Source organism: Danio rerio, chromosome 11 (genome assembly GCF_052040795.2).
Source record: "Danio rerio strain M-AB ecotype USA chromosome 11, GRCz13ab, whole genome shotgun sequence".
Lineage (NCBI taxonomy): Eukaryota > Metazoa > Chordata > Actinopteri > Cypriniformes > Danionidae > Danio > Danio rerio.
This window is the reverse complement of record NC_141031.1, coordinates 20,710,403-20,998,760: the sequence shown is the minus strand read 5'-3', so window position 1 is coordinate 20,998,760 and position 288,358 is coordinate 20,710,403. Positions and strand designations below refer to the sequence as shown.

The following is a 288,358-nucleotide window of genomic DNA, read 5'->3' as shown; positions in this document are numbered from 1 at the left end:
CTTGTAACATTTTAATCCCAGTTTCTTTGCAAAAATAGTTTTCTGGACATGTGTATACATGTTATTATAGTAACATGGCATCTGTCAATCAATTCGGTGAACGGGGGAAAATTGCACTCTTGCGTCACGTTGAGTTTGGCTTAAAATCATTGGGATTTGGATCCTATTTTATCATCAGGAAATTTAAATAAGAGACTTGTTGAGTTTATATCACTCCAGTATGACAGTGGGCACACTATACCACACACAGTTCTGTCCAAACAGCTTCCAAAAGTTGATTTTCATCATAAGTGCCCTTTAAAAATTAATAGCAACAATTTACAATACAGGGCACATAATTAATTTTACTTAAAGGCACAGTAGATGATTGGCTTCAGAAACATTTTTGTTGTGCTGGTTAAAAGTCTCTTCACATTCCAATAGCAATGATTAAAAGAAAGGATCTAAATGCATTTATATGTTTTTTTATATTCTGTGTAAGGCATAAAACAAAACAAAAAAATTCATCCAAATAAATTTTGTCGGGCAGAGAATTACAATAATTTTGATAAGTAGCACAAACTGCCAGTGCAGATTTGAACATCTGCAGCGTTAACGCAGATCTACCTTTTTGCGGACACGCACGCACGTTCACCTGCAGCTGGACATTACTCTATTGACAGAGAGAGCAAAACAAATGCTCAATCAAAACTTTTTAAAAGCCTGAGTCTATATTGGAGTTACTTTTGCAGACTGGAGGAAAGATGACACCATGACTGAAGTATTTCTTTTACACAGGTAATGTTTTGTTTTAAAACTATTTCAGTCACTTAAAGCTGATGTAAATTGTGTTGTTTTACGAATGGGTTATATGCACTGAAGGGTTGTTCAGCCACTGAATTCTCCTGGCAAAGACTGATGTGACTATTATAAGTTTCATAAGGTCCTTTTACAGCATCGATAATGTAGATTTTTATTCAGTTTAACAACAAAACAAAAGTTAATACAGCTGTTCCGCCTTGCCTGCTGTACTGAGGTGAAGTTGCTTTTATATTCACATCATATTGGTTCATTTTTGTTTTTTATGAAAAAACAACGACCAATAGATTTGTTACATTATTTATTAATCCGTGTTAATGTTAGTAAATTAAAATACAGTTTATAGTTAGTTCATGTTATCTTAGTGCATTAACTAATGTTAACAAGCACAGTGTTAGATTTTAGCAATGCACTAGTAAATGTTGAACTAATAAACAAATGCTTTACAAGTTTTTTGATCATGTTGATAAATACATTAACTATGTATCCTGTATTGTAAAGTCTTACCATTGTGTTTATGTGGCACAGTTGATGTGCATATTTATAGTCTTATTTATATTCTTAATCATTTTAGATATTGTGTATTAGTTCTTTGAAATTTAGACGATATACCTTGATTTTTTGACATGCAGGGCTGTTTTGATTCATTCTTTATGGACTCAAAATTAAACTAGTGTTTTTTATGTGCACCAAGCTCTCGAAGCAAATTGCACCATCTGCAAATACAAATAACCATAATAATAGCATTTTTGAAATGATCTGACACGTTTATTACCCATGGACACTGCAGGGATGCTGCTTAAGATGGAGAGAGAGAGATGAAGAGAGCGAGAGAGAGAGAGTGAGCACTGAATGATTGATTATTCTCTTATACCTTTGTGGTTTGATTAAAGCGTCGGTGATTTATCTGCACCACTCACAACATCATTACACCATGTACAGTATCTGTGTGTGAGTGTTTGTGCGTAAATGTATAGGTGTGTGTGTGTGTGTAATCTAAGGGTATATTGCATCGCACGCTAAAAATATCACATACAAAGGCCTGCCAAGAGTGTTTGCATAAACGGCTGTCCTCTCGATAAATTTTCTCCCCCCTCTGACACCTCATATTAAAATGGGAATCATCCCCTGTTGCGGGGACTGTTCGTATAAGGTTATTTAATATTTGATGGATGTGTTTACTTCAAGCAGATGTTGCCGAGAGTGTGATCATTTAGCAGCCATCAGTTGTGTGTCTGGGCCACTTTTCCGTGCACTCCGTCCAATTCATTTTTCTGGAACCACACACTATTATTTTAGTGCTTTTAAACTGAATATGTTGACTTGAAGGAGGCCTATTATTCAAAAATCACTTTAATGAGGGGTTTTAACACTGTTGTGTGTGAATACAGTCAAATAGGTAAAACAATTATTTTATTTTTCCAAATCACACTTCATAAAAACAGTGCAGAATCAGATAGAAGCCCTTTGTGCATGTGATCTGTGGGGGAAAGCCCTGCCCATTAGTGACAATCTCTCCCTGATTAGCATAAACAGCCCTTTGTTAGAAGCTGCCGTCCTCTGTTAGAGTTTTTCTCTGCTAAAGATGATCTCAGTGACTAAGGGTGCTTTCACACCTAGACGTTTGTTTCGTAACCTGTCTCGTTTGCCCAGTTAACGCAGTTCGTTTGGCATATGTGAATCCACCAATCACTTCGAGATCGCTTGAATGAGGTGGTCTCGTCTCGATTGAAACGAACTCAGATTAATTGTAGTGAGAAAGCAAACGATCCGAGCCCGGTTATATCACAGTGTTTTATGGATATGTAATAGGCGTACGGCTATATGAAGAGAGCGTTATGAGTGGGGCGGGAGGTCATTCCAGACATCTCAAGTCTCGCGGAAGTTTTAGGAGTTATCCGCAAATGCACAGAGACTCGCGGATGCCCTATCAGAAAAGTCTAGTGGCTGGGAATGAGCTTTTATCAGTGTCTGCTATAATGTTAGTGTTGTTTTTGTGTGTTTACATTGATGAATATGGCCACTGTGTAAAACACAGTACAGTTATGATCTCATTGCCACATTAGATAATTATGATAACATAATATGGTTGCCCTCAGTGAAAATAACACAACTGGAATCACTACAGCAGTCGCGATCGTCTGATCTCATTTGAAGCAAGAGATTGTAATGACATATGATGACGTGTGCAGGTGTTGCAGTGCTGCAGTTTTAAAGCCCCTCCCCTTAACCCTCGGTTGTAAGGGCCAAGGGGAAGGGTAAGGGGTAGGAGTTGGGGTACAAAAGTAGAATTGGGATTGGGCCTAACAGAAATAAGTCTCTTACACGGAAATCTCTAGTCTTTCACAAGACATCTCTAGTCTTTGTGAATAAAATATATGTAGTCATTTGCTAGAATCATCACATTTGAAAGCAAAAAACAACATGAAGAACAACAACACCAAATGCATTTCAGTGGCTCAGTTTGAATGTAAAAGAATAATGAACACATTCAGAATGTAACAATGTTTTTAAACTGTCAAGTAGACCTGTAAGATAAAGGATGTCTCCCTGTGTGTGAAAGTGTATGTTAAAGGTCTGTTTCTGGCATGCGGGTAAGGGTGAGTTTTGTGTGTTGTTCCCGGTTGGAGGGGTGGATTGTGGATGCTGGTTTGCACTTCGTTCTTCCTGTCTCTGATGGCCAGGCCCTTCGGCACTTCCTGCAGGAGGGGTGGAGGGTGGACTGTGACCTTGCCTCGTGTTTGTCCCGCTGGGTCGTCCCATTGAGACACTGAAAGAAGGGGACACAGCAACACTCAGGCTGGTGGAGGAGAGGAAACACACACTGCAAAAAATGCTTTCCTTCATTGTCTTGTTTCTAAACTGAATATTTAAATATTCTTAAACCAAAAAGCATTTTCTAGACAAGCAACACTTATTGTCTTGATTTAAGAAATGGTCAGGAAAAAATGCAAAATAATCAGCCAATGGGGTAAGAAAAAAAAAAATTTAAATCGAAAAAAACAACTAATTTTTCATACTCCATTGGCAGATTATTTTACATGTTTTAAGGAAAACTCACTCAATTTGGCACATTATATCTCAAAACATAACTTGTCTAGAAAATTACTCTTGATTTAAGAATTTGTAGATATTTGGACTAGAAACAAGACAAAACCTCTAGATAAAAAACATTTCTTGCCAAGCAGGAGTATCAGAAACATTTGCTGACATTTGCTGAGGCCTGTTCCCATGCAAACAATCAAAAAATAAATAAATAAACACAGGCGGATAAAACCTTTTTAAGTCTTAACCCACTGACAAAAATAAATAACCTAAAGGGCACCTATGGAGAAAAATCTACTTTTCAGGCTGTTTGGACAGGCATATGTGTAGGTATAGTGTATAGACCATCATATTGGGGTGAAATAAACACACATGGTCCTTTTTTTTAATTTAACAACAGTCCACCCGCCCACCATTCTTGATTGACAGGCGCGCATTACCATATCCTCAGTTTGTTCTTAAATGTACGCCATTTTGATTGCTCTTTTTTTTAGATGTAAGGCTCATTGAGCTCAACACAAAATCAACATTCACCCCATCTCATTGGCGCCACTGTTTGTAACTTTAGGTGGGTTTGCAAATGTGTACATTTTATTGAGTCTTTCTTAAACTTCAGCCGTTTGCATTTCCTGCAGTCACAGAAGCTTCCTGTCATCTTAACTAGGTGAGGCTGTAAAGTACGAGCGCTTTGCCTCACGTGCAAACAAACTTGCCTTCAGCAGGTCACACACCAAAAGCCGTTTGGCGATGCACAGCGTCGCGCCATGCATTTTATAATTCTAAACATAGGTTTCTATCAGGGTACGCACACCAGCGCTGAAAGTCGGTGGCTGTCACAGAGCGGCATCTGAATAGTTTCATTTTAAATAACATGCAGCTCGAGTGGCGCATCCGGTGTCTAATTCCCTTTAGTTATAGCCTCAGTCAAAGTTAATTCAGTGTGCGTGGTTTTTTAGTCTCGGTGTACAAGCTTGGAACTTTAAACTAGCGCACAGTTGGCTGTAAAGCTATTCCAAGACACAAATGATTTTGTACTCTCTGCTTTGGTTTGTGTCCAAGTCCGGGTCGTACATGTACGGCTAAATGCTGGTCCTCACTTATGTTGCTTCTCACACTCATACGTTACAAACAATTTAGCCTACCCAATTCACCTGTACTGCATGCCTGGACTGTGGGGGAAACTGGAGCAGCCGGAGGAAATTCATGCGAACTCAGGGAGAACTTGTAAACTCCACACAGACACGCCAACTGACTCAGCTGAGGCTCGAACCAGTGACCTTCTTGCTGTGAGGCGACAGCACTACATACTGCGCCACCACGTCGCCCTAGTTCTCTTATTATTGATTGATTAATTGATATTTGTTTACTCTGAGCTGGAATGCTACTCTCTAGGACCCCAATGAAAGTTGATCTGAGGACTTTTCTATTCAGAGATGTTGTCATTCTTCTGTAGAGTTTTGCACTAAGTGAGGGAAATTACATGCTTCGCTATTTCAGCTCATTTATTCCTGCCTTTGCTTCCTGTTTCCTCCTATCTCCCTCCATTTACTTCCTCTTCTGCTTTACCTACGCATGCCTGAAGATGTTGAGGATGAGCTACTCAGGAATTACTAAGAAGACAATTAAATGACATTGTCTACGCTTTATTTTCACTACCTCAATGCAAAAAGCAGAAGCATGTCAGTGAACAGTTATTTCTTTATCTTTACTAACAGTTACAGTGTACAATTTACCTCAGGAAAGACATTCTGTCCACATCTTGTTAATTTGTTAGAGAATATACAGGCCCGTAGCCAGCCTGGTGAAAGTGGTGGTTCTTTTTCTCAAAAAGTGGACCTTTTTGCAATTATATGTGTCAGTTTCTATTTAACTATTTGATTTAAATACTGCATTTTAGTGAGCAGTACTTTTTTGTTGCTGGATTAGCTAGTCAGACATCATCATAACCACCCTTTTTGATGTACTAAAAATATTTCCTAAAAATTTGCAATAAAGAAAAATTAAAACAAGAAAAAATACAAATTTAATAAATCATATATCATTAGGAAAAAAAAGGAATCTGTCAAAGTTTTAAAATAAAAAAAAAACTGTAGCCTACTGTCATTTATTAGACAAAAAACAAACTGGCCAGCACATTCAACTGTCCTCAGTCTCAATTTGGCCATTTAAAAAAAAAATAAGAATTAAAATATAATAATAATAACATAATAATAATAATAGTAATAATAATAGTAATAAAACAATAAAAATGAATTCCTCAGAATTTTTCAAGCCTCTTTGGCAAAAAAGTGCATTAGAAAATTCCTGGAAATCAACAATAGCTAAAATATATACAAATTAATTTAATATGGTCCGCTTCTGGTGCTTCACACCTTTTTATCGCTCTTTTTTCGGGAATAAGGTCCAAGATTTATAATGAAAGTTACCTGCAAAATGTTTTCTCTGTTTAAAAACAATGACAGAAGTGAAAGAAGACTTGGTAACACTTAATAATAACTACACGCTATGAATCATTTATTAAGCATTAGCATCTAGTGACAATTAAAGGCTCAGTTGCATTAGCATTAGCATCTTTGTAAGTCGCTTTGGATAAAAGCGTCTGCCAAATGACTAAATGTAAATGTAAATGTAGTGAGTTCATTATCTGTTAGACATTAACTCTATATAACAAACGTTAGTAAGCAGTTTATAACTGCAGCTACAAATGCTGTATTCTTGACTTACAACAACATTTATAATGTGGTTATTTGTACTTTTATACTTTGTTAATGATTTATTTTTAATTGCTAAATGAAGTATTAGATTACTTACAAGCCATTTGTATTTAAGAGTAGTTTGTAGTTTTTAAGATAATTCAGAATGAGTTAGTAAATGATTAATAAACTATTAAAAATCAGAGTTCATGATTCTCATTATTCAGGTATATAGTAATGGTTACTATGTATGTTTATAAATGCTTTATTAACTCAACTTCATGCTGTTTTGTGACCTAATCTAAATAGAGGAATATTTATCCAATCTAAATCCCTTATAAATGACAATTAAAGGCTCAGCATCAACTGAACAATCATTTTTAAAATCATATCTAAAAAGTGAAATTACTGTAAAGTTTAAACATTGCTGAATAACAAATTACAACATAAAACAACAGCAATATAATAATTTAACAATACAATAAGATGCAATGTTTAAACGGTACAGTAATTTTATTTTAGATAAGGTTACAAAGATTTATTGTTTATTTGAAGTTCATTTTCATTTGTCTATTTTCAAACAAATATGATTGAATAAATTTGTTTATGTTTTTTTTCCTGTTTAGAATTCAACTGAGCCTTTAACTGTCATTTATAAGGGATTTATAAAGCTTAAATATTCCTCACTTTAGATTAAGACACAAAACTGGATGAAGTTGAGTTAATAAAGCATTTATTAACATTCAAATTAACTATTAGTTTATACCCATAATAATTAGATAAACATGTTATTTTGAATAGTTTATTAATCATTTACTTATTCTGAATGATCTTTAAAAAAAACACCAAATATGCTTAAATAGTTGTTTTGTAAATAATGAAATACTTAATTTAGTAATGAAAAATAAATTATTAACAAAGCAAAAAAAAAAAAAAAACAATTATTAAGCTCTTTATACATGTGCTTTTAAATACAAAATACAGCATTTGTAGCTTCAGTTATAAACAGCCTACTAACATTTATTAATGTAGAGTTAATGCTCAACAGATAATGATTTCACTATTTGCTAATGCTTAATAAATGGTTCATAGTGTGTTGTTATTATAAAGTGTTACCAAAGACTCTTGCTTCTCTTACATTGGTTATAGTTCCATAGCAACAGCCGACAGAGTATTCCGTTTGGTTTTAAAGCCTTTTTCAATGGATTATTTTCATTATTTATGAAAGCATAGCCGTCAAAATAGGACAAATGAGCTCATGTATGTCAGGGGTTCCCAAACTTTTCAGCCCGTGGCCCCCAAAATGACAATGACAGTGACTCACGACCCCCAATATCCTCTGAGGTGGTTATAAATACAGAAACTTTGCATGCAATGGTGCACACACACCAATAGACCCAGGTCTATTCTTAGTTTAATTTTTTCAATGTATGCGAGTGCTGTGTATAGGCCAGAAAGTTTAACCTGGTGTTATAAAATCAATCGGCTGCTTCTGACGCTATTGCTATGTCTTTAATATAATGTAATTACCCCAGGGGTCGCAATCCAAAAGAACTATAACCAGAACTATAATATCTAGAACTATAAGCTACCATAGTAACTATTTGACTATTGACTATTTTTTCTCTTCAGTAGGTTATAGATAACAAATGGTAATTCTTATGGTTTGATAAAAATAAATCGATTTTTGGAAATCACCAGGCGACCCCTCGGGGTGTCCCGACACTCACTTTGAGAACCACTGATGTATGGGACAAATTCTGGACTTTTGTCAGTGAGGGGTTGGTCTTCCGAACCCCCGCTGGCTTCCGGCCTGAAAAGTTAGTAAACATGTTTTATGCTTATGGTAAACATGTTTTTAATAGAATTGTGGCTGAAAAAGCGCACCTACAGGTGTTTCAGGCGCAGGTAAGATTTTCTCCAGGTCATAATTTATTTCATTTTTATTAGTTTGTCTAAAAAGTGATTAGACTGGTCGAGTCTCATCTGGAATGCATTCCTTCTGAAGTGGTTTGAGCGATCGGGTTTATTTCTGATTAGAATAAAAGGAATGAAGTGAGCAAACAGCCTCAAAAACAAAGACGTGACGGGATTAGCGCCTTTTGTTGTGAAGTGACATCCAGGGGCGGAAGGGACATCTGGCAATTCTGGCAAATGCCAGAAGGGCCGGACCATTTTTTAAATGTGGGCCGGTCAGCTATTTTAAAAAAAATTTTTTTTCATATATATTGTTTTTTAAATGTAAGCAGCTTTTATTTCTTGCAAGATGTGAATATTATGGTGATGATAATGATGATGATGATAACAGTAAGAATATTAATTAATGTTCAGCATTGGCCCAATCGGCAACGACCAGCTGGTTTCGAGATGGGCCGACCCAATCAGAGGTTATGCAAACATAATCAAAATCTGGCAAGGATGTCAAACAAACAGTAAGTGCAACAGATCGATAGAGATGGACCATAAAAAGGGAAAGGCAGTCAAGTCAGACAATGCCAAATACATAAAATTAACTGAACTAGTCTCGAAAGGGGGCAGTGCAGTGGCGCAGTGGGTAGCGCTGTCGCCTCATAGCAATAAGGTCGCTGGTTCCCTCAGCTGGGTCAGTTAGTGTTTCTGTGTGGAGTTTGCATGTTCGCATGGGTTTCCTTCTGGTTTCCTTCACAAGTCCAAGCTCTTGATATAGGTGAATTGGGTAGGCCGATTGGGAATTGGGTAACCCAGTAATGAGTTGCAGCTTTGAGGGCATCCGCTGTGTAAAACATATGCTGGATAAGTTGGTGGTTCTAAGATTAATAAAGGGACTAACCCGAAAAAAAAATTAATGACATGATTATGCAATAAAATAATTATGCATATAAATGGGTTGTTTTTGTTCCAGTCACATACATTAAATGTTTAAATATCTCTTAAATATGTTATATAATTTTACCATCTGTACACCAATATAAGTAGTAAATGTGCGTGTCCGTGAGTGGGGCTGTGTCGGTGTGGTAATGTGGGCAGGTGTGGCTACAATGCCAGTGCTGTCCCAGTCCACCCCTGGTGACATCTGATGGCTGAGGACTCCGCTTGCTATTAAAGCCTTCATCGGACAGTTATTTAAAAAAGAAAATGATGGCAAATATAGGGAAAGGGTGGTCATGTACAAGTAAATAAATATACAGGACGTCCCGGCTAATGCGGCTGATTAGCTTAGAATTTTATGGATAGGGACAGATTTTCATCTGTTAGGAAGTAAGTAACTTTAGCCTTACCCAGTTTGGTAGCCTTTTTGAACAACAATATTTTGCGTAAATGATGCCATTCCCTTGCTTTATTCGTCCCATAGTGTTGGGTATGTATGGATGTTGCGTCAAAGATTCAAACGTTATCACTCAGTGGGTTATGTCACTAACTTGCGTCAAATTATTGTGGCTTTGAGGTTCCATGAGATTACTAGCCATAGTTATTTAAAATGACACTTTATTACAATATATATGAAATATAAATATATTATATTAATTGTATATTAAATATATTATATAATATTAAATTACATAAAATAAATTCATTCATTCATTCATTCATTCATTTTCTTGTCGGCTTAGTCCCTTTATTAATCCGGGGTCGCCACAGCAGAATGAACCGCCAACTTATCCAGCAAGTTTTTACGCAGCGGATGCCCTTCCAGCCACAACCCATCTCTGGGAATCATCCACACACACATTCACACACACACTCATACACTACGGACAATTTAGCCTACCCAATCCACTTGTATCGCATGTCTTTGGACTGTGGGGGAAACTGGAGCACCCGGAGGAAACCCATGCGAACGCAGGGAGAACATGCAAACTCCACACAGAAACGCCAACTGAGCCGAGACTCGAACCAGCGACCCAGCGACATTCTTGCTGAGAGGCAACAGCACTACCTACTGCGCCACTGCTTCACCAACATAAAATAATTTAAAGGACAAATTCTGGACCTTTTGGCCGCGGTGGTTCCTCCAACAATGTACCCAAATAAAATAAACATTTAAATAACAGGGGGGAAATGTAATAAGGTTTAAAAATGTGGTAAAAATCAGGCGACCGTGAGAGCTTTTCCTTTACTGGATTGCTTTTGAAAACACTGGATTTAAGGAAGGAGGTGATTGGGTCAGTCTGCTTTTAAAAACACCATTGGTTGGGTTTAAAGAAGGTGGTGGGTCGGGGAACTGTCACTTGGTCAGTCAGTCAGTCAGTCAGTCAGTCAGTCAGTCGGTTGGTCGGTCGGTCGGTCGGTCGGTCGGTCGGTCGGTCAGTCAGTTGACAGCAGCCTCTGGAGGATTTATATAAGAACAGCAGGGCTGAATGGCGATGAAAAAACATACACAGCAGCAGATTCCCGAAAACAAAAACTGCAACAAAAAAAAAAACATACATGCTGGGACGTATTTCATGTTGTCCAAAAATGTATAAAAGGGCGCGTATTAACCCTTAAAGACCGAGACAGCCGCCCGCGGCTAAAAATAAGTATTGCTCTTAAATGTTTAATAACTTTTGATCCGCTGATCCGATTCATACAATTCAAAGATTGGCGAAAAGAAGAGAATCTTAGCTTTCCAGTGCTGTATCATGTAACATTCGCGGACTTCCAGAGGCTCCGGAATCAGTGCGGTTACGTCATCAAAATTTGACAACGCTGATTTGACAAAGAAACGCTCGTCACTGTGTCTCCGGACAAACCAGACATCATACATTGATGCATTGTCCCTCCTCCATGCCCAGATTGGTTCAAACTCGCTATATCACAACCAATAAGCATAGGTTTCGCTTTTGTTTGTGGATCAACATGCTTTTTGAACAACACGGAATGAGAGATAGGCATACATTTATGCGCGGCTAAATAAAACGGGAAAAAAATGTTTTGCATGAAATAATTTTCATACTAAGTACTTTTGCATGCACAGCAGCACAGAAACATGACAAAACAGTGACACAGCAAAGACGAACTGCTGCTCTTGCTGTTTTCAAAAGACGCAAATGAAGATGCAGCTGTTTGTCTGCATTGCAGACAGCCATATCCAAATCCATATCCACGGACAACCATATCCATGCTGGCACATAAAACCTAAGGATGTTCCATATTGAATCTAGTTTCGTTATGTAACTATTTATGGTATAGTAAATATTTATATCTATTTTTTTACTGAGGATTTGCACCATGTTTATTTGGACTTTGACACATTATTTATTATTTTCTTATTTTTTTATTTGTTCATTGTAAGTGGTGTTGTTTATAGTAACTGAAAATATATTATTTGGAAAAAGTCAAATTTGCTTCACTGTTCTATTATTTTGTAACATTTTTTTTTCTGTTTAGTTCATTCCCAGAACTTTTGGGCAAATACATTGTCAGTAAATAAATGCATTTTTTTCCCCCATAGAAAAACGCCTTGGAATAGCATTGAAATAAATTGCTATAACTTGCTCAGGGAATTGTGGATGTAGACTAAATTTATTTTGGAAGTATAAAACATCATAGCATGTATTTCTAAAGTAAGAAAAACAAACTTCATAAGGTTTTTTTTGAAATAACTGGAAAATGCCACTTTTTTTAAAAATCGTTTCTGGAAAATTCTGGAATATTTTCTGTCTTTTCATATGTTTTTGGACCAAAAAATATTTTAGACTGGACCTTTAAATGATACAGATTGAAACTTCAGGTTCTCCTGTTTAAAATGATATATGACACTTGAGGCTGACTGCTAAAATAAAAATAAAACTGCTTTTAAAAAAATAATAATATAGGCCCATTAGGTGGCCACAAAATACCTCTAGGTCTTTAAGGGTTAATAATGAGCCTGGGTTGCTTTATAAACAGAAAGCAGCCAGTTTGACACTTTTTAAACACATTTCTGTTGTCATCAGAACTATTTGCAGTGTGTTTCTGTATTTGCTTGTGTTAAAAGAATTTACATGCGTGTGTGTTGTCAAATTGAATATGGTTTCTCAATTTGTTAATGTTTTTCCATATGCATGTGTTGCAATCAACATTTCATCTTTAAATGAACGCTACGGGGCAGTAAGAAACCATTTCTTTTCTCGCTTACCAGCTGACCACTTACCTTCATATAGATGACTTCTCCACTATAAGCAGTTTGTCCGGTAGCTCGATATGGACGTCTGCGGACTTGAGATGCAGAGCAGAGTTAACCTCAACAACAGGGTTTGAGTCCGGTGACGAACGCTTCCAGAAAGCAGGTAAGACAAAAACAAAAGCTAAAAATAAAATAAACAAGTAAATAACAGAGTGAGAATGTGGTAAAATCTGAAAATGTTGTAAAAATCAGGGCGCTTTTCATTTTCTGGATTGCTTTTTAAAAATACTGTTGTTGGGTTTAGGGAACGAGGAGGGTGGGGGTATTGGTCAATTGGTCAGTCAGTATGTCAGTCAGTCGACAGCGGCCTCTGGTGGATTCATGAAAACAAAAACTGCAAAAAAAAAAAAAAAAACATAGCTGCTGGGACGTATTTGGCTCTCTCCAGAAATGTAGATAGGGTATGCAATCAGAATGAGGCTGGGCTGGTTGCAAAATAATTTTAGAATAGTGAAAAAGTGTCGAAAAGATTTAGTTTAGCCCAAACTTTCAGCACAATGCTAATGGATGTACTTTACACCGAGATGAAGAAGGAATGTGTTCACTTCCACAGATCCAGCAAACTGCCTGTTGTGAAGGATCCCACCCACAGGTTAATCCCCCCGGGAGTCTTTAAGCCACTATTTAATGCTCTCCTCTCCTTTCCCCGTGAGCGGAGCACATGCAGGGTGTGGAGCTCAGGGAAGTAGAGTATATCCTTCCTCCCGTTTGAGGACATTTTAAACAGGGGGAGGGTGAAAATGGGGGAAATTGAGCCCTTTATGTTTTACATGCCAATAGATTTTATTTAGACGCAGGCAGTATGGTTAGATTGAAAATTTATTGGTCCGTTAAAAGGTTTAGATCTGATCTCATTACCTCTGACAAACCAGCGTAATCAGTCTGACACAGTAAAACTAATGTATTGTACTAAACTAAATTGCTGCTCATTGTGCAAATGAACTCTCATAAACATGTTTTTATGAGGTTTTGTGATGAGTCTGTGGATGATTGTTCAACAGACGCTTGATTAGTTAGATTGTATTATTTTTATGTTTCTTTTGCACACTTTAAAATGTGTTAATTAACAGAAGCTCATCTCTGAAAATGGCATTATGAGATTTTGATCTTTGCTCTGACATCTAATAATGTTGAAAATTGTACTCTTTATTTTAACAGTGACCTTTACTGACATTTTATGTCAGTGTGTTTGTTATATGTTATATCAGAAAATAATGCATAAACAGAAATAAATCCATACAATAAAAATCTACATAACCTGCCCAAACATCTTTCAAAACTACTGAAATGTCCACAAATGTCAGAGATGTCCAATGTCTTGCAGAAAATTATGAGTACATTTTCCATTTTAGTTTTTTCGGTCATACTTTATTTTGATGGCCTGTTTGTTGAATTTAAGTTACATTGCATCTACATGCCAGCTAATTTTCATTAGATTATAAGTAGACTGTTAGGTTGGGGTTAGGGTTGGGGTTAGGGTCAGTGTACATAAGTTGACATGCACTTGGAAAGTTTCTTATAGTCAGTTAAATGTCTGTTAAAGGAGCAGCATCAGCAAATATTAAGCAGGTATTCTACTAATACTGAAATAGACCATCAAATCAAGGTGTCATAATTTTAATATTCATATGTAGTGCGCACTTTGAAAATTGCTTGGCTGTTGTAATTCATATAGTGTATGGATAATGGATACTTTGCTCAAGTAACAAAGCAAAGAAAGATATTATTAACTTTTTATTCAACAAGTATGCATCAAAATAGATTAAAAGCAGAAGTACAGATATTTAGGAAAGATATTGTTACAAAAGAAACTGTTGGAAAAGATTGGTGTTTTTGTTGATTTTTTTTTGTTTCTGTTCATCAAAAAATCCTTAAAATATTAAACTGTTTTCAAATCATATTTATTCTTCTAAATTTAGTGTCAACACTGAAGATTAGCGTAATAATGCTGACAATTCAGCTTGACATCACAGAAATCAATTATTAGTATTAAAAAACAGATACTGTAAAGTGTGATTAAGGAAAATTTGACATCATTTTCTATGATTTTTTTTTCTTTTAGAAAAAGTCTATTTCTTTTAGTTTGACTGTAATAAAAACAGTTGTTAAATTCTTTTAAAACAATTTTTAAGGTCAATATTCTTAGCCCCCTTAAGAATTTTTTTCTTGCCAAACACTATTGTCCATTGATTTTCCTAATTAATGAAACTTGCCTGGTTAATTAAGCTATTTTTTAAATTTAATTATTTAAATAGCACTTTAAGCTGAATACTAATATCATGCAAATGAACTAGACAAAATGTGTACTTTCACTATTGCAAAGATAAAAGAAATTAAATGATTAAATCTATTATGTTTTCGAAAGTTGTTGTTGATAAAATCTTCTCTACATTAAACAGCACTTGAAATATTTTAGAATTAATGAATTAAACAGAATGGCTAATAATGTTGCCTTCAAATGTATACAAACACACACACACACACACACACACACACACACACACACACACACACACACACACACACACACACACACACACACACACACACACACACACACACACACGCGCACACACACACACACACACACACACACACACACACACACACACACAAACAAAAACAAAAAATCCAAATTTGATTGAAAATAGCAAAAAATATATATTTTTGTTAAAAAGTTATTAAAAATTTGAAATAGCTGAAATGATATGCTTTGGATGTCCCTCTGAGATGCATATCTCAAAAACATGTCTTTCATATTATTTACTTGCTAACATGCACTAATACAAGGACAAACCAATACCTTTTTATATCATTTCGATAGCACCTTTTTACATAGAAACCTTCTCTGACTATAATTAACCCAGTAATGAGATCATCAACCTGCTCCCCAGAGAAAACAAAACAGTGCGCAGAATTTCCTCAGAGACTCACGACATATTCATTATAGTACTGTTGTGAGGACCTTTGATTGAAATCAATCCAGTCCATGGCACACACTTCATTTGCCCCATTTTTTCAAAGCATAGGTGATTCTCAACACCAATCAATGAAGTGATGGATGGTAGCCAGTGTGTTTAGCCAGTATAAGCAGCTGGTGTAATGCACATGCACACACACATTTTGGGACACATCTCTCACAGAAAACATTCTGCAATTTTACATTTTCACATACTTCAATCTGTATGACTTATGAAATATTTTCATCATGTGGGCAAAGGAAATGTCCAAACAAGGTCAGAAATACTGGTTTTGGTATACTTGTGGGAACATTTGGTCACACTATAGTGTTTTTGAGTGATACAATAGTACCCCACCACTTACTGTAGTAAAAACTCAAGAATACTTCAGTATTTGTTAGTTCATTACTTCACTATAGTTAATGCTCTAGTGTAATTCATTAGCATTTTAAATACTAAAATACACTTTACCATAGTATGGTTAAAAGCACTGCAGTATTCACTTTAAATTATTATTTTTTATGTGGGTAGTGAATAGTAGGACCACACACACACACACACACACACACACACACACACACACACACACACACACACACACACGTGTGTGTGTGGTGATGCTGCTGTGTGCTTTGTGTCTTTGTCATGCTGCGTTGCCCAGAGTGATTGCCTACTGTGACGTTGTCTGTATGTTTGTTGCAATAACAGCCCTAAATTCCCAGGAAATTAAAAGTTCTACATAAGTAATGAGGAGAGTAAATCTAGGGGCTCATCTCTGCTGGGTGTGTGGGTTTTTTGAGAAAAAAGATTTTTCATATTACCTCAGGCAAAAGAGAAAGCACTTATGCAGACGTGTATTATTGAGTCAGTTTTTGGTGCATTATTTAACACTCAGTGATGTGAGGTATTAAATCTGAATCTGTGCAGCTGCGTTGTGTTCATTTCAATATTCGTTCTTTTCATTTTCCCATACAAACTCATTCACACACACACACACACACACACACACACACACACACACACACACACACACACACACACACACACACACACACACTCACTCATACAATATGGACAATTTAGTTAGTTTAATTTAGTTGTCTTTGGACTGTGGGGGAAACCGGAGCACCCGGAAGAAGCCCACACGAACACGGAGAGGACATGCAAACTCTACACAGAAATGCCAATTGACCCAGCCTGGACTTAAATTAGCAACCTTCTTGCTGTGACGCTACAGTGCTAACCACTGAGCTACCATGCCACCTCATTTCAACACTCTGCTTACCCTTTTAATGCGTGGTGTTGGTTTTGAATGAGAATGAATGCATGAATTTTACCTGTAAACCTCTGAATAATGTTAACCGAAAACTTAATTTATTTTCTCTTTTTTCCTTTTTTTAATAATCAATAAAACATTCAAATGTTATTATTATTTCATTTTATTTAGACTATAATGGTAGTTAAAAGTGAAACAAAAAATGAATAAATACATGTAATACATGCACTTTTCTAACCTATACAAAAGTAAAATGAGTTTAGAAACTGCAGGTAATGATGATTTTTCATTTAGTTGTTAATATATCATACTACTTTTAGACAGATGAAAATGCTACATTAGACTGTTCAAGTTAATAAAGTTACTTTAAAGAATACCTGAATATATATTCAGAATAATACATTTATAACAATTATTTAATCAACAGATGTACAGTAAAGCAATTTAAGTCTTAACAAAAACAGACAGGTACAAAAATGTGGACACCCCAACAGAATAATGACATTGATTTGTTGTACAGCCACCTTTTGCTGAAACATCAGCCTGTAGAAGCTTCTTATAGCCCAGGCTAAAGGCTCCTACACACCGGGACGCTTTTCGTTTTGTTTATTGTCAGCGTTTTACGAGACGTTTTTCAGAATTCAAACCCAAATGATTTTCTCTGGCATCAAGCTGAAGAGTATGCAAAATCTCTTTTGACATTAGATGGCGCTGCACAACTTTAAGCTTCTGACACCCGCTTATAACACAAAAGAAGAGGAGGAGAGGAAGTTCACACGCTTGTTGTTAAAGTTACTGGTGACTCGAACAAGCATGGATGGTTCAAGCAGCAGCTCCAGCTCTAGCGATGAAGAAATGATTAGTGTTCATAAGAACAATAAGCAGCTCCATGTTCATATCGCCTCTGGGCATCTTCTTCAATGTGCGCTCGCATTGATAGTTTTGCACTTGAGCGCCTCCAACTGCTGTTTACTGTAACTTCAGCAGCTCCGTGCACATGAACAAAAGTGCCGATCTTGTTGGTGGAGAAGGTTTTGACATGGCGCGTCAAAGCAAAAAAACAAGCATGAGGCATTTTTTTTTTTTAATGACGCTTGTGCGCCTGCCGTTTTGCGCGTTGGTGTGCACAATCACATTGACGGCCTTTTATTTAGTCACGAGGCGTTAAACGTCGACGGAAAACGCGAGCAAAAAATGTCTCTGTGTGCATGGGTCTTAAGTCCCTGAATTCTTGCTGGAGGCATTTTGGGCCATTCTTCCTAGCAAAAATTCTCCCGTTAAGTCCAATCAGGTTTGATGGGTGCCAAGAATAAAAGGCCCTTTTCAAATTAATCCATAGATTTTCGATGAAGTCTGGGGGCTGGGTTGGCCCTTCTAGAACTTTGTATTGTGTCTGAGCATTAATTCCTTGGTAGGTCTGGAAATGTGCTTTAGGTAATTGTCCTGCTAAAACATTCAACCCTGTCACAACTTCAGCCTCTTGGCTGATTCCTAAACATTGTTCTTCAGAATCTGCTGATAACGGGTGGAATCCATGATACCTTCAACTCTGACAATGTTTCCAGTACCTGTGCTGGCCATACTTCGCCACAGAAGGATGGAGCCCCCACCATATTTTACAGTAGGTAGCAGGTCCTTCTCCTGGAGTGCTGTGTTTTTTCTGCCATGCAAAGCTCCTATGGTTGTGGCATCTGTCCACATTTTTCCAAAACAATTCAGGATTGTCCAGATGAGCGATGTACAATGACATTATTAGCAGCAAGATGTTCCTGGAGATCTTTGGAGGTGGTCTGTGGTTTGTCTGTGACCATTCTAACCATTTTTCGCCTTTGCCTTTCACATATTTTTCCTGGTCTAGTATATCTTTCCTTCACAAGAACTGTTACTGTGGCCTTTCATTTTCTTACTATATTTCTGATTGTGGAGATAAGAGACTTTAAACCTTTGTGTTCTCCTAATTCCTGTTGATGAATTATCCTAGTTTTTAGGACTAGTAACCAGCTATCTTAAATGTCTTTTGATTGGTTGCATGTGATAGGATTTTTTTTTACTATAACATTTTTGATATATATATATATATATATATATATATATATATATATATATATATATATATATAGTGTGTGTGTGTGTGTGTGTGTGTGTGTGTGTGTGTGTGTAGATTTATACTAGCTACCTAAAGCTATACTTTGTATTATTCACTTTTTGCATCAAATGGATATTTTCTCTCTTCTATTTCTTTCTGAAAGACACTATTGTAAAGTTTTTCTTTTTTTATTTGAGGACACATATTTGTAAGCTGCAATAATTGTATTTATATTTTTTAGATCTGCTATGCTGCTGCTACATTGATTATAGAGCAGAGCAAGTAAAGAGACTATTATTTATGTGTGCCTGGACTACCCTGCTGAATGTATGTACCCTGCTTATGTATTATTTGTCAACATTTAGCATAGCTAATGAAAATATCCCCCTTAAATTAATTTGAGGATAATGACTGCAGGGTAAATTGAAATAATAAATACCAAATAGTTCGATAGGCAGGACAGCACAGTGACTCAGTGGTTAGCACTGTCGCCTCACAGCAGGAAGGTACTGGCTTAACTAGTTGGCATTTCTGTGTATAGTTTGCATGTTCTCTCCATGTTTGCATGAGTTTCACCCACAGTCCAAAGACATACAGTACAGGGGTCTCATGTACAAACACTTACGTTGAATTAATACTAAAACATTGCATACGCACAAAGCTATAAATGTGCATACGCAGTAAAAAATTCAGATGTATAAAACCCTGCGTTCGCGGAATCCCACGCATATTCTCTTCGTACATCCGAATTAACGTGAAACTGAGCGCAACATGCACGAGCATGTTGCTCTCATGTATAAATATGCTCATAACTCAACTTTGTCAAAACCCAATGAAAAAGCAATGGCAAAAGCAAGAAGAGAAACTTGCTCCTATCGGGAGGTAGACAGGAGAAAAACGGTGTTTTTTGCAAGTTTATCCTTCGGAATTAGAAAATCCAGAAAATCACTTTGTAAAGTTTACTTATAAACAAATTTTGAGAGGACCACGTGCTTATGATTTTTCACAGCTGTTCCAAATTTAGCTAACGACTGATTATCCTATCAGACGATCCTTAACTCACTATAAATACCCAGAGTTTTCTCATCTCGATATCTTCATCTTGAAGAAACCCTCCCACCCAACCCTACTTTCCCTCCTTTCAAACGGGCGTCATGGTGGCCAGCGATTAGCGCTGTTGCCTCACTGCAAGAATGCCCCTGGTTTAATTCCTTTTCAAACCAGACGGCATTTCTGTGCGGAGTTTGCTCGTTCTCCCCATGGTCGCGTGGGTTTTCCCTGGGTCCTCCGGTTTCCTCCCACAGTTCAAAAACAAGCACTCTAAACAGTTAATCCAAATACTTTAGCTAAACTCTGAGTACACCTTTCAGCATCCATATCTGACACTTAGCTACAACAAACAAGAGGGGGAGTCATCGAGATCTACCTGAGCTCAAACTCCCCTCTTGCCTTGCAACGGGACGGAGCCCAGGGCTCGAGGATCTTATAAGCTCAGGGCTCTCTCCCGGGACAGCACGCCAAACTAGTTTTATTATCAATCATCAGCTAAGTGTGAACTCTTGAAGATCCCTAAAAAGGCATTTCCTTCGGATTCGCCCATTGACAATGTCCTTTAATAAGGCCAAGACTGCCATTGCCATAGACTAAGGGTTGTATACATTTGCAAATGCTTTTATATGTTCTAAATCACATAATTGGAAAAAAATTAAATAAAATACTGGTTCAATTAACCCATTTTATCAATTATAAATTAATAGCAATGTTTTTTTCCACGTGTTGGTGCGACACTTTGTAGTGTGCAATTTAACATAATTGCCTCTTGGAGTCGCCAATGGAAATAAAACAAATACACACAAGAAATACACGTTTGACAGATATGAAGTTGGCGCGAACCAATGCACATTCTCACGTTAATTTCATCATTAATAAATCCAAACATGACCATAAAACCGGGCGTAAGCAAAGTTTTGTGCAGCGTTGATGCATGAGGCGCCTGGTGAATTGGATAAACAAAATTGGCTACAGTGTATGAGTGTGTGTAATGAGGGAGTGTATGGGAGTTTTCCAGTTCTTGTTTTGTGGCTGGAAGGGCATCTACTGTGTAGAACATATGCCGGAATAATTGGCAGTTCATTCCACTGTGGTGATCACTGATAAATTAGAAACTAAGCCGAAGGAAAATGAATGAATGAGTTTGATAAGCAGGCATCATCCTACTCTTAATTTTATTACATGGTCAAACCAAGAACAACAATATTGATTATTATTAACATTTTGAAGGCCATGGAAGAAACATTTTGAAGCATGGTTGATGTTACCAGTGTGTTTTGATGCATGTGACAGAAATGCTTTGGAGAGCATCAAGTTTCTTAACGCAGAGCTGTTTTCTGCCATGAAATGATGCAGCCAAAAGAAGCCTTTCACACTCCATTTGCAGACATCATAACAGGACAGCACAGTTATCTTTCTTCTGTCTCTCCTATCAGTTCAGTGTCATGACTGATGATGTTCAACACTTAAAGAGACAAAAGACCTTTGGCTTTCTCTGTGAACACCACAAGCCACTAAATCACACAGCCGTGAATGTGGAGGGTCATATGGGTCTGGATTATTGTGAGTGTAGAGTTGTGAATACCACAGCGGCTGCTGTCAATTTTATGATCACTATATGAAACTATAAAAACAGCAATGGTCAGTGTTAGTAGCTATTGTAAAAGAATGCAGTAAAGCTGGTTGATCTCTGTAATTTTTAGAAGTATTACAGATTGCACTGTTATCATAAATCAGTGTCGGGAGTGACAGTTACTGTAAATCCATAACTGCTTGCTGGATTTGTACCCTTGCACTCTTATAAAATTGTTTCTTTTTTTCTTTCAGCAAATTGCCAGGGAAATGGGGTGATAAATCTTGTTGATCTACCTCAAGAGGACAAACTAAATAATAGATCTCCATTTATACATACTTAAACACACACACACACACACACACACACTGATTAGCTGATTACATTTAGCTGATGATTGATTGTAAGCTTGTGTGACATGCTGTCCTGAGAGAGAGGCCTGAGCTCAAAAGATCCTCGAGCCCAGGGCTCCCTCATGTTTAGGGCGAGAGGGGAGATTGAGTTTAGGTAGATCTCGAGAACTCTCCCACTTATTTGTGGCTAATGATGAATTGCTTTATGAGGGAAAAATACTGTTGGATAAGAACTTGAATATGGTGCCAATTTGGTTTAGTCAATTTACTTATGTTGGATGTCTTTGGTCTGTGGGAGGAAACCAGAAGACCCGTGGGAGACCCACGCCAACACCGGGAGACTATGTCAACTCTGCACAGAAGCATCGACTGGCCTAGTGAGAATTAGAATTAGTGATGTTTTTGCTGCGAGGCAACAGTGCTAACCACTGGGCCATCATGCCACCCAATCTAGGAAAAAGGGGGAGGAATGGGGGAGGAAGGGGGGATTCTTTAGACGAAGATGACTGTGTGAGGACGACTATTAATGCATCGCAATTCGCATACTATCCACCCTAAATAGTATTCGAAAATAGAATTAGTATGTCTCAAATCATAGTATGTTGAATAGAGTATGCCAATGATTCCTGGATGGTTGACTATTACCACTTAAAATTTGAAGTGTAGAAGCGTCCGGACTCTAACTGCTAATATTGGCCACATTTCATTGCGTGTGGGACAAAAATTTGATTAAAACTACAAAAATGTAAACAAACTACAAACATGGTGGATGCGCAAGACCAACCGCCAAGTAGAGAGGATTCGGTAAAGATGTTTGAATGACTGTTAATTAATATTTATCCAACTGGAATATATTAAATTACATTTCCATGTTATATTTTATCTGCAACAACAATGTGAACAATCTGTATATCAAGACTTGTTTGGACATTAACGTCTGAATGCAAAATTATCCAAAGACCTGAGGAGATTTTCCTGCATGAAAGACTCTTGAATGGAAGATTATTGTGACGGATAGAGGGATATTATTTTATATTATGTGATTTAAAGAAAAAGTTAACCCCCCCTCTCACCCTTTACCTCATTTTTTTGTTTTATTCCTGTTCTAGTTCTTGTGAGTAAATGAAATGATTCAGGTAGTTCACCACCACACCTGTATAGGGCAGTGTGGCGCGTTAGTGGGTTACCTAGGAGACCGGCAGCTCGAGGTCATATTAAACTGCACTCGAGCAATGCTATAACGTGTCGGCAGGCACTTTTTTCCAGGGGTTTCAGTACAGCGTAACTGCTACTACGTCATCGGGTGGGCGTGGCCTATCTGTGAATTTGCATAGGTCACGGATCATGCGCAGATTGTGAAAACAGCCGTTTGATTCAGATACCTGTACGTATTCGCAGGGGTTTCGTGTCCAATGCCTTTTATATGCAGTACAAAATAGCTGTCCTGTTTGCAGGTGTTTCATGTGAAGTCAGTGTATGTTATATTAAACAAATTAACTTAAGATACCTCTCAGATTACATTAATACTGTTATAACTTAAGATACCTGTCCCGATCCCACGGCTTTTGTGTCAAAAATTCTTCCTCATTCGCTAAGTATTTGTCTCTCCTACTTAGGGTGGCCAAACCCTTAATACATTTATACAAACAAAACTGCTTAAAAACGGTCTGTCCCTCGAGCATCCGCCTGTTGTTTGTAGCTTTAGCCTGCTAGCGCCGCTGGTCAGCTAAAGCTACCGACCTCTTTTTACATACACTTTTGACTTACTGGCTTTGCTCTTTACCCCGTAAAATGTCGCTTCCGTCTCTGTCCTTGTGTGCAGGAGAAGCATCGATGGAGGCGTTGGAGCTGGAGCTGGAAGAAGTGGAGTCCCAGATCTGCGCGCTGGTGGTGAGACGGTCGCGGCTACGGGAACAACTTCTTGTTGTACCTAATGCTAAGGCCGTCTCATCACCTAAGGTACGTGGAAATTACAACCACATCATTCCCTCTACCTCAACCCCGCGTCCTTCTCTGTCCAGGCCCAGCGCACCCGGGGCGCGGCTCAGCCAGGCGTCGTTCACGCCGACACCCGGCTACCACGGCGCCTGGGTGCAGCCGCGCAAGGTGCTTCCCAGATCTCGGGGCAGAACGTCTCCTCCCGTGTTCGAGATCTCCACGGAGAACCGTTTCTCCCCTCTCCTTGAGTCGGGTCCCGATGTGGCCATCATCGGCGACTCGATCGTTCGTCACGTCCGTGCCGCCTACTCAAAAGGTAATAAAGTACGTACTTTCTGCTTTCCTGGTGCCCGTGTGAGAATTATTTCTACACAGATTCCAACCATCCTGGGCGCTGCCGAGAGCCCTGGTGCCGTTGTCCTCCACGTGGGGACAAACGACACCGGGCTCCGGCAGTCGGAGATCCTGAAGAAGGACTTCAGGAGCCTGATCGAGACGGTTCGACGCACCTCGCCCGCCACGCAGATCATCGTTTCTGGGCCGCTTCCTACCTACCGCCGAGGAAATGAAAGGTTCAGTAGACTTTTAGCTCTGAATGAATGGCTAATAACATGGTGTAAAGAACAGAAATTGCTCTTTGCTAATAACTGGAATCTTTTCTGGGAGCGTCCTAGGCTCTTCCGTCCTGACGGCCTGCACCCCAGTCGAGCCGGAGCTGAACTCCCGTCGGACAACATCTCCAGATTACTTCGCACCATCTGACTAGCAGGTAAAAATTCACAAAATTCACATTATAGCCACCTAGACTCTTGTTCACCCCACTTAAACATCAGTAACGCATATCTGGCAAATCCTATAGAGACTGTGTCTGTTCCTCGTATTATTAGATTAAGAAATAAACGTACTGTGTGCTCCAGAAAAAAATCTAGTAAGAATCAAACCAGAAAAACCAGTTGAAAGTGAAAATACAAATTTCGTAAAACTTGGTCTCCTAAACATCAGGTCACTTGCACCTAAAGCACTTATCATTAATGAAATAATAACAGAAGACAATCTTAATGCACTCTGTCTCACTGAAACCTGGCTGAAACAAAATGACTATATTAGCTTAAATGAAGCAACTCCTCCAGGATTCCTATATCAACATGAGGCTCGTCAAACTGGTCGTGGTGGTGGAGTTGCATCAATCTCTATTGATTTCCTTAATATTAAACAGAGAAACGGACTTATGTTTAGCTCCTTTGAAGTATTATCGCTTAATGTTCAGCTTCCAGATACTATGCAAAAACCTATGTTATCTCTCGCTTTAATCACCATATATAGACCCCCAGGACCCTATGTCAAATTTCTAAAAGAATTTTCTGATTTTATTTCTGACTTACTAGTCAAAACTGATAAAATGCTAATTGTAGGTGACTTTAACATCCACATAGATGACGCTAATGATTCATTAGGGCTCGCGTTTATGGATTTAATACACTCACTTGGGATAAAGCAAAACGTTGTGGGTCCAACCCATCGCTTAAAGCATACATTAGATCTAATTCTGTCTTATGGAATCGAGGTTATTGACGTAGACATTATACCACAAAGTGATGATATTACAGATCACTACCTCTTACTATATAAGCTGTGTTTACCTGAAATCAGCAAACCCGCTCCAATACTCCGCCCTAGTAGAACTATTGTTCCGTCAACTAAAGATGAATTTATAAATAACTTACCTGATCTCTCTCTATTTCGTAATGCACCCGCAAACTCAAATGATCTTGATGTAGTAACCAGCAGTATGGATGCCATCTTTACTAGCACACTAAATACTGTGGCACCCATCAAATTAAAAAAGGCTAGAGAGATTAAAACTATACCATGGTATAATAGTCATACTCGTGCGCTCAAAACAGCAACCCGCGCCCTGGAACGTAAATGGAAAAAAACTAATTTAGAGGTCTTTAAAATTGCGTACAAAGACAGTATGTCCAGCTATAGGAGGGCTTTAAAATCTGCCAGGACCGAGCACCTGCGCGAACTGATAGAAAATAATCATAACAATCCTAGATTTTTATTTAACACCATCTCTAAATTAGCAAATAATCGGTCATCCTTGGAACAAACTACTCCACCGCAAATTAGTAGTGATGACTTCATGAATTTTTTCAGTAATAAAATAGAAGGCTTTAGACAGAAAATAGGAGATGCCAAACTTTCTGCACCGGCTTATACTCCAAATCCTGTAAATATTTCATTGAATCATAATAATAACCTACACTGCTTCAACATCATAGAACATGAAGAGTTAGTGAAAATTATAAATAGCTCTAAACCAGCTACGTGTGTGCTGGATTCAATTCCAACAAAATTACTGAAAGAGCTGCTACCTGCTATAGGAGAACCTCTTCTTAACATTATCAACTCTTCTTTATCTATAGGCCATGTTCCAAACTCTTACAAGCTAGCTGTTATTAAGCCTATTATTAAGAAACCGCAACTAGACCCCAACAACTTAGCTAACTATAGGCCTATTTCAAATCTTCCATTTATGTCTAAAATACTAGAAAAAGTTGTTTCAACTCAATTATGCTCTTTTCTGCAAACAAACAATATTTTTGAAGTGTTTCAGGGCTCACCACAGTACAGAAACCGCCTTAGTGAAAATAACCAATGATTTACTCTTAGCTGCTGACCGAGGGTGCGTCTCGCTATTAGTTTTACTCGATCTTAGTGTGGCATTTGACACCATTGACCACAATATCCTCATAAATCGCTTAAAGTCTACAGGTGTCCAGGGACAGGCTCTACAATGGTTTAAGTCATACTTAACTGACCGCTACCAGTTTGTGAATATTAATGGACAGCCTTCACAAGTCAGCCCAGTAAAGTATGGGGTGCCTCAAGGATCAGTTTTAGGCCCTTTACTGTTTACAATTTACATGCTACCTCTGGGAGACATTATTAGAAGACATGGGATCAGCTTTCACTGCTATGCAGATGATACTCAATTATATATTTCAACTAAACCTGACGAGACGTCTGAACTTTCTAAACTGAGTGTATCAAAGACATTAAAGACTGGATGACCAACAATTTTCTTCTCTTAAACTCAGACAAAACAGAATTATTACTTATTGGGCCTAAATCTCGCAAACAAATGATCTCGCAACTCAATTTACAATTAGAGGGATACAAAGTTAGTTTTAGCTCTACTATAAAAGATCTGGGTGTCATATTAGACAGCAATCTAACTTTCTAACTTTTAAAAACCATATATCCCATGTCACAAAAACTGCCTTCTTTCATCTGAGAAATATTGCTAAATTACGTAATATGCTATCCATCTCAGATGCAGAAAAGCTAGTTCATGCTTTTACGACTTCGAGACTGGATTACTGTAATGCTCTGTTTGCTGGCTGCCCAGCATCCTCTATTAACAAACTTCAATTAGTACAAAATGCAGCAGCCAGAGTTCTGACCAGGTCTAGAAAATATGATCATATCACCCCAATTTTATCTTCCTTACACTGGCTGCCTGTTAAGTTTCGGATTGAATTTAAAATATTACTTCTCACCTATAAAGCTCTAAATAATCGAGCTCCTGTTTATCTAACCAACCTTCTGTCTCGCTACAAACCAACTCGCTCTTTAAGATCTCAAAATTCAGGGCTTCTGGTAGTACCTAGAATAGCAAAATCAAGTAAAGGAGGTCGAGCCTTCTCTTTCATGGCTCCTACACTCTGGAATAGCCTTCCTGATAACGTCCGAGGCTCAGACACACTCTCCCAGTTCAAAACTAGATTAAAGACCTATCTGTTTAGTAAAGCATACACTCAATGCATCACCTAGCGGGTTCCACACAGGCTTCTGCATCTTGCTTATATACACTATGAACAGCAGCTACGCTAATTATTCTCTTTATTCTCTATTTTCACCTGGGGATACTCATCCCGAGGTCCTCAGATTATGCAGAGTCACTGATTGGATCCAAGACCAGCGACCTGATGATCCCAAGGATACCATATCCGGGACCAGGCCATATCCTGAGCTGCTGTTGCGCTGATGGTCGTGGGGAGTGGAGAACATTAGTCTGATTCCAGCGACGTCCCAGGGACAGACGAGTCTTCGCTGAGGCCATCTTCCAGCCTTAACCACGGCGAATGAAGCTCTGCACAAGACTTTTGGCCAGCGGAGAAATTAAAATGGTCGTGCCCAACTGAGTCTGGTTCCCTCAAGGTTTTTTTTCTTCACTCCCATCAGATGAAGTTTTTTTTCCCTTTCCGCTGTCGCCACTGCCTCGCATTGTTCAGGATTGGTAGAGCTACGCATCGATGAATTGGCTCTTCAGTGTTTGAACTCTCAGTAATGATTAAATCACACTGAACTGAGCTAAACTGAACTGAACTGAACTTAAACACTAAAACCTGAACCACACTGTTCTAGTTACTATGACCATTTATGTGAAGCTGCTTTGACACAATCTACATTGTAAAAGCGCTATACAAATAGAGCTGAATTGAATCAAATACTTTATATATCATATACAGTAGCATCAGATACCTGTCCTGATGCCAGGTGTTTCATGTATAATTACTTTTATTTTAGTTAACATCAGATACCTGTCCTGATCCCAGGTGTTTCATGAATGATCACTTTTATATACAGTAACATCAGATACCTGTCCTGATCCCAGGGGTTTCATGTATGATCACTTTTATATTATATACATTAACATCAGATACCTGTCCTGATCCCAGGGGTTTCATGTATGATCACTTTTGTATATATTAACATCAGATACCTGTCCTGATCTCAGTTGTTTTGTGTATGATGATTTTAAATAAAAATAGAAAATAAATATGAGTTATGTTAATTAACTAAGATCGAGAAAGAAAAATTAACCACGATTTATTACAGAAAATGTGGTATTTATTTGTTTAAACATGACTGAATACCATATTTTAAACTACAAAAACACGGTTAATCTTACCACAACCATTATTATTTGATTTAAAATGGAAGTACAAAAGCTCAGAGACAGTAAAACGGAGTAAAACGAGGTCAGCTGTTTTTGCTAATGAAATCTTTAAAATATAACATTATAAAAACAAAAAAATAACCTGTATGATTGTTTTTTTCCCTCGTTATCCACCGCGGTAGGTTCTTTATCCATAATCATCCTGTTTGAAATGACCGCGCTAAAAAAGAGCCTGTACTGCGCATGATCGGTGACCTCTCAGTATTGTTTTTTTTTAAGGGGGCGTTTCCCAAACACCGACCGAGCCACGCCCATTTTACGTCGTGGTAATGAAACCCCTGGAATTTAGTGCATGCCATAACGTGTCTGTCTCCTTATCATTCACAGGTATGGATAAACACTCATTTAAAGTGGTTTGTGTGAAATATTTATCATCTTTACTTTAAGAAATGTTAAGAAAATATGTTAGATTCTATGAATTGATTCGTTTTTGGTTTAATTAGATCGTAAACATTATAGCCACTCGTGGTTGGCAAAAGCAGCCGAAGCTAATGATGAGTTAATGGTTAACTCAAATGATGTGAACGGAGCATGTAGTGATGTATGCATTCAGAAATATGCATTAGATCCTTTTCTAAACTCTTTAATGTTAAGTAATTGTTGTAATTGTTACATTTGTTATGAATGTCAGCCAGATTAGGTTAATATGGGGCATATTTTTATATTGATTCTCTTCTAAAATGTTTGTGAAAGCATAACGCTGTATAGTAGTGTATAGTAACACAATAGTAATAAGTGATAGTACGAGTTTAATGTTTTAATGCTGAATTTTTGGTTTTATAACGTCATAATTGGCTTTCTCAATAACTTAGGGTTATTAAATGAGTAAAAGTGAAATTTATTTAATCCTAAATTGTTGGCATTTCTCATAAATATACTAACAAGTGTTAATATAAATGCTGATGTAATGTAAATTGGAAATGTTGTGAAGGAAAATGTTACATTGAGTTAATTATAATGATTAGCATCATTTTTGCATTTATACCAGTAGTTATAGATAGAGTAAGAAATGTATTATTTTAATAATTCTTGTAATATTACTTGAGTATCTCAAAATAAGACCAAGACTGTATTCTGAGGAGTGTATTCAAGTGTATAAAGTATTTTTGTTCAATGTATTAATGCCTTTTGTTCACAAAGAAAATCTAGTTACATTGCATTGAGTGTGTATTGATATTGTGTATTGATATTGCATTGAGTAATATGTGTATTGATATCCATGACACATTTGAATTTTATCTTATTGATATACGTTTGGTTTTATTCTGGAACACTGTGTACAATGTGTTAGCTTTAAAAAAAAGTAATTATCTTTGACATATTAAACTGCACTCGAGCAATGCTATAACGTGTCTGTCTCCTTATCATTTACAGTTTTGTGCGTGATTTGGCTTGTGCCGTCCAGATTCCCCTAGGTCTGGAGCCGGTAACATTATCCTGCTAATGCATTTTTTCAATAAGGTATTTATTATGACAGAAATGTGGATGATGTGTGAATGATTGCAAGGGCTCATTACTAAGCAACATAGCAATCTGTTAATGAGGAAGTAGTATGTCCTAAAGTTTGAATAATTTTCTATTACACACTCAAAATGATATACTTTTCCTTCACAAAAAAAGTACATACTTTTAGGCCATATTATAAGTTTGTGAATTGGGATGCAGCATATAGTTATAGTGACTTAGGAAACATCTGATTGGAAAATAATGCAATAGTTAATCCAGCCATGGTCATGGCCATGGTCAATCATTAACTTCCCTTGTGGTGACTTTCCATAGGCATGGGTTATATAATGTTCAGATCTATTAACTAACCTCCATTTTTCCATTGCTGTGTTTGATGTTGTACAATCTGTACCAAGAATAGTCCTAAAGTTGGTCAGTGTAGTGTTCGTCCCGGCCCTTCCTCACTGTGATTGGACAGCTGACTAAAAAATTACAGCGATGACCAGTTAAGAGTAAAACTGATGCTGACACTGAAAGCAATAAGACAATATGCTCACCTTGCATAGGAAAATGTTTTGTTTTATATATATATATATATATATATATATATATATATATATATATACACACACACACACACACACACACACACACACACACACACACACACACACACACACACACACACACATATATATATATATATATATATATATATATATATATATATATATATATATATATATATATAGGGGTCCCCACAATGAAATGAATCGCCAACTTATTCAGCATATGTTTTACAAAGTGGATGCCCTTCCAGTTGCAACCCAGTACTGAGAAACACCCTTACACACCCATTCACACACTCATACAGTACAGCCAATTTAGTTTATTCAATTCACCTATGGTGCATGGCTATGTCCGAAACCGCCTGCTACTCAGTAGGTACTGCGTTTGAATTTAAACGTACTACTCGGCCGTTAGAAATGTACGTTCTATACAGGATGAATGTGAGAATTATGAATGGAATTCGGACATACTACATCTGCCATTTTGTCATGGTCACGTGCCCTACCTGCGTCAGTTGCATCACTTCATGAATACTCTTGTGGGGCATCAATGGGAATGGGATAGCGCATCGTGCATGGGATGAGCACTTCAGAATCTCGATGGAAGTAGTAAGTCATCTGGGTACTTCTCGCATATTGATTTTCGAATTCCATGAATTCGGACAAACTACTCGCTTGCATACTGATTTTAGCATACTACATATAATATGGAAGTATGTAGTTTCGGACGCAGCCCATGTCTTTGGACTGTGGGGGAAACCGGAGCACCACGAAGAATCCCATACGAACATGAGAAGAACATGCAAACTCCACACAGAGATGCCAACTGACCCAGCTGGGACTCGAATTAGCAAACTTCTTGCTATGAGGTGACAGTGCTAACCACTGACCCACCGTGTTGCCCTATATAAATATATTTTAATATATAATTCAGAAAAACTAATTATATGGCTGTTCATTCCGGTGTGGCAACCCCTGATAAATAAAGAGACTAAGCTGAAGGAAAATTAATAAAGGAATGAATAAATATAAATATATATACAACCTTATCTAACCTTTACTTAACAAGCAGAAATAAGCTATTTATTAGTAGAGAAAGAGCATTTTCTCTCTTATTTTTACACATTTATACATCTTAAACAAACCAAAATTATGTACTTATGCAAAACGTGACAATAAATGTCAGACAGATTTAGCTTTCATTAAATTACTGTGGATTGCCAAACACAAATGGATGAATATTCAAAACAGAGTTGGCCATCAAGTTATGAGCAGATTTTCAAAGGAACATTTAAAATGCAGCATTTATGAAAAAACTACTCAAAAATGCATATTATGTGTAGAGTAGATACAAGCGTAATGCAATATTCAGCAAACGCATTGTAAAGATGTTTTGTCCTAAAGTGGATCATAAGTTCATAAGCAGGATTGTCATTAACCACTTAAATCATTTTTCCATTATCCAACCTTCTCACCATTTAGCCTGTGACTGAAAATGTTGAATTCTGAGCTCACATGTGGTTGTGGCTTAAAACAGTCATGACATTTTAATCATATTTTATTTCCTTTTTTTCACGCCGAGGTGAAATACAGGTCAGTGTTTGAATCCCAGAAAATCCATCTGTGCAAATCCCAATTTTATCTAATCTTTCCTTCGAAAAATACAACTATTTGACATTTCCTCAAATGTGTGTCACTGTGGAATGGCTCAAATATTATTTCGGTCATGCAATCATAATCCTCTAATATCCTGTAATTCTCCTTTGAACAGTGCTTTATAGTAATGTATAAACAAACAGCGTTCACACATCTGCTAAACATCCATCTGGTGAAAATATTGAATAAAGTCACGTTTGCTGTCACACTTTTTCATAACTGACTGAATTCTTGCTTGTGTTAATACGTTGAGGGTCTTCTTATCTTCTTATTCATATCCCTGGTGGTTTATTGTGAGTAATTGTATTTAAATCTGCTGCTGTATAAACCTTTGTGACACATAAACCTTTTAAGCCTTTTTAACCTTTTCTGCTCACTGCAGGTCTAGACTGCACGTTTATGGCTGTGAAAGAACTGAGAGCGTAAAGCTTCACACTGTGCTTAGAATCAGGATGAAGTTAGTTTATGGCACATCGATCCGTAGGACCCATATATTAGTTCCACTCATCATCTTTATGTTTGTTTTCTTGTTGGCTTTTATGATGGACCTGTTAGTCACAAATGTCAATACTTGAGTGCTTGCAATTCCAACTTTTATCTTTTTTTTTCCCCCTTAGTGATGTCTTTATATATTGTTTAAATAAATGTAAAACATTGCTTTATTGTACATTAAGCACTCAAAATATATTTCTATCCAGATATATGAGGAATATCAGACTTGTAGCACTGTGATATACTGTAGCTGTATATGAGCAATGCTGTTGTCAAGAAATGGGGGTGATGAATGCCTAAATTTATTGAAAAAAAATAAAAAAAAACAAAACTAAAATCTCCCCATGTGGGGAAAACGACATGGTTATACACTCAACTAGACTTCAAGAATCTGGAACTTGGCAGACACACAACTTAACCACTGTTGTAGAACAGAAACAGCAAATCACGTACAACAGGGAAGGAAACAATCAACAACGGACCAGCACAGAACAGAGCACACTAGGAGAATAAATAGGAAAGACAAACCAATAAACAGACAGGCGAACAGGTGAAAATAATAATTACAAACAAGATAACAAGGTGGGTGGGACAAGACAATAGACGGGAGAGCGCATGACACAGAGAGACAATACAAGCCATGCGCTCACATAGCACAACACTGAAGCACACGACAAGAGTACGTGACCACAATGTAAACACCTAGCCACGTGCTTTGACAAAAGACGCAAGACACAAGCACACGATGAGTGAAAACACTCACCGTGCGCTCACACATGCAGCATGCATGCTTCATCCCAGCGCCGACCAAAACCGAAACCAACAAGACTGAGACGCTGGGAATGAAACACCACGCTGCTGACAGACGAAAACACAAACACGAGTACAAGAGCGCACGCGTCTGAGGGACGCAGAGCCCGCGCGCGGCCGCGTCAAGCAGGAGCGCGCACACTCTACGTACACCCACGACGGCGCGCGCTCACACAGAGACAGAAACAGGACCAGACACGGGTAGTGTCCGAGATCGGCCACCAAAACAAGAATTTACAAGACCAGAGTGGCAGAACCCTGACACTACCCCCCCCCCCCCCCAAAAGGGACGCCACCTGGCGTCCCTAAAGGGAACATCCAACAAGGTACAAGACAGACAAGAAACACTACAAGACAAACAAAACAGGCAACATCAACAAACACAAGACAGGGAGGTGAACAGGCAAGACATGAAGGGGGGGAGGGAGGGGAGCCAAGTCAGACCCAACAAGAAAAACAAGGGAGGGATGGGAGGGCAAAACCAGGGAGGATCAGGAGGGACAGTCCAGGGTGGGTTCAGCGGGTCGGGAGCCCCGGCAGGGAACCAGGGTGAAGCCGGAGGATCCATCCAGGGTGGAAGAGGGGAACACCAGGGAGGAGCAGGAGGGACAACCCAGGGAGAGTCTGTGAGGGAAAACAAGGCAGGAGGTCTGTATAGAGCCGGTTTGGCTGGAGGCGACTTGACAAGAGCCGGCTGGACAGAAGGCCTGAGGGGAGCCGGCTGGACAGAAGGCCACTGCTGGGGAGCCGGCAGGGCTGAAGGCGGCTGGGCTGAGGCTGGAGGCCTGTGGGGAGCCGGCTGGGCTGGAGACCAGAGGGGAGCCGGCAAGGCAGGGAGCCAGGCTGGGGCCGGCTGGGCATGAAGTCTGGGTGGCGCCGGCAGGGCAGGAGGCCTGTGGGGAGCCGGCTGGGCTGGAGGCCTGTGGGGAGCCGGCTGGGCTGGAGGCCTGTGGGGAGCCGGCTGGGCTGGAGACCAGAGGGGAGCCGGCAGGGCAGGGAGCCGGGCTGGGGCCGGCTGGGCAAGACGTCTGGGTGGCGCCGGCAGGGCAAGACGCCTGGGTGGCGCCGGCAGGGCAAGACGCCTGGGTGGCGCCGGCAGGGCAAGACGCCTGGGTGGCGCCGGCAGGGCAAGACATCTGGGTGGCGCCGGCAGGGCAAGACGTCTGGGTGGCGCCGGCAGGGCAAGGAGCCGGGCTAGGGCCGGCAGGGCAAGATGTCTGGGTGGTGCCGGCAGGGCAAGATGTCTGGGTGGCGCCAGCAGGGCAAGAAGCCGGGCTGGTGCCGGCAGGGCTAGACGTCTGGTTGACGGCGGCAGGGCAAGGAGCCGGGCTGGGACCGGCAGGACAAGACGTCTGGGTGGTGCCGGCAGGGCAAGGAGCCGGACTGGGACCGGCACTGAGCTGCGTTCAGGGGCTGGAGCCGACACTGGAGGGCGCTCAGGGGCTGGAGCCGACACTGGAGGGCGCTCTGGGGCTGGAGCCGACACTGGAGGACGCTCAGGGGCTGGAGCCGACACTGGAGGGCGCTCTGGGGCTGGAGCCGACACTGGAGGGCGCTCTGGGGCTGGAGCCGACACTGGAGGGCGCTCTGGGGCTGGAGCCGACACTGGAGGGCGCTCTGGGGCTGGAGCCGACACTGCAGCAGAGGTCTTCCTCTTTAACCTCCGCTTCTGAGTGCGGGTCAGCCCTTGAGGGCTGGACATGGGCTGGGAGGCGGCGCTGGTGGTGGTGCGAGGGATCCTCTCCTCCTGAAGGATCCCTTTCTCCTGCTGCTGAACCATGTGATTAATAAATTGCTGGTATGACCAGCCCACCATTCTCTAGATCTGCAGAGAAAGAAGGGGCTTGTCCAGAGCAAAATTTAGGTGGGTCATAAGCAGCCAGTCATTAAAATTCAGCCCCTCAGCTGCCTTGCGGAATTTTTCCGCAAACTCCTCCAAATTCAAGCCACACTGTTTCAGTGACTGCAAATGCAGCAACTTAGTAATTCGGCTAGCGAAGGAGCCATCTTCACTCCGCTGGGTCCTCATTCTGGCTGGTCCGTTCTGTCAAGGAATGGGGGTGATGAAGAGGAGGCGAGGACCCAAATGCGGGGAATGAAGAATTTATTGAAAAAAAAAATAAAACAAAAACAAAACTCAAATCTCCCCATGTGGGGAAAACGACATGGTTATACACTCAACTAGACTTCAAGAATCTGGAACTTGGCAGACACACAACTTAACCACTGTTGTAGAACAGAAACAGCAAATCACGTACAACAGGGAAGGAAACAATCAACAACGGACCAGCACAGAACAGAGCACACTAGGAGAATAAATAGGAATGACAAACCAATAAACAGACAGGCGGACAGGTGAAAATAATAATTACAAACAAGATAACAAGGTGGGTGGGACAAGACAATAGACGGGAGAGCGCATGACACAGAGAGACAATACAAGCCATGCGCTCACATAACACAACACTGAAGCACACGACAAGAGTACGTGACCACAATGTAAACACCTAGCCACGTGCTTTGACAAAAGACGCAAGACACAAGCACACGATGAGTGAAAACACTCACCGTGCGCTCACACATGCAGCATGCATGCTTCATCCCAGCGCCGACCAAAACCGAAACCAACAAGACTGAGACGCTGGGAATGAAACACCACGCTGCTGACAGACGAAAACACAAACACGAGTACAAGAGCGCACGCGTCTGAGGGACGCAGAGCCCGCGCGCGGCCGCGTCAAGCAGGAGCGCGCACACTCTACGTACACCCACGACGGCGCGCGCTCACACAGAGACAGAAACAGGACCAGACACGGGTAGTGTCCGAGATCGGCCACCAAAACAAGAATTTACAAGACCAGAGTGGCAGAACCCTGACACTACCCCCCCCCCCCCCAAAAGGGACGCCACCTGGCGTCCCTAAAGGGAACATCCAACAAGGTACAAGACAGACAAGAAACACTACAAGACAAACAAAACAGGCAACATCAACAAACACAAGACAGGGAGGTGAACAGGCAAGACATGAAGGGGGGGAGGGAGGGGAGCCAAGTCAGACCCAACAAGAAAAACAAGGGAGGGATGGGAGGGCAAAACCAGGGAGGATCAGGAGGGACAGTCCAGGGTGGGTTCAGCGGGTCGGGAGCCCCGGCAGGGAACCAGGGTGAAGCCGGAGGATCCATCCAGGGTGGAAGAGGGGAACACCAGGGAGGAGCAGGAGGGACAACCCAGGGAGAGTCTGTGAGGGAAAACAAGGCAGGAGGTCTGTATAGAGCCGGTTTGGCTGGAGGCGACTTGACAAGAGCCGGCTGGACAGAAGGCCTGAGGGGAGCCGGCTGGACAGAAGGCCACTGCTGGGGAGCCGGCAGGGCTGAAGGCGGCTGGGCTGAGGCTGGAGGCCTGTGGGGAGCCGGCTGGGCTGGAGACCAGAGGGGAGCCGGCAAGGCAGGGAGCCAGGCTGGGGCCGGCTGGGCATGAAGTCTGGGTGGCGCCGGCAGGGCAGGAGGCCTGTGGGGAGCCGGCTGGGCTGGAGGCCTGTGGGGAGCCGGCTGGGCTGGAGGCCTGTGGGGAGCCGGCTGGGCTGGAGACCAGAGGGGAGCCGGCAGGGCAGGGAGCCGGGCTGGGGCCGGCTGGGCAAGACGTCTGGGTGGCGCCGGCAGGGCAAGACGCCTGGGTGGCGCCGGCAGGGCAAGACGCCTGGGTGGCGCCGGCAGGGCAAGACGCCTGGGTGGCGCCGGCAGGGCAAGACATCTGGGTGGCGCCGGCAGGGCAAGACGTCTGGGTGGCGCCGGCAGGGCAAGGAGCCGGGCTAGGGCCGGCAGGGCAAGATGTCTGGGTGGTGCCGGCAGGGCAAGATGTCTGGGTGGCGCCAGCAGGGCAAGAAGCCGGGCTGGTGCCGGCAGGGCTAGACGTCTGGTTGACGGCGGCAGGGCAAGGAGCCGGGCTGGGACCGGCAGGACAAGACGTCTGGGTGGTGCCGGCAGGGCAAGGAGCCGGACTGGGACCGGCACTGAGCTGCGTTCAGGGGCTGGAGCCGACACTGGAGGGCGCTCAGGGGCTGGAGCCGACACTGGAGGGCGCTCTGGGGCTGGAGCCGACACTGGAGGACGCTCAGGGGCTGGAGCCGACACTGGAGGGCGCTCTGGGGCTGGAGCCGACACTGGAGGGCGCTCTGGGGCTGGAGCCGACACTGGAGGGCGCTCTGGGGCTGGAGCCGACACTGGAGGGCGCTCTGGGGCTGGAGCCGACACTGCAGCAGAGGTCTTCCTCTTTAACCTCCGCTTCTGAGTGCGGGTCAGCCCTTGAGGGCTGGACATGGGCTGGGAGGCGGCGCTGGTGGTGGTGCGAGGGATCCTCTCCTCCTGAAGGATCCCTTTCTCCTGCTGCTGAACCATGTGATTAATAAATTGCTGGTATGACCAGCCCACCATTCTCTAGATCTGCAGAGAAAGAAGGGGCTTGTCCAGAGCAAAATTTAGGTGGGTCATAAGCAGCCAGTCATTAAAATTCAGCCCCTCAGCTGCCTTGCGGAATTTTTCCGCAAACTCCTCCAAATTCAAGCCACACTGTTTCAGTGACTGCAAATGCAGCAACTTAGTAATTCGGCTAGCGAAGGAGCCATCTTCACTCCGCTGGGTCCTCATTCTGGCTGGTCCGTTCTGTCAAGGAATGGGGGTGATGAAGAGGAGGCGAGGACCCAAATGCGGGGAATGAAGAATTTATTGAAAAAAAAAATAAAACAAAAACAAAACTCAAATCTCCCCATGTGGGGAAAACGACATGGTTATACACTCAACTAGACTTCAAGAATCTGGAACTTGGCAGACACACAACTTAACCACTGTTGTAGAACAGAAACAGCAAATCACGTACAACAGGGAAGGAAACAATCAACAACGGACCAGCACAGAACAGAGCACACTAGGAGAATAAATAGGAATGACAAACCAATAAACAGACAGGCGGACAGGTGAAAATAATAATTACAAACAAGATAACAAGGTGGGTGGGACAAGACAATAGACGGGAGAGCGCATGACACAGAGAGACAATACAAGCCATGCGCTCACATAACACAACACTGAAGCACACGACAAGAGTACGTGACCACAATGTAAACACCTAGCCACGTGCTTTGACAAAAGACGCAAGACACAAGCACACGATGAATGAAAACACTCACCGTGCGCTCACACATGCAGCATGCATGCTTCATCCCAGCGCCGACCAAAACCGAAACCAACAAGACTGAGACACTGGGAATGAAACACCACGCTGCTGACAGACGAAAACACAAACACGAGTACAAGAGCGCACGCGTCTGAGGGACGCAGAGCGCGCGCGCAGCCGTGTCAAGCAGGAGCGTGCACACTCTACGTACACCCACGACGGCGCGCGCGCACACAGAGACAGAAACAGGACCAGACACGGGTAGTGTCCGAGATCTGCCACCAAAACAAGAATTTACAAGACCAGAGTGGCAGAACCCTGACAGCTGTGCTGTGAATTAACAGAAGTGCTGATATACAGCCATATTGCAGTGCTAAAAGAGTGATATAGCTTTTATACAACGGTTTGACGGCATAGTTGTGTAAATAAAAATAAAATCAAGCACATTATGTTGTATGGTGGCCAAGACAGCTTAACGTGCTGCAATTTAAGAAAACACATTCAAATACAAAAACGGCAGCAAAGAAAAGATTTTCATCCATTTGACAACACGTATACTGAAAATCCTCTCAATGCAAACACATTTAAAAGAACATGCTGCATTTTCTGAAAAGGCAAACAATTTATGAAAACGTGCAGCATTTTCTCACAACACAAACAAATTAATAAAACACCCTGCATTTTCTCACAATGCAAACAATATACGAAAATGTGTTGCATTTTCTTACAACACTTGCAAAAACATTGGAACACAACGGAAATGTTTCAAGTGGATCCAAAAACGTGAAGGACGCTGCTGTGCCGTGACTGTTACTCAGTGAAGTTGTAGGTAATCTTTGAATGGTGAGGTTTTTTTTTGTTTATTTTAACATCCTGTTTCCCTTGTCTTTTGTATTTTATTAGCCTAAATAATCAAAACCTATAGCTGTATCTGTCATGTTTTAGGCTCCTCTTGAATATACATATATTACATATATTATACATACATATATATATTTCTGTTGTGTTCCATTCTATTTGAAAGTGTTTTAAGTAAATGCAGTGCGTTTTTGTAAATTGTTTGCGCTGTGAGAAAATGCAAGGTGATTTATTAATTTGTTTGCATTGTGAGAAAATGCAGCATGCTTTTATTAATCTGTTTGTGTTGTGTGAATTTGCAGCATGTATGCTGTCAAACGGATGAAGATCTTTTCTTAATTTGCTGGAGTTTTTTGTAATTTGTGTTATCTTAAATTACAATATGTTAAGCTCTGTCAGCCGGTATCTCAAAAACATCAAAGAAAGTGAGTTAAGAATTAATTTCTTTGAGAGAAGAGGCTGTGACAGTGCTGATACTAGTAGAATATTGCATGGCTGCCAGGCAGATTCGAGAGCCAAAAAGAACTGTTGCAAGTATGGGATAATCAATGGAAAGGGTTTTAAATGCTTGACACAGAACCAAAGAACTGCTGCAAAAGCCATTGATTATCCTGCACTGTAAAAAATATAATGACAAAAAGTCAAGACAACAAATATTTTTATGCTGCTTTAACCTTTAGTTAATCAGGTTTCAATTGTTTTTTTCAAAGTTATACATAATTTAACCTAATATTTCTAGTCAGTTTGATTGATATATGTTGAGATGATTCGAAAAGTTAATTAGATTACACAAAAAAATATAAGGCAGCAATATTTTTGTGTGCTTATAACGTAGTCTTTCCTACATTATAGACAAGTTAAAATTAGTTTTGCTCTTTGGAGCACAATATTTGACAAATGTTTTGTCAGTTATGAAATTTTAGATCTTATTGTGCCCACATTGAATTAGTCACAGACAGACAGAGAGGGAAAGTGCATGAAAGAGATTGTGCTTGCTCGTAAATGACATGGGGATATCGAATAGCTTATCGTAACATGCCTTAGCTACCTCTTTGCAAATATTTTTGATCATATTTGCTAATTTAGTTTATCCCCATCATCTTCCTGGTGAAGCACATTGCATTGTTCACGAGATTACACAGAAGAATAAGGGCTTGCCACTAAACCATCAGGGTGCTCGTGTTTACCCCACAGTCCAAAGACATGTGGTATAGGTAAATTGGACAAACCAAATTGTTGTGAGGCGAGGCAGTGGCGCAGTAGGTAGTGCTGTTGCCTCACAGCAAGAAGGTCGTTGGGTCGCTGGTTCGAACCTCGGCTCAGTTGGTGTTGCTGCTCAGCTAAAGCACACACCTTTATAAATATGGTGGGTGAAAACACCAGCAAGTTAAGAAAAGCTCTTGTTCAGTTGGACATTTTGCATGTTGCAAATCATCAAAACAATGCAAACACACAAATAGAAAACACTCCAAATTCTCACAACACACACAAAAACACGTTGACTGGTGTTAACGTGTTGGATTATGTTGTTCTTTCTATATTTTGCCTACTAAAAGGCTTGAATAATTTTTTGGTATCCACAATTTATTTTTGACCACATTTGAACAATTACTGAATAATTGCACATTTATTTTCAATAACGCTGACATTTTATTTAGTTAATTTAGTTATTTAGTATTTTGTTATTAAAATAATTATATTTTAAATAATTAATTTAGCTATTGTATATCATAGGGTTTCACAGGTAATCATCAGTTTATTTAGGCTAACAATATGCAAAAGACAAAGAATTTGTCTAATCAGGGTGATAAAATATGACAAATAGTGTCGGCGCCAATAGTTTAGTGGTTAGTGCGTCAACACATAGCACAGAGGACCTTGCAGCGACCTGAGTTCGACTCTTTGCTGATCCTTCCCCTATCTCTGCTCTCTGCACTTTCCTTTCTCTACATCTCCACTGACCTATCAATAAAGGTGAAAACCCCTAAAAAATTATTATAAAAAATTAAAAAAATTTAAAAATATGACAAATAGTCACTGCACAATAAGCAATTCCCTGCCAGGTATGTCACTTTTTTCAGTTCATTTACATAATCTGCATTTTTTTATGTGCATGTGTTTTGTGCAACTTGTGTACTGTCAAACCAATAAAGATGTTTCTTAATTTGCTGGTGTTTCTAACAGTATGTTGTGCACTGCATGCAGTGGACTGAGCTCTCTTGGCCACTGTATCCCACAGTAAAGACATTCTCAGCTCCAGCTCCCTATTGCTTCCTTCGGCAGGTAATTAAAACCACAGTATCAGTCCGAGACATCTCCACATGCTGCCACACAGCTAGAAATCATTCATTTCCCCCTTTGTGTGCTTCACGGTGGTATGTTGATACATTAAAATAGAAGAAAAGCTTTTTCATTTGCACTCTCATTGCTGGAGTACATGTTCTGAAGATCTGTCTTCATTTCCACAGTTTTAACCTCAAGCCTAACCCTGTGATTGTGAAGCGGCATAATGAAAGACGCATAATGTACCGCCGTAGTGGTCCTCCCCATCAGACACATGCACGAAATAAATAAATAAAGGAGAATTGTTTGAAATGCAATGCTTTATGTGGCAGCATTAACACTGGCTGGAAGAGGGAATGGAGGTTCAATATCAGCTCAGTGGACAGTATATGCCCTGAGGATGGTTTGTGTGCTTTTATGGGTTCTTCTCCCCTTCAGCATTAGAAGAAGAACATTATGAGACTCATAAAATCATGCTGTTGTTATATATTGTGAGAGCCCCTACAGTGTTTTAACCAGCCTGAACAGGCTCGCAACTGCTCTTCCAAGAATTGGAAATAAAACATGACAAATTTGTCAACTAAAAGCTCAACAAATTTGAGCAGCACACTTAAGGGGCTTTTATTATGCTTTTTAATATTACCTGCCACAAGGTGTGGAAGTGTTTGTGAATGTACACCAATAAGGTTTTCTTAAAATATAATGAAATGATTCTGGAATGCTGGAATTCAAATTCAATACACAAAAATATAAGTATTCTTAGAGATTAGGGAGTGGGTGGAGCTAAAGAACCATACTGGTGCGCTTTTCTGACTGCTACTCTTTGATTAGTGGAATTTTGCACTTAAACATGGTGTTTTAAACATGAGTTAACACAAGTAGATGGCTTTAGCTACAGCATATGTATGGAACAAAATCAATGCCATAAGTATCGAATTAAAAAGCTTGTTGAATAGCACAAACTTAAAAAATAATGCACTTAATTAACTAGTGCTTGCGTTTTAATGACTTAAATTTCAGGGTTTGTAATTTTATACAAACCTGAGATTTAACAAAGCTGTTTATTTAAGCTGTGAATATTTCAAATAAAAAAATACTCATACATTCAATAAATCATATTCAGTTTCCAGATTTCACTTACAAAATATTCAACCCTCTAAAAGTACAATGTGTAATATTCGAAAGGCAATTTTCAGTTTATTTTATTTCAGTTCAAATATTCTCCTCCATAAATTCAGTGGTTCAAATTCGACCGTTAAATTTCGACATTACATCCGGGAATTGCAGGAAAAGCAATAAATTGCAGATTGAAGATCGCCTGCTGATTTTTCAGCAGCAGGTGGAGATGGAATAATTTAAGATTTTTAACCCTGTATATGGGTGAGAAACAAGTTAATAAAAACACAAAAGTAAGATTTAATAAAGATAGAGAATGTGTTACATCATATTCGTCAAATGACGATTTATGTGCATGTAATCCTACCGGTCCGAGCAGGGCCTGAACCGGCAAGAGAAGATAAATGCTCTAAAGAGGAGGCTAAAGATTGCAGAACAACCTTTGTCACTGGATCACCTCTTGAGATCTGAGGAGTAAGGATTACGGTTTAAGCTATCACCAGCAGGCTTTCGTTACATAAGGGCAAATATAAATGTCCAAAACATCATTTACTCATTTTACTCATACTCATTTTATTACTTATAATGTTCACGACAATGATATTAGTATTCAGTGCTACTTTTGTGCCTTTATTAGCTTTTTTTCTCGCCTATTTACTGGATTAAAAATCTTAAACTAATCCATCTTCACCTGTTGGTGAAATATCTGCTGTGGCGATCTTCAGTCTACTGCTTTTTTCCCTGATATAATGTCGAATTTTAACAGTCAAATTAACTATTTGAACAACTATTTGAACTTAAATAAATTTAACTGAAAATTGCCTTTTGAATAGTATACATCAAATTTTGTAAGAGAAATCTGGAAATTGAACATGAATTATTGAACTTAAAAATTCAAAATATTTTGGTTAAATAAACAGCTTTGCTAAATCTCAGGATCTAAAATACAAACCCTGGAATTCAAGTCATTGTTAATTCACTGTCTTATTTTTTCAGTTTGTGCTATTCAACAAGCTTTTTAATTCAATACTTTTGGCACTGATTTTGTTCCATACATATGCAATGAATTTACAACTTTAGAATTGCATGTGCTATTGCTAAACCCATCTATTTGTGTCAACTCATGTTTCAAGAGGTCAGGCTTAGCTGATGATTTATGATAAGTTTGTTTGGTATGCTGTCCCGGAAGAGAGCCCTGAGCTTAAGGGATCCTCGAGCCCAGGTTTCCCTCCTGTGAACAGGGCGAAAGGGGAGATTGAGCGGAGGTAGATCTCAAAAACTTTCCCGCTAATGTGGCTAAAAGTGAATTACTTTAAGAAGGAAAGATTTTGATGCTGGGAGCTAGACTATGGTGCCCATTTGACTTAGTCGGTTCACGTATGACATGTCTTTGGACTATGGAAAGAAACCAGAGGGAAACCCACGTGGACACGGGAAAAACATGCAAACGTTGCACAGAAATGCCAACCGGCTCGTCAACGACCTGGTGGTCTTCTTGCTGTTGGGCAACAGTCCTAACCACTAGGGTGCTGTGCCAATATATCTAGGTAAAGGAGGGAAGAGAAGGGGAGGAAGTGGGGTTTCTTACAGCCAAAAATGGTTGTGGAATAAAGACTGTGGTTATTTCTACACTGTAAACCCCAAAAAGTAAAGGTAACTCAAACCATTTGAAGAAACAGATTGCAACAAACTTTATGTTCAAAAACTAATCCTAATGAGTACTGTGGATTTAATCCATTTGATTAAACAAAGCAATTTGAAGTAAAACCCAATAAATGAAGTGAACTGAAACCAACTGAGTACTGTAAACCCAATAAGTTAAGGCAAGTCAAACTGTTTGAGGAAACCGATTGCAACAAACCATTTGAGTTAAAAAACTAAACTAAAACCTATATGAGCACTGACTTAGTCCTTATACTTTGGAGTAATGAGGTATTTAATTAACACTGAGTTTAAGACTCTGTTCAAATGAGTAGAATTAACTTTCAGTACATTTTGAGTTTACTACACTCATTTCATTTGATAAAGTTGACTGGTGGGATTTACAGTGGGTTTCTTAGGAATCACCTGATTGGGGATCTTGAATAGCTAATGCGGGACCCACAGTGGTCAATCATAAGCATGTGATCCTCTCGAAACTAGTTTATAAATAAACTTCAGGTTTAAAACACCATGTTTATGTGCACTTAAAAATACAGCTACTAAAAATTCCACCAATCAAAGAGTAGCAATCAGAAAAGCGCTCCAATATGATTCTTTAGCTCCACCCAGTCCCTAACCTCTAAGACTATTGCTATTATCTGTAGTTTCTCCTGCTTCAATTGTACACCTGCAACTGGTTTAACTGGGACTAAACATTTTTCTAGCATTTCACCAGTTGCTTCACTTGCTCCCAGTGCAATTTAGGATCCAGTACAAGTTATTGTTATTTGTTTTTAAAGGTTTGAATGGCCTGGCAGCTACTTTCATTGGTGACTGGCATACAGTACGTCATCTAGGCCACTTTAGTTGGCACAACAATTCCAGCTAGTTGTTCTCAAGTCTTGATTAAAATCAAAAGGAGACAGGGCTTTTTCTGTCACAGCTCCTTGTCTGTGGAATGATTTGACTTTATAAATCAGGTCATGCTCTTCTCTTGGTGCTTTTAAATCTCATTTTAAATATTATCTTCTGTCTTTAGCATTTCATTGTAATTTTATTTTGTTTTCATGTACAAGTATAGATTTTGTGTGTTGGTTGATTTGTAAAATACTTTGGCCAACATTTGTTGTTTTAAATGTGCTATATAAATAAAGCAAGCAAACAAACAAACAAACAAACAAACAGAACTCACCAGTTATTGTTTAAAAAAATACTCAGTGGAAACAAATGATAATTTTTTTACATCCAGAACCTGACTACTGTACTCTATTTAAAGATTAATTGATGTTGTTATTGATTAAAGAAAATCATAACTTAGACTTTTTGAAAGTATTAAATATTAAAAGTCTTATGTTTTAGCTATCTACAAAACAAAGAGTAAAGAAATGATAAATAATAATATAGTAAAGGTAAAGTTATTAGATGTGATTCATTATAAATATTGTTTAACCTTTAAATAGACAAAGGTCATCATATTTAACTAATTGCAAACCATGTTTTGTTTTCACAGAGGGGGGGGGGGACCATTTTCTCATTGATTATTTGAAAAGGACCATGATTGTTTAATGTTTAAAAAAATGTAAAACTATTCTTCACAGAACCTTCAACACCAGTAAAGAACCGTTTTTTAAGAGTGCAGTTGAATATGAATTTCAAAAAAGTCATCAAGTTCAAACGTTACTACCACTCGTCAATGGCAGCTGTCACTGTTGCTTGGCAACAAGAGCAATCTTTCATAGACAAGACTGTCCAATTGAAGGATTCTCTGTTCAATCTTTGTGGACTTCGAAGGTCTTGTCTTCTAAATTGGAACACAGCTAGTGTTCATAAAGTCTAATGATTTTTTTTGCACCTAAAATTTTATTTATATCTTAAATATTTAACTGTTTTACTCAAGATTCATTGTTTTTTAGCTTGTTTATTTAATATATATTTATTGTAATAATTTATTCATATATATTTTTTAAACATGTATAAATATCTTTAGTTTCCTATAACATGGAGAAAAAATACACTGGTCACACATTTCCAAACATAATAATATTTAATCAGTTTTATTCAGCTTCAGTGAGCTGCAATTTTACCCTTATTTATTTTAGCATTTTTAAAATTAATTTATCTGTCTGTCTGTCTGTTTGTTTATTTATTTTCGTTAGTTAGTTTGTTTGTTTTGTCATTGTGCATTTAGCCTCTGAGATTATCCAAAATATGCATGAGATGATAAATAATGTTACTCTGTAATAAAATTATTCCATAATTCCCAATCTGGATAAGCAGTTTAATCTGAAAAGGTCCACAGTACACACATACACAAACACACACAAGATTAGTTCATGTGCGAGGTTACTCTGAGAGTAAGCTGTGTAAAAGCTGCCACATAAATCAAATCGGACATGTTTTAGGTTGGAAAAATGGGGTTCAGGCTGTTTCAGTAACCCTGTATAATGTGTGAAATGAACGCCCAGTGCTGCCTCAGCATTTCCCCTGAGCACTGAGTAATAAATAGAAGGTAAATAAACTATAAATGTGGTGTGATTTCAGCTCTGAGAGGCATTAGTGGTGATATGATGGTTGTTAAGAATATCTATAGTATGTGATTGCCAATATAATTATGCAGAACAGTAATTAAATGAATGAAATGTATTGTTTTTTTATTTATATTTTGCTTTGATGCAATTCATGATAGATAGGACCATTAATGAGGTAATTATAAGTTAAAGATCTTTTCATGTGCATGCATCATCCAAACATTATTACAATGGATCATTTACAGCTCATTACCAAGTCCACAGAACATATTCTTACTCTAATTGAGCAAATTCAGTAGCTGTCGTGATGGTAATGTTCTAAAGTTTATTTACTAAAGAAATAATCTTATGCAAGCTGGCATTGCAGTCAATTATTACATTGTATTAATGAGGGGGGTATCATAAAAATAAAATTATTACATACAGAAAAAAAGCCTTTAGGATGGTTGACTAGCAATAGATTCAAATTGCTTCTGTGTGTGTAGATTGTTTACTGCTGCAGCAAAATGAAACTGAAATTAATAACATGTTATTACATGGGATATGTTTTTTGAAGAGGCATGTCTTAATTTGTAATGACTGAAAATCCTAGATATTCCACACAATAATTTCATTCCCATTCAGTGTTCAACTCTTTTGCAGTTTAAACTATTATGTTGCTTAATATAGTACCAATTGATTTGGTAATTTCAACAACAGATGCGATAACTATTGAAGAGTGTGTGTTATAGACATTTATAAGTATGGCTAGATGAAAAATTAGCTTATAATGTAAGCTTTGACAATTTGCTGAAGAAATTAAAACCAACACTGGGGTTCTTTTATTGTATAAAAAGCTGTATTCCTAATGAGAATGAGGGAAAACTAGAGGTGTCAGAGACCCATTACCAGCCACGCTCCCCTTGGACTCACTACAACCGATCACCTTCACCTGAATTCTAATCAGTCACCTGCACACACACGGATTACACACTGCAAATGAGACCCCTGCACTCATTGTTGCACCGGCATGAGTTAATCTCCTACAGTTATAGTTACTGTACTAGATCTGTCTAGTTCTGTTACAAGCTCCGAGTTTGAAAAATGTGGTTTCTCCATTTCTGCACCATTGTTTTAGAATGATCTGCAAACTGTAGCTAAATCTGAGTTACTGCCATCCCTGCATATTTTTATAAAACTCTTGAAATGCTTTAAAGGAGTCTTGTATACTTTGATCTTACCTTTACTAATTGTTTTCTATGATTATTTGGTTTAGTAGCCTGTTTTGTGTACAGCTTCATATGCTGCAGGTCTCCATGGAAGTTTGAACGGGTCTGGTTCAGTAAAAATAAGGAAAAATAAAAATGTGTATTAAACATAGTGGTTGACGCGGTGGCTTAGTGGTTAACACTGTTGCTTCACAGCAAGAAGGTCACTGGTTTGAATCCCGGCTGTGTCAGTTGGCATTTCTGTGTGGATGTTCTCCCTGTGTTGGGGTGGGTTTCCTCCACTTTCCCCCACAGTCTAAAGGCATGTGCTATAGGTGAATTGAATAAGCTAAATTGACTGTATATGGTGTTTACCAGTACTGGGTTGTGGTTGGCCGCTACGTAAAACATATGCCCAAATAGTTGGTGGTTCATTCCACTGTGGCGACCCCTGATAAATAAGGGACCAAGCCGAAAGAAAATTAATGAATGACCAACGTGTGTGTGGTACAGGTATTCTTCACATTGTGGGAACCAAATATCATCTACAAGTAAAAAAAATCTATCAACCAGTGATAGAAATTTATCACAGATAAGGATCACATTTACACAATATGAACAAACACAAACAACAATACAAGACCAAGCTCAATCTTACATCACACCTTTAAAATAATATCAGACCTTGAACACAAGATCCTGATAAAGCTTGGCTTTATCTAAAATATTAATCACAGTTTGATTAAAAAAAAAAATACTATATGTTTTCTTTATTGCCAGTACAGTTCTAAATCCACGACCTGATGTAAGAACCCAGAAAAAACTATAATAGATGAGAGAGATCAGAAACAACAGAAACTGCCTTCCTCTTTTCAACATAGTTGTATAAATCTAAAAGTTGAGTCTACCAGTATTTTCATCTGGACAGTTTTCATCTCCATAAGGCATGGAGCAGTTTTTTGAATGTGTAAAACTGCAGAATGTTTCTTATGAGGGTTGGGTTTAGAAGTTTTGGGCCAATGAGACAGATTATACAGTCTGTACAGTATAAAAATCATTACGTCTATGGGAGTCCCCATAAAACACAAAACCCAAGGTGCTCGTCTGTGTTTGTTTTTATGTGGGTATTGTTATTTTTTTTAATGAAAATAACTTTAGCACATAAGATCCTTAATTTTAAAATGGGCTCATGTGGATTACTTTAAAACCACCTGAATATGGATATTTGACTGTCAAAAATAGTCTGTCTTCCTCTACATTCGTTTCTGTAGGTCATTTAAAGATCAGTTCAGGTAAATGCAGCAGGAGTTCACAGCGGGTGAAAAAGCCCCTTCACACGTCACACACACCATCCCTCACAGAGACACTCATGGTCACAATTAAGCTTTATGGGGGACTTCATGAGCCAAAGGGCCATTTATTAAGACCTTCCTCATCTAATCATAGACACTTGATCAAATTTGTGAAGCTGCCTCTTGCAGAGTTACCCACACTTTTTTGATAATGTCCAAATGTATTCATAGAGAGCCCATGGGTCTAAACAAATTAGCAGTAGAGGGGTTATAAATGAAGTAATAAATGAGAGAGAGAGAAAATGTTGAAGGAAAGGGGGACACAATCATCAGCTCCTCTGGTGAATCCAGCTGGCACCTCCATATAAACACCCAGTATTAAAGCTTTTGCACTTGCTGAAGCACAAACATGCAAAATTAAAACCAATATGTTGCCTCAAAACCTCTTTTGAGAACGTATATACACAAAGTCTATATAAACTCCCACCGCAGCCCCTGTTCCTGCCAAAAGCTCATAGCACATATACTGTATACTTTTATGGGTGGCCAAGGAGACAGTGGACTAGTTTTTAATCTTACCTTTATTGTACTGGGTCCTAAGTGTGGGATATTTTTTGACAAGACGAACAACATAATAAAGCCGAGGTTTCTTTTTATGTCGTCTTTATTTCTGGCTGTCAATTTTCTTTATGTCTTTGTAGCCGATTGACCGATTTGTCCTTTTTGATAAGAGTCAGCTTTGTAAACTAATGAACAGTAGCAGCACAAAGGTGACATGTAGAGGTCGAGTACAATACAAGGCCGTCTGTAGTTGACAGAAAGTAACTTTAAAGCTGTTTTGACATGGCAGCAGAGTGTCAGTGCAACACATCCATCATATGTGACTGAAGATTGGGATGTACGCTAAAAAGATCACCACAGAAAAGAAAGTAAAAAAAAAAAAAAATAAAGGTAAATAGTTCAAATCAAATGTTTTCCGGTTTATTCAAAGTGGGAAATAAATTGCACTGCAATTTATTAAAAATAAAAAATAAAGAAAAAACATAAATCATGAAATACAGAACCATATGGATATTGTTTTTACAGTGTATTGACCTTATTCTTCAATGTGTAAGTGCACTCGTTTTTGCAATTGTTTTGGAACTTCAAATTCAGTTGCCTATGGGAGAAATGACTAAAAAAATGGCAGAAAATGTTCAAACAACTCGCTCTACAAACAAGTGTGTCCATGAGTATACAAACAAAGAAGAAAAATCTAAAAAGAAAATGTCAATTTGCAACATCAAGCAGCTTAATGAGCCGTCTAAACGTCTAAAAATGAATGGAAGTGAATGAGATGGGAATCCTCAAGCCAAACTCATAGCTACGCAAAGATTAAGGTGAATAACACTTTTGGAAAGTTGGATGGGGTCTTATGAAAAATGAATTATGTGATTGACTAGTAATAGTAATTGAAAATTCCGTCTTTTAAATGGATTTTTTACTTTTAAGCAAGCATATTCTCTAAGATTTTCATGAATTAAGTTGTACCAATACTCTCTATTACATTAGTGTTTTCTTTCTTTGTATATAAATATTTTTGCCAGTATTAATGTAAAGTATAAAAAATGTGTCAGGGCCTTAGTGTGTCTTTATCTAAAAAATCAATCGAAAAATATGCATAAAATCAATCCTTGATTACTGTGAGCTTTTTCATCAAATGATGCCACTTTCTTTGAGTGATAGCCTCAAAGGTGTATTGCACATATTTTATGTTAAATGTAATGCAAATGTGACAGGACTGACTGAAACAAAGGGACAGTTGTAAATGTATTTGTATTGTATATTATAGTATTTATTTTGTCATGTTTTTTCATGTTTTTAATCAATCGATAGGAATGACAATAACTTAAACTTGCTATTTCTGATGTTTTTTTCCTTTAAATAACAGTTTTTAGCATAACAAAACTATTAAAGCTGTAGGTTCAATTGGGCTGAGAACAAGGACAATGACAGGGTTTGTACATTTGTAAAGTGTTTTTAATAAAGAACAAAACTCTGGGAACCAAGTGAATGACATATTCCTTTACAGAACAACTCACAGAAATCAACCATCAGTCCATTTTAGACACACACACACACACACACACACAACTATATAACTATTATACAAAATTTTCATGTTTACAATGTGAATCTGTGCAAACCTTTCTAGCAAGGTCCTTCCTAGAACCTCGAAAAGGTACTGAACTTTCTGTATTAGTGTTGTAGAAATGTGTGATAGAAAACTCAAACAAAAGTCACATTTCTGTTGTCCAACACAGAGATTCCTTGATTGTGCAACATTTTTTAATCATAGGAATACCCAGCCTGATCTCGTGAGGAAATACAACTATTTTACGTTTTGTCTGTTTAGTGGCTAGTTCGTACGAATTTGTATGAGTTCAGTCAGACGAAAATGTAAGATTTTAGAAAGGACGCATGGCACCCAACCCCACCACTAAACACAACTGCCATGGAGAATAAACAAATCGTACTAAACTGTACAAATGAGATCGCAAGAATTAATTTGAATTAGGCACTAAATTAAAAAGTCACAAATTGCTATGAGATCATGTTAGAACTAGATATTAAAGTTTGAGGACAAACTTTATGGTGGCTTGAAAAGCCGAATCTGAAAGTTTGAAGTGGTTTTAAAGTGTAAATAGAATGTTAGTATGATTTTAGCTTGAATTAACATATTACTAGCATGAATTAGCATGTTAGTAGCATGATTCTTACATGAATTAGCATGATTCTAGCATGAATTAGCATGTTGTTAGCATGATTCTAGCATGAATTAGCATGTTACTAGCATGATTCTAGCATGAATTAGCATGTTACTAGCATGATTCTAGCATGAATTAGCATGTTGTTAGCATGATTCTAGCATGAATTATCATTTTACTAGGCGGTTGCTAGGGTGTTTTAAGTGGTTGCTAGGTGGTTGCTAAGGTGGTGCAAGGCAGTTGCTAAGGTGGTCTGACTAGTTGCTAGGTGGTTGCTAAGGTGTTGCTAGACGGTTGCTAGGGTGTTTTGAATGGTTGCTAGGTGGTTGCTTAGGTGGTGCTAGGCAGTTGCTAAGGTGTTCTGACTAGTTGCTAAGTGGTTACTAAGGTGTTGCAAGGTGGTCGCTAGGGTATTCTGAGTGGTTGCTAGGTGGTTGCTAAGGTGTTGCTAGGCGGTTGCTATGGTGTTCTGAGTGGTTGCTAAGGTGTTGCTAGGTGGTTGCTAAGGTGTCCTAAGTGGTTGCTAGGTGGTTGCTAGGGTATTCTGAGTGGTTGCTAAGGCGTTGCTAGGTGGTTGCTAGGGTGTCCTGAGTGGTTGCTAGGTGGTTGCTAAGGTGTTGCTAGGTGGTTGCTAGGGTGTCCTGAGTGGTTGCTAGGTGGTTGCTAAGGTGTTGCTAGGCGGTTGCTAGGGTGTTCTGAGTGGTTGCTAGGTGGTTGCTAAGGTGTCCTAAGTGGTTGCTAAGGTGTTGCTAGGCGGTTGCTAGGGTGTAGTAAGTGGTTGCTAGGTGGTTGCTAAGGTGTTGCTAGGCGGTTGCTAGGGTGTTCTGAGTGGTTGCTAGGTGGTTGCTAAGGTGTTGCTAGGTGGTTGCTAAGGTGTCCTAAGTGGTTGCTAGATTGTTGCTAGGGTATTCTGAGTGGTTGCTAAGGTGTTGCTAGGTGGTTGCTAGGGTGTCCTGAGTGGTTGCTAGGTGGTTGCTAAGGTGTTGCTAGGCGGTTGCTAGGGTGTCCTGAGTGGTTGCTAGGTAGTTGCTAAGGCGTTACTAGGCAGTTGCTAGAGTGTTCTGAGTTGTTGCTAGGTGGTTGCTAAGGTGTTGCTAGGTGGTTGCTAAGGTATTCTGAGTGGTTGCTAAGGCGTTGCTAGGCGGTTGCTAGGGTGTCCTGAGTGGTCGCTAGGCCCTTACTAAGGCATTACTAGGCTGTTGCTAGGTGGTTGCTAGGCGGTTGCTAGGGTAATTTGGGTGGTTGCTAGGCAGTTGCTAGGGTACCCTGGTTGGTTACTAGGCAAGCCTCACATACATGCTTGATAAAACATTTATACTTAGTAAGCATTTCTAGCAAGTTACAGTACTTGGCTAGTCAATATTAGCATGTAGCTAGTCACTGCTAGCATGTGTAGCATATAGGAAGTTCCGTTTGCTAGCATGAGTCAAACGAGCCAATCTCCAAGTCTCTACGATGTTCTGATGCTGAGATATAGCTGTTGATGAATGGTTGCTAGGGTATTCTGTTTTGTTGCTATGGGCGAGGTTACAGAGTGAACTTGAATGTGGTTGGTTGTCTTAGTCAAAGAACCAACCCCCATGTCTCTATGACACTGCTTTGCAAAGATATGCATCTTGGCCTATTTTAATGGAAGTCTACGGGACAGTTGCTAGGGTGCAGTATGTGGTAGTTAGGGGTGTGGCTAGAAAGTTAAAAGCTCATCAGTTATTGGCAGTTTGGTAGTCTGAGTCAAATGAGCTCAGCCATTAGTCTGTATGACAGTCTGATGCAGAGTTATGAGCTCACAAAGTTTGATCCCATGTTAAGTCAATGAGAGTCTTTTGTAATGGAAGTCTACGGGACAGTTGCTAGGGTGCAGTATGTGGTAGTTAGGGGTGTGGCTAGAAAGTTAAAAGCTAATCATTTATTGGCAGTTTGGTAGTCTGAGTTAAATGAGCTCAGCCATTAGTCTGTATGACAGTCTGATGCAGAGTTATGAGCTCACAAAGTTTGATCCCATGTTAAGTCAATGAGAGTCTTTTACAATGGAAGTCTACGGGACAGTTGCTAGGGTGCCATAAGTGGTTGCTAGGGAGTGGCTAGTAAGTCTAAAGGTCATCAGTGATTGGCTACTGAGTTGAATGAGGCCTGACTCTAGTCTGTAGGACAGACTGATGCAGAGTTATGAGCTCACAAAGGTTGACTCAATGTTAAGTCAATGGCAGTCTTTTACAATGGAAGTCTATGGGACAGTTGCTAGGGTGCCAAAAGTGGTTGCTAGGGAGTGGCTAGTAAGTTAAAAGGTCATCAGTTATTGGCTGCTGGCTAGACTGAGTTAAATGAGCCCAGTTAGAAGTCTGTAGGACAGTCTGATGCAGAGTTATGAGGTCACAAAGTTTGACCCAATGTTAAGTCAATGGGAATTTTGGGAATTTTCCGGGTCGTTTTTCGGAAAACTGAAAGTCGGATCAGTCGGAAAAGATATAGCAACCCGAGTCAGACCAGTTTGAAGGTTTGACGAAAGTTTGAAGTATGAAGCTTGAAAAGTTTAGGAGGAGATACACTTTAAAATTAGTCTCAGAAGAATAAGAAGAAGAAGAAGAATAACTAGAATTGTACATTTCCTAAAGGAAATGTGAATGGGGTTTGCGTGGCAAATCGATGGGGTACAATGTATTTTTATTGGTTGCTAGGGTGTTCTGAATCGTTGCTAGGATGTTCTGAGTGGTTGCTAGGTGGTTGCTAAGGTGTCCTAAGTGATTGCTATGTGGTTGCTAAGGTGTTGCTAGGCGGTTGCTAGGATGTTCTGAGTGGTTGCTAGGCGGTTGCTAAGGTGTCCTAAGTGGTTGCTAGGTGGTTGCTAAGGTGTTGCTAGGTGGTTGCTAGGGTATTCTAAGTGGTTGCTAAGGCGTTGCTAGGCGGTTGCTAGGGTGTCCTGAGTGGTTGATAGGTGGTTGCTAAGGTGTTGCTAGGCGGTTGCTAAGGTGTCCTAAGTGGTTGCTAGGTGGTTGCTAAGGTGTTGCTAGGTGGTTGCTAGGGTATTCTAAGTGGTTGCTAGGCGGTTGCTAGGGTGTCCTGAGTGGTTGCTAAGGTGTTGCTAGGTGGTTGCTAGGGTGTCCTGAGTGGTTGCTAGGTGGTTGCTAAGGTGTTGCTAGGTGGTTGCTAGGCGGTTGCTAGGCGGTTGCTAGGGTGTTCTGAGTGGTTGCTAGGCGGTTGCTAAGGTGTCCTAAGTGGTTGCTAGGTGGTTGCTAAGGTGTTGCTAGGTGGTTGCTAGGGTATTCTGAGTAATTGCTAAGGCGTTGCTAGGCGGTTGCTAGGGTGTCCTGAGTGGTCGCTAGGCCCTTACTAAGACGTTACTAGGCGGTTGCTAGGTGGTTGCTAGGCGGTTGCTAGGGTAATTTGGGTGGTTGCTAGGCAGTTGCTAGGGTACCCTGAGTGGTTACTAGGCAAGCCTCACATACTTGTCTGATGAAATATTTATACTTAGTAAGCATTTCTAGCAAGTTACAGTACATGGCTAGTCAATATTAGCATGTAGCTAGTCACTGCTAGCATGTGTAGCATATAGGAAGTTCCGTTTGCTAGCATGAGTCAAACGAGCCAATCCCCAAGTCTCTACGATGTTCTGATGCTGAGATATAGCTGTTGATGAATGGTTGCTAGGGTACTCTGTTTTGTTGCTATGGGCGAGATTACAGAGTGAGCTTGAATGTGGTTGGCTGTCTAAGTCAAAAGAACCAACCCCCATCTCTCTATGACAGTGCTATGCAAAGATATGCATCTAGGCCTATTTTAATGGAAGTCTATGGAATCAGTTTGGGGGCGTGGCTTGTGAGCTTCATTATCATATTGAGATGCTCATTGGTTGTCTTAGTCAGATGAGCCATCCCCAAGTCAATAGGACATTGCTAAGCAAAGATATGCATGTAGGCCAGCTATAATGGCAGTCTATGGGATCAATTTGGGGGCGTGGCTTGTGAGCTTCATTATCATATTGAGATGCTCATTTGTTGTCTTAGTCAGATGAGCCAACCCCCAAGTCAATAGGACACTGCTAAGCAAAGATATGCAAGTAGACCAGTTACAATGGCAGTCTATGGGACCAGTTTGGGGGCGTGGCTTGTGAGCTTCATTATCATATTGAAAAGCTCATTGGTTGTCTGAGTCAGATGAGCCAACCCCCAAGCCAATAGGACACTGCTAAGCAAAGATATGCGTGTAGGGCAGTTATAATAGAAGTCTATGGGACCCATTTGGGGGCGTGGCTTGTGAGCTTCATTATCATATAGTGATGCTGATTGGTTGCCTGAGTCAAATGAGCCCACCCCCATGTCTCTATGACACTCCTATGTAATGTTATAGATGTGTGACCTTTATAATGGAAGTCAATGGGATCTGCAATGGGACATCCCACCCCATGTTAAGTCAATGGGGCAGTTAGAGGGGTCTTTAAATGGTCTGGGGGGGCGTGGCTTGTGAGCTTCAAAATCATAATGAGATGCTGATTGGTTGCCTGAGTCAAATAAGCCCACCCCCAAGTCAGTATGACACTGCTATGTACTGTGATTGACATATGACATTTATAATGGGAGTCAATGCAATGAATGGAAGTCAATGGCCAATATAAAGTCAATGGGGACCACTTTGGGACGTCCTAGCACCCCAGGGGAACAGCCTATACCCCCTTTCGGGGTATGTTCTCACTTAGGCTGCAACCCCCTACAGATGTTGTGAATCCCATATTTCTATGAAATTCACAATGGACGCAGTGATTGGTTAAAGTTCGGCTCCATGTAAAGTCAATGGAGACTTTGGGACGTCCTAGCTCCCCAGGGGTACAACATTTACCGCCTTTCGGGGTGTGGTTTAAAGCCTCCTATAACCCTCTCGAGATGTCGCGAATCCTATGTCTCTACAAATTTCGCTGTTGGCGCTACGGCGATTTCCGGGAATAGTATCTTACGAGTGTCTAGAAAATGAATGGGAGTCAATGGGGCCCATGTAAGTCAATGGGGACCACTTTGGGACGTCCTAGAGCCCCAGGGGTACAACTTATACCCCCTTGCGGGGTATGTTCTCACTTAGGCTGCAACCCCCTACAGCTGTTGCGAATCCCATATTTCTACGAAATTCACACTCGGCGCTGTGATTCTTCAAAGTTCGGCTCAATGTTAAGTCTATGGGATTTTTGGGGGGGGTTTTTTGGCCCCTGCGGGGCCAAAAAACCCCCCACCCCTTATAAAAGTCATAGCACACCATTCCCGATAAGACCGCACGATTTGAGCCCACTTTCAAGGGTCTGGGACGAAAGCTGCGGGACTAGTTACGCGCCGAAAAATAGGACGGAAGAAGGAAGAAGAAGAAGAAGAAGAAGGAAGAAGAATAATAAACCAGGCACAATAGTAAGAATGGACTTTGCCTATGGCAAACCCCATTAATAATAAGTTTACGTGAGATAACAGTATGTTGGCTTTTCAAGCCACCATAATAACCAACACAGGCTCACTGGAAATACATGCTTCTGCCCATATTTTAATAAAACCACAAAAATTACAAAAACTAGACTGCATAAAATCTAGTTTAAAGGTAAAATGAACAATTTAGAGTAGTTTGGTGGCAACAAGATTTGTTCCTTTTCGCATTAATGATATTTACAAGGACATGTTCATTCATTCATTCATTCATTCATTCATTCATTTATTCATTCATTCATTCATTCATTCATTTTCTTTTCGGCTCAGTCCCTTTATTAATCACATATTACAAAAAAGTAGACAGCAGCCTCTATTGGATTTGTAATCTGAAATGTGCTATGAAATGTACTTTGAGAAATGTATTTTATGTTTCACAAAAATCTAGGCTGAGGTATGAGTGTCCAATGAGCCTGGGCTGGAAATGACTCCATTTCACCAGCTAATATTTACCAGACAATAGTAAATCTGTCCACACCTTTAGAAATAATTGGTGACCATGACAGCAGAAAAAAAGAATATATTTACCATGGTATAAAATATTACAGAAACAGTACAAGTTCAAAATAGTCAATGCTGTGCAAGTCCAGCATCTCTATATTATTAATGGTTCTGAAAAGACATAGACTTGAATGGAGAATTCAGCAAAACAGTTCTGCTGATGTGGTGCAAGTGTGTGCATAAAGGATGATCTGTCATTGCCTGTTCATCCTTGACTCTACTTTAAAGCTGAAAAGTAATGTGTGTGTTTTTAATGCGTATAAAACAGGCACAGTTTTAAAGATGACCTCAGCAAAGAATATCCTCATCTCATTGAACAGACTGACTGAATCCCAGCGGAGCATAGGTGAGGGTCACCTCTATTCACTTTGTCTGTTTTAGACCTTATCAGGTTCCAGTCATTTCAGAAACAGCAGTTGTTTTTCAGTAAAGCTCTTTCAATTTGACATGATATAGTTTTGTGGAGAGATTGTCACATTGATTTAGCAAAAGAACATTAAAGTGCCAAAGTGTAAAAAGATTTGGATTGCGGCACTAATTGCAGCCCATTGTTGTGGAATTATTGATTATTGGCTCATCAATAAATCTGTTGTGTGTTTTTAGGTAGTTTATCTCCAGTCTCTTTAATAGTGACTGAAGATAATGATGTGAATACATGCTACCTCATTCCCAAAATCCAATGATAATGCCTTTCCGTGCTTTACTTGCTAACTGCACTAGTCTTGCCCCCAAATAAATTTGATTTCAAAGGATTTATGTTGCTAAAAAGGGTTTAAAATATAAACCAAGCCTATAACAATCACCCATCTGTAGTTTTACAATCCCCGAAAGCTTGTTTTCTGTGGTAACTGGGTAAAAGTTGAAAGGCTTGGTAACAACTATTTTTAGTGAGTATAGTGAATTTAACTGTCCTTAACTTTAAATATTACCATGAAGGTTTTTCAAATAATAGAAGTTTATTTAACAAAGTCTTCTTGCAGGTAATATACAGTTGAAGTCAAAATTATTAGCCCCCTTTTGATTTTTGTCTTTTTTAATTATTTCCCAAATGATGTTTAACAGAGCAATGAAATTTTCACAGTATGTGTCATAATATTTTTTTCTTCTTCTGGAGAAAGTCCAGTTTGTTTTATTTCGGCTAAAATAAAAGCAGTTTTTAATTTTTCAAAAACCATTTTAAGGTCAAAATTATTAGCCCCTTTAAGCTATATATTTTTTCGATAGTCTACAGAACAAACCATCATTATACAATATCTTGCCTAATTACCCTAACCTGCCTAGTTAACCTAATTAACCTAGTTAAGTCTTTAAATGTCACTTTAAGCTTCATAGAAGTGTCTTGAAAAAGATCTAGTCAAATATTTACTGTCATCATGACAAAGATAAAATAAATCAGTTATTAGAAACGAGTTATTAAAACTATTATGTTTAGAAATGTGTTGAGAAAATCTTCTCTCCATTCAACAGAAATTGGGGAAAAAATTAAAAGGGGCCAATAATTCAGGGGGCCAATAATTCTGACTTCAACTGTAAGTAATGATGTATTACAATAATTTAACAGAGTAAAATTGTATTACAATCTAACAATAATGTAACAGAGTGACTGTTTCTTAATAATAGGTTATAACATGTATTATATTTAATCAACACTGCACTGTATGTTAGCCTATTATGGTCATCACTGTTACATTATGTAATTTTGACTTCTAAATTCTTGTCATATCATATTAGTTGTTTTCCAAATGATAGTTTACTTAATGCACTATGAACTGTATAGTGTATGAACTGTATAAGGCGATTTAGAAAATAATCATCACACTCTGTCATGATTATTAGCTGAAGTGCCAAAAAGACTCACTAGTGGGCACTCCAGCTATCCGCTCATTTTACCAGCCAACCAGACTACACATCCCATAATCCCCGAACCTCACAGCTGCTGACATTTACCTGATTCTGATTATCTGACACACCTGCAGCATGTTAACACACAGACAAAGTGAAACAGTGAAACTGCAGCTGAAGATGGAAAACAAAAATGAGATAAAACTCAGCAACACATGCTCATTCTGAAAACGTAGCCCTATATAATCGAAAAATATGTAGCTAGAGCTATGTATGGCTGCATTTCATCTTTTAAACGAATGCTATGAGGCGGTATGATGCCATTCCTTTTCTCGCCTACCAGCTGACCGCATACCTTAGTATGGACAGCTTTTCCGCTGTTACCAGTTTGTCTAGTAAATCAGCACATACAACGGCGGACTTGAGACGAAGAGGGTTGATGACCGCAACAATGTGGTTCGAGTCTGGTGAAGAATGGCTCCAGAAGACAAAAATAAAATAAAAAAGTAAATAACAGGGTGAGAATGTGGTAAAATCTGAAAACATGGTAAAAATCAGGCTGCCGAATGGGCTTTTTTTCTGTATTGCTTTTGATGATACTGGGGTTTAGTGAAGGGGTAGGCGGATCAATCGGTGCTATTAAAAAACACCATTGGTTGGGTTTAAGGAAGGTGGTGGGTGGGGGCATCTACCGTTGGTCAGTCAGTCAGTTAGTAAGTCGACAGTGACCTCTGGTGGATTTACGTGAGAACAGCAGGCACGAAAGGCAAATTTGAGATCTGAATAAGCGTACACAGCGGCAGATTCACGAAAACAAAAACTGCAAAAAAAAAACATAACTAATGCATAAGCGAATCAAACACGCAATTTAGTTTGTCCACATCATGCTTCAAAAACATTACATTCAATACACAAACAACTACATTTATTTATAGTATATTGAGCAAGCAAAAACATGTACTTGAAGCATTTTAAAGTTATGCCACACAGCTCAAGACATTTTGATATATGCCCTGAACTTTACTGCTTTGTATGTGTTGGTAATTATTGTAAAACATAATTTGCCAGCTTGCATAACTCAGCCTCCCTAATTTATCACCTTCCTTACTTAAGATGTTTAGAGCGGCTGACAGCCAAGGCCAAAAGAGGTTAGAAAACACAGATATTTTTAAACTTAGTATCTGCATCCGTTCAGTCTCATTTGGCTGAAAGATGTGAAAACAGTCACAGGAAAAGTAAATCCAGACTAGGGGACTTTTTCACAGCAGTATTGTTCCCCTTAGGACCTGCAGAATGAAAGATCAGCAACTTGGTCTTGCTAATCAGCTTGGAAATTATTCTTCTGCACAGACCTGAGATCAGTTTTTGGTGCACTTTATTAAGGATTAACCTGGGGAAGTCAGCTTTTAGATCAGAAGAAATGCCATTGTAGCCTATAATGAAGCTCTCTGTCTCGTGTTTGTGTTTGCATTAGAATACTAAGCACAACAGAATGTGCGAATGAATGTGATGGAAAAGGGCAGCCAGGCACTCTCCACAATTTTTCAAAAGAAATCAAGCTCTCCGGGGTCCATAAATCTATTGTGCTAAAGGCTATAGGCTGGTGTTTGACTGGCCCATTGTGCTGCGCTTTTAAAGGCCAAGCCACAAGTCTTTTTATGAGGCTTCTTGAGACTTTTATTCATGACCGGTAAATCGATGTTATTACAGTACAGCTCTGAGGATTGTGTCTTTTTGAGAACGGGGATTGGAGGCAAGACAAGAGACTTGTTATCAAGACCTGCACTTCTGCTTAGCATATCAATAATCATTATCTCGCTCTCTATAAGCAGTTGCAATACTCTTGACACCAGAATATAATATACTAAAATATACTTGAAATAAGATGCTTCAAAGTTTTCGAAAATATAAAAATACCATAAAATGTTTGCAGACATTAAAGTGAACATTCCTGTTTATCTGCAAAACAACGCTGAAGTAAGTTATTCTGCTTTGAAAATGTGTGTTACGAGCCAGAAAGGACCACTGAACACTGCCACTTTAGCCAATTATATTTCAGCTTATATTTCAGCACCCCGGATTGCCTTGATGGAAAATCGAATACTTCATTCATCCAGTCAGGAAGGCTCTCAAAGTATGTGTCCACGACCGAAATGCAAACTCCAGTGGACAGTAGCAAACTTCGAAATGAGACACAGATTCAGAGTTCCACATGAGGTTATTAATTAGCAAATAATATAATTATCAGAAAAGTAAACATTAGTGTCCTAACAACACGGTACGTAAATTTGCACCAGACATCAGCACAAAGATTTAAATACAGCCATTCAGAAGCACAGAATATACCATGTGTTGGATTTCCAATGGTTTATTTTATTTTCAAGGTCTGTAAAAATCAGATGAGGGCTTTTCTTTTTTTGGATTGTTTTAATAAATTGTTGGTTGGGTTTAAGGAAGTGAGTGAACGGGTCAATCGATAAAATTGGTTGGGTTTAGGGAAGGAGGAGAGTGGGTCAGTCGATTGGTCGGTCGATCAGTCAGTCATTCAGTCAGTCAAACAGTAAGTCAACAGCGGTCTCTGGTGGGTTTACGCGAGAACTGCGGGCTTGAATGACACTCGCGAGAGAAATTTGATATATGAAAACATGCACACATCGTCCTCTCGCGAAAACAATAACTGCAAAAATATGTACCTCCTGGGACGTATTTCGTGGTCTCCAGAAACGTATATAGGACTACATTTTCAGAATAAGCCTGGGTTGGTTTATCCTGTTGTTCTGCTGCAAGACACCAAAGCCTTTTCTAAAATATAAATTTCAGGTGTTGGTTAGGATAAAAACTCCTTTTAATATGGAAATATGCCGTTGCATATGTTTAAAATAGTGTTTCTCAACCACATTCCTCGAGGCCCACCAACACTGCATGTTTTTGTATTTCTCCTTTGTATGTCACACCCATTACAGGTCTGTCAGTCAATGAGAAAATGATCTGAATCAGGTGTGTTTGGTTGAGGAGACATGGGAAGTGTGCAGAGCTGGTGGTCCTCCAGGAACGTGGATGAGAAACATTGGTTTAGAACATGACTTAAATCAATCTTCAGGCTCGATAGTTAGGCACACCTCTGTTGATGTCGTCGTCAATCTGGCAACCTAGGTTCTTCGTACCTCGCTTAAGATGATTTGACAGACCCTGGATCTTTTCATTTTGATAACTGATCTCTGGCTAATTTGGTTCTTTAAACAAGTTTGTGAATCAGATTAAAATGTCCGGATAAACTGATCTGAGATCGCTGTGTGTATTTTGAAGGACAGATCTATTGATCCTCGAAATCATGATCAGCAATGCAACAATTGACTGACGGCACATCAGCGTAATGATATAATCTGATTAATATTCTATTATCCATGTGAGCAAAATCATATCAAATTAGCAGTAAACGGTTTGTTAAATATGACACGCAAGGACATTTCACATTTGTTGTGGGCTGCAGGCTTTACACTTTCATGTGTCAAGAGTATTCATCATGTATTTCAATGCATATCAATGTATTTAGTTCTACATTTAGTGAAGATTTTCTTTATTATATTAGCCTAGGTCTACTCAAGTTTTTTTTAATGAGCGTAAGGAATAACTGTAGAAATTATTTTGCATCAAAAAAGCATTTTTGATATCAGTAAAGGTATCAATCACTGGCATATTAGCAATCAAAACACGTGCTTGACTGGATAAACTATTATCCTTTTTTTTTTAAGTCGAATATTGTGCATGTACGTTTTTGCATCTTAGAAGTTTGTATCAATACATTTTTTCTTGGGACCAGTAGGTGGCAGTCTTTTACTTTTATTTCGGAGTGAAGATTGCATAAGTTTCATTAATATATATTTTTTTACTTTATTAAAAATATACACATATTTACTATTTTTCCAAGTGTATATAACTACTATAAGAAAATATCAGCATTCGGTACATACTTTCCGTATTATCTTTGCTTGAACTGACCCAATCTAATCTTGTTTATATAAAATGAACCTGCTCCTACGCAGGTTTGAGGTACCAGAACTGTTACCATGACAACTCTCAGATGAATTTTAAAGAACGAAACGTTCCTGGATCGTGTCAAATTGTTAACATCCAAATCCAGTTAATTGAGTAATCCACATATGAAGAACGGACCCCTGCGCTTGCATGTTTTGAACCAAGTGTGCAATGCCTAGTTCAACCACTGGGTGTCAAACTTACATACAACACCTTTAATGTGATGGTTTTGTTTAATCTCCTGCAGTTTTTTCAATCTTTTCTTTATAAAACTTTTATCTGAATATTTTTACAGTAGTTTTAATTGTAGTGCAGCTATTGTATGGTTTGTTTATATTTTAATTAATAAGTAAAAATCTTAAAATGTTGTAATTTTTTGGTTGATTTTGGTATTGAGGGCCTGAAATAGTTTTTTGAAAATAGGTTACAATGTGTACATTTTTGAAACAGTGATGTTATGTGCATTAAGTGAATTAAGAAGTGTTGAAAAAAGCATTTTCGCATTAGGCACCAGGCATGAAATCATTTACAAAAATACCAAAAACTGGATTAATTTGTGTCTATTGGTGAATTTAAATGCATTATAAATAGAAAGGTAATGGAGGTTTGTGATTATTTTTTATTGAGAGGACATGTTTAAATGTTTTCGTAATGTGTTTTAATCTAGTTTAAATCTCAATGGATTTAGATCTCAATCAGACATTCATTTATTTTTCTTCGGGTTAGTTATCAGGGGTCTCCAAACTTGTTCACCATATGTTTTACGCAGCGGATGCCCTTCCAGCTGCAACCCAGTACTGGGAAACATCCATACACTCTCACATTCAAACGTATACACTACGGCAAATTTAGTTTATTCATTTCACCTTTAGCGAATGTCTTTGGACTGTGGGAGAAACTGGAGCACCCGGAGGAAACCCGAACACAGGGAGAACATACAAACTCCACCACAGAAATGCCAACTGGCCCAGTAGGGGGCCTCGAATCAGGGACCGTCTTGCTGTGAGGTGACAATGCTAACCACTGCCCCAATCAGACATCAATAAATGTAAATAAATAAACAATGTGCAAATACAACCAAACCAAGACTGGCACGCTACAGGACTATATCAGCACAAGCAAAATAGTACAGTATTTATTTACAAAGTGACATGCAGGCATGGAATTAATCTTTTTCACAACTCCGTGTAAATGGGGTTTGTTTTGGCAATATTGTCACCTGTACGCAAAAACGCAAAGGAAAAATGTCTATTTTTAAGTACACTGTCATCATGTAAACACACCCTGTAGAATATTTTTATCCATTCACATCTGTTATAAAGGATCTTCTCACGTATTTTCCTTTGACTTAGTGACTGCTTTATCAGGGGTTGCTACAGCAGCAATAACAATCAGCAATTACATGCCCTGACACCTATAAACTTTCTCATTCACACATATCATACACTATGGACAATTTAGTTTATCCAAATCCCCTATTCCATGTTTGGAAACCCACATGAATGCACTCCGTAAACTCCACATAGAAAGTCCTGCTGCTCCAGCCAAGACTCTTCTCCCCAGCAACCTTCTTGCTGTGAGGCAATTGAGCAACCCACCCTTAAAAGGTTTAATATATGTTTTGTCGTAATGTCTCTTTATTGTGATATCTGTACATAAGTATTTTCTTTAATTTTTGAACTTACTGCATCAAGAAACAAACATGTCCAGACAAAAGGCACTGACTCTATTAATGTATACGAACACAAGATTTGAAAGTGCTGTGGAACTGACTCTTACAGTTACTCTATAATCTTTTACTACACATATACATCTCTATAACCCTGCATGGCCAGCGGTATCTTATTGATTTGGTTTGAGAGGTCCTTGGCCTCCACTGGGAGTGCAGTTTTTTTGTTGGCTATTTTTTGATGAAGTGCTGACTCCTGACTTCACCTGTTTTTCTCCAGGAGTGTGGCACTGGTCAAGGGACTGCAGGAAGGTGAGAGTGTTGTTTCTGTAGCTGTGCTTCTGAGTTGCCTAAGAGCGATAATGCCATTTTTTCATCTGCACTGTTAGGGGAATTTGACTGTTTCACATATGCCATTTATTTTCTGTTGCATTTAAAGCTTTGTTCACACTGCCAGCCCAAATCTGAAATGTCTGTGCATATCAGATTCGAATCTGTAGAAGGTGTGGGTAGCAAATAATTACATGAAATATGATTTTTTTTTTTTAGGACAGTTCACCCAAAAAATAAAATGTACACACTTACTCATCGGCAGCACAGTGGTGCAGTGCTTAGCACTGTTGCCTCACATCAAGAAGGTCACTGGTTCGAGTCCTGGCTGGGTCAGTTAGCATTTCTGTGGAGTTTGCAAATTATCCCCATGGGTTTCCTCCAGGTGCTCCAGTTTCCCAAAAAGTCCAAAGACATGTGATATAAGTGAACTGGATGAATTAAATTGTCAGTAGTGTATGTGTGATGCAAGAGTGTATGGGTGTTTTCCAGTACTGGGTTGCAATTAGAAGGGCATCCGCTCCATAAAACATCTGCTGGAATAATTGGTGGTTCATTCTGCTGTGGTGGCGTCTGATGAATAAAGGGACTAAGCCAAAAAGAAAATGAATGAATGTTTATTTTAATTTTAGGATTTATTGCTAGGGTTGTTATGTTTATACCAGTAAATATCCTTTTTATTGTTTTTGTATTTAAAAAAGAATAAAATTAAATAAAATATGATATAATAAATAAATAAATAAATAAAAAATAAATAAATAAATAAAAAATAAATAAATAAATAAATAAATAAATAAATAAATAAATAAATAAATAAATAAATAACCCAGCATCAGTGTACACATGGAATATGAAGCAATCCAATGTTTTGTTATAATAAACTACTATATACTAGTTTGAAATCCTGTTCACATTTCGTAATTTTGCACAGCCTATACCATTTTCTCACAATATTTCTCAAATATCTGTAAAATGTAATTATGCAACATTGTGGTCACATCCAATCAACGGTGCTTCCTTCTGTGAAAACACTTGGCATTTTGCACTGTCCGAATGTACCTTTTTCAGTACAACAATAATCATCTTTTTTCAGCTCGTCAGAATTTAGAAACATTCACTGTGTTCTTTTAAAGGCAGGTGTTATGAGAAGGGTGACGAGAGACTCATGCGAGCTCAGGGAAAAAAGTCATTGACCTTCTTTCCCAATCAGTTTCCTGTTTGGGTCAGTTCTATGAATGCTTGTGAGTGTGTTTATGAGTAAAACGCTGCTTTCTGACATGTTTTTCCTCTTATCCCAAGCATGTGCCATAATGCAGCTGTCCAGGTGGAGGGGCACAGTGCTTTGCGCGATCTGTGCGGTCAGAAATATTTATCTAAAAACATGTTTTCATCCTGTGCATATAGACCACATCTGCAGGGTTATTTATCGCAGAGCTATTCTTTCAGCCTCTGCTTCAATTACAATACCAACAAACATGCTTGCTTTGCACCCGTAGCCACAGACGAAAACACATTTGTCTGATAAAATGCAAAAAAGGTCAAATTTAGTGCCTTAGTATGTATTCCAGTAAGGGATGCAATTAGCTCAGCAAAATGCCAGCCGTGTGCTATCTTTGGCAGTGGTTGGCCATTAATGAACAAAAGAAGAGGCACAGTATAGAAACTGACCACAGGAAGGTTTTAAATATATATACAGTCTAATCTGATAGAGATTTAAAAACATATACCACATTATTGAGAAAAACATTTTTGAGAAAAACATTGTTGAGAAAGAGGGTTTCTGTAATTGTTGTCATTCAAGCAGTTGGACAGTTTACAGGAATAACACGTGATGCTGTAGCAGTTGTAAATATTCATCTTGTGATGGTTCAAGGCTACAAAAACAATTATTTTATTGTGTTTACTCTTGTCTAGTTTATAATGCAAGATGCTGATGTCCATTTCAGAAGCCAGCGTATTGTCTAAACATTGACAAATGAGTTTTTTTTTTCTGTTATTCCAAATCCAATAAAAATTTGGTCAAATGAAATAATATATTTTATATATACTTGATATTTCTGTGTTTCCAGTATCACAACCAAGCTCCAAAGTTTCAAAATGTTCCTAAAAGAGATAAAAACAAATGTTTAATGGTTTAATCTGTATTATAATTAATTGTATTCTCATATAAACAATAATCAGACATTATTTACAGCACTCCAGCTTTGTCAAAAATACTCAAGGATGCTTAATTTATGATGCTTAGATTATTTATTTTAACAGAAGGAGTTCACCATGTTCAATGGGTGCTTTTTCCATTTATTTCCAATTTCAAATTGCATTATGGGATTTGGTTACAACTTTGCAGTTGAACATTTTGATTAGTTTGAAACTATATGAGGCCAGCTAGCGAAGTGCTATGTAGGTAAACCTCACTCCTCTGACCTCAAAGGTGCTCTAGCAACAACAGACGCTAGAGGCCATGGTCTTTGTCCTCCTTGTTAGAGCAACTGACTCCAATGCAAAGAATTGTCGGTTCAATCCCAGCTCAGTGTGGGTTGAGTGCAGTAGGACCGATGGATTACACGTGGGGCTCGTCCGGGATGGGGTGATGTTTTGGTGGGTTAGTGTAACGGAGGCCTAGCTAGCCAAGTGCTATGCAGGTAAACCTCACTCCTCTGATGACAAAAGGTGCTCTAGCGACAGACGCTAGAGGCCTTGGTCTTCAGCCTCCTTGTTAGAGCATCTGACTCTCATATAAAGAATAGCTCATTCAATCATAGCTCAGTAAGGGTTGGGTGTCGTAGAACTGGTGGATTACACATTGTCTGGGTTGATTATGCATTACACTTTAAAAACTGGGAGATGATCTGCCAGTATCTCTTCTGTTATTTTATGGATTTTTTTTTTTATTAGAGTGCTGCACATTTGAGCTTTTGCATGAGTCAGTTAAGGTCATTTTCATGCATCGATCATATTGATCTTATATTCATTGTGCAAATTTTATATATGCATAAAATCCCAAATTAAAGTTAATTCTCATATAAACGGGCCATGGCTTTTCAGATAACATAGAATAAAAATCTCAGTTCTCATGGATTCATTTTCTTATTTTTTTAATCTGAATCTTTATTGAGATTTTTGATCTAAGGTTTTAGCAAATGATATGTCTTCATTTTTGCCCTTAAGATGGTTTTGAAATGACATTAGTGTAAGTAAATGACAACTTTTTGTTTCTGTGTAATCTCAGCTTTTAATAGTGCAGGCAGTTGTTTTTTTGAAGTGTGAAACAGACTGAACATATGGTTTATTCCCATGTGCTGTACTCCTGCGTCTCAGCACTGCTGTCCTATTGTTTGTAGTCTTCATCTGACCTTCAGATTGTAGACAGGTAGAGGAAAAGAGAGACAGACGATTTGAGTCCTATGGAGTTATATATACATAATACATCCTACAGAGTTGGCTGCCTAATGTTTGAGGGTTTGGATGGGGATATAAGCTGTCAACATGAAGCCCCAGGTGGCTGACAGTTTTCCCTCCTGAGTTTCAGGACTGTTGTCTGCCCTTGAACACAGAACTGCTGCGGCTCAGCTGGGGGTTTTCTTGGGTGTTCATTAGGCTTTAACAAAGGCTCTGTCAGAGGATATCTGATTTGGGGGGTGGCATCTATTGCAAATATTTGTCTGAATGGACGGCTTGGTGTAAAGGGTAGGCAATGAAAGCAGAATGAACACAATTGTGAGTAGATGATGGTATCCTTAAAATTTGTTGAATTTTTAATTTTAGCAAAGGCGATTTCTTGCTTAGTCCAGAGTATGTGTCAAATATATCAGGACCATTTAATGAAAACTGAGGGAAAGTTCTAGACAAAATAGTATGTTTGATAATTAAATTGCACACATTTAAACAAAAAGTGTTTTATCCTTTCACATAAATTTATGTCTAAACAAGTCACATCTATTTGCAAACCAGTAGTAATGACAAATATAATAATAATAATAATAATAATAATAATATACTGTTATTGTGCCCAAATGGCTCAAATTAGCTTCAAATTCTTACAGTCAAGTCTTACAAACACTTGTCAATAAGAAACTTTCACTCTAAAGTTAAAATTTTAAATTACTCGACTACATTGTAACTGTACTGTTTGGTCAACTATAATCCCAACTACCTGAAATGTGACAATTGTGGACTTGCACATCTCTCTGTCTCCCTGTGTGTGTGTGTGTGTGTGTGTGTGTGTGTGTGTGTGTGTGTGTGTGTGTGTTTCTTTTCTATGTGCTTGTGTTATCTTGCACAAGGCACCAAGTGAATCAGGACTATATCACTATAAAATGGTGATTCACAAGGGCGTCCCCAGTGTGCTTTATTTATAAGAACTGTTTTCATCTAAAAATACTTGCTGAATTAGTGGTCTCCTATCAGTGTGGATTTCTATTAGGAAAATTTCAGTCTAAATCTTGAATGCCCGATTCCCCAGCAGAGTTAACAGCAGCACCTTTGTTCATTTGTTGCTAAGGAAGCGTTGCCTGTTGTGCAGGAAAGAGGGATAGCAGTTTCCTGTTATGAAGAGAGGTTTTTAAAGAGCTGCTTTCCTCCAATCATGCAGCAGATGAGCAGAAAGGAAGCCTGGCGAAAAGCATTTAGTGTTTCTAGAACCTGTTTTTAGGAACATTTGTTTACCCAAAGGCATTTTGAGAGGCTACCAACAAACTGACTGCATGATAATCAGGAAAATTAACTTTACCGTTACAGATTGTGAAACAGCTAATGTTTTGTAGATTATACAACTAAATAGAATGACAAAAATAGTGAAAATGTGGTTTTATTAGAATTTTCTAGTTTTTTACTGCTGTTCAAAATCTTGAAAAGGATCCTCTGAAATGGCTCTTAAAACGTACCATCTTGTGACAGTAATGGAACAGTCCGTGAAAGTGCCATACGCCACTGATGGTTATTGGTTATAGATGTTTTTCCTCTGTGGTTTTGGTCATCGATCCTTGTATTCCCGTGAGGGAGACTGTACCTCCTCAGGAAGCGCGCGGAAAACACCTTCAGTCTCCGCGCGCAGACCGGAGCGCGCGCGCATCTCTCATTCCTTCAGGCGAGAAGCGCGCGGACCTGAAGGGACCTGCTGCAACAGTCGGCAAAAAAACTGATAATTTTTGAAGTCTCGTCGTCGAATAAAACATGAAGTGTTTACTGTTTACTTCACATGCTTTATGACAAATGTCGCTGGAGTAAGTTGACGGCACCTCTGGATATACTGTTACTTCGGCGGAATATCAAGGGATAATGTGGAAGTATTTCAGATGCCGTGGTGGATGACATCCGATAATGAACACAGGTAACGTTTTGAAAGCAAATAGTCATGAGATAACTTTGTTAAATTAGTCCTTCGAACGTACTAACTTATATAAAATCAACCTTATCAGAAAGGTATATAGGGATATAGTATATTGCAGTGTTTTTGTATTCGTGCATTATTGTGGAAAAAGTTTCAGACGTATGAAGTACTTGTTTTTATCGTACATTGATATTGTTTTGACACTTTATTAAACTATACCTAGACATTGTTTTAATCAGCAATATTGTACTGCCACGGTCTTCCTCAAAACGACAATAGTGATGCTGAATGATTTTTTGTCTATACTAAAGAGGTTAATTCTATCTCTCACACAAGTATACACTGTACATAAAATATATACAGTGCTCAGTACTACTGAGTACTCCCCATTTTGAGAATCAATTTTTATACATTTCTCAGTGAATATAGGTCATATATTTTGGTGCATTTGAACAAAACAGATTTATTAAACGCATATATTTATTAAAATATAATTTTAGTCACAGGACATTCAAAAATAGTTAGAAAATGAATTTACTTTCATGCGAAATATTGGGAAAAAATACAAAACACAAAATTTCAACAAAATTTTATAATTGTTTTGTTTTTCTTAAATTTTGCTCTTTTAAATTGTTTTGTTAGTATTTTTCTTAACATTTAAATTTGGGTGTATCAATTTTGGGCCGTTATCATAAGGTATTTTGTTGGATTAGCTCCAGATTTGGCTTTAATACTGACTAATCCAATGTGCATGCACAAATATAATATTGTAAAGCATCCTATAGAAAATATTAATGAAGGCGTACTCTCATATACAGTATGCTGAGCACTGTAGGCTAATTTTTCAAGCTACAAATTTTGCTAGAAATTACACATTTTGACTACAAAAACACAAATAACGGATATACTCTTACCTTTGATTCTGATTCTTATTTTAAATACATTATTGAGTTTTGTATTAGGTATACACTTTTATCTTATTAAGACCAAGATCTTGTCCCTGCTATGTCAAAACAAAAGTTTTATATCCTTGTAAGAACGCTTTTGTTTATTTAATAATTTGTGTGATTCTGAATTCCTATTTCAGTTTGTCCTGTTCACTGTCATCTAGGACTAAATTAGCAAGCAAAATTGGATGATAATTTACAGCCCATATCAAAGATTGCACTGATGGCTTTGCACATTGAAGAGTTTGTTTCTGCTTTTATTCCTCCCATTGTGTGTAACCATTTGTTTTAAGTGAATTCTTGTTGCATAATTCATATCCTGTTATTTTGCCAAGGGGACCTTAGTTGGGATGTTGATGTTTCTCTTTTTATTGTTCTTTAACGCACTGAAACAACCTTTTTCAAAAAAAAAAAAAATCAGTCTGGGGGGTTGTGAAGGGTGGGATTTATCACTTGAGAGTGAATCACGGGAAGGCTGACGAGAAGGAAGTGTATTTGTGTTGTGAAAAACTGCACTCTTGTAGAAAATATAGGGAGGGGGTTCATGGAGGAGACAGGGTGCACTGTTAATGTCCTTCCCCTTTGCACTTCCTGTCCGCTGTCCTTCCAGGAGAGTCTGCTGGAATAGTTAATTAGTCGTGTCAGGAAGCAACATCTTAGCAGGGTGAACACCAAGTGCACGGTGAGTTTAATAGGACGTGCGTCAAGGCAGGTAGCAAATAACAGGAAAAGACAAGGGGTGTATGAGTTTTGTTAAAAGAAAGGGTGTGCTTCACCAAAAATGGCTTTCAGGTTTACCCTTTTTGAGAAGATGCACTTCAGAGTTTGCTGCTATGGTCTTATTAGTTGAAATACATTATATCTATCAGTGAAAATGATGTTCAGCTTAAATGGAGTGAGCATATAATCACTTCATTATGTTTTAAGTTCAGAGGTTGCAATTCATCAATTAGTCATTATAGATCAATCAATATGCTGTTTTAACGTAGCAGCTGAGGTCATAATGTTGTCATGTTGGTCAGTTTGTAAATTCACTCATTTCTTTTGCAAAGGTATCAGAAAATGTAATGTTTTCTCTTTCTGTTTGCAGATTTTTAGAGGCAATTCCATACTTCTCAACCAAAGACAAAGCCATTTGACTATAACTGTGTGCTCCACCCTGATGTCAAGGCCTTGTCCTTCCACCCGAGGTCCTAAACCTCCTGTGGCACCCAAACCAAGGCTGGCTTCAGAGGTGAGCCATAGCATTGTGGGCAATGGGGACATAACATCCTCTGACAGACTGGAATTGAAGCAAGATAATGAGTCAGATGTTGCACAGGAGGAATCAGATGCATCCAGAGAAAACTGTACTGATGATCAAGCGGAGAATGACTTATATGACAAAGAGTTCGCTGTAAATTATGACACTACTTGCTATGATGAAATAGAGGACAAATTGCAAATGGCAGTGGATGAAACAATGGGAGAGGATGAAGATAAAAATGTCACTGAAATACAGCATGCAACAACTTTGAGTTTATCGGAAGCTGTTGATGAATGTCTTAATTCAGCAGATGAGGACCACAGCAAAAGCGCTGATGATATCAAGCCAGCTGAGAGCAGAGAAGATATTTATAATGTACTTGAAGACACCAGTGCATGTTCTGAGAATGATACATCGACTAAAGCATGTGAATCTCAAAGTCCTTATGAGGAGATTGAGGAACCACCATTAAACAGTTTTCAGTGCGCCAATGGTCAGTACGAAGAGGACATTGGAGCAGGTGCAAACTGTGTCCATCATGAAGCAGAAGAAGATGGGACTGGACTTTCTTCAAAGGCTACAAACTGCAGTCAACCCTCACTATGCGAGGAATACCCTTATGATATCATTGGCACATTGGATGACAACAATACTTGGCAGGCTGAACGGGCTACCAAAGACCCATCTGGACGCTTCAGGTTTGCAGAGGAGACAGAAGATGCATTTGAGCCCTACTCTGTCATTGAGGTGGTGCCAAGTGATTTGATGTGCACTGCTGATCCAGAAACAAGATGCACTGATGAAGAGTCGAGCAATGTAAAACCAATGGACTCTGAGAACACAACAGAGGGAACATCAAACCAAGAGCCTTACTATGTGTCATCGGAAGATGTGGAAGATTTAGAGGAGGAACAGGCAAAATTAGAAAACGGTGTCTCTCTACCTGCTTCTGAGGTTCAGGAAATGGACAAAAATGAAGAGGTAGATGATTATGCTGATATTGAAGACCATGAAGGTGATGATCACCAGGTGGAGTGTGCTTCGTCAGAGGATTACGTCGAGATAGGAGATGAAGATGAACCATTAAACATGGAGAGGAAAACCAAGGGCAAGAGTGTAAGGGAACGGTCAGCTAGACGACGACATGATCTTTTGTGTCAGAGGAACAGCTGCCAGCCACGTCTCAGACTATGCAACATCACTGTTCCTGCTGACCTGGATTTAGGCAGAACTCCAGAACTTACAAACCGTGTTGTTTTTGCCCACACAACAGAAGCCTTTGAAGAGGACATCGAAGAGCTGGACTGCCATATTGTGCCTTTCTTTGAGGACTCGGACACAGAAAGTGACGAACACATATACGAGGAGGCTGGCTTCGACTCAGAGGGTGAGAACTTTATCTCACTGGACAGGAAGAGTATTGTGACAAGATCTCGCTCGCTTTCTGGGAAAGTACCTGGATATGTTCCTGAGACTGTGCCTGAGGAGACGGGCACGGAGTACCAGTCTCACGACTACTACACTGTGGCCTTAGACCAGAATGGAGATCCACATCCAAAGCCTTCAGATGAAGCAGAAGCCAACAGAATCATTCCTTCATTGAAACCAAGGCGTTTTCTTCTTTCACCTCGGTCACTCTCAGTTGAGGGCAGAGATTTGCAGCTCTCAGGGCACTTTGAGGGTGAGAAATCTCCTAGAGAGGAATACAGACTGCAAAGAAAAGATGACACACTTTCTTTGCCCTGTGTCATTACTTCCTCTGGAAGCTTTTCTCAAAGAAGTCACCAGTCCTCCAGTGGCGTGTCGACACCTACATCTCTAGTCGATATCCCGCCTCCCTTTGAGTTAGCTTACATAACTAAGCGGCCTGTTACCAAAAGCTCCCCATCACTTCTAATCCAACATGATTCTCCTGACAACCCCAAAAAGAAGAAGACTTCATTTAAACGCTTTTTGGCTTTAAAATTTAGGAAAAAATCAGAAAGCAAATCCCGGGGTGATGGCAGTGTCCGCTCCTCCAGGTCATCGTCTGAGTCTAGCCATCATGGGCCCATTCGAGTGTTGGAGCTTGATCGAAGGAGCACAAGTGGCTCCCCAAAGCTTCAGTCCCATGCAGGAAAACCTCAGCGTAACTCAGAAATACCCACCACGTTTCTGCTTTACAAAGAGAGACAAAGTAGGCAGGGTGCACTCAAGAGTTATAACAGCAGGGGTATATCCAGAGTCGAGTCCTTTGAGGACCGCACTCGACCCCCCTTCATGCCCTTACCACTCACTAAGCCCCGCTCTATCTCCTTTCCAAGCGCAGATACGTCTGACTATGAAAACATTCCTGCAATGAGTTCTGACTATGAGAATATTCAGATTCCACATGGGCGGCCTACACGTGCAGTCACTATTACAGAGTTCTTTGATGACCACAATAGGACAGCAGCACCTGCCAATGAGAACGATGGCTATGTGGATATGAATAGCTTTGCAGGAATTGAAAACAAGTCCACCACTCGAGAGCAAGATACTGAAAGGTAAAGCCACTGTTTTCTACAAGTACATACTTAGACTGTCTTCCACACAAATTGTAAGGCAATTAAAAGAAATCTTAAACTCTATTAGGTAGATTTGTTTCTGTTTAAATCATCAGATTGTATCAGGTTGTCTAGAGGGTTATATTTTGAATGCTGAAACCCCTTCCTCTGAACACAATGGCAATACCATCACACAAGTCTGGAGGAAGTGCTGGCCAAAACAATGTTAACAGGAAATTAGGCAAGTGTTTGGCCACTCTGATAGCTCGGCTTGCACCTTTCTCTGTCTCAGAACACTTTCTGTAGTCTTCCTGGCTAAATAAACAAGACTTGTGTAAGTGTTCGGATATTCTAGACTGGATTGTGGAATATAGGATAGAAAAATGTATGGACAAAATATACAGAGATTCTTGTGCAGATAAAGTTATCCATGTTCATCAGTAGTTCAGCAATATCACAAACAATTGATCTGCAATTGATAATAGAAGCAAACAGAGTAAGAGTATGATCATCTTGCTGGAAATCCAACTATTGTATGAAGTGGTGTTTAATGATATAGGCTCAATTGTCAAACACTTAGGCTGTGGGTGCTGTGCTTGTTATGCATGTGTGAGAGGAGCAGCCTGTGGCTTTGAGTTTCATGATTCGAAGAGATGGACTACGCTTCGAGAGTAGCTTATCTGATTTTCTCATTTACAGGATTTGATGGTACATTTGTTTGAGTACCCTATCTCTGTGAGAAAGAATACAAAGCAGTGGTTCTACAATACAAATAGCATAGAAAGAAAGTGAATTAAATGTTAAGGCTATTTTTTACCTTTATTGCAATGCTCTCACACAGCCTGATGCAGTTGAGTGGAGGGGAATAGATGAGAAAACCACAGAGAGTTTTCTGTCCTCTGGGTGAGCATTTTTCTAGCATGTAGTGTTATTAAACTAAATTCCCAAAGTGTGTTTCCTTTATTGGGCTTTTGAGATTTGAGGATTTAGAAAGATTTAAAGACAGATGACTTTCTGACCTTTTTCTGACCATGTAGCCTCTCTGCTTCCACTTTACCACCCTAGAGTGATCATTAGAAGCCTCTGCTCGATTACCTCCAGTGTAGTCAAAGACCCTGACTGTTCAAGAGGCCTCCGGGTAGCTTTTTAATCAGATTTTCAGAGAAAGCACAAGGGAAATTTCTATAATTGCTTGTATTGTTGTTAGTCTCTCCATTGTTTATCACTTACATTCATTGTATTATTTGTTTGAGGGTTAAAAGAAGTTTGTGTTATTCTATTCATTATGAGAAGAAATCATATTTTCAAACGGCTCTGTTAAAAAGTCTATTTACAGCCCATTTGGGTTGGTAGATTACATATAAAACACATTGTACTCTTCCAAAATAAAACCCACCTGACAGTGCAGATTTCACATATTACAGATCAAAGACGTAGTCTTAAAATAAAGCTTACTGTGCAGTACAGATTTTATGCATTTATACAGAATAATCCACATTACTTGGAGGTAAATAAAAATATTTATAATATTGCTAGAGAAATATCTCAATACTAACAGGTCTTTTTGGTTTAATTAAATGTTTATTGTGAAATGCCATAGTATTCTTTATTCAACCATTGAGGTCTTTTACTAATGTCTATATGTTTAGCTTTTGCCAGTATATATTTATTGCTTTATTTTGAGTGTCAGTATGTTGTGAGTTCTTGTTAAATTTGTGTATTACCCCTGGCCAATATGCCGCGCTTTTTGCACATCTTCCATTATTCAGGAGATGATGTGAGAGCCAGGGCTCTTTTTCGGCTGACATTATTGACTCATTGTGCTGCTGTGCAATCTAACAGCATTGCATGTTTGCAAATGGGCCTATGTGTCTGCACCATTAGCCACTCTGTGTCCCAGGAGGATCCTCCGTCACTGCTGATGCTCTGTCTGTTTTTGTTTGTCGTATTTTGATCGCTTGCAGAGAAAAATTGACATAGCCTTTTGGAGGATAGGGAAAGTGTGGCAGGACTGTGATTGATTGCAGATGCATAAACAGGGCTCGAAATTAACTTTTTTACTTGGTAGCACACCAACTTCAAAAATTTAGGAGCACAAAAAAAAATTTAGGAGCACCAGAAAAAATTTAGGAGCACCCACCTAAAATGATTGAGCACCGCTGGAAATTGTATTTTAGGGACTTATTGTATTTTAAAACAACATCAATTAGGACTAACAAAAACCAGAAACAACTATAACTAATGCTGAGATTACATTGATATTTGTGTGCAATAATTCCAAAATGTGTATGTCTAATAATTCTAGAATATTAATGATGATGAAAATGACAATAATAGTAACAATGAATTACATTTCTCATCATCATGCTGCCTTGAATGTGTTTGAATGTAAGTTATCTGCTATAAAAAGTCTGTTACTTTATGAAAAATAAATGTATAGTTTGCATCAAACAAAAATGAAGCATTGCAGTAAGAAATATTTATTTTGTACTGCTAAACAGCATATATATGCATGTCAGTTTAATAAATAATATTTCTGCTGCAAAACAAACAAAAGATTATAATAAAATATTAAATTCAAGGCTGAAAGCTGCAAAACAGTCATCAGTAACTAAATAAAAAAAAATATACACCTCAAGAAAGAATAGGCAAAAGAAAATAAGTAAAGTCTCACTTCTATCACTCTTTAAAAGATTTAGTTTCAGTTTGTGTCAATTTAAATGTTCCGTCTGAGCTGATTTTCATTTTTCTGTGTTTGTGGAAAAGCAGGCGAGTCAGCCGACCCCATTTATGAGCAGGTTGAGCACCGGCGCAATACCGCTGTTTGTTATGAGACGCAGTTTCAGTGTAAACTTAGTAAAGGCGAGCTTATTTGGCGATGATACAGTATTAGATTTGACTTTTAGCGGACATTTTCGCTGAACACACAGTGAATGCAACACATCGAGATTCGGCCACCTTATCCGAAAAGCACATACTCGATTGATCTCAGCTGGCGGATCAATATTCACCACGTGTCATGATCTCTCTCATCTGTGCCTCAACTTTAGGTGGGGTTTGCACTTTGCAAACCTGTGTGCTTTAAGTTTTCACACTTTAGCCGTTTGCATTTCCCGTGGACATAAAAGCTCCCTCCCTGTCATCTAACAGTGGAAAGCCTTGAGTGATTGACAGCTAATATGAACCAATATAGCGGCAGGGAAGAGCGATTCAGCACGTTTTTAAAAAAAATCAAAACAGGTCGCACTAATGCGCCCAAATATTTTATGAGGTTGCATCGATTAATTTTTGGGCGCATATGCGACCAAAATGGTCGCAATTTCGAGCCCTGATAAAGAAAATTATATTTTTCATGCACAAGCCAATCAGAAAAAAATGTTTGGACTCATTTCTGGCCCCAAAGGACAGTGGGTAGGTTAAGGAAACACGTGAAACTCCTGAACTTTCAGCCAAACAGTGAGCTGTGTATAGATATTAATTGTTATAATAGTATAGTAATTACTCTTAAACATGAAAATGAAAAGTATTTATATAGAGTTAAATCTAATTATTAGAAAATAATACACTCCCAAGGTGATGTGACCAAAAACCTTAGCCACTTTGGTTCTTAAAAAGGAGAAGGAAAACATGAATATCTGCACCTCTCAACAATGTCTGTCAACAGCATCTCCATAATATTGAAAAACCTGGGACTGATTAATTAACAAGTCAGTTACTAAAGGTGTGTTTAAGTCATCTAAGATAAATCGTATTTACAAGTGGAATGGACATAAACATCACCACAAATTCATTATTATGAGTGGGAAACTCAACAATTTCTTTAACCTCAGAGTTTCTTAGTTGGAGGAGTTTCAAACATGATAGATTCACTTATAATGCATAGATCATTTATAATAGAGAATTTTAAATACAGAACCATTCGTTCATTTTTTCGGCCTTTCGGTTTAGTCCCTTTATTAATCTGGGGTCGCCACAGCAGAATGAACCACCAACTTATCCAGCATATGTTTCCAGCTGCAACCCATCTCTGGGAAACATCCATACACACTCATTCACACTCATACACTACGGACAATTTAGCCTACCTAATTCACCTGTACCGCATGTCTTTGGACTGTGGGGAAAGCCAGAGCATCCGGAGGAAACCCACAAAAATGCGGGGAGAATATGCAGACACCCCACAAAAATGCCAACTGACCTAGCCGAGGCTCGAAACAGCGACCTTCTTGCTGTGAGGCGACAGCACTACCTACTGCACCACCGCGTCGCCATTAGAGAACCATTATATATTTTATGAATTAGTAAGCAGACTTCATGGATGCAAGGTCTATTCTTGTGGGTTTTTAGTAGCAATTACAGTTACAAACCTTGCTTTTGTAACATCAACGCATTTGATGTCATTATTATGACTATAACGAATCAAAATTAGACAGATGTAACACTGGTAGCCTATTTTACTTAATTCCTAATAAAATTATATAAAAATTAAATACCTCAACATTTTGTTCAATGAATGTCTCAATGTCATTTTGACACAGTGTGACTTATTTTCTTTCTTTAAAGAGACCTATAAACATTCATATAGAGCACTGGGAGAAAAGAAGTCTGTCTTTTCATATATGTTCTGAATGTTTTTGATGCTCACAGTGATGGGTGTGGGCCCCGCCTGGCTTTGGCCGGGTCCAGTTTGGTCTGATTTGGGCCTGGTGCCCGTGGCTCTCAGGTCATTGCCAGGTTATCCCAAGAGAGGACCCACCCAGCCAATGAGCCTCCATTCTGCTGTTTACAGGAAATGCAGGACAAGGGCGAGGGGACAGGGTCAGTGGGATGGGGTGGAGACAGGCAATACCGATCTCGCAGACTCCCCTGCGACCCAAACAACAAGGCGAGGTGTGGCAATCAGGAAAGCAAGGCTACCACAAAGATGTTGTTGTTGTCATCGTTCCCAGCTTTCTCCATGTCTTTCCTAATATTACAGTAAAGGCAGGGGCCAGTGTTTGACTTGAATAATATTTACAAAGTAAAAAGCAACAGATATTTGTCAGAAAACGGAATGTGAGGATTTTAATGATACCTTTTCCTCTATCTGTAATGTGTGATATATATGTATATACATATATGTGTATACATCTATATCACAACTGGACGGATAAGCATAATGCTGTCCAAACGCTTGCACAACGAAAGTGAATTGTAGAGTTTTCACCATTTTGTGGAGGCATTACTATATGGATTTATTATCCATATAGTAATGGATAATAAATTGTTGTCTCGTGCTTGAGAGGTTTGTCCATCACAATGAACATGCTTCACTGGCCATTCAGAGAACTCTGAGCTTCTCAGAAAGATGGGGTCTTGTTGAAACTTGGATTTTTTTTTTTTACTTTTAAGCTTTAGGTGTTCCTAGAATGAGTCTGTGATATTTCACCTAAAATACATCACAGATATGTTTGTTACATCTATATTACTTTATTCAAATCTCTGTTGTAATGTCCTGTTATATAGTCACAGGACTGCTGTACTGTAGAAAGCACTGTACTGTGGATTAGATTGAACCAAAGTTCTGACTCTGAAGAAAGGAATGGTATTTAAAGGTAAGTTTTAGTTTTTGGTGTGTCAGCAACACAGACTATATTTGGACACCATCTGCTGTTTTAGCTGAATCTGCTGAAAGCTGAATTGGTTGAAGATTTCATCAGTGAGAAAGAGTACTTAAACACAGAGTGTACACACAAGGTGGTCGTCTGTAGGTTGTGTGGTGCGAAAGGTGATGCCATATACAGTCGGCTTTCCTCAGTGCTAGTTTTTGGCATCGGTTTTGCATGCCCCTAGAAATCACTTTTCTTGTAAAAGAGTTTTGGTTGAATTCCCTCCATCAACCCATGTATCACCCCTACCACACTCTCTATAACTGGTGTTGGGTGAACTGACATTTTCTGAATGCACTGACGCCTTTTTTACTCATTCATTCATACTATGTCAGGCTGTAAACAAGTATTTCCATTAGTGATGGGTCATTTTTGAACAATTCATTCGTTTTGAACGAATGTTTTGTATGACTCAGGAACCACGAGTTCTCTCAGGGAGGTATTCGTTCATTTGTGTATGACGCATTTGTGTAGGTCGAGCAGAAGATTAGTTCCTTTTTTGAATCTTTTATCGAGTTTTAGTCATTCGTTCATCACGTGAAAGACAAAAGCCAATCATATGCATTTAGAGCCGGAAAAGATTTGATCCATTTGTTTCTCGAGTCTTTGGGTTTGAGTCATCTCTCTTTACATGCTGTCATGTGAAGACTCAAAAGGTGAACTAATCTTGGCTCCTTTCGGCTCAAACTGTGTGCATTGGTTAAGCTTTTATGGGACCTTTTATTCGACCTTTCTTTTTTGACAGAAAGGGTGAGCTGACATAATCATAGGTTAAAGACCAGGTAAACAATAAATGATTATATTCTCTTTCTTATAGCATTCTAGTTATAACCTGTTTGTAGAGTGATTAACATTTGGTATAGTCGTAGATGAGTTTGGAAGCAACTCGTACCATTTTATTAATATTTTGGCAAATTAAACGAAATGCCACAAAAAAGTTTGTACATCTCGCTGAACAAGACTCAAAGGTCCGAGTCAGTAAAATAATCCGAACTTCCCATCACTAATTTCCATAGATTAGATTAGATTAGATTAAATTAAATGAGATTAGAATAGGTGAAATTTTATTGTCATTACCTAACCAGAGTGCAAATATAAGTAGGAAGTGCAGCAAGAATAAATACGATACATTTGTTACAATATACAGATATCGTGGAAATGAAAAACGGTTATGAAAAATGGAAATGAAAAGGTTATACAAGCATGATAAGATATACTATATAGATGTACGTACTATGGACATATTATACAGTTTAAATTAGGTATTAGATTTATCTGTTAGATGTATGCAGAAAAACCTAACATAATTTGCAGATGGATATGATTACATACATTTGATTAGATCAATAATTGTAAAGTCAAGGGGTAAAGTTACATATAATAGTGCAATGGGAAGTTTGCAAATTGGGTCAAAGAAAGTGCATGGAAAATTGATTTTTGCAAATAAACTTCTGCTCCCCACCCACTTTTCCATAACAGGGTGGAGCTTGTGCCTCAGCCACAGTGGGGACAAACAATACAACAGGATTAAAAATATTTGTCAAGTTTAAACTATTGATGAGGATTTTTTTTCTTATTGACATAAGTACACTGACATGTATCTGCAAAAAGTTATGTAAAAATCAGACAGAATCTTTATGTAATGTTGGTAATGGTCAGTGAATGTATATTAGAAATATACCATATACGAATATAACACACTACTAATGCAACTCAAATGTCCTTCTTAACTCTTAGACATGTATTTTTGGATTTTGTGATCTGTACATGAAAAAGTACAATATCCGAGGCATTTCAGAGTATTCAGAAATATTGAGGATATTTGAGGAGTAATATACTGTAGGATACATACTTTTGAAATGCACATTGTGCTTTGTAAGGGCTCAGAAATGGTTTACAAAAGGTGCAGAATAAAGGTCTTTGCACACTGAAGTCTGAATTTTTTGTATGTGTTTTTTTCGGGTTCATAATACAAAATTTGTCACATAAACAAACCCTGCACACTGAGTCCGATGCATATTAATTATTTCATCACAAAAAAAAAGCAAAACATTTTGGAATCAGTTCTAGCAAATCTCTCTACTCTCCAAAGTAGAAAAAGAAAGAGAAATAGGTACCATATTGTGTTCATCCAATACTGCATAGAGAGGAACACTAAAAAATAAATATTTATATTTATTTTTATATAATAAAGACCACATTCTGTCTTATTTTGTGCACTGTTTGTCATAAAGTTATCTGTGGCTCAAATGACTGCATTTTGTATTTAGCTTTTTGCGTGATCGGTGGCTCTGAACTGTGAAAACACCTCTCAAATGGCTTTTTTGGATACAAAAACGGGAAAAAAATCGAACTCGGTTGTGACGGACGAAAGTTGCAGAGGCAGTGTGCAATAACCTTAAGACAGAAACTTGCTACGCTTGCCCTATCGCCAAGTTCTTCTGATTGATCCATTGCTTTGGAGCTGACACTAAGTGGTGCTGTGTGTAAAACTTAAAGTTCTTTTAACTTGACATCTTAACTTTGGCATCTAAAAATACAGTGCTCATGTGTGTGCATATTAATACAAATTAGCCACTACCTCAAAAACTTAGGAATTGCTTTGAGATCGCATAAAAAAATTGCATTCTGTGTGAATGAGCCCTAACTTCTTTTTTCATTCTCAAAAAGCAACACTATGCATTAGGAGAGGTGGAAAGTATAAAAATCATAATGATACTCAATGTTAACATATTTTAGTACATCCAGTTAAAATATAATGATCTTTAAAAAAAGCATGATATATGATTTATTGGAATGAAGAAGTCTTGAAAAGATGACAAAATGAAAAACAACCCCCTTTGAAAAAATGATGTGAATATTAACACCATCAAACTAAAACCAAGCAAAAATGTCTCTGGTAAACCAGCTCACGTGCTGCTCGTCACTCTCTCCTCATCTGCATTCAAATACGTTTTGCTAAATGAAGTCTGGTAATGAAGTCATCTCAGTGATGCTTATCTTCTATAATAGCACTATTACACCAATTCACACAGAGAAAGACTCGGGTTTCTAATGTATATTTTATTATCAAGAGTTTAAATCAATTGAATTACATATAACAAGCCTCAGGGAAGCGTCAGGAAGTAGGACATATAGCTGCGTTATAGGAAATCATTGCACTCTCAGTCTAATTTTCAGCAGTAAATTCAGCTCATGGGTACCTTTAACCAAACAGCTTAAAGAAGTTCATAATTGCTTCTCATAAATGCTAATGTTGAAATGTCAAGAGGATTGGGCAAATTGTCACTTTTGGCCAGTAGAAAAGGCAATAGATTTTCAACAGTGAGATGACATGGAAAGAATTTTCCAATGCCTTTTTTATTTGTTAAATGGATATTGTTCTGTATTATATATATATATATATATATATATATATATATATATATATATATATATATATATATATATATATATATATATATATATATATATATATATATATATATATTAATAAATGTGTATATTATACAGAACAATTTCTTCTCTTAATTTCTATTTCTACTCTCTATTTCTATTTTTGTATTATTTTACCAGGTATACAGAAAATATCATATCATTTTGTTGTGACAATCCCTTCAGCACATTTCAAAACAAGCAAATCATAATTTAATATGATATCCATATGCATTGGTAGAAGAATGATTTCATTTTATTTAATGAAATTGGAAAGCAACATATGGGCAATGCCAGAGTGCATTTATATGAAGGTTTTTCAGATAAAGAAGCAGCTTGTTTTGTCTCATGCTAGCTCTCATACCGCTTTCAGTGAAAATGGAGTCCTCAGCTGGTGAGATCACTGAAGATTGTAGTGACGTTCTGCCAGAAGGCTCCTATGTGCTTCATCTGGGTCTTCGAAATGAACTGTCACCCAGTTCAGCTGCTTATGAGCAATGAGCAATATCCACATCCACCTTCAGAGTGTGTGTTTGTGCTTTGGAAAAAAGAGTTCTGTCGTTGAGTAGTATTACAAACTTATGACAATATGCACACACACTACATTTTTTATGCAAAGAGATTTTTGATGACAGCAGCTCTAGATAAGTGTAAATGTATCTTAATGTCCCCTTTACAGTATATAAGCAGCTTCATTGTGAATATTTGCATATCCTCAGGGTTGTATCTTCTTTTTTTCGCTTTAAGTGCTCACCACAGGATCACCAAGCCAGCCCTTCGTGACTAACCGTAAACGTCCTCGCAATCTGGCCCCAGCCATCCGTGTTACTACTGTAAGGACGAGCAGGGGAGGAAAAAAACAAATTATTCTCACCAGGTCTTGTTTAAATGAAGAGGGGGAATTTGTTTCTCCTTGGCAGAGGGTAATTTCTGCTCCACTGGACACCAAAGTGCCCTCTAATACAAAACTTGCTGTTTTGAGACATATTTGATATGGAGGACTTTCTGTGGCTCTGTTACAGTGATGATTGTGGAGTTATTAACATCAGAGATTAAATGTTACACAATTTCAGCATAGAATGAAGGGTGGGATTTAAAGACTATATTAAAGTTTAAGAGCATGAGCCCTCAAGTGTGGATTTTTAAAACTGGTACTTATCTCCATTACTAGTTGTAGTTGCATTACAAAAAATGCAGTACAGACATGTAAACGCCTTAATCAAACTATTATTAGTCATGTAGAACTTTTCGCTGCATTTTGCAACAGGATATTTCATACACAGATGGATTTGACACTATTCTCTGTACTTACCAAGTTAGCAAAGGACCACAGACAGATACACTTTAAAATGTGGAGGGTTTTTTTTTCTCCCATTTGGCATGCAATATCAAATTCCTTTCAAACAATAGTCTTCCACAAGTGCTTAATTCATACACACATTCAATACCTCCGTTTGTCATGGGGGCATGAATGAAATGTTCCTGCATGAAAGTGAAACTACCAAACAGCAATTAAAGTCAAAAAACAAAATGAAAAATGAAACATCCAAAATTACATGTGGATAGAAAATGTGGATAGCGTTGTGACGCAATAACGTTAATTAAACTACAGTATCGATTACTAATGTCCATGTAAACGTAGTTAGTGTTAATTTCATAATAATGGCGAAAAATGTTTGCTGCCTAGGTTGACACAAACAGACACTTGACAGGTCCTCTGGCTAGTAATGTGACTGAAATATGTGAATGAATGAACAGTGTGTTACTGTTTAAGAAAAAAGACAAGGCTAAAGTGTAGTCAAGATGATTAAAACCAGCATTAATTTTTGTCATTATCCTTTGCTTTTTACTGTTTATTTGTTAGATAAGAGGATCACCTGTTTTCAGTCATGTTACTGGCACAGCAGATCTATCAAATTTCTGTTTTGTGATAGGCCATTTTCATTAACGGAATTAACACTGCAATATAATGAAATAACTCTCTGTTTTTTTGTTTGTTCAATTATTTTCAGTGCCTACACTGAGCCATTTCCTGTTTGTCCTGTGTCTGCAACTGTGTCCAATGAGGAAGATCATGGACGCACATCTGAGGAAGAGGATGGTTGTGGAGACCACTGTCATGATCGACAGGTCAGTTGACTGTTTAATAATGTCTTTTGTAAAATTGTTTTGAATAAAATGTCCTTAATAAAAAGCGCTTGCTAGTATGCAGTGCTATATAGTACATACTCTGCATTCTAAAATGCACTGCAAACAAAATTTGGGTGAGATTCATTAACTGAGTTTGTTAAAATTTTGAAATAGACAGTTTAAAACAACCCAGTATTTTTTGAGAAAGACATACCTAATCCTACAGGGCTGTACATTTGTATTTTATTTTATTTTATTTTATTTTATTTTATTTTATTTTATTTTATTTTATTTTATTTTATTTTATTTTATTTTATTTTATTTTATTTTATTTTATTTTATTTTATTTTATTTTATTTTATTTTATTTTGAAATTACTTAAATATTTAAGGCATCAGCTCTTTTATTATAGTAAACATTAAATAAAACTGATAATGTTACATAAATAAAAGGGAATGTCTCAGTGTTCCCTATGGCCAGTTATTCCAACCTTCTTCAAAATATCTTTCTTTGTGTACAGAAGAAAAAAAAATCAAACAGCTTTTTAACAATTGAAGGGTGCGTAAATGATGGTGGTATTTTCCTATATAAAATCATAATTTTTAAAAAACTTTCATAATACCTTTCATTTATCAGTGTAGTATTTACATTTTACAGTTAATCTACAGAATTTTACTTTTATTTTATAACATTCCCTAATACCGTTAACAGAGTAATCAACATCTGTGTATGCTAAAACGGATAAAAACAAGGACCCTCCCTGTTGTAGAAAAATTCCCTATGTGTGCATTTTTGTGAGCTCCAGGTTCATGTGCGTCTACTGGCAATGAGTTTAGCTCTGCAATGAAAGCCGGACCCCACCTCTTCCCTCTGCCACTGTAATATCAGCCGAGGCCCCGGCCTTGTGACGCCTGCTTCCTTGTTTTCTTCTTCTTTAAAAAGAAAAGAATATCTGGGAGTAACCTGTCCCAGCCTCATTCCACCACAACAACAAACTGGGAAAAAACATCTACACTTAAAAAAAATCATTTTAATGTGGATTTTCATACATGTGTAATAATTACTCCACCACACCCCCCCCCACACACACACACACTTTTTTTTTTTTTTACTCTTTATGGATATGTTGCTCATCCGCACCAAGTCATGTTATTCTAAATGCTCATCTTATAGTCTCACGCAGACAGCTGTGATTAGCTTGCAAATCAATGGTGGATTTGTGCTTGCCATGAACACAGACTCTCATCCATAATGCAGCTGTGTTTAAAGTGGCACGTCCAGGAAAGCTTTCTCGTTTACATTATGCTGTAATGAAATAATCAGTCTTTTTTTTTACTATGTTAGATGAGAAATTAAATCAGACTGTCCATTCTTCTGCCAACATATTGTATTTATATATTAATATCATTGATTTATTTGACTTTATAAAGTTCTAAATGTGTTTAACAATGCACTCATTTTGATAGCTTGTGCAAACACAGGTGCTTGACCAAGCCAGGCTCATTGAAAATATATGACTTGAAATTATGCTGGACTTTTCTTTTGAAATGCTCAAAAGAGGGTGTTGCTTGTTGTATGAAAAACCTTTGCCAGATGATACTCTTAACCTAACCAATTGTTAACAAAAGCAAACCTGACACAGCTGTGCATATACTCTGTTTGCTATGTTGAAATTAAAAGTTATAATGTTCAAAATAATATTAATATTATAAAATTAGTATCTTGCACAGACTAATAGTTTCACTTCATTAGAGTTCCATGTATTATACAGAGTAACTGTATTGGTATGGATTAAGTTTTCCCTGTGAATGTTTTTTTTTTACTTTTAAAGTGCTGTTGAGTTTAATTAAGTTAAATTTGATTAATTGCTAATAAGCACATTTTTAACAACAAAAAAGGTCTGAGGTTATGAACAGCAAATTAAAATTTTTGGTAAAGTGTCTCTTTATTCCAATTTCCTATATGAGTATACCTCTTTTAAACAAAGAAAAAAAAGAAAGTACACTTTTAGTCTACTTTTAACATATTTATCCTAAATATATTTCAGATACTTCTCAGAAATACATTTAAATTGCACTTAAGTAGCCTATAATTAACTTAAACAGACAGAAAAGTGCTAGAAAATTCTCAAATTCTCAGTATGGGACACCATACTTGGCCAGATCATGACATTATTTCCTTCCTTCACAAACAAGTATTTATGACAAGTATTACAAACCACAAGTATACTCATAAGATCACTTGTGGTACAATGAAAAACTTGTGCAAGACAAACCGCTGTGTAATGCTACATGGGGTAAACAAGACTCAGCCTTGTGTATGAAAAAGTAAGTGGTTTAAATAGTCCTGATAATCAATGATCATGAGTTTCAGCTGTGTGTGTGTGTGTGTGTGTGTGTCTGCCTATCCAAATGACTATCAGCTGTGGAGTGATGCGTGCAAAGAGTTCTGGGAGTTGTAGTTCGGTTCAGTGGCTGAATTGTAGTTCTCCAGTGATCTGCAGCTGCTTGTAATACACTTGGGCCTGATTTAAAACCAGATTAGACACAGATTAGACTGAGATTAAATCAGTATTCAAGTATTTATTTATTTTATTTATTTGGAAGGGAAAGCATTGCTTTATGTTTTATAATAAAATGCTGCACAATACACAGTGTGTACTTGAACTTTAAAAACTGGGTCTCTCTTTTATTTCTCATTTTTCTTTTCTGTCTCTCTCAGATTGATGGCCGATCAAGAGCCTACTATGTTGCCAAAGACCTGGTGGACTCAGAAAGAGAGTAAGTGTTCATCTCTGTCTGGATTGAAACACATTTCAGATAAAGTCCAATTGTTTGTCCTTTAGGGATCTTCTTCATCCTGTCCCTGTGCACATCTTTATCATTGTCTAGTCTTGTTCATTCAATGGCTCCTCTGATACTTGAGCTGACAGCCTATTACTGCACTGTCTGCCTAAAGATATTTCATTTAAGCAGCGCCTCAATGAGTCATTAAGCGTGTCGATTTATTAAATGTGATCTAGTATCTAAGCAAGCCTGCTGTTCCCTCTAAGCCCTTCAAATGCATTTGTTATGAATCTCAGCTGGCTTCATAAATCAGCTGTCTAAATGTTGGTATCACTTGAATGATCATGGATATGTGTGCTTGACATTTTGACAGGTCTTTTTGTTTTGTTTTTAAGACCTAAACTGATTGTTTTTATGTCAAATCGAGTAATGTTACTTGTTTTTATTAATTCACAGACACGTGAAGGCTCTGAAGGTTCTTCAAGAGGTATGTTAGTTTTTTAAATATATATTTTGATTCATATTCATACACTGTGTAAAAAGAAATAAAGGGAACATTTTGAATTACATTCTGCTGTTTAAGTGTTTTTAGCTGTGCTTTATTTTTGAGCAGTGTTTTTAATAATCTAATGTTTTAAAATGTAAAAAAAACAAGGTCAAAAGTGACAATCAAGGCATTTATAAGGTTACAAACGCTTTAATTTTATTTGTTTTTCCCTTGTCTTCAGAAAATTCTAAGAAGTATATAATGTTTAACACAGAAATATTACGCAGCACAACAGTTTTCAAGAACGATTATAAAAGTTTGAGCTGTAAATAAATAATTTATAAAGGAATCATGAGGCAATGAAGTTGTGGTTGCTGAAATTTCAGCTTATTTATCACAAAAATAAATTATATCTGAAAATATATTCAAATTGAAAACAGTTATTTTACATTTTATTATTTTCACAATATTAAAATTGCTTAGATTTTGAACAAATAAATGCATTTTTCCCAGGCATTAAAGAAAAAGATAAAAAATGTCAGCATATTATTTAAAAAATCTCATAAGCCCCAAACCCCTAAAAGACTGTGTATGTTTAGCATCAGTTGCAAATAATGAAATTAAGTTTTTTTGTTGAAAAGTCATTGTGTTCTTGAATCTTCAAAATAAAGGTCTGTATAGGAGTCTGTAGGCATAATGTATCAGTGTATCAGACCTCTGTGTGTTCTGCCAGTGTACAGTAAAGACATCACAACATTTTTAAAATAATCCTCAGCCTTGTATGTTTCTACAGTTCAGTATGCAGGTCATCTGTTTCGCTCATGATGGAACAAGTGCAACTTTACAGCGAGAACCATTGTTACTGTTGCTCAAGCTTACACAAGCATGAATGATATCTAAAGTTATGCTTAGTCAAAAGAGGCAGAATGCTAATTCTAAGCAATCAGGCCTTACAGACTAAAGCTGATTTATACTTCTGTGTCAATCGCATGTGTATGGTCTGGTGCAGCCTTCACATTGTCGCATAGCCCTCGCCGAGGCTGACGGCGATGCTGGCGTGCACCTTTCAAAAAATGTAACTACATGTCTCAACGAAGCGTAGCACAAGCACTGTGATTGGTCAGCTTGGTAGCTGTGACCAGTGTGGGTTGAACCGAGAGCCCACAAACCCGTTGGAGTGAGTGTTTACAAGTGTCAAGTCCTGTGAAGGAGTCCCCTAGATGGAAACTGTTGTTTTGTGTATACATTAAAAGTTGTTGCTCTTCCGCCTTTTCCCGCCTCTGAATAAGCGAGTTTTAGTTACTTGTATATTAAGGAAGCGTTCAGAAAAAAAGAAAACGCCCGCTAAGAAACACGACACAGAGGAACAATTAAACCTACTGCCAGCTAGAGTTTCAGAAGTGTTATTGCAGAGCAACACAAACAGCACGCAGAAGTATAAATGCACGGCAACGCAAAAGGCAGGAGCTGTGGGTCACGCCAATCACTTGATGCAGAAGTATAAATCAGCCTTAACCTGGCATGTTTTGCATTTAAATTAATGTTCTTTTCCCTTTTGATGCTGCTTGCTGGAGCATAACACATCTAGAGCTACTTCACGGGACTCAACACTTGTAAACACTCGCTCCAATGGGTTTGTTATGACATGTAGTTACATTTTTTGAGAGGGGTGTGTCAGCTATGGCGTCAGTCATGGCGAGGGCTATGCAACTGCATAAAGGCTACATGTGCGCTTGATGCAAAAGTATAAATCAGCCTTTAAAAACACATACTAAAAAAGCATTAGTTCAAAGAGTTTAGGTAAAAGTTACAGATGCATATTTCATATAAGAATTCAACGGCCCCTTAAAAATGCTCCAAAAATTAGACCTATGCTGTTACTCTACATGCACATACATTTACACATACATTGGGACACACACTCACACACACGCACTCTCGGGGTGGGGGATTAGAAAACCTTTATCAGTGTTGTTTCAGTAACTGAGACTTCCTGGCCTTGACAACCTTGTCTTGAAAAAGTCAGCCTGTAAGTGACGCAGTACCTACGCACCAAACCTTTGTTTTGGGTATCTTCTCATGAGCCTCGCCACTTATAAACATAATAATTTTGGTAATTAGTCCCAAATAACTTGTCAAGGTGAGTACACTGACTTATCTCTACTCTTTTTTTTTCTGTACTTACAGTTATCTGTTTAGCAGACACTGTTATCCAAAAGACTTACAAATGAGGGATACATTGAGGAATTTATCATAGACATGCTTTTGTTTTGTTCAATTTACATTTTTTTGTAATTTGAAATCTTTTTATAATTGTCTAAATTGTTAATTTTTGATTAAGATTTAGTAATTTTTAATACAATACATACTAACAGTGCAATTTATGTATCGAATATTTTATTTAACTACAATAAACCTGCTTATTACACAGACACACAAAAGATATATTGAAGAATGTTTTTGTACACCGATCAATGATTAAATTTCTAATTGTAGCTCTCGTATCAAATCACATTTACAAAAGTTATTTCATGTAGATAGAAGTAAAGTAGATAAAATATAGACGAGATAATATTCCATTGTCTTTCTTTTGGAAAGTAAAGTTTACTTTAAGTCAATATCTTTAAAGGAATTAGTCGACTTTACTTAAAAAAGTAAGTAAACTCAATACTTTTATAGCTATTAGTTGACTTTACTTAAAAAAATTGACTAAACCTGATGTTTTTTCAAAGCAGTTAGTCGACTTTACTTAAAAAAGTAAGTAACCTTAATACTTTAAAAGCAATTAGTTAACTTTATTTAAAAATAGTGACTAAACCCGATGCCTTTAAAGCAATTTGTCGACTTAAAGTAAACTCGATACTTTTAAAGCAATTAGTTGGCTTTACTTAAAAAAGTGACTAAAGCCTATTCTTTTAAAGCAATCAGCCGACTTTACTTTAAAAAGTAAGTAAACTTGATACTTTTATGGCAATTAGTTGACTTTAAAAAAGTGACTAAACCTGATGCATTTTCAAAGCAGTTGATCGAGTTTATAAAAAAGTGACTATACCTGATGCTTTTAAAGCAATTAGTCAACTTAAAGTAAACTCGATACTTTTGTAGCAATTAGTCTACTTTACTTAAAAAAGTGACTAAACCTGATGCTTTTAAAGCAATTAGTTGACTTTGCTTAAAAAAGATGGTAAACTCGATACTTTTAAAGTTGCTCAAAAAAAAAAATAACAACAAGAAATAATTTTAATATATGAAAAAATAAGTTTAGGTGCTTGTACACCCTTTTCACCTTTGACCCACATACAATGAATGTCAATGAAGTCAAAAGACTGAAGTCATAACATTCTAACATCTTGACTTTTATTGTTTGGGAACAAGAAAGCATTGCATGAACATTTTTCAAAATAAATGGTGACTGAATTTGAATTTTTGGGTGAAAGGATTGCGTTTATATTATTATAAAATAGAACATTAAATGGATTTCATTGACACATTAGTTGTAATTGCTTCTTATCCACCTTATTTTGTAATGTGGAAAAATTTGTTAATTTCTATTTCCTCTAAGCTCTTGGCTATGGGTAACAAAGGAATAACAAAAAATGGTAGTAAAAACTACTTGCACTATACAAACCAATAGGTTCATGACTATGCATAACAATAATATAATAAATAAGAAAGAAATACAGTAAATAATATAAGAAAGTACAAGTTTGCAACAACAAGCTTCATAACAAAAACAATTTTGTACAGCTAAAAATCAATGGAAGTCAATGAGTGCAGAAGTCTCGATACATTTTAGTTCAATGGCCATGCCCACTCTTATGTGAAATATTAGGTGGATACAATAGCGAAGTCCACTGTTTATCTGGAAACACTGGACTGTTTCACTCAGATTTGCACTGTGATGTACTGCGTTCAATACAAGTTATCATTTGTTTTCATTAGCTCTCCCACTCTGACAGCCAAAGTGTCTTTCTAACCTCGTTCCCTTGGGCCTACATGTGTGTGTATTTGTGCATAGCTTGCAGAGTCTGCGTGAATGATGGAATTAGCTAGAAAAAACCTATAACCTATTGTTTTAAACATTGTCCTCTAGACTTCGACCTCGTAACTAAATTTAGCGCTTTTGTTTTCATGATTAATACAGTATGTATTCCAATTATCAAGTCGAGGCGGGGCTGAAGGAGCAATTTAACATGATCCAGAGGGAACTGAAGTTTTTCATACAGTACGGCACACCTCATGTAAATTACTACACTTCATATTCACCATTTTAATTGCCTCATTTGAATAAAATAAGCCATAGTCAATACAATCGCTGTCCTATTAGCGACTAAAGAATGCTAATCATATACATGGCCCTGTGCATATGCTGTATTGTGTTACAATAGGACCGCAATTATAGTTCCCCTTATTCGTACATAATGCTGCAGATTTGCATTGAACAGGATAAGCGGGAGGGATCGGGAACCTAGCCAAATGAATAGGCACATCAGAAAGTGCTGCAGTAGTATTTCATGTCTAGCGTTCGTTTGGGAGAACGTTCAGTTTGATATTGATGTGCTATAAATATTTATACTGCATTTAACAATTAGTGGGTATGTGGAAAAGATAAAGATGTCATTAATCACTCTCTCTGTGCTGCGCAGAATGATAATGAGCTGGAGGATCTGAGTCACCTTGATTTTCTGTCCACCACCATTAAATCAGTGTTTGGCTGCTGTCAACTGTGACTTTGATGGTGTTTCTACCCCACTGTTGCATGGGAATTTGTGCAGTTCATGTTAAATGTACATTTCATATGAAAAATGCAAGGTTTCACACAATTGTTTCATGTTGTCTCAACACAAATTGATTAGGTTAATATAACAAATTTAAGTAGATTGAACATAAAACAATTAAGTTTCCCCCCAAAAAAAGAAAAAAAAAAGAAAAAATTGGATTCCTAGCAAGAAAATTTTTTTTTAATAGGCATCTAATAGACAACAAAATGTTGACAGCTTGGCTAAAACAAGGCTAAACTTGGGTTGTAAATAAAAATCGACATCTAAGTATAGCCCAAAACTAGACCAGTCGTCAAATAGACAGATTAGACAGACTTCAAATGTGTAGTCATTCATTCCTGTTTATTTGATGACTACTATTAGACATCTATTAGATTTTCATTGACAGCCCAAGTTTAGCTTTGCCTTAGCCAAGACGACCATGTTTAGACGTCTATTAGACATCTTTTAAAAACAAAAAAATGCTTGCTGGGTTGTTTTAGCTAATTTAAAATAAGTAGTTTGAAAAAGCAGCTAAAAATGTTTTTCCCCTATAAAGTAAACCAAGCAAAACAGTTCATTACCCTACAACAGGGCTATTCAATTAGTTTGTCATAGGGGTCAGTTCTTAAAAAGCATCCCAAATGAGGGGCCGGAGAGATGTGACTTGCAATATAAGTGATGACACAGCAGCAATATAAAAGCCTGTATGCTGTATTTTTGCTCCTAAAGACACAACGTTGGCTTTTTCTACATTAAAACGTTAAAATGGGGTATTTTGAAACTACATAACATCACTGCGTTGAACAATAAGCTTTATTTTACAAACATATTCAAATGTTGTATTTCAATGCACAACCAAATCTGTGTATTGCTCAAGTAGGTTTCTTTTACAATTAGGGATGCAACGATTATAGATTTTGGTTGTACGATTATAGTATACACTACTAGTATAGAAAATCACAAGAAAACTGCTTATATTTTAAAGTGTTGTTTATTGTTGCTCAGTAACCAAATACAGCACAAAATATTAACAAAAATGAACAATGGTCCATTTCTCTCTTTGGACTTAAAAATAAATGTAAACGTTTTTGATTTAAACATGAGTGATAATTTCACAATCAAAATAAATGACAGAACAATGAATAAATAAATAAAAATAAAAATAAAAAATAGCATTTGTCTAATGTTAATATAAGCTATAAATTAGCTAAGAATGTAAATAAACGCTCCCAATATGCATACGTCTTCATTGGAAATAATGAACTTGTAATAGTTATTGCAGTTTACCTGTGTATTAGCCTCGGTATAAGCTCGGAACTTTAAACTAGCAGGTTGGGACAACTGTTTAGTTGCAGCAGTTTTGTTCAACGGAAACGCAGAGTTGAGAAGCCTAAAATTGTTGAGCTCAAATTGATACACACCGGCCAGATTATTTAGTACACCTGTTTGAAAGTTTGTTTACAAAATTATCAGCCAATCCCATAGCAGATACTAGACATGCATTTAAACATGTTGATGTGGTCAAGATTACCTGCTGAAGTTCTGACTGAGTGTTAAAATAGGAAAGGAAGGGGATTCAAATGACTTTATATGTATCCTGTATCTAAAATCACCCTAACCTTTATTTACTATACCCTACATTGGTCTATAAATATAGTCCATTTAAAGGAGTGAATGAAAATTAGTGAGTGATCTTAGAGGTCCAGAAGGATCCAGAAGGATGCCGCTTGTGCTTTGCTAGTTGATAGATCCCTCAGATGAATCAGATTTTGTCTTCTTGGTCAGAAACACTTAGTAAGCTGATTTCTGGTATGTATATAAATGTTATTTTTACAATTAAAAAATAATTTATTTCGAAATGTACATTCGTGGTGACTTAGTCTAAAAACACATTCCAAAGACATGTAGTATAGGTGAATTGAATACAATTAATTAGCCGTAGTGTATGAGTGTGTGTATATGAGAGTGTTTGGGTGTTCACCGGTACTGGGTTGCAGTTGAAAGGGCATCTGCTGTGTAAAACATATGCTGGATGAGTTGTCGGTTCATTCTGCTGTGACGACTTCTGATGAATAAAAGGACTAAGCTGAAGGAAAATGAATGAATGAATGAATGAATGAATGAATGAATGAATGAATGAATGAATGAATGAACGAATGTACATTGATAAGGTTCTGCTGTGGATAACAAATTAATTTGGCATGCAAACTCTCACTGTCTGTTACTGGTATTCTCTAGCCATTGAGTGTATATTGGTTGTTTACTCTTTATTGCTGTGCATTTTGGAATTAAGTACACTGCAGAACGTCCACTATGGTTTTGGACACCATCAAGTAGTACACTATTTAAGGGTATGGGGGGATATTTTGGACACAGCCATGGTTGCTGTTGTTGCCAAAATTGGCTGATCTGAGTGTTTCAGAAACTGCTGATCTTCTGGGATTTTCATGCCAACCATCTCTGGTGTCTACAGAGAATAGTCAAAAATGGATTAAAAAAACATTTTAAAAAAATATGGATTATACAATGACTGGCAGTTCTATGGGTGACAATGCCTTGTCAAGGCCAGAGATCAGATTAGAATTGCCAGAGTGGTTCAGCTGATAGAAAGGCAATGGTTACACAAAAAAGTCACATGTAACAAAGGTCTGCAGAAGCTTCTCTGAGTGCACAACATGTTAAAACCTAAAGCAGATGAGCTAGAGCAGCACACCAAAGTGTCTTCAATTCTGCTGCAAAAATTCATTTGGTAGGGTGCGAATTTGGTGTAAACAACATGAAAGCATGGATCCATCCTATTAATCGATTTAGGATTCTGCTGGTGGTCTAATGGTGTGGGGAATATTTTCTTGGCACACTTTGGATCCTGAGTACTAACTGAACATTGCTGAAACTCCAAAGCCTGATTGGGTATCATTGCAGACTATGGCTATTTCTTTCTGACCAGTGCTTAACTTGTGATACCTCCAGCAAATCTCAAATTATCTAAAACTGGTTACTTGAACAAGTAAATCAGTTCAGTATACTCAAATGTGCTCCACAGTCACCAGATATCGATCCAGCAGAGTACATTTGGGATGTGCTGGTATGAGAGATTGACATCATGGATGTACAGCTGACAAATTGCTGCAACTGTGTAATAATATTGTGTCAATATGGACTGAAATCTCTAAGGAGTGGTTCTAGCACCTCATTGAATCAATGCCATTAAGAATCAAGGCAGTTCTAATTGCAAAACAGGGTCCAACCTGGTACTAACAATGTATATAATAAAGTATATGCATTGAAATATCTGAGACCAAGTTAACAAAAGAACAAAATCCAAGAGTTGTGTATTGAATAGCAAAGATGCTGCTATGCCAATATTTGCTACTAAATAATACAAAAAAGCTAAGGATTTGCACATCATCCAGACTGTTAGCAATTCCTTTATTTGAGACAGAAACGCAGAAGCTTTAACGACGACAAAAAAACAAAACAGTATCTCTGCTCATTTCATTCTTGCTTTAAGCATCTGACTCTAGTTGAACTATAAGAAAGCAATAAACCTGTAATGAGTCTTAAGAAGGCAACAGTAAAACAAAGCACTTTCATTACAATAAACATTTGGAAATTTGTTTCAGCTATTGAGAAGCTATCGGAGTAAACAAGTTTCATAGCACCTAGGAGGACTGTATAACTACACTGAGTTATTTATGAGCGCATTGACGAATGCTGACAGGGCTGCGATCGATGCACATTGATTCATGTGTGAAGCTCAGAAAGAAATTCCAGCATATCCCCTCCCGGCATGACTACTTACACGTCTGTGTTCACATGCATGTCAGATTTAGTTTTATGTCATCACATTCCCCATATTGGACACAAATTCCCTAATGACTTTGTCTGTGTACAATTTCAGAGCAGGTTTTTACCCCTTCCAGGTGATTCATAAAGTACATGACATGCATATGTATTGTGGGTCAAGTAAATAAATCCTCTCTGGATCTCGTAAGACATGAGGCTAGTGTTCCCTGAGCAGACCAGCTCATGGCTGCTCAATAAAACTGTCTGTTACAGCCTAAACAAATATATTTGGCACAAACTAATAACACTTTCCTCTGATGGGTGGTATTGTGGGCAAAGTTTTTGTTCTAATGGCTGCTTGGATCTCAGTCCAGTAGATTGAACTCCTTTTGGGGATCAAAAGCGCTCAAATTAAAAGCAGAACAGTATAAATATTTTGCTCAAGTTATAGATGGGATTTAATCAAGAGATGCACCACTGAATAGGCTAATAATCCAACACAGGCTTTAATACATGACTTTACCTGATTTTCTGCGAAACCTGCACTTTTCAGATGACATTGCCACAATAATCTATGGGGCTCATTACACCTGGTCACTTCATGCTTTTTTCTGATAGCTATCTGATTATGAAATGGGCAGGTGTAAATGCCCTTCGAAATGCATTCGAGACTGATTGCTCAAACCCATGCCGGTCAACATTGGAATGTAAAAATGCGGGATCTCTCCCTCCCATCTCCCCTCAACCAGCAGTAGGTAGTTCTGACGCCTCACAGCCGCTGGGTCGCTGTTTCGAACCTCGGCTCAGTTGACGTTTCTGTGTGGAGTTTGCATGTTCTCCCTGCCTTTGCGTGGGTTTCCTCCGGGTGCTCCGGTTTCCCCCACAGTCCTAAGACTACGGTACAGGTGAATTGGGTAGGCTAAATTGTCCATAGTGTATGAGTGTGTGTGTGTGAATGTGTGTGTGAATGTTTCCCAGAGATGGGTTGCGGCTGGAAGGGCATCCGTTGTGTAAAAACTTGCTGGATAAGTTGGCGGTTTATTCCGCTGTGGCGACCCCGGATTAATAAAGGGACTAAGCCGACAAGAAAATGAATGAATGTTGATGAAAGTTAGTTATAGTTAAAGTTATAGTTATTTAGTGAAGCAGCAAATCTCTTATTTTAATCCACTGTTTTGTTTGATAATAGCTGTCACTTTAAAAATGTTTGATAGTAGAGCTGTTACTTTAAAATTCCACAGATCTATAATGAAGGTAATCGATTACTTTCGTAACTGTTTGTACTCATTTAAGACAAAACTATTTGTGTTTAAAATAAAACACGCCAGAACAGACATGTCTACATATTAATAAGTATGTTTGTCTGTTTACAAACACACCTAAATCCCAAAGCGTCCACGTGTCACGTGTACAGAAGCTGATCTGGGAACAGTGTGTTTATCACTATAGAGCGCGTCCATCAGTGAGCACCATTATGCATTGACTGAGAGGTTGCAAATGAGGGGCGATGGTCGACGCATAGCTTTAATGGAAATGAAGCAAGTGCTGCCATTGTAATACTAATTTTAACTGAATTAAAGCGAAAGTGTAACTGTTGATTCTCTTGAACAGCTTTTGCAATTATATCACATTTGCGGGCGAGGCAGTGGCACAGTGGGTAGCACGGTCGCCTCACAGCAAGAAACTTGCTGGATAAGTTGTCGGTTCATTCCGCTGTGGCGACCCCGGATTAATAAAGGGAATAAGCCGACAAGAAAATGAATGAATGAATCACATTTGCGATTGGCTCTTTGATGCTACTTTCACTTTTGATAGAAAGATTTAAAATATTGGAGAAATCCGGGAAAATATTTAAATGGTATGAATGGTAAAATATGGGAGAATCCCAGCAAAAATGGGAGGATTGACAGGTATGCTCCAACCACTTCAGGACATGGTCTGGGATGCATTAAGTCAAAGCTTGACAGATATAAATGCAAGTCAAATAAAATGCATTGTATCTGTCATTTTTTTAAACATAGTGTTAAATTTGCATATAAGGCAGGATCTGTAAATCATTTATTTGGCCAAATGCAAATAGAATTTATTTATTTTCACTTCATTGTAAATGGTGGATTGTTAAAACAGATGCAAAAATATGTTTTTTGGTACAAGGAGCTGGCAAAATGATGCTCTGTTTAATATAGTAAGTTGTTTTACAGCAGTTTCAAAGTGAAATGTCCTGTGTCTGGTGCTATAGCAGCGTTTAATACCTTATACAAAGAACAAAACCAGAGTCAGGAATTATACTGTCTTCATTTGCTGCAGTATCGAAGTTGTCCAACTTTCTACTTATGAAGCTGTGATTACGAGCTTGTTCCATTCAATTCTTGGCTGGAAGTAATAAAATCTATCAAATTTTACCTAATTGGTTTATGACCACATAAACATCCACTGCTAAATAGTCCTAATAGATTTAGGAATTTCAGTATAATTTCACTATGTATAAAACATAAAAATGCTTCAATAAATTGATCATGTTGATATATAAATAAATAAATAAATAAATAAATAAACTCTACTAATAAACTGGCCACTTAAGTAGGTACACCTGGCCAACTGCTCGTTAATGCAAATTTCTAATCATCCAAACACATGGCAGCAACTCAATGCATTTAGGCATGTAGACATGGTCAAGATGATCTGCTGTAGTTCAAACCGAGCATCAGAATGGGGAAAAAAGGTGATTTAAGTGAATTTGAAGGTGGCATGCCAATGACCAGCCAGCAAATCTGCAGCAACTGCGTGATGCTATCTTGTCAATATGGACCAAAATCTCTGCGTAATATTTCCAGTACCTTGTTGAATCTATGCAACAAAGGATAAAGGCAGTTCTGATGGCAAAAGGGGGTCTAAGGTGTATATATTAAAGTGGCCAATGAGTGCATGGTTGTATATGCACTACTTAAACAACGTTGTTGTGAAGGAAAAAGTTAATCAAGAATAGTCACAATATCAATGGTTCTCCACTAGTTTATGTCCAACCCAACTTAGAAACTTAAGTATTAACATCTGTTAAAGTAGGTTACTACTGCTTTGTTATTTGCCTTCAAATTATCAAAAAATATAAAAAAAAATTATGAGTAATAAATAAGCATTTTATTCAGAAATATTTGCTTTAAGTGTTCCTCATGCCGATCTTCTTTTCTGCAGGATTTCAGGGCAGCAGTGGAGTCAGGAGGAGATGATAACGGACCTCTGATAGAAAATGGGAAGCTGGATGAGATCTTCAGCACTCTTCCTCAGGCATACAGCTTACACAGCGAGATCCTCAACGAGCTGGAGACCCGTATTAAACAGTGGTGAGAAGCACATTGCTGATGCACACCATACTAATGCATATCCTCACTCCATAAAAAGAACATACTCATGTCATATATTACATGTGCATTTTTTACATGGTGCTAATGCATGCACTTCACATTCATGCATCTCCTTACCTTAGGTTCATAAAAATTCATACAAGCTGATGGGTTCTTTCTTACTTTACATACACACAGATCTCTTATCTGTGATGTTACAGAAGCACTATCCATTATAAAGCCAGCATGAATGTCCTTGGATGCCCTCTGAAAAGTTCTTGTTGTTTGTCATTCATCTTCAGGGAGGACAGTCCGACAGTGGTTGATGTGATATTAACGCGCCGAGCTGAGTTTTCCTCTTTTGCGACCTACATCTCCAACTATGATCGCAGCATGTCAGTGCTGGACGAGAGTTGTAGAAAGAGTCAAGCTTTCGAGGATGTGGTGAAACAGTTTGAGGTGAGCTCTGAGATGTACTTAGATCTGTGATGATCACAATTTGATGATTGCAGTGATATTTTAATGTATATTTAGCCCTCATTAAGTGGCTCATAAAACTGTTGAAATGTTTTTATGCCAGACATAACCTTATATTTTAAAAAGGTACATAAAATAGTAAAAAATTATTCATGATAAGTTATAAATGGTGATCAGCGCTTCCCACACTTAGACTCTACTTGGGCAAGCCACCGCTGCCCATTTGGTGAAAATTTTGTTTACTATTATTATTTTCATCACTGTTTTACACGGTTTTGTTTCTGCCTAAGATAACTAAACATATGCGGTCGATTACACACTGTACGCATTTCATACTGCTGGTTGTGTGAGTCTCCTAAAATGTTCGTGTATGTATTGTAAAAATGTATTTTAATTTTGCTTTCGATCTCTAAGCTGTTTATTGTAGATCGTTTTGCATTACATTTTTATTTAAGCCTTCTATACTTTCGCTTGGCTTTGTAGTTCACTGCTGAAACATTAAATAATTCATTCTTTAAACTAAACAACTCAGAAAAACTTCACTATTAATTCGCAGAGAAAGTAATGACATCTAAACTGGCTGCAAAGTGTGTTCAGCATTAAATGCTTCATCAACTAATTTGCCTTATTTAAATTATATTTATTCTTTTTTTTCTGTAATTTATTTCTTATTTGCTGTATATTTTATACATTTGATGGTAATATATTACTTATTTTATACTTATCCAAAATGCTTTGGCAATACAGTTCAAAATATCATGCCAAATAAGAAATTTGAACATAAGAGAGAAACCGAGCGAGCAGCAGCAGCTTTTACCTGTCAGTGGGTGCACATGGCTCTCAAATAGCATAAAAGTAAGAAATATAGTGGATTTCTTTTTTTCCTTTCAACAGTATTAAAAAAACCTTTAAAAAGAAACAGTGTATAACAGTGTCATAATAAATAAAAATATTATCAAAAATCACATTATTTTTCTTTGCTACATGTAGTTAACCATTTATGTGCCTTGGGTAAAAATGTTTCAATCAGGCTCCCACCGCAAGTACAATTGAAGTCAGAATTATTAGCCCCCTTTTGATTTAGATTTTCTTTTTTAAGTATTTCCCAAATGATGTTTAGCAGAGGAATGAAATTTTTACAGTATGTCTGATAATATTTTTTCTACTGGAGAAAGTCTTATTTGTTTTATTTCGGCTAGAATAAAAGCAGGTATTAATTTTTAATAAAACATTTTTGGGACAAAATTTTTAGCCCCTTGAAGCTATTTTTTTTTTCAATAATCTACAGAACAAAACATTGTTATACAATAACTTGCCTAATTACCCTAATCTTCCCTCCATTAAACAGAAATTGGGGAAAAAAATTAACAGGGGCGCTAATAATTCAGGGGGGCTAACAATTCTGACTTCAACTGTAGATTTCAAGCCTGTGGGAAGCAATGGTGATAGCTAATAATTATTAGTTATTCATAACTAGTGTGGTAACAGATAATTAGGTTTTGTGTTTTTATGCATAGTGAAATATGAAAAATAATTATAAAATTAAATTTCTTATACAGTGTTTCCTCTAGGATTTTTTTCCAGCTGTGGTGGCAGGCCTTTTTTTTTTTTACACAGATCTACCTGTGGCGTTATTTCAATAACAAATGTCGTGAGCGCAGTATTAGAAGTCGAGATTGCATTTATGTAATAGCCTACAGCATGCATTATCTCTTTGCTTGCGCGCCGATTTCCTCTGCTCGTTCACAAAACTTTTTGCACGCCCCGTCAAATATAAGCCGCTTCAAGAGCGCTCAGATCTTGTACGCACTCAAATAAATGCTGCTGAAGTGCGATTTAGTGCGTTTATGTAACGAGTATGTCTCCAGCATTTATTGGATTTGCTAGGAATATTTATGAATGTCTCCAATAGTCCTACAAAGTAGCATTAATGCATCCTGAAGTAAAGTGAAACGGCTATACGTTGTGTTTGCTGGCCTCATGCATCACGCACCACGCACCTGTCAGTCAGCCAGACAGTCAGTCAGCACGTAACCTTAAAGGGTTAAACAAATGACACACAGCACTACTACGGTTACTGAAAAGTTTGCTCTGTTATAATTCACTTACCCTTTAATACGTTTTGGTGTGATTATTACCCGCTATTAAAAAAATAGTCTTTAGAATGAGAAGCTGTAATGTAGCTGTGGCGGGATGAATTTTGGCGTGGCGCTCCGCCATGGAAGAATGAATGTAGCGGGAAGCATGTTATATATTTCTTTATATATAACAAATTTAAAGTATAATAATATTTAACTTAGTGACACTTAATGTAAATCTTTAATGACACATTTCCCTTCAGAAATAATACTAAAAATAAATAATTATTGTTATCTGTGTTAAAAATGTATTTTGACAAAAAAGAGCCTTTTTGCATTTATTAGATACAAAAAATACTTTTACAGTACATTGTGAAAAATTATTACTACTATATATACTTTAAAAAATTATCAAGTTATTCCTGTGATGGGAAAAGTTGTTTTTTCAGTAGTTATTACTACCATCTTTAGTGTCACGATGCTTCAAAAATACATTCTGATGTTCAGGTTTTTGTTGATTGCATTATTGTCACTGTTGAAAACAATTGCTCTGTTAAATATTTGTTTTGTAACTGTGATACACTACCCAGTTTGATTTTGAAAATAAATCATAATAATTTTAAATACTTTACATAAACTAAATGTAAAGCAATTGTAGATTGGGTTTTCAGTTATTTCTAACATTCGAAGAAATTTTGTTTTAGATTCATGTTTTATTTTAAAATGTGTGTGAGTGTTCAATAGCACAATTACTTTTTTGCTGTGATATCAACTTTATTGAATCTTGTAGCATTGACTAATAGGCTTGGTATCAATAGTATCACTTGTAAATTCAAAACACGATCAGTTCACAATAATGTTTCTACATTCATGGCAGAGACTCCGCTGAATCATTTAATCGGTGGAGTCACTGACCACACATTTCAATGGTGATCAGGATCACCAACGACAAGAAGCCAGCTGTCCTCACTCATTAATATGCATGAGCATCTGTATTCTGGGACGCCTCTGTGGGTGGCACACTCAAAACTGGACCCTCAATGTATACCAAGAAGAGAAAGAATGATTTAGCCAAATGTTCTTTAAATGCGGCTACTCTCATTGAAAAGTACAAATGTATGTAGATTTATTCTTAAATCTGTAAACTTAGGCTGGTGTTTTGTGCAAATATTTGTGAAACAAGGTCTGTTTTATCTTTTATTTTTTTCAAGAAGAAAATTGTTGTTGTTCCAAAGCAGCTATTATTGTTCCAAAGCAGCTTTACAAACGGGTGCACTTTTTAATATTACATTCAAAATCAGAAAAAGTTACTACTCAGGCTCATTGGAAATTCTTGCCCAGGGTTACTAAGTTAATCATGTTCTAACTTAAATTAATAAATGACCCTATTTTAAGTCAGTTTAACAAAATAGTTCAATGGACTCATAAGGTTAATTTGATTCAGCTTTAAAACTAGTATTTTTTACAGTGTAGAGGGTGTTGTGTGCATATCTGTAAATCTCAAATATGTTATTTTGCCCATATTGTACATGCCATTTAAATGTCCTTCTCATCCTGGAGATGATGAGGCTGGTTGTGCACAATTTATCATCTCACAATCAATTCACCATCACCCCCTAAACTTAAAGTATTTTCAAAAGCAAACTTGAAAAGAGAAAAGCATGTCATGGCCATGTGCTTTTTAACAAAATTTCATCTTGATTTTATTTTTTTTCAAATTTTGTTTTACCTGGTTTCTGAAACGGCAACACGGTAGCTCAGTGGTTAGCACTGTTGCCTCACAGCAAGAAGGTCGCTGGTTTTAGTCTCCACTGGGTCAATTGGCATTTCAGTGTGGAGTTTGCATGTTCTCCCCATGTTTGTGTGGGTTTCCTCCGGGTGCTCTCGTTTCCCCACAGTCCAAAGACATGCCCTATGGGTGAATTCAATGAGCTACATTGGCCCTAGTGCGTGTGTGTGTGAATGTGGCAATGTATGGATGTTTCCAAGTACTGGGTTGAGCTGGAAGGGCATCCGCTGTGTAAAGCATATACTGGATAAATTGGCAGTTCATTTTCCTGTTGCGACCCCTGAGGAGGGACTAGGACTAAAGGAGAATGAATGAATGAATGAATGAATGAATGGTTTCTGAAATGGTCTTTCTCCGGACTCGAACTCCGTATGAAGCTTGCAAGGCAAGCTATCAAGCAAACTGACCACTCTGGAAAAGACGAGCATGTTTGTTAAATGTATTTAAGTAGTTTTGCTGCTATTTATCCAGTTCTGTGTGAACAACCATGTAAAGTCTTTATCTTACAATGGTTTGTCCCTGTAAATGTCAGCTGTAGTGTTTTTTTTTATTGCCAGTGGCATCATACCACCCTGTAGTGTTTGTTGCCTACAGACAGGCAATTATGCCAGGACAACCATTTACATTTTCCTAAAATTGTAGCCCTGGGCACATATTCCCAATGAGCTTGTGTTGAAAAGTAAGGAGTGAGCAGGATTGACAGTACTGCTGTCAAAAATAATAAAATGTATTGTAATTCAAATCTACAGGCACAGACTGATAAAGTGTAATGAACGCATAAAAGTGTTTTTTGGATATTCTCTTTACATTATAAGCCCCTAAAAATCTAAACATTTACAGGTGCATATAAACTATGCCTGCAGTAAACATTTTGCCTGCAGTATATTGCCTTAAGATGTAATTTCTGCTTATAATAGCTGATTTTATTCTTCCCGGAGCATCTGAACCAAATGTATTTCAGGTCTAGGTGTGAAAGGTGCTTTCTTAGTGCTCATCGTGAGTGCAGGTCAGTAACTCTGATAGGCTTTGACTGGCTGATGTATGTACTGAGCATCAGCGACTGCCTCTGGTCACTCCGCACTAATGAAACCAATAGAGCTGACTCTCAGTGGTGCAGCACCATGTAAACACAGACACAACATTTCTCTTAAGCAGCCAGCCATTAGTCTAGCCTGCGCTGACTGGTTTTATTCAGCCAATCTGTGCTGTGATGCTTCTCTCAGCTCATTAAATGGGAGGAGATGCAGTTGTTTTATTGATCGGGGCCTGAAGGTGGACAAGTCAGGAGTTTAAACTCACGCTTGACTCTATCAGTGTATGCTGCCATTGTCAGCATTGCAGATCAGTTCTGTTTGTTGAAAAACGAACAACATTAGAAATTAAATAATATTTAAACTGTGTCTGATTTATGGATTAAATGTTATTGCATTATCCCATTCAAGCATGCTTTCTCTTCTTTATTATCATTAAGCAAAATGTTTTCAATATTAATGAAAAAATGTATGAATATACATGTATGGGGCAGCATGGTGGCATGCTTATCACAATTGCTTCACAGCAAGAAGGTCACTGGTTCAGCTGGGTCAGTTGGCTTTTCTGTGTGGAGTTTGCATGTTCTCCCTGTGTTGGCGTGGGTTTCCTCCGGGTGCTCCGGTTTCCCCCACAGTTCAAACACATGCAGTATAGGTGAATTAAAAAAACTAAATTGGCCATAGTGTATGTGTGTGAAGGTAAGAGTGTATGGGTGTTTCCTAGTGTTGGGTTGCAGCTGGAAGGGCATCCGCTGCAAAAACATGCTGGATAAGTTGGTGGTTCATTTCGCTGTGGCGACCCCAGATTAATAAAGGGACTAAGCAGAAAATAAAATGAATGAATGAAAATACATTTATGGGTAGAGCTGGGCGATATGGCAAAAAAACAACAATCACGATAATTTTTTTTATATTGGTCAATATCGATAATTATCACGATAAATGTAAAAGCTTTATATCTATCAATTTAATAGGATTTTCTGCATCCCATTATGCAGCTGATTTATCACATTTTGTTAAATGTTTAGCTGTCTGACAATAAAATAATAAGATATTAAACAAAAGAACAATCTTAATTCAGCATTTACTGTTCAAGTTTTCAACAACCAAAGCCAATACCTACATGTTATTGTATATTATTGTTCAACATAAGAAAAAAATAAATAAACCAAGTTTGGAACAAGTAAAAGGTGTAACAGAGTTTTCAGTTTCGAATGAATTGGACTGATTAAGTGTGGACATTTAAAGGTTTAGTTATGCTTTGCCCTGCGAGACGCATCCAAGCATTATATTATCAAGTGACATCTTGCATCTTGACATTGCATATTGCGGAACGCATAAAACCCTGTTATGCGCAGATCTCTGTTATTTCCACGTGTGTATTAACCAATTTTGTCTGACAGACTGACACGAATAGGCCTATGCAGATTCTCATTTTATAAATCGCACATTATGACGAGACATGCTGAGAGCCTCTCCATTAACACAACAAGCTTCTGCGCTCTACCATCCTTCAGACCGAATTTATTCTTCCGAGGTAAACTAAGAAATCTGTCAGTGCTGTAGCTTGTAAAGACTGTCCAGCTCATGCTGCTCAAACCGCTTCTTTAAACGAATTAAACTGAAACTGTGAAAACAGTTTGATGGATTGTTTTGGCGCTAAAGCATTAAGCAGACTTGTTTTACAGAGCTTCGCATGTTATTCGTTCTTTTTGTTTATGATGTAGATAATTGACCAACAAAATATACATCAAAAAAACTAAATTTGTTGCAAAAAGATATATATTTAGTTTGTGCCCATCTTAAATAACTGCAGGTGAATGATGCTTCGCTCCGTGGAAAATAAGGATTTATATAATATTCCACTGCTGTTGTAAACCTCTGTCATATATTTGCTGCATTTTTAATATGTCATTATTTTAAAGATTATGTCTTGAGCATCTGATTTCTCCTCAGTGATTATGTCCTTTAACTATATATAGGCTGGTTGTTTTACCGTCGATGAGGGACAATAGTGGTGTTACAGATTTCAAAACAAATATCCTAATTTTAAAAATGAAACATAAGCTTGAAAGATCCTATCAATGTCGTAATATATGCCCTTAAATAATGCAGCCTGTAGTTTACAACAAGTATCAAGTGTTCAGTGAGATGTGTTTGAGATTGTGTTGTCTGTCAAATCTTCTCTCTTTTCTGGGTTTTTTTTTTTCGTGAGGCACGGCTTTCGAAAATGATGACATGTAAGTCTGCTGGGTAGTTGCGCTGATTTACCAACGCTTGTTTAGGTCAGTAATTTCTTAGCATCTTCATAATGGTGGTACTGTTTTAAACGATGAAACTGGTTTGTCATGTTGACAAACCTGCTTTTGATTACACGAGTCATCTGCGCAGTTAGCAGTGCACGTTGCTCAGTTTTGTGTCAGATTAAAAAACTATGTAGCTCAAGACTACTGAAGTCTAGTGATGTTTCTTGTCAACAATGTTTGTGACTTTTTTTCTTACTCCTTCAAGTGCAACTAACACTGTATGGCTGTACACTTGTTTACTGCGTGCGGCATTCGGAAGGACAGGCTGCAAAATGCCTGTGCAGCGTTACGTATAGTGCGTAAATATTATCGAGCAATTATCAAACTGTCATTATCGTTTTATCAGAAAATTATTTATCTTCATAATTATCGATATTAAATTATCGCCCAGCCCTATGTATGGGTTTGGTAAAACAGTAATAAGAAACAAATCTTCAGGGCTTTATTTTGAACAGGCAGATGAAGTGTTTGTGATAAGCAGCTACAGAAATGCAAGTAACAGTGGGTTCAACTGCCCTTTTATGTCAGTTTTAGTCAGAAGGGACTCAGACTGACTTGTTTTTGCTAGAGATGAGACAGAATCTTATATATAAATAGTTTTTTTTAATGTAAACATGGTTTGGCGGACATGTGTGACCATTATACACTCGCATCTTCTGCAGCACCTTACACACAAGCCTCTCATTTTTTTAAATGTCGTGTTAAGATAAAACTATTTAAACTTTTACACACAGCAGCGCTCCTTAATGTCAGTTCCAGAGCAGTGGATCTCCATTGATTGGCTTGTGTGGACTAACTGTATTCATTGTCGGAGTGCATGAACCCAACTGGGACCCTTTACAGTGGTGTTTGGGACTAATACATGTATACCTTTACACCTTTATATACTTATAATTGAGCTTACTTAAACTGAAGTAAAAAAAAGTAACTGAAGTATGTGCATAATTATTCAAATGTGTATAAAATGTTAAAAGTTATGTTAAATTAAAATTTTTTTTTTACTTTTTTCAAGTAAAGCCAACTTGTCATCTTTAAAAGCAATACTCACTTTTTTGAAGTAACTAATTGCTTTTTAATGAAGGGACGTGTGGTCAGGGCAGTGCCTCACCTGTCATGTTATAATCAGCATCGCTGTATTTTGCATATTTCCTGTTCAAATACAGTGTAGGGAACAAGGTGAGGCAGCACCGAGCTGTGCTTCACACTAGATTGCGCAGTCCCTCGCAAACTGGCTTGAGCGTGTGCCATTTGCTCACTCAGCGTATGCTACCAATGTAATGCTTTATTAAAATGTTTTTACACATTATAAACATTTTTATTATATGTTGTAATAAAGTTTACGGCCCCTTTGGCCGCCGGGAAGAAGGAGGTGGAGAACCGATACAGTTTTAAAATATTTCTTAATAACAGTGACGGCAGCTCCTCACGGAGACTGCCGTCTAAACCAAAACAAACGGACGGCAGCTCCTCACGGAGACTGCCGTCAAACTGAAAGCAAAAGTAAAATTTGTCCGGGCCCGGTCCCCTCTCGGCTTCCTCTGCCAAAGTTCCTCCTTTTATCGTCCAGAGCTCCTACCGTGGGATCCGAAGCAGGTGCGCACCGCAGGTGTATCCACTTGCGCAGTGGCCTCACTCCGTTCCCACGGCTCTCGGCCACGCCCCCTCGCCACACATGTCCTCACTTTTCATATGATGGGTGATGTATTTCATGTATGCCTATCACTTATTTTGTGTTAGGATCTGACATACAGCCACACTGAAAACACAAAGTGAGGCAGGCAGTAACTCTGCCGCAATAAAGGGGCTGCACATGAGCTCAGAGTTATTCCTGTTCAGTAGTTGCTCTTATTTTTAGTCAAATAAAAGTTCAATAGGAGTCTGTTAATTTAAGTTAGCTGAAGGAAAATTAATTAAATTGTATCCAAATAATTCTACAGGGAATGTTTTGTTTTATCCACAGACATGGCTAGTATATTTTTCTTGTTATGTAGACACATGGGTTTCACTGATGTGGCATTTCCTATGATCAAATACACCGGCAGTATCTCAGCTTTTTCATTAAGGACATAGTGGATGCTTTGAGGTCAATGCATGCATTAGGATTTTTCTTCTCTGGACCCGAGCTTGTGTAATCTCATTTTGTGTGTGTGTGTGTGCGCGTGCTGGGCTGATGACAGAGATGAAGTATCTACAGTAGCTGATCTGATCACCTCTGTGGTCTGATAGGATTAAACCCTGTTCAGCTACGCTGTTTACGAGGGTTTTCACTACAAACGTATGTGTGTGTGTGTGTGTGTGTTTATACTGTAAGTATCAGGGTGTGTGTTTATGTATTGAATGTGTAAGAAGGAAGGAGACAAAGGTGGGGTTTTGTGAACAAGAACAAAAGAAAATAAATTGTTTTCGTGTTTGTATTGAGCGTTCTATAGAAGCTTTTATAGCATGCCCCTTTAGTCCTCAGCATGTCACTTTAAAATAAATGATGCAGATTTACTGTAGGAGTGACCAATGCAGACGTGAATAGGTGAATTCAGCCAAAAACTTTGAGTGGTTATGAATTTTTTTTGTTTTGAAGTAATTTTATTTAGGCAGCACGGTCGCTATAAGTGAACTGAATAAACTAAATTGACTGTAGTGTATGAGTGTGTGTATGAAATAGATAGTGTATGGGTGTTTCCCAGTACTGGGTTGCAGCTGGAAGAGCATCAAAACATATGACAGAATAGTTGGCAGTTCATTTCACTGTGGTGACCCCTGATAAATAAGAGACTAAGCCGAAGAAAAATAAACGAATGAATAATATGTTATTTTTCTCTTTTTTTTTAAACACTACATTTTGATGTATGTGTAATACTGAAATAAATGTGTAATACTGAACACAATAGTCAGATATCACAAGTCTCTAAATAAATAAAAATATTCAGGTGGTATTATTTATGTGAAACGTTTATTGAACAATAATATACAGGGTGGACCATTGATATGGATACACCTTAATAAAATGGGAATGGTTGGTGATATTAACGTCCTGTTTGTGGCACATCAGTATATGCAAGGGGGCTTGTAAATAACTCATGAAAGAATAAAGTTATGTTAAAACCAAGCACACCATTGTTTCTCTTGTGAAATTCCCATTATGTTTTAAGGTGTTTCCATATAAATAGCCCACCCTGTATAACAAGCAACAATATATAGTAGCTTGGCAAATTAGTAAATATAGCAGTGGCCCAAGTTTCACTTAGCAATTAATTTATATTAAGAGAACTTTGAATTCATTCAGATTTGTTCTGGATCCGATAGAACAAATGAACAAATATCAACATTAAGTATAGCCAAAACGTAAAATTTGTGTTTAACCTCTGTAGAGAGATACATCAGTCTCCAGAACAAGTGTCAGTGCTAATGCTGCTCTTGGTGGTGAATGTGAGTGTTAAATAGCCACTGATGTGCTAAAATTTACATTTTAATACTGATATAAAAACATATTGTCAAATAGATGTTACCCTTGTAAATAGTACATTTTAAATCTAAATCACTATATTTTTAACCAAAATAGATAACATTAACAGTATTTGCTAAACTACAGTGAGAATAGTCATCCACAAATGTGAAACTGTTGGAGGACTGCAGTGATTACTGTAAAAATAATAATAATTACATGGCTTCTAGACAATCAGATTTAAGAACCAGAAAGGACTGTTAAATACACTGTAAAAGGTGATTAGTTACTAAAAGCGAGTAAATCAATTACGTTTAAAGCTACAAGTTGACTGTACTTATAAAGAATGTAAGTGAACCAATTGTAACTTTAAAATTTTTACTTTTTTATAAATAAAGTCAACTAATTGCTATTTACGGTGTATATATATATATATATATATATATATATATATATATATATATATATATATATATATATATATATTTTCATGTACTCACTATGAATAAAAATGGTGTTTGTCTGCATGTGCGTCTTGAATTGCTCTTGAATTGTACAGGTGGAAAGGACAAGATAAAGGCAGAACAAGACACTGACACACATACACACTCATCTGGCATTTGGGCAATGAGGCGGATAAAAGCTAATTAGCCAAGCAGCCTTCTTAAACAAGCCTCAATTAAATGAGCTGTCCAGACAGACGCTGCTTCAGCCGGACCAGCGCCTGATTTGTGTAGCCTGTCTGTTCTCTGGCACGAGCCGCTGCTGCTTCTTCTGGCCCCGTCCCAATTTGACTGGAGAGCTCTAAATATCCACCCGTGCACAGTTACACAAAGACCGGCCACTTCTTCAGCACAAATGTCAATTGAATTGCAGTTTGGTGCAAGTGTTCAGCATGAGGCTGTTGATTAGTTCTACTGGCTTTAACAATAGAGGTATGTTGGGTTTAAACGCTGGAGTCTGACAGGCTTTATGGTCAGGAAGTAATGAGATAATGAAGCACAGGTGCACGATAATGAGATTTAAAGAGTGAGAAAAGCTATTGCAAAACCTAAAAGTGCTTAAATATAGGCTCTTGCAGTGTGAATTTGAATTGCCCTTTACAATTGTAGCTTGTTAGACTATATGGAGACAGTCGCTATTAGGGATGCTCATAATAACCGATTAACTGATAACCAAAAAGGTGCATTTCGACTACAGATAATCGATTAATAGTATTAGTTAAATGATTAAAAACTATTATTGTATATTTTTTTAATGTTTGGCTGCATAAGGGCCTGATCACTGTGTGCTCTTTGAGTTGAAAGGGGCATCTTTTGAATGGTTTACCAATGACCACGAGCGTTTTGTGGCGCCCTGCGTGCCTCACGTTTTTGCCGTTGCACACTGTACGCTTGTAGTTGAAAAAAGTAAACTCTGAGCAGAAAAAGTGTTTCACATCAGTCGCATTTCTTTAATCAAATGAAAGTAGAGGTGTGGTTACTGTTGATTAAATGCATATTTTACGTGGAGCAATCAGTCTGAGGTAGCATAGAATAGTCTATAAGTATGCGATTTGGGATGCACCTTGTATGACACTCAATGGCAACAACAGTCAATATGTCGTCCAGTTTTGTAACCAATCAAAATAAAAGTCTGTGAAAGTAATACTAAATTTATTAGTATTGTTTTTACACTATAGGTTTAATTTTAGGCTTACTGTAATCTTACAAGATTTTCAAAATGTCTTTGTGTAGTTTTGTTTAATTTAAACAAAAATGTAGTTTTTATGTAAAGATAATTTATTAATCAGTGCAACGTGATGGTGCAGTGGGTAGCAATGTCACTTCAGAGCAAGAAGGTCACTGGTTCGAGCCTCGACTGGTTCAGTTGGCGTTTCTGTGTGGAGTTTGCATGTTCTCCCTGTGTTCGTGTGGGTTTTCTCTGGGTGCTCTGGTTTCCCCACAAGTCCAAAGACATGTGGTATAGGTGAATTGGGTAAGTCCGTAGTGCATGTGTTTGAATGAGAGTGCATGGGTGTTTCCCTGTGATGGGTTGCAGATGAAAGGGCATCCGCTGTGTAAAACTTATGCTAAATAAGTTGGCAATTAATTCCTTTGTGGTAACCCCAGATTAAAAGGGACTTAGCCAAAAAGAAAATGAATTAATAATTTATAAATCTGTCTGTCTGTTTGTCTGTATATAGTGCATTTTACTGAATATTTTAAATATTAACTGTTTTATAAAGTTTGATTCTTATGAAAAAAAAAAAAAAAAAATATATATATATATATATATATATATATATATATATATATATATATATATATATATATATATTATATATATATAATTGAATGCTTGTTTCATAATATTGTGGTTCGTTAAAAAAATAAAATAAAAAGTTAGTGTTTCAGTAGATCTGAAATTCAATTGAACCTTACACCTGGTTTTAAATATTTTCTTACACAATATATATTTTTTATTTAATACGTCAGAAGATATTGAACTAAGTTGGGCCATAAATTTGCACTTTATTTACCCTTGATTATGAGGGAGGGTGTATCCGTATAATGACCACTTCAGGATTGGCAAATATCCTTTCTGTATGATATGATTATAGTACATCTAACACAAACATCACAAAGCATCATTCAAATAACAGATCTGTGTCATTATGAAAGAATGAACATAAAGTTAAGGGAATGTGTTGGTGAATTATTAGCACGATGATGATGAAAAACAAAGAGAGAGCTGGTGTGAAAGAGATAAAAGCCAGGGGGTGTATTTCAGAGGTTTTGTGAAAATAATTTTGAAGCAGGTGTGCAGACTGGACAATCACCGCCTGTGTTCCTTTATCTGGAAGCAAACACTCCCTCCAGTTGCTCTCCTCACAAGGTCACTGACGGGCACCTCTTTTCCTCACTGAAGATCTCAGGCATTGTCCTATGTCTCTGAATGCCTATAAGTCTAAAGTTGCCCCTTATCTGCCCTCTGCTGACCTTCGACGTCCCCTCCGGCTCCTCAGAGCTTGCAAGAACAATGACTTGTCAAAGTCAATTAGGCCTTGATTGATTTCTTCTCACTGCGTGTTTGACTGATACACTTGCTCACTTTTTCTCCCACTGAATGATGTAATTGGGATGGAATTGGATGGAATGAGGCGTACTCAGGTTTTTGGGAAGGGGGAAAAGGGAAGGTCAGTGAATAACCTTGGAATATGCCTTTTCTAAATGGCGCCATTGTGATCTATAATACTGTTTCTTGTGGGTCAAGAGTGAGCACAGGTATTTTGGGGGAAAACACACACATATACAGTATTATCATTTTATTATGCTTTTTTGGGGTGTGGAATACAGTATAGCTGTTTGCAGATGTAAAATTATCTAGTTTCAAAGATCAAAGTGCAGGATAAATGATTTATTGTTTGCCAAAAGGAAGAAGCGATTCTGCCTGAAGTGATTCGTCAATAATTCCAGTCCAGATTTATGATCATTTGCATAAAGACACTTGATTAACAAATAAGGTCTTTGACCCTCAAACGCTAGTTGTAGATAAATGGGATGGAATGTACATTTATAGCGCATTTTATTGTGTATTGTCACACTCAAAGCGCTATACAATCATATGAGGGGTCTCTCCTCACTAGCAACGGTGTGCAGCATTCATCTAATGAGATCTGGAGTAGTTTAGTTTGGTAAAAAATACTTTACTTGAACTTCTGAAGAATGAAAACTCAAATGTATCCAATAAAGCAAGTGCTTTACATGTGCTGAGGAAGCTTCGGGTGCAGAAATGACAGATAGAGTATGGTAATAAGAGACTGAATTCTGAATCATGCCACAAGCAGAACATTTACAAGAGACTGTGGCCTTCAGACCAATCAAGGTAAAGTAGGCTCTCTAAAAGGCAAGTTAAGAGAGGCCAGATAATTGAATGAACCATTTCAGATGTTGTAGAAATCTTTAAAATATAAACATGTTTTCTCTGTGTTTACGTGGGTTTCTTCCGAGTGCTCTGGCTTCCCCCACAGTCCAAACACATGCACTATAGGCGATTTGGGTAGAATAAATTAAGCTAAATTGTCCGTAGAGTAAGTGTGTGAATGAGTGCGCAAGGATGTTTTCCAGTGATGGGTTGCAGCTGGAAGGCATCCGCTGCGTAAAACATATGCTGGATAAGTTGGCACTTCGTTCCGCTGTGGCGACCCCAGAGTATAAAGGGACTAAGCTGAAAAGAAAATGAATGTTTTATAGAACTACCATAGTTATGAGATTCTGTTTAAAATTATTCATTGATGAATTTTACAGAGATTTCGAAATCTCTTACTTTACCATTGTGACGTCATCTAAAAACATCCAAAATAGCAGCTTCTACAAGTCGTATCATAAAGAAAGCATAAAAATAAACTAGTTAGTAAAATAACTTGGTGAACAAAAAATGGTTTATTTTAGGTAAGTTCTGCGTTAGTTCAATGAATAAAATAATTAGTCTAATAAAAAATAATAAAATCTATATTATTATTTTTTATTAGACTAATTATTTTATTCATTGAACTAACGCAGAACTTACCTAAAATAAACCATTTTTTGCTAATATAGATTTTATGTTCAATTAAATTCTACAGAAAAACAATTGTAATTTCTACATTAATACTTCCATTCAGGCTGGAATAAAACAAAAAGTGAGTAAAATGACTTACAAGTCGAATGTTGCGAACTAAGCTACAAACGACTCAGTAAAAATTACCCAACAATTTCACTTTTATGCAACTTAATCAAATTTGACTTTCATACATAAAATTTACTTTAAAAAGCATCAGAGCAAAAACTTGCCAAACAAAATTGATAAATTTCACTTACTGTTTACTTTTGTGGCATCACAACAATTCGTAACTTTTTCATTTAGTGGCTAATTCGTATGAATTCGTATGATCTAATTCGTACAATTTAGTACGATTTGCTTATCCCCCAATGACGGTTGGGGTTAGGGGTGGGGTCAGGTGCCACGCCTCCTTTTTAAAATCGTACCATTTCGTACGACTGAACTCGTACGAATTTGTACGAATTAGCCACTAAAATGGCAAAACGTAAAACTCTTACGTTTTCTCGTGAGATCAGGCTGGGCATCACGGTGGCGCTACAGGTAGCATGATCGTCTCACAGCAAGAAGATCGCTGGTTCAAGCCCCAGCTGGGTTAGTTAGCGTTTCTGTGTAGAGTTTGCATGTTCTCCCCATGTTGGCGTGGGTTTCCACCGGGTGCTCCGGTTTCTTCCACAGTCCAAAAAATTGCTATAGGTGAACTGAATAAAACTAAAACTTGTCATAGTGTAAAAGTTTGAATGCAGGAGTGTATGGATGTTTACCCGGGGTTGAGTTGCAGCTGGAAGGGCATCCTCTGCATAAAACATATGCTGGATAGGTTGGCAGTTCAATCCGCTGCATCGACCCCTGATTAATAAAGGGACTAAGCTGAAAAGAAAATGAATGAATGTTTTCTTGTTTTCAGTATAGTGTGATATTTACTATTTTTATATATATTTTTATTGTCCTTCATTTGTGTACATGCTTTTACAATTATAATATGTCTTCATGCATTGTATATTATGTTTCAAGTGCCATTTTTTTATATGCTTTTGTGTATTTTCCAGACGCAGAATGCAGAAGGAGTTCTTGTTCCTCTGAAACATCAGCTGCTCCGGGTCATTGTGCGTATTCTTCAATACCGCATGCTGCTTACAGGTGAGTACTGGCTCATCATTTTTCCTGATTTTTTTGTGGTAACTGTGGTTTGCTTTCATTGTGCAATTCAGTTTTCTTGTCCTTAAAGAAAAACCAAATGACCATCATATGAGCTTTAAATCATACTAAATCACACATGCAACTATATGGATAATGCTAAAGTTAAAGTTAAAATATTTTTTAAATAATTTAAAGCTGAAATAAAATAAAATGTATGTTTTATTTGAAAATCCTAAACAATCTAAGTGAATAAATAAATAAAATTAAATAATACAAAAATCTGAAAATATATCAACTGAAATAATGTTTTGCTGAAAAAGTATGAAAAATAAAGCTAAAAAAGCGAATATGCATTACAAAGGATCTATACATTTAGTAAAAACTAAAAATTAAGTATAAAATAAAAATGTGTTCAGAAAAATAAAATTTATGTGATAGAACAGAAATTGGATGGAAATGTAAACATGTCTACTATACTGTATATACTGTAAAGATACTGGACAGGGGTTCGTTTATAACATATTTATCAAACTCGATCAAAATGCACAGAAAATGCAATAACTAAATAATAAAACTTTTTTTTACACATTTTATGATTAAATTTATCTTTATGTTGTGGTTTGAAACAGCCGTTTTCGCTGCTGACTCATCAGATCTGCTGTCAGTATTTCACTCATGAGTAATATCTCATTTCATAACCGTTGATGATTACAATCTACCATGACGGAAGTTTAATGTGAAAAACAAACAGTAAATAATGGCTTTATTCTTCATTGACATATCAAATAAGAAGTCCTTTTGTGTATGCCATACGTAAGTGACCAAAATGTTATTACAAATGACAGAGAAGTCAGTAAAGCCCCTAATATGTCAAACTAAAAAAAAAAAAAGTGTGCATGAAACATGCTGTTCTCATTTCGACCTTCAGGTTGTTTGTACTTTGTGTGGGATCTTGTTCAGAAAACATACGACAATGATTCCATTTAATCAGTTTATTAATCTAATTTCTTCCAGACTACTTGAACAACCTCTCCCCTGATTCGAAAGAGTATGAAGACACACAAGGTCTGTCCTATTTTCTTCTTTTCACACAGCGTTGAACTCTGAGCATGCTTGAACTAGGAAAACACTAATTGTGCTTATGACTGCAAAAAATATTTTTATCGACAGCTGCGCTGGTAATCGTGTCAGAGGTCGCAGACCAGGTTAATGACAATCTAAAACACGGGGTGAGTGGTTTCTCTGTGTGTGTGAGAACATGCTGTATTGTTGATGAAAACAGGGAAATGATGTCATAGTGTCCCAGGTGTCCAGAAACAAAGATAGCAGTGAGAAATCAGCACACACGCACAAAGTCACACACAGACGCAGAGTCCTTGTGTTATATACTATTATAGTTTCCTTTTTTATTATTAATGTATGATAAATAAACACTTTCATCTTCTACATATACAGTTGAAGTCGGAATTAACAGCCCTCCTCCCTAATTAAGCCCCCACCCCCCACCCCCCACCCCCTCCTTATAGTTTTCCCCCTAATTTCTGCTTTATGGAAAGAAGGCCATAATTAGAAATAGTTAATTTCTAATAACTTATTTCTGTTATCTTTGCCATGCTGATAATACATAATATTTTACTAGATATTTTTCATGATACTACCTTTTACTCTTCAGCTTAGAGAGCAATTTAAAGGCTTAACTAGGTTAATTAGGCAAGTTAGAGTAATTAGGCAAATCATTGTATAACGATGGTTTGTTCTGTAAACAATCAAAAAGCATTGCTTGAGAGGGCTAATAATATCTACATTAAAATGTTTTTTAAAAAAACTTAAACACTGCTTTTATTCTAGCCGAAATAAAACAAATAAAACTTTCTCAAGGAGAAAAAATATAGGAAATACTATGAAAAATTCTGCACACTGTTAAACAGGAGGGCTAATATTTTTTTTTTAGCCACTGTATTCCACTTTTTAAATTCTCTTTATCACTTGTTATTGCAGGAGAACCTGCTTCGTTTGGTCCACATCGACTACAGTGTAAGAGGAAAAAGAGACCTCCTTCAACCTGGAAGGGTAAATTTAGCTTCATATGCTGTATGTTTATGTTTTACTTCTGTTTTTACTGGCTTTAAAACCGGAAAGATCAGTGACTGTTATTAGACATAAGGTTTAAGTGGAGCCATATAACTCACCTGGCCTCTGGAATCTGTGTGTTTTGCAGGTATTTGTTAAGGAGGGAACCCTGATGAAGGTCTCTCGTAAAAGCAGGCAGCCCAGACATCTCTTCCTGGTATCTTGTCATGCTTCTATAATTTTAAAAGTGCACTTAAAGTCTGTGTGAACCTGAAGTTGCTTCAGACCTTTATTTCAGTTTGATGACGTATTTCCAACTGACATTAAATTTTGAGTAAGGGGTGGGGGTTATTGTAAACCTCCTCCATCTTTTACTTGCAGCAAACTAATAGTAGAAGGGCTGTGACTAACCATGTTTTACAGTCAAACTGATGTCATCAGAGAAGGGCTGCCATTCCAAAGTGGAACCAAGGGTTATATATTGATTCAAGATTACCAAAACAAAGTGGTTAAATTTGCAGGGATATATTGTTAACCTAAAGATTAATAATGTGCGCTAGCAAAATAAACACAGCAAATTTGGATTCCATGTAGACTTTAAATGCACTGAATGGTCATTTGTTGAAAAGCTAAATGATTACCTGTTAATTGATTGTGATCTGCATTCAGACACCTTCATGATCAAGAGTGCTAGCAGCTTTTTATAATTTATAGTTTGATAATTTGTCATTTTTTAAAGAAAGTTTTATTTGTTTGGGCCGTTTTTGCCATTCTGTACATTTTTACTATAATGTACATCTTTTTCACTAGTGTTTATTTACATCCTCTCGAATGGGTGGATCGACTACTGTTTGGAACTCATCTAATTAGTTTGTGTCCTCTGTAAATAAATATATTGATTAAGCAATTTGAGTAGTGATAGCATTCAAACTCTCTCATTGGGCAAGTAGGCATACTGACAGTTAACTTTAACTGAAGTTAGAATAAACATTGCCTCTGTCAGTTTTTTTTTATTTAAACCTAAATACTGTGATGATTGCAGATCAGCAATCTGTAAGCAATCTTGATTGGCAAATTAGTTAAAGTTAGTCGACTTGGTCAGGTATAACTTGGCTAATAGATATAAATGTCTATCACTAATATTTGCTTATTCCAAACCAACTAGTCATTTTCCTAGAGCGCAAGTGAGTTGTTACATAAGTTGAAAGTGTTCACTACACACTGCAGGCTGCATAGTTATACACACTCCTATGAGTTTGCTTGTTTTCGAGGGTCTACTTCCTGTCAGGATGTCTGCTATAGGTCACTGGATACCAGCTTCCTGTGCTGGGACTATACTGATGGCAAAACTGAAAAGTTTGAAAACTAGACTCAAAGAACAACAGATCAACAACAAAGAGCTGATAAATAACACTCAAAACATCAGACTGAGCCCTCACTTCAGCTGTTTACTTGTGTTTAGTCACATCCACACTTCCAGTTTAGTGGTAATCTGAATGGGATTTTTTAAAAGAGGGGTCTGATTTGATGTAAGGTCTAGGTATGGCTGAGATTTGGTGTGATGCTTTAGAAAGTGTGTATTTGCATATATATATATATATATATATATATATATATATATATATATATATATATATATATATATATATATATATATATATATATATATATATATATATATATATATATATATATATATATATATATATATATATATATATATATATATATATATATATATAGCAGTCATTTTTTAATACTGCTGCAAAAGATTATGGGTGATTTCAAAAGTATTAGGTGACACTGAGGTTTGAAGATTGAAAAACACATTAAACACATTGCCCTTGTTATATCTTAAATCAAATGCTTCCTTGGCAAAAAAAACTGCAATAAAATAAGATGAATTATTCAATAAGTAAAACTGGAGCTAAAATAAACTTAATATATTCAATGAACAATTTAACCTCATTGGCTTAAAAGTATCTGTGATGTAATCAAATATATACCTGACAAAAGGCTTGTCGATGATCCCATTTGTAAGAGCAACAAATAATAACTTGACTTCTAGTTGATTATTTGGAAAAGTGTCAGAAGGTAGATTTTTCTGATGAATGATCTGTTGAACTGCATCCCAATCGTCACAAATACTGCAGAAGACCTACTGGAACCCACATGGACCCAAGATTCTCAAAGAAATCAGTCAAATTTGGTGAAGGAAAAATTACTGTTACATTCAGTATGGGCACATGCGAGAGATCTGCAGAATTTATGGCAACATCAACAATCACATTACAAACCACATAAGAGGGCAAATTCTTCAGCAGGATAGCACTCCTTCTCATACTTCTGTCTCTACATCAAAGTTCCTGAAAGCAAAGAAAGTCAAGGTGCTCCTGGAAGGGCCAGCTCAGTCACCAAACATAAACATTATTGAGCATGTCTGGGGTAAGATGAAGGAGGAGGCATTGAAGATGAATCCAAAGAATATTGATAAACTCTAGAAGTCCTGCAAAAATGCTTTATTTGCCATTCCATATGACTTTATTAATAAGTTATTTGAGTCATTGCAGAGATGTTTGGATGCAGTCCTCCAAGCTCATGGGAGTCAAACACAATATTAATTCCACTGTATACTTTTTTTATACTGTACATCATTTCTGTTAAGTGACAAGACTTTAGTCAATGCAAAGTCAGACCTCACTGTCCTGATTAAATAATTAAAAACCACGGCATGATCATATCTTATATTTATCTAAAAAAGCGTAATCTAGAGGCCTTTGTCTTTCATATAAGCCCCCTCTGATACCAAATTGTCAACTACAAGTCAAGTTATTTGTTGTTCCTAAAACTTGGATAGGCGGCAATATATAAAGTATATAAAGTAATGTATATTAACCTCAAAAAATGTAAATAATAAAACAAGTAAATATAAACTATTTTATTTGTACACATTGGGATATTTTCCTTGCGTCCGCGATCTGACTTATGCTTATACAGTAGATTGAAAGCATGTAATGTGCAGCATTAAAAATAACTGAATTGCATTGGCAACTTGGGTAACCATACTTATACCAGATATATACACACACAAATATACAGCGAGCTGTTCTACAGCCGTAGCAGTCTTACCTCTGGAGACTCTGGATATTGAGGGGCTTTTCTTCATTTCTCCTGCTGCCCTTCTCTCTCCTACTCTCCCTGAATTGATCAAACTCTGACTGATGCTGTTTTATGAAAGCCTGTGACTGATGCCATGGAGTCCAGCACTGACTGGGTATAATATAATGATGTCAGAGGGTCCCCTGGTAACGATGAGTCCTGGAGATCCAGATTTAATTTATAGAGTAATAAGTGAATCGGCTCAAAAATCCTTACAACCAGCCATCACTCACACACTGATGCCCGAAAGCGATTTCTTCAGTCAAACCCACCCGTCACTGCCTGAACTGATCCTCTGCTTTACAACAGTCACAGCAAGAAGGTCGCTGGTTCGAGCCTCAGCTGGGTCAGTTTCTGTGTGGAGTTTAAATGTTCTCCCCCTGTTGTTGTGGGTTTCCTCCGAGTGCTCCGGTTTCCCCCACAGTCCAAAGACATGTGGTATAGGTGAATTGGGTAAGTTAGAATTGTCTGTAGTGTATGGGTGTTCCCCAGTGATGGGTTGCAGCTGGAAAATCGTCCTCTGCGTAAAACATATCCTGGATAAATTGGCATTTCATTCCGCTTTGGCGACCCCTGATTATTAATGTGACTAAGCCAAAAAGAAAATAAGTGAATGAATGAATGAACTATTATGTTTAGAAAAAATCCTTCCATTTTCAAAAATTATTTTTATTAAACAAAAATTGGGTGAAAAAATATATAGGAGGGCTAATAATTCTGACTTAAACTGTTTATATAAATACATTTTTCAGAATGTTGTTAACCTAAAGGTTGACAGCAGTCACTGACAATGTCTACTGTCAGATATGTTGTCATTTGAGTGAGCAAATGCTGAGCAAATGTTTAAACGTTGAGGGTGAACTGTCTCTTTAAGTTCTTTGTTGGTCCAGTCTCACTCTAGCATTTTAGTTAAGGACTGTTTCGTTGTGTCCAGCATGCACTCAGCCGTCTGATGGTTGTTGTGGCTGTTAGTGTTGATGTTTTTGTTGTCTCTGTCCTGCCGTCTCCACCCAAAAAGCCTTTCTCAGAAACATCGGCACTCAATTCCTGGACACGGCCTGTGAACTGCGGATGTTTGGGGCACAAATGTTACACGTCTGATGATGTCACCACTTTTGTTTGAAGCTATATATATGAGGAGCGAACACAATGGTTTGAAGTGAAGGGCTTGCCTGTTTGTGGGCGTCAGTTTGTGTTCCTTGCACAGAAAACATGCCATAAACTGTTTTTATCCAGCACGGGCTATTGTTTTTAACGTGTGAATTGCTTTTTGGAGTACTAAACTTGAATGTGCTGCACTTGTGGAAGAATGTGCATTGAGAAGGCAGGGAAAACATAGATCATGTGAAAACTATTTACAACAGCGCTTCTCAACTCAGGGATCTGGGGCCCACAGGATAGATTAAAATGCTTTAAAATAAGCGACAACAAGCTCTGAAATCAGCTCAGCAACATCAAATAAAAATTCTGATATTTCATATTTTAATTATGCATTGTATTTAAGTATTTAATTAACAATTTGTGAATTATTTTATTTATTTTGACCACTTTATTAAAAAAATGTGTACTTTTGCTAACTTTAAACTTTTACTGCCCTCTTCTGGTGAATGTAAACATAACATCATCATTATCCTTCATTTTACTCATGTTTATGGGTATTATAATAATACTGATACTAATTATTGATGTAACTAAATACTTAAAATCTGTATTATTGCCCAAGTTAATTGTATTGTTTTTTTGTAAAAAAAAAAAAAAAAACTGTTGAAGTACACAATCATAACTATTACTTTCATTTATTTTGATCTCTTATAATGCTTTCACAATCTATATGCAATTTTTCACTTACTGGGTAATGATTTATATTTATTGTAAAAATGTAATATTTTTCAAATAAACCATAATGTACACTCACCAGCCCTTTTATTAGGTACACATTACTAGTACTAGGTTGGACCCCCTTTTGCCTTCAAAACTCCCTTGATACATCATGGCATAGATTCAGCAAAGTACTGGAAATATTCCTCAGACATTTTGGTCCATATTGACATGATAGCATCACAGTTGCTGCTGATTTGTAGGCTGTACATCCATGATGCAAATCTCCTGTTCCACCACATCCCAAAGGTGCTCTATTGGATTGAGGTCTGGTGACTGTTGAGGCCATTTGTGAACAGTGAATTCATTGTGATGTTCAAGAAACCATTCTGAGATGATTTGTGCTTTATGACATGGTGTTTTATCCTGGGTTATCATCGGTTACACTGGTCAAAAAGAGATTGACATGGTCAACAATATTACTCAGGTAGGCTGTGGCATTGACGCGATGCTCAATTGTTGTTGTTTTTTTTTTGTTTTTTATGGGCCCAAAGTGTGTCAAGAAAATATCCCCCACACCATTACACCACCACCCCCAGCCTGACGCCAATTCTGACCCTACCATCAGAATGTCGCTGCAGAAATTGAGATTCATCGGACCAGGCAACGTTTTTTTCAATCTTCTATTGCCCAATTTTGGTGAGCCTGTGCGAAATGTAGCCTCAGTTTTCTGTTCTTAGCTGACAGGAGTGGCACCTGGTGTGGTCTTTTGCTGTCCATCGTCAAGGTTGGATGTGTTGTGCGTTTAGAGATGCTCTTCTGCATATCTGTTGTAACGAGTGGTTATCTGATTTACTGTTGCCTTTCTATCAACTCGAACCTGTCTGGGCATTCTCTTCTGACCTCTGGCATCAACAAGGCATTTGTGCCCACAGAACTCCCGCATACTGGATATTTTCTCTTCTTCTGATCATTCTCTGTAAACCCTAGAGATGGTTGTGCATGTAAATCTTAGTAAAACAGCAGTTTCTGAAATACTCAGACCAGCTCGTCTGGCACCAACAACCATGCCATTTTTAAAATCACTTAAATCACCTTTCTTCCCCATTCTGATGCTCTGTTTGAACTGCAGCAGATCGTCTTGACCATGCCTACATGCCTAAATGCATTGAGTTGTTGTCATGTGATTGACTGATTAGAAATTTGCATTAACGAGCAGTTGGACACGTGTACCTAATAAAGTGGCCGGTGAGTGTACGTAATCCGTAATGTTGTATTAAGTTGTAAGTGAGAATTTTTCCATGTTTTTACTTAAAATCCATAAAGAAATTAAATGACATTTACAATGGCACAAGAACCACACCAATAAAAATTGGTGAACTGTTCAAAACAGTTTTTAAAAATATTCTTAAGACAAGAATGGCAGCTGTTCAGTAGTTTAATTACATAGTAAATGTTTTCAATATCGATGAGAAATCAGATTTAATGTAACATTAAATTAATTAAATAGGAATATATTATCAAAAAAGTCCTGTGTGTATTCCCAATTTTTATATAGTAAAATAAACTTGTTTGTGTGACTGTGTGTGTGTGTTGCAGATGAATGATGTGATGCTGTACACCTACCCTCAGCAGGATGGCAAATACAGACTGAAGAACACACTCACTTTAAGTGGAATGAAGGTAAGACATCTCTTCTTCTTTTTTTATGTTAGCCAACAAGAAAACAAACACATTGGTTGACTGTAAAACTGCATTATCAAGCAATGTAACACAAACATGCATTTCCCTGTGTCTAGGTCAGTAAACCCATCATAGACAATGTGCTGAACACACTCAGAATAGAAGTCAGCGACGTCACCATCACACTCTCAGCCAGGTAATCAACATTTCCAAAATGGTTTGCACACATCTGTATTGTCATTCACTGTCATAGTCACATTTACGGCTTCTTTCTGTGCACGTCAGCTCTTTAGGAGAAAGAGAAGACTGGTTTCACACACTGAGTCGGGCTATCGCTGATCACGCCGCAGGCCTCAATACCTTCAGCAGCTCCAGCGAGGTGTGAGGAAATCATCTTATCTTTATGCATTAGTACTCATTATTAAGGAGGAATAGTGTGGCATTCCGCATCCCTGTGCATGTTTGCAGGCCAGAGAGAAGCTGTGGATGTCATTGGGAGAAGCTGCTCCTGTTCTGGTTCCTGTGTCTCATGTGATGATGTGCATGAACTGCACGTCTGACTTCAGTCTAACACTGCGACGACATCACTGTAATGCATGCGGAAAGGTGAACATTTTTTACACAGAGTACATTTGGGTTCACAGATTTGATGTCCATTGGCTTATTTTCACTTCATCCAAGATTTCAGTGGCTTTTTCTTTAGTAGAACACTAAAGATTTTTATGCAGAACCGTGGGGCTTGGTTGTTTATAAAACTAAAACCTTTTGATACTGTCACTTCCACAGTCAAAAATACAGTCACAGTTTAAATGAAGTGAGTTTTAAAGATGCAATAGGAGACTTTGGGAAATGCTAACATTGCCCATAGCCCTGCAAGTCGGCATTCAGAGACATGCCTCCTGGACACATGAACGAGCAAGCACTAGACAGCATGACTTGCAAAACCAAACCTAAAAAAAAGAAAGTAGGTTGGTGATGAATTTTTTTTTTGTCTAAACCATGCACCGATGACATAATACTTTCTGCACAATCGGGATGTGGAGAGGTATGCAATTATATATTTTGATGGCAGGCGAAAGGTAGGACAGCCTATTGTAATGTTTTGACCAATTGTTTTAATTGGACAAACTTTGCTTGGTCTTACACCTTCCATATGCTAGTGGACCACTTAATTTATTGGTTGATATCAGAATGTGAAGAGACTTTCAACCATCATAACAATATTTATTTCTGAAAACACTCACCCAATCCACCTTTAATTACTTATGTGGTGCCATGTAGGATTTAAGTCAAACTTTGCTTATCAACACAAAAAAAAACTTACATATACACCTATGAGTTACTCGCATATACAATTGGATGTTCAAAAAAAAATATATATATATATATTCTTGCGTATATAAATATAAACTTGATGCATGCATGCAGCGAGTTCAAATGTATGTGCGTCTTTTGTTGTTGGTTTATATGCACGGATCGAGTTTTTATATATATGTGCAAGTGTAGGTGTGTGTATGCATGCATCAAATTTACATGTATATTCACAAGTCTCATATATATTATTTTAAATATCCAATAGTATAGGTGTATATGAAAGTAATTTATAGGCGGCTATGCACATCTTTTATGTATGTGTTGATTAGCAAAGTTTGATTCACGCATGGCGCCTCATATGAACTTGAACATTCAAATTAATCATTTGGTTTACTTCACTTATTATGTACATACATGTTTTATATTGCACTAGTATTAAATTTATCTGCATGTAATTACAGAATTATTATTATTATTATAATTATTATTAGTGGCCACCAGCTAGTCAGCAGATATCTGGTATTTTGAAATGATCAGCTTTGGCTGATAGCAGCATCCAGCTTGTCAGTGAACTGAAGATTCAGCTCCCCCTTGTGTTGGGAAAGGGTTTCGTTCATTTAATTTCAGGAAATTTGTGTGTACTGTAGTTAATTTTCTACTTTCAAATATTTTACACACTACAATTGAAAACTATTCGTCTTTTTTTTTTTTTTTTTTAAAGGTTTATTATTTTGTGGAAATCATGCTATGTCTTTTAGATTTCTGAAAAGAATGTTTAAGAAGTTAAAACGTACAGCATTTAAATGAAATTATTTTGAAATGTCCCTATTTTTCTGCAGTGTTACATTAAATTGAATTTTTCATGTCTTCAAATCATCAAACAAATTGTTTGAGAAATTTAAGTTTAAAGTGTTTTAAAACATTGCATAAGCATTAACCAAACATTCAAGAATCTTCTTTTGCCATTTATTTTTGTTGTTGATGTGAGTTGTGTTGCTCTGATTTCTAGGTTGTGTGTCGCTCCTGCTCGAGGAACAGGTACCCTCTTAAGTACCTGAAGGACAGGATGGCTAAAGTCTGTGACCACTGCTATGCTGAGCTCAGAAAGAGAGGTAAAAGAGGACTGCAATGATATGCATACTTTTAACACAATAGTATGCAATTCAAGTTTGGGGAAAAGTACAGAAACTGTGTCATCTAAAAAATTTTGATTTTATGGCGATCAGTGATATTTTTATTTTTAACATTTAAAGCAAGACACTGCAGGTCAATTAGGTAACAAATTAATTAAACTGTGGACTGATTACATTAAGAATTAGCACAACAAGTCAAGCTCAAAAATGTACACATTCTCACTCATTCACTTTGAAGTCTCACTCACTCACTTTGGCTTAGTCCCTGATTTATCAGGGGTCACTGCAGTGGAATGAATCGCCAATTTTTGGCTTTTTTTTTTTTTTTTTGTGGATGCCCTTCCAGCCACAACCCAACACTAACTCGTGAATTTCAGTTCTGTGAAAATTTATAAATTAACACATCGAATATTTTTGCATCACTAACGATTTGGAGAGTCCATTTTTGTCGCTCCACAATTCAAAAAATACTACAGACAAGCATAAAAACAATAAATTTGAACAATTTTGGTAGAATAAAATATATATAATCAAGACAATCATGTATAAGCATACTGCTATGTAAAAACCTGCTGAAGTGGAGATTTATGACTGCCTTTAAAAAAATTGTAATTGAAATCTACAAACAAACTGACAAAGTGCAACAAAATAAACTTGAAAGTTTCATTTGGATGTTTTCTTTCGTTTAGGATGATTAAACTTAAGCCCAAAATCTCAAAATTGACAGGTGCGTATAAAAGTGTTTTGCCTGCAGTGTCTTGCCTTAAAGGGTCAGTTCATTACAAATGAATTTTTCCTTGATAATTAATGAAAATTATTTCACGATTTACTCACCCTCATGGTTATTTTAAAAATGATCTTGGTCTTTTCAGCTATGCAACAGTCAGTGGATTTTTATTAGCAGTACAAAAAGAAATCCAATAAAGTTCATCCATCAGTAATTAAAAGTGCCTCAAGCAGCTCCAGAAGAAAAGGTCTCCATTAGTGGATCCATTCATTATGTGAGAAAATATTTAATATAACCATTAACATTAAACCATTTTATGTAACCTCCGGTGAGCGCTGTCTTGTACTCCTCTTTTGAGGTGCATTTTTTGGTGCATTAACATTATTGGCTAGACAGGATTTCTCACTCTCTCTCTCTCTCTCTCTCTCTCTCTCTGCCATGAGTGTGACGTGCATATGCAGTCAATACAAACACAGAAACACAATGAGGATAGACAAATAAATGACATTTTGGTGTGATGTTCTTGATTTTATAAAAGATTATGTAAAGGCAGATTTTGAATTTACATACAAGAATGTTGTCTTTGGTTTCTTAAGCTGGTTAGCTTGTTTGTTTTGTTGGCCAAATTTCATATTCACAAAATCAAGTTTTGTAAGTGTAAACCTTTTTTTTTCTAAATTTAAAATTGAAATGAAAATGTATTTTGAGTCTATAGAGGGATCAACAAACATCAAAGCAATACGAACAAGGGCTCTGATGAAGGACTTGGCACTTATCTTGGACTAAATGACTGAGAACCCCTGGATTGTTTTTGTTTGATTGATGACATTTGTTATTAATGTTTTTCATGCATTCAATAAAAAATGTAAAAAGCAAAGACAAATAAAAGAGTCCTGTCCAGCTGATGGCGCTAATGCTTTAACAAAAATGCACAAAAAAGGAGAAGAAGATAATGTGCTTGTTGAAAGTTACACCAAACGGTCTATAAACTTTTAAATATGTATATTGTTTAACAAAGATCTATGGATTCACTAAAGGAGACTTTTATTTACTCCTGGAGCTGCGTGGAGCACTTTATCATTACTGATAGATGCTTTCCTCCTGATAAATTTCTGCTGACAGTTGCTATTGTAGTGCTGGAAAAGCCCATGATCATTTTTATAAACCTCAGATTGAATACTACTCAAAGAAAGTGATATACACCTGATGTGTGCTGCTGTGTAGTTAATGTGAGTGTGTGATGTGCATGTAGGTGGTGATGTTCCTGGATCATGTGGGAGTGTGAGTCCACGCACACACAGGGCCAGCAGACCTCTCTCAGCTGTGTTTCAGAGCCTGCAGCCACCCAGCCTTTGGAGGAACAGGAAGAGCAGCTCGCCTCTCACACAGGTAAACATACACACATCCACACTCCTAGTCGCTTACATTCACTTCCGATTAATTTCCTGTCTATCTCGAAAACATGATTACACACCGCGTTAAAATGCGTCTGTGTCCGCAGGTGTCTGTGGGTGCAGAGGGGTCCACTATGAGTGGCAGTTTGCAAAGACGCAAAAAAAGCAAAAGGAGGTGGAAGAGGCTGTGGTTCCTGCTCAAAGACAAGGTGCTCTACACCTTTAAAGCACGAGAGGTGAGGGGACCCAGAGTCTCCCACACCAGCACTGACACACACACACACTCACACTCTACTGGAGACTGTTTTACATCAGCATTTTTTTAATAAACCAGCATCATTTGCAGTAAATAAACCACTTAAGGGAACTGATAAATGTACATAATTTGTATACATGACAAAAAACAAAACTTTCCGTAACGATCATTTAGGGTCAGTACATTGGCATAGCAAAAAATGTGGGGTTACTGAAGGGGGCCCCTGGTGAAATCAAGCTCAATGGGGGGAGGGGGTGCCGGTCGCAGAACAAAACACAAGGAAACTGTATAAAAAATGTATATTTTTGGCTCTGACTATTTATTGATGTATTATTTACCAACCTCAGTTCTGATCTTACTAACCATACATTTAGCATAGGCTCATTCTGAAAACCTAGCCTTACTGTATATATGTTTCTGGAGATTACAAATTATGTAGGCAACAGTAGGTACGGCTGCGTTTTGGCATTTAAAGCAACGTGGTATGACGCTGTTCCTTTTTACACTTACCCGTGGATGGCATTCCCACTGTTATCAGTTTGTCCAGTTAGCTCAACGTGTACATTGGTGGATTGAGATGCAGATAGGAGTTGACCACGACAACGGCTTACTACTCTGTCAATAAAATATTCTTGTTGTGAATATGCACAGAAAAATCTTTGGGATGTAAAATTACAGTGATTTTAAAGAAAACTACATTTAAAACACATTTTAGTGGTATACAGAAAATGGATTGCTTTCATGTTTTTGTTTTCATATTTTGGTTTCAGTATTTTACTAGTTATTTTCTCATAGAGTACACTACCTGATAAAAGGCTTGTTGTTGATCCAGTTGTAAGAGCAACAAATAATAACTTGACTTCTAGTTAATCGTTTGGAAAAGTGGCAGAAGGTAGATTTTTCAGATGAAACATCTGTTGAACTGCATCCCAATCATCACAAATACTGCAGAAGACCTATTGGAACCCAGATGGACCCAAGATTCTCTTAGAAATCAGTCAAGTTTGGTGAAGGAAAAATCATGGTTTGGGGTTACATTCAGTATGGGGACATGCGAGAGATCTGCAGGGTGAATGGCAACACCAACAGTCTGAGGTATCAAGACATTTGTGCTGCCCATTACTTTACAAACCACAGGAGAGGGCAAATTCTTCAGCAGGATAGCTCCTCTCATACTCCAGCCTCCACATCCACAAGGTGCTCCAGGATTGGCCAGCCCAGTCACCAGACATGAACATTATTGATCATGTGTGGGGTAAGATGGAGCAGGCTTAATAAGTTATTTGAGTCATTACAGATATGTATAAATGCAGTCCTCCAAGCTCATGGTAGTCATACACAATATTAATGTTTTTTCCACTGCTTCATTACTTTATATTATATTATATACTGTACATCATTTCTGTTAAGTGACAAGACTTTTGCCTAAGCAAAGTCAGACCTTCCTGTCCTAATTAAATAATTACAAATCAAGGCATGATCATATTTTATTTTGGTAAAATAAGCGTGATCTAGAGGCCTTTGCCTTTCTTTTGAGCCATTTCTGATACCAAATGATCAACTAGAAGTAAAGTTAGTATTTGTTATTTCTAAAACTTGGATAGGTGACAAGACTTTTGTCAGATAGTGTATGTATATGGAAATCAGATTTCATTTTATTACATCACACTGTCTGAACTGATAAACTGTACAGGTCTGGTACTAAAACAGCAAGGTTATGATACTTATCGTACCAGCATGTACATACTGTAGCACAATCCTTACACACATTTGACCTCTCTCTCACTCTTTCTCTCTCGCTCTCTCTCTCTTGTTCTCTCAAATGTCTGCGTCTGCAGGATAAAGTGGCATCTGAAAGTCTTTCACTGCAGGGTTTTACTGTGAAGCTGTCGGATCGATCAGAGGGTGAAGACACAGACAACGTCTTCCAGCTCTACCATAAAAAAACACTGTATTACACCTTCAGAGCGGACGACCAGCCCACTGCACGCAGGTATAACACAAAACACTCCGCACTACCAAAATACATGCTTCAAAGCATCATACATCATTTAGGATTCTCCAGAAACATAATACAGAAATATATAATTTTGCAGGTGGGTAAACGCAATGGAAGAGGCCACAGTGTTATAGTATCCAGCGCTCTGTCCAGACGACTACAGAACTCTGCACAGAATCCCTAAACTCATTGTGGGCTTCAATAAATGACTTCAGAGTCACCTGTGCCTGAGAAACCAGCGGAATCACACCATAAATACCTTTGTTTTTTTATCTTTTTGGCTGCTGAATTAAATGACAATTACAAAAAAGGCATGTTTGTGCTGTTTCAGGACCAGTCCTACGCCTCGACTACTTCACCGACCAATTCAAAAAGTGCCAAATGTAAAAAACAGTGCAGTTCGGTGAAGCTCAGATGTTTCCAAACCACTCATCTGCATCCGATAAAGGAGAATGTTTGTTTTTTGTTCTGTTTTCAGAATCTCAGCAACCTTTCTATATGCAGATATAATTGAGAGCTGTCATTTTATATATTCATGTAAAATTAACAAATAAATTAAGTACAGTTCAGGTGAATAGGCTTGTTATAGACAATATATTGTTCATTTAAACGTTTAGCGTGACTTATTCTACCATCTCAGATATACAAAGTTCATGTTTCATGTACAAATGACATCATGTGATATGTATTTACATTTGGATTAGATGCAGAATTGTATAGCCTGACTGAAGCGAGCTGTACATTTTACAATTCTGTGTAATATATTTAATTTGCAACTAAGAAACGTTAAGATATTGCCGTCATCTGCTGTTGTTCACTTTAAAAAAAATCTTTTCACACTTGGAAGTACTTTTAATTGATTCCCAAGATGACTCTGTACCCTTATAGAACATAACCGAACCAAACTAGCTGATTCGAATGTTATCACTGGATTGAATGGGCGTTATCAGTGATTATCAGCTGATAGATACGGGTGCAGAAGGCCCCTACTTGTAGGCTCAGAAAGCTGTTATCATCCATCCACATGGTTTATCAGCTATATTTCACATACGGCTGCGGCCAGAAGTTAACAAGAATTATTTATATTATTTTTTAAATCTCGCATTAATTGTATTTTATTAACGTCTACCCCAACCCTAAACTCAACCGTCACAGTAATGTAAAAAACAGATCTGGATCTGGGGTCTTCTCTATTAGTATAGCTGTTTAGCCATGTGGATGGATTATAACAACCTTCTGAGCCCAACAGTAGGTGAAGAAGGCCCCTACTGGCCCATATCTATCAGCTGATAACCACTGATTACACCCATTCGATCGAGTGATAACATTCAAAGCGGGTGGCCAAACATGGCTGTACAGTAGAGCTGTGCTAACTTTTAGATCTCCAAATTAGAACAAAACAGACCACATATTTGAATATCATCCTATATACTAGAAGTCAGAATTATTAGCCCCCCTTTGAATTTCCGTCTTTTTTAAATATTTCCCAAATGATGTTTAACAGAGCAAAGAAGTTTTCACAGTATGTCTGATAATATTTTTCTTCTGGAGAAAGTCTTATTTGTTTTATTTCAGCTAGAATAAAAGCAGTCATTGAGTCAAGGTCAATATTATTAGCCCCTTTAAGCTATTTTTTTTTCAATAATCTTACGAACAAACCATCGTTATACAATAACTTGCCTAATTTCCCTAACCTGCCTAGTTAACCTGATTAACCTAGTTAAGCCTTTAAATGTCACTTTAAGCTGTGTAGAAGTGTCTTGAAAAAGATCTAGCAAAATATTATTTACAGTCATCATGGCAAAGATAAAATAAATCAGTTATTAGAAATGAGTTATTAAAACTATTATGTTTAGAAATGTGTTGAAGAAAACTTTCTCTCCTCTAAACAGAAATTCAGGAAAAAATAATAAACAGAGGGGATAATAATTCAGGGGGGCTAATAATTCTGACTTCAACTGTATATACAACCTATATATACAACATCTAACCATAAAATATGGATGGTTACATTGGTAATTTAATGTAGGCATAGTTATGAGTGCCATGGTGAAAAACCTTGAGTTCAAAAAACAAACAGGCGTAATGGAAAAAAAGTCCTATATACATTTGTGATAACATCTAACTATGGTATATTGATGGAAACCATGTTACTGTGGTAATTATACTTAAGGTTGGTTGTATGTGCTGCAGTGAAGGCCGTGTTGTGCAAAACCTTCATGTAAATCAGTATGCAAAGGTTGTGAACATCTGTGCCAGTTGATCCTTTTATTAAAAATAACAAAGTATCATAAACTTTATGTATATTACCAGTCCTAAAGAGGTGGTTCACACAAAAGTGAAAATTTACTCTATTTACTCAACCTCAAGTGGTTCCAAAAATTAATGAGTTTCATTTTTCTGTAAAAGGAGATATTTTGAAGAATGTTAGAAAATGTTACAGCCTTTTTCGAGAAAGCTTCTTTTGTGTTCAACAGAAGAAAGAAACTCAAACCGGTTTGTGAAATCCTGAATAATAACAGAGTTTTCACCAAGATGTGTTAAATCATGAACATTATGAAAGATCAAAACTGCTTATTTGAATGTGCTGAGGTGAATTGTGTTGTTTTGTGTATATTCATCTCACTGGAAGGAACTGTTAAGCCTAAGTTTATCTGAGCCTTTTTCTGTGACTGCTTTTTTTTAAAGACAAGCTCATGTTTTATTATGATGTCTGTTTTTCTTTGTCTTTGAATGTTGCATTTTTAAAGAGCTGTATTCTGTAACACTGAAAAAAGTGCCAGTATTCATTCTCAGTCATTTGTATCTGATATTTCCCAATACAGACCCCTTTGATCATCCCTTTTCTTAATGCATTATAAAAGCTGAATAAAACCACTGCATAAAGATGAATTAAGGGAATATAAATATGCATTTTAAGATGAGAAATATGTGTGCCATCTTTGTTCACTTTTATTTTACAGTCAAACTATTATTTCCCATATAAGTGGCTGATATATTGCCGTCTATTGGTTGCATATTAAGACTACTAAAAACCTGAAAGAATATGTCCCAAATCACAATGAAAACCATTAAAATGTGATGCTTTTGGTGGTCAACAGTTGATAGTTTGTACTGGGATTTACTGTGAGGATTTATATTAGTTTGTACTGGGATTTACTGTGAGGGTTTATATTAGTTTGTACTGGGATTTACTGTGAGGGTTTATTTTGTTTTGGTGAAGCAAAAACAACCAGTTTTGCAAGAATATGATTATCGTAGTTTATTTTTATTTTCAGACTCTGATGCTAGGGCAACACAGTGGCTCAGTGGTTAGCACTGTCGCCTAACAGCAATACCGCTGGTTTGAGTCTCAGCATTTCTGTGTGGAGTTTGCATGTTCTCCCCGTGTCAGTGTGGGTTTCCTCTGGGTGCTTCAGTTTCCCCCATAGTCCAAAGACATGCTTTAGTTTTATTGGGTGAGCTAAATTGGCTGTAGTGTATGTGTGTGAATGCAAGAGTGTATGGGTGTTCTCCAGTGTTGGGTTATGGCTGGTGTAAAAAATGTGCTGGATAAGTTTTCGGTTCTTTCCACTGTAGCGACTCCTGATTAATAAGAGGATTAAGCCGAAAATAAAATGAATAAATGTGTGTGAATGACTGTGTATGAATGTTTCTTAGTACTGGGTTGCAGCTGTTGTGTAAAACTTAAACTGGAGAAGTTGGTGGTTCATTCCACTGTGGCGACCCCTGATGAATAAAGGGACTAACTAAGCTGAAGGAAAATGACCGAATGAATTCGATGCTGATAGCTTTCTCTTGTTATTGTTTATTGATAAAAAACATATTTTATTAGATAATTTAATTTACATCAAAGCTTGAGAAGTGAATTTAACACACCCTCAAACCTAGCAATACACATGGACTTTTTAGCCTTAAAAACGAAACATGGTTGTTGTTAAACCATGCAACCACATATTTCGAGTAACAGTGGTGTTATACAAATGTCAATCAGTCTACCAGATGAACATGGTTATTGAACTTTTTATTAATTTATTTATTTTCTTTTCGGCTTAGTGCCTTTATCAATAAGGGGTCTCTACAGCGGAATGAACCGCCACTGCACATTTTTCAATACAATATTTAATATTCAATATATAAATACAAACTTTATATAGATTTTTTTTTTCAAATAGATTATAAATAAAATAAAATAAAAAAATTAGTTGTCAGAATCAAAAATATCCTATAGAAAAAAGTGAAATTACATTTAAAAAATCCCAAAGACAAAGTGGAAATTCACAATAAATTAATTTATAATGCCCAAAAGGATTTTAAAATCCTATAGGACAAAGTGAAAAACCAATAAGACAAATTCTGAATGTCTATTAGAATTTTAGGAATCCATTTAGGTCCTATAAGACAGGCATGTCCAAACTCAGTCCTGGAGGGCCGGTGTCCTGTAGAGTTTACAAACCCAATCAAACACACAGCAAATCAAGCTCTCACTAGGCTTACCAAACATCCTTGCTGATGTGTTGAGGCAAGTTGTAGCTAAAATCTGCAGGACACTGGCCCTCCAGGACCGAGTTTGGACACCCCTGGGCCCTGCTATAGGATAAACTGAAATTCCAATAGGATTTTTTGACAAGGGATTAAAAGTTTTTTTTCCCGACAGTTCATCCTCTAGAGGGCGACACATAGCCTACACAAGCCACAGCCGGTCTCCATTTTTCTGTGGTTATGCGGTGGTTGTTTGCTATAAAAAGTATAGATGTTCAACGCCATTTTACTCTTTTCATTAACCTAACGTATTATCAGCTATAATTAATATTTGGACTTTTTCTGTTTAACAACGCTAAACTGTAACATGTAACGTACATGGTTTATTCCAGTCAAATGTGTATCTCATATCTCAGTAATCTAGAATGAGTGTGAGCACTATTATCAAGCTGCAGCCTAGTAATGCGATCTAACTAGGTTAAGATAATTAGCTTTATCAAAGTGGTCTGTGGCACTTCGGCCAACAGCCAGGAAGAAGTTGATTAAGCAGTAGAATGGTTAAATAATTGATATAGGAGAAAAAAAGAAGCAGCACAAAACATTTCAGCCTATTTATTTTCATCCTTTGAAATATTAATGATGCAGAGGTCCGCTGTGCTATTGTGGGCCCCCTTTTTTGCTCCTGATCAGGGATCAGTTTTCCAAACTCAAATAAGCTTATTTACTGTAGGACAAATGGACAATACTGATTTCAGATCAGCAAACATGTCATTAATAATCTTCAGTCTGCCGTCGAGACTCCTTTAGAACAAGCTAGGACAGGACACAAAGGATAGAAAGCAAAGCACAAGACTGAAAATCAGGATCCAGGGAATATTACAACAGTGTACCCGTGGTGGCTGGATGTTAAAGGATGTTAAAGAAGGAAAGTGAGATAGAATTGGCACTGTTCTAGTTGTCACACTCCCTTGAGTTCATTTGACCCACTAAAGAAAGTGTAATTGATAAATTCTAAGCATTTAATTGCTTGAAACGTCATTTGATAGGGGACTGCATTTTTATAGCATGTCAGTTCTGGTGAAGTATGTGAACAGGCGGAGTGAGTATAGGTTTATAGCTAAGTTCTAACAATGAAACCATAAATACAAGGTGTACAGAGCTGTACTTGATCTAAACCAGTGCAACTGCCTATACATCATTTAATAGGCTACTAAACAATTGTGTCACACCATAAACATAACACAGTTCAATCTTTCCATTCAGACTATCAGGTGTCCCTAAGAGTATCTGCATTCATAATTCATAAAAGAGTATGCGAAGAAAGTACCCACAGCATTAAATAGATGTTTTAGTCTCCCATGATGCCACTGGAGAGGATTTGTGAATGGCATGTTGTAAGTCTAGATTCCTGCTATATATATAAAGCAGAACAGTCTGGTTCCAGCTGTAGAAGGAACCAGAAACATCGTCATGTTTTGCTTGTTGGCTGACAAAAGTGTTCCTGGAGTTTGTATGATTGCAGTTGAACCATCAAAGTCACATGGAATGTTTTAACAATGATTTTAGCTCCTTTTCTGTACCTCTGAATGTTTCAGGACTGTTGCTGACTATGGAGGAGGAGAGACCTCTCAGATTTTGTCTAAAATATCTTAAAAACTTTGTGTATACTTAAGATAAGTGAAGATTGGGATGACAAAGGTGAGTAATTAATAGCAGATTTTAATTGCTTGGGTGAATTAATTCTTTATTATCTACAATACACAGAGAGTCACAGAAAGCACAGAAGGAGATCTTAAAGGTGACCTATTGTGCAAAAGTTACTTTTGTAAGGGATTTAAACACAGTTGTGTGACAACAATCTGAATAGAACCTGCTTCTAATGATAAAAATTTATTAATTTTATTATTTATAATCACACTTCATATAAAAACACTTGCAGAAACACTTTGACATTCTCCATTTGTACTTGTCATCAGAGGGAGAAAGCGATGAACCTCTCTCATGAGCATAGGATGTTAAGTCTTGTTTTTAAATCTACCACTATGCTGACACACAGGCATTTGTAGCTCCGCCCTCTTTTAAACGCTTATTTAAATTTGAAGTGACAGTCACCAAAATGGCATATTTAGAGTTTAAGCCTAATGCTGCGTTCACACCAGATGAGGAAGAAGCGTCAAGCGCGAGTGATTTACATGTTAAGTCAATGCAAAGGTGCGAATGGCGTGAGATGGATGACGCAAACTGCGCAACGTGAATGGTGCAATACGTGAATTGAGCTATTTGCGCGTTTGACGCGCTTAACTCGTGAAGCGCTCGGGTTGGAAAACTTAAACTTCAGCAGACATTCGCACCGCATTAACCAATCAGCAGCTTACTCTTGTGGGGGGCGTGATTATGACGTAGCGGCTGTTGTTGGTGTCCCCGTGGAAAAGTCTTCCTGCACACAACGACAACAGTTCATCAAACTAGGATGGCTCAGTCAGAAGCAGCGCTTAATGCTTCCATCATCCAGGTTAAGTTTTAGGAGGAGTTTATGAACTCACAGAGCTGGGTGCACATCTGAAAGGATCTAGTGTACTTAGACATTGCTCCAAACATATCAACACTGTTTTTCAGCGTTCATAAAGCACATAAGCACAGTTATTGTCTCAATAAAAACCATGTTAGCCATTTAGCAACGAGGCTAGAGTCACCGGGCAGACAGAAGCCCATCATGCGAATCCACGTGTTGTGAAGTGAATTTGATGCCCGAATCAAGCAGATTTTGACGTGGGAATGAAGCGAGTAAACTCAAATGTTCACGCGGCTATTTACGCGCAAGTAGCGTGATTTATTAGGGCGTTCCGCATCTAGTGTGAACACAGCATCAAAGGGGCAGTTTCAAAGAGTTATAAAACATTATTTGTGGGATAATTTGGACTGAACTTTACATATGTTCACACTCTAGGTACATCTAAGACTCATTTTACATTTTATAAAATGGAGAATAACAGGTTCGCTTTAAACCACTACACACCTCATCATGATCTTACAATAATGGTTTTATGTTTTTCAATTGTTTATAATTTGATTGTGCCATTTGCATTGCTTAATGGTAAACCAACAATATGTCCCTCTTCACACCAAAAAAATGATGATGGGCTGATTATTAATGAATAACAGCTTAATTTTGTGCCATTTTGTTGCACAGTACTCTCTATATAAAGAGCTCCGAACACTATGACAATGTGCACTATTTGTAAGCATGTGCATTTGCATCAGATACCTGTTTCCATATGAACAACTTTTCAGTCCATTTGCTCAGTATTAGATCACGTTGTTTTATTTGTGATGGGGTGCAGTTGTGTTTGAGTCCTCCTGTGAAACACTGTTTGAGCTTGAAGCCTTGTAAAAACAAGGTGAAATGGCTTGCCTGCTTCAGCACATGTGTTTGGGGTTTAGCATATGATAAATAAAATAGATAACTATGAATATACTTATAGGCCTATGTATTATCGTATTATGTTGGCTCCTATTTTTAAGGGATAGCTCACCCAAAAATAAAATCCCCCTCACCATTTACTCACCCTCATGTGGTTTTAAACTTTTATGAATTTACAACTTCTGTATTAATAAATAATATTCTGAAGTATGTTTGAAAAAAGCAATACAATACAAAAATTACTATGGAAAATCAATGGCTGTTTTGGCCCCCAATATTCTTCAGTATATCTTTCTTTGTGTTTACCCAAAAAAAGAAACAACTGGAGGATGATTAATGATCACAATAATTTTGTTTTTAATAAAATCTGAATAGTTGCCAGTATTTTTGAGCACTTTAACGTCCCCTTTTGGCAGATTATGGAGAGTCAGTGTATCTGACCAATGAGCATCTGTAACAATAGAAAATTCTAACAATTGCAATTGAATATTAGTACTACCTCGAAAAAATAAAATTAATAAAATGACAAATACCAGTTTGCAATATTAAAGTCATAGTTTACCCAAATATGTCAATTATGTCATGGCTTACTTACCCTCCACTTGTTCTAAACCTGAGTTTCTTGCTTCTACTGAACACAAAAGAAGAATGTCGGAATAAAACAGCCATTGACTTCCATTGTATGTTTTGTTTCTACTATGGATGGCAATAGTTTCATTTTCAATCATTCTTCAGAATATCTTCAACAGAACAAACATCATTCAATTTAATTACCAAAAAAAATGTTGTGTTTTTTTCCACCATAAAAACTACAAATATTTTTTTAAATCTGTTCACAGACTCCGAGACTACAAATGTCATTGAGCCATTTTACAAAAGTGGTTATTATTCAATCCCAGTCATTTTGAGTTGCTCAAACTGAAAGAAAAAGTTATTAAGACGATATTAAGGCGTTCCTCTTTTTTGTTGAATATAACGTCAAAAACACAATGCAAGTAAAGAACACTAATGAAAAAAAATAATTCAAAGGCTAGGGGGAGATATTCATACATCCAATATCACAGGAATACATTAAATGATATACAGATTTGTACAATACACATAGCTTTTTGATTTTTTTAGGGACTTAATATACAGTGCATCCAGAAAGTATTCATAGTGCTTCACTTTTTCCACATTTTTTTATGTTACAGCCTTATTCCAAAGTCAATTAAATTAATTTATTTCCTTAAAATTCTACACACAATACCCCACAATGACAATGTAAAAAAAAGATTTTTTGAATTTGTTGAAAAATTACAGTAAATGTAATTTTTGTAAATGTACAGAAGTATTCGCAGTCTTTCCTCAGTACTTTGTTGATGCACCTTTGCCAGCAATTACAGCCTCAAGTATTTTTAAATATGATGCCACAAGCTTGACACACCTATCTTTGGGTTTTTTTGCCCATTCCTCTTTGCAGTACCTCTCAAGCTCTATCAGGTTGGATTGGAAGTGACAGTGTACAGCCATTTTCAGATCTCTCCAGAGATGTTCAATAGGATTTAGGGGTGAGCTCTGGCTGGGCCACTCAAGGACATTAACAGAGTTGTTGTGAATCCGCTCAGTTGATATTTTGGTGGTGTGCTTTGGGTCATTGTCGTGCTGGAAGATGAACCGTTGCCCCAGTCTGAGGTCAAGAGCAATCTGAAGCAGTTTTTTTTATTCAGGATGTCTCTGTACATTGCTGCATTCATCTTTCCCTCTATCCTGACTAATCTTCCAGTTCCTGCTGTTAAAAACAACCCCACATCAAAATGCTGCCACCACCATGCTTCACTGTAGGGACGGTTTTAGCCTGGTGATGAGTGATGCCTGCTTTTCTCCAAATGTAGCGCCTGGCATTCACTTCAAAGAGTTAAATTTTAGGCCCCGTTTACACTAGTGTGTTTTAGTTTGAAAACGCATAAGTTTTGCTACGGTTACGCCATCCGTCCACACTACGCCGGAGTTCTCGAGCGCCGAAAACGGAGCTTTTTGAAAACGCTGGAGAGGCCGTTTTCATTCTAAAACGCTGCTGCTCCGTCTCAGTGTGGATGGGGAAAGACGGAGACATCTGAAAACGGAGGCGGGGCTGCAAACGTTCGCCTATCTGATTGGGGCTTTTCCTCAATATTAAGTAGCCCACACAGTTCAGTCTCGCATCCTCTTCTTGTAAGTTAAGACTTCGCAAGTTTGATCAAGGCTGCAGTCTCCCCCTTCTCAGTTTGATATGGAAAACATACCGAGGACACGGGTAAATCTTCAAAGGGAACAGTGTACTTCATGTGTAACTTCATTCACATCACCTTGGCTACGTTGTTTCACTTTCTCAACAATAAAATGTAAACATGATTTGAGGAACTGCCTATTTTCATTTTATTAACAACTTAACAAACAGCAGAAATGTTAAGACGTCGTGCTGCATATATGAGCGTCATCTTCACTGTGTGGATATTTATAACAAAACGGAGCCGATAACAACTGTCTCCTTTCAATTTCAGTGAAAATACGAAACGCACCCTCTCTTTTGCTAAATATCAGTTTTAATAATCGATAATTATAAAAGTATAACATACAATAAGTTTATACATTGTAGGAAATAAAGGCAAGCGATCAGTCAATGTACCTGGATTAATCATTAACTTATCTTTGCGCTTAACCAAAACATGTTACCCGTGAACAAGTAACTTAATAGATTCCAATGACCAAAGTCAGGGAATTGGCCTATGTCGTTAGATAAAGACAACAACATGAATGAAATATCACGTTTAGCAAATATAGTGAGATTAGATCCAGCGGGAGATGCGTGATGAGCAGTCCGACAAGCAGAACTCTCATCTGGGTAGAAATGCTGGAGCTCTTGCCCGAGAGTGTGTGTGTGGTCACGTGATGTGCGTTTTCAGCGTTTTGGTGTGGACGGAGAGCTGTTCAGAAACGCTTGGTAAAACGCGAGTGTGGACGCGGATCGTTTTCATTCTACAACGCCGTTTTAAAACTAAAACGCACTAGTGTAAACGGGGCCTTAGTCTCATCAGACCAGAGAATTTTGTTTCCCACTCTACCATAAAGGCCTGATTGGTGGATTGCTGCACAGATGGCTGTCTCTTTGTCTTAATGCTTGGTTTGTACTTTGACATGCACTGTCAACCCTGGGACCTTATATAGACAGGAGGATGCCTTTTCAAATCATGTCCAATCAACTGGATTTACCACAAGTGAACACCACTTAAGCTGCTGAAACATTTTAAGAATGTTCAGTGGAAACAGAATGTACCTGAGCTTAATTTAGAGCTTCACGCCAAAGGCTATGAATACTGATGTACATTTTTCAGGTTTTTTACTTCTAATAAATTTGCAACAATAAAAAAAAAATCACATTGTCATTATGGGATTTTGTGTGTAGAATTTTGAGAAAATAAATAAATTCATTTTGGAATAAGACTGTAACATTAAAAAATGTGGAAAAAGCGAAACACTATAAATACTTTCCGGAAGCACTGTAATGCTTCACATCATTTATTTTTTTTTTTTGCAATAAAACATGGAATTTTACCTGAAAATGTACATTTATGAATATGAAATTTGGTCATTAAAATAAAGTAATTACTAAAAAGTGTATGGTTCTTTTGTCTCTAGAGTTTAAAAAAATCCTAAAAGAATATTGTAATCAATACTGACAGCAATACTGTGAATTACATTTCACCAATAAAAAAGGACACATAAGAGCAATACCAAAGTAAATGAACAGCACTCTCTGGCCTTTGCTTGAAAAAGCTGCATATCACATCTATATCTATTTAAAATTTAGTTAAATAAAGTTTGGCAGGATATATTCTGTGCAGGAGTTTAAACAAAGTCTTTTTAACCTTGTTTGTTAAGAGTGATTAGGCAGAAGCCAAACTTTTGTCCAAGCAACATCACTCATGAATTGATTTCAATATGCTATTGCATTTGGTTTTAATGCAACATCCTTCTGGAAAAGGGCTTTTATTAATCTCTTATTGTCCTTACAACTGTAGGAAAAGCATATTTTACATATCGGAGAGTCACTGGGTGAAAATTGTGATACAGGCTTTCCTCTTTCTTCAAAAAGAGAACAGGATCACAACAGGATCTATTAGGCTTGAGGAACATGAGCTTATATAGCCGGCTTTTATATTTTCATGAATGGTCTTCGCTTCCATTACAGACCAAAACTTAGAGAACATTAGAGTTCGGAGTCCTTCACTCCTTTCTGCATTTGAATGTTCAAAACACTTGCATTTGAATGGTAAAGCAGCATCTTTTGTTTCCAAACAATCTGAGGTTTTCTTCTGTTAGCACTGCTCTCCTCAATCAGCTTAATTTATCCCATTACATTAGCACCTTTGCACTTTATTTCCAGATCTTCCATCACCAGATGAATATTTCTCTTTTTCTCTCTCTAATGGGAGGGCAGAGTTTCAGAGCGCTATCACTGTGTCTATGAGGTCACCACTATTATCAAGCTTTCTTTTCTTGGACAGAGCTTGGAAATTAACATTCCTGGCTTTTTTAAACTGAGAACAAGTTTATAACGACAGAGCAGGGTACAAAATGATGTTTAGAATACCTAATAATTTCTCGTCGATTAAAAAGGACATTACTTCTGACACAGGAACCCACAGATAGTCTTATAGTTTCTGTTTTAGTTACATTCATGTTACATAATCAAAATGCTCCATTCCTTTTTCTTCAGCGCCAGATTTATGCATCAGAAACTAAAAGGCCACAAAGTCAGACCAATTGCACATTTTGGGGGGTTTCCTCTTTCCTCCCTGCTGGGTTCCTGTCATTACTCACTGATTGCTGTTTGCCCGAGCTGCAGTGTGAAATGGGCACTGACTCCTCCCTCGTGTGGTCATTCTTTTGTCCAATGATCAGCCTCACTGAGAGGGAGAGTCCATCGAGACTAAGCAGGACGGTCAGGGAAGTCATTAGAGTCTTTCATGTTTATGACTTTATGAAGGAGGCAGAGCAATAGTTTTAATTGGTGGCTCATGAGGAGGAGGAGAGAGGAATGTGAAATCTGACTAACAACTTGGGCAGGTTGTGTAAAACCTGCCCATTTATTTATAAATTTGCACAAATATAAATTTGCATCATTTATGAATACATTTAAGTATTCTATTTAATTTTGTGCATAATTCAGTTTGTTTGAGGTCGCCACTTTATTTGCAAATCAAAATTTTAAGAAAAATTAATTCAGAGCCACTTCTGAAAGTAGAGCAAGGATTTACACTTGTAGTTTTGGCTATTTTGATTGATTTGATCTGGGAAAAAAGAGAAAATAATAGCTTTAGTCTTGATTTGCCGAGCTTTCATATTGCTAGGAAACTTGAAGATGCCGAGCCTTAGGGAATAAAGATAAGATCACACACAGCCAAATTAGACAGGTTTTATTATGTTTATTGGTGGACTAAACATGCTCATTGCGCTTTTGCACTGCAAAAAATGCTTTTTTTTATTTTAAGGTTTTGTCTTGTTTTTGGTATAAATATCTACTAGTTCTTTAATCAAGAAGCATTTTCAAGACAAGTAAAAAATATTGTCTTGATTTGAGAAATAATGTGCCCAAATTAAGTGAATTTTTCCTTAAAACAAGCAAAATAATCTGCCATTGGGGTAAGAAAAAGTATCTTGTTTTCAATTTAAAATTTGCTTTAAGCAAACACAACAAAAACAAAAATCCCCCAATTTTGCCATTGTATTACTTTAATCAAGACAATAAGGTTTGCTTGTCCAGAAAATGCTTCATGATTTAAGAATATTTTGATATTCAGACTACAAACAAGAAAAAAAATCTAAGAAAAGCATTTTTGCTGTGTGTATTTTCCCCCACACTCCGGTTAAACCTATACAGTTCTTTCCCTTATCACTAAGCAGAATGAAAACTTCGATAACTATTATTTTCTTGCGTATTTAAAATATGCTTGTCAGACAAACGTTATTGCAGTTTATCTCTTCATTGTTCAAAAGTTTGAAGTTTGTCCACAAATTTTGTTTTGGAAAACATTGGGTATTTAATGGGCTTTTTATGATATACATGCTGAATAACACACTAGTATACTGTCCTACAAACTACTCAACTCTTTGTCAAGCTTTTAATTAAAACAAAAAAATATATATTTTAAGGGAAAACCAAAGCAAGGGGAAAAATATTTTAAATGAACTTTTAAATTCAGAGACTATGTGTTGTTATTGGATTCACATTTTGGATGAAGCAACCAATAATTTATTGCAGAGTATAGGATAAATAATAATTCAAATTTGCCTTGTTTTAAAAATGTAAAGGTTTGAGGTACAGTGCTCAGCATATATAAGTACACCCTCACAAATCTATCTTTTAAATTTATATTTTTAATATGAAGCTTTACAATATTATATTTGTGCATATACATTGGTCAGTACTAAAGCCAAATCTAGAGCTTATCTAACAAAATAACTTACAATAACGGTCCAAAAACAAGTGTATCCAAATTTACATGTTAAAGAAAAATGTTAAATACAAATTTTTAAAAAAGTAAAGTTTTGTAGGTTGTAATTTATTTTTTTTATATTTTGCTTAAATTGAATTGTATTATCTTTTATTTTTTCAAACAATATGTTTGGTGACTAAAATATTATTTTAATAAAAATATATGTTTTTTTATAACTATATTTTATTGGGTTTTTCAAGAACAACCACAAAGAAACATACAAACACACACACACACACACACACACACACACACACAAACACACACAACACTTGGCACTGTCTCGGACAAATCCCATACAATGAGTCAATGAACAAATAACAATGACAACATAGTTTAGCAAATGACAACAGAAAATAAAATAAAGAAGTAAAATGAAATAATTAGATATGTAAAATAAGTAAATTAAGTCTCTGAAGAATCCTCAGAGGTTGAGTGGCTGATTTGCCCACCCCGATAGTTAAGAAATAAACCCCAAACACTGAAGAATTTTTCAAATAAATAAATATGTTTAATAAATCTGTTTTGTGTAAATGCACCAAAATGCATTGACTATATTAACTGAGAAATGGATAAAATATTCATTTTCAAAATGGGCCGTACTCACTTATACTGAGCACTGTATATGCTTTACATTTTGATGAAAAACAACACTTTATTTATAGCAAGATGGTTGTCTATTAAAAAGTATTTTCTTAAGGCATCGTTTTAAACAAACTAAGATAGATGCTCTAAAACAAACAAAAAAAAGATGAAGGAAAAATATCATAGAGAAGTGAGGCAAGACTGATAATCTAAAAGGGGTGATACTAAAACGAAGAGCAGAGATAAAATATAAGCAGGAAAGAGAAACAGTAAAGGAGAAGAAAAAAAAATACTAGCAAGAAGCAGTTCTATGAAGCAGAAGAGAAGTGAAACCATTCATCATAATTTTGTACAGTAAGTCTTCAGTGTTTCACAGAACTTTCTATAATGACTGTAGCTGTTGGATTTCAGTCTATGCTCTAAATTTGTTATACATAAACTGTTTCGGTGAACGGACAGTTGTTGGAAATGATACTAAAAATAGAAACCCAGAAACTCGGAGCTTTATAAAGTACTGACAGACCTAGATTGTAGGGGTGGGGCAGTCTGTGACTCAGCACCATGTGACTGTTGCTTCTTTTGTGTGTGTGTGTGTGTGTGTGTGTGTGTGTGTGTGTGTGTGTGTGTGTGTGTGTGAGAGAGAGAGAGAGAGAGAGAGAGAGAGAGTCTTTGGTGTGTGTGCGTACGTGTGTGTTATGTCCATTTCCAGTCCTTGTGTAGGTGTATGGGGCGGGCCTGAATGGAGTTCCCAAAGCTAAGGTTTCCGTCAGGAATGTCCTGCCTTCAGGAAACGAAACCACCTGATCATTCACCTAATGGCCATATAAATCAGTCCAAGAGGGTTTAAATGAGAGGTTTAACAAGTGCAAACACATTTCCTCCAGCATAAAATAAGTAGCCATAACTGATTATCTGATTAGTTTTTAACTATGATATAATAACTATCATGGAAAGACACCCAAAGAGCCTATACCTTTTAATAAGAAAAGACAAAATCGGATAGATAGATAGATAAATAGATGGATATATATTATATCTATATGTAGGCTATTACATTTTTTTAAATACATGTATGTTATTTTTAATGTAGTTTTTTAAATACTTTGGCACTAAATTTATTATTTAAAAATAGATAGATAGATAGATAGATAGATAGATAGATAGATAGATAGATAGATAGATAGATAGATAGATAGATAGATAGATAGATAGATAATTTGTAGTGGATTATTGATCCATGAGTATGGATTATTATATAGGAACATCAACATCATTCTCTCTCTCTCTCTCTCCCTCCCTCCCTCTCTACCTGCCCGACGTCACTCCTCCTCCAGTATTGTCACCCCAGACAGGCACTGTGAGCGGGTAAATACTTCCTCAAACACGCTGCTCTGCTCATTCTGCTGAATCTGCTCTCAACTTAAAACAGCACTGCACTGCACGAGCTATTGAAACCTCGCGGACTCTGAAGCTGGTAAGTTTTATATTTACAACTTTTCCACTTTTAGCGGGGTTTGTAGGTGTTTGTATTAATCCGCCCATCGGTCGCGTAGAGACATACATGTAAAACTTGAAGCGTCCACGTTGTCCTCCAGCGACCAATAGATTTTGTCGCATTTTCGATGTTTTGCCTGCGAATCCAGCGACACACTTTTTCAACAAATCCATTACTGAAACAATTCGAGACACACTCGGTAACTAGAGATTAGATACCATTTATTTGGACAGGAAGTCCTTTAAATGTTTGATATGTGTGTTCACATTTAAATTTAAGGGAAGAAAAGAAACTAAATACATTGTTTCACTTTATTCGACTAAGTTACGCTTTCAGATACGCGGAAGCAGCAGCAACAGCAGCTGTACTTGGCGACATGTTTCAGAGAATACACTGCCATAAAGTTATGTAAACACATACAGAAAGACCAGACCGACAACCCCTTCCCGCTCCTGATCCTCCATACTGTAAAATGTACATGTTTTTTACGTGAATACATTTTTTTAACGTCAAAGTGAGTGTTGACCCACTGTACCGTCTTGTTTTTCAAGTTCTGAGATTAAGAGATATAAACAAACTAGTCTTGACGTAAATATATTTTTCACATGATACGATATGAAAAGTGGTTGATAAACTGAGTTGGATGTGCGTGGTTTCCATAGTTACTGAGACTAATGGAAGCATATTCATTCCCATCTAAAACCATACGCATAAAATAGGCCTATTATAGCTTGAAATAATTTCTAAAACAGCTTGACCTGTTTTTCGAAAGCATTATCTGTCATTACAAAAGGAGCAGACTACACAATTATCTCTGTTACAATATTTACCCAAGCATCCACCATCTCTCAACCCAGTCTTCAAAACAGAGCATGAGAGATATCTGTTGGCTGGATGTGAGATGTGGTGGTTATTGTTCTTGCTGTGTTTGTTTTTAATATTTTCACAACTAAAAACTTGCATATTTGCAAGGCATATACTCAGTATGAAGGGACTTATAGTGGGGTTTTAAGCCCAGGTAATAATAATTGCATTTATTGCGATAGCATTCATTGTTTTATAGTTGTTTCATATTTAAGATTATACATGCACCAAAATTGGACTAGACACGGATAATTAGTGGCCCAGAACTATGAAGCCACATATTAAATTAACTCCATAATGCAAGCTTATTAGTTTTGATGGTTTATGCATAATGTTGATAAAGCTGATGATTTTTTATGATTGCCAAGAAATGACATATACAAGGAAGTATGCCAAATTTAGAAACTCTTGTTATTAGCAAAACTGGTGACTGGTGGAAGGAAATACAAGCTGGAAAAGAATGTTGATGTCTGATGTCTGGATGAAATTGTAAATATAACAAAATAAAGGTAAATCTGATTAAAAATTGAAAGCTCTCTCATTCTCCATAGACAGGAACAGTCTTTAAACAGTCAAGGTCCAGAAAAGGAACCAAAAATATTTTCAAAACATTTCATGTGACTGTAATCATGCAACCTGTAATAATGCTAAGCAAGGCAATGCTTTTGGTTCCTTTTCTGGACTCTGAATGTCTCATGACCATTCCTGTTCATGAAGGATGAGGGAATTCTGGGATTGGATGGACGTGAGAGTGAATAATAAATAACATCATTTTTAGTTTTTAGGTGAACTAACATTTTTAGAAGCATCTGATCATATCGATATGTATACGTTTGCACAAACTCAGCAACTCCCTGGCATCTTGTCGACATACAGTATGAGGTAATTAATATTACATGGTTATGATAGCTTTATTATATCTGGGGGCGACACTGTGGCTCAGTTGTCAGCACTATCACCTCACAGCAAGAAGGTCACTGGTTCAAGTCCTGGGTCATTTGGCATTTCTATGTGGAGTTTGCATGTTCTCCCCGTCTTTGCGTGGGTTTTCTCCAGGTGCTCCGGTTTCCCCCACTGTCCATAGATATGCTCTATAGGTGAATTGAATAAATTAAATTGGCCATAGTGTATAAGAGTGGATGTATGAATGAGTGTGTAATGGATGTTTCTCAGTACTGGGTTGCAGCTACTTTTATATAGTACATCCACTATATAAAAAAATTAAGATAAGTTGATGGTTCATTCTGCTGTGGCAACACTTGTTCAATAAAGGGACTAAGCTTAAGCAAAATGAATGAATGAACTTTATATCTGGCTCTATGGTTGTACTTTTGAATCAGTCTTCTTTCTATTCATGACATATTTATATTACCGTACAGACATTATCTTGAATATTGTACGAGCAAGCATCCAATTCACGTGTTCTTGAATGTTAGAGATCATTTTGATTAAATGTTCTGAGTGCTTCATATATAAAAATGATATTGATGATACAAAACTAACTAAAAATATACTAATATTGTCACTGTTCTTTAAAAAACATTGGCTCAATACCAGTATGGTTACTGCTATATTGCGCATATTAGAGCTGCACAATATTGGAGAAATCTGACGTTGTAATATTTTTCTTGCTGCAATATATACGGTGAGATAAAAATTATTTCACCAGAGGATTTGAACAGCTCTATTTAGAAAGAGTATGTTTATTTAGATCGACTGGGATGATTAAGTCTTTTTCTATGCAGTGCATCTGCATAAATTATAATAAATTGCTTGCAAAAATAAAAGAATAAACAGTGTTTTTTAATTTTCATGGGAGTCTAGCAACCTTCCAGTACGAAGCTGAAATAACATGGTCATCCCTGTATAAATAGTTTGAAAATTTTCATTTAATAATATCTTTATCTTTTAATCTTTAATGAACAATCTAAATGTGTCATGTGACAATTTCAGATTGTGATATTGATGTCGGAGCAATATATTGTTCAGACCTAATGCATAGCCTACTAACATATAATGCATTGAATCTGAGTTCCTTTTTATTGCTGCCTAGTGCCTACCCTATACATTGCACCATTTTCTTACCAACCACAGTCTTAGACATTTTAAATATTTCCCTTTTAAACTTGCATGCAAAAGCAAAAAGTTGCACCATCCTGTTTGTTCTTTCCTCTTTCAAACGTGATGTGATTAACATTAAGCAAGAGCTCCAGTAGTCTGTCTCTTTTATTGTCCTGTATAATAAATGTATTTACGTCACCAGTATCTAGTGTAAGTCTTCAACCTGTGTGATGAATCGGATCAACACATTGGGCTCAGTCTGACAGCACATGTTAGTAAAGGTCTTAATCAACAACATGCACCTCCAATTAATTATTTATCTCCCAAACTGCAGGGGAGAAGAAAGCAGCGATGATAGCACACCGACACATTGTCAGTCAACAACTGTGTTGTCTCTGCAGCACACATGGCTCTTTTACAAACACCATTAGTAGAATTCAAACCCACCATACTCTTTGTCTTGACTTTTTTTTCTAGTCCTATTGCCTTCGGCGAGCACAAAGTGTTTTGTAAAGAGCCTCAGAGCGCAACCCCCAACTGTATTGTTTTTTTTTTGTTTTTTTTGTTCCATAGGTCTGTCATTACTCATTTTGCATCGACTTTGAAGGCAGATAAACAAAAGGTCTGTTGCGTACTTTTATGGTAGCGAACGCACAGACTGCTCTCTGTTAGTCTTGGATTAATGAAGCTTTTGTGAAGTGTGCGCAAGGCAGAAATGGACACCGCTGACAGCTCAGCTTCACCTTTAGGTCAACATGCCAACATACACACACACACACACACACACACACACACACACACACACACACACAAATACTTCTGTGTGCCCAAAATCCTTTTCTAAAACATTGCAGCTCAGCGGATTCCAGTCCTAATATTGCACACACATTTGATAGCAAACTGGCAGTCGCACAGAGAGCCCTGTTTCAGAGAGGAATTGGCTTTTCCACACTAACCTTGACCAACCATTGTGTGTGTGAGTGTGTTATAGGCCAGAGCGAGAGAAAGACAGAGGCATAGGGTCTCTTGTTTCTTAGCCTAAGGGAAGAGAGGGGTGAGAAATCAATGCCACACTAAAACGAATGTCACATGGCACTCAGCACTCATTTGACCTTGAAGGCACTGATCTCTCGCTCTTCATGTTTCTCTCCCGCACTCTCATGCACACAAACACTTCCTTGATGTGTGTTATTTTAACCCAATAACCCTGTGACGTGTGTAAAGAAGAAATGGTTTTTCTTGGTCTAATGTAACCCTCAAACAATGACATTTTTGTTCTCAAATCCACCGATTGGTAACTGATTAAACTCACCTGCAGACATTTACATTTCATTCGAGATCTCGATAACAGCAAAATGAGGAAGGTACATTTTTAATCGGTTTTTGTTCTTGTTTGTGGCCCAAAAATTGGAATTACTATTAAAGTGAACACTGTTTGCTTATTGATGGATGTAATTAACCTTTAAAATGATGTTTATGGTGTTAATGGTTTTAACCATTTAGGTATAAGATTCTGACGGTATGATTACCTTGGATATAAATATCACAGTATCAAGATATTGAGATTACTGCTCTACAATATCTTGTTTTTAAATGTTTAAGTAAAAAACAAAACCTTTTTTCCCCTTTGTATACAATATGAAACGTTTCAGGCTAAATAATGCAAATGAATTATTGACTTCTGCTGTTTTCATTTTTTTTAAAAACATTGTTTTTTTTTTTATTTAAAACAGCATTTTTAGAGATCTTTTCTGCTGGAGCTACTGTTGCCCTAAATATTTTTAAAAATGTAAATAAAAAATCTTACTCATCCTTTAGGAACGGTATTGCTGAAAAGTTTGACAGTTTTAAAACCTTGACTTTTCTAAACCGCAGACTACCTTAAACATGGTTATCGTCCCATGGGTATCACCAACAGAAGGCAAAAAACTTGGGTTTGGGTTTGGCTCTGTTCTGGAATGTCAGATTTACTTTTGATAACCTAATCCTGATTAGATGGACTAGATAAAGAAATGTCCTTTTGCTTGGGGAAACTTTTTGTTTTTCTAAAAAAAAAAAAAACTTTTATTTGATGATTTCTAAAGGACAAAGTGACATATAATGCAATAATTTTGTATTTTAACACATATTAAAATTTAAAACAGTCTATGCAATAATATTTTACAATAATACATTTTAGAGACCTAGAAAAAAAAGAAGAACAAACTGTGTATTAAATATAAAAACATCTCTTAATAAATTCAAACTTCTTAGATTGGTATTCATTCATTTTCTTTTCAGCTTAGTCCCTTTATTAATCTGGGGTTGCCACAGCGGAATGAATGCCCTTTTAGCTGCAACCCATCTCTGGGAAATCAGATTGGTATTTATTCATTATTAATAATTTACTGTATGTTTAGTTTTTGTAAATTCTCCTGCAAATTTTGCTCTTTCTATGTTTTACATTAACATGGCATATTATGAAAGTGAAATGGTTTGCAAACCTTTTTCATCGACTTCAAACAAAGGATTTTGCATTGCTTAACTGTATTATGAGGACTGCTATGCACAGAGGGGGATTTGGGGAGACTGGGAGATTATTTTGCGTCATGTTAGCAAAGTACAAACATCAGCATGGTGCCATACTGTGCTCAGATGAACTCTGCACATAATTCCAAGAAAATGCACACTCCTATGCACTTCTATGTGCAAAATTAAACAAAAATGACTTGTTTGTTCAGTGCATTGCAGGATGCAAGTTCATAAGAGCACTATTCACTGTATATGTCACGCTGCTGACGTATAACCTGGTTTGGCATGTGCTTTGTTTCAAGTAAGACTTGGTACCCATTTTTTGAGCTTTGAACTATGGGGGTTCAGAGAGCTTTCAGATTTCACCCAAAATATTTTAATATTTATTTCAAAGATAAACAAGGTCTCTGGGTCTGCAATGACATGGGGGTGAGAAATTATTAATGACAGAATTTACATCTCTTTGATATTTTACTGTACCGTCCAGGCCAACAGGTTTTCCAATCTTTTCTGAAACATATCTATCTCTCATATATCTTTGAAGGTTCTTTTCACCACTTCTTTCTTTTCACTTCGTGGCGCATTCAGTCCCCATACATTCATTCCACATTACAGCATCACCAGGCTGATTTTCCAACATAACCTGTTTATTTATATTGTTCTGTACTTAAAGTGACAGTCTACCATTTCTAATGCATATTATGCAAGCAAGTTCATTACTACACAGCTGAGACCTACAGTCATGATGCAGTACAAAGTCATTTTTCGTGCTATTTTAGGGTATATAGCAGCTGCTTTATCAAAAGGCACATAGCGTATTTACAATAAAATGTATATTTTCAACACACTAATAGACAAGATAGAATGCTCCTGTTTTTGTCAGTGAGAGGGGTTTTGGGGGTAACACTTTAGTTTATGTACAAATGCCCATAATTAACTACTGGCTTATTACCTAACATACACAAATCCTATGATTAAGATACATAAATTACATATTAAGATACATAAACTCAACTATTGCATAATTACTGTAATAAGCAGCAAACTCTTGAGCTAAAAGTCATAGTTAATGTATTTTAAAAGCGAAAATTTAACCCTACACTGTAAAATGCTAGGTTCCACACAATTCCATGTTGTCCCAGCACAAATTGATTAAGTTAACTTAATGGCTTTTGCAGATTTGAGAGGATTGAACATAAAGCAATTCATTTGTTTCCAAAAAAACTTAAGAACTGATTTTTCAACAAGTAGTTTGAATAAGCACAAAAAGTCATTTTCAGAGTGTAAAAGTGTATTTTTTCTTGTCAGATGTGCTATTTAAAGTCATTTTTATCACATGAAGATCCTCTAGTAATTCATGGCATGCTGCATTCATGCTTCAGAGTTAAGTTTCACTTTCAGACGTATGTGCTTTCTTTTTTTAAAGTGGAATGTCTTTTTATATTCAAATGCCTTCTTCCAGCAGTTTTAGTAATTATTCGTTAGTTTAAACCTGGTCTCCGTTTGATTAGTTTTATAGTGATAATCTGAAATATATGTGTATGTTTCCAGCTTGAGCAAGAGCAGTTTGCAGACTGTGTAGGAAGTTCAGAAAAAAAGGCGAGCAGAGCAGCTGTCTGGTGCAGGATAGAGAACAGAGAGAGTCTCTTGTACAGGGCCAGCACTACATACTGTAATTCTCACCAATTACTTCTACACAAACACCCGCACACAGAGGAAAAAGATCCCAGAACAGGCTCCGCCTGTGTGAGCTGAGGCTATCACACTGAAAGAAATCCAAATGTGTTCAATAGATAAAAACAGAGAAACTTTTAGAATGAGGGGATTATTAAATGAGTCAATTATTCAAGCTTACAATCTATAAGGAGTTTCGAAAGCAGAATCTGGTAAAGTATGTTTAACTCTGTCTCACTCAATGAATATATAAATATGCAAAGTTGTAAAAGTCTATATTTTGTGTGTGTAAATGAGTATGTGGTGGGCATAGTGAGCACAATGAAAAAGAACTTTGCATTACTGATGAGCTTTGTCATTTTGCTATTGGCTGGCAAAACAGAAAGTTCTGCCCTTAAGCCACCATTGTTTTGTTTGACAGGTCTGACTGCTTGAACAAGCAAGGCAGTCTTGCGTGTGTCAATGTTTTTGTAGTTGAACTAGAACTCAAAGTCATTGTGGTGTCAAAAGGGTAGTTCACCCCAAAAATAAAAACTAAATTATTCAATCTTCATATGTTCCAAGCCAGTTTAAAATGCTTCTTTTTAACTCAAAAGATATACTGAATAATGCTGGGATTAAAATAAACATTTATTCATTCATTCATTCATTCATTTTCTTTTTAACTTAGTCCCTTTATTAATCTGGGGTTGCCACAGTGGAATGAACAGGCAATTTATCCATGCTTTACGCAGCGGGTGCCCTTTCAGCTGCAACTTATCACTGGGAAACATCCACACACACATAAACACACCCATTCACCCACATACACTGCAGACAATTTAGCCTGTATACCTAATTTACCTATACCAAATATTTTTGGACCGGACACCTGGAGGAAACCCACGCGAACACAGGAAGAACATGCAAACTCCACACAGAAATGCCAACTTACCCCGCAGGGACTCGAACCAATAGTACTATGAATGTTTGCAAATTCTAAACACGATTCATAAATACACAAATCCAATTCATAAATTCAAAATACGATTAAAAAATACACAAATCCAATTCATAAATTTAAAACATGATTCATAAATACACAAATTCTATTCGTTAGTTCAAAACACAGTTCGTAAATACACAAATCCAATTTGTAAATTCAAAACACGATTCACAAATAAACAAATCCCAATCATAAATTCAAGACCCAATTCAAAAATACACAAATCCAATTAAAATTTAAAACATGATTCATAAATACACAAATCCCATTCATAAGTTCAAAACACAATTCTTAAACTTACAAATCAGATTCAGAAATTCAGAACACAATTCAAAATACACTAATGCTATTCGGAAATACAAAACATGATTCATAAATATGGGTGACACGTTGGCTCAGTGGTGAGTACTGTCACCCCGCAGCAAGAAAGTTGCTGCCTGGGTCAGTTGGCATTGCTGTGTGGAGTTTGCATGTTCTCCCTGTGTTGCGTGGGTTTTCTCTGGGTGCTCCGGTTTCCCCACAGTCCAAAGACATGCACTATAGGTTAATTGAAAATGCTAAATTGCCCGTTGTGTATGTGTGTGCATGAGTGTGTATTAATGGATCAGCGCAAAATGTGTGGGCCCCCCTACAAGGATTATTGATGGGGGCTCCATGTGAAGAGCGGGTGGAGGGTGAATGGGGCATAGAGGGGGTTGGCGGTTCATTCCACAGTGGCGACCCCTGATGAATTAAGGAACTAACCTGAAGGAAAAAAATTGAATGAAAAATTAAAAAATGCACAATTCCAATTCGCAAATTAAAAACACAATTCATAAATGCTCACATCCAGTTCATTTTGTGAAAATATTTTTATGATTTTTACTTGTGAATCCCGAATTGTGTGTTGTATCTATGAATTGTGTATTGAATTCACAAATTGGAATTTGTAAATGTGAATTGCTGTGCATGTATGAATTTTATTTTGTAAATGCATTATTTTTGAGACTGATCTGGCTCCATAGTTTATTAATAAGTAGAGATCTTTGCACAAAAACAAATTTCCAGCTGATCAGAATCCAACCTGCATTAAAGACCACAGGCATTTATTCCAGGGGTGCACAAACTTGGTCCTGGAGGGCTATAGTCCTGCAGGGTTTAGCTCCAATCCCTATTAGACATACCTGAACCAGCTGAGCTCTTCCTAGGCGTACTACAAGCTTCAACTTAGTGTGTTGACGTAAGTTAAACTCTGCGGGACATCAGCCCTCCAGAACCACAATTTTTAAAGTAAGGCATGTCCCCAAACCCCACCCCTAAAACTGAAACCCTCATTGGGGTATGAGCAAATCAAACTAATATGTATGGATGATATTCTACAAATGAATACAAATTAGCCACCAAATCAAAAACTTACAACTCGCCATGAGAGTTGCATCAAAGCTTGTTTTAATTCAGTATTTTGCAGTGAATTGCAATGGGAGCTTACAAATCAACAATGCTACAAATCAAAACAACTGAATCGCTAGAGCCATGTGCGGCTTTGGATGCTAATTTATGATGATATTTCCTGGTGTGACTGTGAACATGTCTGAAATGTTTCTTTGCCCTTTTTATGTTTAATTTCAGCTCAATGAAGCATCCTGTATTTTTATCACAATATGTTACTTCATTTGTTTAGCATAGAAGCATGGTGGTTACTAGCTTTAACAGCATAAGAGTTAGAAGTTATTAATACACCTCTACTAACTCATACCAGTGGGATCTGTGTTAATTAAGCAGCAACCGGTCTGGGTGTGAGGGAGCTGACCTCTCTTGACAGATTAATGGACCGCAGAGGGAACCAAGCTACTGAAAGACACACATACACACACACACACACACACACACACACACACACACACACACACACACACATACACACACATTGTCTATTGAGACTGGCACATTCATTCATTTCCCATTAATGACGCAGACCCAATGAAAATGTACACACAAAACATGAATTACAGACATGATGGAATGGACTAGATTAGTACAGCTGTCAGTCAAGTACATGAATAGCAAAAGAGTCTGGATTTTTAGCAACTCGGTGCTTTCTTTCTTCCCTCCCCCTTTCTCCATTTTCCTCATTTTCTCTCCATCCCCTCCCAAGCTGCATGGGCTCATTTTTTCCACTCTCTCCAGGGAACATTTTTTCTGTAGTCATATGCCTTTTGAGTGTAAGAGGTTTATGTTTGACTGAGTGAGGGTTTCATTAGCTGATATTAATGCATTTTTGTTGCACACTGTGTGTGGTCCTAGATTATTTTTGATCTTTTTCACTCTCTCTCTTTTATACATGATTTTGAGGGAGTACATAACACATCATCACTATGAAGAGTGATAACATTGCCAGATTTTTTTCTCTTGTGTGGGTGTTTTTAAAGCTGGTTCCAATTAACTCAATTTACCATTTTATGATGATATAATTCATGGAGTATTATATAATTTGTGGAGCGAGGCTCTTTTTCAACCTTCAGGATTGATCTAAATCTACGCAGTATAATGACTTAACAGTATGTGAGAGATTGGTTCAATTGCATTAAGTTTCAGGGCTTGTCATTTTAAATCTTTTAGACACCACATGTTTTTGTGAGCATAAGATTATAACACATTACCCATGAAACATGTTTTACCAACGAAACCTTTTGTGTTTTAGTGTGTGTTGCAACTACGCATACTTAAAAAAATGATCATCATAAGCTTAAAGTGTGAATGAAATGGAATAGGGCTGCTGCACAATATGTCAGTTCAGCATCAATATTGCAAAGTGATCATTCACAATAGACACATCACAGGATATATGCAATGTTGAGTTTGTATTATAATTCTTCATCATGACTTTGCATTCATTACATTGCATGTGTTTTTAATGCTTGCAATTGTGTAATGGTTTTTAAAAGCATTCAAACATAAGAAATTCTACAATTTGTGACTTTAACAACGATTAATTTTATTAAGTTATTTTTATTTTGATCATTCAGTTATTTTACTTAAACACTGTTAGACTCAGGAAATGAAAACACTTTTCTTTTAATTGTATATTCTTCTTGATTGTGTCTATAGATTGTATGAAAATACTCAAAACGTGCAAATACAGAAACGCACTGCAAATAGTAGAGGTGTACACACACTGGTCTCAGTTCAATTTGATGTCTCGGTGCGTCACGGTGCATTAACAATGCTTTCCATACACTTTCCAATTATATTTTACTTCACAGCAGAACAATTCTTGTATTAAAAATTCTAAATATATTTATATTTATATATTATTTCTAATACAAATTTATCCTTTAATACAAAAATCAGATTAATGAAATGTACATTTAAAAACTCAAGTACATGCACAGAACAACATGAGCATTTATTGCAAATAAACAAATGTAAATATTCCGCTCGCTTTCTGAGCATTTTCAAATGATTTTATATTGGTCATGCACTCAACAGAATAATGTTGCAGGATACCAAAATTTTGACTTAGATATAATACCTAAATTAAATATCATGAAACTCATACAGATTGTCAGCAATTCAGCTGAGCTGTTGTAACATAAATTAAACAGTTGCAGCTTTGTTTAAAAAAATTATAGGCAAAAGTCACATAGTTTTTTTTTTTCTGTCGGGTTCTTAAAGAACCTGTAGATGTTGTTTGGTCCTCACTGTTCATGACACAGCGATCCTGTCATATTCATGTATAATTACATATTTCTGTGTTAATATAGGGGTGTATTTGTTAAAAAGATAAACATTTATGTTGTTCTTCTGACAAGATATTATCATAGCATCCTATAGCTTTAGATGATGTTTACAGACCTCCACTTACATTTTTGTCATGTGGTGTGACTGTCCGAGTTAAGTGTCACCATACTGATAATGAATATATCTCAGCATATCACATTTGTTGTGACATGATTTACACACAATCTCATAAAAAATAGGTTCGCACAAAAAAATAAAAATCTGATTGCAAATATTTATGGTGAAGTCACCATAAGAGTGTACATTTTCATTTTACATCAAATAAAATTTGTCACAACATACAGTTTGACAAATGTTAGACTTAGATGCAACAAATTGGTAAAAAAAAAAAAAATATATATATATATAATTTATAATTACAATATATAATACAATATATATGTAATATATAATACAAAATCTAAAATGGAAATTAAAGGGTCAGTACTACACAGCTTAATCTATGGATGCCAAATTTTTAAAGTAAAAATAATAATTCAGGCTTATGTTATTTTTTTCGCAATATATTTGAATATGTTTAGCATTTTTATGCATGTATGATATTTTTATATCTTTAAAAATTAAAACATTAACTTCATAACATATTTTCAACATTCATTGTTTTTTCATCTTAGTCCCTTTATTTATCAGGGGTTCCCACAGAACCGCCAACTTATTCAGCATATGCAGATGCCCTTCATCAGCAGACCATCATTCTCAAAGCTGATTTTTTTGCATTTGGCACAACGGCACCGCAGTACGATCCTTCGCCGTCAGGCCCACGGTCAGCGTGCTCGACTTGAGTAAAGTTTGGGGGCCGAGAGGAGAGGAGATGTTACCTCACGCCAGCAGGTCAAAGGGCCACACAGAGACAGAGAGAGAGACAAAGAGAGAGAGAGAGAGACAGAGAGAGAATGAGCAAGAGAGTGAGCGAGAGAGAGAGAGAGAGAGAGAGAGAGAGAGAGAGACAGAGAGAGAGAGAAATGGAGCTTACTTTTATTTTCTCCATAACAGTGAAACAGGGCTTTTGCTCTAACATTTTAAGTAGTTGGAGTGTTTTAATTACTCGCTCCCCTCCCTCGTCATAGTAAGCTACTGCAATGTACCGCATATGCAGTAAAAGACATCAGTACGTAATAACCGTTTATGATCTATTTCTAAACCGGTACCAAATCGTCCACGTCTGCATCACAGTGCACCAAAGAAACAAATAATTTTGACACCCTTAGCAAATAGCACGTACATTTCCACTGCAGAATCAACCCAATTGATCTAACATTACAATTTTTTTCCAAATAAAGATACAAAGTCATCTGGTAAAATTGTATTCATATCGCAATATTTATCGCAAAATAAAAAAATATACCAATGCTAGATTTTTTCAATATCGTGCAGCCCTACAATGGGAGTTGTGTTGTGTTTGGGATTTTCCCTTTTTCAGCAGTTCTCTATCAGTAATTGAATATGTTTGATCTTTATGGATTACTTTTTGTTGGTTTTGTGTGGGTAACAGGTTGTCCAGCATTTACACCAGTAAAATGATGTCATGTTTAAAAGGCAACAGATTAAATATGATTATAATGAAACGAAAATATAACAAAGCACATGACGTTCACAGATTATTTATTAAAATATACTCTGTAATACTGAGAGTAGCATCTTTACTTAGATGTTGTTGTTGTAGGAGGTTTTTGGTTCTGGTTGCCCTTTCTGCAGTTGTAAACATATCAAAGTCACTGAATGACAGTCTAAATAGTCTCATCACTTTGTAGGCCCATATCTGCTGGCCTAAAACTGGCAGATCAGCAAATGGTTACATCTTGATTAGTCTCTCAGTGCTCCATCATTGCTGGTGTTAGAAATGGTCCCACTTCAGCTGCTCTACATTTCATCTCTCAATGATCATCAGTCATGAGAACAGATGCAGATACAGTAGCTGGCTGTGCTTTAAGTGTGGCTATGTCACTTTCCATTGTCACAAATAAATATAACATTACTACATTTTAATAATCTGTAGGTTGTTTGACATGAAATCCATAAACAACCTTGGACTGTTCAAAATGTTGATCTTTGTTTAAGCATTGCTTGACCAAAGCAATTTTGATCTAACTAAATGCTATAATTTTTGCAAATCAACTGTGTTTTCCAATGATAAGCTTAATAACCTAGAAACATGTTTGTTAACAAACAATTTTTTTCAAGTAAATTGTGATCATGTTAGGGCTGTAGGAATCACATAAAACAAGTTCACAAAATAATGCACGAATGTTGCAGAAAAAACAAGTCTCTGTTTGTCTTAGCTATAATGGCTTTCCTTGTGTAATGTGACAGAATAAATATGTACAGAATGCACTTCTGCAGTTTGTGATCGTCATTGTGTCTGCAGTGTGCATTTGAACACTTAATACCAGTGATTAAATTGTGAAACCAAATAAAGGTATGCAGTTGGCCGATTTTGACACAGAATCCCGTCAAAGCTCTGTGAGCTATTGTGTTCACAGTAAGACCAGCAGGAATCTGGTCCTACCCGAGTTGCTCTGATTGGAAAATGATTTGGCTATTTGACAAATAATTCTTTATTTAATTTTACTATTGCACTTATTGGGAAAACAAAACTAGCTGGTCAGCTGCAGAGAGTGATGCAAGCAGTTTTGCAAGATTTGACTTTTCACAATATAGGAAGTTGAAGCAATAATACTGACACATAAGAAAGTTTTGAGGGGGCTTATGAAAAGCCTTTTTGTGATCAAAGTAAATTATTATTTTCCACAAAATGCATTACATTTTCAAATGTTGTTAATTATTAATAACATTTTAATGTTAACAAAGATGCATGAATTTACACACATTTCATAATTTACCCATACCCCCTGTATATGAGGAAGTATGAACTTATCCCTTATTATAGCTTGCTTCTCTTATTTTCTCATGTATCTGTATCACATGTCTCATTTTATTATTTTCTAGTACCAAAAAGCTCTCTTATTTCTCTGTCTATCTCATAATAATAATAATAATAATGTGTTTTTGTCAAAGCAAGTAATGCCTCTGCATTTAAGATAAAAAGCACTTTGTGTAGTTGAGAAATTTCTGCCGACTTCTGATCATCATCCATTTGTTATGCACACAGTGATCTCTCACCATGGCTCCGTTCCTGCGGATTGCCTTCAATGAATTTAACCTGGGAGAACTTCCTCCGATGACAGAGCAACCGTTCTGTGCCATCAAGATGAAGGAATCGCTCAGCACAGGTCAGTCAGGCTTTCAGACACAACATTAAGCGGTCTCTCCAGGATTCTGTGAGTCCAGTAGTTCTTGACATAAAAAAGGACATTTCTACAAGAATTTTGTAAATAGAACAATTTTCAGTATTAACTAGTGATGTACTGTACCTATTATTAACATATTGGCTGTTTATGAGTACTTAGAAATTACCTTTATGAATGATCTTATTCTACATCTCCAATCCTAGCCAACACCTAAACCCAACTACCTTAGCAACTATTAATAAGCAATAAATTAGGAGTTTATTGAGTTAAAAGTGTTAGTTAATTGTTTGTTAATAGTGAGAATTTTTTAAGCAAAACAGGAGTTTTTGCAAATAATGCCATAAATTGTAAAAAAAAAAAAGCTGTCACAACAGCATTTTAGATGGCAAGTATATATTAAAAAGTCACTGCAAAATCCTGAAGGTACCAATAAAGCTTCCTACAAGTGACAGTTGACATTATGAGATTATCTAAATGTAGACTAGAATGTAGACAGAAATGGCCTAAGTTCTTCTGTTTGTTCACCAGAGCGGGGGAAAACACTGGTCCAGAGGAAGCCCACCATGTACCCTGCGTGGAAATCCACATTTGATGCACACATCTATGAGGGTCGTGTCATACAGGTGGTTCTGATGAAAACAGCAGAGGAGGCTCTGTCCGAGGCCACTGTCGGAGTCTCTGTCATTGCTGAACGCTGTAAAAAAGGCAACGGGCATGCAGAGTTCTGGGTGGACCTGCAGCCCTCGGGGAAGGTGATGATGTCCGTCCAGTTTTTTGTGGAGGATACAGATCTAGGTGGGTACATGCAAGAGCACCAACATTTGTTTAAATGTTTGGATTCTGAGAAGATTATTTAATTTTATTTTATAGAAAACACTTTTTTTTGTACAATGGTGCATTTGTTCAACAATATGGTAAAACAGCAATATACATCATACCTGCCAACTCTCCTCTTTTTCCCGGGAGTCTCCCATATTTCAGACCCATTTCCAGCCATCCTCCCGTTTTGTTATTTCTGCTGAAAACTTTCATTTTCACCCCGATCCTTAGCTTTTTGATACAGTCTGTAAAACCCCCGGGCCAACTTTTGTATATTATCCAATCACAGCGGCTGCCCGAAACCCTGTCCATAGCACAGCACTAACACCACAGTAATAACCCGCTTCTCAATGTTATTCAGACAAACACATACCACATCCCACAATGCCTAGTATTATTTTGACTTCTGCCGGTATCTAATTTTCTTGTTGCGATTAATTGCTGAAGCTTTTATCACATTTTACAGTATGTTATTATCAAGATTTGGACCTAAGCTACAAAATACTTAAACAGATATAATAACCAAAAATACTTAGTGTACTGCTTTATTATACATGTTAGTAAATAAATGTCTCAAATTAAACATGATGTAAAGTAATATATCTAGCACTTCAACAGTGAGAAAACCATGTAAACGTTATATATTTTAACTATATTAGTTTTTAACTCCATTCATTTAATTGATTTTTACTTTTAATTTATATTCATTATTAGGCAGCAGATAAAATAAAGTACATCAACTCAGATAAATAAATGCTTTTGTATTTGTTTTTACATTGACTTTAATTCAACTGATGTTAACTAATGTTACCTTTTAAAAGCTCTAAAATATTATTCACAGAATTTGCAGTGTTGTTTGTCAAATGAAGATATGATAATGTTAATGTTTGAAAAATAAAGTCCTACTTCCAGCATTTGGTGCTGTGATGGAAAAACTACTGGCAATACAACAATCTGAATGTTCATGAAAAGACACTGTAAAAGTTTAAATAATAAACAATTATTCACTGTATGTTGAAGTGCTTGCAATTCTAATATTGCCTATGTTTTTTATCAGGATACATTGAATTACTGAACATCATCATATGTTTGCTATTATTACAATATATAAAAAATGTGAGAACATATTTGTAATATAAATGTAATTAAATCCTTTGATGGCAAGGCTCAGCATGTTCTTTCAAAAGTCATTCAGATATGCAGATTTGGAATTCAAAAAAGAAACTGTGATAATTTTTCTTTTCACATAATTGTTGAATAAATGTAAAATAAAAAAACAGCATTTATTTGAAACCAAAATTACAGAACTAACATTGTAAAACTCTTTGCTATTGCTTTTGTTCAATGTAATATACCCTTACCTAAAAAGTACTGACCCCAAATCTCTCCTGAATGTTGTTTATATCCATCTATTTTAGAAGTAGATGAATTAAACAGTGAACCAAATAATCTAATCTAAATGAAGCTCTGCCTCAGATTAGCTAAAACTAACATTTTCAAAACCTTCATTTAAATCTTTACAGGCCCTATATGTAGCATGTCTTCCTTTTGCTTCTCTATTTTCGACTTGGGTTTTTCTCTGTTTCTTTATATTCAGTCTAAGCTTTTTCCATGATCTCACCACCCTCATATACTAGCTCAGATCTGTCAACTGGTATCTGTCTTTGCTTACTCATGCTGTCTTAGTCATATTTTCATGCTGGTATTTTGTGTCATTTTTCTTTTGACGTTATATCATATGCCCTTTTTATACCTCACAATATGCTACTGGTTGTTACTGTACTGTCAGAACAGATATACATTGTCCCAGCGATCTAATGATTAGTCTTTTAACCCCAGCAATAACTGATGTCAAAGATTGTGACATGCTTTCTGTGACAGAGGGCAAACCATCAATCTCAGCCTATGAGTTTTGTTTAGCTTTGCTGGTAAAACACTGCAGGAAATGAGCTGATAATATCTATAAAAAGGCTGAAGGAACCGTAAACCTAATGTTAATATGAACCACATATAGTAAATGTATTTCATCGCACAAAGCCATTGAAGTCAAATTTTTACGATAAGTTATATGATCATTGTTAGTTTATGCTAACTCACAGTGCATTAACTAATGGTAGCGAGCGTGAATTAGCATTTTAATAATGCATTAGTAAATGTTGAACTATGATGAATAAAAGTACAGGTATTGTTCCTTATTAGATCATGTTAATAATTACATTAACTAACGTTAGCTGCTGAAACATTATTGTAAATACTGTTATAAATAAGTTTTTTTTTAATTTTCCATAATTTGCACAAAAGCACGATGCTATTTAGCAGAGTGGAAACTCCACATTGTGTTCTGTTTTACTTTATTTAATCTTTATTTATTATTTTACTGTGTAATCTCACAAATACGGGGTTTTTAATAGACAGGTTTATATTAAATTTTTTTAAAATAAAGCTGAAATTGAAATTATGACAAAAAAGTCAGCGCTATGAGGAAAAAAGTTTGTTTTTATTTTGTGAAAGAAAAAAAGCTATAGTAAGTAGATTTTTAAACTTGGTGAAATTTTGTTAAAGTATTGTGTTCTTATTTTCAATATATATATATATATATATATATATATATATATATATATATATATATATATATATATATATATATATGTATATATATATATATTTCAAAAACTTTATTTTAACCTGCTTTACAGACTCAAAGGCCTCAATGACTGCAAAAGATGACGACGGTATCCTCACGATAAACAGAAGGAGAGGAGCCATCAAACAGGCCAAGGTTCACTTTATCAAGAACCACGAGTTCACAGCCACCTTCTTCAAACAGCCCACCTTCTGTTCCGTCTGCAGGGAGTTTGTGTGGTTAGTACAATAAATAAATGAATGAATGAACAAATATGATTATCTCACCATGATCAACTCATGTCTAAAAATTGTGTGCATACACTAACAGCAAAACAGAGCTATGCAACAACAAGATGTTTAGAAGAAATTTGCCATCATTTGTTGTTGTATGACATTGCGATGCGGTTGTAAGGGTGATTTTTTTAAATTTATTTTCTTTTTTTAGTCAATTAAAATTTCCTGTTCTTATTATGATCGCTAGACATAAATTTGATATGATGATCTTCCCCTTTTTTGTATAATATATGTATAATTAGGTGTCATATTTTTGACAGTGTTTTGGATGAATATATATATATACTTTATAAAATCTATATACAGTTGGAGTCAGAATTATTAGCCCGCCCTTTGAATTTTTTTTTCTTTTTCAAATATTTCCCAAATGATGTTTAACAGAACAAGGAAATTTTACAGCATGTCTGATAATATTATTTCTTCAGGAAATTAGTTATTAAAACAATTATGTTTAGTAATGTGTATAAAAAAATCTCTCCGTTAAACAGAAATTGAGGACAAAAATAAACAGGGGGGCTAATAATTCAGGAGGGCTAATCATTCTGACTTCAACTATATATAAAAATATATCTGCCATACTGACAAAGATGTCATACATGCACAGTAAACAGGTGCTTCAGTGTTGACAATAGTTAGATAATGTCTGCAGTTTTTATTTTTTACTTACAGTGCATTATTAGTAAATATTCGCCTCATCCAGCAATATTTTTGTTTTCTGCTAGAAATATCCAGTTACTAATACACTTTACATGGATAGTTCACCTAAAAATTAAATTCTGTATTTACTCTTCCTTCGTTTGTTCCAAACCTGTTCGAGTTTTTTTTTCTTCTGTTGAACACAAAAGAAGATATTTTGAAAAATGTTGGAAACCTATAACCTCTGACTTTCATAGTATTTGTTTCCTAAAATGGAAGTCATTTGTTACAGGTTTTTAGCTATCTAAAAATAACTTCTTTACTGTTCAGCAGAACATTTATAAGAATTTGACGGGGGAGAGAATAAGTGAGTAAATTTACATTTTTAAATGAACTATCCCTTTAAGATTCTCTGCATAATTGAACCGTCTCAATGAACCAAACTGAACCTTAGACTGACAAAGCTATTTAATCGATTAGTGATTGGTCCAAGAGCCTGCCATTACTCTGACAGAAAACAAACATGACTTTGCTGAAAGAGAAGATTATTCCAAGGTTAGTCTCCATTATTATTTATGGATTAATCTGTAATATTTTACTAAGGAGCACCTCTGGTCCTCAACACTACAGTGCAGGAAAATCTACAAGCATAACACTTAAAAACAAATGATTTGGAGCTTGTTCAAAACCATAGCCACAAGTATAAACAACAACATTGCTTGTTAAAAGATAAAGGCAGTTGTAATGGTTTGAGATCTACAATTCAGAAACAAAGGTTGCAGGTTCAATGCCAAATTGGAATGACCCAGAAACTGGAGAATTACTGAGATTACAACGCAGCTCTGATGTGCCCTTAAGCAAGGTACTTCTCAGTCAAAGTGAAGCTCAGTTTTCTAATTGCCACACTATAACCGGTTCGTCCAGGGAGATGGGATCCATCGAGATTAGCCACTTTAAATGAAAAAAGTGCCTCATAAATAGTCAATAGCATTAGATGCATTAAAATAATAAGAAAAATGTCAAACTTGCTTCTCATGTAGGCCTGAAATCAAGTGAAAGTTATCTTAGGCAAACAGAAGCATTTGGCAGGAATAATCTTGATGTGTATGTGTGTGTGTGTGTGTGTGTGTGTGTGTGTTTGTGTTCGTAAACCATAGTATTGGATAGCATCTGTGTTTGTGTGCGCAAGCGTACTTGGACTTTCCTCTGATATTTCACCCGCCTCAGCACAGTCCCTCGGGCTCGTCTCCTTCCTGTGCAGTGTGAGACAGATTGCCTGGCTTTAGTGCATTGCATATCAATCTTTATGTGCCGAAGGACAGTCAGTGCTCCAAAGTCTCCCTAATAAGAGTTTTACATGTATACTAACAGTGCATTATCACATGCTGTGCTGAAATATCAATATTCCAACACACTCTTTTTGCATTCCAGGGGTCTCAACAAGCAGGGCTACAAATGTAGGCGTAAGTATCACAGTTTTCTTTAATTATTGTAGACACTCCCGTCTTTTTCTCAGCAAGAACACACAATATAGTGCAGTGCATGCTAGTTCACTGAACATCAGATTTCATTATAACATTTCACAAGTTTCAGCTTTCACATAAATCATTATCCTCTGGGAAATTAATATAATGTCCTCTTTTGAAGCCTGTTTTAATAAGATGTTTTGTACTTTTGAATTAGTCATGATTTGGCCCACATGGAATGTACTCGTGTAAATGTGTAAATATATATTTATTCAGTTTTTATATGAATTTTAGTAATATTATCAATAACATGCTAATGTTTAGATAATTTAGGTAAAAATACAGTTTGTATTTCTCTTTTAGTAGATATGTTATATCTCATAGTATCTCTTAGTCTCTTTTAGTAAATATGTTATATATGAGAGGCTTTGTTATCCAAACAAGTTGATTATTTTAATTGGATTTGTATGGGAAATTCCAATGCATTGGAAACCTTAATAAACATAAAAAGTTATAATTTTTTATATTGGGTATTACTTTTTAGTTACTATACTGTCAAAATCATTCTGCATAAATACACATAATATTTTTTTTCCTGTCTGGCTCTGGTCATGAGGAAATTTGCACACATAACACCTTGCTGCCTTTCTTTTCCAGAATGCAATGCAGCCATTCATAAGAAGTGTATTGATAAGATTATTGGGAGATGCACAGGAACGGCAACCAACAGTCGAGATACAATGGTAAGCATTAATGTCCTAAAACTCTAAAGCACTTCATCAGGGGTCATAAAAATGGGTCTGTAAACATATGAAAACAATTTTAATCTTACATTAATTACTATTAATACAATTTTAATTAAAGTTATTATGATGAATAATGTTAAGAAATGTTAATAATGATTTGATTTGTTTGTTTAAGGGAATAGTTCAATCATAAAAGAGGAATTAACACAATATATCACTCATCCTCAAGTCATCCTAGGTTTATATGCAGACCCTTTCTAAAACAGTATTAAATATGAAATTTTATAAAATAATATCCTGGCTTTTCCTATTTTGTAATGGCAGTGATTGGTGCTCAAAAAGTGCTTTAATCTGTCTACCATTAAAGTAATCCACACAGCTTCAGTGATGTTTTTTTCTCGTAGGCATAATATCCATACTTAGAAGAAGCTGGTGATTTATAGATTATAAAGTTTTAAGCATGGATTTATTTCTTTCTGATGGACTAATGTGCAAGATTTAAAGACTTCTTTATCTGAAGGTATTAAGGCCTATTTACATATATAACTTGAGGGTGACTAAATTATAAGATAATATTATGTTTGGAAAAAACTGTTAAACATGTGACGTGTACAGTTGCAATCAAAATGATTAACCCCCTGAATTATTAGCCCCCCTGTTTATTTTTTCCACAATTTCTGTTTAACGGAGAAAATATTTTTTTTTAACACATTTCTAAACATGATAACTCATTTCTAATAACTGATATATTTTATCTTTGCCATGATGACAGTAAATAATATTTGACTAGATATTTTTCAAGGCACTTTTATACAGTTTAAAGTAACTTTTGAAGGCTTAACGAGGTTAATTGGCTAACTAGGCAGGTTAAGGTCATTAGGCAAGTCCTAATTAGACATCCTATGAAAATTTCCTTGCTCTGTAAGCATAATTTAGGAAATCCAGCTGTATATATATATATATATATATATATATATATATATATATATATATATATATATATATATATATATATATATATATAAAAAAAATAAAAAATATAAATATAAAAAAATATAAAAAGAAAAAATATGTACAGCATGAAAAAATGCACATAAAACTCTGACCTACAGACCTAAAAATGTGTATTTAAAAAAAAAAAAAAAAAATATATATATATATATATATATATATATAAATATAAATATATATACACACACACACACATATATATATATATATATATATATATATATATATATATATATATATATATATATATATATATATATATATATATATACATATATATATATATATATATATATATATATATATATATATATATATATATATATATATATATATATATATATATATATATATTTTTTTTTTTTTTTTTTTATATACACATTTTTAGGTCAGTTTAAAAATTCTGAGTTTTATGTGCAGTTTTTCATGCTGTGCATATTTTTTTCGTTAATTATGGACTGTTTAATAGTTTGTTATTAGGTATCTAAACTTTTAGCTAAATTTACACATTTATTATTTATATTTAGACAACACAATAATAATGTTCAACAAAAATAAACATTTTATAGAAAAACCATGAATTTCTATAAAAAAATTACAATAATTTTATTAATTTGACAATTTCTATTAGAATTTAATAAAATTTCTATTGTAAATAAATATATGACTTCTTTATAGATGTGGACTGTAAATGTCTCAACAAATATAAAACATTTCAGTTTAATTAGTATGGTGTACGATGAGATTTGTGAGATGATCACAAATTAACAAGGACATTTTAAGTAAAGTTCACTTTGAGTCCAAGGGTTCGATCCTCCTGTTTCCAATACCATTTGAGAGCAGAGCAAGGATCAGAGTCTGTCAGTAATCAATAGAAGGCCATGGCATATAAAGGGAAGCAGTCCTGTGGCAAAAATGCCTGTTTCAGCCTCACTGAATTCAAACACAGGCCGTTTTGACTTGGACACTAGCAACGTTTTTCCCTGTCAGTGAACATTTCTGCGGTCATGGAGGCTACTGAGATCTTCTACAAGAAAGGCACCTTGAGGTGTTTTAGAGGTGCATCTTTCCCCAAAAGAATCTACATTAAGTCTGGTGCTGATGGTCTCTTTATTCATCTGCAGTTCCAGAAGGAGCGCTTTAAGATCGACATGCCACATCGCTTCAAGACAAATAACTACATGAGCCCCACTTTCTGTGACCACTGTGGGAGTCTACTGTGGGGAATGGTTAAACAAGGCCTTAAATGTGAAGGTAGGAGAGATGTAGTTTTATTAATGCTCATCTTTCATCTGTTTTCCTTTTTTCTAATGTCCTCACATTTTTCCTTTTGTCTAATTTCCTCACTTTTATAATGCATCTCACACTTTTGATTCAGATTGTGGCATGAATGTCCATCATAAATGCCAGACAAAGGTTGCCAACCTCTGCGGAATCAACCAGAAGCTCCTAGCTGAGGCCTTGAATCAAGTTAGCCTGGTACGCGGTTTAGGCAGTTGTCCTAATGAAATAGTTAATATTTTATAAATATAAAAGATTACATTGAGATGTATTTTCATTTGTAAAATGACTTTGACTTATGTTCTGTGTAGTATTTATATGTAATAAAAATGCTTGCTATTCTCATTCATCGTTTAGAAATCTTCTACAAAGCGTCCAGATCCCACTCTGTCAGAAATTGGAATCTATCAAGCCATAGACAAAAATGTGCCAGCGGACCCTAGTGGTGAGTTAGCATTACTGCATTTTCCCTGCTGCACTATTGCTCACTTTAGCTTTGATACCTTTTATTTGATTAACTTTGGTTATATGAATAGTGCCACAGAAATAATGTTCATACAGTTATTTTACAGTTTTTTATTTATTTATATGCAAACTGTGATGCAAAATTTTGCCGCTTTTACATGACCGGTGTCATGTCATTTTAGCAGACTTATGATGTCTCTTTCTTTCAAATTCACTTCATGTGGGAACTGAATCTTAAGAAAACATTAAAATACAAAGAAGAGAATCGTGTAACAGGGGTCATTTTAATATTGAAATTCTGTTTAACATTTAGTTTTTATTCATGTTTAATTTAATTTTTTTATTTTTTATTTTTATGTTTGTAATTTGTAGTAATTTAGTTTTTTTACATTTAATTTTTTATGGGTTAAAGATGAAAAGGGAGTTTTAGGTTTAAAACAATAATAGTATATTACAGCTTTAATTATTTTCATATAAAAGTATGTGTGCTGTTTATTTTTATCTGAGTTAAAAAAATGACAACTATCATATATTTTACCATGATTTACTATAGAGACTAACTATAATGACATTCAGTATAAAAATGCTTAATGTTTTAGCCATATGAATAAGAAATAATAATTTGTTGAGATGAATTTTTTTTTTAAAGAAAAATACTAATTATTGTCATTTTAAATCTTATTATACTTTTCCATTATATTTAAAACCTCTAGGTTTTACATATTTTAATAAATGCTTGTCACAATTAGTGTTGTTCCTTTTTTTAGCATAATTATATTTGTTAATTTGATTAACTATTGTACATAATTTCACCCATATTTAGATTTGATTTAATCTGATTTAAAAAAAAATTATAATTTGAAACATTCATTAATTTTATTTAAAAGCTTTCTTTGTATATTAAATTACTTTTGTCAGTTTTGAATTTAGGACATCTCGTTGTCCCACATAAAATTCTATTTATATAAAATATATTAATGCTTATTTCCATTTTAGCTATTTTATTGCCTTTATAGCTGTAAAATAAAGCAACTTTTAGTTTTCTGTATTTTGTCATTTTTATGTTTAATTTTTTTAATAATAATAATAATAATAGCACTGTGTTCATTGGTGTACAAATATTAGCGGAGGGCTCTCAGTATGGGAAATTCTGGGACATCACGCCAGCTGTCCCCGCCAGCACCATTGTCTCCACAGTTCGCGTCTCCTTGAACGACTTTGTGTTCCAGAAGGTGCTGGGCAAAGGCAGCTTTGGAAAGGTAAGAAACACAACGTTTACTTTTTCTCTGCATTGAAATATTATGAAGTCAGTCTTTTAGAAGTCCTGTGTCATGTTAGGTGATGCTCGCTGAACTCAAAGGAAAGGGGCAATATTTTGCCATAAAGGCCCTGAAGAAAGATGTGGTGCTGATGGATGATGATGTGGAGTGTACAATGGTGGAGAAACGAGTGTTAGCTTTAGCCTGGGAAAACCCTTTCCTCACACACCTCTACTGCACTTTTCAGTCAAAGGTGAGTGTTGATGTAAAATAAAATCATGTGCTGCCATTTTTAACTTTGATTCAGCGTTAATCAATAGTGACTTTTAGAACTGTATTAGACCTACAATATTGACTTGTCATGAAGGTTGGGTGTAATTAGATAATTACTTGACTGCAGAAAAAGTAACTTCTTTTCATTTTATTATGTTACTATTTATTCAGTTTTCCTTTGATTTAGTCTTTATTTCAGTGGTCACCACAGCGAAATAAACCACCATTTAAATATTATTTTAAGTATATTTTTAGCACAAGTATAATATTATATAAGTATATATTTTAAGTAATTTAATTACAATCACGGCCGAAGCAGTGGTGCAGTAGGGTAGTGCTGTCGCCTCACAGCAAGAAGGTCACTGGGTCGCTGGTTCGAGCCTCGGCTCAGTTAGCGTTTCTGTGTGGAGTTTGCATGTTCTCCCTGCGTTCGCGTGGGTTTCCTCCGGGTGCTCCGGTTTCCCCCACAGTCCAAAGACATGCAGTAAGGTGAATTGGGTAGGCTAAATTGTCCGTAGTGTATGAATGTGTGTGTGGATGTTTCCCAGTGATGGGTTGTGGCTGGAAGGGCATACGCTGCGGAAAAATTTTCTTGGATGAGTCGGGGGTTCATTCGGCTGTGGCTGCCCCGGATTAATAAAGGGACTAAGCCAACAAGAAAATGAATGAATTACAATCACTTATAATGTACTTGCCTTAAATACTGTAGTAATATACAACAGTTCTGTATAAATTAATTCAGAAGAGCAGAGTATTGTTGTTGTTGTTGTTATTATTATTTAATTTTCATTGTATATTATAAATATTTAATATGTATATGTAATGTATTTTTAAGATAGTTTCACATTTGTTCGTCTTGTTTCTCAATTATTTGCGTAATATTGAAAGAGCAATTCTAGAATTAACACAATATCGCCAAATGGTGGCAATAACTGCAATAAATTAATTAAAAATGCAAATTTTTTTGTGCCCAAACCTCAGAGAGTAAAATGTGATTTTGTAACATAATCATTTATATATTTTTAAATGCATATAATATCACTTCTTATGTGTTTTTACATTAATTAATATCACTGGAAATGTTTTCTAAAATGGATCACAGCTTCTACACAAATATTAAGCATTACACTTGTTTTTAAAAATTGAGGATAATAAATGTTTGAGTATTTTGGATTTATTAAATCCAGCGTGCATAGAAGACTTAATAAAAATAACATTAAAAATCTATGATAATAGTAATAAAATATATAAACAATCTAATAAACACTAAACTTTTCACAGATCATTTCAATGTGGTCATGTCACTGGCCCATGAACATTTTCTTTTTGTTAATCATTTCATAACAGTAACAAGAGGCAATTCAATCATAACTTAATGTTAGAACAGCTATCATAACATTATTTATCAATATGTGGCTGTTTTTGAATTCTCGGAAGCCACAGAAATTAAATATGTAAAACAGGAAATACATTGGGACCATTGCTTTTTTTATGTTTCTCAAAGTGGTCTATACATGCAAGTATACAGTCGTCTGCATTTGAAATGTCCTAAAACTATTCAATAACAAATATTCTTGCTTTAAGACTATTTGAGTTTTGATGCACTTCAAATATTGATTACTGTATACAAACACATGCACACCAAATACAGAAGACTTTTTGTTTTGTTAGCAGAAATTATGTAGACATACTCGGAGATTAGGAATGTGGTCCTGCAAAGTAATCTCTGTTCCTGGCAATGACGTAAATCAACACTACAGCAAAGCATATTTGAAAACAAAGCCTTGTTTTTTTTTACCACAATGTATGTTGAAGAACTCGTTTTCCCCTATTACATATGCTGGTGTTGTCGTGACATTTGAACAATACGTCATCCTTAAATGACACACAGTTGTGATCTGTTTGACAGCTTGAACATACAGTCTTGACAATATGCAAATCTATGTGATTGTACACGTTAGGACTTGGAACTTTGTGAAGTTACTTTAACTTTTTAATTTAAAGGGTTAGTTCACCCCCAAAAAAATATTATATCATCATTTATTCACCCTCATGTGGTTTTAAACCTTTGAGTTTCTTTCATTTGATGAACAAAGAAGACATTTTGAAGAATGCTGGTTGCCCGTTGACTTTATATAGTAGTAAAATAAAAAAAAACATGGAATATAAATAATAGGTGCCAGCAACCAGCATTTTTCAAAAAATTGTCTTCTGTGTTCAACTCAAATCGGTTTTGAATAAGTAAAGAGTGAGTGTGTGAAATATCCCTTTGAGAGACTCATTCAAATATCTGTGGAACATAATGTGCTTTGGAGTAATGTGCTGTAGTTTCCCCCACCAGTCAAACATAGTCATAATGCACCATCTCTAAAGGAATGTGTTTTTATCATCAACAGGAGCACTTGTTTTTTGTGATGGAGTATCTGAATGGAGGAGATCTGATGTTCCACATTCAGGATAAGGGCCGCTTTGATTTGTACAGAGCCACGTGAGTGACATACCTTCTAAATAAATAATCTCCAAATAGTTAATTCTTTACTCTAGCATACTTTCTTTAATTTAATTTTCTTTTTTAAGAAATGTTGGTTTTGCCACAGGTTTTATGCTGCTGAAATCATCTGTGGACTACAGTATCTGCACTCTAAAGGCATTGTATATCGGTAAGATGCTTGATGATTGTGATAGTTCACCTTTTACTCATTTTTCACTTGGACAAAACTTATTTGAGATTTTTTTTTTTTTGAAGAACACAAAATAAGATATTTTGAAGAATGATTGTTGCTGGTACCCATTTTTTCCCTACTGTGCAAGTCAATGGTTACCATCAACCAGCATTCTACAGAATATCTTATAAAGACTTAAAACAACATGATGGACTTTTTTTGTGCACGAAACATAGCATGTTGTATTATACATGTTATATTGTATTATTTTGTTTTGTTTAAAAGATTATTATTATGTACTGTAGTTCCAAATGTTTTATTTAGTAGTTTGTATTTTAAGAGGATTTTTGAGCATATACAGTCAGTGATTTTGGAGCTCTAAAAAGAAGACATTTAACAGGTCTACTGGAAGTTAAATAATGTTCAATTTAATTTGTTATAGAGGTTTGAGTTTTAAAATATTTCTTGATGTTATTTCCCAAAGCATGCTTTACTGTAAAGCTATGACAATTGAAGGTAGAACAGGTAGATCTAAACTTACTGGACAGGTTCCAATAGGATGTTGTTAGGGCAAAATACTAAACGTTTCCTTTAGTAGAAATTAGTTTCCCATTCTTTTTCAATATAGTCATGCTATTGTGTTCAAATTGTGATGATGAATAACACATATATTATTTTTTTTTTATCAAGACCATTTAACCTTTTTTCTTTTTTTTTTTAAATATACATATACAGTGTAATTCTTTGTAAGTAAGGTTTATTAGAGGAAGAGAATTTTTCACAATATTTCTTTTAATATTATTTTCTGTAGAAAGTCTTATTTCTTTTAGATTGGCTGGGAAATATGTTTACAATTGTATTTTGAAGTTGCTACAGTAAATATTATCAGCTCCTTTAAGTTTTTTTTCTTTTTACAGAACCACCGTTGTCAAACAAATTGCCTAATTAACCAAACTTGCTTAGTTAATCTAATTAACCTAGTTAAACATTTAAACTGCACTTTAAGCTCAATACTTGTATCTTGAGAAATAGCTAGCTATAAGAAATTTGTTATTAATACTAATTATATTTGAAAATGTGTTGAAGAAAATCTCTCTGTTAGGCAGCACTTGGGTAATATATAGTTGAAGTTAGAATTATTTACCCTCCTGTGAATTAGTTTTCTTTTTAAAATATTACACAAATGATGTTTAACAAAGTAAGAATTTGTCACAGTATTTCCTGTAATATTTTTTTGTGAAGTAAGTCTTATTTGTTTTATTTTTGCTCGAATAAAAGCAGTTTTTAATTTTTTAAACACCATTTTAGGTCAATATTATTAGCTTCCTAATGCAGTTTAGGGATAGTCTACAGAGCAAACAATCATTATTCAATGATTTGCATAATTACCAAGGGTGTAACGATACGTGTATTTGTATTGAACCGTTCGGTACGAGACTTTCGGTTCAGTACGCATTACAAACCGAACGATTCGATTCAGACTAACATCTAAAAAGATAAAAGGGAATAAGTACAAAATATAATGTTTTTAGTGCAACAACGCTCAACATGCCATCCCAAATGACGTGGCAGACAACATGCTGCCTTCCCCGCTGTCATTTTAAACAGTAGACCATCGCTTTTGAACTCAGAATATCATTTTATTAAAGCATGCACTCATTAGCAATCTTGCTGGCTTCTGTGTCAGCCTGCTCGTGCTGGCTCCGCCCCTGGACCCTGATACAAAACAGCCAATCTCAATAACCTGTTCACATATCAACACACCCGCCCACCTCCAAACACTACTCCAGTCAGGCATTAGCTTGCAAAATGACAAGTAACGTTAATGTAATCCCAGACATCCCATGTCTCGCGGAAGTTTATTTCAGTCAGATAATTCCTGCTTTCATATGCACTAAAATGGCAGGTGACATATCAAGCAGATCTGTGCAGTCTGAAGAAAAGGTGGACACTCATCCTCCTGAAAATAATAAAAATACTTAAAAATAGATTAAAACTGAGTTCCACTTAAAAACTAAATTGTTCTTTTCTTTTTATTTGTTTAACTGCTACAAATTTACATTTATTTTTTTATAAGCTGCTTTTTGGTTTTGAGCATAAAGAATGATTTGTTTTATTTGATGCCAAGCAGAAACCCCAGAAGTATAGCTCTATCACAGTTTAAAGTAAAAGAGAAAAAAAACAAGATCATACTTTTATGATGTTTTCATACATATAAATTTAAATCAGAGAAATCTTCTGGCTTTTTTCTTTTTTTGCTGTATCGAAAACATACCGAACCGTGACACCACTGTCACCACTGTGATTTTTGTGAACCGTTACACCCCTACTAATTACCCTAACATAGTTAAACCTTTAAATTACACTTTAGACTGTATACTAGCATCTTGAAAAATATTTAGTAAAATATTATGTACTGTAGGATAAAAGAAATCAGTTATTAGAAATTAGTTATTAAAACTATGTTTAGAAATGTGTTGAAAAAAATCTTTCCGATAAACAGAAATTGGGGAAAGAATATGCGTATAAATATACCTTTCTTAAGCAGCAAATAATCATATTAAACTCAATTCTGAAAGATATGTATACATAAAAATGGTATACTATGTTAGTCTAACTAGAAATGATCATATTATTTGCATTTTTTTGTTCTTTTGTTGCTTTGATTACTTCTATTGTTCTCACTTGTAAGCTGCTTTGGAAGAAAAGTCTCCCAGCTGATTATATAATAATAAATGCAAGCAGTTTACCAGAAACAAACTCCTTCTCATACAAAACAACTGTAAAAAAGGTTTAACCAAACCACAAGACAGAATGAATTACAGTATGACTCTCATACTGATGTCTTGTCTGTTTTCCAACCCAATCAGAGATTTAAAGCTGGACAATGTGATGCTGGACAAGGATGGACATATCAAGATAGCAGACTTTGGGATGTGCAAAGAAAACATGATTGGAGAAAACCGAGCCACCACCTTCTGTGGCACACCAGATTACATTGCTCCAGAGATCCTGCTGGGACAGAAGTACAGTTTCTCTGTGGACTGGTGGTCATTCGGTGTGCTGCTCTACGAAATGCTGATCGGACAGTCGCCGTTCCAGGGGGATGATGAAGATGAGCTGTTCGACTCCATCCGCATGGACGTCCCACACTATCCCCGCTGGATCACCAAAGAGGCCAAAGACCTGCTGGAGAAAGTGAGTCTGCTTTTTCCTCATGAATGCTGTCAGCTCTGAGGCTTTATTATGGAGTCACTGACTTGTGGTGGTCTGACAGCCTTTTGGGAAATTTAGGGTGTAAAAATTGAAATCTGTGGCTTTTACATTTGCAGTTATTTGAGCGCGATCCGACCCGGCGACTAGGTGTTGTGGGAAATATTCGTGGACATGCTTTCTTCAAGACAATCAACTGGCCAGCGCTGGAGAAACGAGAGGTGTCTCCTCCGTTCAAGCCAAAAGTGGTACGATTCTGATCTCATTTCAACAAACATTGAAACAGTGCGTGTCTGTTTATCTGTGTTTGTATGAACAGTAGAAGACTGTTTTAGAAAATTCAGTGAAACTTATTAGCCTTCTTTACAAAATATTTGCCAAATGCTGTTTAATAGAGTAAAGATATTTTTCACAGTATTAACAATTATATATTTATTCTGTAGAAAATCTTTTCAATTTTTATTATGTTGGAATGATTTATTCATTCATTCATTTTCTTGGCTTAGAAAGTACTTATCGGCTTAGTCCATTTATAAATCCGGGGTCGCCACAGCGGAATGAACCGCCAACTTATCCAGCACGTTTTTATGCAGCGCATGCCCTTCCAGCCGCAACCCATCTCTGGGAAAGAATAATTTATTCATTTATTCATTTTCTTTGCAGCGTAGTCCCTTTATTAATCAGGGGTCGTTTCAGCAGAATAAACCACCTACTTATCCAGCATATGTTTTACGCAGGAGATTTGTTGGAATATTAATAATATTAATAAATATAAATTAAAAAGTACTATGGTCAATCAATATTATTAGCCCTCCTAAAATTATTTAAATAAACCAACTTGCCTAGTTATTGTAATAAACCCAGTTAAGTCTTTTAGTGCACATTAAGCTGAATACTAGTAACTATTAGAACATATTTATTAAAACTAGTATGTTTAAAAATGTGTTAAAATCTTTTCTCCATTAAACAGCACTTTGTTTTTCAACAGATCTTTAAATATAATTGTTTTAATAATTAATTTTTAATAGCTCTGTCTTTGCCTTAATAACATATATAATATATACATAATATACATATAACATGCATATATTACATAATATTTTACTATGACTATTTTAAAGGCTTAACTGGGCTAATTAGTACTATTAATTAGGCAAGCCGTTCTGCCGTTGTACAAAAGTGATTTGTTCTGTAGCCAATGGGAAAAAATATTCTTAAAGGTCCCAAGAAATTAAAATAAAGTTTTTCAGATGTTAGTATCAGTATTGTTAGTTTTTAAGAAATCTGGAAGCTAGTGTGCTCCAAAACAGTGACAGAATTCACATTTATAAGATAAAAAACTGATATAAACATGTAAAGCCTGTAGATTAAATGGACCAATGGTTTTATTCACATCACCTTTAGTTTCTCATCAAATTGTGGCCAATCAAATACTCTCTAGTATCTGACATGACCCACCCCCTTTAAGATGCTTTTCATTTGCTTTTCATTTGATCTGCTTGAGCTCAACCACTCTTAATGGCAGAGCGCTAATAAAACAAAACGCTATTGGCCGTTTCTTAAAAAGGAGAGGAGCTACACTATGTTCCACCCTCTTTTTGTGTTTCAGTTGAAATTACGTCAAACATTAAATAAAAATGCACATTTCAAATCACTTTACTGGACCTTTAAGTAGGCTAATAATATTATAATATGACCCTTAAGAATAGTTAAAAAATTAAACTGCTATTATTCCAGCTAACCTAAAACAAATAAGACTTTTTCCAGAATATAAAGTACTATAGGAAATACTGTGAAAAAAATGTCTAGCTCTATTAAACATATTTGGAAAATTTAAAAAAAATCACAAATAATTTTGGCTTCAACTGTATTTATACTTAATTATATAATTAAACCATATTTAAAGGCTGCCTAACCAACTGTCTGAAATAAAATACATTTTTTGGAATTTATAACGTATATTATAAATTTATGTTTTATAATATTGTTAGTCAAATAGAAATATAAAAAGCTCAAAATGATAAAAATAAGACTTAAAAAAATAAACGCAAAGCTCTTTCATAATCTAAAGATACATGGAGAAAGAATAAGGAACTTTGTTTTTCAGCAGACTGTCAAATGACTGTGTCAGTATTGGATCTTGTTACATGTCGTTTACTCAGTCAAACTGCCTATTCAGGACAAATACAGTTATTTCAATACTTCCACATAATTCCACTACATTATTATTTAAATGTAAGATGTATACATTAAACTTTATATAAAAAAGACCAGTAGAAAGCAATTATCAGTTAAATCATCTTTTGAGTAAATTGATTATTTGTTTTTATTTTAGAACCTACCAAAAACCTTAAATGTTGAAATACTTTACAAATTTACACACAATACTTCATCTACATTCACGTCTTTATGATTGAATCTGATTCATTGCATCATGCAATAATAATGTAATAAGGCAAAGCAGTTTATTTGACAGCTTATTTCACATGATACACTCTAAAAGGAAATGCAATAGTAAAACATCTTGTCATAAATGTTTAACTAGTGTAGTAAAATTTTGTAAAAAGTTAATGATAAACTAATAACATAAGCCTTATCTGTGTTCTTATTATGACATTACAGTTTTAACAGCGAGTTTCTTTTAACAGGGTCATATGATGTCATAAGGAATCAAATTTACCTTAATCTGATGAGACAAGAGTAAGCTTTACAATGGAAAAAGTGTTTCAGAAATTGCTGAACAGTTTATTCAAGTTTAAGACATTATTCACGTCACACCATACGTGATCACATTTTTAATAAACATGAGCAACCTATTTGATATTCTGACATTTTACTATCCCATGTTGTTTTATTTTTTTTATTCATACTATCATTGTCATACTATTCATACTAATATTGCTAAACTACAGAAGAGCTAATAATAATTTGGGGAAATGTGGAGAAATTTGATTAAAAAAAAAATGTTCTCTTTTCTTTTCAGGATGTGTGAAGCACTTACTGCTCTGCATTTTTTGCTCTGCAAGTTTATGAAAAAAATAACTGAAACTTATAAATCTTATGAAACAATATCTAAATCAGAAAGCAATTTTGTAAGCCTGTAACAAAAGTTAAACCACATTATTTTATTAATAATAATTACATAAATTTAGCAACCATGCTTTAAAGGTGGAGCATGTAAGTTTGACACCCAGTAGTTAAACTAGGTATTGCACTCCTGGTTCAAAACAAACACAAGCACAGGGTGCCAGATTGAGGACAGCAGATGGTTCACCTCAAATCTTAAAAATAAAAATAATAAGCAGTTTGAAATGTGACTCAAAACCAACTCATATCAGTGATTCGGCATGTACATTTAATAATGTTAATAAGGTTTAATGTGTATTATTTAGATAATAAACCTTACCATTTCCTGAGTGAGTGCATATTTTGCTTCTGAAAGGCTGTATTTAAATTTCTGTTTTTTGTCTGGTGCAAACAGCGTAATTGCTCATTACTGCAAATCTTGTCACGTAGCGTGTTGTTAGGACACAGAGGTTACAGTGTAACCAGCTCACCTAATGTTTACGCTCATATTATTTATATTATTTGCTAATTAATAACCGCCTCATGCGGAATTCTGAATCTGTGTCTTATTTTGGAGTCTGCTACTGTTTAACGGTGGGCGCATTTTGGTTTTCCAACAAGGCAACCTGGGGAGCCGAATTATAATTGGCTAAACTGACAGTGGGCGGGTTAAAAGGAGCAAAACAAAGACAGACGTTCCGGCACACATTTTTAAAGCAAAAAACTGACTTCTGCATTGTTTTTCAGATAAACTAGAATGTTCACTTGGCATGTTTACATACAGCACCTTTCATTCATTTAATGCCATTTATATTGTTAAAAAGATTATTTTAAATAAGTTTTTATTGAAGACAGATTCAGAAAGAAAAGGATTCTGTTTTACATATTTTGTTTCAATATAACATATGAAAAGAAAAAAAGTAAAAGCAATATGAAAGTCATTATAATAAATAAAAACCCACCCACATAACAAAGAACTTGTTTACAAAGACCTGTTTGAACAACAGAGTATGATGACAAAGCATATTAAAATATTACAGAAATGATGCATTATTCATTATTCCACAAGGCTTTTTAAGGAAACAGATTAAAGGATGGCAATTGTTTTTCAAATTGTTTGAGTTGTATTTTTAGATAGTACCTAATTTGCACCAAATGTAACATAGAGATCATTTTTTAAGCCAAAGTTTAAATGTAGGGGACTCCTAAAAACTTCAGATTAATTAAAGAATCAAAAAAAAAAAAAAGTCCTGGTTCTCACAAAAATATTAAGCAGCACAATATTGAAAGTTTTATCACAATAATGAATGAATGAATTCTGAAAAATCATGGAGAACTAAAATAATCACTTTTGCCCTCACAGAAATGATTTTTACATTAAAATATATATATTTAAAAGCTTTGATAATATTTCACAATATTCCGTTTTTTTACTATATTTACTGTATTTTTACTGAATGAAAGTCAGCCTTGGTGAATATGAAAGACTTCTTTTTAAAAAAAATCTTGCTGACCTCAAGGGTGTTTTTTGTCCAGCCAAAATGCTATTTGAGGGTTCTTTGTCACATTTATTTAATCTACTTTTGCAATGCAGAACACTGTGATCTTGTGATCCAGTCCACATCACACCATGCAGAAAATGAAGCGTAACTCCTTAGAAGTGTCTTCTGGAATGTTTTCTGACATTTATCTCTCTCCGCTTTCAGAAATCCTCCAGCGACTGCAGTAACTTTGACCGTGAGTTCCTCAGCGAGAAGCCCCGTCTCTCTCAGAGCGACAAGAACCTGATAGACTCCATGGACCAGACTGCCTTTGCTGGCTTTTCATTCATAAACCCCAAAATGGAGAGCCTAATAGACAAATGAGGCTGCAGGAGCCAGGAGTTCAACCAGTGTTACACTTGTCAAACTTTCTGGAAGATCCACATAGATAGTGCTGTATTTATGTCTTCTTTAATCAGCTGATCAAAACTTCAATCAGAAGGACTTTATTTGATGATGTACTATTGTTATTGTAAAATCCCTAATTGAGATACATGTATGTAGAAGTTCATTTGACTTTTAAATTCCCTTGCTATCAGAAGCATTACATGCACATGGTTAAAGAGACGGTTCACACCAAAAGCAAAAACTCCCCCTCCAGTTTTTCTAAATCGAGTTTCATTTCTCCCCTGAAATCTAAACCGGTGTTCTGTCGATTTGTTCTTCTTTGTCAGATTGTCCTACCTCCCGTTCCAAAAGTAGGCAGCACATTTTGATGACAGAATAGGGTACTTATCAGATTTTGCTACCAAGTAACTTCTAATGTGGAGTAGTGTGATATGAAGCTGTAATATCACCCTAACTTACCTAATCTCTAACCCAACCTCAGAACTATTAAAATACCATTTTGGTTGCAGAATCTAATAGACCAATTACCAACCTACGACACACATGACATCACACGGGTCCACGGTGCAAAAAGAGACAGGCTGCAATAGTAAAGATATCGTGTTGTGCAGTAGGATGCCAATTTCGAAAGTGCAAAAATAGAAAACGCAACTTTTACTATACACCACACTGCTTTACTGCCAACTGCAGATGTCTTTGCCTAAAAGGGAGCTGAATGAAGTGACAAACTAATTAGAAATGCTGGACTCTGCAGTTCTCATGTTATATCAGGTAAGTCATACACATTACTCGTTTTCATTCATTCATTCATTCATTCATTCATTTTCTTGTCCGCTTAGTCCCTTTATTAATCCGGGGTCGCCACAGCGGAATGAACCGCCAACTTATCCTGCACGTTCTTATGCAGCGGATGCCTTTCCAGCTGCAACCCATCTCTGGGAAACATCCATACACATTCACACACTACGGACAATTTAGCCTACCCAATTCACCTGTACCGCATGTCTTTGGACTGTGGGGGAAACCGGAGCACCTGGAGGAAACCCACGCGAAGGCAGGGAGAACATGCAAACTCCACACAGAAACGCCAACTGAGCCAGGGTTCGAAGCAGTGACCCAGCGACCTTTTTTTGCTGTGAGGCGACAGCACTACCCTACTGCGCCACTGCCTCGCCATTACTCGTTTTTAATTGCAGAATTGATTTCAGCAAAAACAGTTAAACATGGTTAATTAAACTGCGGACACTGAATGCAAAGAATGAACTGTGAAAGTGTAAAATGCTAAGGGGAACTTGGTTTTATATTCACACATTCATTTAGTGACAGCTTGTGACACACTCCCTATATTGTTTACCACGGCACTTTGAATATTGGGTCCGAAATAACCTGCAAGTGTGACTTGAAAACAACATTAGCACTGTTAATTTGACTGTGAACAATGTTGTACTTTGATAGTCATTGGCTGATAATATTATTTTACTATTTAGAGTTTGCAAATAATACTTTAATAAAATTATATTATTAAGGACAAAAGTCTGAATGTGTGAATATAAAACCAACTTTTCCTCTATGTGTAGGTTCACATACCCTGGCGTACAGGTGCAGTTCGCTGTCAGAATCCAGTTGTTTTGCTTGCTGGTGATTATTACTCAGACCTTGTATAACGTTAACTCAGTCTTCTTTCATTGTCTTTGGCTAAGCAGAATCACTGTTTTTAGCACTACATAGTGTTGAATCTGGTCATCATGGAGCATTATTTCTAGCACATGACAGCACAGAACAACATTGTTGGCATCCAAAGACTTGTAGACCTTTAACTTCTCTCTTGTAAAATCACTTAGAGCTTCAGTGAGATTGTATATTTGGGGCTGGATGCTCGGCCATTTCGTCTTATGCAATATTTATTGGGAGAGTGCAAATGGACCTGTCTGATGAACGCCGCTCACTTTAACGTTAATTTTAACGAATCCCTGTGCTTGTCACTGGGTGACGAGCTGTTATAATACGCTGAAAGCATTATGTAAATAACATGTATAATGTGTAATCAATATCTTATTTCTAAGTCAACAACAAACTCTGTACTGTATCGGATGTCATTCCCTCGCTGTAAATGCTCCCGGTTTCTTTCTTTCTGCGCACGCATCCTGAATGTTTACAAACATGGTAATTGGTCTATAGGTAGGATAAAATGTCAGGACACCGGCAGCTATTGACTTTTTTTACTATGTAAGTAAATGGCTACAGGTTACCAGCACTCTTTAAAATGACTTATTTTGTGTTCAACAGAACAAAGAAATTCATAAATAATCAGTAAATTTTCATTTCTGCGTGAACTATCCCTTTAAATTGATTAAAAAGGGACTCCTATAAGTAAGGGACTGTATACTGTACAATATGCTGGGGCTTTGCAATTTGATTAAATAGTGGCCTTTTTGCACTGTCCTTTTACAATGTTTCATTGTTTATTTTGAAATCTCATACTAAGGTTCATTTTTGGGATGACCTGGCATTTATTTATCTACCCTTTAATCGTTTATCTACCCTCTACCCCTTAAAATCTAAGATGCTGATTTTGCATGAGCTCTGCTGAGCGTGCACACAATAGTGTTTTTATTCCCACTATATAATAATGGAAATCTCATGTAGGTGAACGTAAAACCTCTGCAATATGGAATCTTGTAAATACAAATGTCTTAGTTCCTACATAGGGTCACTTTTATGGTACTGTAATGTGTAGTATATGGGAACAGTATATTGGTGTGGGGAGGATATATACGTCTCCTGAGGGTATAAATATATGTACTTATTTAATGTTGGTATTTTAATAAAGTGTGATACTGTATATAACAATATATGTATATTGCTCTGAACTGTTTCGGTTGTAATAGGAGGTAATAATGCTCTTTTGTACTGGATTTACTCCTCAGAATTCGACACCATTAAAGGTTTCTTTAACTTTCATGTTAACTCTGCTTTACTGTTGTGTTGTGTTTGTCACACCTTCACTCATTGTTTTACTGTAGTAAATGGGTTCTTCATAAAAGCATTCATAGCGCTTCACTTTTTTCAATTTTTTTTATTACAGCCTTATTCCAAAACGGATTCAATTCATTTATTACCTCAAAATTCTACACATGAAACCCCATTATGACAATGTGAAAAAAGAGTTTTTTGAAATTGTTGGAAATTTATTAAAAATAAAAAAGCTGTAAAATTACATGCACGTAAGTATTCACAGCCTTTGCTCAATACTTTGTTGATGCACCTTTAGCAGCAATTACAGCCTCAAGTCTTTTTGAATATGATGCCACAAGCTTGGCACTCCTGTCTTTGGGAATTTTTGCCCATTCCTTATTGCAGTACCTCTCAAGCTCTATCAGGTTGGATGAGAAGCGACGGTGTACAGCTATTTTCAGATCTCTCCAGAGATGTTCAGTAGGATTTAGGTCTGGGATTTGGCTGGGCTACTCAAGTACATTCACAGAGTTGTTGTGAAGCCACTCCATTGATATGTTAGCGGTGTGCTTTGGGTCATTGTCCTGGTTCAAGATGAACTGTCGCCCCAGTCTGAGGTCAAGAGCACTATGAAGCAGGTTTTCTTTGAGGATGTCTCTGTACATTGCTGCATTCATCTTTCCCTCTGTCCTGACTTATCTTCCAGTTTCTGCTGCTGAAAAACATCCACACAGCATGATGCTGCCACCACCATGCTTCACTGTAGGGATGGTATTAGCCTGGTGATGAGCAGTGCCTGGTTTTCTCCAAACATAACGCCTGACATTCACTCCAAAGAGTTTAATTTTAGTCTCATCAGACTAGAGAATTTAGTTTTTTTTATGGTCTGAGAGTCCTTCAGATGCCTTTTAGCAGATTCCAGGCGGGGAGTAGCTTCTGTCTGGCCACTTAACCATACAGGCCTGATTGGTGAATTGCTGCACAGATCATTGTCCTTCTGTAAGGTTCTCCTCTCTCCACAGAAGAATGCTAGAGCTCAGAAAGTGTGACCATCGGGTTACTGATCAGAATCTGTTTCATTGCCAAGTGTGCTTTACACACATGGAATTTGTTTTGAATTTGATCACCTCCCTGACTAAGGCCCTCCTTCCCCGACCACTCAGCTTAGATGGCCGGCCAGCTCAAGGAAGACTTCTTGTAGTTCCAAACATCTTCACCTACGCATGATGGAGGCCACTGAGCTCATTGGAACTTTCAGAGCAGCAGAAGTTTTTCTGTAACCTTCCCCAGCCTTGTGCCTTAAGACAGTCTTGTCTCGGAGGTCTACAGACAATTAATTTGTCTTCATGCTTGGTTTGTGCTTTGACATGCACTGACAACCCTGGCACTTTATATAGACAGGTGTATGCCTTTTCAAATCATGTCCAATCAATTGAATTTACCACAGGTGAACTCCAATTAAGCTGCTGAAACATTTCAAGAATGTTCAGTGGAAACAGAATGTACCTGAGCTTAATTTAGAGCTTCATGCCAAAGGCTGTGAATACTTCTGTACATGTGATTTTTTTTCAGGTTTTTATTTGTAATAAATTTGCAACAGTTTTAAAAATCTTTTTTTCACATTGTCATTATGGGGTTTTGTGTGTAGAATTTTTATCCATTTTGGAATGAGGCTGTAACAAAAAATGTGGAAAAAGTGCAGTGCTTTGAATACTTTCCGGATGCACTGTATGCACACTGACTTTTAATTTTCTGTTAGGCAGCCCAGAGAGTCTAGCCATTACAAAATTGTCACATTTAAGATTTCATTTCTTCGCAACTGAGGGTGCTAGTGGTTACAACAAGTTTTCATCCCGTTTTTCACTTGAACTACTTAATGAATGCTTAAGTCTATTGAGCTGAATGTATTGCAATTACATTACAACATCGATGCTGTTAAAACAACCTTGTCAAATTGAAAATCACATTAAGCTTTCACCGGAAGTTTATCATTGGCTTTAAAACTCTAGCTGTGCATAGAGCCCATTATAGCTTCTGCTAAAATGTTCTGTCTGGTTCTTGAATCTGATTGACAGATAGCTGTGCAATATTCTGCAAATAACAGAACTTGTACAACCTCTTCACCCTTGTGTATTACTCCGCCCACATATAGCGACAAGCAAAGGACACTCTACAGTTTGACAAATATTTATGCTGTTGGACAACAATGTACTTTTGAGGCTTTTAGTCGAGAGTCTAGTTGTTTAGATTGCAACTATGCTGTTTATTTGTAAGGATAGAGCCCATTTTTTAAAATATTCATAATTTCAGAGTGCAGTGCACTGGTCACCATCAGCCTGTCTGAGCAGACCAAAGAAAGTGACGGTTGACATTCCGCCACAAGATGGCAACAGAGATCGCATAATAAGTCCGTAGAGGGAGAAAAACTCAGCATTTTCTCAATGTAAGTTTCAAACTACAGCTGAGCAAATTATTATACATCAGGTAAGTGACATTCTAAGTCTATTTCTCTCTTTTTTATGTTGTATTGCTGTATTTATACCACACAAACTATTAGTGTTTGCTTTGTTTGCTTTTTTGCGGTTAGTTACTGTGAAATACCAATTGCAATAGAGAAATACTGGGAAATTGATGGCATTTCACGCCGTTCAGCCTTATAATCTTAAAATGTGAGCAAAATCACCAGTTTTTTCATCACTTTAGACATTATGCTCGAGAATCATTCAAACACTAGCTTATAAGTGACGTTTGAGAAGTAGTGATGGTTTCTGCTGATGTCAGCTGTTCTGATGTCAGCTGCAGATGTGAATTATTCATTCATTTTCTTGTCGGCTTAGTCCCTTTATTAATTCGGGGTCGCCACAGCGGAATGAACCGCCAACTTATCCGGCCAGTTTTTACGCTGCGGATGCCCTTCCAGCCGCAACCCATCTCTGGGAAACATTCACACACACATTCACACACGCACTCATACACTACAAACAATTTAGCCTACCCAATTCACCTGTACCACATGTCTTTGGACTGTGGGGGAAACCTGAGCACCCGGAGGAAACCCATGCAAAAGCAGGGAGAACATGCAAACTCCACACAGAAACACCAACTGAGCCGAGGTTCGAACCAGCGACCTTCTTGCTGTGAGGCGACAGCGCTACCTACTGTGCCACTGCAATGTGAATTAATGGCGGAAGAAAGTAGTTTCTCGTACAAAAGGGGTTTGGGAATTTCCATGTTTGACTTTCTGTTTTATACACACAATTATGCCATCGAACTATTGTATAAACACAATGTCACAAGAGTAGCAGTGCAATATGCTGTATATTGTCACTGTGGGACACTAAGGCACTCGGCCTACTGCCTTAAGCCAATGCATGCCTCCCACCAGTGCCAAAATACAGCCATATTGCACTAGTACTCGTGTGATATTGGTTATATAACCAACATTTTTAAAATACACTTCAAAACACACTTTTTTCTATAATAAATTTTTGGCCATTTTGTTGTTTCTTTTGTTGTGTATTTTTACATTTGGAAGAAAAGCTAAACGATGAACATACAAAAGCTCATAAGGACATGCCGGGAACCTCTTGTCTGCCAGCTGCAGCTATCATCCAAAAATGACAGCTCTATTTTGTAGTTGTAGCTGACAACTTGTACAGATTGACATAAGATATATTGAGCAGTGTTTCAAAATGAATGAATGAATGAATGAATGAATGAATGAATGAATGAATGAATGAATGAATGAATGAATGAATGAATGAATGAATGAATGAATGAATGAATGAATATTATTTACTTTGGATGTCCATCCCATCCACATTTGGTTGTATGGTTAAAACACATATGAAGGTTAAAATATATAAACACACACACACACACACACACACACACACACACACACACACACACACACACACACACACACACACACACACACACACACACACACACACACACACACACACACACACACACATAAATATTTACATATAAGGTTAATTCTTCAACTACAGGCACTTTTATGTCCTTTGATCATATCCATAAAAGTATATAATTTTGTTAAAATTCCTCTTCCTTTGTCAAACTAACAATAAAACCTACTTATTATTTTTTTTACTAGATTTCTATTATATTTTTTTCATATTAATCAACGTTTTCTTCTTGTCGCACACCCAAAGTTTTAAACTTTAACAATGAAAATAACATTTTAAAAGATTATTTATCTGGTATATTAATGTATCTGAATGAAGCACTAGTGAAATAATTTCAATATTTTTTAGTTATTAATGTGAGACTATTATCAATATTATGTTTTATCCGAAATATAGCTGTTGCACAGTATCAGAGTCATTTCCACCACAACACTGTAATGTTGCTTTAAAAAGTTTGATAAATTTTTTTTATCAACAACACTTGAAGAAAAATCAAGAGAAATGTTGCTTAAATACATGTATTCTACGTCATTTCCAAACATGCTCTACCTTCAAAGATGTTTTTAAAAACCAAACAAAATGAAGGTAAATAAGAGTGTTTCGTTTACATGAAAGGCTAGTAAAGCTAGTTGGTGAAGCTATTTTTCATTTTTTCACAATAAACTGTTCAAATGTCATTTCCACCACAGTCATTTCCATCACCACACACGCTATTACAAAAATTTAAAAAGTTCTCATCATACATTAAAAGTGTATTCACAATTTATATAGTTCATGCTCTATTTAATATACAAATTGAGTTTATTTATTTTCTAATAAGCTCTTTACCAAATTATTATTAAATGTTATTGTGACAGGTGTACAATTCAGCAAACAACTAATTTATTTAATTGACATGTTGTATAATGATGTATAATTATTATATGTATTGTGGAAAGATTGGTTAAACTAGATACAAAAATGATCTTAGACAATGTTTGACTGTTAAAATTTCATTTTGAAATACAAGTATATATTGAGATGTGGTGGAATTGACATTTGTTCAGTTCATGATGGAAAAAAAATGTTTCTCTTCTTATCTTAGTTTGTTACAGATCTTAAAACTAGACAAATTGTTTAAACTAATGAGGCTACGTTACGTTAATTTTGAACAAGTTTTTTTACTCACCTTCACAAGGCTAAAAATGCCCGTAGTTGAAGAATGGCCCATAAATATATACACATACACACGTCTAAATAGGCCTACATATATCTGAAGCAAAGAAAATATAAACAGCTCTTTTATTTCTGTGTAGGAAATGCCACAATAAAAATGGTAAACCCGCTTCTGTCAGTCAAAATAGATCCTATATTAATTTAGGCGCATAAAATGACGTTACATCTCTGAGGCGTTTGCTGAGTGTATCTGTATTACTGCTGAGCTGTTGTCATTCCAGTCCATCACAGCCGCTTAAACTAATTCAAAAAGATTGAACACCACTGCCATCTAGCGGATATGAGTTTACACTGCACGTTAAGCCTCTCTTGACCTAAAGATCCCGGAGCATTTCAACCAATTCAAGTTCACCGGAAATATACGTAACTATAACTCACTTGCGTTGTTGTTTAAGGGTGAAATTAGGGAATAAATAAGTTGTTCGTGTATTTTATATTAAAGCGCCAGCTGTAAAGGAGAGTGTAAACTGCGTTGATTTGATGCGAACAGTTTTACATGGCGGGTGTAAACAGTCACATGACCAGAGCTGGGAAATTTCAGTTTGTCCATGTGAAAGATGTGTGCGTCACGTAAAACACGTCGGTTTAAATGCGTAACAGTCGTATTTAGTGCAGATATTGTTTAAAATGTCTATTACTAATGTTTAAATTTTCTTTTGTATAGTCGTGTTCAGTGCGTGTAAACATGTCAGTGGTCACGTTTGAACAGAAGTAAACCATTTTGAACACTGATATATTTAACAAATATACATTTGGATATCCTTTTCCTTTTTCCACCAATTTTCAGAATAATCAGTGATTGAGAATAATCTTGCTACATTTTTTAATTTTGGCTAGGTGTCATTCAATATGTTTATGCTAACTTGAAATCAGTGATTAAAGTTGATTCTCGAGTTTAACTACTTCCTTTATGACATGGACTATCACATTTACAATAGGTTACACATCTGACATTCAGAGGCTTTGCCTGCCCTGTCATGGTAGCCTATTATTTTTGCCTACTATTCTATCAGATTAATATTAATAAACTACGATGTAACTGGCCTAAAAAAAAGTAATATATAGAGAAATGGAATAACCCTTGTATCTTTTGGTAGAGTTACAATTTTATTATAACTTGATTTTACTAATTTGATTTCAGTTTACTGACTATGATATATGGTGTGTATTGCACTGTAATAGTATATTGGACAATTAAAAAAAATAAAAATTTATACTGTTAAACTTGTTACAACTTCCTGCCCAGGGATTACAGATGCAAATTAGCTTTATAACTAACTCTGGTACAACATGTCATGTTGTACATTGTCCCTGTATAAACTAACTAACTAACTAACTAACTAACTAACTAACTAACTAACTAACTAACTAACTAACTAACTAACTAACTAACTAACTAACTAAATAAATAAATAATTCCTTTGTAGCCTAAGTCTGTCAAAAAAAGTTTGGACTCAATAAAATTTGTATTTTGAAGTAAATATATTCAATGCCAGCGATGCGGTGGCGCAGTGGGTCACCCAGAAGGACACTGGTTTGAGCATCGGTTGGGTCAGTTGGCATTTCTGTGTGAAGTGCATGTTCTCCCTGTGTTGCCATGGGTTTCCTCCGGGTGCTTCTGTTTCCCATACACGTCCAAAGAAATGCTGTAGGTGAATTGGGTAAGCTAAATTGTCCATAGTGTATGTGTGTTATTAAATGTGTATGGATGTTTCCCAGTGATGGGTTGCAGCTGGAAGGACATCCGGTGCGTTTGTAAATTCTTTTTATGTGTGTATATTTGTCTTTATTTATTATGTATATAAAAACATGCATGGATGCATATATTTGAGAAAATATTTATTTATATTTATTTAAAATATACATGTATATGACACAAATTAGGGGCAACATGGTGGTGTTGCATTTTCTCCCTGTGTTCGTGTGGGTTTTCTCTGGGTGCTCCTGTTTCCTCCACAAGTCCAAAAACATATGGTACAGATGAACTGGGTAAGCTAAATCGTTCATAGTGTATAAGTGTGTATGGGTTTTTCCCAGTGATGGGTTGCAGCTGGAAGGGCATCAGCTGCGTAAAACAAGTTTATTCCGCTGTGGATTATTAAAGGGACTAAGCTGAAAAGAAAATGAATGAATGAATGCTACAAATAATCAAGTAATCAAATATACATAATAAATGAAACACACACATATATTATTTAACTTTTATTTAAATGTGATTAATCCCAATTAATCTTTGCCCAGCACTAATATAAATGCATTATTATGTGAATAAAAAAACTCTGATAATAATCGTTTCCACAAAAATATTGAGCAGCACTCTATAAGAATTATAAAAGATTTTGAACTCCATATAGGTATAATTGTGAACAAAACAACTTTCAGTTTTAACATTTTCATTGTTGTTTTGAATTGCATAGTTGGCATTGGGCTATTCTAGATAACAAAATCCATGTTTTTTTTTCTAAACTGGTAAAAAAATGTGATCAAATATGAAACAGATATAAGTATAACATGTCAAAAGAATATACACCAATTTAAGCATGTAAACCAATTTTATCAGATGGTTAAAGTAGCAGAAGACAAGTCAAATTATTATTTTCATTTTTTCCTTCTCTTAAAAAAACACAGAAAGTAAAGGGCAGATTTTGTCAAAAGTTTTGGATTTAAGCAGGCTTTTGTTTTCTTCAGCGTGCTATATAAGAATTAATCATATACAATGTCAAATCACAGTCTGTGGATGGAATGATCCAGAAATATTAATGACAGAAGAAGTGTCAGCTCGGCGTGGCGCAGTTGTGCGATAGATTAAGCTCTGTTTAATGGTACATTCTAGCCAATAGGACAAGCACTTTCTGTACTGAACAAAAAGGCTGCACGGCAAATCTTCTGGATCACACTATAAATCGAGTTTCTTCCCTTTAACTTAACGCAGAGTAATCGTTAACCTCGGCGCAGTGAAGACATGAACAGGTTATGACAGTTGTAGGCAACCGTTTAATATTGCGTCCCACCGTTTTTATTGTTCAGTCAAGGCACATTTCAAACAAAAGCTCTAATAATCAGCAAAAGTGCTATTTTAACATTATTTCGCTGCTGTTTCGTCGAGACATTGTAAACATCGTGTTGAAATATGTGGCAAGTTGGCCGTTTTTAATCGCTGAAAGCCAACAAATATCAATCCCCGGGCTCGTGGATGAGAGGCTCGCGCGAGAGGCGGCGCATGCGCACTCACACTTTGTGCCATATTGGAATGAGGTCGTGAACGACTAGGCGGAAAAAGACACGGCATCTAAAACCGACTTGAAAAACTCCTCACTGGTAAGAAACGAATCCCATTCCCAAATATTTACGTATTTTACCCTTTGCCCTAATCGACCTTGGCGTTAACGAGCGATTTCGTGCTGCCTGCATCTTTTTTCCCGTCTCCAAAAAAAGGTGACTTGTGCTCGCTCGTATGAGTGCCTGGCTCTATTGCTTAAGCTATGACGTTTCAGTAACTTGACTTGGTTACAGGCGTTTTTAGCATGTGCACGAATTCAGCCGCACTCACATCAACAAGAAAAGCCTCGCGAAACAGCGCTGAGCAAATGTTTCGTGTCTAATAATGTTGAATTGCACGATGGCTCTGTCGGAATGAAAGTTGCCCGATTGGCGTGAATGTATTAAATGCTATTATCCAGTTATAGGTAGCTAGCCGAACACACTGTGCTTTACCCACCAACTCTCATCATCAATTATTTGGCGATTTCTGCGATTTATACTTATAAAGTCGATTTATTTAACATATCAGCTGTCGTTTCTGTTGAACGCTGTCTGCTAAATGGCGTTTATTTAGGAGTCAGTTATACATAACAGGCAAGGTGCTATTTTATTGTAGAAAATCTTGTTTTGTGGTGTTTTTAGTCATGTTTATGTTTGGATCATAAAGTTTAATGGTTAGTTTCCTTGTGCACTTTTAGAAATTGATGACAGTTTCATTCTCTGGCCGTGTTACATAATAGAACTTGTGTTGTAAGTCAGAGGTTTTTCAACGGAGGGTGAAGGGCTCCTTGGAAATGTTTTGAGAAAAAGCTTAATAATAATAATTATTAATATATAATTTGATTATTTATTTGTTTATTTTATTAATTTATTTTATTATGATAAATAAACAAACATTCGTATGTGTATAGAGCAAATAATGATCTATTAAAATAAATATGCTGATAAAATAAAACAAAAACACAATAAAAAAAAAATAAAAAATGTACTTGTGTTACAATTATTATTTAGTTATATTAGTTTAAAATAGATTAATTAGTTAATTACTTTTAAATAAACACATTATGCAAATTAATAGGTTATAAATATGTAAATATGCAAATAAAAACATCACTTTGAGGTTTTATATTCGCACATTCGTTTACTGACAACTTTTGACACACTCTCTGTGTTGTTTACCTTGGTACTTTATATAATTGGTCTGAAGGTTCATACAAGTATGACTTCAAAACAATAGCAGCACAATTTATTTGACAAATCAATATTGTGCTTTGATAATCATTGGCTGCTGATTTGATTTTACTATGTAGAATTAGTAAAGAATACTTTGCTGAAATTATATTATTATATTATTAATAATTATATTATTAAGGATGTGTAAATACAAAACCAACTTTAACTCAGTCACTTTGAGTACAAAATATACTCAAAATGTATAATATAATCTAATATTAGTAATATAATTACTAATATAATATTACATATTTCATATTTTTCAAATATGATTTTAGACCAATTAGTTATATACTTTTTTACAGTAACAATCGTACATATTAATCTACATTATAAATGTATGTACTATATAAATGCTGTTATACTTTAGAATGACTGTTTATCACATAAGGAGGATTTTTGACTTCTTGGTCTGAGGAACTCAAGCTTCATCCTGTTGTAAAAATGCATATTTAAATATTTTCATATGCATTTTTTACAATTAGTATATTCCAAAAAAGTGGATTTGACTTTTAGCTGTTAATTTGTTAAATATATCAATAACTTTATTTACCATTTATGTAAGTAAAATAAGAATCTTAAGAAACTTCTTTCTTTATTCCCCCAAACAAAGTATTTTAATAATTTGAAAGATAATCAAACAGTCGCACAGTTGGAGGACCTGGCTCTGGCCGGTGCACATGACAGTGGTCAGTTGTCATGTTCTTCTTTTCATCTTTGTTGCTTTAGGTCTTTTAAGTGCCCTACCATGACTGGCTTGTGTTTGTGTGTTTTTGCGGACTTTGATCAATGGAGGGAAGTTGACTTTAGCGTGAAGTGAAGTGATGGAGCAGCAGAGTTTGTTAGGAATGTGCTGAGGGTTCATAGATACACCAGAAATAGATTTCCGCTGTCCTGAAGTCTCCTCAGTCACCCATGTGAAGTGTTGTAACGTCATCAGTTCAAACGACAAGGGGTCAACATGCTATTATGTACATGATGCTGCTTTGTTGATTAATAGGTGTTAAATTACATTAGTATTATCTGATCCAGCAGATTGTTCTTGTTTAGTTCAATATAAAACAGTAAAGGTTATATCCATAAGCTTGGGAATTCAGTTTAAAATGCAGAGAATGGCATTATGTGTATTATTAACTATTAATTTGAGCTGGTGCAGTTGGTTGTTAGTTACTAAAGCACATTTTGTCCTTCTGTGCAGTTTAGTACATTTCTAAACTACTTGATTTTGTTATAGGCAAATATGAGAAGATTATATTGAAGGTTAGCATGCATAGTATAGAAAACACTGAATTAAAGACTAGAAAGAAAGTGTTACACACCCCAGTATTTCCAATATCACCTCAGCATTTTTCTCCTCTGATTCTACTCTTACAAAATCACCATGGTAACAGTAGTTTCCACCAAAATACATATTTACTACAATATCTGTAGTGCTTTCTTACTCCTGCAACTGTGAAACCATCACATGTGGAAAAAGGTAATGTTTTTATCATTTTATTTTGTTGTTTCTTAAATAAACTAAAACTAGACATCTAATTATTTTCAGAGGCTTAAAGTAAGATATTTTCCTTGTTGTAAAAACACATTAAATATGATTAATAAATTAACACACACACACACACACACACACACACACACACACACACACACACACACACACACACACACACAACAATGGGTTAAATGATTAATGCAGTGAGGAAGAAATGTGGAAAAGAGGTAACAAGTCGTTTTCATTACCACATCAAATTCATGCATAAAGGTTACTTGTACAAAAAGTTCAAACAGCACTCTTTGTGCTTGATGTCGTTATTAGTAGATTTGCTAACTTTTTTTTTTCAGAAGAATATTGGAAATACTATATCAGATGAAACGCTGAGATAAAGATGTGTTACACTCCTCTGGATCTCAAATATCATCTCAGTGTTACCTAATCACTGTAGTAAATGTAATTTCCACCAACATGCCGTAGCATAACATGCACTCAGGGTGACCGCGGGGTCTTAAAAAGTATTAAAATTTGTTAAATCAATTTAGAGAAATTTAAGGCACTTAAAAAGTATTTAAAGGTCTTAAATGCTAATTTAAAAGATATTAAATTTGGTTAAATTTACCTGCATTTAATCTTTGAACATTATGATGCCGTGTAGTTTATAAAATAAAAAAATCCTGCTAGATTTGACATGACACTGCCTTGTTTACTGCAGTAACCAGGGAAACACTGTTATTCCTGCTGCTGTAAATGTTCCACCTGCTGGATTAACATTTTTTATTTAGTATTTAAAAACAGTTTTTGTTTAGAATTGCTTTCTTGCAAACAGTATTTAGTACTGCAAGTTGGTGACACGGTGGAGCAGTGGGTAGCACGAACTCCTCACAGCAAGAAGGTTGTTGATTTGAGGTCCGGCTGAGTCAGTTGGCATTTCTTTGTGGAGTTTGCTAGTTCTCTCTGTGTTCACGTGGGTTTCCTCCGGGTGCTCCGGTTTCCCCAAGAGTCCAAAGACATGCGCTATAAGTGAATTGAATAAACTAAATTGGCTATAGTGTATGTGTGTGAATGAATGTGTGTGGGTGTTTCCCAGTGATGGGTTGCAGCTGGAAAGGCATCCGCTACATAAAACATATGCTGGATAAGTTTGCGGGTCATTCTGCTTTGGCGACCCCTGATTAATAAAAGGACTAAGCCAAAAAGAAAATGAATGAAGACTGCAAGTTAAAATGTCAGCAATGTTACTGCACTGTAAAACCCAACAGTCAACTTTGTCAAATGAAGCAAGTGTAGTTAACTTAATACTGACTAATTTGAAAAGAGTTTTGAACTCAGTGTTGAAGGTAATGAGCTAATTAAATACCTCATTACTTCAGCTTAAATGGAGTAAGTTCACAGTACTTCTATAGATTTGTTTTTGAACTCAAATGGTTTGTAGCAATCAGTTTCCTCAAATTGTTTAAGTTACCCTAACGTTTTGGGTTTTACAGTGTGGTTGAAACCTGAAGTGGCGATGAGGTTAAAATATGCAAAGTCTTAAGGTATTCAATTTCAATCTCTGATTCCTGTATATACCCTAGTACAGTAGTTTTTTCTTTCTCTTCATACAGTAAAATAAAATAAAAAAAACTCAAATGCTTTTAGAAGCTTCCAGTTGTCTCCTTTTCTTCTGCTTTTTAATTAGCCGAGTTATTAATACAATTAGTTTTTTATTTTGGCGGAAGCTGTTTGTTACCATGGGATCCTATGCATAATGCTTTAGTTCAGCTGATGATCATACTGCGGATACAGCGACATGGCTTTTCAAACAGCCCTCGCTGCTCTTTTCAGTCCCCATTGGAGACCACTGTGACCCCCAATACATTGTGTCTGTGGCCCAGGCTGTGCTCCAGGGCTGTGGGACGGTGCTGGAGTGGAGGGGGTTGAACTGAAAGAGTTGATCCCAACAGAGCAGGAGGGTCGTGGCCCGCCAACGGCTGTCAGGGAGAATGTCTGACTCCCTTTAATAGAGACGTCAAGCTTCACAAAGACAGCTTGACAGCTCTGGATGAATAGACAGAGTTAATGCAACTTTTAGCTAGCTGTTTTCTTTCCTCTCGCGTTTAGGAGTTTGACACAGAACACCCACAGTTGTTGGGTTTCTGGTTGATTTTACAGCTGGATCTTTTACTTTCTCTCTATGTAAATCCTGAAGTATACTTGGCCATTTAAGTCAAATAATTATATCTTCCAAAGCTTTTTCATTTAGCAAAAGCTATATTGGGCACTGTGGTGCATTTTTACTTCTCAAAGGTGATGCAGGGAGTCTGAGCAGAAGAATTAGCTTTTATCTTTGAAGCTGCGCAATGAGGATTCCTCCTCCTCCTACTTTATTAAATGAACTATAGGCTGTGTGAAATGTGTCTTGTGCAAGTCTCTTCATGTTTCGCTCTTGTCACTCGCTCGCAGTCTCTCTTACACATGCAAATAGTTTTACAGAAATTTTCTTAAATTAATTGCAATTCTAATGTTATAATTTATCTCTTTGTTTCAGTGAATGCTTCCCTCTCACATGTTTTTTTTCCCTGCTCATTATTCATCTAGAAGCAGTTTGATTGTCCTTCGGGGGCTTCAAACATGAGCCTTGAGGCGTTGGAGTCTGGTAAGCAATTTAGTTTCTTTAGTTTCTTTCTTTCTTTTACTAAATAAACAACAGAATAAATAATAAAAAATAATATTTAAATTTTTCTAGATTTGGGAGGTTATTTTCCTAATAAACAACACTCGCATAACTGATTTTTACCAATTAAATGGCAAGATTGAAATTTTAAATTAAACTAAATGGATTAAATGCCACCATGGTTCAATTAAAATAAAAAGAAAATAGCAGTACAAAAAAAAAAAAAAACTGAGCATGAGAAGTCAGACACCGGCAGCTCTTCTGCCAACAAAAAGGTAATAAAATTATATACAAAACGTTTTGCTGCCAAGAAATATAACCACATCTGAAGGATGGTATGTTCATGGAGGCTGGAACATTATGTGAAAGAAGTTTAAACATTAGTGTTTGTGTGGATTAGGAGATGTTTGTTTATTTAATTAAAATAATTACATGCTGGTTTCATTTCACAAGTACAATTTGTACATCTTCTACAATTGCAATTCTACAATTTTTATTAACAGTGAACTACATTTGATCAAAATAATGATTTCTAAAATTTAGTTTTGTTACACTTTAATTATAAATGTTTATATATATAAAAAACTCGAATTATTCTTTTATAGCATCAATAATTGAATTATAATGATGATTATTATTAATAGGACTGTCACAGTATTTATTTTTTGTTGTACGATATATTGTACCATAACATATATGAGGATAAAGGATATTATTGTAATTTTAAGACTATTGCATGCCACTCATTATATATTGCCAGAACAATAGTATAATATCATCATAAAGCAAGTTCACTCTTCCAAAGAACACATAATATTTTATTCTTAAGAATATTTCATTTATAGTCATTTTAACAATTTAATAATTAGGCTTTGGAATCAGAATGTAAATGTGTATCCTACGTCTAAATAATATTAATGTTAACAAAAAAGTGCTGGGGGAAAAAGTAACAGAGCCTGCGATAACTGCTACCAGATCTGTTTTCAGTTGTCAGACACCCACATAAAAATATACTTAAGTAATTTAAAGTAAATACTACACTGTTTTTAACCATACTGACACTGACACCTCTGATAAAGTTAGAGATGTTGCACAATCAGCTAAAATGTTGCTAGAATTGTTTTTTATGTATGGCCGATATATATTGCATCAGCAAAAATGATTGAGGTCATGTCCATGTGTTGTGCGATATTGACTATTGTGACAGGCTTAATTTAATAGTATTATTATTTATATTTTTTGAGAAGTATGTTTTGTAGACCAATATTAGAATATATCTTTCACAAATTCTTAAAGTTAAAGCAAACATTTATTTAAATTGGTTGGCTTAAAGATGCTTGCACTTCAGTTTACATAATGGGTTTCTCACGTAAAATGGTAAAATGCTAGTAAATTGACTCTCAGGGCAGTTATAGAGATAAAGGTTCTATATAATGACAGAACCAGCCTTGAAAATAGTATGAGCATGCTTCAGTGTGTGTGTGTGTGTGTAGTGAACAAAACCACAACATTCATTAACACAAACTTATATTAAATAGTCTTTTTAAAGTTTAATATTCAGTGTACACTTGTGTGTTTTGCTATTTTATTTGGTGCCCAGTCCCACTTCTGTATATTTTTTCCAAAGTTTGACAAATTCAGAGACGTTCTTTGTTCTACAGTCTGCTATAACGTCCACTTTTTGTCTGGATTTTTCAATTCCATCTGAACTTTCCACATCACAGGAATCATAATGCATTAGTCATTCCTTTAACCCTGAAAAATACCATGCTAAAGAGCTATCTCAACATAGTTAAACTGCAGTCGCACATTGTTTGTCTTTGACACTGGGAGTAGCAAATATTTCTGCACAACTTCAAGGCAAGCAAAGGTCATTTGAAACTTTGTGCAGGATCCTGCCTATTATTGATATACATATATATATATATATATAAGCATTCACTTTCACACTCTGTTGATGTGATGAGGCTGTGGATGGAGCCAGTTATCGGTCATTCAATTTTTCAGATGCAGACTCTGGTCAGGATGTGTCAGAGTTTAACTGGGACGATTACCTGGAGGAATCTGGGGCACTTTCTGTTCCTCATCATGCCTTCAAACATGTGAGTAATTCATTTCTCAACATGGCTATACTGAATCTTCAGCACCACGATTAAAGAAATGCTTTTAATACCAAACTGAGTGATTTTAGTCTAATTTAAATGCAAAATTCGACCTTCAAACAATGCTTAAAAACATGTTAATCAATTACAAGGATGCAGCCCAATATGGAGTTGTCTTTTTCACATTTGTGTTCTCTCACATGACCTTAGTTGAGCTTAAAGTAGACATTTTATAAGTTTATGAATTTCCTAAGAATTAAGCTAATGACCTCAGTGTTGCTGCAGGAGCTACGTGAGCTTCCTGAATGATTCATGAACGAATGACTTCTTTGAGCAGTTCTTTTGAAAAGAATCTGGATGGAGTCCACACCTAAATAACTCAGAATTAATTTATTTAAGGCCTTATCTAATGGCAACAAATAAATAAAGAAATATGGAGTGCTTTTGAAAGCCTTTTGATATTTGTCTGTTTTATGACATGGTGAAATTCTGAAGTCAACAGTCAGATTAGCTCACTATGCATTAGTAATGTGTTTCTGCTCTCATGGGAACGGACAAGACCAATAAGTGACCACTTAGATCTTAAAGAATGTATTTGCTGTGTCAGAAATGAGCCCCTGTAAAATTGACCTAAATTCCCTTGGTTTTTACGTTGCATCACATACATTTTATCCCGTGCTGATACATTTCATCATGTTCTACTGTAATGCTGTGGTTTAGTTTGGATTTAGTGCACTTGAGTTGCAAAGGTCAATGGACCTACAGCTGATTGTTTTCATCTCTGGTGAAAGTTTTTGAATGTGTTTTAATATTGATATTATGTTCAGAAATTTGTTTGAAATAAAATATATTTTATTTGAAGTATTTAGCCAAGTGTAGGGTTTATACAGTACGGTTAAACGCATTACATGCCACCTAAGGAGGAAATGCCCCAGATAATCAATACCAGAAGTCAAAAATGTAACTTCTCACAATTAATTTTTGGCTGGAGTTATTTTTATGATGCTTAAAAGAATTAATATGCAAACACTTATATAAATAATACATTTGAAAGCAGCATTGACCCAAACAATAGTTGACGGTGGAATTATTTGTATAAAAAGATAATTATTTACTAATTATAACTAAGGACTATTATTAAATGTCATAAGATTAAGAGGAGATAAAGATCAAGAAGATAAAGAGAACTTTTAGCTTAGCATAAATCATTGAATTAGAATAGAATAGACTTTTAATAAATTTCCTGTTTAAACTTTGACTCTTCTGTAGTTACATCTTGTACTAAGACTAGACATGGGTTGGTGTAAGATTCTGACAGTATGATAACCTTGAATAAAAATATTACTGTTTTTTAGCAGCATGGTTTTGTGATTACTTCTTTTAAATATGTTTTTTTAATATATCTGGCTTAAAACATCTACTTTCCCCCCATTGAACACAATATATTTCATTTTAAAAAACATTTAAAATATTTTAGAGCAGTAAACATGTTAGGCTAAATAATAAAAATAAATGATCGACTTCTGCTGTCTTCATTAGTTTCATAAACACAGTTTTCTTTACAACAACTTTGGATGTCTTTCTTTTCATTCGATATAAAGACTGTTTGTATTGTATGTGTGTTAATAGCTGTTCAGGTCCAGAGCATGCTCGTATGTTGGTGCATAAGATATATAACATATTTGTTTTTCAAATGCTTCCTGAATTGAGGGCTGAACAGTAGCTCTTGACATGGAGTGTCCCTTTCTGAAGAAGATGAAAAATAAAAAAAAGAAACGGTGGCTCAGTGGTTATCACTGTCACCTCACAGCAAGAAAGTCTCTGGTTCCAGTCCTGGCTGGGCCAGTTGCCATTTCTGTGTGGGGTTTGCATGTTCTCCCCATGTTGACATGGGTTTGCTCCGGTTTCCCCTACTGTCCAAAGACGTGGTATAGGTGAATTGAATAAACAAAATTGGCCGTAGTGTATGTGTGTGAATTAAGCCTGATTTATACTTCTGCGTCAGGTGACCGGCGTAACCCACGGCGCAGGCAACGCGCGTGGCTGTGCATTTATACTTCTGCGCGCTGTCTCTGTCGGTCTGCATTACCACTTCCGAAATGCTAGTTGGCAGTGAGGTGTTAATGTTCCTCTGTGTCGAGTTTCTTCGCTACTTTTTTGCTTTTCCTGAACACTTCCGGGATGTACAAGTGACTCAAACTCGCTCATTTTGAGGCAGGAACCGGCGGACATGCAACAACTTTAACTGTGAGGTAAACACAAAACAAAACTTTCAAACCGGAGCTCCTTCGCGGGACTCCACACTTTAAACAATCGCTTGCGCGGCGTGGCTCTCGAACCTGCCCAGACTCGTCAGCGCTACCGAGCCGACCAATCACAGAGCTTACGCTACGCGTTGTTGCGACGTGTAGTTACATTTTCTGAGAGGTGCACGTCAGTGACGGCAATGGCCACGGCAAAGGGCTATGCGTCAGCGCCGTAGCATACGCCCGTGTTTGACGCAGAAGTATAAATTAGCCTTTAGTGTGTATGGATGTTTCCTAGTACTGGGTTGCAGCTGGAAGTAGAGATCAGTGCGGGACTAAATTTTGAATGTCGCTCCCGCCAGGTTTAGTCCGAACCCGACCGCTGCCACTTAAATTCAGCATTTGTTGTCCCACTAACAGGGGAGCCAAAACCGAAAACCTCCCAGCGATACAGAGTCCAGACAGCCTGTAACAAGCTGTCTGTATAAACACACACACGGCACCAAGCAAGTGACACACAGACAGCATCACGCTCGCTCTCTCTCATTCACACACACAAACACACACACACACAATAGCCGCATTTCCACTATCGGGCCAGTGCGAGCCAGGGCTTATATCAAGCCAGGCCGGGCCAATCACCCGGGAGGTTGAGCAGTGAGGCCGAAATCATGTCGCGTTTCCACTGTCGGGCTAGTAGCTCGCAGCGCGTCACGCAAACCCCGCCCCCAGAACATCCCCCGAATCGAACGTCACTCAAACCGCCCACTTCAGCGAGAATCATGCAGATAAAGCACACCATCACATCATCACGAAACTATTAAAATAGGACAACCAAAACAAACAAATGACACGTTACTGTACAGCAGTACAAGGTATATCTATACGCACATACCTGTGTGTTCTCATTCATCATATTCATTTACTCGCCGACCGACTATTGGCATCGAAATCCAGTGGTCTTGCCACTAACGGAGGAACCCAGCGCAGGGAGCGCACACATCCATAATATAACACCACATATATAAAATTCTCCGTTAATAACTCGATATAAAATGTATTTTATAACATCCTCTAGACAGACGCTGTCCAACATTCATCTCAAATGCTTCGGAGAGAACTGAAACATGAACTTTTCCCTATAGGCTTTATGACACTTAATAGGTGATTCCCTTTATTTAAAGATGTTGCTTATTATATCTTAAGTAAAGGAAAGTGTTCAGTGTTTCAGCACATAAGAGCAGCACGTAATAAAATATAGCCTACAATTTGTTGCGCTCAGCAGCTATGCACTAATAAATATGTATTTAAATACTCTTTATGTATTTAAAATTTAATAAATTTTACCACGTCATATAAAAACATACACACTTGTTTGAGGACACAGAACACATTTTGAACTTGCAGTTTTTCCCTGATGAGTCAAAAAAGTGCTCCGCAGCTGGAAGACAGAAAAAAAAGGTTGACTAGTTTCTGCTTTTTACTCACCCCGAAAATGCTCTGTTTGCATGATTTGATTAATATCATTGTATCCAAATACTTTATAAATAATATTTAAAACATTCTGTTTATTTATTTATTTAATTTAGAAAATATCTAAAATCTTTTTTTCAAAGAGGTTTTTGAAAAATGAAAGTTTAATATAGCTTTGAAACAGTTGGTATAGCTTTTGTTAGTTTTTTATTGGTTTATTTATTTAATGTGATTTTATTTTATCTGATATTTGTAATTCTTTAAATTATTTCAATATAGGGCTATTTTGTCTAGATATGACACTATTGTTTTGAGCCTACAAAAGTGGACACGAAATTTGTAAAGTTTAATGTCTTTCTGTTGTATTCATATAGTGTGTTATCTCCAAAAAAAAATAAAAATAAAATAAAAACAATAAAAATAAATAAAAGAAAAAAGCCGCGTGGCATCAACAGAGCTATGAAGGTAGCGCTCTTTTTCTCTGTCTCTCACACACACACACAGGCATCTAAACGCGCAAAAACACACCTTTTAAACTTGACAAAAACTCTTAAAAACCTTTACTGGCTGCTGAGTCTTTAATATGGTGTAAAGATTATTATGCGTTATTGAAACATCAAGGAGGATGCAGCAAAGAAAAGTCACTTATAAATTAAAACTACTTTATTATTTTATGCAACAGCCTTACATTTAAAAGAGAAACATAAGGGCGATCATATGCAAAAAAGATCCCAGCCCATAATTTGTTCCAGCTGTTTTCTTTCCCTTATTTATTTATTTGTTATGTGTTTGGCACATGTACTTGTGTGCGATCAGAAAACTGTCCCCGCCTCTCCTTTCACTCTGCCCCGAAGCCCCGGCTGGCCCTCTTTGGCCCAAGGTATTCCCAAGGTAAAGGCCCAAGAAATCCCCGATTTGGCCCAATTAGGCCCTGGAAGTGACAGTGGAAACGCGACTGGCCTTGGCTCGCCCTGGCTCGCTCGCTTTAGGCGCGATAGTGGAAACACGGCTATTGACAGCACCAAGCTCTCCCTCTCTCATTCACACACATAGACAGCAACAATCAAGCTAAACACAGCATCATGCTCTCTCATTCACACACATACATGCGCGTGCTCGCTCGCTCGGGAGTCAGGAGTGATATTGTTAGACCACCCGCTCCCGTTCAAATTACACCTGTTACCGATCGCTCCAGTGCATTATTCGGAAATTTATTTCCATGGCGCAAGAAATCTGGTCTGGTCCGCGGAAATGCAAACCTCTAGCGGGAACGGCTTCCGCTGTGTAAAACTTATGGTGGATAAGTTAGCAGTTTATTCTACTGTGGTGACTCCTGATGAATAAAGGAACTAAGCTGAAGGAAAAGGAATGAACACGTAAAAAACAAATGCATACAGAATATTTTAGCTGTTATAAAACCTTGACCTTTCTAAACCATGGTAAACATTGAAGCTGGTTATCGTCCCCTGCTAACTAAGGCTGACAGAAAGTCAAAAGTTTCCATTTTCTAGGTCGATTAACTAGGAACTTTATTCTCATTCTGGCAAAATGATCAAGGAAGCAGGCGCAATAACAGTGCTACATAAAGTCATTGCACCTGCTGCAGCTATGGTACATCAGCAAAGTTTCTTGATTATTATGTCTTTTTTCTAAAAAATTGTTCCTTTAACTCGACCCAGCATCTTAAAAATGCAGCACTCATGTGAAATAAAATAAAAACAATGGAAATGTAGAACATTGTAATGGTAAAATGCATTCTGTGTCATTGACCCCTAACACTGCTAGTTGCACCAAAAAACTTTTTACCTCTTTACCTGTTGTTTACACACCGACTTCACCTGGCAATGTGTCGGTTCAGATCATTTGCTCAGTCTGGTGTTTTTTCTTTTGCAGGTGGACCAGGGCTTGGAGACAGGTCTGACTCCTGGTATGAAGCTGGAGGTGTGTGTGCGCACTGAATCTGAATCTGTGTACTGGGTGGCCACAATAATCACCACCTGCGGACAGTTGCTCTTACTACGATATGAGGGCTACCAAGATGACCGACGAGCAGACTTTTGGTGCGACATCATGACCGCTGACCTACACCCGATTGGATGGAGCAAACAGCAAGGTCGAATGATGAAACCTCCAGAGGGTGAGCAGAGATTTGTGGGAACTGGGGACGGAGCAGTTTTTGCAGCAATCTCATATTTATAAGTAAACATTCATGCTGAAGCTGCTTGAAATGCACAGCTTTGTTCAGTGTGGGATGTAATTCCAACTGAAATGTTGGAAATGAAAGACTGGATGGAATATATCGAGTTGCAAATTTAAAAATAACTAATAATATTTTGTTTCAGATGCTAAAGAGCATTTGATTCATCAGAACATGTTATAAGAAGCTGTATACAGTCAGTCTTGTTCAGGGCCAGACAGAATCTGCAGACCTTTTCAGCTATATACGCAGAATTTTGTTAAAAAAGGGTTAGGATGGGTTAAGATTCCTTGCCCATTAATTGCCTTTTTTTGTAGGATTTTTTCCATGTCATACAATCTTATAAAGATATAATCTGATAATATAGCTCTTATTGTACTCATGCCCAAGTGACTAATATTGCTTTGGTGGAAGGATCAGACACCTCCAACCTCAACCCAGTGGATCCATGATGTCCTCTTCTTCCTAAAGTTGAAAATAATTAGACTGTCTAGAGATATATCTAACCAGTTTAAGAACATTTGTGACCCATTTAGGAAATATATCCAAAAATATGTTTTATTGTCAAATATAGATCAAATCCTTATAGTCCAGTAATAGTTCCTAATATTACCTAATCCTAATAGTTCCAACTAATAGATTTTTTTTTTCTTTTTTCAGTTCAAAGTAGAGTGATGCAGATTGTACAATTGTAGTTTTTGTTAAGCCACATTATTATTTACCTTTTTATTTGTTGGTTTGTTTTTGTTTTTTTATTGCATTGTATGCGCCTAAAATGATACCATCTATACTTTTAAATATAATTGTTTTTTGTCTTGTTTACTGTAATTTGCCATAAAATTCATAAATACAATTAAATAATAAAAGTTTCAATTTATGCAGAATAAATTTGAGACTATGAAAGCTGAAAAAAAAAGTGGTGAAAAATGTAGCTATTCAGTAGGGATGCTCTGAGCGATTTGCCAGATATCAGTATCAGCCGATAATCACATTTCGATTGATAGGAAGATTTATAGGTCTGCATTTTAACTTCTCACACATCAAATATGTGCTCCAAACCTTTTCTTCATTAAGACATGTTGAATTATTCTTCCATTTGCAATGTTTTTAAATTGCATTGTTAATAATTTTTCTTACCGTTTGTTTTTAATCTGTTATATCAATTTTTTCTGTAAAGCTGCTTCTGATAATGACATGTCCACATTAAATGGTTATAAGAGACTTGTTTAAGGGATTATATATAACATCCTTAATTTATTCCCTTAGGTAAGGAGAGATCTTCACTTAAGTGTCATACTTGGAGGAAAATTGTGCTTTATACAATGGCAAAGCATCAGAATCAGTACTCTGTATCGGCCGATCAACATGACAAGGAACCGATACTCAGTATCAGCTGCAAAAATCCTGATTGGATTACAAAGCAAATCCAATTAGGACCATTTGTTTGGTAAACAAAGCTAAAGTTTGTTGTCTCGTATAAATCTGGAGATTAACACTACTTTACAAATTATAGGCCAATTTCTATTCTACCTTAGAGTTGAAAGGCTTAACAATTTTATAGAAATGCATAACCTTTTAGCTGATGAGCAATATCGTTTCAGGAAAAATAGATCAACATCTCTGGCATTAACAGAAATTATTGAGGAAATTACTAATAAGATAGATAAAAAAGAGAAGGTAGTTGGAATTTTTATAGATTTAAAAAAGGCATTTGATACAATAAATCATAATATATTGGTAAATAAATTAGAAAAGTATGGTATTAGAGGTGTAGCCTTGGATTGGATAAGCAGTTATTTAAAAAAATTGGCAACAGTTTGTGGAAATTGGCATAAATTGGCACCATAAATCTTCATACCTAAATATAAATTGTGGCATACCACAAGGATCAGTTTTAGGTTCAATATTGTTTATAATTGACATTAATGATATGTGTACAATGTCAGGGTTGTTTAAGTTTATTTTATTTGGGGATGATACAAGTATCTTTTGTTCTGAGGATAATTTACCAAAACTTATGGAGTTGACTAAAACAGAAATTAATAAATTAAAATTGTGGTTTAATGTAAACAAATTGTCATTGAATATAAGTAAAACAAAGGTTATGTTATTTGGGAAATTAAAAAATAGTCCCAATATAGATTTACAAATTGATAATAAAGTAATAGAAAGAGTTTATGCAATTAAGTTTCTTGGTGTTGTATTGGATAATAAATTTAGTCGGTAACCACAAATAAATAACGTGATATCAAAATTAGTAAAAACTGTAGCAATAGTGTATAAAGCAATATTTATCCTGAACAATAAATCAATGTATGTATTATATAATTGTTGATACTTAAATTTAAGGATTTGGTTAAATTTAAAACTGAACAATTTATGTTTTTTTCAGTACTTCTGAAATGCATACTAAAGTTTTTTGAAGAAAGACAAAGGGGATATAATCTGAGAGAAGAGCAAAAATATAGGAGGCTGAAAACAAGGACAACTTTTAAAAAAATGTGTATGTCTGTATGTGGTGTGAAATTATGGAACAGCCTAGAACAGATTCTCAAACAATGTCAGGATATTAATCAAATGTAAAAGTTGTATAAATGTATATTATTAAAGGAATATAATGATGAATAGAGATGATTAAAAAATTGTGAGAGAGGTATGATGAAATTGCAATGAATGGCTGTTTGCAGTACTATGTATTTTTTGGGTTCATGTTATAATATGTACAAACATATAATATGTCAAAGATGCCAAAATAATAAAATATGCTCATGTAAAGTGCATATGTCTCATGTAAAAAGAAGAGATAATAAAAGAAGAAATAAGTTGAAGTGATAGATGAATGATGTGTGTGGTAATGGGGTGAGAAAATAATAATCTTGTGCTTCGTCCCGCTGCAACTTCGATCATGTTGAAATGTATTTTTTATTAAAGAATTTTCATGAATTATATTTCTATTCAAAATTAATAAATCAAATCAAAATCAAATACATCCACTGAAAGGCTGTACTTCACGAACTTCAGGGATTTGATTGTACTTCATTAAGTCACTTAAGAAGCACACTGCCGTTTTCCTGGTAAAGGCTATTTGGATTTAGGCTCTGGAGGTTATTTCTAAAAGACGCTGTACGCATCGCCTGCTCAGTGTCAGATTTGCATATTTGTTTATGTACTTTAAGTGCTGCGTTGCTTGCAGCGTTTTGCTAATTCCTGTAGGTGTTTGTTCGCTGTCGATTTGTGGGCATATTCAGGAAATGGGGGAGGGGTGTTTGTGTTGGGGCTTTTATTTAGCCTGCAGCTTGCTGATGGGCACAGCCTTTACTCCTCTGAAATTATTAAAAGACTCGCTTTAATACTTAAAGCTTCTTTTATTAATAAAATCCGGGAATAGAGTGTAGTAGGTAGAGCAGAGAGAGAGTCCAGATGGTTACTTGCATTTTGCTTCTGGCTGCCTGTGCCTTATTGACAGCTGCGCTTATGGCCCAGAATGCCGTGTCAGTGGTGAAGCCATTATAAGTGCAAAATGGTATTAATCTGTCAGCAAGATAGCCTGTCAGAAGGTCTGCTTTGTCCCTAAAAATGAGGTGCTGGATTTGTGTGCAGGTGTCCGAGAAAAGCACCAGGACTGGGAAGCGTTGCTGGAGAAAGCTTTGGCTGAATCCTGCAGTGTTCCTGCCAGTCTACTGGAAGGGGTAAGGCATACGGCTGAATTGTAAATATGTAGGCAGTTGATCATTGTTTAAAGATAAACTGTAGAGTCATACATTATTAAAATCTTTGATAGAGAGTGATACTTTAAATTAGCAACAAAATGTAATTGATCAAAATTGCAGGACATAATGCAATAGAAGATTATAAATGGCTTTACTGTTAAATATTTATATCATATATAATAAAATATATAATTTCACCCTAAAAAAAGGTTTCATGAATTTCACAAAATTATTAAAATAGTTTTTAACACTAATAACAACATATCCGTATGTTAGAATACTTTCTAAAGGATAGTGTGACAAGAGCTATGTTTCTATCAACCTATTTTTATGTGCATTTTGGATATGTGCGTAAAAAATCGGTTGATGGAAACGCCAAGATACGCAACAATTTTGATAATGCACATAAAAAAGGAATGCGCGTAACTGAGAAGGATAAACTTTTTATTGATAAAAAGGATGTGCATAAATTATGATGGAAACACTTTTACCAAACAAATTCCTGTATGCGCATTAAAAAAAGGTCATGTGATGTTGTTATAAGAGATCATGTGATGATAAACATTTTTTTGAATGGACAAACCAGCAGGCTGAGCACACTGTAAAACATCTGAAATGTTGTTTTGGTCATTCTAAAACTCCTTAACCATTTCAATTTTAGTGTTAATATAATTCTGAGCTACCTCCAGAACAATCAATAGCGTCAGTGCTCCTCGTCTTACATCTTTTAACACCACCACATATTCATTGTGGGTCAGCATCGTCTTTTGAGATGCAAATAATTTATTAAATAAGGAAAAGATTCACGCAGCTTCTCCTACTGCAGTAAATTCTGTTTTTACTTTTGATATTTGGTGCCAGATAATCAGAAAGTGACAATTTTGTTCTGTTTGGCTGATTGGATGGAAACGCTGCTTTATTCATGTGTCTTTAAATGAATAATTCCAATTTTGCGCATAAATTTATTTTGCATTTATGGATGGAAACACAGCCACTGAAACTGCAGTAATAATGATGCTGAAAATCCAGCTGTGACATCACAGGAAATAAATAGATGTTAAGATATTTATTCATTAATTTTTCTTCAGCTTAGTCTATATTTCAGAGGTCACCACAGTGGAATGAACCGCCAACTATTCCAGCATATGTTTTACACAGCAGATGACCTTTCAGCTACAACCCAATAATGGGAAACATACACACACACACACACACACACACACACACACACACACACACACACACACACACACATACACTACAGACAATTTAGGCCCTGTTTACACTAGAGCGTTTTAGTTTTAAAACGGCGTTGTAGAATGAAAACGATCCGCGTCCACACTCGCGTTTTACCCAGCGTTTCTGAACAGCTCTCCGTCCACACCAAAACGCTGAAAACGCACATCACGTGACCACACACACACTCTCGGGCATGCGCTCCAGCATTTTTACCCAGATGAGAGCTCTGCTTGTCGGACTGCTCATCAAGCATCTCCCGCTGGATCTAATCTCACTATATTTGCTAAACGTGATATTTCATTCATGTTGTTGTCTTTATCTAACGACATAGGCCAATTCCCTGACTTTGGTCATTGGAATCTATTAAGTTACTTGTTCAGGGGTAACATGTTTTGGTTAAGCGCAAAGATAAGTTAATGATTAATCCAGGTACATTGACTGATCGCTTGCCTTTATTTCCTACAATGTATAAACTTATTGTATGTTATACTTTTATAATTATCGATTATTAAAACTGATATTCAGCAAAAGAGAGGGTGCGTTTCGTATTTTCACTGAAATTGAAACGAGGCAGTTGTTATAGGCTCCGTTTTGTTATAAATATCCACACAGTGAAGATGACGCTCATATATGCAGCACGGCGCCTCAACATTTCTGCTGTCTGTTAAGTTGCTAATATTAAAAAGAAAATAGGCAGTTCCTTAAATCATGTTTACATTTTATTGTTGAGAAAGTGAAACAACGTAGCCAAGGTGATGTGAATGAAGTTATAAAATACACTGTTCCCTTTGAAGATTTACCCTTGTCCTCGGTATGTTTTCCATATCAAACTGAGAAGGAGGAGACTGCAACCTTAATCAAACTTGCGAAGTCTTAACTTACAAGAAGAGGATGCGAGACTGAACTGTGTGTGGGCTACTTAATATTGAGGAAAAGCCCCAATCAGATAGGCGAACGTTTGCAGCCCCGCCTCCGTTTTCAGATGTCTCAGTCTTTCCCCATCCACACTGAGACGGAGCAGCAGCGTTTTAGAATGAAAACGGCCTCTCCAGCGTTTTCAAAAAGCTCAGTTTTCAGTAGTAAACAGTAAAAAAACATTGTTTACCATTCAAAATTAATCAAACTATTTTAGTAATGCCCTGTAAACTGATTATTGTAGCACAACAAATTCACATTTTTAATTTTTTTCTTCTTCTGTGTGTTTGTAGGCACAGCGTGGCTGTAATCCTATAGATCTGTTAAGTCCAGGTCTAAATGTTGAGCTTGTGGACCATCAGGATGCTGGAGTGGTTTGGTCTGCAGTGATTGAGGAGAACATTGGGGGCCGCTTACGGCTTCGATACGCCGGCACAGACGGGCTCCCTGAAAACCAATCCATCACATGGGTCTTCTATCTGGATCCCCTGCTTCATCTGTCAGGATGGGCACAGGAGCACAACTGCACCCTTAGACCACCAGCAGGTGAGGGTTTCTTTAAAATGAGCATCAAGTTGAAAGTTTATTTTAACTTTGTATGCAGTTTAACTTGTTATTTAAAAATAAAAAACAGGATGAATTGACACTAGAATAGCCATTTTTGTGTGTCCGTGTGCTCAGAATTTTGCTACAAGCACTAGCTAGCTTGAAGTATATAAGTGGTCAGTGCAGCTGAAACCATGGAAACAGAAACTGGAAATAAATGTGGATCTTGAGGTTTGTCTTTGCTGCATGTTCTGTGGTTATAGGAGGACACTGAATAGAGCAAAATGATTTGCAGTTGAATCGTCCTGACTTCTAAATGTGCAAATCAACCTGATTGCTTAAGAATGGAAACTTGGTCTGTGTTTACACTAGAGCGTTTTCATTTTTATCACACTGTTTTTGAATCAAATCTACCATCGTCTAAGCTGGTGCTTCCATTATGTTTCAGAAAGGTCTCCATCCACACTACATAACTGAAGACCTTGCTATAAGCAGCAATAAAATGATAGTACAAATTTGTAGTCAATGTGCAATTATTCAATAAAACAATGTTTAAATGTGTCCTGTATTCAAAACACAACAAGAAACAAATCAGAAAATATAAGTAATTGTATACTTATGGTTCAAAATTGTATAAACAGTTATTGTATTACTTAAATAAATAGTATTAGTTACAAACAACACGTCAAGTGGTAAATAGTTTTGAGAGAAACTGTTCAAGCTGTCAGCAAATCCTTTCATTTTAGAGCAAGATAAAAATTTGAACGTGTACATTACAATTAATAAACCAAATACAAATGATAATGGAGTTTGTTATAAACTGTTATACTATAGGCATCTAAACGTCTAGCCACGTTTATTTCAACCTAAACAAACCTCTCTAATTTGTTGATTTGCAACCAAATATTACGTAGAGAAAATTATAGAAAAACGGCTTTGTGCTTCACTCATGGCACAGATTGAACAACTGAACATTTAAATGGTCAGTATAAACTTTACATATACAGTTGAATTATGAATTATTAACCCCCCTGTTTACTTTTTCCCCAGTTTCTGTTTAACGGAGAGGAGATCATCTCGTCTCTAATAACTGATTTATTTTATCTTTGCTATGATGACAGTAAATAATATTTTACTAGATATTTTCAAGACACTTCTATACAGCTTGAAGCGACACTTAACTAGGTTAATTAGGTTAACTAGGCAGATTAGGGTAGTTAGGCAAGTTATTGAATAACAATAGTTTGTTCTGTAGACTATTGAAATTGCTAAAAACTGCTTTTATTTTAGTTGAAATAAGACTTTCTCCAGAAGAAAAATATTATCAGACATACTGTGAAAATTTCCTTGCTCTGTTAAACATCATTTGCGAAATATTTGAAACAGAAAAAAAAATAAATAAATCAATAGGAGGGGGGGGGGTAATAATTCTGACTTCAACTGTATATATGTTTGACTGTATGCTGTAATGTTAAGTTAAAGGCATAGTTCATCCAACGATGAATTGAACGAATTCATTTATTTATCCTCCTCTTCTTCCAAGCCTGTTTCTTCTGTTGAATGCAAAGGAATGTACATAAAGTTCAACAAAAAGCAGTGATATAGACTTCCAAAATATATTATGTTCTGACTATGGATGTATGTGACTGCTCTTTTTAAACATTCTTTATATTATCTTGTTTCGTGTTTAACTGTTGAAAGAAACTCATAAATGTATGGAATCACTTGAGAGTGAATAAATAGTTGGGAAATTTTCAATCTTGAGTCAACTGTCCCTTTAATGATGCTATGATATGTTATATATATATCCTCAGGCTTGATCGCAGATTTTTTCATTATAAAGGCTTGTACACATCTAGAAGATTTTCTCTCGTGCTTGTCAGCAGTGTTTTTTGAGATATGTTTCTGCAATCAATCCGCTGTGTATAACATATGCTGCATAATATGGAGGTTCATTCTGCTGTGGCGACCCCAGATTAATAAAGGGACTAAGCTAATAAGTAGACAAATGAATAAATAAATGTTTTTGCCTTTATACCTAATTGATTTTTAACTGGCAAAATCACATTAGATGACGCTTAATGATAAACCAAAATACCCCGGTACATATGGTGGCATTGCGCGACTATACCTTTTCTGACACTCAATTGTTGCACAGAAGAAGGCACCCTCATGCTTCTTCTTTTAGTGAATTCCAACCTGAAGGGATCATCCCTATGCCCTAATCTCTTATGAGGGTCCCTTTGAAGGGATTGGAGCATAGGAACGCGCCCTTCCGAATTCTTAAGTGCAGTGTGACGCCAAACAGCTTCCCTGCTCAAAGGATAATTTCCAGAGGTGTCTATCAGTTGTATTTTTCAAGCTTTTATTATAAACTTTTATTCCAAAGGGCCCTTCAAAATGGCCAGTTTTGCAATGACACTTCAATTTAAAAGTCATGATTTTTTTCAGTCCGAAGCGCCTCCTTCAGAGGGCAATGTATCTTGTTTGGAATGAACAGACTGTGTATTTATTGCGTAAGCTCTTCCACTTCCATTAATTTCCTCCATTTCCACACACAAACAAGTTTGTGGGAAAAAGTTACAAGCTATGAAAGAAAATAAAGTGAAATGAAACTCCCCATCAAATCCTGTTAGATCTGCAATTCCTGTGTGCTTATTGTACTCACTTTGTTTTAAAATGCCACAAGTCATGTTTTAAATGTAACTTCAGCAGCTCAAGTGACATGAAAAAAAGTCATGACATGAACATTGGTTAACCAGTTTTTAAGGTGACACATCAAACCAAAAAATTGCACCTTTATGTCTGGCTTTTGCACACTGGTGTGCATGCTCACATTAGCACTCTTTATTTATACATTGAGGCGTTAAACCTTGACGATAAACATGAGAGAAAATCAATATGGTATGTTTTCATCTTAACACTGAAATAACTTAAAATAGTCATCTTAACATTGAAATAACTTAAAATAGTCATACTTTTTGGTCACACAGATAGGAGTAAGACATAATGCGAACCTCCATTGGGTTACTTTTTATTTTGTATGCACTTAATACAAACAAAACCTTGAGGAATTTAAATATAAAGGAAAATACAGGATGCACTTTTTGCCATATGATCTCTTTAAATTTAAGCTGTGTGTCAAAAATTCCCAACTCTGTGTAATTGTCTATTTTGGTCTGCTTACACTGAAATGCAACTGAAAGTGCTTTTTAAACAAGAATGCTCTCTGTTGAGTTTAAAGAAGTCTATATTTTGGATGGTTGAGAACATCAGAGTTGTTTGAATACCAGGCATAACAGCAAAAGTTGTGTTTTAAACACAAAACACAGTAGTGTAAATGTCACCTTAGACCATGCACAGAAACCCAGGTTGCTCAAACCATAAAACGTTTACCATGGGAGACCTACATACCACAGTTTAGACCTACATATCACAGTTTAGCTAATCAATAGTAGGAAGTGGTGAATGGGGAAGGGTTTACAGGGGCGTAGATTAGAGTCCACAAGTCTTTAAAAGATAAACTTGTGATGACGTCGGCAGAGATTTGATCATATTTATGTGTGTTTTGTTTGTAGCTTTGCTCCCTCTGCGCACTGAACCTGAATGGGAGGAGGTGAAGAAGAGCATCTCCTCTCAGGAGCAGGACTCCAGCATCAGCGAGGAGTTTTACAGGGTCAGTAAATACTAATTAACTACCATGTGTTTAGTAAAACTTGACTCTGACCCGAAGTCTGCTTGTTTGAACCCTGCTGGTGTGATATATAACCTGAAGAGTTATGGTGATCCACTGTGACCTTTGTGCCCTTGAGCAAAGCACTTCACTGCAGGTTGCACCAGGATGATTGTCTTTTAATAAGTGTAGCCCTTTTTAAAACACTTTTGGTTTTAATTCAACTCATTAAAAAAATCTTTTAATAGTGGAATAATCTGTATATTCTTCCAGCATTTTACACATCACAAACAGTGAGCAGTTCTGTTAACATATACAACCAAAACGTTTATATCAAGCTAACTTTAAAGTAAAAAATAATGACTTGATCATTTTAAGTAGACTTAATAATAACTTTAAAATCGTTGGCAGCATTTTTCTAGTTCAAATTAATTGGTAACACTTTAGTTTAGATCCCAATTTACTGTGTTAAGAAATAATTAACTAACAACACTACCAGTTTAAATAATACTAATAAACATACTTAATAATACTTTAATAAACTACAAATTAGCTGTGTAATAATAGTTAGTAAAGTGGAAAATGGGTTTGGGTTTTGGGATTAATGACATAGTTAGGGTTGTAACAATATACCGGTATGACGGTTTACCACGATTTGAACGTGCACGATTATCATACCATGAACAATTGCATATCAACGGTTTTAACCCTTAAAGACCGAGACAGCCGCCCGCGGCTAAAAATAAGTATTGCTCTTAAATGTTTAATAACTTTTGATCCGCTGATCCGATTCATACAATTCAAAGATTGGCATAAAGAAGAGAATCTCAGCTTCCTCAGATTGCTGTATCACATAACATTCGCGGACTTTCAGAGGCTCCGGAATCAGTGCGGTTACGTCATCAACATTTGACAACGCTGATTTGACAAAGAAACGCTCGTCACTGTGTCTCCGGACAAATCAGACATGATACATTGATGCATTGTCCCTCCTCCATGCCCAGATTGGTTCAAACTCGCTATATCACAACCAATAAGCAAAGGTTTCGCTTTTGTTTGTGGACCAAGCTTTTTGAACAACACGGAATGAGAGATAGGCATACATTTATGCGCGGCTAAATAAAACGCAAAAAAAAAAGTTTTGCATGAAATAATTCTCATACTAAGTACTTTTGCATACACAGCAGCACAGAAACATGACAAAACAGTGACACAGCAAAGACGAACTGCTGCTCTTGCTGTTTTCAAAAGAATCAAATGAAGGTGCAGCTGTTTGTCTGCATTGCAGACAACCATATCCAAATCCATATTCACAGACAACCATATCCATGCTGGCACATAAAACCTAAGGATGTTCCATATTGAATCTAGTTTCGTTATGTAACTATTTATAGTATAGTAAATATTTATATCTATTTTTTACTGAGGATTTGCACCATGTTTATTTGGACTTTGACACATTATTTATTATTTTCTTATTTTTATTTGTTCATTGTAAGTGGTGTTGTTTATAGTAACTAAAAATATATTATTTGGAAAAAGTCAAATTTGCTTCACTGTTCTATTATTTTGTAACATTTGTAACATACCGTATACCGCGAAACCGTCAAACCGTGGTATTGTTTTAGACGATTATCATACCGTGAAAAATTCATACCGTTACAACCCTAGACATAGTATAAGATCATAATTTATAACTATTAATGAACAGTTTATATCTTAATAATAGGCAGGTAATACACTGGTATTAATAGCATGAATTGGGACCTTAACTAAAGTGCTACCAATAATTTCTCAGTTCCAGCATTTTTCAATTGTCGATATCTTAATATGTAACTATATCTAACTATATATTCAATAGAAAATGTCATCTTTATGTATTATTTTGACTTTAACTTTATTAAAAGTTAAACATTGTTGAAAAATGTATTCTTATCCCCCCCCCCTTTTTTTACTCTTTTATTGTAAACTTGCTTAATTATTATGATTATTTTTTTAATGTATTATATTTTTATATATATATATATATATATATATATATATATATATATATATATATATATATATATATATATATATATATATGATCTTGTAAAAAACCAATTGAATTTTTTTGTCATTTATAATATATTATGCTAATATCTGCTTAATGTATGAGTTATAGTGGTCAATGGTTGTTTTTGACAATAATGCCAGCCAATTAATTATTAAGTTTAATAAAGTTATAATGAAGATTAAAAAAATCAAAAATTAAAAAAAATTTGTTGCAAAAAATGCTATAAATATGCTTTAAAAAAACTTGCTTATATTACATTCCAAACATGGCCAAGTTATCAAGGTATGCTTGAAAATAATAATACAGAAGAAAAGACCACAATTTGGCGAAAGCTAGAAAATGCATTTTGTATTTGTTTCTATTTTACAGTCAGTCTCTAAATTATTAGTCCTATTGATGGAATGCTTGTTTGTTTCTGTATTCAGGACAGATCTGCCATCACTCCGCATTGCTTTACTGAAGGGATGAAGCTGGAAGCGGTGGATCCTGCTGCTCCTTTCACTATCAGTCCTGCCACTGTGGCCAAGGTATCGTAATGGACCCTACAGTTCCTCCCCATCCTCTCATTGCCTCCAGAATATGGTGAACATTATAAACAGCTTTTAAATGCATAACTGACAAATTCAGTGCTATTTGGGATTTGAACAACATTTGGGTTAATATTTATTGAGGTAGTAGTCAGGTTTAGGATTAGGGATGTTGAATGAGAGCATGCAGAATATATGCTTTATAAGTAATAATGACCAGCCAATTTCTCAATAATAGGCAGGTAATACTCTACTTATTAATCGTGAAAATTGCCACAAACTATTGTGTTAACAAAATTTGCTTGTCGAATTGGTAACACAAGACTAATGGCGAGTTCACACCAGGCGCGGATGAAGCATTTAGCGTGAGTGATTTACATGTTAAGTCTGTGCAAAGACACACGATAGACATCCTGTGGTGCAATTCAAGGAAATGACTCCATTTGAGCAAATGACACGGTGCAAATTAATTTTGGGAATTTGATGCACATAATGCTTGCTCAAGTTTTAAAATCTGAAGTTTAGCAAAAAAATTTCAGTGTTATTCAATCGGGAGCTTGCAGGTGCTTGCTATGGTAGTGTCCATCATCAAAAAAAATCTGATGGACTTTTGAAGAATCGGATGGACCTCTGAAAAATCTGAATGACCCAGATACGACGTCGAACGAGTCTACACTGTTTTTAGCTTCTATCGCAAATAAAGCACAGCTACCCTCTCAACAAAGTCATTGTCAGTCATTTTGCAATGAAACTGGAGCAATTTTGTGTCTGTTGTGAATGTGAAGTCACGCACAAATGAAGCGAGTAAACTCAAAATGTTCAAGGGTTTATTTATGCGTATGTGTAGTGTGATTTACTCACACATGGCGCATCCACTGTGAATGCCACCGTTATTTATTCTTATTAATTAAATGAAGTCTGTGATTTATGTAAGAATCAAGAATCTTGAGTGTGAAACCTGTTTTAATTAGTTCATTTTTAAATTAAACCAAGCAATATTTTTATTCTAAAACGGTATACAGTATCTTAAACCTTTTTGTATAATTATTATTGTTGTAAATATTTTATTGTAATGAAACAGTTTAAATGATCATTCTGAACCATGAATTTGTGGTTTTTATTTGGTCATTTTATTTGAGGAAAACTCTGTAACACATTAAAATAATGGTCTATTAGTTAATGTCTGTTAATGTATTTACTAACATGAACAGACTATTAGTAACACTCTTATTACTGTATTCATCTTTGTTCATGTTATTTAAGTTAAATAGTGTTAGTTCACATTATTTTAGCTTTTGTTAACAAGCACAACTTTTGATATTAGTAATGCACTAGTTAATGTTGAACTGAATTAATAAATGTTTACAAGATTATTCATACTTTGTTAATGTTAGTAAATACATTAACTAACATAAACTAATGGACAATTATTCTGTAGTGTTATCAAAAACTCAAATAAATTGCATTGACAGATCTCACCATTTTATTTTGAGAAAAGCTTGATGATTACTAACATTTTATTTATTAAGACAAAAAATAGCAATTCTGAAGACTAAAACAAACTAGAAAAAAAAACTGAATCTTGTAAAACATGAAAGTTTATTTCAGCTTGTATTAGTATAGATGTTGTTATTAATAGTGCTCAGCCTTCAGAAGGAACTCAAAAATGAGTCTCTGTGTTGACACTGGAAGGTCAGACGTTTCACATTAAAGGATGAGTGTTTTCCAGATAAATGATCTTAGAATGAACAGGAAGACTGATTGTAGGCCTTCTTGCTTGACACACTTACATGTTTATTTTATGTATGCGACAGGTATTTAATGAGCAGTTTTTCCTGGTTCTGATGGATGACATGAGAGATGAGGTACAGAAGGAGGGAGGCGCACACTCTTTCCTGTGCCACCGGGACAGTCCTGGCATCTTCCCAACACAATGGAGTCTGAAGAACGGAGTCAAGCTCAGTCCTCCTCCAGGTGTGTGGATGCAGTTTTTTAAACAAAAATGCCATTTAGTTTTAATCATAATTTTGGGGGTGCAGCGCAACTGTTCAGCCTGACACCGACACAAAAAGTCATGATGGTAATTTGTTTCTTGTAATGACAGCAGTAAAAAACCGAACAATTATTTGAACTGTAAAACTACACAAGCTAAAAATTTACATTTATTTTTATATATTTTTTATCTACAAAGTGTGCAGCTTTTGTCACTGCTGTGTATCTTCATGAGCTTATTTACTTACTAAATAAAGTATACTTATATACTTGACCTTTACTTAAGTATACTTCTTTTTCCTAAGGGTGTATTTACTGACTTACCAAGATCCGTCTTGTACAGCCAGGGGGAATATTGTCGCTCTGACTGCCAAGTTGGGTCAAAGCTAAGGATGCTCTGATCAGGAGTTTTGCAGCCGATACAGAGTACTGATTCCTTGTCATGGTGATTGGCTGATACCGAGTACAGTTTCCATGGCTTCAAGTTTTATAATGCATTGAGCACATTTTCCCTCTAAGTATGAACCTTAAGAGAAGATCTTGCCTTACCTAAGAGAATAAATGAAGGATGCTGCATGTAATACCTTAAACGCGTCTTATATAACTATTTAGGTGTGAACGTGTCATGGCCAGAAGCAGCATTACAGAAAATAATTCATTCATTTTATTCTGGCTAAGTCCCTTATTTATCAGTTGTTGCCACAGCGGAATGAACCGCCACAAAAAATAATATAACACCGATATGAAAATTGTTCTGAAAAATGACAATGCAATTTGGAAACATTGCAAATGATGAAAGAAGAATTCAACACGCCTCAATCAAGAAAAAGCCTGGAGCTCGCATTTGATGCATAAGAAGGTAAAATGAACAGCTATAAAACCAATACTTCTTTACTAAAAGGAAATAGGCCTATAAACTATTGTTTATAGCAATGAGTATATTACAAGAATTTATATTATTAAATATTCATGTTAAAAAATAAAGTTTTATTTATCTAATATTTCCAGCCAGCTTTTAGTGAAGTTGCAATATTGTCAAAACAGAACTTTCAGTTGTTATATATGTAAAAAAGCCTAAATGCATGCAGGACCATTCAAATATTTTGCTCGCCTTTAACTAATGACAGCAAATCACTCATGATGAGAGAGATTTGCAGGGGGATTTGCACTTGCGATATCTTTACTGCTTTTTCATTTACCCTAAGAAATGTAATGCTTAGATCATTACTATGTCTCGCGCGATCTGTTCATTCACTCTCGTCACCATGATTTCAGAATATTTTAACTTCTGTTTGGGGATCATGAGATGCTGTATAAGACAGATGCTTTTAGTTTATAAATGTGTTGCGTGCTGTCCAATTTAAAGTTGATTAGTCATGTTTTACAACATCTGTTTTAAAAAAACAAGTTGTTTGCTCTGTCTTTTTTTCCCTCTTTGTTTCGGATTTACTTACACCTGCTCTTAGCTTTTCTTGTACGTTTTGGGTACCTTCAATCGGGTATGAAGGAAATAATTGCATCTATTCTGCCAGGTAGATCAGTATAGGCTACAGGTCAGATGTGTGCAGCCCAACTTGCTGAAAAAAAGAAGATTTGCTCTGACACGATGTTTTGACAAATTGTCCCTCCATAAACATTTTATTTTCGTCTTAAAATGTCAATACATTTTTGTCATTTAAAGCGGATTTTTTAAGTGTAGTTTCTATTTACTTTGTGTCATTGAACAAATGTAGTTGATAAATATTGAGGTAAATTATCTGTCAGAAAACATCCTCCTTTTTTAACATGTCTAAATAGCAATACGAGCTCTTCGCCTTCCTTTCAAAACTGCTTTATTCCTTTGACTGCTTTACGACATGTCCTGAACTGTCTGTGAGAAAAAATTGCATCATTTTTTGCAAGGAAAAGCAGATTTATTGGGATTTTGTGTTTGGAAACAACACTAAGCATTTTGCTCATTCTGTTGTTCATGAAACATTGGTTTATTGGGAACATGGACACATGAGCGAGCAGTGCTTTTACTGTCAGATGCCCCCCTGTCCTGAAAAACAGCCTCATTCCTTGGCACTTATACTGCCCAGAAGAGCAGTCATTACAGCTAATGGCTTGGGACGGCTGGCCAGGTCATTATGGATCCCTCCCCATTTTAACAGCTGGAAACACACACTGAGGCTTTTGGACTTTGCCAAACAGAAACGCATTTGGATGATAAATGATTCATGATTTTTTGTTTTGATCTGATATGCAGGTGTTTAATTGACACCAAAATTTGTAGATTTCTCTTTAGTCTTGGTTTTGGAGACTCTTTGACCTCTCTGTTGCTTTTAGCGCTTCTGAAGTGTTCATCGTCAGATCTCCTTTACGGCTCACATGCTGCTAATTGCCAATCAACATATCGATTATTTCTGATTGTGATTAACTTTAAAGTTCAAATCTAGCCTTGTGGATATTTTTAACTTTATATCTATATTAGGGAGAAGGTCGTGCAGTTGACTGTTTCTGTCAGGTGACCTTTGTGTGTTTGTGTGTGTTTGTGTTTCTAGGGTTCCAAGGTCAGGATTTTGACTGGGCCGACTATCTAAAGCAATGTGAGGCTGAAGCAGCCCCACAGCAATGCTTTCCTCCGGTGAGTTAAAATAAAAAATTAGAATAAAACACTTTCAAAATGCAATTCATTTATAAAGTAAATGTTTTTATATTTAAATTCTTGGTAACACTTTACAATAAAGTTTCATTAGTTAATGTATTTCCTAACATAAATAATGAACAGTGTTACTATATAAATATATAAATACTATATTAAATACTATATTATAGTATTTATTCATATTTGGTAACTAGGGTTGCACAATATATCTTTTCAGCATCGATATTAAAATGTGATCATTCGCAATAGTCACATCACAGGATATACAGTGTTGAGTCGATTATAATTTATCATCTGCAAGGGGTTTTGATGCTTGTGACTGTATGAGCATTTAAAAAAAGCACTCAGGAATAAGAAATTGTACCGTTTGAAACTTTAATAACGATTAATTTTATTCATATTATTCATGCAGTATTATTTTACGTTTGATTATTCAATTACTGTATACCTCAATACTGTTTGACTTCTCGGAAAACAATAAAACATTGTTTATTTCAGTTCCATCTTTTTCTTTATTGTATTTCTCTATTTTTGTGTATTGTTGCTTAAATTTTATGCAGATGCACTCCCCTTCAGAAGCATCACAGTCAATCTAAAATGATAATTTCTTTACAAATAAAGATATTCAAGTCATGTGGGGAAATTGTATTCAATATGCATCACAGAATAGCAAAATACCGCAAAGTCAGATTTTCCCAATATCGTGCAGCCCTATTGTTAACGCTAGATAATGAAGTCAGTCATTTGCTATGTTTCCATCCAAAAATCTGAATGAACTTTATGCGCAAAACTGGATTATCGCATAAAAGAAGTGAAAATAAAGGGGCGTTTCCATCCAACTAGTCAAAGCTAACAAAATCATCACTTCCTGATTAACTGATGCCAAATATCAACAGTAAAAACTGAATTTGCTGCAGTAGGGAAAGCTGCATGAATCTTTTCTTTATCAAATAAATGACTTGCGCCTCAGAAGGCAATCCTGACACGCAGTAAGCGTGTAGTGTGTTTGAAGTTGTCAGACGCGGAGTACAGACTGATTCTGAAGGTAATTAATGGTATAATAAAACTAATACTTAAACGTTAAGGTGTTTTAGAATGACCAAATCAACATTTCAGATGTTTTACATCGTGCTCAGCCTGCTGGTTTGTCCATTTACACACATTTTCATCATCAAATGATCTCATCACAAAATCACATGATCTTTTTTTTCCGCTCATACTGAAACTTGTGTGGTAAAAGTGTTTCTATCGTAGTTTATGCGCGTTGTTTATCCTACTCAGTTATGCGCAAATGCTTTTTTATGCGCATTTTCAAAATGTATGCGCATCATGACGTTTCCATCAACCAGTTTTTTATGCACATATCCAAAATGTGCAAAAAATAGGTGTATGGAAACATAGCTATTGTTAGTTCTTGATATCTCAAAGTGCATTAACTTAAACACAGCTTTGGATTTTTTTAATGAATACAAAGTACAAATTGGATGTTAAACTATGATTAATAAGTGCTAATAATTAATCATTTGCATTTATAATGAATAAGTAATAACTAACAATACAATAACTAACATTAAATATGCATCAAATATAAACTGTTTTCATACAATAATAAAAATTTAAAGCAGCTTTTGAGAGGGGGGGGTGAATGTTAGCTTTTTTACAAAGTGCAAGTAGTAAAATATATTCTATTTGTTTTTTACTTGTATCTTTCTGTATCTATCTCACTCTATATATATTATATTATATAACAATATACCCATTCATATATTTTGGTGCTTTAAAGCATTTCATAATATTTTTAGTGTTAAAAAGTCTTGTTTGATAAATAGAAAGTTTAAAATTGAAGATTTTATGTGAAATGGAAATTCTGATGATATGATAACCTTGGATAAAAATATCATGGTTTCACAATATTGTGATTATTGATTTGAAATGTTTTTTTTTCTTAAATGTCTGGGCAAAAATAAAAACAAAAATCTTTTTCAGCTTTGAACACAATATATTTATATTTTAAGAAACATTTAAGATATTTTGGACAATAAAACATTGTCAGGCTAAATAATTCAAGCTAATCACTGACTTCTGCTGTCTTCATTTGTTTCAAAAACACAGATTTCTTTACAATTTAAAATGGCGTCTTTGGATATCTTTTCTGCTGGAGATCCTGTTGCTCTAAAATACAAAAAAAAGTAAATAAAAAACCTTACACATACCATAGGAACTGTATAGCAGAACATTTTGGCGGTTTTAAAACCTTGACTTTTCCAAACCGCCATTTACCTTAAAAATGGTTATCATTCCATGCCTAAATGAAAGTCTTTTGGAACATTTAAAATGTCTGTTACTGACTGTTCTCTACTGACTGTTACTTTAAAATGTTACTGTTGATCAGATTAATGCATCAAATACAAATGCAAGGTTTTGTAATTTAAATGAAAATGTCATCTAATCTCAATTATTGCTGTTTTTTTTGTTGCTAATGTGACTTTAAAATGTTAAACTCTTTTGAAATGTTCTTGAAGGACCCATCCGATCAGTGCATCAAAGAGTCCATGATGCTGGAGGCCGTCAACCCAATTTGTCCTGAAAACATCCACGTAGCCACTGTTACCAAGGTCAAAGGTCAACACATGTGGATTCGATTGGAAGGTGTGAATTCAACACTCTTCTTTCTGCAGTAAATCAGCTCTTAATGACCAGAAATAATTATGCAGAGTCTGCTTGTACAGGCTTCAGAGGATACTAACAAAGCCAGGTCCTTGATTAAAAATAGCAGGACCACTAATGCACTAATTTAAGACTGGGCTTAACCCTTTATAGACATCACAGAAGGTCAGTAGGCGTGAGGATTAGTGTCATTTATCTCTCCCTTACACTCTTCGCTCAGGTCTGAAGCAAGCCATGCCAGAGATCATAGTTCACACAGACTCCATGGATATTTTCCCAGTGAGCTGGTGTGAGACAAATGGTTATCCTCTACTGCACCCCTGCAAGCCCAGAGGTCGGTTTTAAAGCATAAACTGAGCAATTTCAGAGAAACTACTGAGCACACAAAATACTGCTTAAACTGATATTTATATATGACATCTAGAGACTTAAATTCTTGTTTTATGTGTTGCAGTGGAGAAACAGAGAAAGGTTGCAGTTGTTCAGCCAGAGAAACAGTAAGTAAGACAAAGAAAAGAAAAGAAAAGAAAAAAGTTTCTGTCATAATTTATTTACCCTCGTGATATTACAAAACAGTAAGACCTTCTTTTACTTTCCCAATGCAAATCAGATAAATTTCTGTTTCTTCTTTCAAAGTCTATACTTGCTTCTATGTTTGAGAGCCAATGAGGTTTGTTTTTGATTCTGGTGATTTTAAAATAGTTTATTGCAAAATGGTGGTTGCAGTAATGTAATGTATTGTGATGGTTCTGTAATATTGTAAAGAAGACGGTATTTTGCAATATATTTTTTTTTAAGAGTAAAGATCTAATATTAGAAACATTTGCATAAATAACTAGTGGTATACTGAATCCCAAATCTCACGATTCGGATCACATATTAGTTTTTTAGTCACGGATCGGACCATTTTTTAGATGAGCCATAAAGGGGAGAAGATAAATGAAATTCGCTTTCCATTTATTACAAGCACACAACTGCAAGACACTTTTGGTTTTAACAAACAGAACTTAGAACCTGTAATTTTATTAAAAATGCAATGAAGAAATAATCAGCTGAATAAAAATTTTTTTTTTAAATATTCAATTTTGGGAAAAAGTCACTGTTACTCATACTGTTGCTGATAACACTAAATCTATAAATCTAACATTATCATTTGTACAACCTATAATTTTTATTGTCCCATTTTCAATAAATTATTTCGTTATTCACTGATAAAACTTGGTTTTAATGCTAGATGTGTCATTTTTGAAGAATTATTCAGTGGCATATTTTTGATGGCTGGTTGTCGCCAACTATTGGTTAAATAATGTAGTTGCTGCAAACAACTTTTATTTTTTAAGCATCGTTAAATGCATATGACAGTGATTTTAGTCATAAACATCAGTGGTTATCTCTAAACTATAAACTGTTCTCTCAGTACTTCGTTGTTATTTGACTGTAACTTCATAACTAACTCAAAATACTAAAGACTAAATCTCTTTCTTGAATTTTGTTTCCAGGTTTGCATGCAGCGATTTGAAGGATTAATAAACATATGCAAATTACCATCATTTATAACTTATGTTGCGTGGTTGTTGAGATCCTGATCTTTTAATGTTGAATTGTACAGCTCACACTGAATGCATTAATGCAAGCTAAACAAGTAGTGACAAAAAACACATTTAATAACCTAAGAAACCCAACACATCCTGAATAGCCTACCACGACTTCTTTCGTCATTGCTATATTTCACAGGACAGCCTAAATGCTAAATTTAAATGACGTGAGAGGCGAGCTCTTTGTGATCATTACAAATTTAGGATAAATCTACAAGCGAAAAAATTATTAACCCGCAGGTCATTTGTGTTTAGAACTAGTTTGTGATCGGTTCGAATCACGAATCAACCATGATCTGTTAAGTCCCTTTAAGCAACTAGTAGCAAATAAATAGATACAAATTAAATAAACAGTTTAGTCTTATATTCATGTACTAATAAATAAAATCAGCATCAGCATCAATATGGCAGTGTGCATCCACAATTTGATTATTTATTTAAGCATAAAGATATTATTAAATATTATTGTACACCATTATACTATGATAAACATGTTATTTTACGTTTGATTATTCAACTTTTATATTTCTATACTGTTCTGTTCTCCCCCAAAAAAACATGAAGCACAATTTATTTAACATTTATCTTTGCTTTTTATCATTTTTGTTGTTTTTATACATGATTGTAATTTAATATATCTTATGGGGATGCACCATATAGAAAAAGGCTTGATCACCTCAGTTGATCTAATGAATGAAATCTTTCCAAATACAGCTCTTCAAATCATCTGGTGAAATTATATTCATATTGCTATATATATTGCAGCAAAACAACATATCGCAATGTCAGACTTTTTCAACATTGTGCAGCTTTGCTTAAATTTAGGAGACTTGCTTTTTACTTGAAGAAAACATGCAACTTGTGAAAAGTTATATTTAATTTTTATTTTCCGAATTAGGAGTATTTAATGCCCCTAAAAGTTCACAGATATAGCAATGACAGACACAATTATGCAATGTTTTCTTACACCCCTAGTTTATATTTAATTAATAAAAAATAATGAATTGAATGTGTCTATTAAGTGATCTTTTTTTCTGAAGACCCTGTATTAAATAGTTGATATGGATTTCATATGAAACTAAATTGAAAATACCTTAATTTTTGGGCTAAATTAACCCTTGATTATTAAATTAAAGTCCAAGTGGTTTTGATTATGGAAAAACACATTTCTGTCTTTCAACACAGTCGAGTGCCATCTAAAGACTCTTCACCTGACACTACCAAACAACACATGAACAGCAGTCAGGCAGAGATGGGTGAGCAACAATTCCTATTTGAGCATCTCAAAGCGTTGATGCTCTTGCTGAAGATGTATACGCACTTTCTATAAGATGCTACTATTTTAATCTTGTTTGTGTGCCACCAGCAGGCCAGGCCAATGGGAAGTACTGCTGCCCTAAGATCTATTTTAACCATCGCTGCTTCTCTGGACCTTATCTCAATAAGGGCCGCATCGCAGAGCTGCCGCAGTGTGTGGGACCTGGAAACTGTGTGCTGGTGCTGAAGGAGGTTAGACATGTCAGACTGATTATTCGCTGTAGTATTTAAGTGCTTTTTTTATTTTGACAAAAGATATCCAGATGTTGGAATGTTAGTAGTTCAGTTTTCGAAATTCAATTAAATTCAATACAAATCTATTGTAACCTCAGTGGGAAAACTGGATGATTGTGCAATAAGAAGCTGTGTGTAGTTTAGTGGCGGTTCTAAACCAGAATAACTGGGGGGCCGGGCAGGGGCCTCTTGTAGTTTTAGGGGGCACACTTAAACATACATCACAAACAATTATTCAAAGTCATTTTTTCACGCATTACTCTGCAGTCTTCATAAACAAGCTAATTAAATAACTTCAACTCAAAATAATCTTCAATGTTAATTTATTTGACAAGTAACTTGTGTTGTAGTAAGATAACACATTTCTAACATTCAAGTACATCATGGCACATTTTTGCACCTGTAAACTTTAACAGATGCAGTTGAAGTCAAAATGTTTTGCCCTCCCATTCATTTAAAATAATATTTTCCAAATGATTTTTAACAAACCAAGGACATTTTTACAGAATTTGCAAAAAACGAAAACAATTCCTCTGGAGCCATAATAATGCTTATTTCTTATAGTTTATTTCTTGAATAAAAGCAGTTTTAATAAAAAAAAATGTTGAGGTCAGTATTCTTAGCCTCCTTAAGAAATGTTTGCTGTAGATTTTTGATTGTCTACACAACAAAGCAGTTATACAGTAACTTGACTCATTATTCCAACTTACCTGGTTAACATAGCCTAGTTAAGTCTTTAAATTGCACTTTACTCTGAATACACCTATTTTGTCAAATAACTAGTAAAATATAATTAGAAATTAGTTAGTTAAGCTATTATTAACTATTTAAGTTTAAATTGAAATGAAACAATTTTTGCAACTTTCTAAAATAAATGCCAAAGTTTTTTGTTGAGAAATACTCTATATTATTATTTGGTCACCCTTTACAAAAAGGTTTCATTAATTATTGTAAGTTAATGCATTTTAATAACATGAATTAAGAACGGTAATATATGTAGAGCATTTGTTGATCATAGTTCAACATTTACTAATGGATTATAAAAATCTAAATTTATGCTTGTTAATATTACTTAATGCACTGAGTTCACATGAACTAACAATGAACTGTATTTGCATTAACTAATGTTAATGAACATGACCATTACTGTAATAAACGTTTTGTTTACTGTTTGTTCATGTTAGTTAATGCATTAACTTACATGAACTAATCAACCTTATTGTAAAGTGTTATCAATCATTTTTATAAATGATAAGTTATGAAGTAATTAATTGAATCTACACTTTGTGCTATTGATGCTGACCTTTTGACCCGTGGCCTGTGCAGGTGCTGACACTACTGATAAACTCCGCTTATAAACCCAGTCGAGTGCTGAGAGAGTTGCAGCTGGACCAGGAGGGTCGCTGGCAGGGCCATGGAGAGACACTTAAAGCAAAGTAAGAAAATGTTTTAAAAGGCTGATTAAAAGGAGAATTTTGCCCAAAATTCAATTCTGTCATTACCCCTCCAGTACTTCACTTGTTCCAAACAAGTTTTATTTTATTTATTGATTTTGTTAAACGGAAGATATTTTGAAGAATGTTGGAAAAAGGTTGCTATTGACTTCCATACTATTTTTCATTCTACCTAAGTCAATGACTGCTAGTGTTGAACATTCTTCAAAATATTGTGTGTGTGTGTGTGTGTGTGTGTGTGTTTAAAAGAAAGAAAACAACAAAAAAAATCGAACTGTTTTGGAATCAATTGAGGATGAGTAAACGATGACAGAAATGTCATATTTCTACAACAACCCATTTAAATTAGTTTACTGACATATTATAAATGTGTGACCAATAGTTTACTGTGTGTTTTACAGGTACAAGGGGAAGAGCTACAGAGCGACGGTAGAGATTGTTCGCACAGCAGATCAGGTGGCTGATTTCTGTCGGAAGACCTGCATTAAGCTGGAGTGCTGCCCAAATCTGTTCGGCCCACGCATGGTTCTGGAGCGCTGCTCTGAAAACTGCTCTGTGCTCACCAAAACCAAATACAGTGAGCACCACTTCAACCTCTCTCTCTACTGGATTGCTGCATGCTACATGTAGAAAGTCAAACTCAAATTGTAGCAAATATTTCAATTGGATGTAAGGGGAAAAAAATGAAAACTGCATTTCAAAGTCAAAATGCAAACTTTTAAAATGTTCATTTTATAAATGTTCTATTTAAATAATAAGTATTTAAATAAAACTTAGGTTTAATTTAATCAAAATTTAACACCATTATAACTATTACTGGTGTACTGCTGACTGTACTTTCAAAATCATAATAATTCTTATAATACATTTATATTTGATGTCAAAATTTCCCATTATTTTCAATTAATATTTTTTTTCTTGTTGCAGTATTTCAGTTAAATTATTACGCTATTATAATATTTTAACTCACAAAAGTGCATTTTACCATCATATTTGAACAGTACAATTTTAATTATTTTCACACTACAGTGATGAGGTTTTGTTTTGTCTCATGTTTTTTAGATTTTTGGTTTGGTTATTTGCTCAGTGTCTACATAATATCTTTAAATTTTGGTGTGAAATATGACATGTGCAAATAAACAGTTACTCTTTAGGTCTCTCCGTGAAGCTAACAGTACCTTTTGTTTATAGCGTATTACTATGGAAAGAAGAAGAGCAGGCGTGTGGGTCGACCTCCCGGTGGACACTCAAACCTAGAGGGGGGAGTGAAGAGACGAGGCAGGAGGAGAAAGAGGAGAAAGCAGCTCTTCGTCCACAAAAAGAGACGCTCATCTGCTTCAGTTGACAACACTCCAGCAGGTTCTCCTCAGGTAACAACAGGAGAGAAAGAAAAAAAAAACACTAGAGTCTAACAGTCTGAGATCACGAGTTAAATGAGTTCTGTTTAGATTTTTCTCAGTGTTATTATTTTTTAGTAAAATTCAGATTTATTGGATGAACTAAGTGTGACCTAAATATAGGTTCCTATGATTTTACAATGCATAATGTTAACAGAATGCAGTAATGAAATTAAGTATTAAACTTGGAGATTTTCTATAGCTAAGTTTTTTATATTTCTTATTTTGTTCTTATTTTCTATAGCTATATTTTCTATATCAAGTTTTTTGTATTTTATTTCTTATTTTACTCTATAATTGACCTTTTATTAATGATCTTTTTATAATCAACTCAGTGCATATCGTACTGTACATGTGACTAATAAAATTAGATTTTCGAATTTAAACTCAGGATAATAAAATCAAAAGTAGTGCTGTACACCTAGTGCAATGAGGAATAGACTCAGCAAATATGAAACTGCAAACAGACATATAAATCACGCATTTGACATAATCTTTCTGTGATGAATATATTTTATTTGGGCTCATTTTAGAGACGCATTAAAAATTAACTAAATATATTCAGAGCAACTGCTCAATAAGAACCGTCTTCCTCCATTTGTTTTAATGTGTTCATTAGAATGTGCACAGTCTGGTAAAACGTATGCGCTAAATGTAAATGTCAATTCCATTAAGTTTCCGCACATGATCCACATTTAAAAGTTCAACTTGAACACCACTGTTATTAATATTAAACATACTTAACAACCAGGAAGAGGATCAAACTAAATCTGTAGATTATAAACAGTAGGGAAAATACATATTGAACACATCACCATTTATCTCAGAAAACTTACTTTTAAAGATGCCGTTGACTTGAAATTGTCCGCAGATGTTGAAATCCATATATGCACAGAAATGTAATAAAATGAAATGACGCAGGGAAAAATTATTGAACATATAAAAAAGGGAGGTGTAGAAAGGCAGTAAAAGCGCAGACAGCAGCTGAAATGTCTCAGAGGTTATTCAACAACCTTCTGCTCTTCCTCATTGTAAATTACTATCAGTTGCTTTAGTCCAACATCTACATTAGCAGGATTATGAAGATGAAACCAGGGTGGACAATTCAGTAAGACAGTGATCCAAAACACAAATGATTTCAGAGAAAGAAAATCAAGCTGTAGAATGGTCCAGCAAATCACAAAAAAAATCAGATTTGATGGACAAGACCCGCTGAACCATCAAGATTTTTACACTCTGTTGAGGTCTGAAGAACTCACAGCTGAGCAATTCACGTGACTTCATTCTCCTTATGAGAGGCGTCTTTAAGCTGCCATCACCAAAAAAGCCGTCTATATAAAGTATCAAATACGTATCAGTAGTTCAGTACTTTCTCCTTGTCATTTGATTGTTATTACGCAGAACTCATATTTCAGTTCCATGTCAACAGCTTCTTAGAATATTTTTTTCCAGAAAAAAACAATGGCGTGTTGAATACTAATTTCCCCACTGTATATAGGGTGACTGAATATATGACTGTCTGTCCTCACAGGGCAGCGGCGATGAGGAAGATCTGGATGAAGATGACTCTCTGAGTGAAGACACAGGCTCTGAGATGCAGGACGAGCTAATGGATGACTCCGAATATTCAGAGAAGAAGTCACAGCCCCCTACTCCCTCCCCCTCACCTCCAGAAACCCCCCGTCCCACACGCAGAAGACGCAAAGCTCGCTCACCGTCCTGCTCCGATGATGAGAACAGACCTCCATCACCCAAGGTTAATAGTTGAAACAAGACTAAAGGCCCGCTTACAGCAAAACTGACAGCAGATTAGTCATTGGTCAATGAATGTTTTCTGCAGCTTTGAGTGCTAGAGCTCTTTAAAGCAGGATGGACATGTTTTTATTATTTAATGGCTAGAGGAAAAATCATTTTTACGATGATTCCAAATTAGTTTGTGTGTTGTTTACAATATGTCAAGTGAGTTCAGTTTTTGAAGCCAAATCATAGTTGTTGTTCTTGCTGTAAACGAGCCTTAAATATAAATTTTTTAACTATTATAAACATCATTCATATTTATTAAAAATTACATTTTTAATAATTAAATAACTTTAATAATTATAAATAACTATAATAATTAAATAATTTTAATAATTAAATAACCTGCTAGGTTCTGTAAATGAAAACATGTAAAAACATTAAGCATATTTGTCATTACAAGATAAATGCCATCATAAATATCATTGACTATAGCTTTTTTATAAAATTGCCATGTAGTGTACTGTATTTGTTTTGTGTCTGAGAATTCACTATGCAGTACTGATTGTTTTAATTTCTCTCTTTTGAAGAGTCCACGTACTGAAGTTCCTCAGAAGCTGTGTTTGGAAAGCAGTCCACTGGAATGGAGCGTCACAGATGTAGTGCGCTTCATCAGGACCACTGACTGTGCTCCGCTGGCCCGCATCTTCATGGATCAAGTAATTGAAAACACTGCCAGTACATTAACTGCTTCATTTATCTGCAGTCACTGTTTACTTTTTCCTTTTCAAATAAGGAAAAAAATTGTGAAAACATTCAGCATCATTCTGCTTCAAAGCAAAAATGATTGGTCAAATATGGATAAAATAAAAAAAATCTGAGCCAAGAAAAAAGCCGATACTGCTTAACACTGCCCTGCACAGTTTGAAGCAGCTTTCACATCACACGCAGAAAGCGATGCACTATGAAAACTATTCATGTCAGTGGCTTGCCAGGGTGGTTTGGTGCTGTGCAAACTAAAGGGTAAAAGCAATGGAGCGAATCGTCAACTAGCTCTTTGTGTATTTCCCTAATCCTCTCATATACTTATCTGCATAAACTGCACACACTCATCAGAAAAAAACGTCTGAAATAATGTGCCGACAGGACGTTTTTGTGTAGTGTATATATACAATGTCCAGGCTGTTTGCAGTACTGTGCTGTCATAGCAAGGCTAATAAAATTACACCAAAAATTATATATCATTTTAGTTTTCTGCCAAGTAAATTCAGAATATTAAGTTTCAGCCCAGAATTTTTATTTTAGTACGTCCATTGAAAATTATGAATGTTCTCTCGGTGTTCACGTGGGTTTCCTCCGGGTTTACCGGTTTCCCCCACAGTCCAAAGACATGCGCTAAAGGTGAATTAAATAAACTAAATTGGCTGTAGTGTATGAGTGTGTATAGATGTTTCCCATTTCTGGGTTGCAGCTGGAATGCCATCCGCTGTGTAATAAAGACCCCTGATGAATAAAGGGACTAAGCCGAGGGAAAATGTAGTGAAATGAATAGTAGATGAATTAACATGAAACCACAACTTTTTCCTCACGTGCTTGTTGTTGCTCATTTAGGATCAACTTATATTTAGGACTAACTTTACATTTACCTTTCAGGAAATTGATGGCCAGGCGCTGCTCCTGTTAAATCTCCCAACCGTGCAGGAGTGTATGGATCTAAAACTGGGCCCTGCCATCAAGCTGTGCCATCACATCGAGCGGGTCAAGCTGGCATTTTACCAACAGTTTGCCAGCTGAGGGTGACATTCTGCAAAGAAGAGTAGGGCGTTTGACATTTTGGCTGACTTTACTAATATTGTGATCTTCCTTTTGCTCTATGGAAACCTTTAAAATCACTTAGCGCTTTAGACGCCTCCCTGTACCATTCGTTTTCTACAAAGCAGGCACAGTTCGGGGAGGCATTTTTTCCAACAGGGTGAATATGGTACTTTTACAGTCGGGCTCTTCATTTGGAGACTAGGCTGTTGTCTTTTTTAAGATTGATTGAGCTCAGGGTAAACTTAAACCTGGGTCAGAGGAACTAGTCCATGCATTCAACAATAAGCAAAGCTAAACTTGTTTCTGAAACCTTTATGAACTGTAGAGCGGATGACAATGCATTTACCTTAAGCACAAGAAAACAAAAAGCAGTTGCCCTTCTACTGTAAGCAGTATGCAAATGTGTACATACAGGAGTGTGAATGTAAATAGTGTAAATAAGCAGATGTTAATTTTAGTGGGACAGCTTTAATGCTCCCGTTTCAGTTTGGTTTTCTATTAAAGCTTGGGAATTACACTGTAAAACAACAGTGCAAACGCATGATGGTTTCTGCCATTGTGGTTTCTGTAAATACTAATAAACTTTTGCTCATTCGAATGATGCATTATTAACTAAAAGTGCAAAGTAATAATAAATAAATAACAACGTGTTATGGTTAAGACATAAGCACACAAATATTTCAGGTTACGTCATTGACTGTGATAGGGATAAAACATTCGTTGTGGCAAATCCAGGGTCTATCAACACCAAATTGAAGAGTTTTGTACTCTTAGAAACGTGTCTGCTTGAAAAAGTCATATTTTTATTATCAAACAGAATGCAGCCACTGTGTTGAAATGCAAATACTGCATTGAATAATGTCAGGGGCCTCTGTGTTGTAATCATCGGTTTGGCCTTGTATTGCGAAGCTGTGCCCTTATAAACAGAATCTTTAGATTTTTCATTGAAGGATTGTATTTGAATTGACGATGAGATATGCAACAGTCTTGCTTTATTATTTAACAGCCCATCCCTAATCATCCTACTTCTTCTTTAAGAATTTGTGCTCTACTGTTGAAAAACAAAAAAAAATGTTTTTGGAGCCTTGTCTCGCCCCAATTGTTCATTTCCCGTTTTACACAGATTTGATTTAAGGTTGTTCAATTAATATCAGTTTACTTTTGATCATTTGTTGGTGGAAATGTTATTTAAAAGAAAATAAAATTAACAGAATCTTGACTTGTTTTTTGTTTTCAAGTGGATTTGGTTGAGAAATTTAGTGACAAAACTACATGAACTGATGTATAAGTTTTTTACCTAGTTACAGTTTTTCAGTTGTATACCATGTGTTTTAATATTTAGGTCAAAGATATTGCATTTTAAATATATACTGTCTTATATTAGAGTTCTGTTGAAAGTTTTAGGGTCAAATTTATGTGAGGAATAAGGTCTGTAACCTTTTATCTCTGTCTGTCTGTCTGTCTGTCTGTCTTTCTTTCTGTCTGTCTGTCTGCCTGCCTGCAAACAAATTACTTAACACTATTATTTAGTAGACCCTTAGTTTAATTGTTTTTCTTTAAATCAGGGTCCCCGCGGGGTCTTAAAAAGTCAAGGCTTTAAAAAGTCTTAAATTCTCTGTTTTAGTTCTTAAATATTTTTGCACAGGTCTTATTTTTGCGATGTTCATGCAACGCTACATCTAATGCTCATTTAAATTCTTTTTTTGTTGTTGTTGCTAGGTTTTTAGGGTGTTGTAGTTCTTTATTTCACTAGTCGAATTGTAAGATCAGCTTTCTGTTTTTAAACTCGGTGCGCTGCGAATGTGACGTCATCGCTGTGTTTGCGGAAGTTCGCTTTAAGTGCGTGGCATGATTTCGGCTGGCAGAGTATGCCGTTATTTCACTGACAAATGTCGTGACGTTTTTTTTAAGTCAGGAGAGTTCTCAAAACACTGGCCGCTCACATGCGAATGATCTGCTCTCTATCCGTCGGACTCCTTTCGTGCTTTTGCTCTCCAGAGATGCTTCAGCATATTTAGAATAGTGAACTGATAAAATGAAATACAGTGTAGTTTTACTACAGTAAAGTGTGGTGAATTGTAGAATATATACCCTATATTGTAAAAAAAACAAACAAAAAAAAACACTGCACTGGGTAGTTTGTTTATATTACACTTGTTGTGTTAACATAGCAACTATAGTATTACCACAACAGATTACAGTACTTTACTGTACTTTACAAAACACTGTACAGCAGAGACTAGTTCACTTTGTTTTAGTGATAAAATGGGATTGATTGTGAGATTTATTTGAAGAGTGAATAGTGCAGTTGGCTATAATACCTTATCAAGTTTTTCCCTTTTTTCTGTCACAGTTACATTTCTGCTTGCATTAGTTATATTTAAATGTTTTTATTTTATTAGTATGGTGCACCTTATGAATGTTTAATAGATGTTTTTAAAATAAAACTTTTCTCTGTGTCTTTAGGTGTTTGAAACTGGAAATATCTCATCATACAACATACAGCCAAAAATGTGATGTTTTATTAGATTAAAATGTAACATGTAAGTCTATTTTAGTATTTTGGTTATTGTTAATAGTGTACTTATATAAATCATATCAAAACGCACGAAAGGAAGAGGGAACAGTGTACTGAGAGTGCGCAAGAAAATTTGTGCGTGAGCTGTGCTTATTTGAGAGTGAGAAAATTTGCGCATGAGCAGCGTATTATATTTGAGAGCCCGCACAGTTTTGTCCACAAACAGAGGAAATCGGTGCACGAGCAAAGAGATTCGCTCGCTCGGATTACATGAATGCACTCTTGACTTGTAATACTGCGCTCACGACATTTGTCAGTGAACTAACGCTGTAGCGGAGCTAATGAAATTTTTTGAGACTCAGGCGAACAATTTATGCGGCGCCGCATTTGATTTGAGTTGAATATGAAACACTTTGCAGAGATTTTGTCTGAAACAGGTACATCTGTCTGTACCGACATCTTTATGATCCGTCCATGTGTGATCATAGGGAGAACCAGATGACCAATAATTCTTGGCTAGAAATTGCAACAGCTTTGGGAAAGGAGGAAAGTTTTTGTAAAACTTTGGAAAAACCTGAGGGATAAGTTTGTTAAAACAAAAAAGAGGCCCCCAAAAACATCTTCAATGATAATGATTATCTTTTTATTCGTCTGATTTTACTTTGTTTTTTTCACCGCCCCCTGTCATTTAAAAAAATATCTCAATAGCAAACCTGTCAAGTATAAAAGCCTTGTCCATTTTGTAAGGTGTGCGATGCCGCGCCGGGCGAAAGTATAAATCAGCGTTAAGATGTTTGTTTTTTTTTCTGTGTTTTTTTTCTGTATAATGGTGCATTTAGCCTGTCTTTAGTACTGTTCAATTTAAATACATTTATTTTACCCCTAATTTTGTGCTTATACATTTTCTTTCACGTTTTTGATATTGCGATATAGGTCTACAATTTAATACTTAATGGTCTTAAAAAGTCTTAAATTTGACATGTTATCTGCTGCAGAGACCCTGTAAAAATATAATAAATTATGTATATTAATTGTACATTGGGCATCACAGTGGTGCAGTGGGTAACACGATCACCTCACAGCAAGAAGGTCACTGGTTCGAGCTTCGACTGGGTCAGTTAGCTTTTCTGTGTGGAGTTTGCATATTCTCCTTGTGTTTGCGCAAGTTTCTTCTGGGTGCTCTGGTCTCCCCTACTGACTAAAGACATGCGCTATAGGTGAATTGGGTAAGCTAAATTGGCCGTAGTGTACAGTATGTGTCTGAATGTGTGTATGAATATTTTCCATACTGGGTTGCTGGGATAAGTTGACGGTTCATTCCGCTGTGGTGAATTAAGGGACTAAGCGGAAGGAAAATTAATGAAATGGGTCTCTCACCATCATGAATTTTGTTTTATTGATTTATTGTGATACAAATAATTGTGATTAGTAATTTTAGTTTTATTTTGTTAATAAAACTTAGCGAAGTTCATACAATCTATATAATATTTGGATTATAAAAATGTAATTGAGCTCTGTATGGTTTATTTTATTGTTTCAAGAAAACTATTATATATAATTTAATTCCCATAAATATATTGTGAAATGTTTAACTGAAATGAACTGATTTCTTTTTTTAATTTTAATATTTAAAAATATATTTTATTCCTTTAATTTCTCAGCTGCTATCATTTAATTTGTTCATATCTATCTATCTGCAAACATATTATTTAACACTATAATAATAGACCCTTATTATTTAACGCTATAATAATAGACCCTTATTATAATTATATTTAAATATAGAGTAAATAAATTATATTAAATGGTCATTTTTGCTGCTTTTTTTTTTGCTTTTATGGCCATCTTGTTCATTTTCACCACGGTTTACAATTACAATAACATTACTTATTACTTTTAACGGAATAAGTAAAAGCATTTTAAATTAACAAATATATTAATTCTATTATTCTTTAAATTTAAGTTAAATCTGAGATCCATTTTATAATTTCACGAGATGCACCTGCGGCTAACTTACAAGAAAATCGTAAAGAACTACATTTCCCATCATGCTTTAGGCAAACATGTCACCGTGATAATGACGCAGTAGACTGTCGCGTAAAATGAGTTGCACCTGAATACAGTATGGAAAGGAAGTGTTCTGCGTTTAGAGATAAAACATCTCGTCTCTACACGCGTTTGTAACAAGTTTGGACGTAAAACCTCCTGAATGCGAGCAGACTCACAAACAACTCAAGTCCTGAAAGCAGCGGTGGCGGGATTTACCTCAGCTGGTTGGCTAGCAGGACCGCCTAACTAACCGGACTCTCGGTAATACAACGTTAAATCAACAGAACTACCCTACCGGCAACTTATTATTTGCTTATCTAACCGAGTTGTTACGGGAAGTAAGTTTAACACGCAATGTTCCAAACCGTAGGCTTTTAACCGCTTTTATCAATTGTTTTGCTTCAGCAGCTAATCGCACGCGCTGTATGATAATCTACGTTAACTGATAACGTTAAATGTCTCCATGACAGCGCGTGTGTTGTAGTATTGCGTTTACCAGCTGTAGCCGTCAACAACCGCAGCACACCTCAGCTTCAAGCATGTTTACTCGATGCTGAAGAGGATGTTTATACAGCACAACCTGCTGACAGACATTAGGTAGCTCACAACTGGACGCTGCATTATGAAACGCGATACATCTTTGCTTGAGTAATCGCGACTGGAGGCTCGTAAAAGCCTTCATTATGCGCGTTCGCTGTGTCATCGTAACTTACCGTTCATCAACTGATATTGTGAGGCTTGCTGAAACGATTTAGTCGGTTTTGCGCAATGGCGGGTGTCGGGGTCAGTATGCTGTCCCGGGGTCAGCTGCCGTCTGCATCCTCTAACTCCTCGCCCATTGAGCTCCAGGCCCAGGGCTGCTCCAACGGGGACTTCATGGGCTCCTTCGGCATCTTCCTGCAGGGCCTGCTGGGAGTGGTGGCCTTCAGCACCCTTATGTGTAAGTATGGGGTATCTGCTTTCTTTTAATTCAGTATGAAATAAAAATGTTCCCTGAATGCATGTGGATTTGTTTATTTTTAGAGTAAGTGTATAATAATTTTCCCAAACCCTCGTCTCCCAAGATGTTCACATTTTTGGTGTACATTTATTTACTGTATGTGATTGTACAGTTTCACAATAATCAGTGTGATGGTTCCCACACAAAAAAAATTAAAATTAAAAAAATTGTCTTCATTTACTCTTCTTCCTCATTATATAAAACCTCACAAGCGTTTAGCCCCAGAACTTTGATGAATAGATTAAGAACATACAGATTGGGCAGCTTAATCCAAGTCTTCTAAGGAGACATGATCCCTTTATATGGTGAACAACTGATTCATTTTTTAGTTTTTAGTTCTGCCATATGTTAACCCAAAGCTCATCATTAGTTCCTCAAAAGCTCATTGTTTTTTATGGACCTCATTAGCACTTGTGTTATGCAAACATGGTTGAGCTTGAATTATGTTTTTTAAATATTGATGTAGTTTTTACTTTGAACCTCAGCGTATTGTTTTGTGACCTTGTCAAAACAATAGCAATAGTCAATTCTGAAGGCACCTCAAACAGGTGAGTGGGCTTAAGCCACCTGTACACTGTAAAAAGAAAAAAAGATGACAATTTTAAGGCAAGCAGCTTCAGAATTATTTTTTTTTTGTTTACTCAGCTTAATTCGAGTCAATAGCAGTACTTGGGTTAAAAGTCAAGTCAACTCGAAGCTCTGCAGCAAGTTGCCTTACAATTGAGTAAATGTTTTTACAGTGTAGAACACACTTTCATCTCTGAAACTACTCTCATCTATTCAACTCTTTCACCAGTTTTGCACATTTGCACTTTCTAATCACTCCATATCTTTAAAAAAATCAAAAACTGCATTGCCTAAGTGTGCTTCACACAGGTGATTGGGCTTGACAAACAACTTGTAGAAACACTGATCAGTCTTAAAAAACACTCCCCCTCTTTACTCTAGCATGTAATTTTCTGCATTTGTATAATTAGCACTTGTGTGTATTGCCTCTGCTTGTTAAATTGCTGCATGCCCCCTCCCTTAAGTCACTTTGGACAAAAGTATCTGCTAAATGACAAAATCAGGAGTTCTGCGGGGTCTTAAAGTCTAAAATTTAAAGAACAAAATTTTAGGTCTTTAAAAATAAATTCACTGAAATATTGTGTTGTAGGTTTTAAATAATTTTAAACGGGTCTTAATTTTGCTCTATCCAAATACAGCTACCCAATCACCAACAATCCATATAAATAAAACTGGTTTGCAAAGCGATACAATCACAACAACTATTAGATGTTTTTAAATTAATTTAAATTAAATACCCTAATCAGGAAAAGAAAACCATAAAACAATTAAACAATTCCTCATGATAATAACAAGCCAATATATCCCTTTACATGATCGTCCATTTATACAAAAAACTATCTACAGAAGTTAGGGGGAGTGGACATAATATTTATAAATAAGCATAAAAATTAAGGTTTTATAACAGACATGCATTTGGTTAAAATATACATGTATATACAATATGTTGAAAAATTGACAATATGTGACTGAGAAATAGGTACTTTTTGTTGCAAGCAAAAATTCCATTGATCTAACTGGGCCATTACAAACAAACATCCTTAGCGTTTGGCTCTGTATATGTCTAAAATGTTTAATTTCTGTATAATCTTAAATGTGACTTGATAAAACTTTGGAGAACGTAAATATACGCAGAAGCCTTGTAAATAGTATCTGTACTTTAGTACTTTCCATTTACCAGCTATGGCCTCTTTCCATGGGTTACATCTTTGTTCTTTAGTCACCCAATAATGTTACATATTAATACCTACAATCTTCATATTGTTATGAACTTTTTAGTGTTTTGTATACGTGAGAACAGCCTTGTGCCTTTTCTATATAGAACCTGTGTAGAAATTTGAAAATGTTAACAGCCAAAGCACATGCCTGCATACAAAAAATAATCTGTCATAATTTCTTTTTCATTGAGACCTTAAAAATGAGCTCAGTTTGAGTCATTGAAGGTTTTGTTCTTGAGGCAGACAGGTCAATGCATGTCCGTGAGTCATTCAGTGCAGTGCTGACAATTAAAGACTGTGTGTGAGTGCATTTCATGACAACCCCATATTGGGCAGTCTGTGGCTTTTGCCATGGGTTCGTAAGTTGTGCAGTTCATTGACTCACACGTTTCTATTTGTATGTGCTTGCAGCATGTCTTACTTATGTGCAAAGATCTATAGATACCTGTAACTAGGGCTGAGGGATATGGCAAAATATTTAAAAAAGTAAATATTTTTTAAATAATTATTTTATATTTAACAAGTGAACTTGAAAATAAAACTGCAACAAAATTAAACTAGGATTCTTTTAATTTAAAAACAAACAAACAAATAAATAAATGTCACACATTAAGTGGTCAAAAGACTAATTTGTCTTGCACACTCTCTTCAAATGTACTCAGTTTAATAAAAGCATTAAGAGTCCAAGCCACCACTACAACAATTACACTTTTAGATTAAAGGTATTGGTAAAATGTCGAAATATTATTTGTCTAGCTGTTTCAGACCACGTTCAAGGTTAATAATTACCATGTAATACTATAATGAGGGCTTTTCTAAACTAACTTTATTCCAGCAACTAAATAACTTATTTTTTGACAGGACATTCTGAGCTATTTTTTATCATTTTTGAGGTGTAAAAAGACTTGATAAAAATGTGTAAAAAACTGCATGATAAGCTAGAGGAATTAATGAGATGTGTAAAATTGTCAGCATCATCTGCTCTCAGTGGTTATGCCAGGAGTAATTGTAAAGAGTGTTCAGGGGACACGTAGTTAATAGCTGTACACAAACAAACAGCCATTGTGTGAAACAGGCTGTCCTTTATTTTTGTTAACCATTGGGTCACGTTTGGCAACTACAGTGGCTGCACTAGTGCTTTCCACAGCTCAAACTGCAGCAGTTCTCACCTCGTCTTCAAAAGCAAACTAATGCATTTATTTATATCTGCATTATAGTTTTTATTAGTAAAAGGTAAATGTATTTTTAATGGAGTTCATAAATTCAGTACATCTATTTTTATGATGAGCATGGGTTCCTAAAATGTATATAAAGATCTTATACTGCCAGTCAAAAAATCGTAAGGATTGCTTTCAGCCGTAAGCATAGTATGTGCACCTTTGCTGCACTTTTTATTAGACATGTAATACTTTTACAAAGTATTTTTTGTATATATTCTATTTAGCGTTGGGCGATTAATTGCAAAGTAATGAAAACTGACATTCAGAACTTATCGTTAACTTAACGATCTAATTTTTCCAGCTCAATTTTTTAAATTACTTTCTTTACCACATGTGGAGTCACGTGACTATGCTCCATTAAGGCTAATTTATACTTCTGCAACGAATGCATGGGTATAGACTGGCACAGGCTTTGTGTGGTTGCATACCTGCGCACCTCTCAAAATGTAACTACATGTCACATGTTTGCATTACATTAACAATAATCAGAAGCTGCGGCAGAGATGCCTTGAGGCGGCATATTTTCTTTTACAATAAAATTTTATTTTTACATGAAAATTTTTGTTTACAGAAGTGTCTGGAAATTCTCAGTTAAAATATGTACAGGATATACAATAGTCATTTTATTTAGAAGAGATGCTGCTTATTGTCTAGTTTTGAAAACATTAAAAATTATAATTGATTTTGTTTCCAAAAGTGCAAGTTATTTGTTTTTACTTTTTTTATAAGAAAAAAGTGACTGTTGGTTTTAGGCAATGAGTGTTTTAATTTCAGTTTTTCATCATTGACGTTCAGTAAATAATCATAAAAAGTAGATAGTGTGTGTTTCCTTTAAAATATATATATATATATATATATATATATATATATATATATATATATATATATATATATATATATATATTAAGATCAAGTAATCCACCCTTCATTCAGAAATCTCTAACTTGTAACACACAAGCCTATTTACTGTACAAAACCTGTCAGTGAATTATGAGGGCAAAAAAGTAAAGTAAACAAATAAAATAATCGTTCATTAATCTTAGTTGAGTTGAAATGTTTAATTGATCAAGCAGAATGTTCAGTATCATTTTTTTAAGTATGCTAATTTAGTGCTTAACCCTTTAACTGGCCAACCAAAAAAAAAGTGTTTTAGATTGCATTTCTTAACTCCTTATATCCTTAGTAAACACACTCAATGCATTAACACATCCCAAAATTTCTAAAATATCAACCTCTACCAAATGGTTGATTTGTCAGTTTACAGTGAAAGTCCTGGAATTAATACATATACTTTGAAAAATCCGAAAATATGAAGTGTAAAACCAATTTATTTAAAAACATAACCAAAAAAAAAATTTGAATAGTAAATCATCTTTAGTTTTTTAAGTTTGCCATAAAATATTTCAGATTCTCATTTAACATGTTTTCTTTTTTTTTTCTTTTTTTTTTTGTTGTCAGTAAAACCAAAATGAAGTGGGGCAGTGCAACTGGATTTTGTTTGTTTGATTATTTTGTAAACCAACAATGCTGTGTGTAAACTATTATTTAAAACAGTCTTTCTTTTAAACAGTCAATGTATGGTCAACTATTTGGTAGAGCAGGTAGTTATTGGTTAAAATAAATAAAAGTTCTAATTCATTTAAACATTTTATGAACGCAGAAAGCTTTAGCAGTTCCTCATTTGTTTCTTCCCGTTTCGCAATGTTACCATTATATAGAACTCATTGACCTCTGTGTTTTTCCAAGCTCTGCATCAGACAGATCCAGGAAAGAGATTTTAGCATCAGCACTGCTCCCATGTGGCAAACATTATTGATCACTTTCTTTCTTCTGCTTCTCTTTCCTCTCCACAGTGAAACGCTTTAGGGAGCCCAAGCATGAACGGAGACCCTGGAAAATCTGGTAAATCGCCATTTTGTCATTAGCAAGCACTAGATAATTAAATAAAAAAAACAACAACACATGCACGGTCAATGCTGCACTCCACTGACCTGAGATCAGTCTAGCGGCCCTCTGTCGCCCCGTTCCCCTCGGTGAGCTCTAACCAGGTCTCCTCCCTCTCACCGTTCCCCTTCACCTCTCTCAGGTTTCTGGACACCTCCAAACAGGCCATAGGGATGCTGTTCATTCACTTTGCCAATGTCTACCTGTCTGACCTCACAAAGGAGGACCCATGTTCACTGTGAGTCTGTATGCGCGTCCTCCTTTCTGTGTTTCCCCCCCACACACATCGCTGTACTTCCCTGTCTTTTGTCTTTGTGTTTTTTTTTGCATATTTGTGTTGGGCTGTGCTCGGGTACCAACTACGACTGTGGTTTTTCTTAGATACCTGATCAACTTCCTGTTGGATGCAACGCTGGGCATGCTGGTGATCTATGGTGGTGTGAAGGCTATTAGCGTTGTGGTGGAATGGAGACAGTGGGATTCATTGCGTTTTGGAGAGTATGGTATGAGCCTTACACCCCTTGTGTAAACAACACAAAAAAAGGGTGTTTAAACTAAAACAGCCTTTTACTTGCTAATCATTGTTTGGTTTTTGTTCACTGAATGAAATTAGCTTAAACTGTGATGGAAATCTTGTTCTTTATAGATTAAAATGGCTGTATTAAACCAAACAATCAGTCTTGCAAAGCACTTTTCTATCATATAAGGGAATTTGCTTTCCTTTCGGGCAGACCTGGGCATTTTACCAGTGTTTGCTATTTACTAAAAAATAGCAACTAGTTATAGACATTACATTCAAAAAGTAACTCAATCACTTTATCAATTACTTACACCAAAAAAGAATGCATTGCTGTTAAAAGTCATTTGAGTTACTTTTCCAAAGAACCGTTTTAATGCTGCCATTAGTAATGTCACTTAAGTGCTGCATGGAGAATACACTGTTGATCAGCTTCACAGTTTTAAATAATTTACATTCTCACAACTAAAACACAAGACAGACTTCAAGTCCACAAGTCATTTTTAAACACAAATTAATTGAAGTCACTTAGCAAATTATAATTTTGAGACCAGGCATGATCAAACTGTCTATACTAGATGTCGAATTGGAAATTCTAAGGAGAGTACTTTGATGGACATTTTTAAAAAGGTACCACCATGAAGAATCTTAAATTATTGATCAAATGTATCTGAAAATCTTATTTAACTTTGAATATATTTTCGTGTGAATTTTATTTGTTTCTGTCCTATATATTTGTTTAGGTAACTTGTTATTGTAATACAAATTAGTTTTTATCATGTAATATTTTATGTATATCCATTTTGCCATGAAATAGCCATAAGTTGCTGATGTAACGGAGGCCAGCTAGTGAAGCTAGTAAACCTCACTCCTCTGACATCTAAAGGTGCTTTAGCGACAGCCGGTAGAGGCCATGGTCTTTAGCCTCCTTGTTAGAGCAACCGACTCTAACACGGTCGCCAGTTTGATACCAGCTCGGAGCTGGTTGGATAGTGCAGGACCAGCGGGGTTACACTGACAGGGCAAAAAATAAATACATTTCGTCACCTTAGAATTATAAGGTTCTATCTCACATTTTTGTCAAAATTGAGTTATTGACATTCTTATTAAATGATAACTTATTTACATTGTTTTTTTGTTTTTTTGAATAAGTTGTTTATATTTTAAGCTTTATTATTTAAAAAACAAAAACAATTTATCTAGAAAGTTGAACTCTAGCTTAGCTATATAAGGTTCTTTCTGTGAGCCAATCAGCATTTTTAATGTACGCACGAGGACCAATCAGGACCAGCTTTCTTTGTCATTTGCCGGACTGCTCCATTGACAGCGGGGAAACACCAGAAAGACAAAATCACACAAAATCAGTCGGCTTAATAATGCCACACCACACAAAATTGAGATGTGTGTAAATTTAGAAGCATTTTTTGACATTAAATTTGACATTTAAAAAAAAAAAAAAATATATATATATATATATATATATATATATATATATATATATATATATATATATATATATATATATATATATATTATATATTAAATGTGAAATATTTTTTGTTTGTGTGTGTGTATATATAGTCAGTGAAACACTTTTCAGTGTTTATTTAACTCATTTGCTCACAGTCTGTTTTCTTTTAAAGTCTTAATTTAATATATAACCTTAAAGGGCAAATACTTGAGTTAATTCATGGGGCATATAATTCAATAAATAAAATTCAATAATTCATATAAAGCATAAAGTTGAATAATTATGACCATATTAATTACATAAAATTTACATCTGCACTGGATAAAATATTAAGCACAGCTTGTATGTTAAACTTGATCATGTAAAAATATTCATCCTACAACATTAAATAAATGTTATAGAAAGCACAAATGTTACTTTTTCAAGCCTCAACATATTGTTACAACACCAAACTATATATTTTTTTTATTGTATTTCTTGAAAAGTAACACTTCAATTAATGATCTGCCAGATAGAACCTTATAATTCCAAGTGAAAAATGACTTTTCAGAATGAGAAGGTAAATGCAGACAGAACCGTGGTTTATTTGCTCCAATTGGCAAATGTAAGAGAACTTTGATAATTTACATTTAGAGTACCTGTCATGTTAATATATGAAAGAGAACTGTTACACACATATTGTTTGTTATATGGAATGCAAAAACTTTGAAGCTCAATATCTCAAAATCATTCAGAATGCAGATAGAACTTTATAATTCTAAGGTGACGATTTATTGGTCAGACCAGCAGCACAAAAATGAAAAATATCACAAGGGGATAAACCAGCTGAATATACTTTAAGATATATTCAAAAACTAAAGTTGCTAAAGGTTTATAAGGTTGTATTTAACCATTAAACCTGTACCTTCACAGCTTGAGTATGAAATTAGTGACAATATACAACAAACATAAAAACCTTTATGAAATAAATAAGAGTAATCTGAATGATCATTCAGAATCAATTTGGTGAAACTCGGCACCAAGAAACTGCTATTAGAGACAACCATACATTTGATGCATTCTAAACAAAACAAACATAAAGCAGCTGCTCAAAAATGACATTTATGAGCCTTATTTCAAACTAACAACAAATTAAACAAGGATTGTCAGCAAGGTATGGAAAGTAAGCTGTGTATACTCCAAGTGCAAAATCTGCTGTTGTGTGCAAATATGTGCTTATTTATTTGAAACAACTAACATAGTTGTACTGGTAATTAATAATAGTAACGTTAATAGTCAATTGCACACACGCATACACACACACACACACACACACACACACACTCTCACACACACTGAGTTTACCTAGTGTGCATTCGTTCTCCTTTGCGCGCACACTTGGTGCACCAGGTCTCTCTTGCACGCACACTTGGTGTACCTCGCGATCATTTGGTCTCTCTACTTTTGCTTCACTTTTGTCCAGTCTGGCACCTCATACACGACACGTCTTCTTTACAGTGGTTGGTTGGCATTCATCAATCGTACAATGCATTGCTGCTGTAAACCGGAAGATGTAGGCTAGAGTGCAGCCAAAAATAATTAACTTTTTAAGTAACAGACAAACACATCATGCTGCAATGATAATGGAGTTAATGTATTTAAAAAGTAATGCTTTACAGTATTAGTCACAGTCAAAAGTTATTCTGTTACAGTAACGCATTACTAGTATTTTGGTTTTGACCAACACTGCATTTTGTGACCCTTTGGGACTTCTTTGATTGGCCTGCGGGAAGTATTTATTTAATTTAAATTCAACCGCAAATAGGGCCTTGCAATGCACAGGTCAGATATTGCGAATTAACATAAGTGGACTTGCACATAGCGTCTTTTGCACGCTTTGTTTCGTTATTTCAAATGGAGACGCGAAAAAATGAAAAGGGATGCACATGCAATATGACATGCTCATGTTTTTCAGGCGCCACGAGTTGAAAAAATCAAAACATTTTAAGAATGCCACAAGTGAACCACGAGTCATGTGATAGAAACCATCCAAGTAGCTTCGTATGGAATGGAATGGAACGCTTTGTATGGAATAACACAGTAATAAAGGTTGTCTAATTACCTTTACTTATTATTATTTAACAAATGCAGAAACAGATCCTCTCTCAGTGATGACCATAGGCTGCGTCTGAAATCGCATACTTCCATACTATATAGTACGCTAAAAACAGTATGCGATCTGAATAGTGTCCGAATTCATAGAATTCGAAAAACCGTATGCGAGGGAAAAACCCGGGTGACCTACTACTTCTGGTGAGATTCTGAAGTGTGCATCCAAGGCATGCTATACTATCCCGTGATGCACCGTGAGAGAAGTGACGCAACTGAACGAGTTACATTTATACTGTATAGAACGTACTTTTCTAACTGCCGTGTAGTACATTTAAATTCATATGCAGTACGTACTGAGTAGTAGGCAATTTCGGACGCAGCCAACCACACCTCATATTCAACCTAACTTCAGTGCACTTATTCAGCTCAATACAGGCTAGGATTCTCACTGAACGTAAAAAGTAATAAATGAATAATTGATTAATAAATAAAAATGATCTAATGTGAAGCAAACAAACAACCTTGTGGCATTGATATAAAGTTAATATTGTGATGCCGGTCTTAAAATATTTTTGTTTGTTAAAATTGGTTGTTTTTTTAAACTTTAGAGTTTTATGAATGTTTATTGAATAGTTTCACAGAATGTTCATTTCTTTTGAAAATAAATTAACTGTAATGTTCTGGCCCTCTAAAACTACCCCAGAGTCAGCTGTGGTCCCTTGGAAAATTCAGTTTCCCACCCCTGCTTTAGATTGACTTCTAGCACTGCAATGATTTTGAGCTTAAGTAATGGCTGAAAGACTACAATGCTTATTTATTGGTAGATATCAAATTTAACCAACCAGTTTGGACGTTGTTTTATTGTTTCAACTAACCACTAAACCACACATGCAGAAATGCAGTCACAAAGCTGTTGTTTTCAGTTTTTTTGTCAATATCAGGGTCTGAAATTGAGGTCTTTTAATAAGTGAATAATTCAGCTGCAAAAATGTAACTTATTGCTTCACAAATTCAAAATGAGGAGACAAGAAATCTCCATAACAATTATTAAAGTGAAAATGAATAGTATCAATTTTCTCACTATACATTTAGAAATTTTGCATAAATTGTGCGAACTGTAATGAACAGACCTGTTTATGGGGTGTCATTTCTCCAAACACAGAAACATTTGTGCATGTAGTATATTAATTTATCATTTCCATTTCAATATTAAGAAGAATTATCAACCTTTTTGTCATAATATTGCAGCCTGAGTTTGTTTTTGAATAAAACAAATTTCAAATGATTAAAACAATAATTTGTGGTAATTTATCATTTTCTTACTGAGCTAAACAATTTGTTGTAATTTTGTATTAAATGTAAAACACAACTCTGATACAATTTAATAAAGTCGTTTTAAAAACAGCTCAACAGCAAAGAACATGTCTTTACATTAAAGCAAACTCTGCTTGTGTTTAAAATGTTCTGTGTTTTTTGTGCAGGTGAGCCTGTTCAGTGCACTGCCTGGGCGGGTCAGTGTGCCCTGTATATCCTTATCATGATCTTTGAGAAGGTCATGATCATATTGGTTCTCCTCATCCCACAGTGGAAGAAGGTCAGTAGTGTGTTTAATGGTCGACAGACTGTAGCTTGTGGTTCGTGGTCTGATTTTTTTACTGATGCATTTTGGGAATATAAAATGACCACTGGCTTTAATAACTTGTAGTTAATATAAAAAACACCCACCAAAAAGAAAAAAGTTAAAATGATGGTCATTTAATTTCTATGTAATGTGTATTTGTGTTGGACAGCTGGCTACACTCAACCCCCTGAAGAACCCTAAGCTAGAGCTAGCTATCGTCATGCTAATCGTCCCGTTTTTCGTGAACGTAAGTGACAGTCCCCCTTCATGCTTCATGTACTGTTCAAAAGTTTAGATTGAGCTAGATCAATATTTTACACTGCATTTATTTGATTAGAAAAGTAAAATGCAATACTGTGAAATATTTGTACAATAGATTTGATCATTTAAAATTCTTTCTATTGTAAATACATTTTAAACTGTAAATTATTCCTGCGATGGAAAAGCTGAGCTTTGTAAGCGGTCTTTAGTGTCATATGATCATTCTGAAAACATTCTAATATGCTGATTTTCTGTTTAAGAAACAACTTTAAAGTCCCAATATACAGCATTTATTAGAAATGGACAGCACCTCTTTATATTACTATAAAGTTATATTTGCTTGCTGTTTGTTTCTTGCGTCGAGCATGCTTCAGAGATCTGACCGATGCTTCAGTCAATATTTGGACTCATTTGTTCATTTTTGTGTGCCCAGGCTCTTATGTTCTGGGTGGTAGATAACTTCCTAATGAAGAAGGGGAGAACAAAAGCCAAACTGGAGGAGAGAGTAGCAGAAGACGATCCTCGCGGAAACAGCAAAGTGCGCTACAGACGGGCACTGTCACATGATGACTCGGAATCAGAAGTAAGTCACTCTTCCTCAATCAATGTAAGAGATGGGGGTTAACAACACTGTTAATAGAGTTATTCAGTTTGTAACATCCACACGGTCTGTCTGAAGGATTCAATCAATTTGTCTGACCAAAATATTAAGATTCAAACGTCTCTTCTGACCACTCCTTTAAATTATGAGACTGCTCTCTTTAGTCACAACGACTTTTACAAACCACCTTACATTAACGTTTTTATTATAATTATATTATTTGTAGGTTTAAACAGCCAGTAAATGATAACTAATTATAAATGGTAATCTTTAATAATTCATGGAATGTACATAACAATGAAACCAACAATCAGCACAAAGTCTGAACATGGAAAATCTGGATTTATATACACTGATTTGCTTTGGCAAAGACACTTTTACTGCCCGTCAAACATCTGAACGACAGCATTCATATTTTAGGTTTTCCCTTGACTTTGAGCCAAAATCCTCCCTCAACCCATGACCTATAATGTACATCCCTTCCTCCCTTTTACTTTACATTCATTCTGGAATGTTGGTAAAGTTTGGAAGCCTGAACGTTTTCAAACTGATGTGTCTTTAAGACACTGCCAAGCCTCCAGTTATAGATTCTGGGTACATTTGATTCTATTTGAAACAGTAAATATAGTGTTTACCTTGCAGGATGAACAGTTCACAGTCTTTCCTAACAATTGTTTTTTGCTACTAATATTTCAACAACTACAGTCGCTCAGTCATTGTACCCCATTTAGGTTTGTAAGGAGTAGAGTATTCCACTCTATTGGACAATCTATCATCAGAGTCAGCTGCTTGTTTATTAGTTTTTTTTCTCTCTTTGCCCATTTCCTCTTGTGCCGGTCAGATCCTGTTCTCTGCAGATGATGAAATGGAGGATTCAGAGGGTGACGACGATGTACGAAGAATCACAGGGCTCAAGCCTGTTAAGAAAAAGAAACACCGTCTTGGTATTCCAGTATGAATGCATTTGCCTCTCTCATTCCCACAAGCACAGAAAGTGAGGCGCTTGCTGACTGACTATATTATGAGCTGTGACTTGTGTAAAAGACTCCTGCAAGCATTTGAGCGTTTTGACCAGCTTACTGGAGATGATTGGACAAGTTTTGTGTTTTTTTTGCACATTCATAATTGTGTATCACGCTGCTTTCTGCATAAAAATCACATGGTTCTGCAGTGGATATACAACTACATGGTCTCTTCATCTGTTCAGCCTTCATGAATAACACACTGTGGTTCTAGCAAGAGAAATACCTTTAAACATGCATGCGAATGATCATGGACTCTTCAAGGTCACTCGCGGTCACTGTCTGTGAGCTGAGCTGCAGCAGAGTTTTGTGCATATCAGCTGTGAGGAAATTGTGCTGATAAATGTTAAGGAATAACATTTGTCAGCAGTGTTTTGAGCTGGTGTATTAATACAGTTGCTACAGTCTAGCTTGCAGTGTCTGTTTTTAACCGTTGAGTTGCAGACAAGGTACATAAATACAGCGATGGCTGCTTCAGCTCCCTCAATATGTGATTTGTTTTGTTGTTTTCCTCAGTTCAGTGTGTTGCTGATTCTTGCCACAGATATCTTTCTCTCTTGTATTTATTTAGGGCTTTTTTAATTGTATGTGTGGTCTCCAAAAGGAAACATTCACCCAAAATTAAAACATCAATAACTTGTTTCCATTACCAATAAATGAACTTTTTTATTTTGGGGTGAACTGCCCTTTAAGTAGTTATTTCTACTCAATGTGGTGCAGGAAGCTGGTATCTCTTGTAGTTTTGTTTTGCATTGTGGTGTCTTTGTACACGGTACTTGTGTTTTGTATGTTTTTAACCATTCCCCTTTGCCTCTTCTTACCTGTCAAACACTAAACCAGCAGGCCATTCTTTGTCCTCCACCCTCACATATTCCCCTGTGGAACATTTGATTTTTATTGCAACACTAAAGCACAGCTGCTTGTAGAATGTTGCATTTGTGATGTGCATTCTCTGCAGAAATCAATTCATTTTTATTCTGAAGAGGGAGGTCATGTGAAGGGGAAGATGCCTGTAGGTTTAGAGTTGGGAATGAATGAAATTAGGAACAATTGTTTTGTTGCTCATTCAGTTTGTCTGACATTTAATGGACCAAGTTGGTGGGTGATGTATGTTTGCACAGTGTGTGTTTGTGTTTTACAGAGGTGAACTGAAACTGAGCATTCTGGTCAGGCCTTCTGGATGAATGTTTACTGATAAGGCGTTTTCTCAAGGTGCAACTGTAACTGCCTTTCTCCCTCTCCTAGTTTGAATCAGACTTATTACAGTCGGCAGAGAACGAAACCATGTGGAGGTGGAGAGGGATTTTATGTTAACCATATTAGAGTATTACTGACTAATTATAAGCTTCTGTATGTTTTTTTTATTCAATAAACCATGTAAAAACAGCAGCTTTTGTTTTAACTTACCACAGTTAGTTGTCACAAAAGGCTGAATTATTATGAAAACTATTCTTCCTGTCTACACATGCATCATAGTTAAGAGAACTTTTTATCCCCCAATTTTACCTTTACTATTATTACAAAATTTAGGGTTTTTTTTTTTTACCATTATTTAAGCAGGAACTTTCACTGAGATTCAAAACCTCTTTTCCAAGAGAGAGCTGGCCAGGGTAACAGCCAGAGTCTTTTTTTAATTGTGAAAATGTAAGATCTAAGAAATGTTGTCTGTTAAGATAAACCTCTTATAATATAGTTACAAATTACATGAGCATAATAATTCAGTCAATACTTCCAATTGAAAACTCCCAAATTTAGTTGCAGCATTATTTGACATTTTACACTTCTACCATCAAATATTAAGCTATACATCATGTATCTTCTCTGTCTTTAATCATTAAAAAAAACAATTCATGTTTGGTTTATGTGCACTAAAGAATCCTGATTTCCTTCTAGTTATTTTGACTAAGTGCTGAGGCGACGCAGCCTATACATTTAAAAAAAATTGTTAAAGCCCCACCAAAAACACAAACCAGCATCAAAACCAAATATTATAAATGGCTGAATTGCCTCTAATTACTGAAGGAGAGTTGTCTCTAGCGTCATTTGTTTGTGTGAACTGGTCTTGAGCAATATTCTGGATTTGACTGAAACGTGAATAGTGGGTGCTCAGTATCAACACATGATAATAGCTGGTTAAGCATTTATCTAACACCACCATAGATATTTAAAAAAAAATATGCATGTATGTCAGGGTTCCTACACTTTCATAAACAGCTGAAACAAGGACAGCATGTGTAGCATCATGAAATTCCTAACTGCACTTAACATGTCACTTACACTTATTTACATAAAAATGTCTCAGTGATGTTTTAAATGTCATTTTCAAAAAAAAAAAATGTAGATCATATTAAACAAAAACCTTTTATAAATGTTGAATTCATAATGGATACTATTCAAATGTAGTTTCTGAAATATTTACAAAATGTGCATTATTTTTTATAGCTTTTGTACAAGATTTTTATGCTACATTTTCTGTTTTGACAGTAGCATGACAATAGGGTATTTACACAGGGACTTTCAGTTTCAGTCAGCCAGTCTCAGTGCTTCCGGTGAACTCTTTCCATTATAAAATTGCCATGTTTAAGGTCTGATTTCTTTAATACTCTTCACAGTGTAATGTGCGCATGCATATGTATATATATATATATATATATATATATATATATATATATATATATATATATATATATATATATGAATGAGATAAAAAGTGGGTCTCAGACCAAACAAGAAGTACTGCTTTAAATGTTTCATTTTCCCTCAACACATCTTTAAAATATGACAGTTTATTTTACTCAATGGAGTTTCTGCACTCGCGTGCTGAACCTGAGTGTTAGTGGTAACACAGTCTTTCATCTCGTTTTATGTTTGAATAACTCAATGAATGCTTAAGTCTATTTATCTGAACGTACTGTAAATACACTACAACATTAAAGTTGTAAAAAGGACCTCATGAAATTGGAAATATTCACATTAAGCTTTCACTGGAAGTTTATTTTTGGCTGAAAAACACTAGCTGTGCATAGAACCTATTGTTGAAACAACACCTTAAACAAATAACATTTCAAATGTAATTCAAGCACTTTTTAAGGAGCTCTGTTTGTTTTAAGATACTTTCCGGGCCTTGAATCCTTATGTCTAAATACTTCTAAGAAGCATGGGGACCCTGGTATGTATACGGAAACTTACTTTATATCTTCTTCTGGGATAATATCAGGCACTTGGGTATCATCTGGAGGATCCTCTGAGCAGCATGATGACCCGTCTGAGGAATCCTCCACACGTGGCCTTTTAATTGGTGTTAATGTGGATGAAGCTTCAGATTTGACAGGAAATTCCTCATCTGAGCAGGACACGCTTGCACTGGGTCTCACTTGAATTGCTAATATGAAAAGGAAGAAAATAGTTAAACGGTTGAAAAAACAAACAATACAAGTGAACACTGGGTTACCTTTACTACGCCGTTTTGGCCTTTTTGGCACATAATCTGCTTGGACCCCCACACTCTTCATGATGGGAGCATCACACTGACAACCTACTTCTTTTGTCACTGACTGTTGGAGATACAAAAATACAGTTATTGAGCAATGGAGAATATTCTTCATAGGGAACTCTATTCCATGGCATACAAAAATGTAAACCATGAACATCATGACGCTGCAGCATTTGTACGCTACCAATGCACTTTTGAACATTATTGTGAAACAGACGTCTTCTCAAAAAGCTTTTTAGGTATGTGCAAGATAACTAAAGCTGCTTAAGATTGTGTTAGGACTGCACAATATATCGTTTCAGCATCAAAATCCAATATGCATATCCACAATAGTCACAAGATACGCAATGTTGAGTCTGAATTACAGCTGAAAAGGAGCTGCAGAATTGTATTAAATTACTGTATTTATACACAATTTATATGATTCATGCAAAAAATGCATTTAATATAAATAAAGCAAAAACAAGATTATTTCACTTTAAGGAAAAACTTAATTATATATTTTCGTGTCTTTTTACTGGTCCAGCTGTCAAAACAATTCTGAAAGCAAAGCAAAGTACAAACCATCTTGTGAAACTATATTCATATCGCAATATTTATTGCAGAAAATAAAACATTGCAGTATCAGATTTTTCCAATATCTTGCAGCCCCTAGTGTTGGGTCATTAAGAACCAGAATATGAGAGTAGGTAAACAAATGACAGCACGTGCATTTTGGGTGATGACCTGTTCCTTTAAAGCCACAAGAGGAACGTGATTGGTCGTTCTTTGTGTGAGTCAGACTGAAACTTTGCGTCAAAATGAATAGGCGGTTATTGGGCAACATAAATTGGCAGGTTTTAACTGCTTACCTTGACGCTCGATGGCGGAGCAACAGTGTATATAGTCGGGATAGCTGTGTCTATCACATTCAGAAAGTCAGCAAAACCCATTTCGTACTGCTGTAAATTAGTGAAGCATTGTTTGGCGAAATGCCTCGCACACAAACGCGAGCTTTCTGTTATTCCTCCTTCCTCAAAATGCAAGAACTCAAGCCAGCGGGTTCGAAGCCACGGTTTTTTGGGGAAAGGGAATAATGTTTTGAAAGGATAGCAACCCAAAACGCACCTTTTCACCATCTCTGTCACCTGTGCTCCTTTACAGTTTAGAAAACACTTCCTCTCAGCTGCTCGTTTCAAACAACCGGTTCTACAGATTCGGTTCAAAAGACTCGCTTGCGTCATCACGCTGCTACGTCACTCAAATGTATCAGACGCGCAGAGCAACACTTGACGGAAGGTTTTAATGTACTGTAAAGCGTCTAGAGAAAATAATACTTACTCGTGCAGGAGCAGAGGCGCCAACAGTGTATATAGTTGGAACGGCCGTGCTTGCTAATAAAAGGTGGCACGTTATACCCGCGTTAACCATACCCAAATTGGTGAAGCATTCAGCAGAGAAATGCCTGTCACAAAGCCGCGAACTGGAGCAAACACCCCCCTCTTCGAAATGCAAAAACTCCAACCACTTCTGTCGTAACCAGTTTGTGGTTGGGAAACAAAATAAAGCGCGCGCGTTTGGACAGCCAAATACACACCTTCGACCCATTGTTAGTGACTGACTTGAAAAGACAACATTAAAAGGGAGGGACTTTCTCGCTCTAGAGCCAACCCTATTGGACAAAAAACTGTGTAGTGCTAGATGACTCATCAAGATTTACGATCAGGGGCCCGTTCTTCGTACGTGGATTACTCAGTTAGCTGGATTTGTTATTGACGATTTGACATGATCCAGGATCGTTTCGTTCTTCAAAACTGATCTGATTGTTGTTGTCATAGCAACAGTTCTGCTAGCTCGAACCTGGTCGGAAGCAGGTTTAATTCATATAAACAGGATTAGATCGGCTTAGTTCAAGCAAAGATAATGCAGAAAGTATGTACCGAATTCTGATATTTTCTTACAGTACTAGTTATATACACTTGGGAAAATACTATCTTTTTAAAAACTATATAAAAGTTATAGTTATTAATAAAATAAATAAGGTTATATATTAATAAAACTTGTGCAATCTGCACCCCTGAAATGAAAGTGCAAAGACTGCCACCTGGTGGTGCAAAGAGAAAACTTACTGATATGAACTTTGAGTATGATATAGAAATGCACAACATGTGACTTTTTAAAAGCAATAATTATGAAGTCATAAAGATGTTTAGACAGTTAATATGACGGTGATTTGATGCTTTATAAAAGTTGCAGACACCTTTACCAATATCAAAATGCTCTTGTAAACATCCAGTTATTCTTTACACCAATTAAAAAAGCCGCTACTATAATACTACTATGGGTACTATAGTAAGGAAAAACTGTAAAACTAAATAAATTGCTCTTGACACAAGAAAGGGCCAAACATGCAGCCCACAACAAGGTGTAAAGTTATTGCGTGTAACATTTAACAAACTGTTTCCTACGAATTTGATGTCATTTTGCTCACATGGATAATTGAATATTAATCAGATGATGTCATCACGCTGCTGTGCCGTCAGCCAATTGTTGCATTGCTGATCATGATTTCGAGGATCGATAGATCAGTCCTTCACAACACACGCAGCGATCTCAGATCAGTTTATCCAGACATTTTATTCTGATTCACAAACTTGTTTGAAGAACCAAATTAGCCAGATGTCAGTTATCAAAATGAACAGATCCAGGATCTGCCAAATCATCTTAGATCATTTAAGCTAGCTACGAAGTACAGACCCCGGTTAGCTGAACAAGGAAAATAATGCTGCTGCGTCTCAATTTGCCTTACATATACAATGTCCTTACAGTATGTACTTTTTTTGTAAAGAAAAAAAGTACATAATTTTGAGTGTGTAACAGAAGAGTATGCAACATTTGTGACACTACTTCCTCGTTAACAAGCCATTATATTGCTTTGTTACCTGCTTTTTCAATCATTTCTAGGTTAATCTAACATTTGAGTATTTCATGAAATCTCCTCAGGTGTTTACATAATTATGCATTCAGAAGTTGATGGCCTAAACTATGTATTTAAAATTCATGTTGTTGCAGACACATTTTACCATATTTGTAGTCATAATCAAATTCACATTAAATACGCAATGTAGGCAATAATATATCTGTACATCAAATTTCTACCAGAAACAGTAGATCACAGGTGTTAAACTCAGTTCCTCGAGGGCTGCACCTCTCCAGTTTATTTCCAACTGTAATTAAACACACCAGCATACCTGCCAACACTCCCGTTTACCCCAGGAGTCTCCTGCAATTCAGACCCATCTCATGTTTTGGTCTGTCTCTCTGTTTGTCTGCATCATTGTTCTTTTCTCAGCCGCGATGATATGCAGCATTACAAGATTACTCCTCGTTTGTACTGCTTCAAATGAATAACTTGCACATCTATTTATGACAACACTCCATGGCTGTGTCCCAATTTAAATACTATCCGTCCTAAATGGTATTCAAAAATAAAATGAGGCTGTCCCAAATCATTGTATGTTGAAATGAGTTTTCCAAAATTACGCAGATGGTAGAAATCTGAAGTGCAGAACAGACTAAAATTGCCCACAATGCATTGGGTATTTGACATGAAATCGATTAGTACTACAAACAGATTGAAAAAAAAGTGTAAACAAACCACAAACATAGCGAACGTGTGAGACCAACCATTAAGTGAAGAGGATAGAGTAACGATGTTTGAATGATTGTTAAAGGGCACCTAGGTTACCCCTTTTTTCAGATTTAATATAAGTCTTTTGCGTCTCTAGAATGTGTATATAAAGTTTCAGATCAAAATACCCATCAGATTTTTCATTATACCTTTTACAAGATGCTGTTTTATACTGATTTCCAGCAGGGGGTGGTTTTGTCGTACTGCACCTTTAACCGTACATTCACACCGAAAGCGGCCAAACAGCTCCAATTGGCCGACCCTTTTTTTTGTAGTTAAATTGAAAAAAAAAGGACTGGGTGTGTTCATATCACCCTAGTATGACGGTCTATACACTATACCAACACACAGATCTGTCCAAACAGCTTGAAAAGTAGATTTTTTACCATAGGTGCCCTTTAATTAAAACCGAACCTACTTGAAAATATTGAAATCGCGTTTTCCACATTATATTTCATCTGCAACAATTTTAACTTTTATAAAGAGGTGTCTGGCCATTAACTTCTAAATGCGTAATTATAAAAAACAGTACACAAAAAAGTACATACTTTAAGAATTTAATATAAGGAGGCCAATTGGGACAAATCACATGCTTCCATCTTGTCATCTCCAAATTGTTGATTTTGTTGAATGCCATGCCATTGCTGGCCAGTTGACATCAGTTCCTTCTGTTAGTACAAATGATATCGAAATTGTCTGCGGGAAGTATTTAGTACTGAATAGTGAACAGAATTCTTCCAACTTTAGATTTCCATAACATTTGAACAAACTCTGCTATTCACTGATACACTATCACACTGTTATGACACTGATTATGAATTATTAATGGGACTACAGATTATCTAGATCTGGCTATGTGAGACTATTTTTTATTAATATCCTTCAGTTTATGCCACATAAGGAGATTTCAAAGTGAATAGTAAAACTGTAGAAATTAAGTTTTAGGAACTAGACATCAGGGGAATCCCTGAGAACTAAATTTCTCCACTGGGGTTTTTTCCTGGTTGAATTCACAGAACCAGCAGGAACTTTGAAGTGACACAATAATAATTCCTACATTTATATAGGCTTTTCTAGACTCTCAAAGTGCTTTACACATTGGGGGATTCTCCTCATTCAATCCCGGTGTGCAGCATCCACCTGGATGACGCAACAGCAGCCATATTGCACCACACACCAGCTGATTAGTAAAAAGGAGACAGAGTGATGAAGCCAATTATGATATGGGGATGGTTAGACGCCATGATGGACAGAGGCCAGTGGGCAAATTTGGGCTAAACTCTTACATTTTTTTTTTCATCCTGGGATTTTTAGCGACCACAGAGTGTTTAACATCTCATTGGAAAAACAGCGCTCACTGAGCAATAAAGAGTCCCCTTCACTATACCGGGGCATTAGGACCCACACAAGCTGTAGGTTGAGCACCCACTGCTGGCCTCACTAACACCCCTTCCAGCAGCAACTTAGCTTTTACATGTGGTCTCCCATCCAGGTACTGACCAGGCACAGCCTTTGCTTAGCTTCAGTGGGAGACTATGGGAGAGTTGCAGAGAGCTACGTGCCGACACAAGCAGACAGAAAATGTCATTTGTATGGATATTTGACCCCAAAATTAAAAATATTATTTTTTTTTCTCACCCTCAAGTCGATCCATATTTTTATGAGTTTCTTTTTTTCTGTTGAACACAAAACAAGATCTTTTGAAGAATGTTGGAAACCTGCAGCCATTGACTTCCATAGGAGGCAAAAAAAACTAAATTTGAGGTACATTTTTAAAAAAAACTTCTTGTGAAAAAAAAGTGACGAGTGAAGCGTGAGTAAATGCAAACAAAATATTTAGAGATGAGAGTATGTTGTGTGTTGTTTGTTTAGTATTAAAATGAATCGAATGTAGACATAACCAGAAACGTTGGCTAAGGCACGAAATTGCCAAAAAGTAAAAACTAAAAGCGGCAGACAAATCATCACCTTAGAATTACAAGGTTCTATCTGACATTTTTGTCAAAATTTAGTTATTGACGTATTAAAGTACGGGGTGCCTCAAGGATCAGTTTTAGGACCTTGGGAAATGGGATCAGCTTTCACTGCAATGCAGATGATACTCAATTATATATTTCAACTAAACCTGACGAGACGTCTCAACTGTCTAAACTAACTGAGTGTATCAAAGACATTAAAGACTGGATGACCAACAATTTTCTTCTCTTAAACTCCGACAAAACAGAATTATTACTTATTGGGCCTAAATCTTGTACACAGCAGATCCCGCAACTCAATCTACAATTAGAGGGATACAAAGTTAGCTTTAGCTCTACTATAAAAGATCTGGGTGTCATATTAGACAGCAATCTAACTTTTGAAAACCATATATCCCATGTCACAAAAACTGCCTTCTTTCATATGAGAAATATGGCTAAATTACGAAGTATGCTATCCATCTCAGATGCAGAAAAGCTAGTCCATGCTTTTATGACTTTTAGGCTGGATTACTGTAATGCTCTATTTGCTGGCTGCCCAGCATCCTCTATTAACAAACTTCAATTAGTACAAAATGCAGCAGCCAGAGTTCTGACCAGGTCTAGAAAATATGATCATATCACCCCAATTTTATCCTCCTTACACTGGCTGCCTGTTAAGTTTCGTATTGAATTTAAAATATTACTTCTCACCTATAAAGCTCTAAATAATCTAGCTCCTGTTTATCTAACCAACCTTCTGTCTTGCTACAATCCAGCTCGCTCTTTAAGATCTCAAAACTCAGGGCTTCTGGTAGTACCTAGAATAGCAGAGTCGAGTAAAAGAGGTTGAGCCTTCTCCTTTATGGCTCCTACACTCTGGAATAGCCTTCCTGATAACGTCCGAGGCTCAGACACACTCTCCCAGTTCAAAACTAGATTAAAGACCTATCTGTTTAGTAAAGCATACACTCAATGCATCACTTAGCGGGTTCCACACAGGCTTCTGCATCTTGTTTATGTACACTATGAACAGCAGCTACGCTAATTATTCTCTCTATCCTCTATTTCCACCTGGGGATACTCATCCCGAGGTCCTCAGATTATGCAGAGTCACTGATTGAATCCAAGACCAGCGATGAGATGATCCCAAGGTTTCCATATGCGGGACCAGGCCGTATCCTGAGCTGCTGCTGCACTGATGGCCATAGGGAGTGGAGAACATGAGTCTGATTCCAGTGACGCTCCAGGGACAGACGAGTCTTTGCTGAGGCCAGCTTCCAGCTTCCACCACAGTGACTGAAACTCTGCACAAGACTTTTGGCCAGCGGAGAAATTGAAATGGTTGTGCCCAACTGAGTCTGGTTCTCTCAAGGTTTTTTTTCTTCACTCTCCTATTGGTGAAGTTTTTTTTCCCTCTCCGCTGTCGCCACTGGCTCGCATGGTTCAGGATTGGTAGAGCTATGCATCGATGAATTTGCTCTTCAGTGTTTGAACTCTCAGTAATGATTTTAAATCACACTGAACTGAGCTAAACTGGACTGAACTTAAACACTAAAAACTGAACTACACTGTTCCAGTTACTATGACCATTTATGTGAAGCTGAATTGAAATTGAATTGAATATTCTTATTAAATGACAACTTATTTACATTAAGGGATGTTTTTTTTTTATAAGGGATTTACATTAAGACTTTTTATTTAAAAAACAAATGTTACACACAGACTGTTTGCCATGGAATGCAAAAACTTTGAAGCTCAATATCTCAAAATCTTTCAGAACGCAGATAGAACCTTATAATTCCAAGGTGACGAAATATGTAATTTTTGCTAATGTTTTCTGTCTATTTATGTCTCGTAACACAAACTGTTGCAAGTTTAATGAATAACTACACAGTAATAAATGGGTAATTGATTATTTAAGTAATTATAGGGGAAATATCAGTTTTCACCTTAGAGAGGTCTGTTCCAATAAGCCATTGTGTATTTTTCTAAGTATAATTTAGTAATTCTATAAAAGCTATTAGCAAACTACTTATTCAGATGAGTGAAACTGATCACAGGTTTTTAAAAGAAAGTTGCTCGTTAGCAGCCCACAACGCAAAAAAACGTGCAGAAACCAAAAACCTCAGGGAGACGCAGGCTGTGTGCCCCTGTTACGAGTCTGTTGACAGTGGTCAGAAGGCTCTCCATGAAAGCAGCTTGCTGGTGTCGAGCCTCCGCTGCTTCTTCCCTCAGACGCTCCCTCTCCTCCACCTCTCTCTGCACCTGCTCTTTAAGCATGTCCACAAGGATTTGCATTTGCATGTAGCTTTGTCTGCGGTTTTCCTCCTCCTGTTCCATCATCTCTTTTACTAGACTCAGGACACTTGCGTCACCCCTTTTCCTCTTTCCTGGCCAAAGAGACAGGAACAGGTTTACGATATTGCATTATGAATACTCGACTATGGAAAAATAACAACTAGAAACAGTTCCACTGGATTAACAATTTAGAGCAATGTGTGACATTTGTTTTGTTCTGCAAATTACTGATGGCATTTCCTCTAAACTCTAAATAAAATGTTGTCATTTAAAGCATAAAATAGAAATTGGAACGATATAACAAAGCATATCAGATATGTTCATTAAAGGAAACACTTTCAAGAGTTCACTAGAGTTCTGATGATTGATAATAAGGCATGTTTGAAATGCTATCCTGGAAGAGAGCCCTAAGCTCATGAGATCCTTGAGACTGGGGCTACCCCCCCTGTTTGAGCTCAAGTGGGTTTCGAGAGCTCCCCCGAACTCGTTTGCTCAGCCTATTCCTTGATTATTAGGGGTTGCCACAGCAGAATGAACCACCAACTTATCCAGCATATGTTTTACACAGCGGATGCCCTTCCAGCTGCAATCCAGTACTGGGAAACACTCATTCACACACCTACACCATAGACAATTTAGCTTATTAAATTCACCTATAGCACATGTCTTTGGACTTGTGGGGGAAACAGGGGCACCCGGAGGAAACCTATGCCAACACAGGGAGAACATGCAAACTCCACAGAAATGACAACTGACCCAGCCGAGGCTCGAACCAGCTACCTTCTTGCTGTGATGTGACAGCGCTACCCAATGCACCACCAAAACACTTATACTTTGTGCCAATTTGGTATATTCAGTTCACCTATACTGCATGTCTTTGGACTTTGGGAGGAAACTGGTACCCAGGGGAAAGTCAAGCAAGCACGGGGAGAACATGTAAACTCCAAAGATACGTCAACTGGCCCCAGGGCCGGCCCGTGGCATAGGCAGTATAGGCAAAGGCTAAGGGCGCTGTACATCCAGGGGGGCGCCAGAAATGAGTGCGGTTTAGTGGGTTTTGTTTTCGATATTCCTGACACAATTAGTGATAGACGGCAAGAACTCAAAAACCTCTTACCCTAAAAACATCTAAAGTGTGTTTCCTACAAAAAGACAAAGCTGGTTATGTTTCACAGCTGTCTATTTCTAGTTTTGCCCGGCATCACGACCACTGCCCTCGCAATATGCATTTTGCCGGGAGAGCTCGCGCTGAGAGAAGCTCTCAGTAAGGGACCGTCGGAAAAGTGCTTATTTTTTTCGTCTTTTTTTTCTCCGTCCTGCGTGTTTTATTTTAAACACAACTCATTTTCTCTTAAATGAGCACAAACACTTACTAAATTAGTCGGATGTTTTCATTATAGATCTGTGCATTCTTACATTAACCCCTCTGTTATCAAACAAACACAATGAGAGATTCATTTCCTGCTCTTCACTAAATAACTACAGTAACTTTAATCAATATTCAAATAGGATTAAAAGTGAAAGAGATTTTATAGCTTTATTTATTTTCTGGATAGGCCATTCATTTTAATAGGCTAAACCTTTTATTTTATTGTCAATAATTTCTAATGTTTGCTATCTATTCTATCATTTGAAGCTATTTGTTGTACCATATTTTTTACATCCCAACGTTGACAGATTGCAAATCAATAAATAGCTTTAGTGCTATCTGTTAGTTTTAACGTCTGCCAATGTTATGGAAGGGCATAAATGTTACAGAAAATAGTAATAGTAATGTAACTACCCCCATCATTCCTTCCTCAAGCAAATGTGTAAATATTAGATCTATTCAGCAATGACGTTAATTGCATTGGTATATTTATCTGACATTTTCCCAGCTTGTAGTAGTTGATCAAAAAGCTATTTATGACTATGCACTAGCAGTTTACTGCAGTGTGACAGGGCGCCACCTGAAATATTGCCTAGGGTGCCAAATCGGTGCCACCCTCTCCTGGATTAATCTAGAAAAAGAGGGGGAGAAGGAGAGATGGATGGGGGGGGACTCTACAGGGCGAAGATGACCAATGTAAAAACTGGTTATTTATGTGCATTTGGATTCGTCTGATTGGTAATTCATATGATAGCTAATGCGGGACCAGCTGTGGTCAATCATAGGTATGTGATCCTCTTGAAATTAGTTTATAAATAAACTTCACTTGATGGAATAACCCAGACAAAAACAAAAGCATTTGTTATTTTGACCAATTATCGTTTTCTGTCTAACAAAACTATAAATAAATGATGTGTACTTCAAAATAAGAAGAAATTTTATCAGAACTTTATAGAATAAGACATATAATCAATATTTCACTCAAACACACATCCAGAAAAACTGGGAATTTTTAGGTGGTGTCTTGATCGTTTCCACACAAACATTTATGCATGTAAAAAAATAATGTAAATGTAAAAAAATAAACCACACAGAACTGGACTCTGAAAACTGCACTGACATGGTTTCAATTTACTGGAACTTCTTTATTAAGCTGCTTTGACACTACATTGTAGAATCTACATTGTAAAAGTCTACATACTTTTAATCTACATTGCAAAAGTGCTATAGGAATAAAGATGAAATTAATTTAATGTTAACATAAAATATTTTCTGTTACCTGGTCTGACAGATGGAGGAGAGCTCGGGCAGCTGGGGGTGCTGTATGTGGTGGTACTGATCATATGGGCATCTGCGATCAAATGTTCCTCAGCCATCAGAGAGCACTCTGGTGAAGTGTCTTCAAAATAAAACAAGACATTTTTAGAAACCACTGCTCAAGTATATGTTTAGTGGCCCTATATAGTAAATTTACTTTCTATATAAAAAGATTTACCATTTGACTTTTATTTCAGTTTGTGCTCACATCAGTTACTTTCAGAACAAAATAACAGTTTATTTCTAGCTTTAAGCAGTAATGTTTATTCCTCTTCACTTGAGGATTAGCTTGGGCTACACTAACCACACGTTAAACAAACAATGCTCTTCTATCGAGCCATAATGAACGTCAAAATCCTAACTATAAACCGTTATGTACACAGCTATCACTAACCTTCGGCTTTGAGTTCGGCAGGTAAACTGAAGCTCTCCGGGCTCATGGTGTCCAAGAGCCCCACAGCAGAGTCTCTGGTGCCCGCATAAGCCGGTCTGTGGCCAAGGATGGCATCAAGTAGCTGGTACCATTTGCTAGTTTTAGGTTCCAATCCGCTCTGATTGTTGTAATCTTTAATTCGCTTGTAGTCCTGCTTGAGTTTCTTAATTTTTTCTCGGCACTGCTTCGCCGTGTGGTTGATGCCCAGCGCCGCGAGCTGAGCAGAGATGCATGCAAAGATCTTGGTGTTTCTTTTATTCCCCTCAAAGTCGCGCTGCGTTTCCTCTCTGGCGTAGAAGTTGAGAAGCGCCTGGACCTCTCCGTCGGTCCATCGATCACTGTTTTCCATATTCGTGGAGCTGCTGAAGTGTTTTACACGGCTCTTTAAAAATGGTGGGTGCCGGTGTTTCGTATAACGCGAGTTTGGCCAATCCCTGCACACTTACGTCACTGGTAGTTCCTGGAGCATCTACTTTGAAGTCCCCTAAACTGCGTTCCTATAACTAAAATCGTTCCCAGCTGCTGTTCTTCGGTACAAAGGCATAAAAAGCGGCTACTTCCGCAAATAGTTATAGGAACTAAGAAAGCGGTCCTTCCGTGGGGAAGCACAGAAGAGCTGTTCTGACTTCATGTCGAGTTTTGTAAACAGTCACTTCACAGAAGCAGAAAGCGTCTCTCTGAAGCTTTTGTAAACAATCGACAGACAAAGCATTTTTTGTTCAATTCAATATGATGGTTACTTTGCACCTCATGCATTATTAAAGTGTTAAAACAGTGTTACATGAAGCATCAGGGAAAGATACACAATAGTCCTGAAGACCCCATCAGGGCTCCTAATATTTATCAGCACTAGATTTGGCAACTTTTTAGACTATTCAAGCTACTTTTTTAAAATAAAAAACAACTATAAACAAATGTAGCTTTTTTTGGCAACCTTTAGCAACTTAAGGTTAAATCTTAAGCCCATTTGTGACAAGATTCTGATGGTATGATAATCTTGGATAAAAATATTACGGTTTTACAGCGAGTACTTCTCTGAAATATATATCTTTTTTAAATGTCTGGGTAAAAAAAACTTTTTTCTGCTTTGATCAAAATATAATTTATTTTGAGAAACATTAAAAATATTTTGGAGCAGTAAACATGTCAGGCTAAATAATGCAAATCAATTATTGACATCTGCTCTCTTTATTAGTTTCAAAAACACAGATTTCTTTACAATTTAAAACAGCATCTTTACATATTTGTTTCTGCTGGAGTTACTGTTGTTTTAAAACAAAAACAAGCAAACAAAAACAAACAATATATATATATATATATATATATATATATATATATATATATATATATATATATATATATATATATATATATATATATACACACACACATATATATACACATACATAAATAAATAAACAATCTTACATATACCTTATAACGGTGTAGCAGAATATCCTTTTTAAAGCTAGACCTTGTCCAACCGCGGTATACCTTGAAAACGGTGATCGTCCCATGCCTTCTATTAAGTTTTACATTTCATTTAGTATTAATTTAATCCAAGGTAATTTGTCCACAATATATTTCTAAAATTTTTAGACTTTGTTTTTCAATTTAATTAATATATTTTTTAGAAAAAGGCAAGATAAATCAAAGATAAATCACATTCACTCAACTTGGGCATTTTATCACAGCAAAAGCACATAAAAATATACATTTCATTTATTTATCAGCATTATACAGATACTAACAGCTGATATTACCAATCATAACATGTGCTGACATCTTGTGCTGGCTCATAGGTATTTTCTATAAAAAGCAGTGTAGCATCACACTAGCAGTAAGTAACATCAAATCTTTAAGCTCGTCTTCCTCAAAAAAATCATACAAAACCAAGCATAAAATCATACAATCAAATGATAGAACGCATGCTTGATCACTGTCAGCTTCTCCATCAATTGATATCACTTTGGGAGACAGCCTTAAAGGTGTATTGCACACATTTTTGTGTTAAATTTAATCCAAATGTGACAGGACTGACAGAAACATAGGGACAGTTGTAATTTTTTTTGTATTACGTATTTGTAACATTTATTTGTAGAATTTATTTATGATTTCATGTTTTTAATAAATTGATCTGAAGTTTATTTTTACTAAATAACAGTTTTCAGCTTAACAAAAATATTAAAGCTGTAGGTTCAATTGGGCTGAGGACAAGAACAATGACAGGGTTTGTATATTTGTACAGTTTTAATAAAGAAAACACTCTGAGAACCAAATGCATGACCCATTTCTAAACAGAACAACTCACAGAAAATCAACCATCAGTCCATTTTAGACATTTTTGGGATGCAAAACTTTTTTCCACTGTATTTATTGCAGGTACAGATAATTTACATGGTAGAATGTTCCATATACATAAAATGAAAAAATAAAAATATTATTATTAATAATAATAATAATAATAATAATAATAATAATAATAATAATAATAATCTTGAATGTTTTCCAATGATTTCTAAAAGATTGCGTGCAGACCAGAGAAACAGATGCTGATAATTCAGTTTTGAATTCCAGAAATAAATGACATTATAAAATAGTCAAATAAAATTTTAATTGCAATAATATAATTTAGTTTTTGTTCTGTATAAGGATCAAATAACGAGTATCAGAAAAACAAAAGTGGTGGACAATCACACCGGCTGAAGTCAAAACCGTTTCTCTGTGTCTATTTTTATTAGTGCACACATGTCGACTCATTCACAAAGCCTGACTCACCGCCCCAGAAAAGTCAAAGTGATTTAGTTATATAATCTGTGTGGCATGTTAACATCCCCGTCATTATGCACATTAGTCACAAACAACTTAGTTTTTATCCTATCTATTGGTCTCCGTTACAATGAATTATTGTTATGCATTATTATTGGTGGAATTATTTATTATTGTTAGAAGAATAAACCCTGGTTTAGATTAACGCATACGATATCAGCATAATCTACACAAAAACACCCTTATAGCAACACAATATATTTAAGCATATGATGCATGGGTGAATCAGGAGTAGGATGTTTTGTCTGTAATGTGTTCAGCTGTTCATAGTGGTCATGCCGAGAAAGAGGCTTTCTGACCCTGACAGCAGAGCTAATAATATATAATGATAAGGGAGAAGGGGGACGGCCTGAACCGGTAACAAGGGTAGCCTATAAAAGAGCCAAGTCCAAAAGTAAAGTACGCAAGGAGTCAACTCAGCCAAAATGTCACAGGTATGAAGATGTGGTTATATGCGGTGTGATAGATAAGAGATGAAATTATGTGTTTTATTTTCTGAAATGGTATTTTCAACAGCCGGAGGTTAAGAAAAAGAAGCGGCCGGTTGTAAAAGAGGAGGACCTGAAAGGAGCCCGCAGTAAATTGGGGCTAAAGGGAGAGGTCAAGAGCAAAACATATGAAGTGATGGCAGAGTGTGGTGAGTTGGTCTTCATTCATGTAATAATAGTAATGGTCAAAGTTGAGGCATCTCATTTTGCTGTACACATAATTTATTAAATGAAAGTGTAGAATTTAAGATTTGAAAATGTTGAAATAATGTTGCATTGCAATTCAGTCTGACAGATATATTCATGTAAAAAAAATCAAACACTTATTCTGACCTGATAATAAAATAAAGGGCTTAAACCTAAACAGTGCTCAGCATGTACGAGTACACCCCAAAAATACCTCTTTTAAATGAATATTTTCTATAAGATGCTATACAATATTATATTTGTGCATATACAATAGTTTAGTCAGTGCTGAAGCTAAATCTGGAACTAATCTAACAAAATAACTTATGATAATAGTAAGTAATAATAGCATTTTTGTATAAAATATATATGTTGGTGGGAAATATTGAATAAAAAGAGGGTAAAATGATAAACAAAAAAGAATACATACAGTCACAATTGCAATATTTTGCTTGAATTTAAATACAATATTTTTCTGTTTTTAAAGATGATTAGTAGATAAAATAAATATCTGTTTAATAAATCTGTTTTGTTAAAATGCACCAAATTATATGAGCTATATGAAAAGAAATGGAAAATGAAGAAATGGGAAAAAAAAACTCATTTTCAAAATGGGTCTAATAAGCATGGGATGATAACCGTGTCATGGTTTTAAAACTGGCAAAATTTTCAGTTATATCATTCCTATGATTAATGAAAAAAAAATTTTTGTTGTTGTTGTTTTTTAGTACAACAGTATCTCCAGCAAAACAGATTTCCAAAGATGCAGTTTTAAATTGTAAAAAAAAAATGTGTTTTTGAAACAAATGAAGAAAGCAGAAGTCAATGACTGATTGATTATTTAGCCTGACATGTTTACTGTTCCAAAATATTTAAAAAGTTTCTCAAAATAAAATATATTAGCTGTGTTCAAAATCACCTATTACTCAGTAGGTACTGCATTTCAATTTACTACTCGACCAATAGAAAAGTCTGTTCTATACAGTATAAATGCGAGTAGTATGACTGATGCTCAGACGTACTGCATTCGCCATTTTATCATGATCATGTGACACCCGCTTCACACCCATTCATAAATTCTTTCATGGTGCATAACAGTACAGCATAGCATCCATCAGATAAACACTTCGGGTACTTCTCGTGTTCTGTTTTTCAAAATCTATGAATTCGGACATATTACTCATCTCGAATACTGTTTTTAGTGTACTATATAATATAGAAGTATGTGATTTCAGAGGCAGACATTATATTCAAAGCAGAAAAAAAGTTCTTGTTTTTACCAAGTTATTTAAAATAAAACATTTTAAGCAGTAATCACAATATTGTGAAACTGTGATATTATTATCCAAGGTAATCATCCACTCTCAAAAATAAAAGGTACGAGAGCTGTCACTGGGTGACGCAGTCGCGCAGTAGGTAGTGCTGTCACCTCACAGCAAGAAGGTCGCTGAGTTGCTGGTTCGAACCTCGGCTCAGTTGACATTTCTGTGTGGAGTTTGCATGTTCTCCCTGCGTTCGCATGGGTTTCCTCCAGGTGCTCCGGTTTCCCCCACAGTCCAAAGACATGTATTGTAAAATTGTCCGTTGTGTGTGCGTGTTTCCTGTACATGGGTTGCGGCTGGAAGAGCATCCGCTGCATAAAAACGTGCTGGATAAGTTGCCGGTGCATTCCGTGGCGACCCCGGATTAATAAAGGGACAAAGCTGACAAGAAAATAATTGAATGAGAGCTGTCACTAGGGTGGTACCTTTTCAAAAGGTACACATTTGTACTTAAAGGGTCCATATTGGTACCTCAAAAGTATATATTAGTACCTGAAAATTAAGAGGAACACTTTTGTACTTTTAAGGTACTACTATGTACCCTTGAGATATTAATATGGACCTTTTAGGTACAAATGTATACCTTTTGAAAAGATACCTCCCCAGTGACAGCTCGCGTACCTGATCCAAACCCATTTTTTTTTTCATCTGTTCCATACAAAGGAAGATACTGAAGAATGTTGGGAAAAACTTATTATAGTCTTTTGTTCACCCCCCCTCCCCCTCCCCAAACTTCTTCGCAATGTCTTGTTTTGTGTTCAATAGAGGAAGAGTATTCATAAAGTTCAGAACCATTTCAGTGGGAGTAAATGGTGAAAAAAAACAACAGTCTTCAAAAATGTTTCATCTAAAAATAAAAAAAACAATAAAAACTTTATATAAACTATTGTAACAAAAGAATTTTAGTGAATGTCATAAAACAGTATTATATGCACAACCTCATAACATGTTTAGCAAAGTGTTCTGCTTTTGTCTGTTGTGTAGAGCGAATGGGGAAGGTGGCACCATCTGTTTTCAGCGGAGTGCGTTCTGGAAATGAGACAGTGATTGAGAAACCCAAACCTCCATCTGGAAGTGTGTTTGGGAAAGGATCAATGGATTAATGGACACTTTTCCTGTCTGGATTTGATATGTACGTCATACGAGCATATAGAATAACTTTAGTTCTTTTGCATCCACATCATGAATATTAATCAGAGGGAATGTGGACATTTATGTTGCATATCTGGAAGCATTAGTTTAGGTTTTTATACTGTGTGTTGTTGCTGTATTTATCATGTCATTGCTAAAAATATGTGCCAATTTCTATAGTGTCACGCTTTCTATATAAAAGAAATCCTGAGGAAATCACCAAGTGTGATTTACTTTCCCTTCCGTATACAACCTTACTAAAAATAACCATGCTTTTACTGCAAATACACAACATGACTATTGAAGTTACCACAAGCTCACTATGATTTTTGATAGACTAACAATAGTGTAAAACTGCGATAACGGTTATACAATAATTGCAGTTATTACTACAATTTACTATATACACACACAATACACCAATAGTTCATTTTGATATGGAAAAACAAGTCTGTTATTCCAAATCATGCAATCAAATATTATATCAGATGATGATGATGACGGTGACAAATTGCTGTTTGAGCAAATTTGAGAAAAGCTGAAGTTGCTGCACAAATAAAATTAATGTTTAATAAATCAAAAGCTCCGTGTGTCTGTCTTGGCTAATTAGTTAGTTTCTTGGTTGCAATAACATCTCCAAACATTTTTGTATAACACATTTTCTAAAATATGCAAATGAGGATTAAAACTCATTTGCATACATTTCGAGCATTAAAATCTAAACATTGGATGAAAAATGTTTTATTTTATTTTTTTTTTTACAGTTTAGTCTAGACAAATGCTTTTACTGACGGGATTTTTTAATCTCTTTTTATCAGTCCACAACTAAAAAAAATTCACAAAATGTTTGTAGAATAAAGTGTTGTATATAATAAAACAAATCATGTTGAAACATATCACTGAATATTGTAATTAAATCTGCAAATACCAACATATGAAATACAGCAAGAAACCCTGCTGTTGTTCTTCCATTAGATTAAAAATAACAGAGGTCAAAATTTAGTTGAAATCTCATAATAGGGCAGTTCATTCCACTGTTGCGACCTCTGATAAATCAGAGACTAAGCTGCAGGAAAATGAATGCATGAAAGTCAGAATTGACTGATACAATACAAACAAATAATAATAAAACTGTCTTTTCCTGTGGTGTCTCGCCTTTGAGTGAATGAACATTTTAATGTTCTTCTTTATATATAGACAGCTGATCAGCATGCAAGAGACAATTATAAATTCTAATCTGAGAGAGACTTGAGAGGCTACTCAGGGTGACATTTCATATTGTGTGTTAATTACCAATATTATATTACTGTCAGCTGCTGATGTGACAAAAGATCTTTAGAGAACAAAAGAGTAAATAAATAAACATGTAAATCAACATTACCTATGATTTTACAGGACCAACAGAGTGTAACCTGTGTAAATAAATAATATTGGTTTTTCGCGCTTAACTATAAGGTTTAAAAATAAGATACTACATCCAGTAATCACAAAACATTACAACACAACTTGACAGAACACGTGCAGCGAGCTTTCATACAAGTCTGACATGCGATGTCTTCAACCCGGTACGGATTGAATGATTTCTGGCACGTTCTGCAGAACTGCTTTTGGGAGACACAACACTTTTTAAAACACATTTCTTAGTGAGAAACTATAGAAATGATCCCTAAAAGTATAGTCTTATACTGTTTAAAAAGAAACTGTCCATTGATCAAACAAAATAGAAAGATATGGTTCAAAGATAAAGGTGATCTACCAAAATACTATCTGTTAGCATAATAGCTTTGAAAGCAAAGCAAAGCTTTGAAAACACAGTCGCTCGCCCGCCATCCAAAGCCACGCCTTCTAAAATCATAGATGTGCACTGTAAAGACAGCAGACAACCCACTACTAGATCATGTCATTTACCATTTAGAAAACTTTAGTTCTTTATAATACTTCAATTCCAAATAAAAAACTGTTTTATATCTAGCACATTTCAGTTGTGTAACAAGCAAAACTTGTCATAATGTGCAATATTTCATGCATGCAAGGGTCGCTGGTCTCACTCTCTCAATCACTTTGTCTTAAGGCAACTACTGTATGATTAGTGGTTGGCCGGCGGATTACACTTATTACTAAGTCATACTTGCAAGCTATTTCAGAGTGAATATTCAGAGTAGCATAGTAAACAATATAGGGAGCTTGTCACTTGAGCATCACAGCTTGTCATTGTTCATAAATGAACCAATGTGATGTGAATATAAAACCAACTAAACCTCAGTAAAGCAGGCTAGATGGAATAGCGCTATTTGTTTATGTTTTGTTGTTAAACTGAATAAAAATCTACATTACTGATGCTGTAAAAGGACCTTATAAAACTGAAAATAGTCACATCAAGCTTACACCGGGAGATTTCCGTGGCTGAACAACACTTGTGTGCATATAACCCATTCGTAACACAATAATCTACATCAGCTTTGCGTGACTAAAATATTTTTAAAACATAAAACTACCTGTCTAAAAGAAATACTTCAGCCATGGTGTCATTCTTCCTCTAGTCTGCAAAACTAACTCCAATATTGATTCAGGCAGTTTAAAAGTTTTGATTCAGTAGTTTTTTTTTGTGTGTGTGTGTTTTTACTGTTGTCTCTCTCTTGTGTGCAAGTGAATGTACGTGTACGCGCAAACAACGGATCTGCGTGAACGGCTGCAGTTGTGCAAATCTACATTTGTTGACAGACAGTTTGGGCTACTATATTTAGATCATTTACTGTAATCATTACTATTGAAATGTGAAGAGATTTTCAACTAGCACAACAAAAACGTTTCTGAAGACAATCACCTACTGCACCTTTAATTAAGATTTAAACCACAACATTGTACGGGAAATATCTAAATCCAGTTTTTCTAGACCAAAGATGCCCAAACTAGGGCCCACGGGCCAAAGGGCATGATTACCTTTGATTTGGCCCGCCATCTGCAATAAAAATGAAGGGGAGGGTCAGGAGGAAGGTTGCCTTTAATAGAGATAGTCTTTTCAAATTTAAAGCAATCTTTTGCTTGTTTGTTTAATTGTTGAGCTACAAAAAAATCAAGGTTGAATTAAATATTTCAATTAAATGTTGGGAATGGATCAGATTAACTTAAGTGCATTGAATCTCATTGTATTATAAATGGAATGGTTTGTTTCCATTGTAACAAGTTAATGATAAAGTTTACAAAATTATAACGCAATAGTTAACCTAACATGATTAAAGTCATGCTTTCTGTATACTTTTAAATATTTTTTTAGCTCTTTAACTGCCCCACCAAGAAATGTTTTTGGGAATTTATTTTCTTAACTCCCAATGTCGCTAGTTAACACTCTTCACATCTCATAATTTCTAAAATATCATCCTCCACCAAATGGTTGATTAGTCGGTTTATGGTAAAAGTACCAGAATTCATACATATACTATGAAAAATCTGAAAATACGAGGTGTAAGACTAATTTATTTAAAACATAATATAAAAAAAGATTTTAAACACTAAATCATCTTATTTTTGATGCGTGTAAACCATTATTTCAAACAGTCTCTTTAAATGACTTCAATAGTCATTATTTAAAATAGTCAAAATATAGTCAACTATTTGGTAGAGCAGGCAGTTAAAGTGAAAAAAAAATTGGAAATTATACATGACAACTTTGTAATACAGTTTGCTATATTTACCTTACACCAACAGCCCTCAGTTATGTTTGCTTGTTGGCCCTTCATAAGAAAGGCTTTGGGCACCCCTGGGGTCCGTTCTTCGTACCTCGCTTAAATGATCTAAGATGATTTGGCAGATCCTGGATCTTTTAATCTTGATAACTGATCTCTCGCTAATTTGGTTCTTCAAACAAGTTCGCGAATCAGATTAGAATGTCTGGATAAACTGATCTGAGATCGCTGCGTGTGTTGTGAAGGACAGATCTATCGATCCTCGAAATCATGATCAGCAATGCAGCGATTGGCTGACGGCACAGCAGCGTAATGACATCATCTGATTAATATTCAATTATCCACGTGAGCAAAATTACATCAAATTAGCAGTAAACGGCTTATTAAATATGACACGCAATAATCTTCCACATTTGTTGTGAGCTGCAGGCTTTACACTTTCATGTGTCAAGCGTATTCATCATGTATTTCAATGCATATCAATGTATTTAGTTCTACATTTAGAAAAGATTTTCTTTATTATCGTAGCCGTTTTTTTAATCGGTGTAAAGAATAACTGGTTGTTTACAAAAGCATTTTAATATTGGTAAAGGCGTCTGCAACTTTTGTGAAGCATCAAATCACCGGCATATTAACTATCAAAACATGTTTATGACTGCATAAATGTATTATTGCTTTAAAAAAAGTCACATATTGTGCATTTCTATTATACACAATTTGTACTAAAGCAATCTAAAAAGTTCATATCAATAAGTTTTCTCTTTGCACCACCAGGTGGCAGTCTTTGTACTTTCATTTCGAGGGTGCAGATTGCATAAGTTTTATTAATATGTATAACTTAATTAATTTTATTAATGACTAAAACTTCATATATATAGTTAAAAAATATGTAATATTTTCACAAGTGTATATAACTACTACTGTAAAAAAAACATCAGAATTCGGAACATACTTTCTGTATTATCTTTGCTTGAACTGAGCCGATCTAATCCTGTTTATATGAAATGAACCTGCTCCCGATCAGGTTTGACCTAGCAGAACTGTTGCTATGACAACAACTCTCGGTTCAGCTTTGAAGAACGAAACGATCCTGGATCGTGTCAAATCGTCAATATCCAAATCCAGCTAATTGAGTAATCCACGTACGAAGAACGGACCCCTGTTCTAGATGAATAAACGACTTAAACAACAAAAGCTCACTAATTACGTAACACCCCGTCCAACAGGTGGCGCCTCAAGCTAATAGTGTGATCGATGCAAATCTTAACGGTGTACACGAAATAAACAAACGTGCAACTCGGCTATCATCCGAGGAACTAAAAATCAATATAACGCGTGTATAACTGTGACAACCGCAAGCAAAACTGGTGTGGTTAGAAATTAGACACGTACTTTTTTTGAAGTGATGTGAAAGTCTTCGCGAATCGGCACAGCATCCTTGCTTAGACGCAAACTGCTTGCTTGGGCTATGCCGAACTCCACCATTTTCCAGTTCTCGTAGCTCTGCGGAGAGAAGTGCTTGCTGCACAAATACATTTTAGACGAGTCTGTGTTTGATGGCCAACCGATTGCCTGCAGCCAGAGTTTAGCTCTATCAGCATCGCGGGGGAAGCTATGAAATATGCCAGAGTCTTTACACCAGGGATACACACACCTGCGGCCCATGAACGCGTCTCTCATCAACAGTCTGACCCGTTGTCTGTTGTGAAAAAGCGCCATGTGCTGTCATGAATAATTCATAAACAGCAGCGTCTTCTCATAGGAGGAGAACGGGAAGTCTCATGAATAATTATGAGACACTGACGCGTCGTGGAAGTACTTTAAAGATTTTGCCACGTCACAACCTGTTCAAACCCAGAAGTCTACTAATAGCGAGAGATAGCATAAAATCAGCCGGTTTTCTCGTACTATTAATATTAATGGCTACGAACGTGGTCAGTTCGACAAACTAGGATTTTAAAAATGAAGCATTTCATGACTTAAGCTATAATGTGGATTGATTTTAATAACAGCAGATGATGTTCTTCTTTGATTTGATGAAAGAAAGTGGAAATATGAGCATCCTTTCCATTCAATTTCCTTCGGCTTAATCCATCTATTCATCAGGGGTCACCACCGTGGAATGACCTGTCAACTTATCCAACATATGTTTTACACAGCAGATGCCCTTCCAGCTGCAACCCAGTACTGGGAAACATCCATACACTCATTCACACACTGTGAATTTATTTAATTCACCTACAGCGCATGTCTTTGAAGTGTGGGAGAAACTGGAGAACCCACAGAAAACCCACAACAACACGGGGAGAACATGCAAACACAGAAACACCAACTGACCCAGCCGGAACCAGGAGCCTTCTTGCTGTGAGGCGACAGTGCTAACCACTGAGCCACCGGGTCGCCCCATCATTTTCAATTTCTCATCAAAATGTGATTTACATAATCAGTTTACAGACTTTCAAACCAGCAAAATGTGAAGTAGGAAGTTATTTTTTTTTTGCCATTACGAATTGTTGAATCATTATGTCAAGCAATTAAAGGTCTTGTTAAATGAAAATAAAGATATTTAGATGCTAGTGCTATCCAAAACAGAAGCTTATAGATATATAACACTGAAATAAACAAGTAAAGCTTGTAGTTTGTCACTTCTGCCTAAATAGATCAATGTTATTGTTCACGTCACCTCACACTACAGTTTCACATCACATCATCATAACCAATCAAATGCTCTAGTATGACATGCCCCGCTCCCTTCAAGGCGTTTGATGCACTTGAGCTCAATTACTCTCACTGGCGGAGCGGCGATAAATCAAAATCCTATTAGCTTTTTTTAAAAAGGGGAGGGGCTACTTTGTCCCACCCATCTTTCGGATGAGACGTTAAACTGAGGTCCTGATTCTCTGGTCATTTAAAATCCTATGGCACTTCTTGTAAAGAGTAGGGGTGTAACCCCGGTGTCCTGGCCCTTACGCATGATGGCCTCCTAATCATCCCCATCCACCAAATTGGCTCTATCACTGTCTCTCCACTCCACCTATATCTTGTGTGTGGTGAGCGCACTGGCACTGTTGTCCTGTGGTTGCAGTCGCATCATCCA

At 36.2% G+C, this 288,358-nt stretch overlaps 7 protein-coding genes, 2 long non-coding RNA genes and 1 pseudogene across 42 annotated transcripts; 7 read left to right on the top strand and 3 right to left on the bottom strand.

The window, feature by feature from the left end:
* The first annotated feature begins 17,648 nt into the window (after positions 1–17,648).
* LOC147841758 (uncharacterized) lies at positions 17,649–30,276 on the top strand. Of its 11 annotated transcripts, none has more exons than XM_087273693.1 (5): positions 17,649–18,310; positions 18,409–18,520; positions 23,784–23,851; positions 23,983–24,471; positions 24,574–30,276. In XM_087273693.1, exons 2-5 carry the CDS (start codon positions 18,434–18,436, stop codon positions 24,659–24,661), a joined length of 732 nt encoding a protein of 243 aa, XP_087129819.1. In that variant the 5' UTR covers positions 17,649–18,310; positions 18,409–18,433; the 3' UTR covers positions 24,662–30,276. The 11 variants fall into 11 exon arrangements, with proteins under 11 accessions (XP_087129819.1, XP_087129818.1, XP_087129814.1 ...); XM_087273692.1 differs by having other exon boundaries at positions 23,784–24,471; positions 24,574–24,668; positions 27,854–30,276; XM_087273688.1 differs by having other exon boundaries at positions 17,649–18,333; positions 23,983–24,668; positions 27,854–30,276.
* Positions 30,277–71,141: 40,865 nt separating this feature from the next.
* On the top strand, positions 71,142–138,472 carry fgd5a (FYVE, RhoGEF and PH domain containing 5a). 10 transcript variants are annotated; one of them, XR_015502508.1, is made up of 22 exons: positions 71,142–71,881; positions 73,919–76,599; positions 87,695–87,812; positions 90,534–90,592; positions 91,055–91,085; positions 102,827–102,975; positions 103,278–103,434; positions 119,726–119,816; positions 120,831–120,881; positions 120,987–121,045; positions 121,815–121,886; positions 122,035–122,103; positions 128,463–128,546; positions 128,663–128,742; positions 128,832–128,925; positions 129,015–129,152; positions 130,870–130,972; positions 132,973–133,109; positions 133,222–133,323; positions 135,209–135,363; positions 135,467–136,318; positions 136,656–138,472. XR_015502508.1 is itself a non-coding variant. In XM_087273527.1 (21 exons), the coding sequence occupies exons 2-21, from the start codon at positions 73,991–73,993 to the stop codon at positions 135,501–135,503; spliced, it is 4,395 nt and encodes a 1,464-aa protein (XP_087129653.1). In that variant the 5' UTR covers positions 71,142–71,881; positions 73,919–73,990; the 3' UTR covers positions 135,504–138,472. The 10 variants fall into 10 exon arrangements, 2 of the variants coding, with proteins under 2 accessions (XP_087129653.1, XP_087129652.1); XR_015502507.1 differs by having other exon boundaries at positions 135,467–136,523; positions 137,304–138,472; XR_015502504.1 differs by having other exon boundaries at positions 133,222–133,350.
* Positions 138,002–139,549, bottom strand: LOC147841757 (uncharacterized). Its single transcript, XR_015502616.1, has 2 exons — positions 138,530–139,549; positions 138,002–138,493 (listed from the first exon to the last, which is right to left on the bottom strand). It is a non-coding gene; the product is annotated as an uncharacterized LOC147841757 (long non-coding RNA).
* A 12,221-nt stretch (positions 139,550–151,770) lies between these two features.
* On the top strand, positions 151,771–191,666 carry prkcdb (protein kinase C, delta b). The gene is given in 16 exon segments (NM_001365237.1): positions 151,771–151,849; positions 166,855–166,975; positions 167,522–167,788; positions 170,509–170,674; positions 172,799–172,830; positions 173,491–173,576; positions 175,715–175,844; positions 175,969–176,069; positions 176,229–176,316; positions 177,462–177,595; positions 177,675–177,848; positions 180,265–180,356; positions 180,466–180,528; positions 183,402–183,729; positions 183,864–183,992; positions 188,517–191,666. Coding segments are annotated over 15 exon segments (2,058 nt in total). The 5' UTR covers positions 151,771–151,849; positions 166,855–166,866; the 3' UTR covers positions 188,676–191,666.
* A 5,300-nt stretch (positions 191,667–196,966) lies between these two features.
* Positions 196,967–244,204, top strand: sfmbt1 (Scm like with four mbt domains 1). Of its 8 annotated transcripts, none has more exons than XM_087273579.1 (21): positions 196,967–197,167; positions 205,371–205,428; positions 207,454–207,548; positions 213,161–213,404; positions 217,065–217,153; positions 219,622–219,874; positions 223,453–223,550; positions 226,029–226,130; positions 227,945–228,104; positions 230,666–230,748; positions 233,292–233,418; positions 233,657–233,770; positions 233,891–233,933; positions 236,217–236,287; positions 236,401–236,540; positions 237,909–238,018; positions 238,438–238,613; positions 239,228–239,406; positions 240,965–241,189; positions 241,761–241,889; positions 242,824–244,204. In XM_087273579.1, exons 2-21 carry the CDS (start codon positions 205,404–205,406, stop codon positions 242,962–242,964), a joined length of 2,604 nt encoding a protein of 867 aa, XP_087129705.1. In that variant the 5' UTR covers positions 196,967–197,167; positions 205,371–205,403; the 3' UTR covers positions 242,965–244,204. The 8 variants fall into 8 exon arrangements, with proteins under 8 accessions (XP_087129705.1, XP_087129702.1, XP_087129704.1 ...); XM_087273576.1 differs by having other exon boundaries at positions 196,984–197,167; positions 236,398–236,540; XM_087273578.1 differs by lacking the exon at positions 196,967–197,167 and adding an exon at positions 200,047–200,122 and having other exon boundaries at positions 205,374–205,428.
* Positions 244,205–248,091: 3,887 nt separating this feature from the next.
* Positions 248,092–261,741, top strand: stimate (STIM activating enhance). Its single transcript, NM_200467.1, is given in 8 exon segments — positions 248,092–248,492; positions 253,410–253,458; positions 253,643–253,738; positions 253,882–254,003; positions 259,061–259,173; positions 259,370–259,447; positions 259,895–260,044; positions 260,904–261,741. Coding segments are annotated over 8 exon segments (897 nt in total). The 5' UTR covers positions 248,092–248,320; the 3' UTR covers positions 261,021–261,741.
* LOC563780 (uncharacterized) lies at positions 260,317–286,990 on the bottom strand. 7 transcript variants are annotated; one of them, XM_087273666.1, is made up of 6 exons: positions 275,584–276,032; positions 275,152–275,271; positions 272,330–272,595; positions 264,536–264,638; positions 264,274–264,466; positions 260,317–260,979 (listed from the first exon to the last, which is right to left on the bottom strand). In XM_087273666.1, the coding sequence occupies exons 1-6, from the start codon at positions 275,969–275,971 to the stop codon at positions 260,937–260,939; spliced, it is 1,113 nt and encodes a 370-aa protein (XP_087129792.1). In that variant the 5' UTR covers positions 275,972–276,032; the 3' UTR covers positions 260,317–260,936. The 7 variants fall into 7 exon arrangements, with proteins under 7 accessions (XP_087129792.1, XP_087129795.1, XP_087129798.1 ...); XM_087273669.1 differs by lacking the exons at positions 272,330–272,595; positions 275,152–275,271; positions 275,584–276,032 and adding an exon at positions 286,654–286,990; XM_087273672.1 differs by lacking the exons at positions 272,330–272,595; positions 275,584–276,032.
* LOC147834795 (uncharacterized) lies at positions 268,791–276,731 on the top strand. Its single transcript, XR_015502594.1, has 3 exons — positions 268,791–271,356; positions 271,431–274,172; positions 274,437–276,731. It is a non-coding gene; the product is annotated as an uncharacterized LOC147834795 (long non-coding RNA).
* mustn1b (musculoskeletal, embryonic nuclear protein 1b) lies at positions 278,853–282,160 on the top strand. 2 transcript variants are annotated; one of them, XM_087272621.1, is made up of 3 exons: positions 278,853–278,885; positions 278,968–279,088; positions 281,432–282,160. In XM_087272621.1, exons 1-3 carry the CDS (start codon positions 278,877–278,879, stop codon positions 281,548–281,550), a joined length of 249 nt encoding a protein of 82 aa, XP_087128747.1. In that variant the 5' UTR covers positions 278,853–278,876; the 3' UTR covers positions 281,551–282,160.
* Positions 283,174–283,260, bottom strand: LOC141376708 (small nucleolar RNA U3; annotated as a pseudogene).
* Positions 286,991–288,358: the final 1,368 nt, after the last annotated feature.

What these genes read in the sequence shown, in the direction of transcription:
- LOC147841758 (XM_087273685.1), top strand. Translation starts at nt 23,795, where the DNA reads ATGGAGGCGTTGGAGCTGGAGCTGGAAGAAGTGGAGTCCCAGATCTGC.
- fgd5a (XM_087273526.1), top strand. Translation starts at nt 73,991, where the DNA reads ATGTCAAGGCCTTGTCCTTCCACCCGAGGTCCTAAACCTCCTGTGGCA. An exon ending in CGAGAGCAAGATACTGAAAG is followed by an intron (nt 76,600 to 87,694) that starts GTAAAGCCACTG and finishes AATTATTTTCAG; the next exon opens with TGCCTACACTGAGCCATTTC. An exon ending in ATGACAATCTAAAACACGGG is followed by an intron (nt 121,046 to 121,814) that starts GTGAGTGGTTTC and finishes TTGTTATTGCAG; the next exon opens with GAGAACCTGCTTCGTTTGGT.
- sfmbt1 (XM_087273576.1), top strand. Translation starts at nt 205,404, where the DNA reads ATGAGCCTTGAGGCGTTGGAGTCTG. An exon ending in AATGATGAAACCTCCAGAGG is followed by an intron (nt 213,405 to 217,064) that starts GTGAGCAGAGAT and finishes ATTTGTGTGCAG; the next exon opens with GTGTCCGAGAAAAGCACCAG. An exon ending in GGAGAGACACTTAAAGCAAA is followed by an intron (nt 238,019 to 238,437) that starts GTAAGAAAATGT and finishes TGTGTTTTACAG; the next exon opens with GTACAAGGGGAAGAGCTACA.
- LOC563780 (XM_087273666.1), bottom strand. Translation starts at nt 275,971, where the DNA reads ATGGAAAACAGTGATCGATGGACCGACGGAGAGGTCCAGGCGCTTCTC. An exon ending in ACAGCCTGCGTCTCCCTGAG is followed by an intron (nt 264,639 to 272,329) that starts GTTTTTGGTTTC and finishes TATCTCCAACAG; the next exon opens with TCAGTGACAAAAGAAGTAGG. An exon ending in GCCAAAACGGCGTAGTAAAG is followed by an intron (nt 264,467 to 264,535) that starts GTAACCCAGTGT and finishes TTTTCATATTAG; the next exon opens with CAATTCAAGTGAGACCCAGT.
- mustn1b (XM_087272621.1), top strand. An exon ending in TGAAGTGATGGCAGAGTGTG is followed by an intron (nt 279,089 to 281,431) that starts GTGAGTTGGTCT and finishes TCTGTTGTGTAG; the next exon opens with AGCGAATGGGGAAGGTGGCA.